The sequence below is a fragment of the Eublepharis macularius genome, chromosome 5 (assembly GCF_028583425.1).
Source record: "Eublepharis macularius isolate TG4126 chromosome 5, MPM_Emac_v1.0, whole genome shotgun sequence".
NCBI classification, from domain to species: Eukaryota; Metazoa; Chordata; class Lepidosauria; order Squamata; family Eublepharidae; genus Eublepharis; species Eublepharis macularius.
The window spans coordinates 110,585,981-110,856,721 of NC_072794.1; the positions used below are offsets into that span (position 1 = coordinate 110,585,981).

The 270,741-nt window shown below is 43.6% G+C and overlaps 5 protein-coding genes and 1 long non-coding RNA gene across 11 annotated transcripts; 2 read left to right on the top strand and 4 right to left on the bottom strand.

The window, feature by feature from the left end:
• Positions 1-10,769: 10,769 nt before the first annotated feature.
• On the bottom strand, positions 10,770-34,420 carry FRS3 (fibroblast growth factor receptor substrate 3). 2 transcript variants are annotated; one of them, XM_054979297.1, is made up of 8 exons: positions 34,305-34,420; positions 28,994-29,087; positions 27,323-27,461; positions 26,120-26,208; positions 24,820-25,006; positions 20,980-21,141; positions 19,981-20,138; positions 10,770-12,201 (listed from the first exon to the last, which is right to left on the bottom strand). In XM_054979297.1, the coding sequence occupies exons 4-8, from the start codon at positions 26,183-26,185 to the stop codon at positions 11,260-11,262; spliced, it is 1,515 nt and encodes a 504-aa protein (XP_054835272.1). In that variant the 5' UTR covers positions 26,186-26,208; positions 27,323-27,461; positions 28,994-29,087; positions 34,305-34,420; the 3' UTR covers positions 10,770-11,259. The 2 variants fall into 2 exon arrangements, with proteins under 2 accessions (XP_054835272.1, XP_054835271.1); XM_054979296.1 differs by lacking the exon at positions 34,305-34,420 and having other exon boundaries at positions 28,994-29,784.
• Positions 34,421-44,950: 10,530 nt separating this feature from the next.
• Positions 44,951-67,309, top strand: PRICKLE4 (prickle planar cell polarity protein 4). Its single transcript, XM_054979236.1, has 8 exons — positions 44,951-45,287; positions 58,634-58,799; positions 58,921-59,028; positions 59,641-59,778; positions 60,585-60,788; positions 61,952-62,138; positions 64,443-64,763; positions 65,245-67,309. Exons 1-8 carry the CDS (start codon positions 45,223-45,225, stop codon positions 65,808-65,810), a joined length of 1,755 nt encoding a protein of 584 aa, XP_054835211.1. The 5' UTR covers positions 44,951-45,222; the 3' UTR covers positions 65,811-67,309.
• Positions 67,310-67,415: 106 nt separating this feature from the next.
• LOC129329687 (serine/arginine repetitive matrix protein 2-like) lies at positions 67,416-164,405 on the bottom strand. Of its 5 annotated transcripts, none has more exons than XM_054979232.1 (24): positions 164,038-164,405; positions 162,932-162,996; positions 160,956-161,037; positions 152,824-153,038; positions 151,707-151,822; positions 137,730-137,776; positions 136,805-136,921; positions 134,075-134,191; positions 130,347-130,460; positions 128,747-128,863; positions 107,995-108,120; positions 106,194-106,304; positions 105,615-105,758; positions 104,413-104,562; positions 98,115-98,237; positions 96,855-96,989; positions 93,727-93,882; positions 92,579-93,039; positions 86,196-86,341; positions 85,710-85,765; positions 82,326-82,415; positions 70,797-70,922; positions 70,420-70,563; positions 67,416-68,230 (listed from the first exon to the last, which is right to left on the bottom strand). In XM_054979232.1, the coding sequence occupies exons 3-24, from the start codon at positions 161,025-161,027 to the stop codon at positions 68,051-68,053; spliced, it is 3,063 nt and encodes a 1,020-aa protein (XP_054835207.1). In that variant the 5' UTR covers positions 161,028-161,037; positions 162,932-162,996; positions 164,038-164,405; the 3' UTR covers positions 67,416-68,050. The 5 variants fall into 5 exon arrangements, with proteins under 5 accessions (XP_054835207.1, XP_054835209.1, XP_054835205.1 ...); XM_054979234.1 differs by having other exon boundaries at positions 92,681-93,039; positions 162,932-163,055; XM_054979230.1 differs by having other exon boundaries at positions 162,932-163,055.
• Positions 120,338-127,753, bottom strand: LOC129329690 (uncharacterized). The gene is made up of 4 exons (XR_008597009.1): positions 127,188-127,753; positions 126,877-126,957; positions 125,556-125,840; positions 120,338-120,412 (listed from the first exon to the last, which is right to left on the bottom strand). It is a non-coding gene; the product is annotated as an uncharacterized LOC129329690 (long non-coding RNA).
• Positions 164,406-181,889: 17,484 nt separating the features above from the next.
• Positions 181,890-187,455, top strand: TOMM6 (translocase of outer mitochondrial membrane 6). The gene is made up of 3 exons (XM_054981149.1): positions 181,890-182,081; positions 184,045-184,149; positions 187,070-187,455. The coding sequence occupies exons 1-2, from the start codon at positions 181,960-181,962 to the stop codon at positions 184,139-184,141; spliced, it is 219 nt and encodes a 72-aa protein (XP_054837124.1). The 5' UTR covers positions 181,890-181,959; the 3' UTR covers positions 184,142-184,149; positions 187,070-187,455.
• Positions 187,456-195,204: 7,749 nt separating this feature from the next.
• Positions 195,205-218,866, bottom strand: USP49 (ubiquitin specific peptidase 49). Its single transcript, XM_054980993.1, has 6 exons — positions 218,790-218,866; positions 211,540-212,950; positions 210,315-210,519; positions 202,940-203,048; positions 197,172-197,377; positions 195,205-196,350 (listed from the first exon to the last, which is right to left on the bottom strand). The coding sequence occupies exons 2-6, from the start codon at positions 212,920-212,922 to the stop codon at positions 196,160-196,162; spliced, it is 2,094 nt and encodes a 697-aa protein (XP_054836968.1). The 5' UTR covers positions 212,923-212,950; positions 218,790-218,866; the 3' UTR covers positions 195,205-196,159.
• Positions 218,867-270,741: the final 51,875 nt, after the last annotated feature.

A 270,741-nucleotide genomic window follows, 5' to 3' on the forward strand; every position in this document is an offset into this window, starting at 1 on the left:
ATTTAGCCATGTGTCATGTCTATGCATAACTACAAAGGTACAAAGAATGAATATCGAATTATAATTTAACATAAGAAAACTAGTACTATAATAGACCAATGACCCCGTTCATCCAGTGTGTTGTTTCCAGTGATGGATAGCCACATGCATCTGGGAAGCCCACAAGCAGCTGCAAAGGGAATTGTCCTTCCCTGGGTCATTTGTTCCCAGCACAAATATACAGCCTCTGAACATAGAGTTTTAATGTATTTTATGGCTAAGAGCCACAGTCTGACCTTTAAAAAAACCTTTAAGCCAGTAGCAATCTCCACAGCTTGTGATATGACCAATGTCTACACAAACCTGTGATAAAAAGATGGTAGAAAGAACTCCAAACATGAATACTGCATTGCTGAGGGGCCGCGTGTCACATGCAAATATGTAGTGGGGTGTAGTGGTTGGGCTAGGCCTGGGGAGACCAGCTTTAAATCCCCACTCACCATGAAACTCACTGGGTGACCTTGGGTTAGTCACTCTCAACCAAATCTATCTCACATGGTGGTTGTAGGGATAAAATAAAGAAGGAGAACCATGGTGGGCAAATAATACAGGGTTTTTTTAGAAGAAGCTTCAGAGGGTGACTGAGAAAGGGAAGAACATTTTCAACCCACTATTTCTACACTCTGAATGGCCCTAGTGATCCATCCCTGTAGGGTTTTAACTGCAACTTTGCCTTTGCTCTTCTGATATTCCCCCCACTTAAAAAAACTAAGACAGCTTTAAGAGTGTAATAAACATATCCACACATAATGGGCAATTAGCTCCTGAGACAGACCTGGATGGGGGAGGGGATGAATAACAAAATGGCTAAAAACCAAATTATTCCACTGGGGCCAGGCCTGGCAGCAACCACTGGGTGACATGCAATAACCTGACTTGCGTGATTCACCTAGGTCTGGCTGCTTGCTATGGTTCAACAGCAGCCAATACATGAAAGCTAGTGGGGTGCAGTGGTTAAGAGTTTCCGACTAGGATTTGGGAAAACCAAATTCAAGTCCCCACTCTGCCATGGAATCTCAGTGGGTGATTTTGGGCCAGTCACAAACTCTCAGCCTAACCTACCTTACAGGGTAGTTGTAAAGATGATATTGAGGAGAAATGAGTATGGGCACACACCCCGAAAATTTGGTAAATCCAAATTCTCTTACCAAATCTGAGGGGGGGGGGGGAATCAGAATTCTCTGAATTCCAAATTGATTCTTTAATTCAGTTTCAGTATTTCCAAAAAAATTGGCCATTGTTTTCTATGGGAAAATCACTCTGGGGACTATCCAGCGGGCTGGGGGTGTTATTTTTTAATCAAACTTCATCAAATTTGGAGGGAACCTACTCCTGACTGTCTTCTAAAGATCCCCTTCCCCAAGTTTCATGAACATTGGACCCTGGGGCCAATTTTATGGGGTCACAAAATAAGATACCTCCACCCACTCTCCATTATTCCCTAAATATCTGGAGGTATTAGGGGGGGGGCTGGGGAAATATCTGGAGGTATTTAGGGGGGGCTGGGGTGGTATTTTTCAAGCAAATTTCACCAAATTTCCAGGAGACCTACTCCTGACTGTCCTCTAAAAATTGGACCCGGGGCCAATTCAATGGGTCCCTGAACAAAGAGTCCCCAGCCACTCCATGGTTTCCTATAGGGAAAGAGTCAAAGCTGATTCCCATTGCAGAAACACACTGGGGCAAGGCCGCTATGGCCAAGGCACTGTCCAAAATGCAAACTGAGCTCATCCCAGAGAAAGTCCAACAGAACCAAATTGAAGCAAGGGAATGGAATCCCCCCAGAACCAAAGTGAAGCAAGGGGACCAGAGAATCACACCCATTCCACCCAAACTAAAGTGAAGCAAGGGACACTGTTGCAACTTAGGGTACAGAAGCAAACTGAAGCACAGGCATGCCTTATGCTTATGGCTGGGTACTGCTTGGCTCTGTTCTGTGGTGTTTACCCACTGGCTGAACCCAGTGCCTAGCAGCTGTGAATGACCCTGGTTCTGTTGGGGTCCAGCTCCCCCCCCCATAACCCCCAGCTATTTTCTGCATGGGGAATAATGGAGAGTGGGTGGGACACCTTATTGGGGGGCCCATAAAATTGGCCCCAGTCCAATTTCATGACTTTGAGGGAAGGTCTTTAGAGGACAGTCAGGAGTAGGTTCCCTCCAAATTTGATAAGAGTTTGGTTAAAAAATTACCCCCCCCCTCCTCAGCCCACCGGATAGTCCCCAGAGTGATTTTCCAGAGAAAACAATGGCCAAATTTTACCAAAATTTTACTGAAATTTTGATATAAATTCAGAATGCCTGGTTTTTGATTCAGAATACCTGGATTTTACCAAACCTGCCAAAATTTGGTATTTTTATCTGAATTCTGAATCAAATTGCACACCCCTAGAAGAGAATGATGTAAACTGCTTCAGGTTCCTATTGTGGAGAAAAGCAGGATATATATGATGCAAATAAACAGAAAATACGGCTGAAGATGGGGAGCAGATAAAAGGTAGGCTGGCCCGTGGGTGTGAGGTTGCCAGGGGGAGGGAAAGCTGAAGATAGGAAGGTAGATAAAGGTAGGTTTGGCTGGTGGGTGGGAGAGAAGGAAGAAAGAAAAGGGCAGGGGCTATGTAGGCTAACAGAGAAGGCAAGAGGAAATAATGGGGGAGGGGGAAATGAGGTAGTCCTTGGGGTCTCCTGCTTGTAAGTCCTATTTCTTCTTACTGGTTGCTGACTGGCACTAAGTTATTGATTGTCTAGTCAAAAGCAATGAATTGCTTGCTAAGAACTTGTTGGTTCAAGTACACTCTGAAAAACTTATTGATGACCAGTAAACTGGAAGTACTTCCAATTTTTCTTTTAAAATTAACCTCTAAGTTGAATCTAAAAGCTATCTGTTACATTTGGTCTGTACTAGCATAACAGCCCTATGATGTAGGTTAGGTTAAGAGATGAAGATGTATTGTCGAAGGCTTTCACGGCTGGAGAACAATGGTTGTTGTGGGTTTTCTGGGCTGTATTGCCGTGGTCTTGGCATTGTAGTTCCTGACGTTTCGCCAGCAGCTGTGGCTGGCATCTTCAGAGGTGTAGCACCAAAAGACAGAGATCTCTCAGTGTCACAGTGACACTGAAGGCTTGTCAGAGGACACCTGCAAACTTCACAGATAGGCAAATGTTTAAACCTTTGTTTCTTATATTCTCATCTAATAGTCTAAAAACCACTGAACTATGGGGAGTTTATACCAGTTTCCTGCATTGAACTCATATTTAACTTGCAGGGATTCTGTACATTCTATAGAACCATCTCCATAAATCTTTTTCACATTTCCATGCAATGTTAATGAAAAAAATTAACTGCTTAAGTAGTCTCTAGGACAATTAAAGTCAAGAATTAAAATTTCTCATGGAATTTCCGCTTGCTTGGGAAAAGGCAGGGGGTGAGGATTATAATGAGGACATACATTACTTTGGGCTATACATAGTAGCCAACATATCTGACTATGATCAGAATCCTCAGATGTATTTTGAGAATTTTCCTTGCTGATAATTCCATAACCCTTGCTGGCGCAATGTCGTCCAATTCAAGAATGATTATGCAAGTGGGTGCAGTTACACTCTCTCTGTTCTGCTTCGTGGAGACTTGCTATAACCTTAGTGTTTCACTATCTTCAATGCCATGACTATCAACTTACTTTCCTATAACGGAAGATCAAATACTCCATCTTGTACCCATCTTAAGGGCACACACCAAAAGGCAGTCTGGTACTATACCTTAACTTTTGTATTGGCAAGAAGTATAATGTGTTGTTATTGTTAAACAAGAATGGATTTGTTCATTCATTTAAACTATTTATATCACACATCCTCTAGAACCTGCTCAAGGGAGCAAATGTACTTCATTCCTAAGTGCACAGTGGTTTTCTGTAGTCACTTTATGATGATGAACTATAGGGAACTTGTCTTGTTTTTGAGTTTTTCTGAATTTGGCCATTATCCACTAGGTTTTGCCTGAACTCCAACAATATAATCAGAAAAACGCTATGCAAATCCAATTCAAGAGTAAGGATGGAGGTGATAACAGAAGTTTTGTGAAACATTGCAGGTCAGAGTCCAGTAGCACCTTTAAGACTAACCAACTTTATTGTAGCATAAGCTTTCAAGAACCACAGTTCTCTTTGAACTGCGGTTCTCGAAAGCTTATGCTGCAATAAAGTTCAAAAACTGTGGTTCTCAAAAGCTTATGCTACAATAAAGTTGGTTAGTCTTAAAGGTGCTACTGGACTCTTTACTATTTTGCGACTACAAACTAACACAGCTAACTCCTCTGGATCAACTGCAGGTCAGGCGAGAGACACTCTCACGGCCAAGACTGTCTTGGATAATCATACAGCTCTTATTCACAAATCAAAGAAGCCACACATCCAAAAGATAATTATTAGATTTCATTTATTTTGGATACATTCTTAGTGCACGTTAAAATAAGACACGAGCGCTCCTCAATCACATGGCACTGCTAATGCTCTTCGCTTTGAAGGCTATATCAGATGAGATACAAAGGGGAAATGAATGAAGATACACAGTAGGAACCATTAAACAAAAAAAAACCCACAGAGCAACATTCATGGCCAGAACAGCTAGGCATTTCCAAGTGCCTTTGTTTTCCTGCCATGTCAAAGATAATTAGAAACAAAGACATTGTACAAGTAACTATGAAGAAAACTGCAGAGTAAGAGCTTGAGATCTGCCTAGTCACAGCTGGGCCTTTCAAAATAAATCACGCATAGAGGAAATGGAATCCTCCTTTCCATAACCAGATTTTTCCTATACTTTTACCCATCTAGTCACTGACTTACATTTCCCAGGCTCTAGCCTGATGACTGATTCTCTCTCTAAATTGCAATGTTCTTCATGAAGGATGCTGTAAAAATTTAGAATATGTCAATGAAGTTCAGAGCTGAAAGTTCCTGAAGAGGGAATAGTGATACGGTGGCCATATTCTGATGAGACAGAGCTCTTATGCCTTTAATACCCACACAAAAGGGAAAACATTGGCAAATGCAGCTTCTCCCACCATTGTAATAAGAAGGTACAGTTGAAAAGTTATATACACAAATAAATAAGGACCATTACGTCAGTATCCACATGAGGCAAGACAGTTCTCCAACCAAGAGATACAGATACACCCAACAACCCACTGTAGGGCAATGGAGAGTATATTGGGAATTAGAGGTATGTAGACAGCCCTTTCACACAGGATAAAAAACAAACTAACTAAACCTACTAGGGATTTCATTTGATGTGCAAAGCAACTTCACTAGTTTTAATTCTTGGCACTTGTGTCAAACTCTTTGTAAACACCAGTTAATCTTCATATGGCCCTGTGAAGCACATAGGTGCTATCATTATGCAATGAACAAGCAATTCCTGCTTCTACCTTATGAGAAAAAGGTCCTCAACCTTTTGAGCCTCCGGGCACATTTGGAATTCTGACACAGTGTGGTGGGTGCTGCCACAAAATGGCTGCTGCAGGAGGCAGAGCCAGTCACAAAATGGCTGCCTCCGCTTATATTCAGTCACACAGTGAAGATCTTTGCGCTGTGGTAGCAGGTGCAGTCAAAGCAACATCTTTAAAAATCTGCACAGGCAAATATCTGATGGCCAATCAAAAACCTTGTTGGATAGAAGCCCCACCTGTCCCTGTCCATTTTCTAAAAACACTTGGTGGGCACCAGGAAAGGTGTCAGCAGGCACCACATTGGGGCCCTCTAATGAGGATCCTTGACATACACTGTAGCCATGAGTAGTCTCTGATGCTCCCCTGGTAAGCGGTGCAAGATGAACACTGACTTTCACTACCTAAGAAGGGTGAACACCTTAAGATATTTGGCTACTTAAAGCCTTTTATTTACACCAATTTTAATTTGCCTTCCTCCAAGCAAAGATTCAAGGTAGATCATAATATGTGTAAACTGTGAGGGCTCCGTTGGATGAAGATTATCTTTACCAAAGTAAAAGGCAGAGGTGATAGAGAATTTTCCCTCCCAACAATTTATTTAGCAGCTGTGTGACAGGTAGAAATTCAAGAGATGCACTTTCTTCAACATTGGGGCCTTTTCGGTCCTGGCCCCAACCTGGTGGAACTCTCTGTCTGAGGACACTCGAGCCCGCCAGGATCTTGTATCATTTAGGCGGGCCTGTAAGACAGACATGTTCCACTAGGCATACGGTGGAGGCTAAGTTTAGTCCATCAGTGCTGAGCCTTCCATCGGTCTCCCTCTATGAGGGGTTATGGAGGGTCCACTGCAGGGTTACTAATACCTCTCCTTTTTGTATGCTGACAGGCAGGAGTGCAGGACTGCCCCGTCTTGGAATGGTTTTATTGATTGCTGTTTTTACGCTGAGATTATTGTTTTTATGTTGTATTTTAATCAATGTTGTACCTCGCCCTGAGCCCGCTTGCAGGAAGGGCGGGTTAAAAATATAATAAATAAATAAATAAAATTAGATTGTTGGGCTGAGAAAAGCTGCACACTTTGGTCTGCCACACAGTTGCTAAAGATGCAGAGCTGTCAAGAAAAAGAGATGGTAATCCAAGTTAATTTGGAAAAAAGCATTGCCTTGATGACTGGCAGAATCATTTTGTTGAATTCAATTGTTCTTGTGATAGCACCAGACAGGGCTTTAAAAATGTAAGTATCTAGTTATGATGTTGAGCACCTTATATGGGGAGGGGGCAACAGTTGGGTGTCGTCATTGCTGTTATTAAGGCTAAACTTTTCATAGGTACCAAAGCTGAAGGAAAAAATATTTTTTAAAAATCGTACGCACACACACACAAATGTCCTGAACCACAATACTGTAAACAGCAGTTCAAAAGCAATGCAAAATGCACAAATAAAAGGTAAAAAGAAGCTACTACAACAAGAAGGTCAGTGCTGGCCTTGGAAAACATGGAAGCTATTGTTTTGTTGTGAGCTTGAAATAAAGCTAAACTCAAATTAACAGTATAATCCTATGCAGCATTATTCCTGTCTAAATCAACTTAAATCAGTGAGTTTAGACCAGAGTAACTCTGCATAGGATTGTACTGTTAATCTCTGATTTACAACCTTGGATGTTGGTGAAAATGGACTAATTGCTAAACTGCAGACCTTCTCACAGGATTTTATTTGTACCAATTTATATTTAATGTATTGCCACCAGTTTCTAGAAATAGTTCCAGGCCAAAGCAATAGTCTAAACATTTCTAGCAGAGCTGGAAGAACACTAAAACCCAATAAACCATTCAACTAAAGATCAATTTTAAAAGCTCTGTTAGTTGTCACTCTTTTTCCAGTCAGATGCTCCTAGGCTCTTAACAGCTATAAAGCAGACAGTATTCACCATGTGTGGTTTTTCCACATCACTGTACCTCTGTTTGGGGCGAGGGGGGGGGGCTTGAATGAATGCACACTTGTCGTGCACCAATTAACAGAGAAAGGGGGGGGGAGTAACTTTATACCCTTGGTCAAAAAAGGGCTGGCAAGAGCACCACTTGTCAACACAGGTCCAGTTGTTGTTTAAACAGCATTCTGAAGGATGGCAAGAGAAAGGGTGGAGCGGGGAGTTAACAAGAACACTTCTAAAAGGAAGCACTAGGTGGCAGCAAGCACCAGCTGTTTCACTGCAACTGATACAGTATCTCCACAAGACAAGTGGCCTGACCTTTGCATCTGCTTCAACCATGGTGGAGGCAGTTGGATGACTTAGCACTTAAAGCCTGGGCCATGCATATTTTGTGTGTCCATCCTTGTGCCAAGCAGTAAGACATCCTTGTCCCAACATAACATACTTCAAAAGCAGGCCTCTGACACACTGGACTTGAGCCAGAGCCTGTAGTCCCTCAGGACCCTCTTGCAGTCTGCAGGAACGCCAGCAGCAGGAAACGCAGACCACAGTGGTACAGGGGAAGCGAAGTGCCAGATGTGCTGTGCACAGCACCATTGTTGACCTAGATTAATGCATTGGGGATGGTTCCTTGCCGGATCCTGGCCAGTGCACAGAACTTTCTCAGGAACTCCAGCACCTGCCAGCAGCGTAACTGAGGCCAACTCCCTCCCAGCCTACTTAAATCAAGACTTGAAAGAGTCTTTGCTGGATCAACCAATTCACAAGGCTACAACCTTGAGTGCTAGACCCAGCTCCAGACCATGCCTGTTCCTGCCTTCCAGACTCTGCTCAGTGAACATCTGCAGGGTGGACCTTTCAGAGGTCCACAGATGTGGAACTCTTGACTACACCATCATTTACACAGAGTACACAGTGAGATGTTCTAATTGTGGTGCTCCGTTTCCCAACAGCAGTGATTCTTAAGCTGTGCTCTCCAACACCACAATAGAAGCAGCAGAGAAAAAATGTCAAACATTTGTTCGGCAGTTCCACTAAAGCTGTTTGCACTGTTGAAGAATCTGTGTGGAACAGCCACCATGTACAGGCCTTTCAAGTGACTTTTGTATGGGACAACTAAAAGATAAAAATCAGTCCTGAATCTCATGGTATTGTCTGACCTACATGGACATGGAGCACATATGCACCAAGCAAAATCTTCCTACTATTTAATTATGTTTACCAATTGCTCTTCATCTCACACATTTCCTCTTCGGTTTTTGACATGTAAGACACACAGATGTGGTTATCGCCAAAGAACAATCCAATTAGGACAGTGGTGTCCAATTCAAAATTTAGGAATTACTGCTCTAGAAACTTAACAACATTCAGTTTCCATTCAATTTCTATTTTCAAAAGCTCTTTTTGTTTGAACATACTTTAATGCTTGGGCCTAAGGAGATATGGAGTATATTGTTCTCTAGTGAATATTTTAGATAGTTGGTTTAATTGAGCTTCCTGTTTTAAGTACCCTTACCCATCTGGAGTCCTTGGGAAGGAATGGGTTGCAAATAAATTTCAAGCTGTCCATCTTTAAATTAAAATAATTTCATAGTGAAAGACATAAACAGTTGATTTCCCTTTTACAACAAAGATAAACTATGGAGCAGGTGGGAAGAACTCAAGGTACTAATTAATGACAGCTAAACGCTGTCACTGGAAAGCAATGCATTAGTAACCTGTCAGCAAGGAGTTGGTATCCATCTGGGGGCAAGGAGACTGCAACCTGACACCAGAAGTATTCCCAATCCTGTAAAAGCTTACTTTACATATGGTGAGTTTTTCCTAGTGCAACAGTAACAGCCAAACCATGTTTCAGGGCAGGCTTAAAATTCATCTCAAGGCAGCTGTAATTATTCTTGGAAGGGCTGCCTCTGGGGACAGAATAGTAGTAGCAAGAAGAAACAGCTATGTGCACATTCTTTGTGTAATGGTTATTTTTAGTTTAAAGTGTCTCTGACAGCTACACAAAACTGTACTCAATCAATAAAGTTATGCAAAAATCGTAACTCTCGATAGACTTTAGGTTGATTCACAATTTCAATCAGTAAGTTGGAAACAACCAGTGAATTCAGAAAAGTACTGTGGGTGGAGGGGGTTGCCAGAACTGAACCTAGACATAAGGGTGCATACAGATTACCTCCTTATAGTAACAGTTTTCATGCCTCTGCCTCCATTCCTCTACTGCCAGAAGTACCTGGCTTTGATTACAGCATAGTTGTTGTTCAGCCACTTCAGCCAGATTTTGGAGGGGGGGGGGTTTAAAAATGTTTATCCTGCCTCAATTCAGTGCCTTTAAAAAGGCATATTTAATTAATGCCTGCTTTTTTAAAAAGCTAGTTCCACCTCCTTCCTCACTTTGAAGTGCAGCCCTGGGCAGGGGTATATAAATAGGTAGTTAAGAGGCTTCTGGCCACAGAAACATTTAGGCCACGTGGCATCACATTCAAGACACATTGCAACCTGGCACTCTAAATGAGGGGAGGGTGGTGATTTGGCAACTGAAAGAAGGGAAAGTCAATCAGTACTCTGCACGGCCAGTTTGCATTCAAAAGGGGCAGAGCCAGCTGCCCCCAAGCTCAATTCAGTTTGAAAGTCTGTATGTCTGTTGAAAAAGATGTGTGTGAGAGAGGATGCATCCATAACAGGCTCATTGCTAAAGATCTGATGTTCAGTTGAGTCAAGATATGAATGCTTGTATGCAGCCTAAAACAAAGCGGTAGGAAAGAACATCCAAATGACATCAACCAAACATTGAGCTGCAGCTGATCTTCTCTTAGCTCTGGCATGACAATCCTTGATTTAGCACTGCTTGGACAAACTTCGATTTAGGTTGAAAGGTCTGGGAATCTAGCTGTTTGACCTGGAGCAGGTATGGTTCTACTCAGCACTAAGATACTCCTCTACCATCTTTGAATCCCACTTACCAAATGAACAATATATTTTCTTTAAGTCACTGGCATGGAACAAGCTACTTCTTTTTGTATTCCATCATATGAGCAAGACCTTCTGCCATCTTGAAACATCCACCCATTGATACACTTTCATATTCCATGCACTCATTTCCAAACTGCTGCAAAGGATTCACATGCCTGCAAGCCAAGTCTCTCTTCTTTCTGCCCCTTATTAGCTTTAAGCAGGCACTGCCAAAACAACTGCTTGTGATCTGACCCCCTCACACCTCTGCACCTCCCTCCCTCAATGAGAGAAGAATTAGCAGCAAAACACACTTTAGATTAGATTGGCACTTCAACTTTTGTTTCATAAATAAATAAATAAATAAATAAATAAATAAATAAATAAAGGCTGGTTGAACTATAAACAAATAAATAACATATATAATATTTCAGCATACCTTCAAAATAAGAGAGAAACTCAGTACCTGTACCATTAGGGTGCTCCCCCCAAATTGTGCCTTCCTCTGTAATGTCTCTACACTTTTCCAACTGAATATGTTCTACTATCAGGGTCCTCAAAGGACCAAACCAAAATCAGAAGGGAGAATTTTCAAAGACAATAGCTTTATAAAGCTGGAGGGAAAGAACAGGTGGCATCACTTCCACCACCCACCTCACTATCAAATGAATCAAGTTTTCAAGCACTTTGAAAGGCTTCAAAAACTACATGGCAGGAGCAATAGGGGTTGGGAAGAGGCACAAATAGGCTACATTTCTCGTTAGCTTGATGAAGATTTCCCAGTTTGCCACACTGAGAAACTGGGGTGCAATGGAAAGACAGCAGTTACACTACATGATTCATTGAAGAGCAGGTACAAAAGCCACAATGCGGTGCTTGGGTTGGGCATTCATCTTACACAGGCAGGTCAGTGCTGTTATGCCGAGTTTTCCTGGAAGTTCCATCATCCCTAGGCAGTGCCCTCTGCAAGTTGGACATGGCTGCTGTCTTTTTAAGGTCAATGACCGCATAGGAATCCGTCCTGCGGGCTGGGTGTGGAGCAGAAAGTGGGGCACGGGGGACTGGTGTGCTTTGGTGACCTTTGTGGGGGTCATCCTCCAGTTCCACCTGGATATAGTTGAGCTGCCTTTGCTGCTCCAAACAAGGCCGGCGGAAGTCAAAACTGAAGACATTGGGTGTACAGCTGCGGCGCCTCTGTATGCAATTCTCCCTGCGCAAACTCCCATGCAGTGCAGCACTTTCTGAGTTCATGTAGTTTTGTAAGGGGTCATCTTCTTCATGCTCAGGATAACCATTGGGGGAAGGTGTCATTGCATCACCAGAGTCCTCCTCATCCTGGTCCTGCCTCAGTGGTTGGCACTCCCACACTGGTGGCAGTGAGGGGAGGTTCTCATAGTGCAGTAGGGTGGTTCGGCGATGAGAGCAACTGGGAGGATTCAGATCTTCACGGGCAATTTTCAAGCGCCCACTACCCCCACGACGAAGCAAGGTCCCTCGAGAAGGTAGGAGGCCATTGATATTTTCATACACACATTTGGGTGTAAAGCATTCATCTTTGCATTCGTTGTTGTTATTGTTAGGGGTGCAGATGTGCCCTGCACACTCCCAATGGGGTCGGCAGAAGCCATCACATTTCACCATGTGCCTGTAACCTGGGGCAGGGCCCAAAACAAATTTCACCTCCCCTGGATGTAGGTAGACTTGAGGGTTCCGATCCTCCAGGGAACAGCTGTGGTTAGGATGGGGGACAGGAGGATGGACTTCAGGCAAAGAGTGCATGCAGAGGTGGCCCCGCCTCTCTTCCTCACCACTGGCTGTGTTCACATAGGTGTGGGACTACAGAAGAAACAAGATTAGAGAGTGATGGTAAAGCGGCAAAAAGGAGTTGGCATGAAACAAATATGAGACAGGTTAAAAGACCAAGAAATGTATTGCAGAAGTGGCTTGATATGTCTGTTTTGGGAAGACAGAGGAGAGACTTGCAGTAATGAGTTTGTGAGATGATAAAAGCACAAAGGGGCTTTAATCATCTTTAAAAATCTTACACATTTTAAATTTAACAAAGATATTTGCCAAACTTAAGGTTAAATTGATATAAGAATAAATTATTTCAGTCCTAAACACTTTCAAATATTTAAATTTCAGCTAAGTCACTGCTAGCACTCAATTGGAACAAACACACCCCTCCATCAGTAACACAATGGTATTCCCGGGTCTGGGATCAGTTTATAGTTGAAAAAATTACTGAAAGGATCCAGTGTTCAAATTCACCTAATAAAAAAACAAATTTCTATGAAAAATGGATGCCCTTTTTCGAATTTATTGATAAAAATGACATGCAGCCTTCAAGTTTCTTATATCGATGGTTGTTGTGGGTTTTCCGGGCTGTATTGCCGTGGTCTTGGCATTGTAGTTCCTGACGTTTCGCCAGCAGCTGTGACTGGCATCTTCAGAGGTGTAGCACCAAAAGACAGAGATCTCTCAGTGTCTGAAACGTCAGGAACTACAATGCCAAGACCACGGCAATACAGCCCGGAAAACCCACAACAACCATTGTTCTCCGGCCGTGAAAGCCTTCAACAATACTTCTTATATCGAACTATTTTAGAACAATGACGTTTTATATACATGTTTACTACTTATAGTAGCAAAGCTTTTCCAGAACAAGAGTTACCTACTTGTAATGATATAATTTGTCAAAATCTACATGTTTAACATTTTGTATCAGTTAACCTCATGTTATCATCGAATGTTATCATTATATGTATAAGGATGTTTTATTTAATTAATAAAGTCTGTTTGAATTTTAAATATATATATATTTAAAAATATATATTTAAAATATATATATTTAATATATATATATATATATTTATATATATATAAATGTAGTTTCCAAGAGGCAGGATGAAGAAAGCCTTATTCATTTTCAGAACTCATCTCATCTGAAAATGCTAGTAAAAATACCAAAATTGTCCAGAAATCAGATTTCTAAATATTATTTAGAGAATTTTTATGGCACCTCTCTAGAGAAACTGTCTGAGGTGGCTTACAAAATAAAACATAATAAAACATTTTAAAATTCTTAATTAAAATCCAGCATAAAATATAATTAAGCCACTTAAAATGAATACCATCTTTCAGACTAAACCACACTATTAAAATGGTGGTAAAACATCACCCCCTTAACTAAAAATCTGTGTAAGCACAAGCATTTTGGCCTGGCGCCTTAAAAAGAATAACACAAATGCCAGGCAAGTGTCAAGGGGAAGGTCATTCCACAGGCAAGGTGCTACTAGTGAAAAAGCCTTGTCTCTAGTTGCCACCTGCCTACCTATAAAGGTGGAAGCATGGCGAGCACAGCTTGTGAGGAAGATTTTGGCTGGAGGGCTAGACAGTATGGGAGGAGGTGGTCCTTCAAGTATTCTGGACCCGAGCCATTTAGGGCTTTAAAGGTAAGAATCAGCACTTGGAACTGCGCCTGGAAACAAATGAGTAGCCAATGCAGATCTCTCACCACAGGGGTGATACAATCCCTGTATCCCACCACCGACAATAGCTTGGCTGCCGCATTTTGAACCAGCTGAAGTTATTGGAACATTTTTAAAGGTAACTCTATGTAGAGAGCATTACAGTAATCTAACCTGGATGTAATAAAAGCAAAGGTTACTATATGGAGACAGCCAGCCATTCTGCAGCTCTGCACTCCCCACCAGCCTGCACTGCATCTCTGCACTTCCCCCTGCCACTTACTGCCATTTCCAACACAACCAGAAGGGCAGAGGAGGAGCAGAGAGCTCCAGTAACAGTTGAGAGCTGGGACCGGTGGAGCTTTGCCTGTGTTGTAGACAGCATGATCGCAGCCCATGCTGAAGACTGCACTGCACTTGGCGGCAGGCACAGCTCCACTCCTGCCTTCCAACACTGGCCCAACAACGCCACAGAAGGAGGCATTTGGGTGGCACGGCCAGGCAGCCTGGTAATCAGGAACATGCTTGGTAATTGGGCTGGGCAGGGAAGGAACAATAGAGGGCAGGCTGGGGGGTGTATTTAAGGCCCTTTTGGCTCAAGCCAATGAGGAATCACTGGGGGGTTCTCTCTGCTGGAGTGCTGGTACAGAGACAGTAGCAGCAGTTACTAAGCGACCTCCAGAGGAGAGGGACAGGAACAGAATGACATAAACCCTCCTGCCCTTCCCATTCTGAGGCCATTCTGGGCCAAAAAGGCAGGAGGCTCCATTGTTCTGAGGCACTAGGTGTGCCTGCTGGAAAAGGGGAGACCTGGGGCTTATGACACCCCCAGCCGGACTGCTTTGAAACTATTGCTTTCCCATAGTTTCCATGGCCAGATCAAAACTTTCAAGGATCAGCTATAGTTGGCATATTGACCAAACTGATAAAAGGTACAACAGGCTCTAGAAAGGCAAGGGCGGGCAGGCGGACATTGCCACCTGCTCTGCTCCTGGTCCTAGCTGGGTGAAGGAAGTGGGCATTGCCTCCTGCTCCACTCCTGATCCCAGCTGGATGGAGGCAGGGGGTAGGCATTGCCACCTGCTCCACTCCTGATCCCAGCTGAATGGAGAAAGGGGGTGGGCATTGCCACCTGCTCTGCTCCTGATCCCAGCTGGGTGACGACGGGGGGCAGGCATTGCCACCTGCCCCGCTCCTGATCCCGGCCTGGGCTTCCCGCCACAGCATGCTCTCTAGAGGAACGAGCTGCCTCGTCTGGACTTCCCTCCAAGGCAGCACCCTCTGGAGGTACACCAGGGTTGGAAGTGAGTTGTCAGGAATACGGTTTGCCTTTTATATAGTAGGATACATTATGGCACCCCTCTTCAACTTGGATTTTGGCATTAATGATTATTTAATTGAAACATTTTTAGCTCATCTTTTGAATTAACAGGGGCTTCAAGTAGGGGTGTGTGAATTGATATTCCAGAATTTAAAAAATACTGAAATAATACCTTAGCAGTATTATTTGGCTATATTAGACACATCTCGATAAACCCATATATGGGTATATCGATACCAAATTCCTAAATAAACTTGAATCACTGTGCTGGCCATTTTAAAGCTGGCTGGCTTCTCCCTTCGTTTTCCCCCAGGCTTTTTTCCCTAGGCAGCTGGGAGGAGAAAGGCAGGAGAGAGGAAGAGTGACCAATGGATGGAGGAGCTCTCATGGTCTGGCCAGGCTGGTTCAGGCAAGACTCCATTTTGAGTGAGATTTCTGGAGACTGCTGTGAGTGCTCTCTAGCCTCTGTCTCTCTGAGAGTCTGCCTGCCTTTAGGATTTACTGCCTTTGTGCTCTGGATTAGTGGACTGCTGCTGCTTGCCTGCCTAGAGGACGACACAATCTGAGGAACTGCTGCCTGCCTGGAGGACTTCTATCTGGTTTGAGAATCACAAACTCATTTTTTCCCTGTTTGAGAGCAGGGGTTAGGCTGGTGTTGGGTTGGGGAGGGGCAGAATAAGGATGGAGAACTGGGCAAGTTTTCTTAACTTTCTTTTCAAAGTTTATTTAATAATTGCTTTTGGAAGAGGGTTGCTTTGCTTGTTTTCTGGTGGTTGTTGCTTGCTAGTGTTGTGGAGGGGATTGCTTTTGCTTGCTGTTATTATTAAGTGTTCCTGTTCTTGGGGAGCGGTTGAATTTTGCTGAAAGAGTTGCTTGCTGTTCTTGTAGTGGGGAGCAGACTGATTTTTTTTCTTGTTGATTTAAAGAGGTACTGCTGTTCAAATGTATTAATATTAATTTATTAAATAAGAGTTACTTGCTGTTCTGCAGCGAAGGGGGAGATAAGAGTTGTTGTGCACTGCCACTGTTCATTATTTTTACCTCTAGTGGACTTTTGGGATGCTCTCTTGTTGAGTTGCTCTGAGTTACTGTTGCTAGGTAAAGCTTTTCGTAAGGTTTTTAACATAGGTGAGGTGCAGGTCTTGTTAAAAAGCACAAATTAATTTTCAGCTTAGGGATCAACAGAGTTTTCTCCTAAAGAAACATGTGTAGGCATTAAGAAGGCTTCAGGTGTTGCTATCAAATGGATAAATAGGCCCCATAGTTAAAAAAAAAACAAAAAACAAAACTAGGCTGCTCACCTTCCTCTTGGCTTCACTGAAGCCAGGCCAGGCAGTTTAGAAAAGTAGTGTTTGTAGCCATAGGCTGACCTGTACTAGTCTCTGGGTTTCAAGAAGGGAGCTGCTTGATTCTCAAAGAGGAATTAATCTTCTTGCTAGTGTAGTGATAATAACTACATAACCTGAATAAGGCTTTTTAATAAAATAACATATTTCATCTCCAGGTTAGACCCACAATTATTAGTCAGCATTTAGAATTGGAAGTTGTTGTTTTTTTTAAAAAAAAAAAACCCTTCTGGTATTTGGCTTGGTACCACCTCTCACATGTTCCCTGGAGGCTGTTTCGTTCAGCAGATAAACACCTACTGGTGGTCCCTGGCCCCAAGGAGGTTCACCTTGCCTCAACCAGGGCCAGGGCTTTTTTGGCCCTAGCCCCAACCTGGTGGAATTCTCTGTGTCAATGTGGGCCCATTCAGACTTGTTATCCTTCTGTCAGGCCTGCAAGACGGAGATGTTCTGCCGAGCATTTGGTGGTTGAGTTGGGTGGGTCATCTAAGGTATTGTATCGGGCTCCTGCCATGGGGGGGGCGTATATGCCCCACCAGGTGCTGTAACATCTATAACTGGCCACCCACCCCTCAGGTTATTTAGTTTGAGAGGTAGGGCAAAATGTATTATGTGTTAAAATGTGTTATAATCAATGTGTTTTTAATGTTTATATTGCTGCAAAATTTTATTCTATTTATTGTATATTTTAAAATGTTGTGATCCACACTGAGCCCGCTTGTGGGCAGAGAGGAATAGAAATCAAATAAATAAATAAAATAGGTATTGAAAACCAAAAAATGTGAGGGAGGGTTGGAAAAATGTTGTGGGTTAGTGCTGTGTTAGTGAGTGTAGCGCAGTTCAGCTAGGCCTACTCTGAAAGTACCAGCAGTATTAGTGGGGACAGAATGAGCTATAGGAGAGAAGTCCAGTGGGGCAAGTCCAGAGGAGAGAAGTCCAGAGACCATTTATGGTGCTCTCTGCTCCAGGTCTCCTGTAGGAAAAGGACACCAAGCAATTCCAATGTAACTATTTGCTGGGGGTGGCATTGATGTGCCAAGAGGGGGGATCCAGAGGGCAAGGAAGAGGGCCAATTGCCTCATCAGCGAGAGTATTGCTTTAGAGAGATGTCCCGTTTCTGAACTTGAGGATGTCTGCTTCTGCAAGCTGCTCCAAGATGCCTATCATTGGCACATGCCCCCCCCCCCGATTTAACCATTCTGAGCAGGACCATAATGCCTTCCGTTTACAGGGCTGCCAAGGACTATGTGAAAGCACAGTTGTCCCGTGCTGCTAAGAGAAGTGTAAATTTCACATCTAACATCTGGATCTACCCTCAGTCATAGCATGTGTATCTTTTGCTAACTGCGTGCTGGTGGCAACTCGACGACTTTCTGTGTTACCAGGGATTCCTTTCCCAGATGTGTGCTGTCTACTCTGACTCCATCTTGGCCAGATTCATTGTGGTAGCTATTTCAGGAACTAGCAATGCCCTACTTTGGATAAAATAAGGCCAAGGCTCTCTTCAGGTTATGCTAATGAGTGGTCATAACTTTGGTCAGAAGACTGATTGATGGGTGGGATATCGGCATGCCTACCCATCACCACAGGGACTTGCACCTAGACCTATCAATGTGATCTCATCTGCAAGGATAAGTTTTCCTGAGCACAAAGTCTGACTACTGTCAAGAACCTAGATGAGCTTAATTATTTGTGCTGACCCTGTCTGAATGTCTCCTATCAACCTGTTACAGGCATGGGCAAAGCCCCCACCGTGCCAGCCCTTTTTCCATCCTTCGAGCCTTTTTGTCCATTCTGCCTACAGGCAATCACTTTTTTGTTACATTTCTGGGAAACCACCTTCCTAGCTCATTCAAATTCAGGAAATGTACAAATTTGGACCCAGGGCTCCCCCTGAATTCCTGGACTTTACAATTATTTCTTTGATATTCTTTTGTGCGGGCTCATATAACTATTGCTGTTCAGCTAGATAAGGCAGCCTAATCTCCTCTGCCCACACAGGGCAAGCCTCCCCAGATAGAAAAGCTGAAACAACAAGCAACGTACACAGGCCAAGAAGGGCACCCTGCCAGCAGAGAGGAAGGAAGGGGAGACCAGCTCTCCTGTTCACTGCACCTCTCCTTCTCAGCTGGGTTCCCCCACGGCCAGTCCTCAGATATCCATAGAGGCCATTAGTGATACACTCAGCCCCTCTGGGAACGTGAGGCAAATGAGCCAGGATTTAATGGAGGCAATAGTTAGGGACTATCTTTCAGAGCCCTGCAAGTTGCATACCACCTGACCTCTGAGCTACTGGGCCAAGAAAGAAGTGGTCTGGCCAGATCGCTCTCTTGTGGCTCACAGGCTCATCACATGCCCTCCAACAAGCATGCAGAGCAAATGTGTGTTCTCCCATGCAGGTGACATTGTCAGCCCTCATTGTGCTAGCCTGCTCCCTTGGAGAATTGTCATGAATACGGGCTCATGTCCCAATCAGTTATTTTTAAGCACTCAAACTAATAAAGTTGTTATCAAACTTCTGTTACTTTGAATGCATATATTCATTATTAATAATAATGAATTCATTAATATATATTCATATATTCATTATTAATCATAATGAATATATGAGTTCAAAGTAACAAAAGTTGTAGTGTTTGATAATACACTCTTAGTCTGAGTGCTTAAAAATAACTGATTGGGACGTGAGCCCATATAGACGGCGTTTTTCTCTTTAATAACTTTACATTGTGGTCCCTTGTGTCTATAAGCTACCATGGAGAATTAAGCAGTTGGTCTTCCTGAAGGTCAACTTGCTGCTCTTCAATTTCCCAGCTCTGTACTTTCAGAGTGAGTGAAGTGAGCACAACTTGTGCCTGCATCCTTTCTCAGTCTGTGTTGGAGACTGGAGAAAAGTACTTTTCCCAAAGTTAACTTAGGTTAAAAAAAAAAAAAAAACAGCAGAACACTTTATTCAGTTGTCACACTATATAAAGTACACGCTCCAATGTGCAATCTCTACCCCATCAGAGAAAGCCAGCACACTCCTTGGACCTTAGCATAATTTTGTGCAGAAAATTAAGAAAAGTGTCACCAAAAATTACTGTCTCTTGGAAATGTTGTTCTTATCGCATCACAGAGTGTCAGCTTCTGCCACGGTATATCATGCAATTTCTGTCCCAACCAACTGTTCTGTCAAATCCTACATATAGAAAAATGGCAGCTAGAACCACAGGAAGGTCCAAGAAAATGATGTCCAAAGTGCTAAATAATCAATTTTGGGTTTTTAGGAAGATCAAAAGGATGGAGCCTGCATGCATTGCCTAGAAAAAAAAATGCTGCTCTTAAATAAGACTCTCTTGTACCCTGCAAAATATGTGATTTCTGCACAGATCAACTTTTCCAGAAAAAAGAGCTATAACAACATAGATCAACATAAGTGAAAAGAAAGACGCTTAATTCTTTGTAGAAGAAAGGAAAACAGGAGACATGGTCTTACTTGCTCATCAGGGACAATGAGGGCATGTGTGGAGTCCTCACTAACTGAGGAATGACGTAGGCTGCTCATGGAGGGATGACGGGCTGCAGGGCAAGATGAGGTCTCCCCAGGAAAGCTGTGGAATCCATTTGGAAATCCTGGAACAGTATATGCTAGAGCTGGAAAAGAATTAGGTTAGCATTAGATGACAAGATGAGCTCCAAAACTAGTCCTACCTAAAGCTGCATGAACATTTGCAAAAAGAACAAGACTCATTTGCTGGAAGACAAGAGGATCTAGACTGGCTGATGAAAGATTTCCACTTTAAGGGGAAAGGATGTAATTTATGAACTAGGCCAGATGATTATCCATGGTTAAATGTACAATAATACCATCCTCCCCCGCCAGCCATATGTAAGTACATAGGAAGAAACAAGGGGTATTCTAAACAAGACAGATGTTAAGAACATACTGATTATCGTGCATGTCTTCTACAGCACAGCTAATGGAATTCCAGTTGAAACTATATGGGTGCCAAAAATCTTCTGACAACTGCTTTCTTTAATGGTTGCCTTAGAAATAAGGCATCAGGTTAGTACAAAAGGGATACTACATGGAACACAAGTGGAATTAATTTTATGACAAAAACAGCAGGAGGCAACTTGCTGCATGTGTCCCCAGCCTAGGGAAAGCAGATCCCAGAAAGACCTGATACAAAGCAATGAATTTTTTTGCATAGTGCTGCGGTATCACAGATCTGCCTAAGGAACAGGATTATCCTAGAGTAGATGACTGGTCTGAGCTCTGAGCATGCTACAATTGGAAGGATGAGTTCCAACTTGACACTGATACTTAAACTGCACCACATACTCATGGAACTTTACAAAAGAATCTACTACACTTCTAATTCCTTGGAAGGTTTTACAGAGCCTGCTTGGCCCCACCCAAATATACAGGTTGATGGAGATAAAAAGTAAACTAACAATAAAAGACTAGCATGCAACTATGCAATGGGCTTACTGTTGGGTGTCTGGGGTGTTCGGGTCAAGTCTAGTTCGGCAGGATGACTGTTCCTTGTGATGACAACAGGCTCCTCCACCACACTGATACTGTTACACTGCATCAGGTCCTGCAGCAAATTAAAAATCTCCTCGGCTCTTGAGCACTTGAACGCAAAAATTCCTAAACAATTACCAAAACAGCATTGGGGAGGAGGAGGAGGATTTGTTTTAATGCCAACGAGGTTTAGTTATCTAAAGAAGGTACCACATTTTTAAGACACAGAACATACTTGCATGATGTAACATAACTAACCTGTGAAACTCCTTGTCACAGAAGTAAGCTCTAGGTTTACATAAGGATAGGTCATTAATATGAATTAAAATTCATGTGAACTGAATCGACATAAGTTTATAAACCATGGAATAAAGTACAAATCAAAACCTAAATGGCTTAAGCTGAGACAGCCATTTTCATTTGTTGTTTTCTCAGATCATCAGGGGATTTATTTATGATGTTTGCATCTCATCCTTGGGCCTGGAGTCACTTACAGTATAAAACTGTAAAATAATTTTAAAAACTAAGATAGTCAGTAATAACACCAAAGACCAGCAGCATAAAAATTATCTGTAGTTTTCATCATGTAACAAAAGACTAGCAGCAAGAGGGCCTGACAGATTTCCCTAGGGAGTAAGCTGCAGAGGATGGCAGTTGTCACTGAAAAAGTCCTGCTCCTCAACACCAGCAACCTAACTTACAAGTTGTGTGGCCACTGGAACAAGACCTCCTGAAGCAATAGATGGAAGGGCTTATATGGAGAAGATTGCTCACCAAAGTACTTTGGACTAAGGCTCTTTAAAAATAAGTACCTTGACTTTCTTGATTTCTTCTACAGACAGGAACTTTTTGGTCACTGAGATAGGCTAAATATTTGGGAATGAGAAGGTGGGATAAGGCCTAACTTGTTTTTGCACTATTCAGACAAATGTACATTATATGATATTTGAACATGTTTGATTAACATACACTTCAATGTAATAGCACTCTAAAAAAAATCCTCTTGTAGCCTCAGAGCACAATCCAGAACTGCTGCCTGATGAAAATGTGCATTTTTTTCCTTACTGAAATGTCATTGCTTGTTCCACAGGGTTTTTTGTACAAATAAACAATCAAAACACCATTTCCTCTTACAATTCAGTGTGTACTACTGAATCATATTCAATGAATCCCAATCATATTCATCAATCAAAAAACAGGACGAGAGAGAAAGGAAAATAAAGATTAAAGGAGACGAAATAAAAAGAAAAAGGCAAAAAACACATAGTTTTCATTGCTAATGATAACATGATACAGATTATGTAGGTAGCTGTGTTGGCACAAAGAACAATTCCAAAAACAAGTCTTTTTTAGATGAGCTCTCCCACCCCCCACCCCCCAGTGCTCTTTGTGTTTGTTTTTCTACTGAACTTTTGTGAAGAACTTTGGGTCACACTAAAGTTTGCTCACAATTTCGTAGCATTTTGATTCAATGTGACAGGGCTGTTATTTATAATAAATCAGGTTTAATTACTGCTAAAATTAAAGGCAATGCATTGATCTCTAGCAATGGGAGCCCACAAGAGAGACAAAGCATGAACAGAACAAGCCATTCCTCCTGTTATAACAACAGCTTCACTTTGATCCATACCCCTCCTCCAGATCATGAAATTCTTTTCATTGACTTTACTGTGACCTAAACTTGGGGTAAATGTTTTATAGTATATTAAACTGCACCACTGTCCCTTCCTGCCATAAATATTTCAATCAATTGTCTGATTATGCCAAGCTAACCAATTGGACATTGGCACGCACAAACACACACAAAAAACCCCATAGCAACAAGGACAAGAGCATGGCAACAGCGGCTTCTCTGAAGAAAAATATGCCTGGTTTAAAAAACAAAAATCCAAACTCAGCCCACCCCATATATCTACAATATCTTCCCCATTGTAAAAGGGAGGATCAATCATGTAAAAGTAGTTTAGAATACCAAATCCCGAAGGGAAAAAATGGGGAAACACAGATAATTCACTTCCTTATGCCTGTGAAGAAAAAACCTGACAAAACAGCAGTGTCTGTAGCTGCTGACAGGTTTTGCTTATAAAACCTCATTTTTATACAGACTTGTCTGAGCCTGAAAAAAAATAAAAGCTAAAGGCCCAATATTATCAGAATGTCACAGAAAATGAAGACTCACATCAATGCTGCCTCAGAGCAAACTACAGTTTGCAAATCAGGAGCCTCGGTAATATGAGCTCTTTCCGCTTCAAAATGATTGCTAATCTCTTCTTAGCATAAAACATGGTAGTGTGTTACATGTGCACCAGTGCAAGCCATGGTTAATGCAAACCAAAATTCCCTTGTAAACTAGACTGAAAACCATTGTCTGAAGTGGCCTTGTACATCATGGCTACAGATCATGGCTATAGATACAGCAGATATATATTATGCAAAGACATACTATCTCTTCCTCTGCATCTATATTCCTGGATGAAAAACACTTCTTCCCACTCACAATGTACCGTTATTTATTTAAAATATTTATATCCTACATTCTCAATTAGCTAAAAATGGTTCAGATGCTAAAGCCGCCCCCCCCCCCCCCCAGTGCTGCCTAAAGCCACTAAGGGACCCTACAGACAAAGATATCTTCGAGATCCACTTCACACCACTCAGACCTAACCTAAGAATTATAAATGCAGAGGAGTTAGCCGCGTTAGTCTGTAGTAGCAAAATCAAAAAGAGTCCAGTAGCACCTTTGTCAGATGACGAAGAGAACTGTGATTCTCGAAAGATTATGCTACAATAAAGTTGGTTAGTCTTAAAGGTGCTACTGGACTCTTTTTGATTTTCCAAGAATTATAAGAAATCATATTCCTTGCTGTTAGCATGAACAGACTAATAATTGGAAATCTTTTTGTGCACTGCATGCTTTTCTCTATTCTATTTGTCACATTTCAAGAGCCAGTTTGGTGTGGTGGTTAAGAGTGCAGGACTCTAATCTGGAGAACTGGGTTTGATTCCTCACTTCTCTGCTTGAAGCCAGCTTGGTGACCTTGGGTCAGTCACAGCTTCTAGTTCCCTCAGCCCCACCCACCTCACAAGGTGTTTTGTTCTGGGGATAACGATAACATACTTTGTAAATCACTCTGAGTAGGGATTAAGTTGTCCTGAAGGGCGGTATATAAATCAAATGTTGTTGTTGTTATTAATGTCTCACTTTTCTTCTCAGGACAGCATATATTGTCCCCCCATTTTATCTCATAATGTAGGTTAGGCTGATGAAGAATAAGTGAACGTTCCCTCCCACTCAACAAAGTGCCCACTGAATGTATAGCACAGCTACCTTAATTCCCAAGATTTTGTCCCTCTAGTTTCCCCTACCTCTTGTTCCTGGAGTCACACTATGCTTTAGAGAAGTTAAAATAAAGAACAGTGGGAAAGTGAACAGAGAAAATTTAGGATTGTTCAATAAAACTGATTGTCAGAAGATGTGAGATGAAACAAAGAAGTACTTTACATGCAATTAGTTTCTGAAATTCACTGCCACAAGGCATGATGTGGTCATTAGCTTGAATGGCTTTTTAAATAGATTACATAAACTTATGGAGGATTTCTCTGTTTGTGGCTATTAGCCATGACAGCTACAAACAAGCCTCTTGTTTAGAGAACTATGCCTGTGAATACCATATGCTAAAGACAAACGAGGGATGGTTATCTCCATCATACCTTATTTGTTAGCAGCATCTTGCTGGCTACTGATAAATTGCTACTTCAACTTTACAGACACTTGCAGAAAAGTTTTGAAGAGATTACACATACCCTGCCCTGTCTGGCAGCGACGCCCACTCTCAAAGGAGAAGAGGTTGGAATCATAGCCATAGCGGCGCAAGCAAAGGTACGGCCACCGGACAGCATCGCGTTTGTGCGTGTGCAAAACAAGCTCCCTCTGTGTCAGCTCCATAATTCCTGAGCCCAGCTCATTGCCTTCATCATCAACATTTGTCACCTGTGTGAACACCAAAAAGTACTGTCAGGAGCTCCTGGCATTATGTCAAATGGCTCATTAGCAAGCAGGTGTGACGTACAATCATATGTTGTTAAAATGTGTTTGTTTAGGAAAGTATATTGATTAAGCAGCCTCTCCTTGGCCCAATCACTTTCCTCTTGTATAATAAGGCAAAATCTGTTCAGAATTATTTCAATGCCAGGGAAATATTCCAGTCTGTTAAACCTGGAAGCTGCTAACCCAGACCAAATCAAGATCTCCAGTTTCCAGAGAGTGATTCTGTACTCTGGTACAAAGGGAATTCTTTTTCCCTAGTCCTTCACCCTATATGCTCCTAGCTTGCTACTAACAGCTATGTTTGTACTTTGTGGAGATGTGCATTATGAGTTCGAGCCATATTCACCAGCATCCCATAAGCTTCCTAAACAGCTACAACTTCCAGTGCACCCCGTCTGCTGAAATACTTTAAAACATTTCAAATAGTATAAACATAATTACATAAGAACATACAAAGAACATCATGAACAGGGAGGAGGGCCAATAACAGTTGCTTGGGATATGTCAAATGAAATAAAGAAGTTTTCACCAGTTGACAGAAGACAGCAATAGGGAAAACCAGACAAATCTCCATGGGGAGGGAGTTCCAAAATTTTGTCGCCATATTCTAGTTGTGTATTTACTTATTTAGAAAAATGTTATGCCACCTCTTTAGCGACCTCCTTAAGAAGGCTCACAGCTAAAACAGTACAATAAAACCATGGCAGTAGTCAAAAGTGCCATCAAGTCATAGACGACTCCTGCTGGGGTTTTCAAGGCAAGAAAATACCAGCGGTAGTTTGCCATTGCCTGCCTCTGCAACCCTGGTCTTCTTTGGAGGTCTCCCATCCAATTACTAAGCAAAGCCGACCCTGCTTTGCTTCAGAGATTTGACAAGATCAGGCTTGCCTGGACTATCCAGGTCAGGCTCAATAAAATCATAGAACAATTAAACAAACCATTAAAAGCAAGACAGAACATAAAAATGCACAATAAAGTGCAGAGGATATGAACATGCCACTAAAAAAATATTTTGACCAATGGCAGAATACTATATAAGGTAAATGTTTATGTTACCTTAAACTTTGTGGGGTGGTTGTCTGGGACACTGTCTTTGCACAGGCAGCTACAGCAGCTCCCCATGATGTCAACACCTTGGACAAGTCCTAAAATGTAAGAGAGAAATAATTAAAATATCAATCACACCAAATTTGGCTTGTAAAACTTAAAAAACCCTACGGCTACAACTGATCCAAAATGCAGCAGTGCATGTCATCGCTGGAGTGTCTAGTGGTGCACGTATAACACCAGCATTACGCTGGCTGCATTGGTTACCAGTGGAGTACCGAATCAGATTCAAGATCTTGGTACTTACCTATAAAGCCCTAAGTGGACTGGGACCTGCATATCTGCGGGACCGCCTCTCCCCATATGTGCCCCAGAGGATGCTCCAATCAGAAGATAAGCAACTACTAGTGGTCCCTGGTCCCAGGGAGGCCCGCCTGGCCTCGACCAGAGCCAGGGCCTTTTCAGTCCTGGCTCCAAGCTGGTGGAATGCTCTGTCAAATGAGATCTGGATCTGCTATCCTTCCACGGGGCCTGTAAGATGGAGCTGTTCCACCAGGCGTATGGTCAGGGCTGAGCCAGGCCCCTATCAGCCAAATAGAGGACATTGAGTCCCTCCCTGTATAGAACCATCCACGACCTAACAGCTGTTCTGCTGAATGTGAACTATTGATTGATGGGCAACATCGATTGTTTTGGTGTTGCCTTTTATAGATTTTTTAAATACTTAAATATTGTATTATTATTTTAAGAGAATTTAAATGTATCTAATGTAAATTATTATTATTATGTGTTTTAGATGTATGTGATCCGCCCTGAGCCTGCAGGCCGTGGGAAAAGCAGAATACAAAATGAATTAAATAAATAAATACTACACCCCTACATCTAGTTAAATTTTGTAAACATTCCAACCATAGTTGTGGAAGAGAGAAGGAGAGGGCGCAAAAGAGCATGTAACAGCCCACACCGTCTGCAAGGAAATGGGCATAGCAAGAATGCTTATTTTCAAGCAAAGAATATTTTCATATTCCATCAGCACTGAGGAAAATACAGTATTGCTGCTGACAAAAAAAGATGACACAATCATTTGGAACAATTTAATTACCTGCTGTCTTTAGGACAACACAATGTGAAACGCATCTACATCAGGTCCTATGGCAGGATTTCAAAGACACAACTCAGTTCAAGAACCTTCATGCTTGGATTTATCCTTACCCAGTCATGGCGTTTAGTAGGTTTTAGGGGAAAAGGGAGGGAATTCCCACTTTAATCCCATAGTCCTCTGCTGGGTGTCATGGTAACCAGGATGTCAGGAAGTCACCTACAAATTCACAGGATCTGTGCCCTCTTTCACCTGATGTGAAAAATGAATCACGGGGAACAGAAAAAGAATGATTTGTCCGTCTCATTTCTAACTCCTACAGCCCAAACACCATTTTTGATATTATCATTCTTTTGCCAATGCGATTATAAGTCAGGAATCAATCAGAAATTTTTGCTACTGTATACATACTATTTTATCTTAGTGAATGTGAGAGCTGGATATTTACCATAAACGATAAAGCATGGCTTCAAAAGGTACCATTTTAAGATTTACTGAATTCTACACTAATTTGGTTTGCCACTTTGACCCTCTGCATTTCCACTGTATGCTCAAAAATATATCAGAAGAATTGCCTTTGAAAAATAATTCAGGTATTCAGAGTCATTTTTATAGAGACAGGATGTCAGTCAATTAATTATCTGACTGTAGGGAAATATTGTCAAATATTCCAGGAAGGGAAGAATGTCCTTGTGAAGGTAGGGTGTTTAGTCTTTTAATAGCATCAGAATGTGACTCAATTGCACAGACTTCTTGTTGCCATCTACTGCAGGGGTCAAAGTTCACCAATTAGGAGATATACTGTCCTCCCTATAATCATAATTCCATTCAACAATGGACTTCTGTCTTTTATAGATACACTATGTAGAGTGTTAAAGTTTGTTCAACTTTAATTTTTAAAAGTTTTTAAACTGTATGATCTACCCTTGGTTTTGGAGAATAAAATCCAAGAACAGTGCAATCTCTTGAATTCCATTAAATACATTTTATTTGGCATTAATAATAGACTATAATGATTTAGAATTTAAATTATGTTTCATACAACAGTTAACAGATGTTTAGTAATTAGCAACAATCTCTCTCATCATAACCATTCTAACAATTTAAACACTTGAGTGATCAAATGGAAATCAGTAATGTAAAATCAATCAGTAAGCCACCTAAATTATTTTTTCTTGGTTTGGATCTGGAAACAGGGTGGGTAGAAACCCTGAAAGTTTCCACTCAATCCTGAAAATGTGACTGCCACATAACTTCAGTGATTAAAGACGGAGATCATGATTCTCTTTATTTAGATATATTGGCAGGATATCTTCTGGCAGCAAATTAAGAGAACCATATGCAGCAATTAGCCTATGTCAATACCAAAGTTCTCTTTATAGAACCAGTTCTTATAAGGAATAACCTTTATTTAAAGGGTTAATATTGATCAGAATTATTAGTGTCAACCAAGGAAGTAAACACAAAGCAGGTTTCCAAACTATGGCCCAGGGCTTCCTCAATGAGAAGACCAGCAATAATGGGCAACCTTTGCAAAAACCCAGCTTACTCAACTTGACAAATTTTTCTATGTAACAGATGACGTCAAAGGGGGGCAGGGTGTATTCGTTTTTAAATCTCTGGATTCCAAAAAATTTTGTAGCAAGTTATTCCAGTTATAGACTGTGGCTAAAAATCCTTATTGCTGTAACCCACAATATGAGTTGTTTAATAATCGGAAAACAAACCGATCAACCAATCCTTTCCTAAGTTCTCAGCCCTTCTCCAGTCCGCTGGAAGCTCACCTGTCTTCCATGTTTATGTTGGCTGTTTTTCCTGTTGCCTCCGGCTTGGATGTAAATTACACTTCCTTTGCACAGGCATGAAATGCCAAACATTCTGTAACCAATTAATATACAACACATATCACTACTGTATTGTGCAAAGATACTCTTCAAGTTAAACTATTAACATGGCTAAGAATATTTTCACAGTGGCAATAAGTATACAAAAAATTACCAGGCTCTGTTCAATATTAACCAAAAATGAAAAAAGTGGGGCTGTGACATACTAACAATATTTTCAAAAAGATAATGACTGCCATTCTTTAAAATAGTTTTAGCCAATTCATCTCTAAAAATGTCAAGTGCTTTTGCACAATTGAAAAATGATAAAAGACAGTTGCAGGGGACTGGGTCTCTAGAACTGAGCCTGGATCACTTTTCTTGATAGCTCTACTCAACACACATCAAGAACAGCTTCAGGAAAAAAGCTACCATTGTGCAACAGCTTCAACCCTATGCATCAGGAAATCTTTCATGATGTATATCCTATTACTGTTAATATGTGGTAGTTTACCCCAACTTTGTGAGCTTGTTGCCCCACATTTTAAAGAGAGAACAGATAAGGAATTAAAATGATGCTGCATCTAAATCAAAACATAACAGGTTTTAACAATATCCCCCAGCTTACCCCCATGCAATCTGTATTTTTATCTATGAATGTATCTATACACATACAGATAAGATCAATATGAAAAGCTGTATTTTTTCCAATTGCGGTATTAATGATCTACCAGTCTGAGAGAATGTAAATCTGTAACAAGACCCAGCCTTGCAACTCTTAAGAAAAGCAATGGATATTACTAATATAAAGCAGTAGATCTGAAAGCAGCAAATGTGTAGGAAACAAGCCAGACAGGATTAGTGAACTATCTACACTAAGCACTAAGATGTGTATATGCTGTGCCATCCCTGGAATCTAAGTTATAGACTTGTATTAAAAGGCTGCCAAATACACACAATTTAAAAAAACTCCCTAGCAACAACAAAGACTGGCAGGATTTCTTAAATTAAGGTAAAATCCTCAAACACAAGGTCATGTTGCAGAACTTGTGGACAACTGTGATATGTATTGCATTTTGTGTTTGTTTTTAACATTTCTTGAATAAAAAAGATATCTTGTCTTAGCCCAGATAAGAGTACATTTCCCCCAACGAACTGAGTAAACATGCATAGGAACATGTTGCAATGTAATGAACCTAGCACATTTTTATCCTCTCTCTCCTCCAAGGAGCTCAGCATAACATACATGATTGTTCTCTCCCTCATTTTATTCTCACAATAACACTGACTGAGAGGTTTAGGCTGAGAGGGACTGACTGGCAAGATGTTGTCCAGTGGAGAGTTGAACCCAGATGTCCCTGGGTCCTAGTTAAACCGCACGACCACACTAGTATCATAGTAACTGTAGACAAAATTGGCAATCCAAAACTCATTTTTTAAAATTCATTTGCCATCTCAGTAAATAATATATCCTTGAAAATGCTCTCTAATCAGATCTAATCTAATTTTCCTGTCTGAAAGATCCAGTTTGCAGTTCTGAACTTTCTCTCTGAGCTTCATTGACCAGAAAATGAAAAGGTATGCATGAATTGAAACAAACTTAATCCCTTTCACATGTTCATTTGTCCCTTGATTGTGTGTATTTTCAAACATTCAGAGGTACATAACTTGATAAAGATGAGAGCCTGTTTGGTGTAGTGGTTAAGAGCATGGGACTCTAATCTGGAGAGCAGGGTTTGATTCCCCACTCCTCCACTTGAAGCCAGCTGCATGGCCTTGGGCTAGTCGCAGCTCTCTGGAGCTCTCTGCCCCACAGGGTTTTTGTTGTGGGGATAATAATGACATACTTTGTAAACGGCTCTGAGTGGGCATTAAGTTGTCCTGAAGGGCAGTATATAAATTGAATGTTGTTGTTGTTATGGTGCAGCAATCTGAGATGTGAAAAACAGGAACCAGAGGCTATGCCTTACCACCATATTACAGGAGTGATATGCTTGGCACATTCCAAGCCTGCGCTCCAGAACTAAATATATGAAGATGCTCTGTATCCTGGAATAGTTGGAAATGCATCTCTAGTACCAAGATCTAACATGTTACTTGCTTAGTAAGTCAGTAAAACATAGCACCAATGCTAATCTTTAAATGTCAGAGATCTGAAGCAGATCATTTAACTGTAACAGTTTAAAATACAGTTTCCGGGAAGTATTTCCAATATTCTTAGAGTAAACAATACATAAGAAGATTTGTTTTCAATTATTTCCAGAATTTTACCCCCCCCCCCCATTTCAGGCCAGAAAAGAAAATTCCACCATCACCACCCCTTTTGCCAAATTTTCCAGTTGGGCTTCACATCTCACATCTTTTGACACAGTATCACATAGACCTCAGCACCCTCTTACTTTATCTACTGCCATGGCCTCTTTACAAGTTTTATAATGTTGCCTTACCTATCTAGACTGAAAAATACTACAGCAGTTCCTTTTTGATATGCAAGGTAATTAAATCAAGAACACAGCAACCATAAGTACGAGCTCCTTGCTGAGACACAATTCAATATTGCCTCCAAACATTTAGACCAATGTAATACACATGCTTCTTGCAAACTATGGTTAGCAAAATCAGGAACGTGCACTTCCCTTGGGACAATTCCCCTGCATTAACCATGGTTCCATGTTATCCATGAACAAACAAATCATAGTTATGTAGCTGTTCCATAGTTAGTCACTGATTACAAAACAGCTACATGCCAATTTGGTGATGTATAAAAATGATTTACTTTGTGCTAAGCACTGAAAAACCACAGAAACTGCATGAGTAATAGTTCTATAAAAATGTGGCTTCCAAATAAATAATGGTCTTGCATTTTAGGAGTTAGTTATTTTCTTGCATCACAAACTTAAGGGTAACTAACAGAGATTCGTTTTCTAATGACTGAATAACATTGTCTTATCATATGCAAGAAGTTGATTCCACTGAGCAGTATTTCACTTGCAGTCATTAACTTCTATTCTTTCATAGTGGCTAAAACTGATGGCACACTATCAGCAGCCATTACATGTATTCTAATAGCTTTAATGGCATTTTGCTGCATGTAAAAGGTTTCGGTGGAGTATGCTAAATGGCAACAGAAGCAATGCTGTATCATCTCATTAACTTATTACTTAACACACTATCTTAATCTCAAATTCAACTTAAGCCAGATAACAAACATTAAATTCAAAATATCACCGTGAAAACACAAAAAACCAGACTGAATATACAGAGTGACAGTCTTGAGGCAGACTTAAAACCTTTAAAAAATATGTTGTTGAACAAGCTTTTGTGGGCCACAAACTAGATCATTGGATGCATGAAAGCTGAACATTATTATCCTTTATTATGCATAGATTTAACTAAATTATACACAGGGCTATGCACAGATAAAACTATACAGGTACACAAGTATCCCCTGGGCTGAAATATTTAAAATATAGCACATGCTAAAATATGCCCTGCCATAAAAATCTTTACACAGAAGTTCCTGAGCAACAGCCCTCTCCTTTTTACTGTAGAGCCTCTCTCATCCTTCACAAAAGGAAACTCCACCACCAGGCCATATGTTTATATTTTGCTCTTCTCTCATAGGAATCCCATGACTCTTCTTGGTCCTTTGCTCCTTGTCCTGGCAAAAATAAGATAATGACCAATGGTAGAACTTGAGGAAGCTGGAAGTTTATTAACACAGCTGTGGTTTCTTCATACAGGACACCCTGTCCCTTAGATGCCAGCTACATGAAAGAACAAACAATCAGGCAGAACACATACTCTTGAGGCAAAGAACTTGCAACATGTAACAATTTCTCTAAAGGCAGGAATGCTGTCTCCAAGCAGAAAACATAAAGAAACATTTTCCTTAAATAGGCTGAAACAGAACCAATTTAGACTATTATTTGCTCACTCCAAGGCTTCCACCTCTCTTATCTGGTGACCTTTTAATCTTAATTTCAAAATGGAGTCTTGTTCTTTTAAAATGGCTACGACACCCTCTAACATAAGGCAGCTCATTCCCACAACTTAAACAAGATCATCTCTTTAACTTTGTACGCTGTGACTAAGAAGCTTTTGCAGTCTTGCAAAAAAAAAAATACAACACCAAAAACTATTAAGGACAGGACAGACCTTGGCAAGGATGAGTAGTTTCTAATCACTCTCTACTCAAACATTTTGTGACTATTTGGGAACCACTAGCCAATTCTAAGACCTAAAACACTCAGCCTTGTTCTGCATAAACCCTTACTGAGGCATCATCCACAACCAGAACTATAGAAATCCCACAAGTACCTAAAAAGCTACTGGTAGCTACCAGTTTACAATATGCAAGAAAGATAAAACAGACGATCTGGTTCTCAGAAATGTAATTTTTAAAAAGGCCTGACCCACAAAACCTTTTGGTTGTTTCTTTCAATGGCATAGCTGGGGAAAATGTAGGAGAAATGGCAGCTGAGGGCAAAAAGCGCACACAAACTCTTACGTGGATATATTCGCAGCAGTAATGACAGAAAAAAAAGATAATCTTGACTGTGTGGAAGTAACCTGAAGGGGATACCCTCCTGTTCAGACAGTATCTTATAACTGGAAGCATCTGCCAGTCTGGAAAACAGGACTAGTCTTTAAAACATGTTTACTATTGGAGTAAGAGTGATGAATGACTGCACAGAGTTAGGAGCCAGCAAAAAGGATGGTTCAACAGCACAAAAGGTGGCCATTCATGGGCACGTGGCACGAAATTAGGCATTTGCTGCTGACTGTGCAGTAGCATGACTGATGGGTGAACAGAGAAGCAATGGAGCCATCAAAACAGAAGGCAAGTCATGAGGGATGACAGTGAAGAGTATCTGGAGGCAAACCTTGTGAGGCAGCAGTTGAGAATACCAGAAAAGTATATGGAAGATATGCAAGGGGGGGGGGTTGTTGTCGTTTGAAACCGCGAACGGTCATTGATAAGCAAACCAGGAACGAATGTGGACGACTGGGGGGGGGGGAGTTCTCAAAAAAGCGGGGGGGGGGGATACATGGCAGCCTCAGGGAACATGATGAGGAAGTGCGGGAAGACCAGGAGATGCATGGAGGGAAGGCGACCTGAAACTGTGGGTGGTCTGGAACGGAGGAGGGGGCTCAGAGATGGGAGGAGGCCGGCGAGGGCAGCCGCAGAGGGTGCCTGGGAGTCCCGAGTGAGGGTTCAGGTGCGACCCGAGGCCAAGGACGCCACAGGGCGGGCTGAGGGGTTCAGTACCTGCGGCGCTGTCCGGGCGCTGCGGGAGCCGTAAGGACGGAAGAAGCCCAGGCGCCGCTGCCCTCCGTCCCCTCAAGCCTCGCTCAGGCCGGGGCCGCCGGGAGCACCGAGCACGGCCGCAGCCTAGAGCGTCCCTCGCCGGCAGGAGGACCCGGGCCCAAGGCGAAAGAGGGTGACGCCCGCCAGGGGGCGCTGCGCGCGCGTCGCTCCGAACGGGCCTTGGGCGGCGCAGGGCCGCGGCTCGCGGGGGCGGGGGGTGAAGAGCGTGGAGGAACTGGGCGGGGGCTGCCTTGTCCTCCGCAGCGTCGCCAAACGACGCTTTTACTTCTCGCCTAGTGCGCCTGCGGTCTTCCGAACTCAGAGTTCCCGGAGCCTAGTTTTGAATGCTGAAGAGAAACACGTTGAGTAATATGAAAGCGCCTTGGACCATGGAAAGAGTGGTTCCTCCTACCCGCCCCGCTCAGCGTTGAAAAGAGGGGTGTCTAAAATGAACGAGGGACGCGCTGACTGTGGAAGTAAAGAATGTAGCTTTATATTCTCTTGTATTGGAAGTCCTCGGCTATAAACAGTCGCGCTACAGAATACCCGTCCACATGGCCAAACAGAATACCTTTGTATAAAATGAAGGGTCCTGTAAATGAAGAGTCTTGTAACTTAATGTTACCGCCTCGAATATTGGCCTGTTAGATTTAGGAACTTGTAGTTAAATGTATGATTGCCTCCATTGGAATGGCTTGCTGTTGAAAGGACAGGAAAGTTATGTAACTCATTAGCCGATTTTCAGGCAATGAATAATGAGCCTACATAGATGACCCCCCCCCCCAACCTAGCCCTTGGAGATACTATATTTATTTGTGTTTTATTCATGTTATAGCCTGCCCTTCTCACTGGGGAGTCAAGGAGGATTACACAGAATGAGTGACTAGAATCAACAGGATAGGACATCCAATAAGCAATGCAATAGGATTTGGAACAAACCAGAAATCTGAAAACAACTGAGGCAAATCATAAGTATTCTTTTTTGAGATTAGTTCAAGGGAAGACCTATGTAGAGTGTGTTACAGTAGTCTACTCTCCACCTGGCATGGATCCATGTGGCCACATTGGCTGTGTCAAGGTAGGGGGACATTTTCCAAGCTAAACTGAGAAGGCATTTTTGCAGCTGCATTAACTTGCTTCTCTAGCAGCAGTGCTAGGTCTAGTGTAACCCCTAGGCTCTGAGTCAGCCAGGATCAATTGAACTCCATAAAAGGTCAGAAACACGATGTCCTTCAATATCTCCACCATCCTAGGCAGCTTCACTTCCATCTTGTCTGGGTTCTGTTTCAATTTGTTTGCTTTCAGCCATTTGACCACAGCTGTCAGGTAGCAGCTTAAGGCATCTACTGCATCACCATGGCATTTGAATAGGAAAATATAGAGCTGGGTGTCATTTGCATATTGGTGACATCCAATTCCATGGTTACGAATGATTGCTCCTAAAGGCTTTTACATAGAGCTTGAATAACATGGGGGATAAGATTGTACTCTTTGGAACTCCTCAACATAGTTCCTGCACTGAAGATACCTGCTATCCAACAGCAACCTTTTGTTTCTGTTCCTTGACGAATTATTTAAACCTGTCCAAGGCACAGGGGCGGTGCCAGGGTTTCTAACACCCGAGGCTGGGGGCAGCGCCAGGTCTGTTGCTCCCCTACACGCGCGCTCAGAATGCGCACGCGCACCCTGGACTGTGTGATGACATAGCTGCATGTGACATCACCATGCAGCAAGCCAGCCCCATTGGTGCAGCGGGCGGCTGGGATGGTGCACGGAGGCTGTCTGTGCTCCCAGTTGGGTGCAGCGGGTGGCTGAGGAGGTGCACATGCGTCCTCCCAGCCTTCCCGCTCTGTTGTTCTGCATGCCGCGCCTGGCCCACAGCTGTTGCGCCCAGCTGGGGGCGTGTGTTGGCGGCAGCAGGGCGGGAGGGCTGGCAGGCTGCAGCAGCTGCAGGCCAGGCACAGCAGGCGGCCAGGGCAGCGTGCGAGCAGCTTCCCATCCCTCCCGCTCAGCCACCAGCGCTGCCACTACCACCTCCACGGTGCGATTCTGCCCCCGGTGCCCCCTCCGCGCCTCAGTGCTCAAGGCAGGGGCTGGACCTGCCAAGGCACATCCCTAGTTGATGCAGAACCCCACAGCCCAACTATTATGAGGCATTAGGCAAAGCACGCATATTATTCTCACTCTGAAGTCACGCCATTGGCTTCCCATCAGTTATGGGGCTCAGTTCAAGGTTTTGAACTGAGTCAGTTTGGTGTAGTGGTTAAGAGCATGGGACTCTAATCTGGAGAGCCGAGTTTGATTCCCCACTCCACTTGAAACCAGCTGGGTGACCTTGGGCTAGTCACGGCTTTCTGGAGCTCTCTCACCTCACAGGGTGTCTTGTGGGGATAATAATGACATACTTTGTAAACCACTCTGAGTGGGCACTAAGTCCTGAAGGGCGATATATAAATCAAATGTTGTTGTTGACTATCACATACAAAGCTGTTCATGGCTTCAGTTCCTCATATCTACAGGACTGCTTCTCTTTCTATGCTCCACCATGGCAGCTTCACTCATCTGAACAGGATCTTCTGAAGGTGACACTCTGCACATTGAAAAATCAACAGCTGCCCATGTACATGTATTCACTGTGATGGCCCTCACCTGAAGACAGCAGGAAAGCTCTCATTCGATTTGGTTTCCTGCTGCTCTCTCAATCACTTCATGGAAAGAGCAGGTTAGACAGAGATAATAGGCCACATCATTTTTTTGTAGGGCGTTTTTTTAAATAGAGGATGAATAACTGCCTCTTTGAAAGGCTGAGTGAAAGTGTCTTGAGTTAGTGATCAATTTATAATTAGGGGTGTGCGCTTCGGGTTTCCTATTCGGGTAAATTACCCGAATCAGACCCAATCCGTAAAGATTAGAGATACCGAATCTGGCCCCAATTCGGAAATCCCTAATCAAAGCTTTCCGAAGCATACGCCTCCTGAGCACTGCCTCCTGAGCTTGTGGGGCGTTGGGGAAGTCTGGAGCTGCCTCCACCTCTGGCCCTTCCTGCCCCTCAATTGGCCGTGGCGCGCCAGCAGCCATTTGAGGGGCTGGAAGGGCGGGAGGAGGTGGAGAAAGCCCTTCCTGCCCCTCAAATGACCGCAGCCAATTGAGGGGCAGGAAGGGCCAAAGGAGGCAGTGGCGTCTCCAGCCTTCCCCACTGCCCCACAGGCTCAGGCGGCGGTGCAGTGGTAGAGGAGCCGAACCGGCTGGCTCCAGGCCGTCGCAGCCTCGTGCTGCCACTGCTGCTACAGTGGCGGCGGCAGCCCGCCGCCCAGCTGACAAAGACCCTCCCACCAGGTAAGTGGGTGGGGGGTGAAGGGGTTTCCACGGGGTGTGTGGGTGGAGGGGTTACCCCAGGGGGGTGGGAGGTGGAGGTGGGGGAGTTTCCCCCCCTCACTTCAGTATGCTCCGAATATTTATGGAGCATATCGAAGCGAGTAAAATACCTTAATTCCGAAGCAGCTTGCCACTTCGGAATTAAGATATTTCCGTATTTTTCCCCGCAACCTGGCCCTGTACACCCCTATTTATAATACATAGTAAGGACTTGTTGATGTGGCCCTTTCATGATTTTAATAGCCAAGATGGGCAACAATCCAAGGTACATGTAGCGGTGTTCACATATCCCAGGATCTTGTCAACATCCGTTACAGAAACTGGATCAAAATGGTTCATAAACAGACCAGGCAGTGTATTACACATTTCTTCTGGCAAACATATGTTACAATTAATATCCAGATCAGAGATATTCTTGATATTTTATTAGCAATAATCATTGCAAAATCAGCTAATTGTTCCTGGGACAACAAATGCACAGATTTAGGAGTCGGCAGGTTCTATCCAAAGTCTGCTGTATCTGTCAATATTTGCTCAACAGCATTTTAGGGAGCAAAGTCAGATATAGTGAGTTTTTTTGTATGCATGAGACGGGAAGAACCCATGGGCAACTTCTGCCCCAGTTTAATTTCAGTTTTCTGCTTTCTGGAAACACAATAACTAGGGTCGAAAAAGTGGGCACTCCTGATTGGGGCGGCGGGGAGGGGGGAGGGGAGCTGATAGCAAGAACCTAGAGGCAGTAGCAGATAAAAACTCTGGTAATATTTACTCATTTGTTTTTTATAGAATGTTGTGTAAAGCTTTCTGAAACATGTAATCCCTGGGTATAAGAACTTCCCTTCACCTCCACCCAAAAGGTTGGATGGCTTATTCAAACAATATCTTAATTAGTCTTTTTGCATGTGAAGACAAGACATTCAGAGGCACAGTCAGGGTACAGACAGTATACACTGCACCCAACTCTTGCCACAACAGTTGTTAAACAATTGACATACGTTCTTCCAGCACAGATGGAACGTCACATAAGCAAAACAACACTCTCCCTTTATGCTGTCTCATGCCAAATGTCACACAGGGCTTTCACTCAAACCAGTTTGAGTTGGCAAAATATTTAGTTTTCCCTGAAAGAAATCCTCATGGATTTGAATGTCATTAAAAGGTGTGTCCCTCTTTTTCCTGCTCCATATGCCCTTGTTTATGGCTGTCAAACACACCTGCCCACACATGCCAGCAAGTGCCAGTGGAATCTCTGTAGTTTTAATTAATATCATAAAATCATAATTCTCAATATTCCCGCCCACGTACCACAGCAAGTGTTCAAACAGATTGCAGTACATGAAGTATGTTTAAAGCTTGGTTCTCTCAGCCATGCACTCCAGTGCATTTACATGAACCAGGCTTTCAAGATCAAGGGGGAGGGAAATAACAGGACTCAGATGTTCTTTCACTCTGATGTCAAAAGTCTTTTCCCACTTAACCCACTGCAAATACATGTTTATTGTATTGTTAAATATAAGTTTGGGACAAAGTTCCCCTACAAAATACTATGTGTAAACAAAACCAGGCAGTGGCTACTTTCATAGTTACTTTTCTGTGGGTTTGGCAGAACAAGAGTAAAGGAACAGTGACAGATGTGGATAAATGAAATTTACTGTGATTTTTAAAAAATCATATCTCAGTTATTTTTAGTATGTTTCATTTCAATGAAATATATTGTTGGAGAGACCACTTAGTTCAGGCTCCAACATTATCAGCACAATCCTGGGGATGGGAGTGGAATTGAAAGTGCTCAGGAAGCCAACTGGGTACTTCACCTGTGTACCTCCAAGATATGCTAGCATATTTCAGGGATACGCTAGCATAGTGTCCCAGTGCTGCTCATCCCAGCCATCAGTGCAGCACCGCTGTGTCCATCTGCTGGCACCCCACCAGAATAATCCCCTGAGCCAGCATGGAAAATACAGTCTGGAGGGTGTGGTGTGAATTAGTCAACTCCCTAGATCACCCTGGCCTGGGAATGCTCCTGAAAAATAGCAGAAAGTTACCCCAGCAAAAACATAGTATAACCCATGGGCAACCATGGTGGATGGTGAATGCATTCCCTGACCAGATACCATTCTCTGACCTGGGTAGTCCAGATGAGCCTGATCGCGTCAGATCTCAGAAGCTAAGCAGGGTTAGCTGTGGTTAGTAATTGGATGGGAGACCTCCAATGAAGACCAGGGTTGCAGAGACAGGAAATGGCAAGCCACCTCTGATAGTCTCTTGCCATGAAAATCCCACCAGGGGTCACCATAAATCAGCTGTGACTTGAGGGCACCACACATACCAGGTGCCACACCCTGATGTCCCAGTCCCACAGGATGCATATGAGCACCACACTTAGCACCAATTGGTTCCTGCCTGAACACCTGCCCCACCCATGGCCAATGGTGGCACCTGGTGAGCCATACAAACTCCGGGCTGTAAACAGACTGACCAGATGCCAAATCATGCAACATATGGCTATGCTGGTTCACTCCATAGCCATGAGACTTAGCATAGTTAAGGGGCATGCTATTTAGGAGCATTACCAACAGGGCAGATGAAGAGCAGCTGTGGTTCAGGACTCTGCACAGCTGTTCCCTGGGGGGATTAAGGTGACCCTTGCTGGTTTTGAGGACTTCAAAGCACAGAGTCCAGAGGATAACCAGCCTGACTACCAAGGCTTCTCTCAAAGATGTCAAAACATAAAGATGCTCCATGATACTTAGGGTTGCCAGGCCCCCTTACCCTCCTGGCGGGAGGGGGGACCTGGGGCTTACCTTCTGCATATTCCTGGCATGGTCCTTGCGTACCAGTGCAATGATGTCACTTCTGGGAAGTGACATCATTGTGCAAGACAAGGAGTGCACACATGCTTCACAGCTGACCGATTTGGGCTCCAAACAGGATTCCAGTTTCTGGTTTGAGCAGGGGAGGGGGAGATGGGGACTGGGCCTCCCAGGCGTGCTCCTAGGGCCAACACAATGATGTTTGGGCAAGTGGATGCTATGAGACTACTCCGTTGGGAGCACTCTAATTTATTTACTTTATCTTGGTGTTTTCTGTTGGTACCAGCATACTTTAAAGACCTTGTACACCCATATGAACCAAGCTGTTCATTCTGGTCATCTTCGGAGGCCTTGCTTCAGATGCCTCTGGCAGGGTGGCCTCTGACACTGCTGGGGCATGGTCAGCTGGTGCCTCTGTAGCATCAAGCCCTTCCTGACCCTGCTGGTTCTCAGGCTCTTCCTCTGAGCCTTCCAGATCTGGGTCATTGGCCTGGTCAAAGGTGGTCATGACAGACATGGTGGCAGAAACCACAGTGACCATTGGACATCCATGTCCAGGCCTATTTCCATTTTGCTGTTTCTGTGCCACATTCCTGCTACACATGGGACATACTCCTGGATAGATCTGCTTGGGATAACTCCTACAGTGTGTGACGGCGGGATAACCTTGGTCTATAGTTTATTCTAATGTAGTAGTCTTCCCAGGTTTCTGGCTGCAGTGAGCAACCTCCCATCAATGCACTCTGAATCCTGCCCTCACTCTGCGGAGCAATGGGAGACTTCTTGCTATGCCATTGTTAAATGTCAACTGATAATAATAATTCACTAATGATAACGATCACCACCATAATTTCAGGATTAATGCAACATAAAACTCTGGGAAGTTTCCCCCAGTGTTTCTCAATCCACCCCATATTACTTGCTGTGTCTACCTAATTCCTAATCTAGTTTATGCAACTTGTGATTTTTTGACAAGATAAATTCTCAGGACAGATGTTCATACTCAGGCCCATCTACTAAGCACTTTATTCTTTTCACACAGAGAGAGATACACTGCCTTGAGCCTGAGCATGGGAAGTATAAAAGGATGAGCCCTATAATGAGCTAGCAAGGCCTAAGAAATTCAGTTTCCTGGTGCTCTACTATATAGATATTTGCACGTGACCTGAGATACATTGATACTGATGTCAAGTTATTTTAAAAATCAGAAACATCTGCACAAAAACACCTGCACAACATATGAGTTGCTGGTGCTTCAGCAGAGACTTTGAGGCAACACACAAAACTATGACAAGAAATAGCTTCTATAGCTTCAGAACATGATAGGAAATAGTCATGAATTTCTTACTAATATTTACAAACTAGTAACAAAGTTTGTTGTGGGGAAAATACAATGGGCTCTAGAAAGGGGAGGGTGGGCAGGCGGACATTGCCTCCCCCTCTGTGACTGATCACGGCCGGGTGAAGGCGGACATTACCACCTGCTCCGTTCCTGATCCCAGCCAGGTGAAGGCGGGGGGGGGGGGCTTGCCTCCTGCTCTGCTCCTGATTCTGGCCAGGTGAAGGGGGCAGGCACTGCCGCCAGCTCCATGCCTGATCCCAGCTGGGTGAAGTGGGGCAGGCGTTGCTGCCTACTCCATGCCTGATTCTGGTGGGTTGAAGGGGGGCGGGCATTGCCACCTGCTCTACTCCTGATCCCGGCCAGGTGAAGGTGGGGGTGGGCATTGCCACTTGCTTTGCTCCTGATCCCAGCTGGGTGAAGGGTGGTGGGCATTGCCACCTGCTCCGCTCCTGATCCCAGCTGGATGAAGGCAGGGGGCAGGCATTGGCCCCTTCTCTGCGCCTGATCCCAGCTGAGTGGAGGTGGGGGGGGCAGTCATCACCATCTGCTCCACTCCTGATTCTGGTGGGTTGAAGGGGGCGGGCATTGCCACCTTCTCCGCTCCTGAACTCAGCTGTGCGAAAGTAGGGGTGGGCATTGGCCCCTGGGCCACTCCTGATCCCAGCTGTGTGAAGCAGGGGGCAGGCATTGCCACCTGCTCCGCACTTGATCCCAGCCTGGGCTTCTCACCATGGCATGCTCTCTAGAGGGACAGGCTGCCTCGTCTGGGCTTCCCTCTATGGCAGCACCCTTTGGAGACACACCAGGGTAGGAAGTGAGTTGTCAGGAATACAGTTTGCCTTTTATTATAGTAGGATGTATAGTGGTTACCAATAGCCCTATACTTCAGAGTTAAGGATGCATACAAATACATTTTTAAACATTATTTAATTTTAAAAAAAATTAAAAACCCACACGGTCACATCTAATGACTAAAACAATGTTGTCCTTACATATATCAAAGATGACCTGGTTGAAGTTAAAACACCTTTTTATCAGGATCCCAGCTTTGCCAAACCTCTACCCATGGCAATGCTATGTTGTCTGTAGACATTCTCTGATACACAGATAGAAAGTAAAAAAGGTAGAAAGAATGGTTGCTGGAGGAAGAGGCACTCTTTTCCCACCATTCTTCCCAGGTGCTCAGAGTGGTATTCATGGTTCTCCCTCCCCATTTTATCCTCACAGCAACCTTGTAAGGTAGGTTAGGCTGAGAGTGACTAACCCAAGATCACAAACACAAAGTTGTGTTATATTAAGTCAGACCATTTATCTGTCAAGGTCACTATGATCCATTCTAGCAGGTTGTGGTTTTCCAGGATCTCCGATTGTAGCCTTTTCACATTATCTACAGCCGTATGCTTTTTGCTGATGGGGATTGAACCTGGGACCTCATGGAAAAGAGATACTCAACCACTGACACAGGGCTGTATTCCAAATTCCCACCTGGGATTTGGATCCTCATCTCCTGGATCCTAGTCCAAAAATCTAACCATCACAGGGGTTCCCTAGGGGACTGGAGAGAAACCAGGAATCCACACTCCATCAGAGTTTCTTAGACAGTATAGTTTAATAGTTTATTGTTATAATTTTTTTAAATAAAGATATATTGATAAAAAAAGAGTTTCTTAAACAATGCAGAAAGCAACTGTCAGATCACAATCCCATCCAGAGAAGGCTGTGCGTTTCTGACTTTTCCTCTAATATGAAAGCTTAAATTTCTTTCCCCAGAATCACGTAAGAATAGATACACAACATATTAAAACATGGTCACATGTCTCAAAATAAAAGTACCTGGGAGATGCTTTATTTGACAAGTAAGTTGGTAATATGTCACTCATGTTTTTCTTATTTCTGATTTTTAAAAATTATCTTATAGTTTATCCTGCACAATAATGCTTTGCTTAGTTTTTTAAACATTTAAAGTAACTGTATACATGTTGCCAGAATTTGTTTTCAGCAGATTTATTTGGAGTTAAGCATCTGCATAAATATTTTATGGTGTATACAACTATACAACAAGAGGCCAGAGGGACACACCTAAATGCTGGGGAGAATACATGGTATCTGGTTTAGGATTTTTAATTAACACAAAACATTCATATTTGGTCTTTATTTTGCCATGAGACTCCTTAGAAAAATAGGCTAATAACAATAGATGCGGGTACAAAATTGGCATCTAGATTTGTTGCAGGGTTTGGTTCTGGGAAAACATCATGAGGAATGGGAAGCAAGAGCCCCTTCCCTGCTGCAGGCTGTATCTGAATTAGGACCTGATATACGTGAGAGCTTAATTCACTTGCAACTGACATCTAACTGTAAAAGTTTCAGTGGTGAACACATGCAAAACGCAACATAGATGTCTAAGCCCAAGTCCAGTATTTACTGTTGGCTTTCCAGGGTCTCAGATACCTTTTGCCCCACTAATCACGGCTCCTTTTAACTGGAGATGTCGACAATCAAAACGGGGGCCTTCTGGATGCAAAGCAGATGCTCTGCTGCTGAGCCACAGCGTCATCCATATTCTTCCCAATAGTTCTGCCGAGAGCTGCAGGTGATTATTAGAAGCATTTTGATATTCTTCATATTTAGCTTTTGTAGTAGTATTGACACCTACATAGAACTCCGGCTTTGGGAATTTATTTTATCTTTATAGAGGTTTGTATAGGTGGTGCGGCAGATGATAGTCAGTCTAGCCATCAGTTGTCTTCATCTATATGGTGGCACACTTTCTAGATGGTCATCTTTTAAAACACCTTGCCCTAACGTTTCACAGTGCTGTGAAAGATTATTAACTGTTTCAATGAAACATCCAGATTCTCAGTTATACTGTTACACCAGAGTCTGAAACCAACAGGATTAAGCAAAGCAAAGCAAAGCCGGCGGTGGGAAAACAGGCCCCACCGCCCCCGCAGGCTTAACCTCAGCCTCCCCTCAGCGCTGTCGCGGCTACTCCCTTCCCTCCCTTCCTTCTGTTATGGTTCTTCGCCATTGGCTGCCTGTGCGAGTTCAGGCTGGGAAGCTCTGTAATTAGGACCCTGGCGGACACAGATCCCGTTTCCTGGGCAAGCAGATAAAGGGAGAGAGGAGAGCAGGGAGGGAAAGTCCTGAAAGCGACATCCACCACCGTTTCCAGCACTCAAGCCCAGCGAAATTGTTTTGTTTCGCTTCGCAGCACAAAGTTTCCACTGCGGGCTGACCCAGGAGTCTTGTCGTCAAGGCAAGTGGAGCGTGATGCGGGAAGGAGAGCCGGGGCAAAGCGAGGGGGCGGCTGCTGCTTGTTACGCCAAGCAAATCTGGGCTCAAGTTTATGAACGTCGCGTCACAGGAAGGAACCGGCCCCGGGGAGAGCGGCGGCGGCGGCGGCAGAGGCAGGTAAGTGGCAGTTCTGCCATATAGGTTGGTGGTTACTCGGGCGACTGGCCGGCACACCCTAAGAACTGAGGACTGTAAAAGTCTGTCGGAAAAGAAGTGGCTTGCTTTCCTTTGCCAAAGGACTCTGTAAAAAAGTGGAGGGGAGAGAAGAACTCTGCTACCTGGAACCTCTTTAATCCATGTTTTCCTTTCTTCTGTACATGCTCTACAGGAACACAAAATATAATCCCGCGCCCTTCAAACTGTTTTGAATTTTGTTGTTGATCTATATGGAACGTGTATTTATTTATTTATTATTTATTTATGTCATTTATAGTCTGCCGTTCTCACTGAGACTCAAGGTGGATTCCATAGTGTGGTGAGATTAGTACAATCTGTATCAAGGACATTTCCATAAACAATGTCATAGGATTGCATGAACACCATAAGGTTGTTGCATCTGAAAAAAAAGTAAGATATTCGTCTGAGATAAGGGATAATCCATTTAAAATATGGGACATCTGGCAACTGTTTTTATGCTCTATGGTGTTATTTTTCTTATTGCAACTCACAATTAGTTTAATTCAGAGAAAAATCTTGTGTTGATTTTAACAGTGATGACAAGTTCCAACTTCAGCTAAATTTTCTACAGTGGTAGAAAATCCCTGGTTTGTAAAATCGTGGGTGTGTGTACTCTGGAGGAACATACTATAAAAGCTTTCTGCCTTGATAGTTATTGAAAATAGAACCTGGTATTGGTTATTTGGATGAAAGAGAAGTATTTCTGGACTATATCACTCTATATATTATGCTTTATCTCTGTGTTCCTCTAAAAAGCTAAGGGTGGAATATATCTTACCTTCTCAACAACCCTGTAAGGTGGGATATGCTGAGAGACAGCCCAAGGTCACCCAGTAAATTTTATGGCAGGTGGGGATTTGAATTGACTTCTCAGGCCTACACTAATTATTACGCTGCGCTGGCTCTGTAATACATAGACATAAATGTGTGCAAAGTATAAGACCCTTTTCTCCCATTTTTGTTCAAAGGGGCTTCATTTTACACACATTTCCTGCATGGATATACCTCCAGGGAACTGGGTTCACACCATTATGTATAGCTATGTATATATGTATTTCACTACAATTACATTCCTGCAGGAACCTACTGCCAGTTGGGGTTTTCTGTTATATACATGTGCACTAAAACATGCACGCTCATTACATATCACACACAGCATATGTGTAAGTTCAGCTCAAGATATTTCGTTGCTCTAAGTAGCAGCACCAGACAGTCTGAAAGGTACTCCCTAGGATGCTTTGTAATGGACCACATACTGCTTAATCCATGTTCACAAAATTGTTGTTAACTGATTGTTTGAGCATTTGGGCTTTGTGTATGCACAGGTAGTATATAAAGTCCTTTATACATATAGAAAATTTTGTAGCATATAACAACTGTCTTTGGTAAGCCTTTCCAAGGTTGAGTCTGTGGCCGTTATAGCCCCAGAAGACTACAATTTCTCTGTTGCAGATGAATCCTAGGAAAGAGAGATGGATCTGAATGCTATGCTTTTATATGAGGTGTTGATCTAATTGATTCTCAAACTTTAGCAACCTGAGGACCCTCATTTTGATTTAGAAACTTTCATAGTTCCCCAAGCCCACCACTTCTCCCTTGCAGGGGCCAACCAGGCACCAACAGCCCTCTTTTATTTTTATTTATTGTGTACAGCAAGCCACACATACCCCATAGAAGCCTTTATTGTTTTTGCCCTCAAAACAATACAGTGAGAACCATATCAGCTGCTCTTTAAAAGAAAGTTGAAGTAAAATATTTACATTGCCTGTTCATAGCTTACAAGATGAGGTTTCAAAGAATAGCTGGTTCCCTAAGGACACAATTCAGAAGGCCCCCTTGAGTCTACTCAGTCTCACCTCTTGATTGGAGAAGCTTGCTTAATGGCTAACAACCTCTGCCCAGAGGCCACTGAATAGGGATGGAAATGAGCCTGGACAATTTTAAGCTGTGCATATAAATAGACGAGCATCATACAAAGATGATCTGAAAGTAGGTGGCTGTGGGTGGTAGCAGCTCTTGAGTTCCCACCCTTTGAAAGGGAGAAGCTAATTCTGTCCTTTTCCCCACAGAGTCCCTGCCCCCATTCCTTGGAAACTGAGAGGGCTCTGTTTTCACATTAGTGAGATCGGCATGAAAAGAGTTTGCTCTCTGCCTTACAAAGGACTCACAAACTTCCCAGAATATGCTTGTGGACTCTCAGGGATCCTGAGATCTCAGTTTGAGACACCTTGGTGTAGGTAACAATGGGACATCTGGCAACATCTACATCTATGCTTATGTGCTACTTCCTGGCTTCAGGGTGATTGTATTTTAGATGCATGAGGATGAGGCGCTGACCCATGTTGTTTCTGCTACTGACAGGTGCATTTGCAGCAGTGATGCCATAGCATTAATTGTGTCAGGTTTGGTGTTACTGCTGTTGTCCTGTATTATACTGAATTGTTTCTGGTTTTTTAAAGAGGTACAGGGTGCTCCATTTTGGTAGTAAAAATCAGGGTGTTAGTATAACCTTGCCTAGAAGTTATACTTTTGACTGGGAAAAATGTATCTCTAAATCCAGATATTTAAGGTCTGGTTGTACATACTTAGTGAAAAAGCAAAGGCTTCTTTTTGTTATCCTTGTTCCAGTTCTGAGTCCTGGCACTGAGTAAAAATTTAGGGCCCAAATTATAGTGGGCTGTTTCCTAAATTAAGCCTCGATACAGTGTGCATTGTGCCATTCCTGCTGCATTGAAGTGACCCAATAATGCAAACATCACCTAAGGCTTACTGTAGTTGGGGAAAGGACCATAGCTACTAGAAAACATCTTTTGATCGTGGCCACCCATCTCACTACCCTACAGTACCCAAACTGGGCTGAGAGACGAGTGCCCAAATTTTGAGTGCATGGCATGAATCACCATAAAACTCTTTTACCTATATTGAAAACATCATGTCATGGCCAGAATTCCAGAGTGGTACCCTAGAAATTGTGAGTGGGGAAAGGCCTACTGTGGCCTTTTCTATGCACAGTGTCAATGGAAATATCAAACTACTATCCAAACCACACATATTAGAACCAAGTACTGTTGAATGAAGTGGGACTTGCTTCTTAATAAATAGGCTTTAGGTTAGGCTATAGTTGAACTGAAGGCAACCGGCTTTATATTTTTCCAGTGAAAATGCATTGAAACATGGAAAAGTTTTCATAGAAGGTCTGATGTCCACATCTAAGCAAATGGGATGAGTTGATATAGACTTGCCTGTACCACTTTGGACTGTGAAGGAGGGATATCATTTTTGGTTTTCCCATGTAAAATCCACTCGAAAGGGGAGAGAGAACTCATCAGAGAAGGTTCTGTTCGAGACTTCTGCATGCCACACTTGTGTTCCATTTAACAGAAATGCAATGTCAGGAAACTTCAAAATTTTAATCCCTCACCTGCTGTCTGAAGTAGACAGTATGTATAACAACAACAACATTTGATTTTTATACCATCCTTCAGGACAACTTAACAGTAACTCAGAGCGGTTTACAAAGCATGTTGTTATCCACACGACAATCACCCTTTGAGGTGAGTAGGGCTGAGAGAGTTCTGAAAGAGCTGTGACTGACCCAAGGTCTATTCTGTCAGCACTTTGCCACCTGATTTCAACTTCATTTTGCTGCACATGTGGACCAGGCTTCTGTTTAACTGTACATTTAGAAAAATTATGTGAATTGGCTGCACCAGATTGCAGGAAGGATGTGAGGTGGAATTCTAATACTCCCCTCATGTTTAAAAACCCCACCCAGCCTATTACAATATATAGACTTGGGTCATACAGTTGTGGTTGTTTAGTGCAACATCAGTTCTTCCTATAGAACATGATTTCCATAGGAGGAGGAAGGGATGGCAACTCTTGCTGATTTCTTATACATCAGATTCCTGCTTTGCCTCCCCCACCCGCCTTGTTCCTGTGGTCCACTGATTCATAGATGCATGGCTTGAGAGAGAGCATTGAATGCTGGGGGATGGGAAGAAGTGGAGAAGATGTCTTTCTAAAGTATGACTCTGCTTCCACTGCTGATGATCCAAGCCACAAATATTAACACATCAAAGGTAATAGGTTGCACCATAGTCCTTTTTCTGATTTATGCAGATAAATTTTTATATGGAGAACTACTTACCCCCTAGTATGAACTGGTACTTTCCCAAGAAGACCCCATATGACCTTCCTGAACCTGTAGGTCAGCCTTCAGACATTGCAGGTAACCAATAGCAGATGCATGCATGGTTGGTTGTTGTGGGCCATTCACAAAATCAAGATTCAAAGGTTGCTTTTAAGCCATACATACAAAGAGTTACAGGTTGCTTTTAAGCTGTACATGCAGAGTTACAGCCATATTTCTTTTTGGTACAATTTGGATCATTTAGAGAAGTGTTGTGAGTACATAACCACCTTTGGTTACATTGCCAACTTCTTTTTCACAAGTGGTCAAGGGCCAAACTAGATGTGATGTTTGGCATGAGTCCTGTTTGGAGATGCATATGGAGATCTGCATTGGGGCAAATAGCAATCCCCCAGGGTTGTTTTGTCTTGGGAAAACAGCACAGAGGGAGGCTGAAGTCTCCACTAACTTGGCATTGTGGTCCCAATTCAAATTGGGCCTAAATGTGCTTGGAAATTTTATTTCCAGACAGTAGCATTTGGCTGTAACATGAGTTGGTTGGGGGCCCCTCAAACCTGACTCATGCCAAATGGCATGTCTTGCTCTGCTCTAAAGACCTTGGTAAACCAGAGCTAGTTTATCTTTTACCATAATGTTTCCTGTTTCATCTGATCTACTATTCAAACTCATAGCAAACAGCTGAAGAGAGATCGGAGATAGTTATCCCAAAATAATTGGTTGGGTAGAAAAGTCCCTTGGGGTCTTCATAGTTGTAGCTTTCTGGTTTCATAGTAATTTTCTTGCTGATTCACAAATAATATCCCAGCATTGGTGTCTGAGAGTTTCTGTCCCACAGCTATAATTTTATTCCTGCTAGGTGTAATATGGTGGATTGTGCAAAGATCTGCAGCAAAAACCTTTTTTTAATGTGTGCTCTTCTGTATTTTCCCCCACCAAGTTTCTTTTTTCCTTTTTAAAATCATACACACCATTGTTTTCTTATTTACACATCTGACCCATTTGCCTTTGGAAAATGCTTTCCTCTTTGAAGAGGTACCATTTGGCATGAGATAAGACTCTGCTGATACCACACCCAGGCTGATTACAGCTGTAACACTGTGGCTGTTTCCAGGATGATGTAGGGTGTGGGATGATGCATACCACACTTCAAATCTCAAAGTCAAACACAGGTCAAGTTGGAAATTAACCTCTACTTTCCACTTAGTGTAAGCACAGCTTTAGATTCATGGCTGTAGGGATAGTGACTTAGAAAGCACAGCAGGTTATGGCTCTGATCACTGTTTGTAAGAGCAATGCATTCTGGACATTTGTGGGCAGGGATTGTGGGTACAGCATAACAACAACAACAACATTTGATTTATATACCATCCTTCAGGTCATCTTAACACCCACTCAGAGCAGTTTAGATTGTTGTTATCCCCATAACAATCACCCTGTGAGGTGGGTGGGGCTGAGAGAGCTAGAAGCTGTGACTGACCCAAGGTCACCCAGCTGGCTTCAAGTGGAGGAGTGAGGAATCAAACCCTGAATACAGACCCTTCCTTGATATAGTTCACCTAGATCATGTGATCCCCACTGCCATTTTTGCTGAATATAGACTCATAATCACTTCATTTCATGCTAAAAAGAGGCCTAGATATTTCACCAAATGACAGGCTTAAGTCTACAGATACACATGTGCTTGGTGGTGGGCATGTGGTACAAGAAAAGAGGCTGTTTTCAAAACTAGGGTTTCTCAAGACCATAAATGAGTGGATTAGAATGTCCTGGCCACCTTAAATAGGCAAGCTGTAGAGAGGTTTTTCACAGCAGGTGCTTATATCCACCATCTGCTACATTCTTCATCAAGCTTGTGAGATAAGCAGACCTTCCCTGTATTCTGTGCTAGAAATACCTTGAGTCTATAAACAAGAACTGTCCACTGCATTTTTCCAGTGCTAATAGTCAAAGACAGGTCTTCCCTGTAGAAGAATAACCCCCCCCCCCCAGATTCTGCACAAAAATAAATTCTGCAATTGAAAGAAATTTTGTCATACAGGTAAATATATGTACATTTCCCTAGTTTAATTTGCTTCCGATGGAAGTGTTGGAGTAAAAAGCCCCTTAGTTTAAAAAAAAGATGAAATATGAGTACAATAAAGTTTTATAAACTTTATAAAGTTTTGACTGGTATGGAATGGTTAATAGAGGCAGAGGTTTTTTTCAAATGTAATTGTAAGTGGTAAGTTCAGAACAGGAAAAAGGAATAACCAGTCACAGTTTACTTACAGTTTACAACACACACAGTTTACTTAAAGAATTCACTGCCACAAAATGTAGTGATGGCCATTAGCTCAGAGAGCTATAAAAAAAGGTCTAGACAAATTAATGGACAATTGATCAATCACCAGAACCCCTAATACTTTAATGGAATCTCCATGTCCCAGCTCACCAGCAGATGTTGGGGACATTCAACGAGAGAGGGCTGCTCTTTGTTCCCTGCTTATGAGCTGTCGAGGTGCATCTAGCTAGAAACATTAGCTAGGTGTTAATATTTTGCGCCTTGTGTTCCTTACAGCAAATTTATCATTCCAACATAAATAAGTTTTACCAGTTTGATTGTAACCAGAGCCATTTGCCCGGAGGAAAACTGAAATACCCTAAAAATCCCAAATGAATGTCAAAGTTATTGATCAATAGCCAGAGGTGAAAATGTTATGGATTGAATTTCAGGGCATGATGATAGAGAATCTATACTAATGAAGATTTTAATACTTGCTGTTTTATCACTTTTAATAGTTGTATTGCATTCTTATTGGGAGACAGAGGCAGGATATGAATTGAAAGCAGAAATAAATAAACACATACCTACCTACCTACCTACCTATACTAATGATTAGACATGAGGAGGGAGAGAAGTTATACTCCTTGACTTGGCAGGCGGTTTAGGTTGGGATGGCATTTACTAATTACCAGGGTTTATTACAAAGAATTGTCTGTAACCAACAGACAGCCTGATTGATTGGTCATGTAAAAACTATTGTGTTAGAAAAACATGAAAGGATTAATCCTCCTATAACCTCAATGTCTGGGTTATACCAGCCAGTAATGCAGCTTTGTGTTTTAACGCTTGTGCTTCCCATAATTTTAAAGGACGGTACCCTTTGTTTTCCAGAAAAAGATCAGAAAGCACCCTTCATTCTTACACCCCCGAAGGTTTAAGTGTGTAGAGTAAGGATTATTTACTGTCAGAGGAGCCTACCCCCCTGTGTTTCTGCACAAGTTTCTCTTCTGGGCATGCCTCTTGATTGGAAGGGCAGTGACAGAAAGACATAATGGCAGCTTTTGCTGAGGCTGGGTCACTGAGCTACATTTCTACATGGGAAGGGATTGAATGGTTCAAACTCAATCGATGCATAGGCACACTATCACTACTTGCCCTTAGCAGAGCTTAATTAGAAGGAGACAAGAATACAGCATGCAGAGGTGCAGTAGGCAATCTCTTTTGAAGGTGGTTACTTAGGGCTCACAGGACTAGGTCCCTTAGTTATTTCACTGATTTATTTCTACAGCACGTTAACATCTGTCTCATCTGGGAGCTGCTGCTTTATTTCCTTTAGGAAATTGGTAGGAGGGTTCCAGATTGTGTATCTTGACTGTGCTGGTGGCTGTCTAACTCAAGGCAAAGCAGGTCATACTAATATATTGCCAGATGTGTCCTGGAAGAAGGTAGGTGGTCTGGTTTTCCATGATACAGTTAGCACCTGGGCTCTCTCCTGCTCTAGGTGGCTGATGTTATGTGACTGTACAGGAGCAATAATTGAGTGAGAGGTTACACTAGAGAATGAATTCCAGTGTGACAGGAAGGGTCTAAGGATGGGTGACATGGGAGTTTATACCAAAGAGGTTCCACATGGCCAGGACTTGTCTGGTAAGTGTGCTCTGTGAATATCAGAAATCTGAGCTGCTCCATTCCAGATACTTTTAATACTATGACAAAAATAGCTTTTCAGCCTTGTTCTTTTTGTTTGGATTTTGGCATCTGAATCTGTAATAACATTGACAGGCAAGACCCATGTTCAGAATCTCAGGTCTAGTCTGTTTTATGAAGCAAACTTAGACCTTTTTGTTTTTTCTTCTGTTCACCAGTTAATTTGCTGAGGTAATTATTAACCCAGGTACATAACAGAGTAACTGGAGCTCCTTGTGCTAATTATATTGCAAGAGACAGCTCAGGGTCAAAGTTAGGCATGTGGTTGAAACTCAGCAAAAGGCCTGCTCAATATTTGCTAAGCTTAAGGAATTTCAGTTTCTTATGGAGACTAAGGTTTCCAGCTTGTGCCTTATATTCTCTAAACACCAAACTATTTTTAATTATAACTGGGCAGCACACCACCAATATGTCCAAAATGCTCCTGTGTAAAGTGCTGAAATGGGGGAGGGGACAACGATACCCCAAAGTTAATCAAGAATTAAGAAGCTGAATTTAAGCAGAGCTCTTTCATTTATGACAGGTCCTTATAGCTCACAAAAAAGGCCAAGAAAGAGCCTTAGTCCCCACTCCCCTCCAGTTATCCTAGAGTAACCCATACCTTCTTGCTCTCCTGCCCTGCACAGTTCAGCCATATTGACCTTTGAATGTGGCTTTGTGAAATCCTTCAAAGCAGGCAGAATTCTCTCTCTCTCTGTCTGACTGGAGTGGGAATTATTAGGCACTACCAATCATGTCTGCTCCTTAAATTACATGCACAAAGGTACCAGCTGGATATTAGGAAAAACTTTTTCACGGTCAAAGTAGTTCAAAAGTGGAATCAGCTGCCTAGGGAGGTGGTAAGCTCCCCCTCACTGGCAGTTTTCAAGAAGAGGCTGGATGAATACTTGTCAGAGACGCTTTAGGCTGATCCTGCACTGGGCAGGGGGTTGGACTAGATGGTCTGTATGGCCCCTTCCAACTCTATGATTCTATGATTCTTCATGCCCATCCAGCGGCCTCTTGTCTGCCTGTACTGCATTTGGTATTGGAACAGGAAATCTAACTGGAGGGCATCCAAGGAGCCACAGGAGTTCTGTTGAACCACTGAACTGCCATTGCTTTTGCTTTGGAACCAGAGAGGAGGAAGGGAGTGAGCAAGTAGTAGAAAAAGAGAGCTCAAAAATCCACCTCCCAGCAGCCTCATTGTACGGTTAATTAACCAGAAAACATTCTCTAATGTAAGGCCCTGCTTCAAAGAATGATTAATACTGCAGGCTTGTGAGGGTGTGAAGAGAAAAAAAATATTATTTCTTGCTTCCTCAGTGAAGAATAGATTAGAGAACACAATGCAGTTATTAACAGCAGTAGTGTTGGCCTGTACAGGCATGACTCCATCAGGAAAAGTGGTCGCTTTGGAAAAATGAGATAGATGAGGACTGATTTGTGCAACTTCTGCAGATGCATATTTTAAATTGGATTGATTTTATCAACCTAGTTTAAATTAGAACAGATAATAATAATAATAATAATAATAATAATAATAGTGAACAAAGTTAGCATTATTATTATCCCTGCTATACAGATGATGATTTGGGGCTCAGATCTCATGGCAGTAGTAGTAGGATTCAAACCAGCAGAGTGCTGATTCACAACCCAACCCCTTAACCACGATGGAGCAGTAGTTACTTTGCTGATAGGTTTGACACACACCTAAATGACAACAGGAATATCACTGATCAGCAGCAGCTGCAGACCTTTGTGCTCACAGTGTCAGTAGATAACTATGCTACTGATCTGAGCATGTGCAAAGTGACGCCTATTAAGAAAGCCAGTCCTAATATACGTTGAATGAAATTTCTACTTTTCCTCTCCATTTGCTCCAAAACAATTTTAAAAACCCTAAACATTGCAGCAAATCATGAGCATCAAAGAAAGCAAAAGTTTCTGAATTAGAAAATGAAAAACAAACCAGTGCATCATAGAGAGAAAGCATGAGTCCAAAGCTCTGCACAAACTGGGCGATGGGACGCATGTAGATGTTAAATAACATCAGGGAGAGTATTGCCCCCTGAGGGATGCCACACACTAAGGGGTGGCGTGGTGATAACTGCAATGACAAGAAACTAATTCACATTTGTATGGCCTTCAGCAAAAAATTCTGATGTTACATGGTAAATAAGCTTTGTACATCTGAGGATCTCAGAGAGACACAACAATAAAATCATTGCTGAAAACACTAGACTCCCTGGCACCTGGGTTTCATTAATTTTATTTAAAATATTTGTATGCCACCTTTCCACCCAAAGAGTCCCCAAGAGAATGAATATCAAGACAGTAAAAACATTTAAAACATTAAAACAACATTTAAAATGTATATATAAATATTTAACAATACGGTGAAAACAAACACAACCAGATAGTCAATAAGAATTTACTGGGTAGGGTTGCCAGGTCTGGGGGGCATGAAAGTGAGGGAGGGGGAGTCGTGGGGGCCCACCTTGGATTGGGCCCAGAAGCAAATTGGGAACCAGTGTAGATGAAACAAGACTGGAGTGATGTGATCCCTACAACCCACTCCAGTCAACATTCTGGCCACAATGGTAGCTTCTGGATAGCCTTCAAGGGCAGCCCCACATAACGCGCATTGCAGCAATCTAATCTAGATGTTATCAGGGCATTCATCACAGTGGCAAGAGCTTTCCTACCCAGGATGAGCTGCAACTGGCTCAACAGCTAGAGCAGATGGCCATTGCGGCCATCTGTTTATCCAAAAGGAGGTCCAGGTCCAGTAGCACCCCCAAGTTACAAACATGCTCAGTTAGGGTTGTGCAGCCTCATAGAGAACAGGAGATATCCTCATTCCTGGGTTGAACCTTCTCCCCCTTCCTGCATTTTATTAAATTAATTGATTTATTTAAAACATTTGTATGCCACTTTTCCAAACAAATGTGGTCCCCAAGGCAGCAAACAACAATATTAAAACATTTAAAACATTAAAATAACATTTTAAATTTATTTATAAATACAATAAAAACCATATAGACATTTAAACAACAAACACATACACACAACCAGATAGGAAGTCCAGTAAGTTTTTACTGGGGGTACACCAAATGAAACAAAGAATTCTTTACCCACTGGTAGAAGACAATGACAGAGGGAGACCGGCAAATCTTCTGGGGAGGGAGTTGCAAAGTTTGGGTGCCATGACCAAGACCAACCTTTCTCGGGTTGCCAACTGTCTAGCCTCAGATGGCAACTTAAGTGAGGTTTTCAAAGATGATCAGATTGGACAGGTAGGTTCATATGGAAGAAGGCAGTTGTGACAGCGCCTGGTTGTTAACACCTTTGTTGTATATCAGCTTGGGCTGCTACTGATTTTATTTGTAGCATATCCCTGATACGATAGGGGAAAGAGAGGGAGGAAGAGTTGAGGGGGAGAGTGACTTCTGAGGTAAGAGGCTGTCTGGATTTAATGGTCTCCAATTACCCCCGTTCTCTGGCCTCTACCTTCCTTCTGTTTAAAGCCCAGCTACCATAATATCAATAAAAAGGGAGAGACAAGCTTCGATTAACTGGATGGTAGTGTGTAACTTAGTGTTCCCTAAAGGACTTTTATTTGTGACCAACCTGGATAGCCCAGGAGACCCTGATTTCATCAGATCTCAGAAACTAAACATGGTCGGCCTTGGTTAGTAATTGGATGGGAGACCTCCAATGAAGACCAGGGTTGCAGAGGCAGGCAATGGCAAACCATCTCTGTTACACCACCAGGGGTTGCCATAAGTCAACTATGACTTGAGGGCAGGATTTCATTCATTTCAGTAATGTGGCACTTTATAGTGAGGTGATTAGAAACCCCTTTCCCCCAGATTTGTTTGGCTTGATAGCACACAGATGGAATAAAACAACCACCAAAGATTTATTTACAGAAAATAAGTTATAGAAATAGTTAAGGGATCGCATGTAGAATTAATAGTAAAAATAAAGATACAGCTGGTTCACACTCCCCTCCTCAGAGGTTGTGCTCCCCCCACTGGGAGTTAATTGGTTGAATTTGAGACTAACAGTGAAATCCTAAACAGAGTTACTCCTGTCTAAGCCCATTGAAGTCAAATGCTGAGGGGAGAAAATGCTTCCCCCCCCCAGACACAGCTCCTCAGCATGTAAAGTTCCTTTGTAACCACTTTATCAGTTTACAGGATGAAGCTAGACTGCTGCAAGCCTACATTTGCGTCCTTAATAGATATTTATGAGCACAGGCTAGTGTGGAAGATCTAGGCTTAAATGCCAGTTCAGCTGTGGACTTGCTGCTTCTGCTCAGTGATGTACCATTCCATCTGTCTTTTCACCCAAATTACTCTCTCCCTCTCTGCCCAACAACTAGGGGGGGGGGAATGCCATGTTTTGCAACAGGAATAAATTAGTAATTTAATGCAAGAGTGCCTTGAGTTGCATAATGTATGGATGATAAAAGCATGTAGGAGCAACAGAAATCTACACCCTTTGCAAGTTAGGACAAAATAGTTGTACCTTTTTTTTCAAACAGTATATGTTGTGCCTGTAGAATATGACAATATTTACATGTTAACAGGAATGTTAATAAAACATAAGAAAAAACTGTAGTGAGTGAAAAATTGCATAATTTTAGAAGTGATTGCCATGCAGCATTCCAGTCTTCCTCTAGAGCAATATGTTGCCTGTTACATTTATACATCCTGTTCTCCTCCTCCACCACCACCACCACCCTTAGGCCTTCACCTTACTGGGAAACAGAAGTCCCTGCTCTAGTGTTACATGCTCATGCTTTGCTCAGTGCTGCGTCCTCTTGTCCACATGAGGTGCACACAAGAATTAGGAACTTTTCTAAGGGCATATGAAAAGTATCTATCTGGGCAGGGAATGTAGGTAGGGTGCAGATGTCATATTAATTAGACCTGGTTCATATATGCCAGAGAATGAGGTAGTAAAGATGTGCTTACTGTACCACTTCGGACTGCCGGTAGGAAATTCCAGCTTTGAATGTTCTTCACATAAACTCCATGCAAATAGAAAATGCAAACAAATGAGAAAAGCTTTCTCTTCTGTCTGGTCTGCCACCTGAAGTCTCCTGTGTGCATGAACCAAGCATCAGTCTCCTTCTACACAAAGAGAGATCCTCACACAGACTCTCTTTTCCAGCATCTCTTTTCTGCGGATGTCCCTACCAAGCCCTACATGGTCCCAGAGAAAGACTCCATGCACTGGAACTCCAGCTGCCCTTCTACCTGCTTCATCTTCAGACAGTGATTCTGGCTGTGCCCTGGAAGATTACATAGGGCTTGCTACAGAAATCCCTCCAGCAGAGGTACTTCTGCGCCTCTCATCCACTGCTACGTCTGCCACGTGGATGGCAGTGCAGGCAGCCATCTGTTCCCTAGAGAAATCACAGCTCTACCTTTGCTTTTCTGTCTTGTTTGTTTTCACAGGTGTCAATACACTTTGGTTCTCAATCATTCAATGCAGTTCCTGCTACCATTCAGAATCAGCTCCACATCAAAGTTCTCCTTCAGCAACTGCCCCCGCAAGACTGTGATGTAAGATTTACCCTACCAAGATTGAACTAGGCCTTTATGCCTCATGCATCCCTTGGCTAAAAGGTCCTTCCAACCTGCATAGAATTTGGGCATACCTCCTACTCAATAATAAACTTCTCAACACTGTCAGTGCATCTGCAGTGGTTTGGCCTGATGCGCCCTTTTACTGGCACTGAACCTCCCCCCAGTTCTAACCACAGTCAGCCTATGCAGATGCATGGTTTTCCCACATAAATTCAGATCTATGTTTTTTTCTGACTGAATATAAGTCATTGGTTCAGTTCAATGGTGGGCAGTCAAATAAGATTGCTTAGAGAAAGAGACCAGAAAACCTAACAATCTAGTAATTTAGTCCCTGCTGGTTGCTCCCAATAGGATTTTGGGAGTTTGAAGAGTTCAAGAGTTTCTGGTTGATCTTCCTAGATAACAAATTACTTCTCTAAGCTCAGTCAGCCTGACAATGCAGGCTTGCGGCTTATCCATATCCACCAGGACTTATCAGTATCCACTAATATATGTGGATGGGGTTTTGGAGCAACTCCTTCATGCTCTTTGTGCAAAAGACTACTAATAAGCCCAGTACTATAATGGCATCTTCCATTTTTACTCAAGGAAAAGTACTGCCCATCCATCGGGGAAGAAGAGAAGGAGCAGCTGCGAACATTTGCTGCACGGCGGCGGCAGGAATCACTGGGCCAGGGTGTTACATGCCAGGTATCTTCCACAGCCCATGGCTGTTTCTGCAAAAAGGTAAGCCAGCTGCAGCTTGTTACAGGGCACTGGAATCTTCATGACTACACCACTGTGAAGTTTGGTACTGAACCCTAGGTTTGCTTTCCCTGTCTCCGCATGGGAATTGAGGTTGTGCAGTAATGGTATTTTTTTAAAAACTCTACATACCATTTGACACGTGGCTCCCAAACTCCAGTTCTTTTATTGAAATTAAACAAAGTTAAACAATAGTTAAAGCAACTAAACAAAGACTCTCAGTTAAAAAATTGGAATGACAAGGTTGATTTTTCACTAATAATAAGACATTAGTATATCACATCTTCACAAAGACCATGAGTAAGGCTGTGTGTATGTTGCATTTCTGCAATAATGCAGAATTTAGCTTCCCAAGAATCTCAGCTTCATTTTTTTTTTAAAAAATAAAGCCTGTTTCTAGTCCCCTTGGCTGGGAAAATGTTGGGAAGTGGGCAATGTTGGGAAGATATGCTTGAAAGTATGTGAGCAAAGGCTCCTGAAATCATGGAAACCAAGAGGCAGCTGAATAATATTTTCAGAGGATGGACGTGGAGTTTCACGTGACCTTCCCAGTCCCATGACCAGAAAAACTAGAATAAACTATGGAAACAGCAAAATGGCAGAATTATGCAAAATAGTGCATAATTTATACAGGTTACAGAATTCAGTTTTCCTCTGTGAATAATCTGCGTTGTCTGGACATAACATTTAATTTCTTACTACAAATAATATACAATCTAGAGCACAAGAAGTTCCAGTATTGTCATTAAGGGAGCATCCTAAAGAGATGATGTCTGCTCGGTTTGCAGTGTGGTAAGAAGATGAGCACAGGTGACCAGGGTGTCTTAGCACCCAAACTGGGAGAGTATTGCTGTTGGCATCTGGCCTGCTTTGTCTGTCACACCTGCTGTCAGCCCCTAGTGGATCTCATCTACTTCCATCAGGATGAGAAGATCTACTGTGGACGGCATCATGCAGAGTTCTTCCGTCCACGCTGTGCTTCATGTGACCAGGTATGCACATAAAAATCTAATGTGGAACAATGATACTTCTGCTCTTGTAAAGGATGAACTGTTGCACTCAATTAAGGCATCTTCAAGATACTACCTTACAGTTGTCATGGGCTTAAGCGACTGCCCTTGCTCTAGTCAGGGCAAGTTACAAAGAAAAAGAAACAGAAATCCTCCCAGGGACTGCAAGGTTTCCTGCCAGCATTTATTAATTCATAATATCTGTCCTTAACTAGATGTTATTTTGCCTCCAAAATATCAAAGACATCCTTTGATATTAGCATAAGCAATTAGCATAGCACAAGACTTAATGATGACAGGGAAGGCAAAGAAGATTGCAGCCTAAGATCCAAAGAAACTATCAAATCATCAATAAAACAAAACAAAAACTTTGTTCAAATCCATTAAACATGTAAAACAATATAAAACTGAAAAGGAGTTTATAATCAGGCCAGAAGCAGCATATCAGATTGCCAGGATACGCACAATAATGGGAGGCAGGGAGAAAAAAGACTAGAAGCACAGATTTTACCATCTGAAAAACAGCTGAAAACACCAGGTGGACCTAAAGAGAACAAGGGGGAATTCTATCTTCTGGCCACAGCTGTCTCTAATTAGGCCTTGGAAGAACTCATACATTGAAGGGTCCTCCCACATTTATTTTAAAAAAGCAATATGGTGCCTTTGGGACTAACATTCATTGTGGATTAACCTGCTATAGGCAGAAACCTCTTACTTCTTCTGTATGAAATATGTGGATGGGTTTATACAAGACTTAAAGATGTTATGTATTCTGTGTTTCTATGCAAATAGGAGGTTCTGGTTTCCATTTGAAAAGGTATGGGTTGATGTCTTATGGAGCACAGTGACTTGCAATAGCATTGAATGAATCAGTGCTCCCCATAAACAGAGGCAAACTAAATATACATATATATATATATATACAATAAGGCAATTCAGATTTTTAAAAACTGTGGGCTAATCATAGCTTTTGCTAAACGTTGCAAATTTTAAAACAGACATTTGGTTGGAATTACATCATTGTAACAAAATGTTATGGATAGTTCCTGTATTTAAGAAGGCAGGTAGACTCTGAATACAGCATATGCATGATTCCATCTTGAGTTGTGGTATATGCAACCTGGACTGTCACTCTCTCTCTTCAGCTGATCTTCACCTCTGAGTGCATGGAGGCCGAAGGTCTGTGCTGGCATGAAGAGCACTTCTGTTGCCTGGAGTGCGACTTGCCGCTGGGGGCACGGCGGTATGTCATGAAGGGTGGCCAGCCCTACTGCTGCGCCTGTTTTGAGAGTCTTTATGCAGATGTCTGTCAAGCCTGTGGAGAAATTATCGGTAGGTCCTAGTTGCTTCTGTGGTCCATGAGAAATGATGTTGTGAATGTGCCCACTGTCATCCCCCTACTTATAGAAGGCATACTGTCATCCTGCATATAGAAGGCATAAGGCTTGGCTCTGGGCTCACACACTGAATAAATGTGTGAGAACAGTGTTTGTGCATTCCCCTCCCCCACCCCGAGGAACATAGCAACTGGATCTGATCCAATAGAAAGCCAGTTCATGCCTGTTTACCACCACTCAAGCCCCCTTTCAAGACTTTGCAGGTCCATCTTTCCTTCACCCACTTCACACTATTGTCAGGCTATTCCATAAGATGATGGGATTCTATAAACTCTCACTCCTGTCCTGGATGTTGCATAATGACAGGGTTCCAGAGCTAAAATATAAGAATTGCTTTGCAGAAACAGATTGCATAAGTCCTTCTCAACAAAAAAAGTTGAGATGGTGCCTCTAGGAGACTCACAAGGAGAGCATGGTGCAGTTAGCTCTCCCCCAAACACTCGGGCATACTATGCCTTTAGTTACCAAATGCTGGAGATGTAAACAAAGAATGGTTACCTAAAACAGACTGCTATCCATCTTCCAAGGGGATCAGTTTAGCTGCTGCTGGAGACCGAGCACTAGGATTAGACAGACCTTTGCCTGAATATTCTGTTGGCTAGTAGCTGTAAGAGCCAACATTAGACATTCTCCATGAATGTATCTAATCCTAGTCCTATTGTATTGTTTATTATGTCTCCTCTCCCTATTAACATAAGAGAAGTCATGTTGGATCAGGCCAGTGGCCCATCCAGTCCAACACTCTGTGTCACACAGTGGCCAAAAAACCAGGTGTCATCAAGAGGTCTGCAGGTGGGGGACACTAGAAGCCCTCCCACTGATTGCCCCCCCAAACACCAAGAATAAAGAGCATCACTGCCCTAGACAGAGAGTTCCATCTATACCTTGTGGCTAATAGCCTCTGATGGACCTCTGCTCCATCCCCTCTTGAAGCTGTCTATGCTTGAAGCTGCCACCACCTCCTGAGGCTGCGAATTCCATGTGTTAATCACCCTTTGGGGGAAGAAGTACTTCCTTTTATCCATTCTAACGCAACTGCTCAGCAATTTGAGTGCCCACAAGTTCTTGTATTGTGAGAAAGGGAGAAAAATACTTGTTTCTCTACCTTCTCTATCCCATGCATAATCTTGTAAACCTCTATCATGTCACCCCTCAGTCATCATTTCTCCAAGCTAAAGAGCCCCAAGCGCTTTAACCTTTCTTCATAGGGGAAGTGTTCCATCCCTTTAATCATTCTAGTTGCCCTTTTCTGCACTTTTTCCAGTGCTATAATATCTTTTTTGAGGTGTGGTGACCAGAACAGTACACTGTATTCCAAATGAGGCCGTACCATTGATTTATACAGGGGCATTATGATACTAGCTGATTTGTTTTCAATTCCCTTCCTAATAATCCCCAGCAAATTGTCTATCAGTCATAGGACCTCCTCTCTCATCACCTCAGTCTGACTCAGGTCAGATTGTACTGATTTATATTACATAATCTGCCTTGAGTCTCAATGAGAAAGACAAACTGCAATGCAAATAAATAAGATAATCCTTTTTAAAACTATCTTTTTGTGGCAATGTTAATACTGTATATGAGGAAATGCTTCATTTTGTTCCTTCTAATCAATTTCACTGGAGGTGTAAGAAAGTATCCACTTTCTCTTCTCTCTGCATAGCTCCTGCTTGTTTGCCTCTATCGTAACCCTTTTCCACCATTCCTTTTTTTTCTTAAACTGAAGAGGCTAATAGGTAAGAGAAAAGAACGCTTCAGCAGCACCAGAGTTATTGCAGTGTGTCTGGCATTTCAGGCCTGGAAAAAGCAGATTGGTAGTCAGGTTTCGTTTGAAATCAGGCAAGCGTCTCTTGGTGGAGAGCATTTGTTGATACATGATTTGGCAATGAGGGGAAATGGCCAAATTAACTGAAGACATTATCAGCATATTGTGTTGTCAGTCAGCTTTATGCAAGTAATTGTTTAAGGAACTGGATCTAGGAATTGAAGCCTGGTTTAGTATACAATTGGCTAAAGAGCTGCTCTTGGACAAAATTTTCAGCCTGTATCAGGTTTTTAACATATGAATCCATTTTCCCTGTTTCCACCCCCATCATTTTTCCATTCAGAGTGATAACCTACAACAAGGCTAGCGAAATACCATGCTTAACTGGGATGTTAAGGCACTTGAGCAATACATACTAGATTTAACATTCTCTGTTATGATGTTACTCTTTTGTGGCTTGTTTCCCACTCACAGGTGTTGACAGTGAACAGGCTACTCTCCAAGGTCAGCACTGGCATGCGAAAGGCTCCTGTTTCTGCTGCAGTCTTTGCCAGAAAGCATTACTAGGTCAGCTGATCTCAACTCGTCATGGCCTCCTGTTTTGTTCTGAGGCCTGCAGCTTGGAGAAAGAAGCAGTGCTATCTTCCACAGGATCAGATTCCTCAGACTCTGCTTTTATCTCAGCTCCTTCCCCTGACTCCACACCCACATCTAGAGCCCGAAACAGCAGCCCAAGTTGCTCCTGTGCAGCAGCAAGAACCAATAGTGATGCATGTGAGCAAACAGCCAAAGAAGGTAAGATTGTCAGAAATGAGAAAGAGCTCCTGATATAAACAGGGCTCCCTAGTTTCATGTCTTATATATTCCTAATGGCAGAAGAATCTAACATTTAGGCTTCTGCCTCTCAAGTATTTATGTGTTTGTTCTAGCAGTTAGCAGGCCAAGTTAAAACAAAAGCTTTATCTGACAAGTTTCATGTTGAGGTGGTATAGTCTGTACACCATGCATTTATTTGCCCAGGGGAGACATGAAAAAAAACATGTGGAAATCAAGTAAGCACACCACAGTAGAGGCTTGTCCAATAACTAGGAGAAAGAAGATGGCATCGTGACTGCATGCACATAGTACAAAACCCAAAACTGTGAACCTGGCCTTGATGTAGCATTGGGAGAAATGGTGGCAACCTGTGGGATACGCAAACTCATTTGATACTAGTAAGTCTGTACTTTACAGATTTTATCCAGTAGGCATATGAGTTTTCATTTTTTTCCCCCAGTAACAGAAAGGCTTCATGCATCTGGGAATTCCTCGTTCCACCTTCCAGAGTTTAGCAGCCAGGAAGAGGAAGTTGTTTTCAGGAACAGATCAGCCTCCTGTCATCATGGTGAACTTGAACCATCAGCTGATTCTCCTCAAGACAGAATCACCAGCCCACATCCCCTAGAAGCAGAACAAAGCTCCCTCAGTGTGAGGGAGAACCAAATCCAAGGGGACACTCTCCCCCAAGTATCTTGGCAACAGGTTGGACACCACCACTCTAGACTTTGTCCCTCCACAGACTCAGATGCATCAGTGTTGATCATGGACTTTCCAGAGAGACTGCATGAAGCTGGTGCTGGTAAGCTGGAACCTGTGCCAGAACAAGATGGCACTTGGTGCCCAAGTTGCTCATCCTCTTCAGATTCTGACTCTGAGCCAGAAGGCTTTTTCTTCGGGACACCAATCCCAAAGCCTGGGGCCCGGCATCTTACTCTCCATAAAACAGAGCAGCAGACACTTGGCAAAGGAGAAAGACAAACAGCTAGAGCACGTGCAAGCAGCAAACACTGTAGTATCTCCTAGCGGGAGCTCCCAGACACTTGGAAAGAGTATAGGAGAAGAGGGGAGTGTCACAAGCAGACATTTATATAGCAAGGTGTGAATAGTGAAGAAAGGCCCTCTTCCTATAAGTATGAAGTAAGAGACTCAACAAGTCCAGGCTAGCTAAGTCAGGAAGGTGTTTTGTGTGTGTGTGTGTGTGTGTGTGTGTGTGTGTGTTTCTAAACAGCAGACATGAAAAGCAAGACTTTCAAGGGGGTAGAGTTTGCATTTCCACAGTTCAGTTAGACGGCAAACTTCAAAGTCCTGGAAACAACTCTTCCTTCCACATGGTAGACATTTTTTTAAAAAAATGCATAGCTGAGCTTTATGCAAGCCTGCTGCTCTTTATGCCACCATGTTTGCTTTCTGTAGTGTGCCTTTTGACAATTTAAAAACACGTATGACAAACTGGAGAAGAAAAGGCTCATGGACATACACCCCTCATACTTATGGTGGTGGGTTTTTTTTGAACATTTAACTGAAGGACAAAAGTTTATAAACTTGTTCAGCAAGGCCCAGTATTTTATTGAAGTATGGAAAACAGAAGTACCTGCAGAGGCTGGGGAATGCAACTTGAAAGTCTTTGAGCTCAGTCAGCCGTTTCAGTAAGAGTGGTCTTTTTTTTTTTTAAGTTTTGCAGGTATCACAGTTTGCCTCTGTGACTGGAAGTTCTCTGCTGCTCTCTGCTGGCAGCAACAAGTATTTTCTAGTAGCCTGGTGTTATATTGATTTAATGTGTGTGTAATTACAATACTACCAGAGTCTTTAGTCTCTTGGTTTACTTCTAACTAGTATATATCTACCTGTCACATGTAAGTATGACTTAAAAGTCTAGTCATTAAAATTTCTGGATTCTACACAGCCATCAATTTTCCCTTCCTCCATGATCTCTGACATGAATAAAATTGAGACCAGGAGCAGATTCTAGATAAGTACTAACCTATTCTGATGTTGGATCTCCAATCTAGTGGATTAAAATTCTCTGGTAGGATAACTTTCATGAGGCAGATCCCCCCCCCCCGCCACCTTGGACAATATCAAACATTAAAGTTAACTACCTGGTACTAAGGAACAAGCGCAAAGGTCCATATAGCAGGTTGCCGTTCAACCTGCAATCTGCAGATCTAGCTTAATGCATAGCTAAACATTGTGGAGACTCACTGAGAGCAAGTAAATGGTGGACCCCCATAGCCAACTGATGTATGGATGATTTGCAGAGCACAACACTGCTGCGGTGAAACAAATGCTCTTGGAATACCAATGCGTAGTGCAAGCTTCCGTGTGGAGAAGGTGAAATAAAAGGATTTTCCTGCTTGTAACCTTTCCCCTCGACATTCAGTATAAAAGCCCTCTCAAAGATTCCTTGCTTACTACCACATCAACTTCCCAATTTACAAGCATTAAAAAGGGCAGAAAAAAGAATAAATAGAATAAAAAAGAATAAAAAATAAACGCCTCAGTTTCCATGTTTAACTTGGCAGCTTTACTAGGATGCTAAAATATGATACTATAATAATATCTATAATGGTCAGAGCACTTAATATAGGGGATGCATACTCACAAATAAAGGCAGCTTCAAGAGATACATTGTTTCCAAATTTTATTATTTGCAAAAACATATATATTACATATTTGCCTTTAAGAAACATGTAAAGAATTTAATTAGGGGGTTTCTCCACTGGGCAAGAATCCTTCTATATTTTTGTTCTGCATGGAGAGAGTCTGAACTTGATGCAGAGCACAACCACAGAATTACCCATATTACTGGAAGTCTTGATGCAAGATCATAAACCAAACCTTCCTAACTGCTAGCCCCAACAGGGCAGCATGCCAAACCCAGTTTACTACACCCCCATACCAATTACTCTCCCACAGGAATGACTAACCTCTTCAGCAGTCTCTTAAGTCAGTGCTTTCCAAGAATCTGCCACAACAAGAATCTACCAGTGAAGGATCTTCTTTCCTCCACTTCCCCTCTCATCCTTTTGTTCAGCAACAATGGTCACAAGACTTGCAGCTATTGCCTTCATAGAATGTAGCTGCTGTGGCCCAAACTCTGGGGCTTCTCATATCCACTTTGTAGCTTTGTTTCTTAGAGGAGTCCTTCTTTAATACCATTTCTTTACTGCTAGTTAAAATAATCTCCTGTAACATCCCACCCCATTGATGTCCTCCAAAAGGCCTGGGCTACACTAACCACTAGATCTTCTCATTTTGTCTTTTCACGGGGTCTCAGATGAGTCATAGTCATCAATGAAATTCTTCAGCATGCTTTCATAGTAGTCCCCAACACTTCTCATGTTGGCCCGCAGTGCTACTTCTAGCGCCTCCTCCATGCAGGGCTCCTTCTGCAACAGCATAGTGGCTACTACAGCAAAATTCAGCATGACCTGCAAATAGTCCTACAGGAAAAGAGAATGATGTCAAGGAAAGAGAGCCTATGTAAACTTGATAGCTGAGGACCTGCTTCTGAAGGTCACAGCTCTCCCTGCATACTAGCTGTAAATAGACAAGTCTTTATGGTTGCTAGTCACTGGCCATAGCAATAGTAAATAATACACAGAAAGTACGGAACATACCACACTTCAAATATGAAAGCAATACATATGTCATCACACCAGAATTATAAAAATTAATGCCATTCCAGCAACACCTTTGAAGAATGAAAAAGTGTTGAAGTTTCCATCAAAATATCACTATCTTTTATGTTTATATTACTGCAGGGCATGAGCTAGAGATCACAAAAGATCTTATAGTCACAATCGGGGTGGTAAAAAAGGGGATTAGATCATCTCAGTACATGGTTTAAGTGACTTGGAGATTCCTGTCTGTGGCATACATTATGACTAGCAAGGCAGCAGAAACCCACCTCTTCAAAAACCCACAATCCTAGATTCTGGTGATACTCATCTCCAAATATTCATTCCTGGTCTGCCCCCTCCCCCATATATTTATTAAGCCTCACATACACTTCGAAAACAATTTCCCCCCCAGTTTCTTATGGACCCTGAAGAGGAATATTCATACAGAATCCCAAACTGGATTGAGAATGTACTTCTGGTTTTCCCTTTTGCTTGTCACTCCTGTGTTTTTCAAACGTACTTCAAGGCATGGTGTATGTGGGAAATACTCCCTGTTGCTTTCCCCCAGATTTGTTTTTAACCCTTAATCATACTAACACTCTAGAGGACTTGTTTCCCCAATGAATAATCCACCTCTTTTTTCATATATGCCCCCATTCTGGCTTGTGACCAGATACATACTACAGACATAATAAATGTTTGAAAAGACCTCCTTTTCTGATGTTTGTATTGCTACCTTCACCCAATATTTTGCTAAAACAGTCTCAGCCTTGAGGTATGCAGACAAGCTCAAGACTGGAGCCTTGGCCCTACTTAAGCTCAGTGTTTTAGCACAGCTGTTATCCATTAGGGGTGTGCACCCCCCAGAAAATCCAGGTGATTCAGATCTAGGTTTCAGGAATACGAAAAAAATCCAGTATCCCTGAAATCTGGGTCACATTCTCTGATCTGGGTTAAGAGAATACCAGATTTAACTGGCCATTATTCCCTATGGAAAAAATATCTGGGGGCTGGGGGTGTATTTTTTAAGCATACTCTACCAATTTGCAGGGAACCTACCCCTGACTGTTCACTCAAGACCCTCTAATATCAAACCAGAAAATCCAAAGAAAGGGGGAGGCTTGCCAAGGCGCAGAGTTTAAAAGGTGGCTGGTGGGGATGGCTTGAGATGGGGGAGAAGAGCAGAATAGGATGAGAATCCACTCTGCTTGTTGCCTGCCCCAGCAGCGGAGCAGAGCCTGGGTCCATTCATGCTGCTGCCCTCCTGCTCCAAGCTGCTCAGCTTTGCTGCGGCTGCCCAGGACCAGATAATTCAGCCCAGCAGAGTCTGGCTGCCTAGACTGGATCCAGGGTTCGTCCTAGGGAATCAGAACAGCTGGAGTATGTTGAATCAGCATAAATCCAACTGTTCTGCCAGTTCCCAAACCCAGATTGCACACCCCTATTACCCAGAGCTGCTTGTTCCAAAGACTTGAGGGCACTTCCACCTTCAGAAGGGGGGGGGGGGGAAGCAATTTCCAAGTATTCTCCTTTCTCCCTGCAAACTTCCTCTTTTGCTCTTTATATGGATCCTGTGCGTCTAATGACCCTTGGGGACAGAATTTCACAGAGCTAATTTGGTTATAGAGAGGGCAGCATGGTAGAGCCCAATCTCATCAGATCTTGGAAACTAAGTAGGGTTAGAATTTGGATGGGTGACCACCAAGGAAGACCCTGCAGAGAAAGGCACCAGCAAACCACCTCTGCTTCTCACTTGCCTTGGAAGGTCTTTGCTGAGGTTACCGTTAAGTTGATTGCAACTTGACAGGACATACACAAGTGGGTTGTAGAAGGAGGGAAATGCAGGAAAATCCCATTCTGAGAACTGCTCTGTGTGTATCTTGCTGAACACAAGCCATTATTTACACCCCATATTTCCTTATTAACATTCAAAGAGGTTTACAAATAAAACAATCCATGCACACATAAGAGGTTCAAATTTTGTTCATTTGTTTTTGATTTTTTTTTACCTGTTCAATCTGGTTCCTCCTCCTCAACACAGCCACAGAACGAGGATCCTCAACAGTCTTGGATGGAGCTGAAGTGCCAGTTTCCTTCCTAGCGCAGGACTGGTGAGGAAATCCTGTGTCTTCGCTGCTGGCTGCTAGTTGGACCTACAGAGAGATCCCCCAATAGGATGAAGAATTTGTTTGGCCTCGAGCTGATAAAGTGTGCATAAGTGTTTTAGCATTGCTTGAGCACAAGCAAGATGAGAACACAACCATTCAGAAGCAACGGAGACAAATAAATACATCAGATACAGAAAACCAAGAGGGAGGAAAGAATGCTAAAATGAGAATAGGATTTATGGGATAGCAAGACACTAGGGCTGAACACTTTTTCCTACCGACTCAGAATCTTCTGTGTTCACAGGATGGAAGTGTTCTGTAATCTCTGATGTAATGGATGTTTCAACAGCTAAAGCAGCATCATGATTTACAGGGGCTAAGACATTTCTACTTTTCTTCTTTACCTGCAAATATATGGAAACAAAACAAGAACAAAATTAGGCCTGGCCTTTAAGGTAACAAGGCCTAAAGCATAGAAGTAATATGAATGTTTTTACCCAAGCAAGTTATAACTGCTACCACGTTTCTTGTCACTTAACAAGAAGAAACACACGAGCCTTTCAAGGTATCCAGACTACTTTATCTTTGCTACTCTAGATATAGATAAAACTGAAGGACAGGGACAAAGAGGGGAGGTGGTTTTCATGGGCAGAATTGAACTTGAAACTGCATTCAGAGTGTATACAACCACAAGTGCTACTTCTTACAACTAAGGTCCCCAGCTGTCCTGTACTGAGGTTTGCTGAGAACCATGGAGGCCTGGCTCTTTAAAACCTCTTGCTCCCCTTTGCAGGAGATTGTTAATCTGGAAGTTAAACTGCTACTATCAAGAGACCTTCCCCCTTTATGCTTTGATACTGGTTCTGAACACCAAAAATCTGGGGGTGGAGCATGAGGGTGCATCAGCAGCTTTTGGGGTTTCTGCTCCCTCCCCCTCCTATTCAATACTGACAGCATCACAGGTAGGATTTTCTAAGTATTCACTTCACATCCAAAAACCATGAATAAAATACATTTTAATAACTAAGCATGCATCCTAGAAAGCACTGATAATTGGGAATAATCAGAAAATATGATTCTGTTGAGCCCCTTATCACTCTGGAATAGGGAAATGGCCTCGATTGTTGACACAATAGCCCCTGTGAGCCCTCCCTCCTCCCCAGACAGAGCCAAGCAGTCTCCCTGGTTTATAGGGAAATTGGCGGCAATGAAATGGGGGGGACGGATAAGGATCCTGGAAGTAAAATCAGCTGTAGGCCTAAGCGAGACTGTTATGTACTACAATATCAAGGCCTGCAAAAGTGTTTTTCTTAGGGCCAGCAGTTTTAGCTGGTAGACTTGCTACTATAGTAAAGTTGCTATCTTTATCAGTGTGGGAGAAGATTTTAGTATGCCTTTTCAGAAGCTTCAGTAAAACTATTTCTTTGTACTCTTTGCGCATAACAAAAAAGGATGTTTGGTATTATCTAATCTGTAACTGCTGTATTCACATTTGACTTGGCAGTTCTCCTCACTGAGGACTGCTGCAGCAGTCTGATTTTAATAAACTTGGTCTTTCTTTCTAAAATTATCTTGCTGAAGGTTTTCCTTAGCAGGACAACAACAAGTGTGCTGCCAGCAAAAAACCTGGGAGGAAAATTGATTGAACATAGCATAGAGTTCACATTAGAGCCTATGCTGTGGCAGCGATGGTGGCAAAAAGGCGGTATTTCTGTGCCACTATTGCATCTGTATCTGAGCTGTTCCATGTGGATTGGGGGCTTTTACATCATAGCCCCAGGGAACTGGACTCTGATCACACAATGGCCTTACGTTGCAGACAAAATTGACCAGATCCACTCTGAGTTAAATGCTGGCATGGATGCATGTTCAGATGATATGTCTTTGGCATCTGCTTGTCCAATTTATATGGGTACCTTTCAGCTTGTGAAGTCTGAAGCTGTGGACAAGATTCTTGGAGAGGTGAGGCTTACCACCTATATTCACAACCGTTGCTCTTCTTGGCTGATAAAAACTACTAGAGGCAGACTAGCCAATTGGTTAAGGGAAGTAGGTAAATGTTTCCTTGAGAGCAGGAGTTGTGATGCCCGTGATCAAGGACACAATGATTAGACCTGTTTTGAAAAAGCCCTCCTCGACCCCTACTATGTTGGAGAACTTCCAGCCAGTCCTCTTGGGTATGGTGCTAGAGTGGGTGGTTGGTTCCCAACTCCAGGTGTTCTTCGAAGAGACTGATTTTCTGGACCCATTTCAATCTGGCTTCAGGCCAGGGTTTGGAACAGACACTGCTCTGGTCACCTTGGTTGATGACCCTCACTCAAAACTAGACAGGGAATGCTAGTCATTCTGGAGTTCCTAGCAGCCTTCAATATTATCAACCACAGTATCTTGATGAGCTGCTTCTTGATGCTAGGACTAAGGGCCACCATGATACAGTGGTTCGAGTCTCATCTGGGAAGTTGGTTTCAGAAGGTGGTGCTGGAGGATTCCTACTCTGTCCCTTGGCCATTAGCTTGTAGGGTTCTGCAAGGTTCAATCTTACCCCTCATGCTACTGAATATGTGTATGAAGCCACTGGGAGAAGTCATCAGATTTGGGCTGCAGTGTCACCAATATGGAGATCATGATACCCAGCTCTATCTTTTCCACCTAATTCCAAGCTAAAACTGAATCCGGACAAGACAGAGGTTCTCTGGGTTAGTAGAAAGGCTGGCCAGGAGCTTGAGATCTGTCCTGTCTTGGATGGGGTTATACTTTCCTTGAAATGCCATGTTCACAGCTTTAGAGTGCTGTTCAACACAGCAGTCACCTTAGAAAACCAGATGGCTGTGTTTGTTCTGAGTGTTTTTGCTCAGCTTTGGCTGGAGCATCAGCTGCACCCATTCCTGGCTCAGTCAAATCTAGCCCCCGTCACCTATGCCTTAGTTACATCTAGACTGGACTGGACTACTACACTTACTTGAGGCTACCCTTAAAAGTATTTAGAAACTACAGCTAGTGCAGAATGCTGTGGCTAGACTGCTGGTTGGGGCCAGCTATTGGGAGCACATGACCCTGATAGTATAGCAATTACATTGACTATCAATCTGTTCCAGAACACAATTCAGGGGGTTGGTTTTGTCCTTTAAAGCCTTACATGGCTCAGGACCAGAGTACCTGAAGGACCATTTTCTCTCACATGTTCCTGTCTGGGAATTAAGATGATAGGGAGAGAACCTCCTGACCACCCAATCAGCTAAAGAAGCTCACCTGGGTCGAATCCACATTCACCCATTACCCGCATGTTTATCGGATATCTTCCGATTGCCTCCAATCCGCGATTTTTTCCTCTTCGTTCACATTCCTGCTTCCAATCCGTCTTTCTCGCGCGTCCCTCCGGTCACATGGCCTCTCGAAAACCGCTTTTTTGGGCGGGAGCTTTTCCCCCCGCCCATTTTGTTTTATTTTTTTGAGCGCACTTTTCCGTTATTTCGATCTTGCCTTATAAAGAAACATCATTGAAGATAATGATGCCTCTCTTTTCCCCACTGACAGCAATGATGGCTCTCTCCTGTTTCTTTTTTGGAAATTTGGAAGCATGTGGGAAGCTTTCGTGGGCATTTCCTATGCAGGACAGTTCAGTGCCTGAATTTTACTGAAGTTTCACTTCCTTGGAGTGTCATTATTTCGATATTTCGTAATTTCGATATTACAGTAATTTAAAATAAAAAAATTAAAAAACAGTTAAAAAGGAGGTTTCGCGAGTCCGTTCTGAGGATGGATTCACCCCAAAATGATGTTTCAAACTACCAAATTTGATTCAGAAACAGCATAATCAATAAATCCAATGCTATGGAGTCAAAAACAGTCTTTTGCAGACTACGGAGCACTTGCAAGTTGAATCAGCCAATAGGAACTCTCGGAACGGCCGGAGAGACAGGAAGGGGGGTGGTTTTTAAAAAAACCGCGTAAATTGCGCATTGGCCCGTTCACAGCCACCGTGAAACTCCCGTTGAAAACCTGTGACCACATATTCGGGAGAAATGCGAATGAAATGCGTCTGTTTAATGAGGTAATGTGACCGGCACTCAGGATTGCGTGGGGAATGCGGGGAACATGCGAGTTAGATTGAGTAATGTGGATTCGACCCTGGTAGGTACATGAGAGAAAGCCTTTTCAGTGGCAGTCTCACAACTATGTAGCAGCAGCCCTAGGGAGGGGCACCTGGCCCCCTCACTGCCAAACTTCAGGATGCAGCAGATGTTTTTATTTATGACTGCCCTTAGGCAGAATCCAGAAAAGGAATATTAAAGGTATCTTGCTAACGAATCCTATATTTACAAATAGCCTCAACAGTGCCCTCTGGGAATAGGCCCAAGACTGAGCATCTGGTCTTGACAACCAAACTCCAACCCAGGCTAACAGTTTATATATTTCCCTGCAGCCTGGGAGTTGGTTTTTTAACCTAATTAAAATGTAGGGGTGGTGGCCTGAAGTTTCTCCCCAAGCCTTCTCTTGACCAATCACTTCAAAAGTCTGGATAGAGCTTATTTTATTTATTGATTTGATTTATACCCCGCCCTTCTCACAGATGGGCTCAGGGCGGTTAACATTAAAAAAATACATTAAAAGTCACAAAACCATAAAATCAATAATATTTTTTTAAAGTCATTAAAATAGTCCAGGAGCAGGCTATTTAAACAAATATTGGGAGTCCGTATATGGGCATAGCATAGCTTAAAGAACTGGGGTGGGGGTAGGATTTATTTATTTAACATCATTTATGTTACCTTTCTTCCCAATGGGGACCCAAAGCAGCTTACATCATTTTCCTCTGCTCCATTGTATCCTCAGAATAGCCCTGTGCGGTAGGTTAAACTGAGTGTTTATGAGTCTGTATATTTTTTTTCTGTTGTTCCAACTTCCTTGGTTACCCCTTGTTTGAAGGGTTGTTGTATTCACTCCCCTTTTTTGTTGTTTTTACCAATCGCTCAGTAAGCTTCCGTGGCAGAATAGGGATTTGTACCTTGGTCTCCCAGATCCTAGCCCACCAGTCTAACCACTCTATCACAGGGGCTTTCAGTAGTAGAAATTAGTAATGATCCATTGAGGTACTTGACAGCTTGGCCAAATGGGCAAACTGAAACTGGGACTCAGGCCCTTTTCAAACTGCTTACCAGGACTCGCAACGATGCGGAACATCGCGTTACAAATGCGGAAAATCGCGTTTTCTTGCGCAAGATTTGCGCGACATTGCATGAGATTTGTGCGATGTCGCACAAATCTCGTGCGAGAAAACACGATTTTCTGCGTTTGTAGCGCAATGTTTTGCGTCGTTGCGAGTCCCGGTAAGCAGTGAAAAGGGCCAATGTATAACAGAGTTGCGCTTACCGTAACTACTGTTCATTGACGTCTTCTGTGCAGACACACATGGGACTGCGCCTGCGCAGGCCTGCCGACCGGATTTTTCTTTCTAGCAAACGTCCACTAGGGGGCGCACGTCCTTCCCAATGCGCATGCGCGGCCGTTTCCCGCCCGAGCGACATTGGGCGACGTCGCCCCCTTTCCCCTCAGTTTCTCCTTTGCCGCCGAATGCCTTCACATCATCTGGAAGAACACAGCGGGGTAGGAGGGAGGGTTGTGTGTCTGCACAGAAGACGTCAATGAACAGTAGTTACGGTAAGCGCAACTCTGTTTTCACTGTCCGTCTTCTGTGCAGCCCCACATGGGAGACTCACAAGCCACTTACCCAGGAGGCGGGCATGTGTTCTCACCGAAAAAGAGACTGAAGCACTGCTTGACCAACAGCAGCCTCTTTCCTTTCCCACACATCTAGTGCGTAATGTTTAGCGAACGTGTCAGAAGACGACCACGTTGCAGCCCTGCAGATGTCATGCAAGGGCACGCCCCTAAGGAAGGCCGCAGAGGCAGCTTGCGCTCTGGTGGAATGAGCTTTTACTTCCAAAGGGCAAGGTAACCTAGCATGCGAGTAGCAGGCCCTAATAGTCTGAGTGACCCAGCGAGAAATTGACTGGGCTGTAGCAGCCTTTCCCTTTCTGGGCCCATAATAGCACACAAACAGTTGTTTGGCACTCCTAAACTGTGATGTACGTTGGAGGTAAAATAAAATAGCCCTTCTCACATCCAAAGAATGTAAGGCTCTTTCAGAGTTATCAGAAGGGTCAGGAAAAAAGATAGGTAGGACAATGTCCTGTGAGGTGTGAAACTGAGTGGACACTTTGGGTCTAAAACGAAGGTCAGGTCTCAGCACCACCTTATTCTGATGGACCTTCAAAAAGGGAGGGTCCCACCTCAGTGCAGCCAGCTCGCTAACCCTACGGGCAGACGTAATGGCTATCAAAAAGGCCACCTTACAGAATAACCATTTCAAATCACAGGTGGCCAGTGGTTCAAAAGGTGATTTCATAAGCCCCGCCAATACTACTTGTAGTGACCACTGGGGAACAATTTCCTTGACCTGTGGAAACATATTGTACAACCCTTTCAAAAAAGACTTTGACACGCTGTGGGAGAACACCGTCTTCCCATCTATTTTAGGGTGAAAAGCTGAAATGGCAGCCAAATAAACTTTAATAGAGGAATTAGAGAGTCCCCCATCCTTTAGGGACAGGAGGAACTCAAACACAGAAGACAACTGGCAATCCCAAACATTAACTGCGTTGGCCGCAGCCCAGGCCTCAAATCGCTTCCATTTAGCTGCGTACGACCTGCGAGTGGTGTCCCTACGGGCATTCAGCAAAATTTCAGCTACCCTGTCAGACATCCCCTCCGTCCCCGAATGTGCCAAGCAGTGAGGTTGAGTTTGGGTAGGTCGTGATACCAAACCCCCTTGTCGGACAGAAGGTCCGGGTTCAGAGTGAACCGATAATATGACCCCTGTGAAAGCTGCATGACATGTTGGAACCATGCTTGTCTGGGCCAGAAGGGGGCCACTAGAATTAAGTGCGGCCCATCCCTCTGGATTTTGCTGACAACCCGAGACAGCAGTGGGAACGGAGGGAAGGCATAAAACAGGTGCCCTGTCCAGCGTATCTGGAACGCGTCCCCCAGGGAGCGGCGACCTAGCCCTCCCCTGGAGCAGAATTGTGGGGCCTTCTTGTTGGCCTCTACCGCAAAGAGGTCTACGTCTGGGAACCCCCAGTCCAAAAAGATGGCGTTCAGGTATCTGTCTGCTACGGTCCATTCGTAGCTGTCGAATCGCATCCGACTCAGCGTGTCCGCGATGACATTGGTGGTGCCAGGAATATGGACCGCCTGAATGAACACGCCCCTGTCCACGGCCCAGTTCCAGATCCGAACGGCCTCGTCGCAGAGGGCCTTGGATGTAGTGCCCCCTTGCTTGTTCAGGTAGAACATCGTGGTGCAATTGTCTGTGAGCACCTGAACTGCTTTCTGCTGCAGCGTGTCTGCGAAAGCGATAAGGGCATAACGGACCGCTCTCAATTCTAGCAGGTTAATATGATCATTCCTTTCCTGCTCTGACCAAACCCCATGTGCCCTCAGGGCACCACACTGGGCTCCCCATCCTACCGTGGAGGCATCAGTGGAGATTGTGATCTCGATTTGGATGGACCCAAACGCAACACCCCCAAGGAGGTTAGTCTCATCGAGCCACCATCGTAAGGCCCGGATAATCCCTCTGGGGATGGAATACCGCTTATCCTGGGACTCGTGTTCAAAATCATGAACCGACAGGAACCACAGCTGGAGAGGTCGCATGTGCAATCGGGCCATAGGGGTGACTGCTGTAGAAGAGGCCATTAGGCCCAGCAACCTCTGGATCGCTGTCACGGATTGGAACCTGCACTTGGAAAAAAGGTCCACCATCCTGCCAATTCTTACTGCACGCTCCCGGGGGAGAAAACCTCTGTTTACACCACCATCCAATTCCATACCGATAAACAGTATTCTCTTGGACGGGGTAAGGTTAGACTTTTGCAAATTAACCAAAAGCCCTAACCGGGAGCAGGTGAGCATCACTGTACGAATCTGGGCCAGGAGTGCATCAGCAGAGGGAGCTGCCAGAAGCCAATCGTCAAGATAGGGATAGATGGTACAACCCTGTTCCCTCAAATAAGCCACTACAACAGCCATACACTTAGAAAAAACTCGTGGGGCTGTTGAGAGACCAAAGGGAAGCACTTGGTAATGGTAGGCCCTATTGTTACATAGAAACCTTAGGTACTTCCAATGATTAGGATGGATGGCAATATGAAAATATGCATCCTTGAGGTCCAGGACAGCGAACCACATGTCCTCGGGCATTAACTGGAGGACCGTGTTCTAGGTAAGCATCCTGAACCTCTTGACGAGAACGAATTTATTCAGTTCCCGCAGGTCTAAGATGGGTCGCACCCCTCCATCTTTCTTGTCTACCAAGAACATCCTGGAGTAAAAGCCTAAGGGGGGGTCCTGAGGGAGCACCTCCCGCACAGCCCCTTTCTCTAGCAGTGCTACAACCTCAGCCTGTAAGTTATGAGAAGAGGATTGTATTGAGTAGTCAGGAAGAGACAACACTGGGTAAACATCAAACTGAATTTTATATCCAAGTGTAACGATTTTAAGAACCCAACTATCGGACGTAATCTCCGCCCATGCAGAGGCAAACTGAGCCAATCTGTTTCCAAACACGACAGCCTGTTCGAGCTCTAGTCAGAACTGCTTTGGTTGCGTAGCTGACTCTTTGGTATCGGAGGCATGAGGGCCGCGACGAGGGCGGTAGGTAGGCTTCCGGCGCTGGTAAGAGCCTGGTGGTTGGAATGGCCGGTAGGAACCATAGCGTGGATACGGCTGGTACCGGTGCTGTCGTCCACGATAACCCTGGGCAGGGCGATACTGGCCACGATTCTCGGTGGGTGGTCTGGCCGGGAGAATACCGTAGGATCTGGCTGTAATACGATCCTTGCGCTTCTGCGACAGGTATTCATCTGTTTTGGTAGAAAACAGGGATTGCCCCTCAAATGGCAGGTTCTCTACCTTATTGCGTGTCTCCACTGGCAACGCAGTTGTGCGGAGCCACGAGTGCCGGCGTAGGACGATGGAAGACGCCAGTGCCCTCGCAGAGGTGTCAACTGTGTCACGGCCCGCATTTATTTGTTGCCGGGAAAGCCTCAGGGCCTCATCGAGGATCACCTTCGCCAACACTCTCTGGTCTGCTGGGAGTTTCTCCAGGAAGACCGCCATGCGGTTCCAAAGGAATATCTGATACGCCCCCATGATGGCTGAATAGTTGGAGATTTTCAGCGTGAGGGCAGCAGAAGAGTATAGCTTCTTGCCCAAAGAATCCAACTTCCTGCTCTCCTTGTCAATGGGCACCGCATAGGACCCCTGGCGTTGGCGGGTCTGCATTTCCTCCGTAATGAGGGAAGAAGGAGGCGGGTGTGCAAAGAGGTATGCACAAACATCATCCCGTGTCTTGTACAGGGCCTCCAGCTTGCGGGACGTCGCGTACACAGAGGCCGGCTTCTCACAGATGTCGTGGATGATCTCCACCAAGCCTTCAGTGAATGGGAAGGCAATAGTTGGAGGGTTCCCGGACTGGACATATTGAAGAATTTTGTCCTTTGGCTTAGGATCAACGGCCGATATCTCGATGTCAAGAGAACGGGCCATCCTGACCATCTGCTCAGAGTAGAGCCGGTAGTCCTCAGATGGTGACACACGACCGGTCCCAATGATGACGTCATCTGGAGATGGGTCAGATGGAGGACTGGGACTCGGGCCCTGGTAGGGTTCAGCAGGATAGCAAGGTGAACCGTGTCTGGGAGAACCATAGTGGGAGAACTCACTTCGAGTGTCACCCCAATACTCCCTGCCAAATGATGGAGAGCTGGCATACAGGGAACCCTCTCTGTCAAATGCAGCCCGCGGCAGGTGGTAACGCCGGTCCACACGGTCCGCATAATCACCCGCATGCCACTGCTGGGCCGGAGGTGGCGCGTCGGGCAGATCACCATCATCATCAGACGAGTGGTGCAGCGGAGGCGACAGGTGCGGCGACGGAGTCAAAGGCCTCTCCCAGAGGACCTCATCTGTTTGGACCGAAGCTGATTGACTGTGCTTCGACTTTTTCTTGGACTTTTTACCGCCCTTGTCAGCCGAAGCTGGATCCGAGCTTCGGTCCCTGCCAATCGAATCCGATGTCTTCGGATCCGATCGAGCGCCCGCCTTCGGAGCGAGGTCGGTGCGCGCCGACTCAGCTGGCTTCGGAACCGATGGAGTCGGAGCCGATGGCGGATCCGATGGTTTGGGAACCGACCCAGCCGGGATGTTCGGTTCCGATGACGCTCTCGGCACCTTCGGAGCCGGCGTGAAGGTCGGTTCCGACCTCGACGGGGACCTGGAACGGTGACGTTTCCGAGTCGGATCCGACGTTGGTGCCAAGGGCTTGCGACCCGACGCGGAACTCGCAGTCCCCTTCGGATCCGGGGTTAACTGCCGGGCTTGGCGACGATCCGGGGAGCGGGAACGCGAAGCGGACGCGGTCTTCTGGGACCCCTTCTCAGGGGGGGTGTCACCCGTCCCACCAGCCGGTGGCGGCCCCTCCGGGGTAACGGGAGCCCCCGAAACCCGCATCGCCCGTCTCCACAGTAAGGCGTTCAGCCTATTAGCCCTCTCAGCCCTGGCCTTCGGGGTGAACCGTTGGCAGTGCTCACACTTCCCGACGATGTGTCCCTCGCCGAGACACTCGAGGCAAACGGCGTGACCGTCCGTCCTTGTCATCTTAGTGGAGCAGTTGGAGCAGCGCTTGAACAGCGACTTCTCAGACATCTTCGTAGGATCCTCACAGGAAAAGTTTCCTCACAAGCGGACAGCTAGATCTTTACCGGTCGGCGGCAAAGAAGAAACTGAGGGGAAAGGGGGCGACGTCGCCCAATGTCGCTCGGGCGGGAAACGGCCGCGCATGCGCATTGGGAAGGACGTGCGCCCCCTAGTGGACGTTTGCTAGAAAGAAAAATCCGGTCGGCAGGCCTGCGCAGGCGCAGTCCCATGTGGGGCTGCACAGAAGACGGACAGTGAACCTTTAGTTAGCTCATAGATTAACATGTATCTGTATCTCCCCTTTCTGCGATTTAATTTATGACTTAACTGCCCCCACCCTAGCTGATAAGCCTGTGTTATTCTAAGGCAACATCTATCCTTCCCTAACACTTCTAAATACACCTTTTAGGCCCAAGAAGGCAGTTAGGTGGGTAACCAAGTTGGTCTGCAGTAGAATGGCAGGATTTGAGTCCAGGGGCACCTTAGAGACCAACAAGATTTTCAGAGTGTAAGCTTTCAAGAGTCACATCTCCCTCCTTCAGACAACAAGTCCAAGAAGGCTTCCTGTTGCTGAACTAGCATTTCCATATCGAAAAAGGCATAAGTTACTGAACTGATACCATTTGGAAAATCCTATTTGGCAAAAGGCAAGCATCACCACTTCAGAATCTCAAGCAAAAATGCAGGCAATTACCAGTATATATTATACCACAGTTGTAAAATGTCTGGTAGAGAAACATTCTGTGCTAGGGAGAAACTGAGCCTCTGCTACTGCCATGAACATAATGTCAACTTTAGTGTCCACATGCAAAAGCTTAATATAAGGAGTCTCTTTCCTTTTTCTCTTTCTTTCCTCTCCAGTTAACACAACAGCACCACTACTTAGAACCACTACTTAGAACTTACCTTCCATTAAACATTTGAATCTTTCTTTGGTTTGTCTTCAGTTACATACATCATCAGTCCATACATACAAATATATCCACACATTACAACATATTTGCATTATGGGAAGGCTCTAGAAATCAAGAACCTTCTTCAGTTACCTTGGAAGACTTCGTTTGTTTCACTGAAGTTGATTTCTCTTTTTTTGTTCCTTCATGGTGTGTTGATTTTCTTTTTCTTGTCTGTGATTTCTATTTTATGGGGCAGCGGCAGAGGGACAGGAGGAGAGAGAGCACCAAGGTCTAAAAATGTTCTGAATTTCTCATTAATGAAGACTTGTATGACAAGCAGCCTGCTATAATAAACAAGGTCCCCAAAAGAAGTTACTATCCCAGATTCTCTTGTGGACTATGTGATGACAATGCCAATTGAATTTCCAAGCAGTGACAAACAGAAGAAAATGTGGACTATACTGATCAGGAATCACTATGTTGACATCTGACAATAGCAAGTACAACTCCATATTAGCAGTTTGTACATTGGAAACAGCTGAGCAAGAGCTTCTGCAGGTTCCAATATGCAAATGAGCAAAATCAACAACTGCTGGTACGTGTGTATTACCCACTGTGGCCCCCACTTTATAGAATTGCCTGCCTGATGAGATCAGGAAGGCTCCTACTCTTTCAGTTCTCCACAAACTATGTAAAACTGAATTATTCAAAAGTGCTTTTCTACTCAAATATGGCTGTACTATTGCAAAAATATTCCAAAAGTTATTTGGGTAAAGAGTTAAGGACTGTATTCTACACTATGATGTATAATTCATACCATCTGTTGTTGTAATTAGGATCCTATCATGGAATTTTTGCATTATTTAACGTGACATATTAATGCATGTTTTGCTTCACTTCTGATTTATATTTGTGGTTGGTTCCAGATTACTGTAATACAGTTCATATTGCTTTGTCCACTGGATGTCCTATCCTGTTGTTTGTATTGATTTAATGTGTAATTCACCTTGAGTCCTAGTGAGAATGGTGGGCTATAAATAACGTTAAGTAAGTAAATAAATTTTTGTGCTTAGTTGCCACTTTCCACCAATCATTCCACAATCTCTCAGGAGCTTCATTAGGGCTTTTTGATTCTGTATAACCAGGGGTCCTTGTTGTTAGAGATATTACAGGGTTGTCACATGCTAGGCAAGCAGAAAAAAAGGCTTTGCTTGTATCTGGTGATAAACGTGCAGGGCTGATGGGGTGTGTGGGCAAGAAACACACACACAGGATATAGTCATCCCCCCCCCATCCCCGCATGATAGGCAGGCAGTACCAGCTTTGCAAGGGACAGGGGGAAATGGTTGCTTATACTAATGAAGAATTGTAATGAAGAATTGTACATAGGAGTCATAGAAGCAAACGTCCAGGCTTCAGCCCAGTGATAGGCAGCCCATTGGCCCTGCAAACAGACCCAGGAAGGGGCAGATTTTATTATTAACCTACTTACATACCAAACACTCAGCAAAGTTCCTGAGGAGGTTAGAGGTAAAAGCTAAAGCTTCCTGTACCTACAATAATAAGTCTCCACCAAACCAGAGGAAAAGGGTCAATGATAAGAAGGGATCAGATCATCTCTCTCTCTCTCTCTTTCTGTATGAGAGAAAATCACTGATTCAGGATCAGGGATCTTTCAATGTTTGTAATTTCACATGGAAGCACTACACAGATTCCCCCCCCCCAAACTGCTGTTAGTCACCTCAAGTGGGAAAAGACAGACAACCACAACTGTCCATGTCATAAATAAGAAGGGTTGTTTTAGTTTTATTTGAAAGGCCAGGGGAACGAAAGACCAGTCTCCTCTTGCACGTTACTCTAGTGCTTGGAGGGTTTTTTTCCTCCTGACTCGGCTGTGATACAAAAAAAAAAAAAAGGAGGAGAGGACTAGGGTAAAAAATCTGAAACAAATGGAGCAATCAAAGGCAGGTGGGGGGCAGGGTATAGGTTCCCTTGCCTGCAGGCTCCACGGATTTTGTTTGTTCTTTTTAATAAAAGCAGACTCCTCCATCTGTTCACTTGAGGATTCTAGGAAAGAGGAGAAAAAGCTCGCCTCCACAAAAATTCATGACCACCTGCGCCTGCTGTGCAAGTGAGAAGTTTAACTGCCTATAGAATGGGACTTTTTTGCTATCTGCCTGAAATGTGAAAGCGAAGCACAAGCCCTAACAATTTCATTCAAATGCAAGGGGAGGCAGATTTCACCTGGCACTATGCTTCGCATTCTAATGAAAACATACATTACAGAGGTTCTCAAAAGCATGGATCAGGATTCAAAAGTGGGCTGTGACACATTTTCAGGTTGATCATTCAGCTAGGAGGGAGCAGGAGGAACAGGGTAAACTGGGAGGGGTGCCTCTGGAAGGCTCTACGGCAAATTTGGATATATGCTGTATGGTGGATTGGGCCCTCCCCACCACAAATATCCCCCATATAAATCATCTTTTTACTAAGAAGATGCTCTGGAGATGATTTAGGCTGGTTAGTTGTGCTGCTATGTTTATATTTATATATATTTTAACTTGTGTAGTAATTTTGGATGTTTTTATGGTTACTAATTTATAATAATCGTTTTATATATTTTAACTTTATGTGTCTGTAATCCGCCCTGAGCCTGCTGGAAATGTGGGGAGGGCGGAATATAAATTGAAAATAAATAAATAAGTAAATAAATAAATACAGAGAGGGGACATTTTTCTACAAACCTGGGGTGGGGGGGACCCAGCTTTGCAGAAAAATACAAAAAAAGTTTTTAAAAAACTATTTAACAAAAATAGTGAGACCTCTTGATGCTATGTTGCGAATCTTGGCTGCCATGTTTTCAAAGGGAGGCGCAGCTGCATGAGCCAGGACGATAGGTAGGAAGAGCTGGAGCCGCTGCTGCTGCTGCTGCTGGCTGAACAAATGAGGAGGAGGAGTGGCAGCTGCTGCCCCCACTGTAGGCAGGCAGGGAAGAGCAGGAATCACCATCCTGCTCCCCTCTATTGTGAGTTGGTGAGGAGGAGGGCAGCAGAGGAGGAGCAGGAGCTGCTACTGCCACCCCCTGCCCCTGCATGAGTCACATAGGCAGGAGGATATACTGAGGGGCAAGCGACTGAATGGGGCAGCAGCATGGCATTGCTGCCATCGGGATTCCCCCTCCCTGAGAGTTTCTTGTTGGCCCCTACTTGTATATTTATAAATACCAAACATGAATAATAAAATATAAATTTGCTTGGTGTAAACTGGTATGATATCCCTGCATTTTTATGCTGGGGAGGAAGAAAACAGCATGGAATTACTTTGTAAGTGGGTCCCCAAAAGTACAGTAATAACAGAAATGGATCCTATGTCAAAATGTTTGAGCGCCACTAGTCTATTTAATTGGTTTTTTAACAGAATCAGCTTTACTTATGTAGTTACAAGGGCAAACCTGAATTTTTAAATGACATGCAACACCTTTCTAAATCAGACTTTTTGTTTTGCGAGTCACTTAATATGATTGTGTATTCTTACCATCCTGGAGTTCTGTGGAGAGTAGGAATTAGATGTTCTGTATAGTTTGCTGCTTCCTGCCCAAAGGAAAGAGAAGCTTTGTCGATGAGAAGGCAAAACCACCTTTCTGCTCTGAGAGCAGAGAAATAAAAATAGCAATTTTACCTAATGCTATAGATAATGCAAGCCTCTTGTATCAGAACCCTCCAAATTTATACTAAGAGAAGACTCTAGCAGAGCCCAGATATTAGCTCAAGGTTTGCAGTTACTTTTTCTCAGAGTGGATCCTGCTTTGACAAGAGTTCAGTATGTCAAGCAGATTCTTGATGGTATAACCTGATCAGAAAGATTAGATGCATCCAACAGGCAAACAACTTGGATGGGAACCTTTGTACTATACACAGACATTCCTGGAGACTATGAAACCAAGTTCCTTTACTCAAGACATGAAGATTCACAGTTCTAAACTGTTTCGGACACAGAGCCTGAAGCCTGAAAAAAACAAACCTTTGAGGTGATGGTTGTGATGTCTTTTATCAGTTAAGTAAGAATGAGGAAGCTTTCTCTCCTGGAACCTCTCTTGGGATGGACTTCGACAATACTTACAGTGACATTTATTGCAATCACCTGTCCAGAGGTTGTTCTCTCTCCTCCTGTAGAAAACAAGGGCACAGCCCAGTAGGGTTCCGGGTCAGGTTCAAGGATCTAGTTTTGACTTTTAAGGCCCTTAGTGGACAGGAACTGATGTACCTATGGGACCACCTCTTGTCCTATACTCTCCAGAGACTGCTTCAAACAGCAGACAACTACTGGTGATCCCTGGCCCCAAGGAGATTCGCCTTGCCTCAACCAGGGCCAGGGCTTTTTCAGTCCTGGCACCTACCTGCTGGAACTCTGTTTGAGGAGGCCCAGTCTCACCAAGATTTGCTATTATTTTGCTGGGCCTGCAAGACGGAGATGTTCCACCAGGCTTATGGGGGTTGAGGTGGACAAATCATCCAACTGCCTCCTCCCATTGGGGGCAGGATATGTGCGCCGAACCCTTCTCTGCCCTGTGGACTTGAGGTGCTATGTAGGGAGCAAATAAAGCTGCTTTGTTTCTGTTTAAATGCTGTATTTTCACGATTGCTATCAATATTTTTAATTGTTTTAACAGTTTTTGTATCTATGTAATTATGTTGGAAAAATATTTCCTGTATGCCGTGGGTACCCCTCCAATCAAGAGACACACAGCTTTCGTACATCAAGAAGGTTGAAGTTTATTGCAATAAATGGAGTTCCAGCCAATCATTTGCCTCTTGGAACTCAAAGAATCAATGGCTCATGTCTGGCCGGGGCAGCCACGCCGGACTTGGAGGGGGGGGTCCATCCACCCCCCTGACACAGGAGAACACCGCAGGGACCCCAGGGCAGCTCTTACCAGCTCGCTCCAGGTGCAACGCTCCCAGGAGTCTGGAGACGTGGCCAAATACTGCCGCCAGCCTGCTGCGCCGCCAGCCAGCTGTTCTGCGACGGGCGGCCACACAAGCCCTCCTCGCCCTCAGCTTTGGGCCCAGCCCAGCTGAGCCGCACTCAATCACTACTGGGGCCAGGGCCAACAGCTGTGCAGAGGAGGGCGAGGGGCACGCTGGCCAGGATGGCGGCCGCCGCGGAGGAGGGTGGAGTGTTGGAGAAGGGGGCGGGGAGGGGCAGGAGTGAAAGGCAGGATCAGGAAGGCAGCAGGGAATCCCCACTGGGAGGGCGAATAGGAGAAGGCACCGGAGTGGGTGAAGGGGCTAGAGGCGGAGGAGATTGGGGAAGGCGGGGAGAAGGGAAGGGAAATAAAGTATAAAAGGAAGCCTCTCAATGAAGCCGGGGAGGAAGCGGCTGACGTGGCCTGGGAGGAAGGCGAGGCATGTGCAGCCAAGGGAAGGGAAGGACACTGGTGCTCCAACCACCTTCCCCTATACCTGTTCTGAGGCTGAGAGAGGCCACCCACCACACGGCGGGGTATGTGTATGAGGCAGAAGGCAAGGACGCAAAGGAGCCATGGACCCGATGCAGAGGGCGGCCAACGCGGGGGGAGCCCACAAAGTGGTAGAGAATGCCAGCACGGCAGCAACGCTAGAGCGCCCCCTACCGCAACTGCCCGTACCGGCGGGTTGGACAGCCAGCCGACCCCTGCTCCGTGCACCGTTGCTCAAGCTGGCAGAAACAGCCAGTGCACTCCCCAAAGAATCCCAACCAGGTCTCGAGGCTGCCACAATGGAGCCGCTGCCCAGCTTGGTGACACCCGTCATAGACCTAGCTCAGTTCGGGCCATGGCTGACCAAGCACCAGAGCCAGCTACTCTGGGAGGTCGTGCTGCAGCAGCGGGAGGCCCAGGCCGCTATGGCCTAGCAGCAGCGTGAAGCCCAGACCGCCCTCTTCCGCGACCTCCAGAGGACCTTAGGAACTGGGACGTCAACGGGGGCTGGAGGCAGCGGGGGGGGGGAGACCCACCACGGCTACCCCCCTTCCAACTGGCCAAGTTAGGGACGGAGGACGACATGGACACCTATTTAGAGGCATTCGAGAGGACCGCTGAGGCCGCCAGGTGGCTGAAGGAACAGTGGTGGGCCTTCATCCTGGGCCCGTACCTAACGGGTGAGGCACAGGATGTGCAGAAGGCCCTTTCCAAGAGGGCAGGCACAGACTGTGTCCACCTGAAAGTGGCCGTCTTTGACAGGTACACGATTACTCCTGAGACCTACTGGCCAAAGTTCAGAGCCATCATCTTTAAACGAATGGATCACCCCCGCGCCTGAGTGGTCAACCTCCAGGACACGGCATACCGCTGGCTGAAGCCAACGACTGACGCCGGAGATGATAGGGGGAGGTGATAGACCTGCGGCGAGCTTGCAGCTTGCCGCGGATAGTCCAAAAGGGGGGATTGTGGTACCGTTTGGCCCCAGGGGGCCCCGAGGGGGTCCAGCAGCTAGTGGTCCCCCAGCCCTACAGCCAGAAAGTCCTGGAGTTCGCCCACAACCACCATTGGGCAGGGCACCAGGGAGCTAAGAACACCCTCGCCTAGATCATGGCCTGCTTCTTCTGGCCCTCGGTGGGCAAGGACGTCCAGGACTTTTGCCGAACCTGCCCTGTCTGTCAGAGGGGAAACACCAGGACCCTGCCCAAGGCCCCCCTGATGGCGCTGCCCATCCAGCAGGAACCTTTTTCCTGGGTGGCTATGGACTTTGTGGGACTCCTGCCCCGGACCCCCTGGGGCCTCCGGTACCTGTTAGTCCTAATGGATTATGCGACCAGATACCCGGAGGCCATCCCCATGGCTCCAGGGTCACCCGCGTGCGAGTCCGTTTCTTCGCGCAGGTGGGGCTCAGGTCCTAGTAAGCCAAAGGGTGATGCCCGGGGGGCATGGAGACCCGTGGCTAGGACCCTTCGAAGTTACCCGTGTGCTAGGTCCCGTGACCTACGAAGTCCAGTGCGGGTCCCAATCTCAGCAGCGGAAGCGACTTCATATAAATGACTTGAAGGCCTGGCAGGACAGGGGCAAGTTAACCTGCCAACTTGCTGACGACCCGTGGGATTTGCCAGAAGGCAAGCTGCCTTGGTGGGTAGATCCTCCCAAGAGCCCGTACCCCGTACTTGATGCCGGCCGGACAACAGAGCAGCAGGCGCAGGTCCAGACACTCCTCCGACGAAACCCGGGCATTTTCTCACAGAGGCCTGGGTGCACCTCCCTCATTGAACACCCCATCAAGACCCCTCCGGGACAGGTTGCCAGGGCCTTCTGGCGGCCCCTTCCGCAGAAGCACTGGTAAGCGGTGGCCAGGAAGTGTCCAACAAAATGCAACTGGATGTCATAGAGCCCTCCCGCAGCGCCTGGCACAGCCCCATTGTACTGGTGCCCAAGCCCGACAGCAGCGTGCGATTCTGTGTCTACTATAGGCAGGTCAATGAGATCGCCAAATTTGACGCTTATCCCATGCCCCGCGCTGACATTCTCATCAACCAGCTAGGCACAGCCCAGTACCTCACCGCCATCAACTTAATGAAGGGTTACTGGCAAGTACCCACGGCGCCGGCCGACTGCAAGAAGATCGCGTTTGCTACGCTGCAGGGCTTGTTCCAGTTTAAAGTCATGCCATTCGGGCTGCATGGCACCACGGCGACCTTCCAGAGACTGGTCGACACGGTTCTGGCACAATGTGAGAACTTCGCCCGAGCGTACATAGATGTCATTATAGTCTTCAGCCTGAATTGGGCCACCCACCTCCACTACCTCGAGCAGGTCCTACAAGTCTTGCACGCTGCCGGCCACCAAGCTAATCCACGGAAAAGCCGCGTTGGATTCCAGGACCTCACGTACCTTGGATACGTGTTGGGAAAGGAACAGCTTCGGCCGGTTCTGGACAAGGTGACGACACTGGAACGGAGCCCCCAACCGCGCACCAAAAGACTGATGCGGTGCTTCCTGGGACTGGTCAGGTACTACAGCAAGTTTATCCCACACTATGCCAGCCTGGCCAGCCCCCTCTCTGACTGCCTCAGGAAGGACCAGCCTAATGCTGTGTGGTGGACCCTGCAATGCCAGCTAGCATTTGAAAGACTCCAGACGGCCCTGTCTCGGGATACAGTGTTACACAACGCCGACTTCTCCCGGCCATTCGTGGTCCACAAAGACGCTTCGGATATCGGGTTGGAAGCGGTGTTGTCTCAGATAATTGACGGGGCCAAGCGGCCCGTCCTTTTCATCAGCCGCAAGCTTCAGCCCACCGAAACACGCCATGCTACCGTGCCGAAGAAGGCCCTGGCCCTTAAGTGGGTGGTGGGGGTGCTTTAATTCTACTTAGTCAACAATCCATTTACCCTGGTGACAGACCACGCTCTATTGTGGATGTCCTGGATGAAAGAACACAATGCCAGGGTGTTACGTTGGTATCTTTCTCTTCTGCCTTTCAGCTTCATGTTGCAACACTGACCTGGACACGCACATGCCAATGCGGACTATATGTCATGGATCTTCGAGCCGGAGGACCCCAGCTGGAAAACTCCACCCGCCAGGGGCAGCCACGCTGGACTTGGGGGATGGGGTGGTCCACCCGGCCCCACTGCCACCCCCGACACAGGAGAACACTGCAGGGAACCTGGGGCAGCTCTTACCAGCTCACTCCATGCGCAATGCTCCTGGGAGTCTGGAGGTGTGGCTGAATGCCGCCGCCAGCCAGCTGTTCTGCGATGGGCAGCCCCGTGCGAGCAGCAAGCGGCGGGGCCACAGCGGTGCAAGCTGTCCTCGCCCTCAGCTTTGGGCCCAGCCCGACCGGGCCGCACCCTGTCACTACCGGGGCCAGGTCCAGCAGCCGCGCAGGGGAGGGCAAGGGGCACACCGGCCAGGATGGCGGCCGGTGGGGAGGAGGGTGGAGTGCTGAAGAAGGGGGCGGGGAGGGGCAGGAGTGAAAGGCAGGATCTGGAAGACAGTGGTGAATCCCCATGGGGGGCGAATAGGAGAGGGCACCAGAGTGGGTTAAGGGGCTAGAGGCGGAGGAGCCGATCAGGGAAGGAGAGCACAGATTGGGGGAGGCGGGGAGAAGAGAAGGGAAATAGAGTATAAAGGGAAGCTTTTCAATGAAGCCAGGGAGGAAGCGGTTGATGTGGCCTGGGAGGAAGGCGAGCCACATGCAGCCGAGGGAGGGGAAGGACGCTGGTGCTGCTACCACCTTCCCCTATACCTGTTCTGAGGCCAAAAGAGGCCACCTACCCCGCAGCGGGGTGTGAGTGTGAGGCAGAAGGCAAGGGCGCAAAGGAGTCACGGACCTGATGTGGAGGGCGGCCGATGCGGGGGGAGCCCACAGCTCAGTACCCATTATTTATAGAGCATACATACATGGGACTATAGGTGTCTTTTCCTCATTGGTTGGTTTCCTATTAAGTTACTCTCTCCTACACATTCTATGTTAATATGACAGATTTATATAGACTACAAAGACTTACTTTGTTTAGTTAATATGTCAACAGCAAACTCCTACTTTTTCTCTTTGAAAAAGAACAGGTTTCCCCCCCACCTAATCTCCTGTACCAGATCACTATGTTTTAAACTACAAAGTCTCATTTGATCTATTTTTAGCGTTTCACCTAACCTTTGATCTTTATTTAGCTAACTTTAGGTCTACATAAAGAAAACTGGCCAGAAATGACCCCCTTTTTAATCAGTTAACATGATTCCATTTATCCAGTCCCCAGTTGCAGCTGTCTTTGTTGTAACTATTTCCTTATCTGATTGTCTTTGTTCAATTAACAGGGCAATTTTTAACTTGCCACCTACAAAGCTTGTACATCCCCCTGGGCATTCAACCTTAACATAGCAGATGGTTTGAAAACCTTGAAAAAATATTATATTCCATAAGGTATTTAATTCTAATTCCACACTTACGATATAAATCTGCTCTGAGCCTGCTTGTGGGGAGAGCGAACTATAAATTAAATAAATAAATAAATAATCATTAAGTAGGTGCCCCTATCTATTCAATACAAACGGCAGCTCGCTACACAAAATAAGAGCCTAACATCAAGGCCTATCTACATTCCAAATGTAAGCTATTACTGCATCCCTTCATCCTAAAAATTCTAGCAACTAGTTTGGCTAGAAAACAATGGTGCTTAAAAAAATTTGCAGCATCCTTAAGAACTGCATTCTCAGGATTTGCTGGGAAAGGCAAAGTGGCTTAAAATCAGTTTAGACATACAGTGTTAAAGTAATCCTAGGTTCAGATTGACACCTTTTCAAATTAAAACATTCCCAACAACTACCACCTTCAATTTATCTACCCACATTTCCTTTTTACAAGGTTATTTTTAAACCATCCACGCTTGATCTAACCCAAACACTAAGTTCCTAGAACAAAATGGTCAGCTACCCAGATGATCCCTGTGAATCCCAGGAATAGCTGCGGTCTCGCCTCAGAGGTGATCTCAAATGCCAGTTTTGGCTCAGAGGGGATCTTGAATGGCGGCCTTGCCTCAGAGGGGAACTTGAATGGCGGCCTTGCCTCAGAGGGGATCTCGACTGGCAGCCTTGCCTCAGAGGGGATCTCGACTGGCAGCCTTGCCTCAGAGGGGATCTCGACTGGCGGCCTTGCCTCAGAGGGGATCTTGAATGGTGGCCTTGCTTCAGAGGGGATCTCGACTGGTGGACTTGCCTCAGAGGGGATCTCAAACACTTAAAACATGGCTCCTTTGTGGTTCTTTGTGCACTATAATACTTTGAATCACTGCTATGATTACTCTTTGGTGAAGAAGAACGGCATTCCAGCACTCTTCCAGTATCCAGATTTTGATCACAAGAGTAGTGAGAATGAAATGAGGAATGAGATAGCACCTGGCAGAGAGAGTTGAAAAAGTTGAATAGGATACAAAACAATCCACAGAAGCTTCCTATTTTCTCTGATCTGTGGAGCTCTTGATGAAGGCTCCAGGGCAAACCAAATGGAGAATTGTGATCCAGCAAAACCTTTCCTGACTTAGACTATTGTATTTGGATCAAGGACCGGTTTCTTCCTGGACTACAAACTTTTGGCTGCTTCCTATGTCTATTCCTTTCCAGAAGTCCTCTTTCTCCTTGTTTTCTCAATTTGAATGACAAGTTAATCTTAAGATTTGCACAAGCAATTATTAAAATCACTAGATCATGAATAAAAGGTGCACTTTTGTTTGCATAGTTTATAGTACATCTCATACTGTTTTATTGCATTGCCTCAGAGGGGATTGTCTTCTTACTCTGTAATCGGCCTCATATCCCTGAGAAAGGCAAATACATACATACATACATATATACATACATACATACATACATACTGAAAGAACAGCAGATTACCCTTGTTCTTTAACCAGCCTAATTTTGTGACCAGAAAGGAGAGGTGAGTCTTCTTTTCTCCCACCCTTTATTTTATGTATTTATTTATTTACTTGGGATTTCTATTCCACCCTCCCCACGAAGGGCTTAGGGCGGATGACCTTATTGCACTTCCTTTAGTGAGAACCATCATGCTCCCCAGAACAAACTTACCGAGTTTCTGTCAGGTTCTGTAACATCATCATACTTTTTAGCCTCGTCCACACCCCAGGATGGTTCCTGATAATCCTCAGGTGCCCATCCTTTGCCACCATCACTCCAGTTAAAGTTTTGGGCATGAAGAGAAGATCCAGATTCCCAGATGTAAGGCTGAAAAGATTAATGACATGAAATGGGGGATGAGGGCACCAATGAACCAAACATGCAGGAGTGAAGTTTTCCTTTACACTGAAATCAAATTTCATCTATATGGTTCTATGGGAACCATATAGATGGGGGACCTTTCCCATTTATGGGACAGGTCCCCCATCTCACTCCAGTTGGTAGTTCCATTTCTTCACCACAGACTGCAACGTTTTCTGGCCTCACTGAGCATAAGTTTCTGCCATGCTTTTCATGAAAGAAGGAATTGGGCAGGGGGAGGGGCGGGACAATCTGAGGCATGAACACTAGGCCCAGCACAGACGACATCTGATCTAGGACCCTTTCAGCCATGCTACCTAGCTTGTAGAATGCCTGCCTGAGATAGGACTCCCATGTGACTACATGCCTTTCAGCAAGACATGACTATTCCAGAAGGCTTTGGGGATTAGTGAAAGCCAATATCAACTGATTTTGTTGCTGATTTTTTTCCTGTTATGTCATTGGATGTTTTCCTTTTACAGCATTCCTGTTATGGCTGCTGGTTTAATGTTGCCTTTAAAATATGTGTGTGTTGTCTTAATTTGATTTTAAATGGTTGTCAGCTGCCTAGGGCATTTTTCAGATGAAAAGGCAGGATTTATATATTTAGTTCACTTACCGCTGCAGAAACAGGAAGTATCAATGGGGTAATGGGAAGGAAACTACTCTGAAAGGTTTGGAACTGGCAAGTAGCTTAAAAGGGAGTGCCTCAATCATACCTGGGAAGCCCTATTAAATTAAGGGGTAGAATAAATAGGGTTGCCAGGCCCCCTCAACCTCTCAGCGGGGGATTGGGGCCTGGCACTTACCTGTTTTGGGATGTGTGCGTGTGATTTGCTTGCACGCGCGCCCACAGGCTGCGTGATGACATTACTTAGAGATGTCATCACGCAGTCCATGGGCATGCACCCACACTCTGCAGGGGCACAAAATGTGCCCGTTTTGGCCCAGGTCGGGCTCATTTCGGGCCTGTTGTCATGGATTGGGCCTGTTTTGAGCCACTGTAGAGCGCTCCACAGCGGCCCGAAACGGGCCTGATCCAGGCAAAAATGGGCCCATTTCGGGCCACTGTGGAGCACAGGAGCGCTCCCACGCTCCACAGCGGCTCAAAACGGGCCTGATCAGTGCCAAAACGGGCCCAAAACGAGCCCGATCTGGGCCGAAACAGGCACAGTTTGGGCCCCTGCGGAGGGCAGAAGCGCTCCTGCGCTCTGCAGAGGCTCCAATCCAGGCTAAAACAGGCCCAGTCTGGGCGGCAGCAGCGTACGGGAGTGCGCAGCACCGCAGGGGAGTATGCACAGAAGGTGCACTCCCCCCCGCTCGCCAGGTAAGCAGGGGTGGGTGTGGGGAGCGGGGGATCCCCTGCCCCCAGCGGGGGTCTGGCATCCCTAAGTGTAAAGGAGGCAGGAACAAGTACTAACAAATTCCCTTCTCTCTGGCCTGAAGTTGCATAAGGAGCAACAAAGCACAGACATGTATTATGTCCAGTCTTACAGCCTGTTTCTGTGAGAAGCATACAGTGTACATCAGCAGCCTCTGAGGAAAGGGAAACAATCCTATAATTAAAAATTCTGTACCAGCTTGTCTGTGTGTGTTTCTGAATGTGTTCCTGCTCCAATCAACAGATAATGACTTTATTCCCAAGTCTGTATGAATTGTACTCTGGGGCAGAATTTTGTACCCTTAGAATTACCGCTTTCACCCTCTCTTTTAAAAACATGTTTCTAGCCTACAAACTAGAAACATGAATATATGTAAGTTTTATTATATTACTTTTGAAGCACTGCTGAGATGCCGGGTAAAAATCTCAACCATCAATAGTAAAAAAAAAAAAAAGGGGGGGGGGAGGAGATTAATTATGCCTTACTATCCAATCAAATGCATATGGATCAGAGAAAAACAGAGAGAACCTGGAAATTTTCTGCCTTGCTTTTAGGTGGGTAGCTGAGTTGGTCTGCAGGAGAACAGTAAGATTTGAGTCCAGTGGGACCTTAGAGACCTGTATTGGATCCTTGCTAATGCTACGTCTTTGTAAAATCCTATGACATTGTTTTGGAAATGTCCTTATTAACAATATATGGAAATGTCTTTGATAGTGTATGGAAATGTTCCCAGTACTGACTGTATTAATCTCATGCTATGTAATCCGCCTTGAGTCTCAGTGAGAAAGGTGGACTATAAATGACATAAACAAACAAACAAAATTTTCAGGGTGTAAGCTTTTGAGAGTCAGAGCTCCTGTCTCTACGGTCTCACTAGACTCAAATCCCATTGTTCTGCCTTGCTGTATACTTTCTACATACAGAAACCAATATATATTAAGTGTACTATATATTATAATAATGAGCAAGGGCACTTCATCTTACAGCCAATCACTGCACAATGTAGATTTAGTGTTTGTGGGCAAGACTAACATGCAAAAATCACTGAACAAGAACAGCAATAAAGATGTACATTGAGACGTTTCATCACTTTAGCTCTAAAATACTCCAGAAGACAGAGAGTTGGCAGGGAAGGGAATAGAGAGAAAATAAAGGTATAGTCCAAAGCAAAAAGTTGGCTACTTGTGACCTATAATATAAATGCTGCACTTAAGCCAGGCTAGGGACTGAAGGATGTGGACTGATACTAGTTTGTGGTCATGCAACCAATAACTCTCTGCCACACATAACAAGAAAACTAAAACAAAATTCACTATCATTTTTGAGGAAACTGAAAAAACGTTTAAGTAACAATAATCAAATAAATTGAATCAAAATGTTAGTGAATTAGTGTATAATTTTCCCAGCTACTGCTTGGAAAAATTGCCCTGTTCAGCTTCAGTTTTTTTTCCAGACTGCTACAATTCCAGCTCCACACAGCAGCAACATAAAAATTCCCAGGGATAGAAAAGTATGACCAAGTTTGCTCCCATGGAACTGAGGCCCCCTCATTCTTACCCGCTCAGTCTCTTTTCCTCTCACCAGCACAGGTACAGATTGAATATCACTGGGAACTGCTGGAAGGACAGAGGAACCAGCAGCATCACGGGCTTGACGACAGTCTGCAACCTCATGGCTGCCTCCCATTTGGGACTACAGAGTGTTCAAGAGGAATCAGAGTTAGAACATTCTGGGAAGCTTAAATGATTACATGGTGCACAAGCGGCGGGTCTAGATCCATACCCTCTCTACTTTTCTATGACTCACCATGTCTTACCCATTGAGTTGTATCCAGCAATCCATACATTGAAGTAACTGTCATTCATGGATCTTCATTGTTTCCCCCTCTCCCCAACAAGCATTTCCAGTACCAGGAAAGTTGATTCTGAAAGGCATGGGACCTGCCTGGAGTAATAGCCACACAGATTCATAGGGTGTAGTGAGGAGGGGGTGAAATTACCAGTCCTGCCTCTCCCACTGCTGGAGCTCCATTGACAGAATATTTTGTTCCCTTCCTGCTCTTTGCTACAGCTCGCTGACCCGTGTGGCCATTACACCACATGGTTCCTGAAGTCCTTGGAATTAATTTTCCTGGAGTTGGAAATGGCTACTAAGCATGGGGATTTGTGCTCTTCCCTTCAGCAGACCGCTGGATCCAACCATTACCTCCCTCTCACATCCTCACAATTACTGCTGTTTTCGCCTTGATATTTTTCTTGTTCTGAGGTAAGATATACTAAATGTACATCCTGCAACATGGAAAAAGGGGGAGATGCTTGGCAAGTAACATCCAACATGCCAAACAATCAACATCCAAGTGTCACTGTCTCCAATCAGCAGCTGATAACCCAATGACAGTGGTGGGATCACCTAAGGATTGTCTGCATCCTGGGTGAATGTCCCATTTGTTCAAAAACTAGGCCAATCTGGATGGCAAGAAAGGCAGATTAGTAGCGAGAAATCAACATTAGGGAACATAATAAAAAGTAAATGCCTGATGTCATAGAGAATTCTGTACCCAAGGATGCCTTTCCAGTTGCTCATTACAACAGGTATCTTAGGAGCTACAAGAATTCCAGTATTTATAAAAGGCAAACAGTGTTCTACAGAAATCTGAACGAACTATGCTTTTGCACATTTTGGAATATAAATGCAAATTTGGTTAGGGGAAATTTTGAAGGATCTTGAAAAGGGTGACCCCAACAAATATCTCTTCCACTATTTGAGATTAAATATGACATTTATTTCCAGGACAAGAAGGGGGTAGTTGTTTAATACCAGTTCAAGGTCCTCCTTTCCCTCAGATTGGCATTCATCTGCGTTCTCAGAGAGGAATGGTATTTCCAAAGTTGGTGGTGAGACAACATGGTTGAAATGGTCTGTAGGCTGGCTGGATTCCAGCTATAAGAATAAGGAAAAGATCAGGCAGGTTTGTCAAGAACCACCACAGGTTCCTACATCAAGATTCCATTTGAGATCTCCACTCATACCACCATGACACAATTATCATATGAAAACAAATAACACAACTTTTTTTTTACATCTTCACAAGGCAAAACTAATTTATAAACTATACGTTTTCCATTGCCACCCTGAAATTATCATGTCACTTTCATAATTAAGTTCAGATGAATATTGTTCCCAGCAATGTTGGTGTAACTTGTGATCTTTTTAGCGCCTAGCATGCTCTGTCCTTATTAAATCGACAACACATCTTATAAAGCTGTTTTTCCATCACTGGGTAAATATTTTTTTGCTTAGTTTGGCATTCCTTCACTGATTTTCCCCTTCTATCCAACATTTTAATTGTTGGTTTTATGTTTTTTGCTCTGTTTTGTTTCAATGATGTGTTTTTGTTGGTTTTAGTGGTTTTCAGATGTGATTTTATTATATATGTTTTAATTTGTTAGCAGCTCAAATACTCCAAGCTTCTCACCAGGTCAATACATGAATGGGAGACCAGTAAGGCAGGCTGGGGTTAATATGCAGAGAAAGGCAGTGGCAGACCATCTCTGCTCATCTCACGTTCTTCTTTTTCGTTTAATTTGTTAGCTGCCTTGCTGGCCTTTATAAGAGCAGAAAGGTGGGGTACAAATTTTGTAACATAAATAAATATATAAAAATCAAACTTCAAAAACATCTTTTGTTGTTGGAGAGTGTATGGCAATCCTGCCATGTGTACATACAGTGAGATGTATGCATCATACCTACGTTAACAACCTGTTTCCATAATCCACCCATGAAAAAAGCAGCAGCACAGCTGCATTTTTGCTGGTTCTATTAACAGGTGTGTAACTAAAAATGTGTAGCATCCTCTTTCCATACCTGGGTGCCCACATGTGAAAAGATGTACCTCAGAGAAAGACAGAGGGATCCTAGTTTTACATGAAATTTCCAGAAATGTGCATAAACAAATCTATTTAGGAAAAGGAAGATCAATTAGGGGCATATAAGCAAAAAAAGTAGCCTCATTATACACAGTCCTTAGTTAAAAGTATATGATCCTTACAGTAAAGAAGGACACTTTGGTGAATGTCCTAAACATCAACATGAAGCATTACACATACCACAGAGGAAAATACTGAGCACTATGCTCATAATGTTGGGAAGAGAAACAAGACCAACAAACTCAATCAACATCAATTCACTGACATGTATAACTTATCAAAAGTACTACAATGACATGGAGAATAGCAAGAGATTACAACACAACAGCACAAAAATTATGCAGTATACACTTCAATTCTTCTTCTGAAGGATCCTCATTTTCTAAATAGCAAAAATCTATTATTCTTATGAAGAATTTAAAAAATGGAAAAAATAAATAATGTTCACTTCATGCCATTAAAATCATCTTACATAGTGTATTTACAGAAACTGTTACTAAGCAATCCAGAATAATTTAAAAAAACAGACTTGAGCTTACCTCTCTCATTCTAGTTATCTACCTCCTTTGCTAAACAAACTTGTTTTTAGAATAAATGAAATTGGAGATGAAGATGCAATCTCCAAGATAGTTTATGTAAATGGGGGGGCAGGGAGAGGAGGCAGCAAAGGTTGCAAGTGAAGGAGGCAAACCCTATGGAGATTCAGTAAAAGATGCACAAACAAAACAGGAGAAGTAATAAACTCGGATGTATTGCTTCATCCAGACAAGGAAACTGCTCAATTGGCATGCCTATGGGTTTTTTAAACAACTGCAGATCATTTGCAAACATCTGGTGAAGAAGGACTGTAGGGAGGAGACAGAAAAAGAGAGCAAGCAGGCAAGTTTTCAGCACCTCTTGCTTGGAAAAGCAGCAGCTAATGCATGTGCAAGGAAAATCTGAACCTTCACTTGTAAGCAGGGCTTTTTTTCAGCGAGAACACGGTAGAACAGAGTTCCGGCACCTCTTAAACATGGTCACATGGCCGGTGTCCCTGACCCTGATCTCCAGACAGAGGGGAGTTTAGATTGCCCTCTACGCCGCTGAGCAGCGCGGAGGACAATCTAAACTCCCCTCTGTCTGGAGAGCAGGGGGTGGGGCCACTGGCCATGTGACCATTTTCACCAAGGGCAATTTAAACTTTAAAAAACTCCCCCCTTGTTCCAGCTGACCCAAAGTGATATCATTGTGCGGTCTTGAGTTCCACCACTGAGTTCCACCACCTTTTCCCAGAAAAAAAGCCCTGCTTGTATGTATGAAGGATCTAGAGCTCTTTGAAGAAATGGGAACCTTAAAAAAAAGATAACAAGAAAGGAAGCCAAGAAGACGCTACTGAGGAGTGCCATTCTCCTGAAGCAATTATTACTTGTCCAAGGTAAAGACTAATCTCGAGCATTCATTACATGCGGCTGTCTCTTACACGAATGAGTAACTGTTGCCGGTCAGCCACTGGAATTTTAAAAAAAAAATCATGGTATAACAATATGTAACTTGAAAAAGCTGTAACCAGCTGCACTGGGTCATGTACAATCCAGAAAAAACAAAACAAAATTCATGTAATACTTTTTATTAGTGCTAATCAAAATTACACATTTTGAGCTCACCAGAACTCTTCATCAGGCCAAGTGTTATAATATAAAAAAAATTAATGAGGTAAAAAAGCAGGTCTTTCAGGTAATGATCTTAAAAATCTAAGCTTACAAGCATTTGGCATGAATTTCTGGCAGGTATGCCATTTATTTGCTGCTGGAAAGAAGTCGTAAACAACAATAATAATCTCATTGGAAAAATAAAGGCTAGCAAAATCCAAATGTCACTCAAAACCCACAAGAGAAACAGTTTCCTTTGTCCTGGATTTTGTGAGGGCCGACCCATACAGCTGACTATATCCTTCTTCCACTTTATGGATACCTGATTTCAGGTAAGAAAAAGAGATTTGTCAATGGAATGGGAACAGTTTAGGAAAAGACTATTTGCAAACTACCCAGTTTGGCTTCAACTGACAATGCTTTGTTCACCATCTTAAATTTATCTCTATCATGGTTAATGTAAAGACTATCAAATGCTTCCTTCTAGGGGTATGCACAGAAAAAATAATTCTGGGAAACATGGGAAAGGTTCCCTGATCCAGTTCAGCAAATTAGAGAATCTCAAATGTATGTGGCCATTTTCTCCTATGGGGAAAACTATTGAGGGGCTATCTGGAGGGTGGGTTGGCATGTTTCAAGCAAACTTCACCAAATTTGTAGGCAACCTACTCCTGATTGTTCACTAGAGAATTCCCAAGTTTCAGGAAGATTGCACTCTGAAATCCAATTCTCTGAGCCCCTGAAGAAGATGACCCTGAAGAAGATGGGGGAAACATTTCCAAGGAGGCTCCCAAGCAGAAACACACAGGGGCAAGGCTGCCACTGGCTAGAGGCACACTCCCAAATACAAGCTCAACCCAGAGAAAGCCCAACAGAACCAAACTGAAGCAAGGGAATAGAATCCCCCAGAAGCAAATCAGAGAATTGCATCAAAACTGAAAATTCCACACAAACCAAACTGAAGCAAAAGACACTGTTGCAACTTAGCCCAGCTGACCAGTGTCACTCATAGATGCCAGGCAGAAAAGCAGAGCTTCTGCACGGACTGGCCACTCACTCATCCTTCTCTGCCTCAATCTCCCCCTCCTGCCTCTGCCTCAGCCTCACTCCCCCTCCCTTCTTGGAAAAGAAATTTGGATAAGACAGGGAAACAGCCGGCCAAGAGGCTGTAGCCGCATTTCCCAGATTTATCTGTATTAACCTGGATTCATCCAGTGGTCTTGATCAGGCTTACCAGATTGGATCCAGGATTTTCTAATTTAATCTGGGAATGTCAAATATAGCTGGACTGTCAAAAATCCAGCTTTTTTACTCAGTTCCCAGACCAGACACTCCCACTTCCTTCTGTTCTTGGCCTTCAAAGCGAACTGTGTTTCTCACATGGATCTGAGTGACATTTAGACTTGGTTGGCCTTTATTTTTCCAATGAGATGACTCTCCGTTGTTGTTTACTTCTTCCTAGTAAGCAAGTGGTATACTCTAACACCAGCAACAAATAAGTAACAAGCCTGCCAGCATCTCGCACCAAATGGTGGCAAGACTAGTTTTAAGATCATTACTTGAATTTTCCTCCTCTGTTTTTTATTCTGTAACATCTGGCCTGATGAAGGATTCTAGTGAGCTTGAAAGCTTCACAATGTTTGTTTCATTTTGGTTGCCTCTAATAAAAGATGGCTGTTTTCACACGCTGGTAAGCCCCTGGAAAATCGCGCAAAACTTATGGCACGACGGCATCTTCACAGCGCGATTTCTCATCATGATCCTGTTTAGTGGCACGATTTCTGATGTCATCACACCATTAAACAGGATCATGATGGGAAATCATGCTATGAAGTCGCCGTCGTGCCATGAGTTTTATGTGATTTTCCGGGGACTTACCAGCGTGTGAAAATGGCCCTTATTGCATGGATTTTCTAATTTGTAACTTGATCAGAAATAAGATGACTCCTGTTTAGAAGTAATCTGTTATTTTAGTTGGTAAATGACCACCTAAGAAAAGATGGATTCTGTGCCACAGTACCCACCTTCACATTACTTCTGTTGGCATAATGATTATCTGGAGGTACAAATGTTATGATAAAACCAGTATCAGTGTATTTGAGATCAGCATGGCCTAAACAGTGTGATCGAGGAATACATGGGGAAAAAGGAAACTGCTAAAGAGTGAGCTAATAAGAGACTGAGGAACAGCTGGAAGCCTCTTGTGAAAACCAATTAAGGCATGGACTGCAGCAAAACCATAAGTGAGTGGGCAGCCAAGGACTTTTGCACAGTATTTATGGACAAGTCAATGGTATATTGGGCAACATCCAGAAGGCATAGACTGGGAGACCGACTTGACAACCAAAAACTGAAATTTGGAATACAATGACCTATAAAGCGAACTCTAGCAGCCAGAACTACAGAGAAGCAAGAAACAGCACAGAAGACATCACCCCAAACCCACCATTCACAAGATCTCCTGGTCTCTACAGCACCAAACAGGACGTGCCTTGCTTGTCTGTACTGGATATAGATCCAGAGGCTGCATCTGACGAAGATCTGTGGCTCTCGAAAGCTTATGCGACAATAAAGTTGGTTACTCTTAAAGGTGCTACTGGACTCTTTGCTATTTTGTACTGGATATGAATACTTAAGAAACATTTTTCTTTGTGTTCAACTTTATAATTGCTTAACTAACATTTTGTGCAGAGTGAAACCACCGGCGACCGGTCTCCTCTCCTTTTCTGATCTCTATAAAAGTCCTTTGTGACACAAGTGAAACATTGCCAATACCCACAGAAAGAGCAAAACATGGGCCCAGATACAGTGATGTACCCAGGCTAATGTTAGACCTTCCATCTTTCTAAGCACAGCTTAGCCAAAGATTTAATGTACAGCTTTGATGTGGTTTCAGGTACCAAGACAAATTAGGCCTATTTCAGCATTTTGCATGGTTTACCCTTTACTATATTATTTTGTGGCTTACTCACACAAAAAAGCTACAGACTGGGCAGGCTGTCACTCTTCTGAGTGGGCTCCCTGGATTAAAAGAAAATAGCTGTCCACTGGAATCAATAATAGTTTTATATTTTGACTTGTTGGCCAAACCAAGACAGAATATGTTTTCATTAGGTTAACTTCATCCTTGTTCACTGAATAAAATTTGACCTCAGCTGAGAGAAGCAATGAAACAATGAAGATGTTTCTTATTTTTAGTAATGGAATTTGTGTACTTCCTCATTGAACTTTTCCCCCTTTCTATTAACTTCTAAATTGATCTAATAGATCAGACTACTGATTGACCATACATTGAGACAGGAACTTGATATACACTTGGAACCTAGAAAAGGGGGAAGTTGTAAAATCCCCCAAGTGTGTACTCAACGTTAAAGAAGAAAACTTTATGAACCCTGGAGATCTGAGTGTGAAGGAGTGGCTATAGGTGAACAGGTTATGTGTTGATAACATTTTGAGTTGAAACATATTAAGATTACAAGTTTTATTTTCAAAATGTTTCTAGAGGGTTTCTGCTGTGCAACTTCATGTAAGCAATGAATGGATTAGCCAGTAAAGCCGTACCAATTCATCCTCCCTTTTCAGTGAAACAAGGGCTTCCTTAGTCTCAAGAGGAGCTGGTGGTTCAACAACATGTGAAGGAGCAGATGGTTCAGTAACAGGTGTAGGATCTGTCAAAGAAGCAATATCCATATCCTGTTTGATTTCTGGTACCTGCAGATAGAGGAGGGGAAAGGTTGTTCCAAAACTAAAGCCAAAATGGAAACAGGCAGTGAGTATCATAAGCCCATAATGAACATTATAGCTTTGAAAGGCCATTTGTATAATCACAGCAGATAACAAAGTCAAGGCTACAGGAACCATTATGCTTTTTATACTGCAAGATTATTCTGTAATGCTAACTCCTAATATGCAAAAAAAAAAAAAAGAAAAGAAAAATAATTGGGAACACACAATGAGCACATCAAGAGAAAGTTAAGCACACAGTTGGTTGTTTAGGTCCTACTGATTCGAATGGGCTTTCAGCAGTCATAGTTAGGCATGTGTGTGCACGCACACACACACACCAGTTCCAAAAGCACTATGAAATCAAAGGCAGAAATAGAATAGTCACAGAATTGTTAGCAAAAACTGTCAGTAGATTCACCCAAACAACTCTATGGTGAGAACTAAGCACTGGGAAAAATACCTCACACTATATAGAACACGAGAAATACCAATTACTTTCTAGCTTAGTTCACCAATGTGCTTTCCCTGTAAAAGAAGAAAAGCAGGTTGTTCATACCAGCACAGGACATGGGATGAAAACCTTCTATGGCCTTAGATGGTGTTTATTTTCCTATAGGTGCCTCATTAGATGGAAGAGAGGCAGCCTGGGAATGGGCTTCAATATCCCTTTTGTAATTGTTAAAAACCCTCACAAAATTCAGACAGGAGCTTGTGGAGCACAATATCCCCCTCCTGCTGCACTCATCCCCAGTTGGCATTTTTCCAGACCATGGCAAGGCCTACATATTTGCAGTTATCAATGCCAGAAACACTGAGAAACCAAAAGGCAGAGAACCCATAATTCTGTGAAAATTCAGAACCATTAGCAGAATTGGCAGCAAGCCTCTACCAAACAATTCTAAAGCCAGAACTAAGCACTGGAGAAATGAAAACTTCTTATCACTGAGAATAAGGGCAATACCACTTGTAGCCTGGCTTAACTCAACAACACGCTTGTCCGGAAAAACAAAAAAGATCAGCTGAAAGGCTGTGCATACCAACACCGGCTCTTTCTTTATCACAGGACAAAAACTCTTCATAATCGCAGAAGGTGCTTGTTTTCCACTAGGTGCTTCAGCACATGGAAGAGAAACAGATGGACTACGATGGGCTTCAATGGCCTGAGGGGTTCCCAGTTGGACCTACAAAGGATGAGAAATTGTATTGTTCCACTGTAGGAAGGAACCTGGCTCTACCATGCATTACTTGAACAAGAATTTTTTTATTAAAAATGTCAATAGTTCAAATTCAAACAAAAACTTGTGGAGCACAGATAACTTACAAAGCATCCCTGTTCTGGACTGCACAAGATCATGGCTATATATTTGCAGGGGATGCATACCAGAGGCACTTTAAAAAACCCAAAGGCAAGGAATGCATACCCCATGAAAATATTCACAGGACTGTTAGCAAGATTGAGAGTAGCCTCCCTCAAACAATTGTATGCCAGAACTAAGCACTGGAGAGAAAAAAAAAACCCACTTCATATCACACAGAATGAAGATGGTACTAGTTACTTCCTAGGCTAGCTCATCAATGTGCTTCCTGGCAAAACAAGAAAATCAAGTTGTACATACTGGCATAGGCTCTTCCTTTATCACAGGACAAAAGCTTCCAGTAGCATTAGACGGCAGAAGAGAGGCAGGCTGGCTAGGCTGGACCTCAGTGACCTTGTCCTGCAGCTTGTCCTGCAGAGATTTTTAGAGAAGGATAATGAGAAGTTGTGCAGTCCTTGCATGGTGGGACCTTGTCCACCAAGTTTTATACACAGTATTGCTCTGGATGCCTCTGGTCAGGCCCGATGTAGACGTAGACATGCACTTAAGAAGCCCTGAGTGTCTAGTTAGTTTTCCTGTATCAAATAATTTAACTCCTGGCAAGAGGTACACCACAGATAATGTCTTAGGTTCGTTACTGGGTACTGTACATAAGTAATACAATTATGGAATCTCTGCTTCCATTTAAGCCTTTACTAAGAAAACAATTATTTAGCAAGCTTGATATCAACTCAAACAACAGAAAATCATACCATCCGTTATAGCCACATAGATCATTAAAGAAGAGCAATTACATGAGTCCAAAAAAGTATCTTACCCAAAGATACGAAGGTCACAGGAAAGAAGCCCCTCCTAAGAAGAAGCTCTCGATCAAGTTAGCCCATCATATTTATAAGGTTTCAGAACCTTCTCTTAACAATAACTGTCTATCCCACTTTAAAGAATCAAATTCCTGACTAACTTATTATCTTATGACTCTATGCACCAAACAAGGTTATCCATATTTGAAACATCTTATTAAAACATTTAACAATAGTTCATTCTTACTTCTACATAGATTTTGTTAAGACAAGAATTAGTGATTATAAGTTTGTCATACATCTGAATATCTTTTGGCTCTCCACCAACGCATCTATCCTTAAGTAATGTTGACAGCCTCTATGAAGTTAGACATTCCTGTCATTCTCAGACACTCCTTACACCTGGGCCTTGGTATATTGTATATATTGATGTGAGTTAGATGGCTCTTTTAATCTACACATGGCAATACAATGGTGTAACTCTATTGTTTTATGCTCCTCTCTAAGATTCTAGGCCTCTAAACTCCCTTTATGGCCTGTCTAGTTATGGAGCCAGGCTAGCTCCATTTCTGTGTGCCAAGGTATCTTGAATAACTTTCTCGGTCATGTCCAGCAACTGTTCTCATACAGTTTTAGCTATATCCATGACAGGATGCTCAAGAAGACCTTCACATCTTAAGAAAATGTTATCATTTGATTACAATAGATGGTATTTGTTCATCTTTTCTTTAAAATGCAATCATACTCACAATACTGGTACCTACAAGTGTGCAAAATGCTGATTGGTAGCTACCAGCCACTCTCTGCTTTCTTACACAGAAGACAGTCTTTGCCACAAGTCCATCCAGTGCTCTAAAGCAGAGATGTCTACATAATATTATCTTCTATCGCAGGCTGGCTTCTATCTTTATCAGCTCATTCCCACAGCTAGTCTACTCAATCTCCTTCGTGTTGGCTGCCTTTGAAAAACCATTATAACAGGTTTTCATCTGAACAAAAGGTCAGCTCCTAAAGGGCAATTCCACTGTCAGAAACACATGTAGTAAAGGGTCACCTGAGCACACCCTCTAAATCACTACTAAAAACAGCTGCACACACTCACTTAAGACCAGGTAGCAAGGCTGCTAGATCAAAGGATTATGTATCTGGAAGAGCTTCAACACTGTCACCTTTCACTTTGAGAACTAAGCACTGCCTTTGTCACACAGACAAAGAACAGCTGATGATGGACAAAAAATCCAACCACTAACCACAACGCCTGTACATCATTTAAAAGAATGAAAGGACATTTCAATATGTACCAGTTCAATCTTCTCCTCTTCCTTTTTAAGATTCTCCAGAGTTGCAGTTAATTCTGATTGTGCAGCTTGAGTGCAGCATTCCACTCTGCACCTGTCTTCAGTCCTGGGACCAGTATCCAGACTGACCTATAGGGATTTTTGAGAAAGGAGTTAAATCTTTTAAGGAAAGAAACAAGAATTTTTACATATGACCAGGGCCTTTTTTCAGCTGGAACATGGTGGAACGGAGTTCCGGAACCTCTTAAAAATGGTCACATGGCTGGTGGCCCCGCCCCCTTATCTCCAGACAGAGTGGAGTTTAAAGGGGAGTTTAAACTCCCCTCTGTCTCGAGATCAGGGGGCGGGGCCACCGGCCATGTGACCATTTTCGCCGAAGGCAATTTAAACTTTAAAAAACTCTCCCCTTGTTCCAGCTTACCCAAAGTGATGTCATTGTGCAGTCCTGAGTTCCACCACCTCTTTTCCCAGAAAAAAAGCCCTGCATATGACCATCAGTACCTGCACTCAAAGAAGATGGCAAATTAAAAGTAATTTTAAGGCTTCACTGTGGATTAGTATTAAAATAAACGATTGCAACTTAAAAGAGTTGAAGACAAGAGGCACATTTCCATTTTACACAGACACATTTTTATCTCTCTCAAAAGTGTTGAGATTTTGACAATAACAGAGATTATATACATTTTGAAGTTTCACTGAAAAGCAACGGAAAAGTTAATGATTACACAATACTCATACCTAGTAGTTAATACATCAACTGCAAAGTCTTACTCCATTGCTTTAGAGAAAAACGTATTTCATGGGAAAACAGGGTTAACATACCTGTAACTTATGTTCATCGAGTTCTTCTGTGCTGACACACATGGGGACTGCACAGGCGCAGGCCAGCCGCTGGAGAATTTTCTAGAGCTTCTATGGCTCCGAAGGGGCCGTTTGTCGCGCGCCTCAGCGACCGTTTTCCCGCCCAAATGGTCACGTGCTCCTCCAGCGACCAACGGCCCCTTCCCTCAGTTCTCCTTTGCCGCCGCTTGACCAACACACTTAGCCGTAACACCTTAAAACACATCAAATTCTGTTACAGCCACCACATCTTTGTGCATTGGAATTCACAGCGGGGTAGGAGGGAGGGTTGTGTGTCAGCACAGAAGAACTCGATGAACATAAGTTACAGGTATGTTAACCCTGTTTTCATCTTCGTTCTTCTGTGCCTCCACACATGGGAGTGTACCAAGCTTCACACAATGAGGAAGGTGGGGTGAAGTCCAACACAATTTTATTGAACAAAGAAGAATAACATAACATACACATAGACATATATACAGTCCTACAAGACGTGTAGAAACACCTACATACTCAGTATATACAACACTATATACAGAAATATATATACATCTATACACATATATACACTATATTACCCAAGGGTACCTAGCAGGTACGCAAGGAGCTACATCCAAGACTCCCCTAGGAAAAAAGGGAGTGTAGGACAGCCCTGGCCACAGATACATCCTGCTCCGCATTGACATCAATGGCATAATGCCTGACAAAGGTGTCTGCAGAGGACCATGTGGCCGCTTTGCAAATGTCAACTAGGGGCACACCCCTGAGGAGTGCCGAAGAGGATGCTTGGGACCGCGTGGAGTGGGCTCTGACATGAAGCGGGCAAGCCACCCCTGCCAGAGAATAGGCCTTGCTAATGGCCGTCACAATCCACCTAGACAGGGTCTGTGAGGAAGCCCTGTTACCCCTGTCCTTGGCCCCAAAACATACAAACAGGTGGGGACCGGAGCGGAACCCTTTCGTCCTATCCAGGTAATAGGCAATGGCCCTCTTCAAGTCTAGGGAATGGAGGGCCTTCTCCCCTTTCGAGGAAGGGTGAGGAAAAAATGCAGGCAGCGAGATATCCTGCGAGAGGTGGAAAGCGGACACCACCTTGGGCAGAAAACCCAAGCTGGGACGCAGGACCACCTTGTTGGGATGAAACACAAGGAAAGGAGGGTCAGACCGCAGCGCAGACAGCTCACTGACCCTTCTGGCCGACATCACAGCCACCAAGAATGCCACCTTGTAAGACAAGACATCCAAGGGGCAGGTAGCCATAGGTTCAAATGGGGGCAACATTAGACGTGAAAGCACCAGGGACAGCGACCACTGAGGCACTGGCGTCGACACAGGTGGGTAAAGGTTGAACATGCCCTTAAGGAACTGGCGGGATTGTGGGTGAGAAAACACCGTAACACCCTCAACTCGGGTGTGAGCAGCAGATATAGCTGCCAGGTGGACCTTGAGGGTGGAAACCTTCAAGCCCAAGCCCTGCAAGTGGCACAAGTACTCGAATACAACCCCTAAAGGGCTGCTGTCAGGCACCACTCCTTTAGCAAGTGCCCAAAGTTCAAACCTGCGCCACTTGGCCGCATAAGCGCGCCTAGCGGATGGTCGACGGGCGTTCAGGAGGACCCTCTGTACTTCGTCACTAAAAACTACAGGGGAGGACGATCCGCCAAGCCGTCAGGTGCAGCTTCCTGGGGTCGTGGTGGACTAGGCTCCCGTTTAGGAGAAGGTCTTGCCGAGGGGGCAGACTGACATATCTCCGCTGGGACATCCGCAGGAGCTTCGGGAACCAAACCTGCCGTGGCCAAAAGGGGGCCACGAGGATGCAGTCCGTCCCGTCCTCCTCTACCTTGCACAGGACCCTGGGGATCAAGGGGAATGGAGGAAACATGTAGTGCAAGCCCTGCGTCCACGTAAACTGGAAGGCATCCCCAATAGAGAGGGGGTCGCTCCCTGCCCTGGAACAGAACGTGTGGGCCTTGGTGGTTGCCGCAGTGGCGAACACGTCTATCACTGGATGACCCCACATCTGAAAGATCGGCCCAATGCACTCTACGTTCAGTTCCCACTCGTGGTCCAACAAAGGGACCCTGCTGAGGGCATCTGCTCGGGCATTGTCTGACCCAGCCACGTGTATAGCACGGAGCGACACGCCATTCCTGATTGCCCACTGCCAAGTGAGCGTGGCCTCCCGGCACAGGGCCATGGACACTGTGCCCCCCTGCTGATTCACGTAGTACATGGCAGTCGTGTTGTCCGTCTGCACCAACACCTGGCGATCTGTCAGCAGTGCTGTAAGGGACACAAGTGCGAAACGAATGGCTCTTAGTTCAAGCACATTAATATGGAGGGTCTTTTCCCTCTCAGACCAGACATCTTGCACAGACACATCACCACAGTAAGCCCCCCATCCCAACAGAGAGGCATCAGTGGTAACCGTGACGTCATGGTGCTGATACCCAAAGGGAGTCCCTTTAAACAAGTTGTCATCAGACAGCCACCAGTCCAAGGAGGAGAGGATGACCCTCGGGATAGAGAATTTGAGGGACGGAGGGTGCAGCAGAGCATCGTACCTCCGCACAAACCAGTTCTGGAGAGGGCGCATACGCAGCCTAGCAAAGGGCACCACTGAGGTGGCCGCTGCCATATGCCCTAGTAAGCACTGAATAGTGCACACGGACTGGAAGCGGTTCCTTTTAAACATGGAAACCAGACCCCTTAGGGACCGAGCCCTCTCCAAGGGGAGCAGAGCCTTACCCTCCACAGAGTCTAATAGTGCACCAATATAGGACACTTTGCAGTTGGGCACCAGTTTGGATTTCTCAAAGTTCACCAGGAGCCCCAGGCGTTGGCAAGTGCTAAGTACCAAGCCAATGTCCTGCACCAGCCTAGACTCCGATTCAGCCACGATGAGCCAGTCATCGAGGTACGGAAAGATGGTACAGCCTTCTTCCCGCAGGAAGGAAACCACAGGGGCCACACATTTCGTGAACACCCGTGGGGCAGTGGACAGGCCAAAGGGGAGCACCTTATACCGGAAAACCCTTTGCCGGTGAACGAAGCTCAGGTATTTCCTGTGCTCTTCTCGTATTCCCACGTGAAAATATGCATCCTTCAAGTCAAGGACCGCAAACCAATCCCCCTGTTTCAGCAAGGTGATCACAGCCGCCAATGTAACCATTTTGAACTTGGTCACCTTGAGGAAGGCATTAAGGCCCCTCAGATCTAAAATGGGACGTAAACCCCCATCCTTCTTGGGGACCAGGAAGAACCTTGAGAAGAACCCCCTTACAGAGTCCTCATAGGGCAATTCTTCCACAGCACCCTTGGCCAAGAGCGACACGATCTCCACATCCAGCTCGGCCATAGTGTTATTGACAGCTGTCAGGGGTGAAGTGCACCTAGGCAGCTCAATGAATTCCAGCCCGTATCCCATTTCAACAATTGTTAAGACCCATGAGTCAGATGTTATTAACTCCCACTCAGCGAGGAGCGGACTCAGTCTGTCCGAGAAATTCGGGGATACGGCTGGCGTGACCCGTCAGTACTGCCTCCCGGGGCCCTGCTGATCTCTCTGCTGGGCCGGCGGCTGCGACGGACGAGGTTTAAAGGGCCGACGCCTCCTCTGCTGCTGTGCAGGAGGGTATGACCGCTGCTGGTAAGCCGGATACTGGTGGTAGCCCGGCCGCTGCTGCTGGTACCTGCCCTGGAAGTGGTAAGGGCCGGACTGGGGGGCGTACCGTGGCCTGGAGGTGGGCTTGTCCGTAGGAGCCAGCCCCAAGGACTGCGCCATCTGTCTGTCCTCCTTTTTCTTTTTTAGGGTCTCGTCGGTAGCCTTTGAAAACAGCTAGTCCCCCTCAAAGGGCATGCTCTCCACTCGTGAACGCACCTCCTGGGAAAGGGCAGTCGACCGCAACCAGGAATGGCGCCAGAGGACCACCGCCGAAGCCATCCCTCTAGCCGCAGTGTCGGCAGCGTGGCTCCCAGCATTCATTTGCTGTTTCGATAGCCTGACAGCCTCGGTTTGCAGCAGGGACACCACAGCCTTCTGCTCAGGTGGGAGGTCCCGAGTATAGGACGCCAACTTCTCCCATAAGTAGAGCTGGTACCCCGCCATAATGGTCTGATAATTTGCAATCCTCAGACCCAGCGAGGCGACTGTGTACTGTCGCCTGCCAAGGGCATCGAGCTTCCTGCCCTCTTTATCGGCTGGCACAGAGGAATGGCCTGACCGTCGGGGGTTGAATTCCTCCGTGACCAAAGAGGAAGGTGGAGGGTGCTTCACCAACGCCTGCCAGGTGCCCTGTTTGATCTTATACAGCTGCTCGATGCGCTTGGACGTTGGAGGCTGGTCACAGGGCACCTTCCACACCCTCTCCACAATTTCCTCTATACCCTCAAGCATGGGGAAGCCAATGGACGCCGGATTGTCACCGTAGATCCGCTTGAGAAGCTTGTCCTTGGTCCGGGGAGCTGCTGAGGAGATGTCCATCTCGAGGGCCTGAGCCATCCTTGCCATCTGGTCGGAATAGATGCGGAGGTCCTCGTACGGCGAACCCGTAGCTGGCACCACATCGTCAGCGGGCGACGGCTCAGACCAGGACTCCGACTGATAGTCCCCCAGGCTTTCAACGTCCCCCTCATCAGAACCGAGCTGGGATTCCTCAACCTGGACTGGAGGGGGAACCCACGCTGGCCTCGATGTCGAAGGCCTTGGTTCCGACATGGAGAAACCGGCAGGTGCCCCTTCCCACTGGCAATGGTATGGCGAGGGAAGGAAGGAGGCTTGACGATGTCGGGACGCAGCGGACCGGACAGACCGGACACTGTCCCCGGACCGACGTCGCTCACGACCGGCAGCAGGTGAAGATGGTCGGGCAGGAGATGGACGGCTCCGACGAGGTGACGGGCTCGGTTCCGACCTCGGCGATCGACGGGCAGGCGATGGTCGGCTCCGACGGGACCGCGGGCTCGGCTCCGGCCCAGACGAGAACTCTGCCTGAACAGTCTCAAAGGCCATCGGATCCGGCACCGGTACGGAGACCTCCTCCGGTTCAGGGGAGCCCAGATGAGGGGAAGGCGTATGGGGAAGCACGATGACTTCCTCCGGAGGAGCGGGGCGCGGTGACCGATGATGCTTGGTCTTCTTCTTCTTCTTGGCCGGTTCCGAAGACGACCTCGGAACCGATGCGCTCCTCGCCTTGGAAGGGGACCTCTGCTTTGACCTCTTCGCCTTGATCGGGATCAAACCGGTCGTCGGTTCCGACCGGGGACTCGGTACCAGGATCCTCGGTTCCGAAGCTGGTCTCGGATCCGACCTGGTGGATGACGCGCTCCGGGGCGGCCGCGCCGAACCCTGCGCTGGAGAGGCCGCTCTCGAAGCCGAGGCACTCGGGGGACGCGGTTTCGACCCCGACCTCGCGGAAGCCACTGAGCCAGCTCTCGATTGCCGTCCGGCAGAGGGGCTAGGGCCGGCCTTGGGCGGAGGTAACGGAGTGCCCTCAGACATGACCGTCTGCCACAGTGAGGAGTTCAGTCGGGCCTTGCGATCCTGCCGGGCCTTGTTGGTGAAACCCTGGCAGATCCTACAGGCCGACACATTGTGGGTCTCCCCCAAACAAAAGAGGCACAGCTCATGGCCATCGGTTTTGGCCATTTTAGTGTGGCACTGAAGGCAGTGCTTAAAGAGAGCCGTGGAGGCCATCTTAAGGGGCACGCGAGAGAAAGGTCAAAACAGTCCGAGTCGTATTACCGAGTCCACGTCAAAGTCCAAAGCGAGATCCAAAGAATAGTCGAGGTCAGAAGTCCGAAGTCAAAAAGCCAAGATCAATCAGTCAGAAGAAAGGCACGAAGCACAAAGCATAGAGCACAAGCTCACGTTCTCTCCAAGCAGCGGCAAGAAGAGAACTGAGGGAAGGGGCCGTTGGTCGCTGGAGGAGCACGTGACCGTTTGGGCGGGAAAACGGTCGCTGAGGCGCGCGACAAACGGCCCCTTCGGAGCCATAGAAGCTCTAGAAAATTCTCCGGCGGCTGGCCTGCACCTGCGCAGTCCCCATGTGTGGAGGCACAGAAGAACGAAGATGAACTTAAGATTCCTTTTCATCTAGTTTCTTGAACCAAATCACTATGCTTTATTTATTATTATAACAACAACAACAATTGATTTATATACTGCCCTTCAGGACAACTTAATGCCCAGTCAGAGCGGTTTACAAAGTATGTTACTATTATCCCCACAACAAAACACCCTATGAGGTGAGTGGGGCTGAGAGAGCTCCAGAGAGCTGTGACTAGCCCAAGTTCACCCAGCTGGCTTCAAGTGGAGGAGTGGGGAATCAAACCTGGCTCTCCAGATTAGAGTCCCGCGCTCTTAACCACTACACCAAACTGGCTCTCTTATCCCATTTCATCTTGTTTTCTCGCATCCCATTCCATATAAAAAACATTCCAGTCTAACCATTAAGTTGGTTAGCACATTCCTTTTACCCAGAAGCCTTTGTGGTTTCCACAGAATCAAACTCAGATCCATCACAGATGCATGCAGAGGAAGGTCACCCAGAAGTGTCTCAAAAACTACTCCGAAAGGTGCCATCTAAGGGCATAGCAGTATGCCCCTGCTGAGGTTAGGGTCCTTCACTGGTGTGAGGTCTATCCACACAGTATGGACCAGTAGAAAGTAGTTTGTGCCATGGATCATGCAAAAATCTGCAGTCCATTCATCCTACCATGATCCATGACACAGTTTTTGAGACTGTGGATGTCCTCAGCCCACGTCTCGAGCAATGATGACATCAATGAAGAACCCTATCCCAGTGGAGAAACAGACGGCAATTGCTATTTGGTACAAAGCAAACAAGGATTGCTACCATGAACTACATGAACAGTTTGGAGTTGGATTGTCCACTGTGGGAGAGACTTTGCTGGAAGTATGCTTTGCTCTGGAGTTGAACCAGCTCAGAAAGACAAGCATGCTTTGGCAAAGAGTTAGTGTCATGTCTGTGTACAGTCATGCCTTGGTTGTCTGTTTGTTATATTGCTTGCACCACAATATGCTGAAGTTATATTGCTTTATTAATGCTGTGCAACTCTCTCTGATCATCTGTAACCATATTGCAGACGTCACTTCCTTGGGACCCAGAAAGGGCCTCTCCTGTTATCTCAGAGCCAAGTTACAAGTGACATTTTTCACGTGAAGGACACTTGATCATTTTCACAAGTTTTTCTGGGAACTGAAGTCCCTCTGTCCAGCCCCTTTTCCTTCTGTTCCTTCCCCTCTCTGTTAGAATTGCTGCCTGATCGTTCCTCCAGTCACAAGCCTGCTCTCAACGATCTTTGGGAGTGGGCAGCTGCAACTTTCTCCCTTCCCTGGGGCGTCCTGCTCAGCTTCACTGACATGTCAGCTTTCTCCAGAGCAGCTCCCCGGGAGCAAGATGATTTGCAAAAGCTGCTGCTGCCGCTGGCTTTTTCTGGCTCTTCAAGCAGCGATTCTAACAGAGAGGGGAAGGAACAGAAGGAAAAGGGGCGGGGGAGAGGGACTTCAGTTCCCAGAAAAACTTGCGAAAACGATCAAGTGTCCTTCACGTGAAAAATGTCACTTGTAGCTTGGCTCTTAGAGAAATATGCGAGACTTGGCTAGCTGCGACCTTGGTGTGTCTAGATGCCAGCTTTCACTCCTTTTCCCAGATGTTGGGAATACTTTATTGTATACCTGATGCATAGTCATAACTGAATAGATTCTCACAGAACTCTTGTAGGCTTGCGTGCCAAAACCTTAACTGTCATTTGGGGAGTGGAAAAATCAACTATAACCTAGACTGCTTGATTTGAATTGTCACTTCTGCCAAGCTCTGTGATGGAGAACAGACCTGAACTGCATAGATCCTAATAAAGCTGATTCTGCTGGAACCAACGTGTGTGTTCACTGTGGAGGGGCTTGAGGGGTCTACCTACCAGGGACTGACAGATAGGAAGCATAATGGGTAAATCCTTTCCTGAATGCTAACTTTGTAAACCAATCTTTGATTCCATCTGTACATTATGGTCTTACAAAACTGCAACGGTGACCACAAATGCAAAAGCATCATCCCTCCACCATTTACATGGTTCTCCAGGTGTATGTGATATGGGGAGAGATGGTAGAATAAAAGACCTATCCTCTTCCTTTAAAATGACCATTAACAGGAGTGGTGCTATAGTTGAACATATCACTGATTTTATTTTATTATCACTGATTTTATTTTATTTTCAACTCCGTTAGGTCATGGGCAGTTTCCCAATACTTGAATTTGCACACTGCATTGGTGCAACTGATGGGACACATACTCCCATTACAGCACCAAGTGGGAGACGTGAAGAGTATTCCATCTGTAAAAACTATTATTCCATGCTGCTTCACAGTGATAAAATAGGCATGTGGAAACAAAGAATCTCTGTCTATTTAAAAAAGAATGCTCTAATCACTACACCACAGAGTTGTATTTAAGACAGTTGTCCTCTCCTACGGTGTCTCTCTTAAAAGTTAACAGCCTTCTGATTGACAGAGGTCAGAAGTTTTATTGTTTCCAGGTATAAAGGGAAAAACACATATCCTAGCCAAAAATCATTCACTGTCTTAAGACTTTTATTTAAAATAAATCTTGAAATAAATATAGATTACAAAAATTCAAATTATACTTCCATATGTAAAAGATAACAGGAGATAAGCATATATATCATAATCCTTTATCCTATATAATCTTAGAACTAAAAGATAAAAATAGTTTTAAGAAACTCACCAAACTACTTCCTGAAAGATTAGATAATCTCACACAACCCATGTGTGAGAGATTCAGGGTCTGCTGGGTGTGGTTATTTAATATAAGCTCAATGACGTAAAACTCACATGATCACATTAAAATACACCAATTTGTAACCTCTCCTTGGTATTGCCATGAGTTCTTTTCTGAGCAGAAGATTTTCTGATGGAATATATGTAACAAATTTTGTTCTTATTCAGAACAAGCTGTTGAGATTAGTCTGGGCATTCCATTAACCATTGTGCCTTGTTTTTTCCCCAGGATGTACAGCAAGAACTTAGCAGGGGAAAAAAACGCTTTGCAAATATGAAAATAAAGCTATTGTCAGGCCTGCTTCTTTTTTGCTCAACCAGTATCTGTTTCAGACAGGAGTTTGGGACAGAACAATTGACCACACTGGCAGATTTGTTGATGCAGCGGTAGGATCGAACAGTCGCAATCATAATGCATTTATTTAACTCAACTCGGCAATAAGCCTCACAATCAGGGCTTTTTTTTCAGCTGGAACGCCGTGGAACGGCGTTCCGGAACCTCTTGAAAATGGTCACATGGCTGGTGGCCCCACCCCCTGATCTCCAGACAGAGGGGAGTTTAGATTGCCCTCCGCGCTGCTGGAGCGGCACAGAGGGCAATCTAAACTCCCCTCTGTCCGGAGATCAGGGGATGGGGTCACCAGCCATGTGACCATTTTCACCGAGGGTGATTTAAACTTTTAAAAACTCCCCCCCTTATTCCAGCTGACCCAAAGTGACATCATTGGTCCTGGGAGCATGCACGCACTTTACACATGTACATGTGGTACCAGGGGCACCATCTCCCACCACGAGTTGCCCCCTATGCTGGCAACCCACTGAGTTCCACCACTTTCTTTCCTAGAAAAAAAGCCCTGATCACAATGGATGATGGTGTAATGTTCCTGGAAATCCCAACGTCACCTTGGATGGTGTGAAAGTTCCAGCATTGATTGTGGCTGATGCAGCACACTCTATCTAATGATGGTTGATGATATAGATATATGTTATGGGAGAAATAAAGAGCATTGCAATGGGAAGTCCCTCACAACATTAGTATGGCATATGAATGTTGTACCTTATTTATTCTTAAATGTAACCATTGCAGAAGCTCAGTATGGAAGGAGGTGGCTGCAAAGGGATCGGCCACATCTGCCACAACAAGGAGGTTCAGGAATAACCACTCAGGCAGACCCTGATGCCAAAGAGGAGCTGCCCTTTGCCCAAGGTTTATGCTTGCCCCTTACTGGAGAACAGAATGGTCACTGGCTGGCCTTTTTACTAACTGCTATCTGAGCAGAGTTTCCCAATGACTCATTCCAGACACAAACAAACAAACTCAGCCTGTGGCACAGCAAGTATGTATACCAAGAACTGCTGGCATAGCTGGAGGTGCCACAGGGAACTGCAGCAGAAAAGCTGAACTGCATTTGGTTAAAGCATCGGCAAATAGAAGTACTGAATACCCTACTTTATGGCAAGAGGACAAATCGTGAAGCACACCACACAAACAGATAATCCAGTGTCCTTCCGAAAGGCAGCTAATTACCTCTGTGCACTCAAGCAACACTGACTCCCGAAAGCTCACACCCTGGAGATCTAGCTGGACTTAAGGTGCTATTGGACTTGAATCTTGCTCTTCTGCTGCAGACCAACATGGCTACTCACCTGAAATTATGTTGCCTACCTTTAAGACACATGTACATTTTTCAAAAGTCTGGCTTGAGTTAGGTTAAGATACATACTGTCCAAATAATGACATATGTTCATTTTTCTCAACAGTAAGAGCAATGCGAGGTACTGCAAGGGAAAGATGGAGGCCTTCAGCACTGAACTGAGGACCTTGTGCACCATGATATGCAGAGGACCTGAAAGCAGCGGTGGGATCCCTAACCAAAATATTTTATATTTTATATTGTTTATTGTTATCGTTCTAAAGTTAAGATATACATGTTTGTGTTTTTTTAATAACAAAAGCCCTACTTTTAATTACACACATTGTAGTTGCAAGCATAATAGATATAGCCAAATAGTTCTTTATTTAGAATAACTGGTTATCATGTTTAAAAACAAAAAATACATAGCAAGCCTTGAATCAGTGTGCTAACACAAAAAAACGTCCTGGGGAGTAGGTGTCTCTGGGGTGCACTACACAGAGATAGAGCATGCAGGTACTGCTGGCTGAGTGGGGGACACTTTCGTTAGGGCATTGACTGAGCGTCTGGTATGATAGTGGTGCTGCAAAGAGATTCTTACACATAAAGGCAATGGGTGCTGAATGCTTCTACAACATGAACATCTTAAAAGTTTCAGTGCAGCCTCCAGGACAATGACATCTCTCTTTAGGGCTTCCTGGATAACCTGATGGTCATTTCACATCTCCTCCATCATCTCTTCACAGTGGTCAGTCTGCTCTCTGTGTTCCTTCCTGGGGTCAGACAATTTTTCTTTATGCTCTTTTCTTCATGCCATCCACTCTTCCTTGTGCTCTTTCCGGGACTGTGCCATCATGAGCTCTGCTACGCTGTACAGTGGAGCATTAGCTAAACAAGGGGCAGGAGACAGCTCCACGACATCCACCTCATCATCCTCCACTTGAACAACAGCTGATAAAAAGCATTAACAGTTAGCTTGTGATGGTGTTTTTCTTCTTGCACACTGGTGAATATATCAAAAATGCCCTGCATGAGGATTAGATAGTAACAGTGGTCCCTACTTCCTTCTCATTCATGGTGGGTGTCGCTGGATTATTTTGTCATTTATGTCTGCTTGAAGACACAATTCCTGAAAAACAAGAAAGGAAACTAATCTTGATTTGTTGCCAACCTCTCAATGTTTCTCTGAAGTATAGGAAGGCAGCGCCCCCCCCCCCACTCAACTGTTAGGAAGCTTCCCTGGGGGTAAGTGCTCCCCATGTTTCCCACCAGCTATAACCCAAATGGATTTTTGCTGAGTGAAATTCCACCCCCCCCCCACACACACCATATTCTTTTCCAGGAGAGGCAGGACCTCCCCCTGCATTGAAAAGGGCTTTCACATCTTGTTGTTACGCACAAACTTGTGCCTTAGGTGTCCCTCTCGCCAATCACATTCATGGGGCAAACAAAAATCTCAATTCATGTTTTAAGGAGTATGAGCTTCTAAGTGTAGTTTGTGAACCCATGTATACACATATCATATTAAAAGCTAGCTGTTCTGCTAGGGGCAACCTTCAAATAAAGAAAACGCTTGACCCAGTGGGCTCATAACTTAAATTCCAAATAATCTATCTTTATTACTTTTTTCCACTCAATTTTGCCTTATGTTTCTGATTTCATACTTATTAACAGCCTTCAAACAGTTCCTTGCACATCAAAGGTAACAAGGAGCAAGCCTGAGTGCATTATGGCTTCCTCTTTTGGATTATTCTAAACAAGTTATCTCAATTTTGGCTCTAATATATATATATCCTGAACTCCTTATAACCAAATATACAACCAAAAGAATGACACAGTACTACATGCAATTTTACTGCTCCCTCCAGTATTTCAACTGCAGTCCCTCAGTTATTACTTCTGCAGTCAAATTAGGTTTAAATACTTCTTTACGTAGGAACACAGTCAACAAAGGGGAAAAAATCCATGGGTAGCTTTCTCATGGGCTCTAGTCAATAGATACAACTCAGTTTGATCTGCATGTGTTTCATCCCAAGGGGCTTCTTTAAAGAGCAATTACTCCGTTCCACCTTAAAAAACTCCGTCTCTGTTTTAGTCCTTCTTAGCCCCTTCTTTTCGCAGTGTCCTTCACTAAGAGATACCCAAGAGGAGAATCAATGCCTGTTAGGTATCTTCCAAGTGCCAACTTTCCCCTACTTAAGGAGAAACAGTTTGATAATAATAAAAACTAAATAAAAAACATCCATAGCAGTTATACAACAGCTGGCTCTATCACCCCCACTCCAGCCTAGTGCTTGAGCTCTAATGAGGCACTTGTGTATTTCCTTTCTTACCCAAATTGCTCGATCTTAGAACTTAAAAATAGGGGCACAGGAGCATTTTACAAACTATCTCCCTTCTGCTATCAGTTTATGTCAATCACTGGTTTCAGTCCAAGGCAGCCTTCTTCAGATAGTGGATATTGTTCTGACTGTACTCCTGTAATTCTTACTGGCGTGATGCCCTTGGCCAAACCTGAGTTTCCCCCTTCTGCCTACCGTAATTGGTTTACCTCCCTGTGAGGGGTTTCATTCTCCTTCTGAGGATTCTTTCACGGCTGCCCACAGGGCAGCTAAATAGTGTGAACCCTAAATCTGCTCCCAATGTACAAAGTAGATATATTTTCAAAAGTGCTTATTAGGAACTCCAGGATTAGCAAAAATAGTGGGTTAGCCGGTCCTCATCTTTAAAAACATCACCTTCTTGCAAAAACCCTGAGTTACTGGAATTCTTGTAACTCCTGTCACAGATATGTTAGGCTATCGGCTCAGCCTCCTGGCCCCTTTTACTTCTACCTCCTTCTTGAGCATCTAGCTCTTGGGCACACACAGGCAGTCAGAGTTGTACACCCTGTCCCCTTCAAAAGCCTATGTAGTATGGCATTCAATGTTGTTTAATGACGTTAAAGCCTTATCCAATTCTGCATTTCTATGTGCAGGTTCATGGTCTCTGTGTGCTTACATCTACCTAATCTCCCGTAAGGACCATGAACTGGCCTATTTTATCCCTCTCAGGTATTAGGAACCAGGAGTCCCCAGATCTTGGTTTTCTTACTAATTTGTGTTCTTCTAGGTCCCCTTTAATTGATATTCCGGTTTCCTGTCTTCTACCCTTACTGGCATTTGTAGGCATTGTACATTCTCAATTCTGTTTTCCACAATACCATACTCTTTTGTTGCCTTAAACCAGATATATTCTAATAGGGAATATGCTTCTAACTGTTTACTTTTCTGGCTACCCATCCTTATCTCCCCCTCTACGAATTTCTAACACAGGGAGAGAAAATAGGCAGAATAGAGAAGCTGAGCTCCCTGCAAAAAACAAACACAAAACCCTTCTCCTCCTCTTTGTTTTGTCAAAGTCAACTATTGCCTCTATAAGCTGTAAAAACCAGTAAAGCCCTACTCTCACTCTGAAAAGAAAAACCCAAACTATAACCACAACAACCAGTAGAAAAAAACCTTCAAAGTTAATGTGAGTTAAATTACAAAGTTACCTTTATCCTTTGTAAAAAAAATCTCTCTCCCCCCAATATTCACCACTCGTTACGGGGTTAAACAGAGCCAGCCAATTATGTGAGAAGAACTTTTATTCATGGTGTCTAAACATATCGATCCTGCCTCCTTTTCTTGCTCCAAATTGTACTGATAAGGCTTACTCAATTTCCAGAGTGCACAACCGAGGAACGAGGGGGGATTCTCCCTCTCAGCTCAACTTCTGCTTAGTTTGTTTCCAGTAGCGAGGGGGGGGGGGCAGCGGAGCCAGAAACTCTTGTAAGCCAAAACTCTAGATAAACCTCTCTTTTTTTCCTTCCTGTGCTCCGCTGAATTTCACACCCCAAAGGGAAAATTACTTCACAAAACCCAAACCTTTGCTTACAAAATGAAGACCCCCCTCCCCTATTAAATACTGTAGTCAACTGAAACCCTGCTTGTACTCTAAAAATCTTTAAAATAGACTAAATGTACCAGGTGCCCAGCTCCTTTCCAACCGTTACAAGATAAATGTTCTTGCCTAAAAAATGCTGCTAGACCTCAATGAGCTGATCACAAACTGCTACCATTTATCAAGCATGAACCTTCCAGTCAGGAAAAAAAACCCACATCATTTGCAGCACCCCTCTAATTAGTGATTTGTACTTCGCATACAGCTTGCCAAATTCCCAAACATTCCTCCCGTCTCAACAAAGGGAGCCCTTAAGTGCACTGGGTTAAGATTAGAATCTTCTGTCTAATAGCTTGCTGGGGGGGGGGGCGTAAATTAACTTTGTTCTTCATCCACATATACTCCTGAGCTTTTTTTCTTTTAATTGATCATTTTTAAGATTTCCAAACAGCTGAGAGTTTAAAAAGCAGCTATATATATATTCTTTCTTTTCTTTTCTTCACACACCCCCCCTTGCTCCCAGGTCGCTCGCAAAAGAAATGGGAGGTGGGCAAAATCTCTCTTCAAGTTAACTTTTTCAGTGCACTGAATTATCTCTGGAGAGAAAGAGGAGTGGAAAAACAGTCTTAGCTGATAGCTCAAAGCCAGGGGTTTTTCTCTGAACCGCTTCCTCCCCAAGCACTCTGCTTCTATTTTTCCTCAGGAAGCCTCCCTTCTACTCACAGCTGTTTGCTTTTCCTCCCTTCTGGGGAAATATTATCAAGCGTCTTGCCTTAAATTTCTTTTTGCTAAACAAATGTTCACTTCAAGCTGCAGTATGAAACCTCCTTGTGAGTTCCAGACTGCACGCTGCCCTCTCCACTGTAGCTCAAGGCAATGGGTATTGAGAGAGAAGGCAGTTCAACCCTTGGTTTCCCTTTTTCCAAATCACAAAGGAAGGTTTTTTTTTTCTTGCTTTTTTTCCTCCTGAAACATCCTCTTCTACTCTTCAGACCTGGTCTCTCCCCAGACCGTTTCTCATCGTTACACATACATTAGTAGGAGCAAAAGCTCCGTGCCAAGGCACAGTGGAGAAATAAGAGAGAGAGAAAAAGGGGGGGGGGTTAAAATATAACCAAAAGAAAACCTCTTTACCAGGCATGCAGTTAGCTGGGGCGGACAGTGACTCGGGTCTTATGTGCCACCTCCCCCTTTTCTCTCCTATACGCACACTCGCAAAAACACAAAGATCCTCAAGGTTTGTTTTGACAAACACACAAAACCAATAAGGTCAACTCCAAACATAGAAAGGGAAGGAAAGATACTTTCGAAACAGATTTGACAATAACAGTTTCTCAATACACTCACACCATCCAATTTTTAGGCAGCGTGGAACATTCCCCACTGCCCCTTCAGGCCTGGGTGACTGGTATCTTTTCAGCCCCTGGGAGGGTCTACTCCTGTGGCAGCAACGATGGATTTCCCAACCTGGCTCACACTTTCAAACCCCCAGGCGTCTGGTGCTCTCAGACTTTTCCCCAACCTGGTTTGCAACTTACCCTTCAATGAGGTGCAAGCGCCTACTTGGATATGCTCCCCTTCATACACAGTTGCATTTGCTTATTATACATTCAAAATGAACAGAATGGACTGACAAACACATACAAATTTATCACAAGCACCTTCTCATTCAGAAAAAGAAAAAAGAAAAAAACACACACGCATGCGCATGGAGCATTTTGTGCAACACCACACTGCCCAGTTGCTTACTCCCTTCCAGACCCACCTTGCCAGGTCTGGCGCACACTCAGGCAGTTGATGTGCTTAACCCTGAAAATCCCTTTACACCAGCGAGGCGCTCACTCTTCCTCGCTTCTGTAAAGTCAAGCCTATGTTTCAGGCTCTCCCCACACAGAAGCGGCGGCCCCTTCCCCGCGTCTACACAAACATCTCCCAGCTCACTCTCTTGAGCCCGCCTGCTCCCGCCTTGTCGGGAGCATGCTTAAACCTCTGACCCACTCCCATGAGTCTCTCCTTGAGGTCTCCACTGAGCCCCGCACAAACCCACTTGGCGTTCTCTTGCCAGAACACCTGTTGCGCTCTCATTGAGGTGCTTGCAAACCCTTCCGCTCAGCTCTTCTGAGCTCCTGGCTGTGCCTTCCTTGGCAACCCTTGGCCATCAAACACACTCATCTATTGGCGCCAATGTTCCACACACACACACCTAGGTTTCACAGTTCCCGTTACTCTCCTGTACTCATATATGTGGGATCCCACCTCCCCTCCTCACGTTAAATAATGCCTCTGCCCACCTACTGGGACTTATCAAGTTCTTCTATATCCCTGCCCGAGGAGGGGGCCCTATTTACCTCATTTCTCCTGCACGCTTACACTCTTTCCTCCGCTTCCTTTCTCCAGGACTCCTGCCGGATTACGCTGCGTTTTCCCTGGGGTGCCGACCCCTCACCGGCCACCAACTCCCACCAGCCAGCCAAAGTTTGAGCTGGAGTGCACTTTCTGGGAAGATGTTGATGCCCACCAAGGGCAGCGCCACCAGGGCACAGATGGACGAAGCCCCCACTAGTTATGCACAAACTTGTGCCTTAGGTGTCCCTCTCGCCAATCACAATAAGAGACACACACATCACGGAGTCCTGTAGAATGAAGCAATATATGATTGTTTAATTTAAACAATGGAGGAGCCCCTTTTTCACAGGAGTAGGTGGTCTCCTTGTGTCCGGAGCTCATCAAAATTACAATAGAAACACAGGCAATTAATACTTTCAGATAATCATAACAATATTACAATATTCTAATATTTGATATCTTACTGGCTCGTAACATATCTAGGGTCAGTTCTGATTTGAAGATGCAATTCTGGGCTGGCCCCTCTATTTGGGGGAATTCCAGTCTTCACAGCTTTTTTTTCCTCTGCCCTCATTTTGGAAGGACACTGTCTAACCTTTTAACTACTTTCTTCTGGGCATAATACTTTCAAGGGCGCCAATGAATCTCAATCTTGTGCCTTGATATCTTCTGATAACCGAAATCTGTGGATAGGAAGGGATGTTTACCTATTCGTGCCCTTTTCCCCAGTTCCTTCTCAGCTTTAAGGAAGATAATACCACAGGTGGCCAAAACCAGCTTGCTGCATCAAATCAGTTTTCTACAAAAGGCTCTCTGGTACTGATTTCTATTGGAATCTATAGAATAATATAACATATAATATAAGTGCAGCCCTAAAAGCAGTATATCAGTTCTTACAGAGTTTCAAGTCTTCTTGTTTCAAGTGCCAAATTCTTACAGGTTACATTACAAGTACTACTTTGGCTCCTGAGCATAGAAAAAGTGCAAAGCATGTAATACTGAAAAAGCATAGGTTTAGTATATAAAAATAAGTATATAAAAAACCTCCAAATCTATATCCATCATTGTCATCCGCCCCCCCCCCCTCCCGGCAAGGCTATGACCTGCATCATGGAAGATCCCAAGGAAAATATCCATACGCAAAAAAAAAAAGTCTGGTTCCCATTTTCCTTCTCTCCCAAAGGACACACTGTTCTCCCCTCAAAGCCACAGCACCCTCTCAGTGGATTCTTGTGCTTTATGTGGACAGTCCTCCCCACACACACCATCAATACCCAGGCACATAGATGGCACCTCTCCCGCCCGTGTGTGAATGTGTGTTACCTAAGTTTTCTTGCAATTCTTCTATTGGGGTTTCATCATCTTCCTATTTATTTGCAGTCAAAGATTTCGGGGTGGAAATTTCTGAAGAAAGTCAAAAGGAAAATGATATTCAGTGGTATTTCATTGTTTCAAATGGGAAACCAGCATCATTGGACATTGGGTCTGCGTAAATGTAAAATTCCCTAATGTCCCCTCCCCCCTAAAGAAGAGATTCCTTAGAATCCCTTACTCATAGGAACCACATCCACCCACCAGTACTCCAAACTCTACATGGACATGGTTATCCCCCCAAAATGCAGGAACCCACATACCTGAGTTTGAAGAAGTGGAGTCCCATAAATCATTGGCGTTAATGATGATGCAATCATGGTGAAAAGTTAAACCGAATCCTCCTGCAATTCCAAGGGTAGGATGGTGGGTTCCTGCTGCACTTACAAGTGTAACCTTTGGACAAGTCTGTTGGGTCTGATGCTTGTTTCGCTACACAAGATCCAATGGAGTTCTATGTAGAAAGGGCAGGTTGCAGGGACATTGCTGGACCTGCTGTTGTGGGCAACAACCCTTTTGCACTCAAGATGCAATGACTTGGTTTTTGTCCGGCACTCATGTATCAAACAACTGTGTCCACATGGTCGCTTGGTCAGCAATTGTTTCAAAGCAATCAATGTTTCAATGGAAGGTGCAGAGTCCCTCTTGAACTATTTCTTCACCACAGACTGACAGCCAGTCAGTATTTCCACCATTTTTCTCTCCAGGAGACCCCACTTAATCTCGCAGGCTTGTCTTTCTCTTTAGATTGCATGTGGAAGAGGAATTTAGCACACAGTGTGCACAGAGCTGGAAAATGGAGCCCAGGCGTGATGTTGAAGTGTGCTCTTCCAGAAGGAATGTTCTGGGGACACTGAGGATTGAGAGCTTTCGTTTCTGATCTGAATGGCCATTTTGGATTTGATAAGCACATGTGTGGCATATTGCTGTTTTGATATAATGCTAGTATGCACATTTTTTTAAAAAGTGCACCACCCACCATGCACCACAAGAAAATGGTGGGGGTGGATGGAGAAACAAGGTAGGCATTACAGATAGGCAAAATGCAATCAAGAGGTTCCAAAAGAAAATGGAGGAAAACAGGTTTTAGAAAGAGTAGGGAAACAACAGAAAAGTCAGAGCAGCAAGAGATATGAAATACAGCTGTGAGGAAGCAATTAAAAAAGAACTGTACAAAGAGAACTCAAATTGGAGCAGTAATCTGTCTCAAAGATACCAAAATCTCAACTCTAAGCACTGGTGGTTGTGCACCAGTGCCCCAAGACATTTATTTCAGCCATTACTAGAAACACTGGAAAGTGTGTAGGTTCCATAGGATGTACACTGCAAATATGACGTTAGTAGGCCACCCAGATCTCATTCCATCAACCTATGTGCTCTTACTGTAAGGAAGTGGTCTCAAGAGATCCATCAGTAAAGGGATAGGGAACGCATTGGTAGAGGGATAAGGAGGGACCACAGTCCTTACTACTATTGTAGTAAATATTGAGAGAGCATAGACTTCACTACAATTGCTATAAGTATGGGTTGTTCCTATGTTGTTTAATATGTCAGTTGTAGAATTGCTTATGCTCTGTTCCAACATTTCTTCAGCTCTGTACTGGATTTCTATTTTTTAAACCTTTGCAAATTTGCATATATATAGCCATTACATATATATACCCATTACATGTTTATTGAAATGTCTTTGATATTGACTGTACTGACTCATACTGTGTAATCCACCTTAAGTCTCAGTGAGAAAGGAGGACTATAAATAACATAAATAAATGAATAAAATAAATAGCTTAGAATAAGTAGAGACTTAATTCATCATACTTACCAGCTCAGCCTTTTCTGCCTTTGCTGGACTGCACATTTGGCATGTTAAGGAGTCAGGAGGCAAACAAAAACTGAACTGTGAAGGAGAGATGATGGCTTTGCTGATCTTCCGACTGACCTAAAAGCATTTCAAATAGAAAAAAGGAGGAATTAGACAACAGTGAGAGATTAAACGAGCTGATGTTTTTGCTGTCTATGCTACATGTGCTTTCAGAGGCACTGTGAAGATACACTGAAAAGTTGTTCCCTAACTCAAGGAATATTGGAAGTTATACAGCTGAGAGATGGATTGCCACACCTTCGTAAGTGAGAATATCCCTTACTAATATGCAAATTTTAAAATCTCTATTATAAGGACTAATAAATTTTTCTTCTGCTTTTGGTCATTTAACTTATTTAACCTATGCATTCCATCTGAACTGGTCAAACATTTGATCAATCACTGGCTTTTTAAATCTCAAAACACCTGGCCATTTTTCCTGCTTCCTCTTGCCAAAATCTAGGTGAAATTGAAACCAGCTCTACTAAATCTCATCAAATCTACAACATTTCCTGCACAAGATACAGATAAGATGCCTTAACATTGTAACCAAACATTTTCCCCCTCTTTCACATCTGCTTAGTTCTTTTTAAGAGTTCTGGAGAACAAAAAAGCATATACACTATTTTGTGCTATTCCAGTTGGTCCAAACAAAAGCGATCTTTTCCTTACCTGCTCTTTTGCAATATACAACTTATATAATGTACAACACTGTAGCTATAACCATTTGGAGAGGTGTGTGTGTGTGGGGGGGAGTACCGTACAAAGAGTTCAGAAACAAATGTACACTTGCCTTAATTCATTTCAAACATAATTTTGTTGTTGAGTAATTCTAATAGCATTTGTGAGTGACGTTAAGAACATTTTGCATACAGCAGCCATGGCACAGTGCCACCTATTAGAGCCTGAATTCTGAATCTGAATATAGTTTTGCCATGGTGGAATCTAGCTATTAGCAAATGGAGGAAGTGAGGATGCTGAAATTCATGTGCCATGTGGAAGGTAATAGAAATAGTTACAGACTCTTAGAATGTGAATGGAAGGAAGGAAATTTGAATGAGGAGTCCTCCCAGTTCGCCCTATAAGCCAGGGAGCCTGTCAAAGCCTCTGCAAGTGACTGGGGGATTTAAAACCTTACTAACTTTAGAAACTGATTTGTCCAAAAGCACTGACAGTATAAACAGTCTACTCACATGAGCAGTGTAACTTGCAGGCAGCACGTTCATACATGATCCCCTGATTCTCTGCTGCAAAACTTCAGTTTGTCAACTGACAGAAGTGAGCAGGCAATTCCATACAAGCCTGCGTCTATTGTATAGTGTTTTTCTTTAAGTTGGTCTCAAATATCTTGTTACAACCGACTCACAGTCTCAACTCCAGGCATTAGTGTTTGTGAACCAGTGTCTTGAGACAAATATTTCAGCGACCTCTAGAAACACTGGGAAGTGTGTAGGTTCTGTAGGATGCACACTGTAAATGTGAGGTCAGCAGACCACCCAGATCTCATTTCACCAACATATGTGCTCTTATCTATGAATAAGCAGAATTTAATTCATCATACCGGCTCAGCTGCTTCTGTTTTTGCTGGATTACACATTTGACATGTTGAGTCAGGAGGCAAACGAAAACTGAACTGTGAAGGAGAGGTGATGGCATTGCTGGTCTTCTGACTGAACTAAAGGCATTTCAAACGGAAAACAAGGTAACAGTGAGAGATTAAACGAGCTGATGTTTTTGCTGTCTGTGCTATATGTGCTTCCAGAACCACTGTGACTCTGAGAAGATAACACCGAAAAGCTGTTGCCTATCTCAAAGAACACTGATAGCTATAAAGGTGAGACAACTATTGCCAGATCTTTGTCAGGATTTTCTTCTGTTCCTTTAACAGCACTGGCACAAAGGAAAAGGAAACCCTTCAAACAACTTATAAAAAAGTGCATACACACAAAAGGGGGTGGGGGCTTACACCCACAAATAATGAAAATAAATGAAAAATCTATTTAGAAAATATGTAAATAGAGGGCAAAAGATAACTATACACCAGAAGGCATAAGTAAATCCAATGACTACTTGTACGAAGACACAAATATGAAGAATACATAAAAGAACTGAAAAACATCACTGAAAGTCAGCCACAAGTCAAAAGGCTGATAAATGACACTTGTGTCTCATTTTTTATTCAAATTTTTCTTCATTGGGAGGCTTTTTGGATACATACCCTGGGCCTGGATGCTATACAGCTAGTGATCTGAACAAATGATTGGATTTGTCATCCTTTATCTTAATTATTTTTGCCCCCTTTAAGACACGAGTATTTCTAACATATAGACGAGAGTCAGGAATTCTTTCACAGCTCTGACCTTGCATTGCAGAGGCCTGTGAGAGAAAAACTGGTTATCTTCAGCTCTTTATTTCATTGGCAATAATTATGCAGCTTTTCTAGCTTAATATTTACTTCTGTATATTGAATCAAACACACTAATGTTATCTCACTGATTATACAATGATCTTGTAAATATTATGATTATATTTTATTTCCTTGGTGGTATTAAGGACAGTTTAATTGGCAAATGTTTAATTGCGTTTGGTGGCTACATGCAAGAAAGAAAGAAGTTATGGTATCTGAAGAAAAGAATAACTTTTATTTATCTGAAGGAGATAATTCAAAACTTTATGCTAGCAGCTGTAATATGTTATCTATCAGCTTTTTGACTTGTGGTTGACTTTTAAGTGATGTTACTTGTTAAGGGATTTTTAATAGAGAAACCAGATCTTCTCCATTTTGGTTCACTTAGATAGTTTCACTCAAATACTTTTGCCCTCTATTTACATATTCTTTGTGTAATCTAAAGGGGATTGTGACACAAAAAAGGCCACTCTAAGGAGACAAAAGAGATTGTTTAGGGTAATCTGCTTTCAGCAGACTCTAAGGATAAAGCCTTGAAGACTATGAATCCTGCATAACACTTTCTCTTATCCTTGGGTGTGCTTCTAAGATAACAGGCAGAGCCAAGCTGGTGACATTTGCGTTCTGTTGTTTTTATGATCTGTTACAATTCAAGACTGACCCATCACTTTTTGTATTAATTGCAAATCTTTGAAATTCCATTGATTTCTGTTTCCTTGGTTTGTGCAAATTCCCTATTACTATAAACAAGTTTGTTTATTCTGTTACATCTATGAAGGTATATATGCAAGTCCACAAGTTTTTTGTGGGCATGCATCAAGTTTATATGAGGATATCTCTCAATAAATTTTCATTAAAACCACGAGTGTTGATTGCCTTAATGAATTAAAAAACTGACATTTAGAGAGTTCTCCAAAATCGGAAAGGAGAAAATCTCTTTATATTATTCAGTTCTTATATATTCTTCCAATTTGTTTCTTCATATGAGTAGTCATTGTATTTACTTGTATTCTTCTGGTGTATATTTATATATGTATGTGTACATGTTTTCTAAATACTTTTTTCATTGTTTGTGAATGTAAGACTTTCCCCTCTTTTGTATGGTTGCACCTCTAAGAGTACTACCATCACCCCCATCTCTTTCATCAACTCCCTGCTTCTGACTACTGAGGAGAACAGAACTCTAGTGTTTACACTAGAGATGGGCATGAATCCAAACATGAATCAAATTTTGTGATGAATTGGGCCGATTCATGTATTGTGAAAACGCATTTTGTGGGGCTGCATTTTTCACAAAATCCACAACTTTTGGGGCCGATTCATTTGATTCGTGAATGCTTTGTGATGCCAGACAGGCTGGTGCCGATCCATTGATTCCCTAGGCAACATAGGCCCGGAATGTCTGCAGACCATTTGTTGCCATGGAAACCCCAATCTTAATCCATATCTTGATAGGCAGCTCTCCCTGCCAACCTGAGAGCTCTCATTCTGTTCTATGAGAGCAACAAGCAGGGGGTAGATGGGCTTTCTGTAGCCATGGAAACAACAACAACAACAACAACAACAACAACATTCGATTTATATACCGCCCTTCAGGATGACTTAACACCCACTCAGAGTGGTTTACAAAGTATGTCATCATTATCCCCACAACAAAACACCCTGTGAGGTGGGTGAGGCTGAGAGAGCTAACAGCTGTGACTGATCCAAGGCCACCCAGCTGGCTTCAAGTGGAGGAGTGAGGAATCAAACCCGGTTCTCCAGATTAGAGTCCTGCGCTCTTAACCACCACACCAAACTGGCTGAACTGAACTGAAATACCAATCTCATCCCTCCAAACCGTTAGACAGGTCTGTCTGCCAACCAGAGAGCTCCTGTTCTGCTCTATGTGAGCATTTCTTATATAAGGCACACCTCTGTGCCTCCTGCTTTCAGTTCCAGTAGACAGGAGAGGGAGGAGCTGTTGCTGGGATTTGGAGTGAGAGAGAGTGGATTTAGGAGCTTTTGGCTGGATTTGCTGCTGCTTCAAAAGAGACTGAAAAGCCTCTTATTTTCTGCTCTTGTCCTCGCTGAGAAGGTTGTTGGGTGAGGGTGCCTTTTTTCCTCCACCCCACCCCATCCCAGTCTCAGGGCATTGTCTGGCTTTGGGGCCTAGCTTGACAGAGGCCACTCCCCACCCCCGAGCCTGTAGCACCCAGGGGGGATAGAAGGGAGGCAGTCTCCCGGTCAATGTACTGCAATCTTCTCCAAACTTGGAGGGTGGCTGGAGGACAGCCTGCTGATATCTCCCTGCGAGTTTGGCATCTCTGAGTATGAAGGGGGCCGCTGTAGGGCCACAGGATCTGATGAATCATGAACCTAATGACTCATTTTGCGAAACGGGACAATTTTGTGAAAGTTCATGGTTTGTGGAACACGACAAACCACACAACTCAGGGTTCATTTTTCCCCATTTTGTGCCCATCTCTAGTTTACACACAAGGAGCCCGAGAACAGCAGTTGCATCCTTTCTGTGCACTTCACTGATTTTAAAAGTACACTAGGAAGTAGCTACATCTGACCACCCCAGTTTCTCCTCTAAGCCAGAGAAAATAAAAACTTAAAATTTTCTCTGGCTCAAACAGGGAAAAACAGGAACCAAACTGTCCTTAAATGGCCCAATGTCATGTGGATGCTTCCAGGCACTGGAGGGGGGAAGCTTGTTGCTGCCCATGCAGGCGAAAAGCCCCATGCAGGTACAAACTCATGTTCCTTCTTCTCAAGCACCACGTCCTCCTATAGTTTGTCAAATCAGTAGGAACTTAAGAAATTAGAGCTGAGGGTACACCACTTTCCACAGAAGCCAAAGGATGCTTAGCAGCAAAGCATTCCTCTATGATTACCTGGGGTGGATCTCTATTCTTCACCAAAGCTACAGAATCTTCTTGGGCTTGTTTTGTCTCCTTCAGTATCGCTGAGTTATCTTTCTTTACGTCAGAATCATTTCCCTTTTTACTTTGCTGCAGTAGAAGAACAGAAGGGAGAAGAGTATGTGGGTCTGGAGTTCCCAAATCTTGTTCTGTGTCTCTAAGAACCACCTAATATGCAAAAAATTTCTAACCCAAGAACTCTGGTGTTCTATATGTCCTGCCTAAGATTCATAAAAATGTCTCACCTACCTCTGGGAGGCCAATAATTTCTGACTGTGATTCAGTATTGGAACCACTATCAAAATACGTGGGGGTATTTCTGAGACTGTTTGTTCCTATGATACAATCTTATGTAAAGAGCACCACAGACTTTATTAACAAAATAAGCACAATATATAAAATTGAGATGGTTATTCTCCTAGTCACCTTGGATGAAATTTCTTTTTACGTTAGTATCCCACAGAATGATGCTTTAATGGTGACACAGAACACATTAAATAACAGACCGCAATCTTAACAACCTGCTGCTTATTGACAGGCCTGGCAGAAAGTGACCTTAAAAGAAACTATTCTGCATCTAATCAAAAATTCTACTGGCAGACAAAGGACATCGCCAGGGGCTCTTCCATACAACCTGACATTACAAATCTAAACATGGAGAATTTTGTACAACAATTTGTTTACAATTCCTTTGCTAACTATAACTTTAAATGATAGTGTTACATTGATGATGTTTTTCTATTTTGGAGAGGAAGTCATGACCAACAATTAGATTTCCATATTTGGCTAGATCTTCAGGATGTTAATATTAAGACTGAATTGCATATGGACAACAATCAGATTAATTTATTAGATATTATAGTGTATATTGGAGACAATAAGGTAGTCACAGATCTGTATGAAAAAACTAGAGATAGGAATTCCCTCTTAAGATCTGGTAGTCACCCCACAGTATACATTAAAAGGAACTTGCATAATGGCCCGTTTCTCAGGCTGCAGAGAAACTGTTCTAATATTGCAGATTTCTGGAGGGACTCTTTATCTTTAGGAAATAATTTAAATGCTAAAGGTTATCCCAAGTATTTATTGCAGTCAGCGTATCAAAAGGCCCTTTGCAGGGATAGAAAAACCTGCTTCAAAGCAACAAGAAATCTGACCTTGGTGGGTTGATATGCAGTTTCTCTTTTAACTCTATAAAGGAAAGTGCCTGTAAGACTATATCAAAGTATTGGAATATATTTAACAACATCCTTGGATGTGGTAAGAAATCTATTATTTGCTTTAAAAGAACTCCTAATTAGTATACCTCTCTACCCATCAGTGCCCAGCAAACTCTACCAGGTGCAAGTTTACCTATGGATCACTTCAAATGTGGAAATACATACTTAAGAGTACATACTCTAAGCTTTACGTGTAACATTAGGTAAAAGTAAAGGTAAGTCCCCTGTGCAAGCTCCGAGTCATTACTGACCCATGGGGGGGATGTCGCATCACGACGTTTTCTTGGCAGACATTTTGTTATGGGGTGGTTTGCCATTGCCTTCCTCAGTCATCTACACTTTACCCCCAGGAATTGGGTACTTATTTTACCAACCTCGGAAGGATGGAAGGCTGAGTCAACCTTGAGCCGGCTACCTGAACCCGGCTTCCACCAGGATCGAACTCAGGTTGTGAGCAGAGCTTGGGCTGCAGTACTGCAGCTTACCACTCTGCACCACGGGGCTCCTACACATTAAATCACTTATAAATCCAGTCGATGGCAAAGGGTATGTACTAAGAAATTTTACCACATGTAACTCCAAGGATGTGCCCACGTGAAACACGGTACACATGGAAAATTTCAAGAAGCCTTAAAACATGCATTGCTGAGCATAAAAATAGTATTTCCATCTAGGGTTAAATGAGTGATGAGATTTTTTTGCATCTGGTATGACTCTAAATCTTGCTGTATTGTATGCTGGCTATTTGTTCCATTTGATCAAGGTGAGAATTCAGGATTGCTCTCCCACATTACTTATGCTGCTCTTCTCAGGGAATCTTTTATTTGGTAAATTTATGTATATTATACTTTGCACACTTAGGGGTTTTGGAAATGCACATAAAGAGCCTTTTCCTAGAAACTGTACTCCTGTATCTTGAGAAAAACTTTATAGCATGATATAAGACACAGAAACTGTATGGTTCCTTTTAATATGTACAGACTTGAATACCAATTTTTAAAAATATAAAATCTGTCAGGACATTGTTTTTAAAGAACTTATTTTTTAAAAAATGTTATTTTATCCTTTTAATTTTGTTTTTAATTTGATCCCGATGAAGCTACATGCGAAACATGTTGGAATCATGTATAATAATACATGATATAATACAATGTATAATAATGCATAATAATACATTGTATTATATGTATATGTATTATATGTATATGTATTATAATACCTTGTATTATAATAATACAATGTATAATAATAATAAAATATTTATCCCACTGCACCCTGTTTTTTCCCCCTCTTCCTGGACTACACATACAAGGAGCCAAAGAACAGCAGCTGCAACATCTATGTGCACATTATTGCTTATAAAAGGACACCAGGAAGTAGCTACATCTGCATCACCCCAGTTTCTCCTCTGAGCCAGAGAATATTGAATTTTTATTCTCTCTGGTTTAAAAGGGGGAAAAACATGAACTAGATGCATGAATACCTGGGGTGGATTAGTGTTTTTCACTGAAGCTACAGTATCTTCTTGGGCTTGTTTTGTCTCCGCGGGTATTGCTGATTCATCTTTCTTCACCTCAGAATCATTTCCCTTTTTATTTTGCTGCAGCAGAAAAACAGAAGGCAGAAGAAGAAAAGGATATGTGTGCCTAGGGTTCCCAAATCTTGTTCAAGTTGAGCTTCTGTGTCTTTAATATGCACCAATTTATCAGATGAAGTCCTTCTGATCATGGCAATGAAATGAATGGGAAAAGCTGCTCCAGCTAATTTCTGCAGTCGTTAAGGGCATGGCAGCCCTGCTGAAAATATTTGGTAATCCTAGAATACCATAAAGGGACACAATAGTTGGCTGCCTCTAGGATACAAAAGCATAATCAATGCTGATAAATACTTCAGCCACACAAACTTTGGGCCAGGGGTCCCCATTGTCACAATTGTGTCTGCCAACATCTTTCCTTGCACCCACCAAGTGTTTTTAGAAAGTGGGTGGGGCCAGATAGAGCTTTTGTCTAGAAGGCTTTTGATTAACCATTGGGAGATTTGATTGGCTGTGCAGATTTTTAAAAACATTGCTTTGGCAGAAGCTGCTTCCACAGCACAATACTCTTCTCTGTGTGCCTAAAAATAAGCTGTAGCAGCTATTTTGTGGCTGGCTCCATCTCCTGCAGTACCCATTTTGTGGTAGCCATTTTGTTGCTGCACCAACCATACTGTGTCAGAGTTCCAAATGTGCCCACAGGCTCATACAGGTTGGAGACCCGTGCTCTAGGTATATATGCATGAGAAATCTTGCCCCCAACTCCCCCCATATCAGACTATCCTTGATCTCTGCCACAAGTGGAAGAGACAATTCAAGCAATTGTGCACATCCAGCCTGTAGGAACCATGTACAGTAAAAGCTCATTTCTTACCTTCATCTCTATCAATACACGTGATGAGTTATGGGGATTATCCTTGCCTGCAGATAAAGAAACAGAATGAGATGCAGAAGCCAACTGTGAGCTGGTAGGACACTAAAGACGTTTTGTTACTTGTTTCAGAGCATGGACAAATATGGGAATTTAATTACAGACATAAAACACACTATCTTGAACATGAGAATCAAGTACTTTGTCATCCCAAGTAAGGTTAAGTCACTGCATCCTCCCACAGATCAGAACTGGAAAAAAGTACAAAGGAAGGCATCAGCCAAGTCCAAGCTGAGTTCTGATGGCATCATCTTGGACTCCATTAGTGGCAGCATCACCACTAATGCCCAAGCTGAGCCCTTGCAGCTTATCAGAACCCTCCTCATTGCACTACCCCAACTGTTAGAAGTCAGGCCTTACCCTCACGCTAGAAGAGCAGTTTATGGATATAAAATATCATAAACCCTTTCCTTGATGCTATAAGAGTAACTATCTGGGTGGAAATCTTTTCCCCTTTTCACCTCTTTGACCTGTGTTATTCAGCCGCACCTATCAGCCCACGTGTCCGTAACTGGCCATGAAGTTTGGTAGAAAGCAAGGAAGTGACATGTGGTTCTTCCCTGTGAGCTCTTCCCCTTTTTGGCTTTTTTGGGTTGGAAGTTAGGACAAACTTCCCCCCTACCCTCTCCTCAGAATCGGCCACAAGCCACCATTTTATACCTGGTAGCGGAATGACTTTCCCATGCCGACCACCTTCTGTGAGAAACACAATAAACTGTTCTTACTAGGAGGGCATTATTTTGAAGAGAAAAAGCATAACTGAGTTGTTCCCATATCCTTGCAGTAGTTGGATGGAAGAGCAACATATAGATATTTAAATAAATGAGGCCCCATTTGAGGACAGCACTGTGTACTTAAAGGTGGATTCACGGTTAAAAACTACTATTCTAAAGGACTGCTTATGTACTTAGTTGACTTACGTTATTGTGATGGACTTCACCTGTCAAAAATAGGGAAGAATGTGTTTGGAAGAGACCTGGGGTGATTCTTTGAAAGGGCTTTACACTGGCATTACAGGGGAATGAAGAAAACTGGTACAGGAATTTCAGAGTAGAAGGAGAGCAAATAACAGAGGCGTATCTGGGAAGGCGAAGTCAAAGAGGGAGAACATTGCAAGGCTTCCAGTGCCTATATACCAATGCCCAAAGCTTGGGCAATAAGAAGGCTTGATCTACTAATGCAGATAGAAAGACATACAGTAGTGGATGGGTATGAGTTATTCAAGAACAGCAAGTGCCGTAGAGGAGGAGGAGTGGCTCTGTACATGAGGAAGGGGCTTGGTTGTCAGCAGGGATCATTTCGTAGAAAAAGAACGGAAGGAACTCATTAGCATAACTCATTAGCATATGCCACACCCCCTGACATCACCGGAAGTGTGTCAGAAGGCAACATCCACCCCTCAGGCCCCTTTCCGTAAAAATCTCCAGGTATTTCCTTAAAGCAGAATGAACTCAAAGCAGCTTACCCTCCTCTGGAGAGCCAGCCCTGCTTGACCCACGCACTCACTCTCTCTCACAAGTCACAAATGAAAATAAAGCAGCATGAATTCCAAACAGCTTACGTTCCTTTGGAGCCCAGCACCACTCGGTTTGCACTCATTCACTCACTCTCTCCCCCCCCCCAGTCACAAATGGAAGTAAAGCAGAAGTAGAAGCAGCAGAGCAGAATGAAAGTAAAGCACTCATTCACTCATTTTCTCTCTCTCTCTTCCCCCCTCTCATGAGTCACAAACAAAAGTAAAGAAGCAGAGCAGAAGGAATCCAAGCAGCATGCGTTCCTTTGGAGCGCAGCCCCACTCGTCTTGCACTCATTCACTCATTTTCTCCCACCCCCCCCCCGTCACAAATGAAAATGAAGCAGCATGAATTCCAAGCAGCTTGCGTTCCTTGGGAGCTCAGCACCACTCGCCTTGCACTCATTCACTCATTTTCTCTCTCCCCCCTGCAGTCACAAATGAAAGTAAAAGAGCAGAGCACAATGAATCCAAGCAGCTTGCTTTCCTTTGGAGCTCAGCACCACTCGGCTTGCACTCATTCACTCATTTTCTCCCCCACCCCCGGTCACAAATGAAAGTAAAGGAGCAGAGCAGAAAGAATCCAAGCAGCTTGCGTTCCTTTGGAGCTCAGCACCACTCGCCTTGCACTCATTCACTCATTTTCTTCCCCACCCCCGGTCACAAATGAAAGTAAAGGAGCAGAGCAGAAGGAATCCAAGCAGCTTGCATTCCTTTGGAGCTCAGCACCACTCGCCTTGCACTCATTCACTCATTTTCTCTCCCCCCACCCCCGGTCACAAATGAAAGTAAAGGAGCAGAGCACAATGAATCCAAGCAGCTTGCGTTCCTTGGGAGCTCAGCACCACTCGCCTTGCACTCATTCACTCATTTTCTCTCTCCCCCCCGCATTCACAAATGAAAGTAAAGAAGCAGAGCAGAAGGAATCCAAGCAGCATGCGTTCCTTTGGAGCGCAGCCCCACTCGTCTTGCACTCATTCACTCATTTTCTCTCTCCCACACCCCCCCGTCACAAATGAAAATGAAGCAGCATGAATTCCAAGCAGCTTACATTCCTTTGGAGCCCAGCACCACTCGGCTTGCACTCATTCACTCATTCTCCCCCCCACCCCAGTCACAAATGGAAGTAAAGCAGAAGTAGAAGCAGCAGAGCAGAATGAAAGTAAAGCACTCATTCACTCATTTTCTCTCTCCCCCCCCCTCATGAGTCACAAACGAAAGTAAAGCAGCAGAGCAGAAGGAATCCAAGCAGCTTGCATTCCTTTGGAGCTCAGCACCACTCGCCTTGCACTCATTCACTCATTTTCTCTCCCCCCACCCCCAGTCACAAATGAAAGTAAAGGAGCAGAGCACAATGAATCCAAGCAGCTTGCTTTCCTTTGGAGCTCAGCACCACTCGGCTTGCACTCATTCACTAATTTTCTCCCCCACCCCCGTTCACAAATGAAAGTAAAGGAGCAGAGCACAATGAATCCAAGCAGCTTGCGTTCCTTTGGAGCTCAGCACCACTCGCCTTGCACTCATTCACTCATTTTCTCTCTCCCCCCTGCAGTCACAAATGAAAGTAAAAGAGCAGAGCACAATGAATCCAAGCAGCTTGCGTTCCTTTGGAGCTCAGCACCACTCGCCTTGCACTCATTCACTCATTTTCTTCCCCACCCCCGGTCACAAATGAAAGTAAAGGAGCAGAGCAGAAAGAATCCAAGCAGCTTGCGTTCCTTTGGAGCTCAGCACCACTCGCCTTGCACTCATTCACTCATTTTCTTCCCCACCCCCGGTCACAAATGAAAGTAAAGGAGCAGAGCAGAAGGAATCCAAGCAGCTTGCATTCCTTTGGAGCTCAGCACCACTCGCCTTGCACTCATTCACTCATTTTCTCTCCCCCCACCCCCGGTCACAAATGAAAGTAAAGGAGCAGAGCACAATGAATCCAAGCAGCTTGCGTTCCTTGGGAGCTCAGCACCACTCGCCTTGCACTCATTCACTCATTTTCTCTCTCCCCCCCGCATTCACAAATGAAAGTAAAGAAGCAGAGCAGAAGGAATCCAAGCAGCATGCGTTCCTTTGGAGCGCAGCCCCACTCGTCTTGCACTCATTCACTCATTTTCTCTCTCCCACACCCCCCCGTCACAAATGAAAATGAAGCAGCATGAATTCCAAGCAGCTTACATTCCTTTGGAGCCCAGCACCACTCGGCTTGCACTCATTCACTCATTCTCCCCCCCACCCCAGTCACAAATGGAAGTAAAGCAGAAGTAGAAGCAGCAGAGCAGAATGAAAGTAAAGCACTCATTCACTCATTTTCTCTCCCCCCCCCCTCATGAGTCACAAACGAAAGTAAAGCAGCAGAGCAGAAGGAATCCAAGCAGCTTGCATTCCTTTGGAGCTCAGCACCACTCGCCTTGCACTCATTCACTCATTTTCTCTCCCCCCACCCCCAGTCACAAATGAAAGTAAAGGAGCAGAGCACAATGAATCCAAGCAGCTTGCTTTCCTTTGGAGCTCAGCACCACTCGGCTTGCACTCATTCACTAATTTTCTCCCCCACCCCCGTTCACAAATGAAAGTAAAGGAGCAGAGCACAATGAATCCAAGCAGCTTGCGTTCCTTTGGAGCTCAGCACCACTCGCCTTGCACTCATTCACTCATTTTCTCTCTCCCCCCTGCAGTCACAAATGAAAGTAAAAGAGCAGAGCACAATGAATCCAAGCAGCTTGCGTTCCTTTGGAGCTCAGCACCACTCGCCTTGCACTCATTCACTCATTTTCTTCCCCACCCCCGGTCACAAATGAAAGTAAAGGAGCAGAGCAGAAGGAATCCAAGCAGCTTGCATTCCTTTGGAGCTCAGCACCACTCGCCTTGCACTCATTCACTCATTTTCTCTCCCCCCACCCCCGGTCACAAATGAAAGTAAAGGAGCAGAGCACAATGAATCCAAGCAGCTTGCTTTCCTTTGGAGCTCAGCACCACTCGGCTTGCACTCATTCACTCATTTTCTCCCCCACCCCCGGTCACAAATGAAAGTAAAGGAGCAGAGCAGAAAGAATCCAAGCAGCTTGCGTTCCTTTGGAGCTCAGCACCACTCGCCTTGCACTCATTCACTCATTTTCTTCCCCACCCCCGGTCACAAATGAAAGTAAAGGAGCAGAGCAGAAGGAATCCAAGCAGCTTGCATTCCTTTGGAGCTCAGCACCACTCGCCTTGCACTCATTCACTCATTTTCTCTCCCCCCACCCCCGGTCACAAATGAAAGTAAAGGAGCAGAGCACAATGAATCCAAGCAGCTTGCGTTCCTTTGGAGCTCAGCACCACTCGCCTTGCACTCATTCACTCATTTTCTCCCCCACCCCCGGTCACAAATGAAAGTAAAGGAGCAGAGCAGAATGAATCCAAGCAGCTTGCGTTCCTTTGGAGCTCAGCACCACTCGCCTTGCACTCATTCACTCATTTTCTCCCCCACCCCCGGTCACAAATGAAAGTAAAGGAGCAGAGCAGATGGAATCCGAGCAGCTTGCGTTCCTTTGGAGCTCAGCACCACTCGCCTTGCACTCATTCACTCATTTTCTTCCCCACCCCCGGTCACAAATGAAAGTAAAGGAGCAGAGCAGAATGAATCCAAGCAGCTTGCGTTCCTTTGGAGCTCAGCACCACTCGCCTTGCACTCATTCACTCATTTTCTCTCTCCCCCCTGCAGTCACAAATGAAAGTAAAGGAGCAGAGCACAATGAATCCAAGCAGCTTGCGTTCCTTGGGAGCTCAGCACCACTCGCCTTGCACTCATTCACTCATTTTCTCCCCCACCCCCGTTCACAAATGAAAGTAAAGGAGCAGAGCAGAATGAATCCAAGCAGCCTGCGTTCCTTGGGAGCTCAGCACCACTCGCCTTGCACTCATTCACTCATTTTCTCTCTCCCCCCTGCAGTCACAAATGAAAGTAAAGGAGCAGAGCACAATGAATCCAAGCAGCTTGCTTTCCTTTGGAGCTCAGCACCACTCGCCTTGCACTCATTCACTCATTTTCTCCCCCACCCCCGTTCACAAATGAAAGTAAAGGAGCAGAGCACAATGAATCCAAGCAGCTTGCTTTCCTTTGGAGCTCAGCACCACTCGGCTTGCACTCATTCACTCATTTTCTCCCCCACCCCCGTTCACAAATGAAAGTAAAGGAGCAGAGCAGAATGAATCCAAGCAGCTTGCGTTCCTTAGGAGCTCAGCACCACTCGCCTTGCACTCATTCACTCATTTTCTCTCTCTCTCTCCCCCTCCCCCCAAGTCACAAATGAAAGTAAAGGAGCAGAGCAGAAGGAATCCAAGCAGCTTGCGTTCCTTTGGAGCTCAGCACCACTCGCCTTGCACTCATTTTCTCCCCCACCCCCGGTCACAAATGAAAGTAAAGGAGCAGAGCACAATGAATCCAAGCAGCTTGCGTTCCTTGGGAGCTCAGCACCACTCGCCTTGCACTCATTCACTCATTTTCTCTCCCCCCACCCCCGGTCACAAATGAAAGTAAAGGAGCAGAGCACAATGAATCCAAGCAGCTTGCGTTCCTTTGGAGCTCAGCACCACTCGCCTTGCACTCATTCACTCATTTTCTCCCCCACCCCCGTTCACAAATGAAAGTAAAGGAGCAGAGCAGAATGAATCCAAGCAGCTTGCGTTCCTTAGGAGCTCAGCACCACTCGCCTTGCACTCATTCACTCATTTTCTCTCTCTCTCTCCCCCTCCCCCCAAGTCACAAATGAAAGTAAAGGAGCAGAGCAGAAGGAATCCAAGCAGCTTGCGTTCCTTTGGAGCTCAGCACCACTCGCCTTGCACTCATTTTCTCCCCCACCCCCGGTCACAAATGAAAGTAAAGGAGCAGAGCACAATGAATCCAAGCAGCTTGCGTTCCTTGGGAGCTCAGCACCACTCGCCTTGCACTCATTCACTCATTTTCTCTCCCCCCACCCCCGGTCACAAATGAAAGTAAAGGAGCAGAGCACAATGAATCCAAGCAGCTTGCGTTCCTTTGGAGCTCAGCACCACTCGCCTTGCACTCATTCACTCATTTTCTCTCTCCCCCCTGCAGTCACAAATGAAAGTAAAGGAGCAGAGCACAATGAATCCAAGCAGCTTGCTTTCCTTTGGAGCTCAGCACCACTCGGCTTGCACTCATTCACTCATTTTCTCCCCCACCCCCGGTCACAAATGAAAGTAAAGGAGCAGAGCAGAAAGAATCCAAGCAGCTTGCGTTCCTTTGGAGCTCAGCACCACTCGCCTTGCACTCATTCACTCATTTTCTTCCCCACCCCCGGTCACAAATGAAAGTAAAGGAGCAGAGCAGAAGGAATCCAAGCAGCTTGCATTCCTTTGGAGCTCAGCACCACTCGCCTTGCACTCATTCACTCATTTTCTCTCCCCCCACCCCCGGTCACAAATGAAAGTAAAGGAGCAGAGCACAATGAATCCAAGCAGCTTGCGTTCCTTTGGAGCTCAGCACCACTCGCCTTGCACTCATTCACTCATTTTCTCTCTCCCCCCTGCAGTCACAAATGAAAGTAAAGGAGCAGAGCACAATGAATCCAAGCAGCTTGCGTTCCTTGGGAGCTCAGCACCACTCGCCTTGCACTCATTCACTCATTTTCTCCCCCACCCCCCGTTCACAAATGAAAGTAAAGGAGCAGAGCACAATGAATCCAAGCAGCCTGCGTTCCTTGGGAGCTCAGCACCACTCGCCTTGCACTCATTCACTCATTTTCTCTCTCCCCCCTGCAGTCACAAATGAAAGTAAAGGAGCAGAGCACAATGAATCCAAGCAGCTTACATTCCTTTGGAGCTCAGCACCACTCGGCTTGCACTCATTCACTCATTTTCTCTCTCCCCCCTGCAGTCACAAATGAAAGTAAAGGAGCAGAGCACAATGAATCCAAGCAGCTTGCGTTCCTTAGGAGCTCAGCACCACTCGCCTTGCACTCATTCACTCATTTTCTCTCTCTCTCCCCCTCCCCCCAAGTCACAAATGAAAGTAAAGGAGCAGAGCAGATGGAATCCGAGCAGCTTGCGTTCCTTTGGAGCTCAGCACCACTCGCCTTGAACTCATTCACTCATTTTCTCCCCCACCCCCGGTCACAAATGAAAGTAAAGGAGCAGAGCAGAAGGAATCCAAGCAGCTTGCGTTCCTTTGGAGCTCAGCACCACTCGCCTTGCACTCATTCACTCCCCCACCCCCGTTCGCAAATGAAAGTAAAGGAGCAGAGCACAATGAATCCAAGCAGCTTGCGTTCCTTTGGAGCTCAGCACCACTCGCCTTGCACTCATTCACTCATTTTCTCCCCCACCCCCGGTCACAAATGAAAGTAAAGGAGCAGAGCAGAATGAATCCAAGCAGCTTGCGTTCCTTTGGAGCTCAGCACCACTCGCCTTGCACTCATTCACTCATTTTCTCTCTCCCCCCTGCAGTCACAAATGAAAGTAAAGGAGCAGAGCACAATGAATCCAAGCAGCTTGCGTTCCTTGGGAGCTCAGCACCACTCGCCTTGCACTCATTCAGTCATTTTCTCTCTCCCCCCCGCATTCACAAATGAAAGTAAAGCAGCAGAGCACAATGAATCCAAGCAGCTTGCGTTCCTTTGGAGCTCAGCACCACTCGCCTTGCACTCATTCACTCATTTTCTCCCCCACCCCCGTTCACAAATGAAAGTAAAGGAGCAGAGCAGAATGAATCCAAGCAGCTTGCGTTCCTTTGGAGCTCAGCACCACTCGCCTTGCACTCATTCACTCATTTTCTCTCTCCCCCCTGCAGTCACAAATGAAAGTAAAGGAGCAGAGCACAATGAATCCAAGCAGCTTGCGTTCCTTGGGAGCTCAGCACCACTCGCCTTGCACTCATTCACTCATTTTCTCTCTCCCCCCCGCATTCACAAATGAAAGTAAAGCAGCAGAGCACAATGAATCCAAGCAGCTTGCGTTCCTTTGGAGCTCAGCACCACTCGGCTTGCACTCATTCACTCATTTTCTCTCTCCCCCCTGCAGTCACAAATGAAAGTAAAGGAGCAGAGCACAATGAATCCAAGCAGCTTGCGTTCCTTAGGAGCTCAGCACCACTCGCCTTGCACTCATTCACTCATTTTCTCTCTCTCTCTCCCCCTCCCCCCAAGTCACAAATGAAAGTAAAGGAGCAGAGCAGATGGAATCCGAGCAGCTTGCGTTCCTTTGGAGCTCAGCACCACTCGTCTTGAACTCATTCACTCATTTTCTCCCCCACCTCCGGTCACAAATGAAAGTAAAGGAGCAGAGCAGAAGGAATCCAAGCAGCTTGCGTTCCTTTGGAGCTCAGCACCACTCGCCTTGCACTCATTCACTCCCCCACCCCCGTTCGCAAATGAAAGTAAAGGAGCAGAGCAGAATGAATCCAAGCAGCTTGTGTTCCTTTGGAGCTCAGCACCACTCGCCTTGCACTCATTCACTCATTTTCTCTCTCCCCCCCGCATTCACAAATGAAAGTAAAGCAGCAGAGCACAATGAATCCAAGCAGCTTGCGTTCCTTTGGAGCTCAGCACCACTCGGCTTGCACTCATTCACTCATTTTCTCTCTCCCCCCTGCAGTCACAAATGAAAGTAAAGGAGCAGAGCACAATGAATCCAAGCAGCTTGCGTTCCTTAGGAGCTCAGCACCACTCGCCTTGCACTCATTCACTCATTTTCTCTCTCTCTCTCCCCCTCCCCCCAAGTCACAAATGAAAGTAAAGGAGCAGAGCAGATGGAATCCGAGCAGCTTGCGTTCCTTTGGAGCTCAGCACCACTCGTCTTGAACTCATTCACTCATTTTCTCCCCCACCCCCGGTCACAAATGAAAGTAAAGGAGCAGAGCAGAAGGAATCCAAGCAGCTTGCGTTCCTTTGGAGCTCAGCACCACTCGCCTTGCACTCATTCACTCCCCCACCCCCGTTCGCAAATGAAAGTAAAGGAGCAGAGCAGAATGAATCCAAGCAGCTTGTGTTCCTTTGGAGCTCAGCACCACTCGCCTTGCACTCATTCACTCATTTTCTCTCCCCCCACCCCCGGTCACAAATGAAAGTAAAGGAGCAGAGCACAATGAATCCAAGCAGCTTGCGTTCCTTTGGAGCTCAGCACCACTCGCCTTGCACTCATTCACTCATTTTCTCCCCCACCCCCGGTCACAAATGAAAGTAAAGGAGCAGAGCAGAATGAATCCAAGCAGCTTGCGTTCCTTTGGAGCTCAGCACCACTCGCCTTGCACTCATTCACTCATTTTCTCTCTCCCCCCTGCAGTCACAAATGAAAGTAAAGGAGCAGAGCACAATGAATCCAAGCAGCTTGCGTTCCTTGGGAGCTCAGCACCACTCGCCTTGCACTCATTCACTCATTTTCTCCCCCACCCCCGTTCACAAATGAAAGTAAAGGAGCAGAGCAGAATGAATCCAAGCAGCCTGCGTTCCTTGGGAGCTCAGCACCACTCGCCTTGCACTCATTCACTCATTTTCTCTCCCCCCCCCCGAGTCACAATGAAAGTAAAGGAGCAGAGCAGAATGAATCCAAGCAGTTTACTGTTCCTTTTAAGCCCAGCCCCACTCGCCTTGCACTCGGAGGAAAAGAAATCACGTGGGTGGGGCCAAAACCCACGTGACCTCTTTTCAGATCTACCAGAATGCCATTCCTGTGCATTCCGGCTCCAAATGAGCCCTGGTTGTCAGGAAATACTGGATGAGGAGAGTGACAACTCAGTGGGAAGTGTCTGGGAAGGGATAGAAGGACGAACTGTTTTGTGGTTGGTGTCTGTTACAGACCATCTAACCAAGGAGATGAGTTGCATTCTGCCCTCTGTGAGCAGCTTAATAGGATATCCAAGAAGCACTATCTTGTAGTTATGGGAAACTGACTTTCCTGAGGTGCGCTGGGAGACCAACTCTGCTATGTTTCCAGGGTCCCACAACTTCCTGACCCACCTGGCCAACAACTTCCTTTCTCAAACGGTGGAGGCAGTGACAAGGTTGACGGGGAAAAGTTGGTAGGAACCTTACGGAGAAGTGATCACATCCTCCTAGAATTCATTTTGCTGGGGGGTGGGGGTACCAAGGGAGTTTGCACAGGTTATATTTTAGTGGGGCAAACTTAAAACTTATGAGAGTTATTCCATAGACAAGGATACTGAAAGGAAAAGAAGCAAGTGAAGGGTGGACTCTCCTAAAAGAGCTCTTGCAGACTCAAGCTATCACCATTCCAGCAAGACAGAAATGTAATAGAGGATCTAAGAAGCTAATGTGGATGAACAGAGAGCTCTGTGATGAGCTAAGGAGAAAGAAGGAGAAATTCAAGAAATGGAGGGAGAGAAATGCATCCAAGGAAGAATATCTAGGAGTAGCTAGGAATGTAAGGCAGCCAGCAGAGAGGCCAAAGCTCAAAATGAGCTGAGACTGGTTAGGAGGGGCTCATCACAACAAAAAGACATTCTTCAGATACATGAGGAGCAAACAGAAGGGTGTGATACTCCCATTACTGTGTAAACTCTGATAGAGGTCAGAGAGAAGATAGAAAGGCTCAATGCCTACTTTGCCTCAGTTTTCTCTTTGAAGGAAAGAACAGGCCCACCTAGATATGATAGTAGGCAAAGCATGGCTTCAGGGCTGCTGGTTGACATGGGCAGAGTTGTGGAGAAGCACCTAGCTGCACCCAGGGAAAATACTGTAACAGATATTAAAGGTGTCAATCTGCAAACAAGTGATGGACAACATGGTGATATGGATAGGTCAGCATGGATGTGTCCCTAATAGGTCATGTCAGACCAACCTCATTTCCTTCTATGATCAACTGACAGGCTTACTAGATCATGGAAATGCTGTCAATGTAGTTTATCCAGGAAAGCTTTGGTCAAGGTTCCTCATGATGCTCTAATGGGTATACTGATGGACTATGGACTGGACTCTAGGATGGTTAGATGGATAGTGAACTGGCTGGATAACTGCAACAAATGAGTCAATAGCATCATGAGTGATCGGAGGGGGGTCCAGTGGAGTGACACAGGGCTCAATTCTGGGCCCAACGTTTTTCAGTATTTTTATAAATGATCTGGATGAGAGTGTAAAGGGATTACTAATTAAATCTGCAGGTAACACCAAACTGGGGGGGGAGTAGCAAATAACCTTGAAGATAGGGATAGAATGCAATGAGATCTGAACACTGGGAAAGTAGGTAGAGTTGAATAATATACGACTTGTTAGCCAGGTTCTCCACTTGGCTAACAAAAATGCAAAACATGTATACTGGATGAGGGATACACTTCTGGGTAGCAGTGTATGTGAACAAGATCTTGGGACAGAGGTGGATGGGAAACTAAGTATGAGCAGTCAGTGCGATGCAGCAACAAAAAAGATGAATGCAGTCTTGAGGCCTATCAACAAAGGCATAACATCTAAATCACAGGATGTCATTGTCCCACTATATACTGCATTGGAGTATGTAGTACTGTGTGGAGTATTGTCTTCAGTTCTGGAGACCTCATTTCCAAAAGGATGTGGACCAACTGAAAGAGGTGCAGAGGACAGCAGCCAGGATGATCAGGGGCCTGGAAACCAAGCCCTACAAGGAAAGATTCATGGACAGATTCCATAACATTTCTCACGTCTTGAATATGAGTTGTTTTGTGCTCCAGGAATTTGAGTCACAATTAATTTTATTTAGCATGTCTTTTTACCAGATTTGGGTGCCATATTGTTGGAAGAAGGTATGCTTATAAATATTTTAAATAAATAATTAAAAACGACTCCTATTTCTTGTATTGGCCACCACATGATCTAATCTATCCTTAGGGGTCTTGTGGACCAAAACAAGTCAGCCTGAATGGTCTGTTCTATAGCCAGGAAGGCTAGCTCCTATGAAAAGTAAGCTTTTTGTAGCTGGAAAGCTTCAAAAGATGCTTTGGAAACAGTAGTAACTCCAATGAAACCTGAGATCTGATTTTTCTGTTCCTATCTGAAATATATCTTGTGGCATTTAATCTGGAATATATATCGTAGAATTTAACATTTATTTATTTAAAATATTTATATGCCTCCTTTCCACCCAAAATAGGATCCCAAAGATGGCAAACAACAGATAATTAAAACATTAAAATTACATTTAAAATACATACATAAATACAGTAAAAACATATCAACATAAACAAATACACACACTATGAGGGAGAAGGGCCATTAAGAGTTCACTGGGGGTTATGCCAAACAAAATAAAAGGTTTTGACCTGCTAGTGGAAGAAAAAGACGGAAACAAGTGAATCTCCTTGGGGAGGGAGTTCCAAATTTGGGCACTACGACTGAGAAGGCCCTTTCTTGGGCTGCCATCTGTCTAGCCTAAGATGGCAGGGGCACCCAAAGCAAGGCCTCCAAAGATGGCCAGAGTGGATGGATAGGTTCATGTGGGAGAAGATGGTTCTTAAGGTATGCTGGTCCTGCCATATAGGGCTTTAAAGGTCAATACCAGCACCCTGAATTGGGCCCAGAAGCAAACTGGAAGCTAGTGCAGATGGAACAAGACTGGAGTGATGTGGTTCCTATGACCCACTCCAGTCAACACCATGGCCACAGCATTCTGTACCAGTTGCAGCTTCTGGATAGTTTTCAATGGCAGCATGACACAGAGCACATTACAGTAACCTAATCTAGGTGTTACCAGGGACAAACCACAATGGCAAAATCCTTCCTGCCCAGGAATGGCAGCAGCTGTCTCACTAGCCTCTGGCAACCACTGCCACCTGCTTATCCAACAGGATGCCTGGGTCCAGTAACACCCCCAAACTACAAACCTGCTCCCTTTGGGGCAGTGCGACCCCATCCAGAATAGGAGGTATCCTAGGGTCAAACCTTCCCCCCACCAGTAGCACTTCTGTTTTGTTGGGATTAAGTTTCAGCTTGTTAGCCCTCAACCATCCCAAAACTGTCTCCAGCCACCTGATCACAGTTTCCATATCCTTGCTGGAATCTACTGGAAGTGTGAGACAGAGCTGAGCATCATGTGCATATCAGTGACAACTAAGCCCAAATCTCCACATGACCTCTCCCAGAGACTTTACATAGAAATGAAAAATCATGGGAGACAAGACAGAACCTTCTAAAACCCCAAAGACAAGAGCCCAAGGGGTGGAGCAGCATTCTCCCATCACCACACTCTGAAACCGACCTTCAAGGTAGGACCAAAAATATCACAAAAGTGCCTCCCAGTCCCAACTGGCAGTTCAGAAGGATACCATGATGGATAGTATCAAAAGCCACTGAGAGGTCCAGGAGAATTTACAGGGTCGCACTCCGCCCTCCATCTCCCAGATAGTAAAAAGTATATCCTGCTAGCCAGTTTATACACAGATCACTCCATCCTCCTACCCAACAAATAACCTTTCAAGGAGCGGATTTTAGGACCTTTATAAAAGTGGCTGCTGCTGGACCGTTTCCCATAGAATTTGCCTCGTGAACATCCGTAGGAACCACTGCCTCGGTGCAGGAAGTTGCCGTTGTCAAAGCCATAGCCATAGTCCCTGGAGAATTGCAAAACAAGAACAGAGTCTTCTATGTAAAGCTGTCGTCACTCTCATTAAGCAAGGAAAGCATGAGTGTCAAAACCAGACTTGGTCACATCACCAGAGATGTAGTTTGTACTCTGCATAATCCATCCACCAAAGCACTCCCCACCATTAACAACATCCCATATGGAATTAGCAGCTTATTATCTCCTTTCCCATTTTCCCTATAGCTGATGCCCAAGCCTTCTTTGCCACTCTACATAGTTTTACCTGAAACTTAAAACTCTGCCACCTACTCTTTCCTGCTATTTACAAATCATACATTTTAAGCCAACATACCCAACTACTATTTCTGACTAACCCTCCTCTCCCTGGGAGACTCACCCAACTAAATTATGCCTTCTTCCTCACCCCATAGTGTTCTACATAGACATACATAGTCAATCATTGCCAAATTGGCTCCAAGTTTAAAGTGAATGTCCCACCTATGTGTTAGATATCAGGAGAACAGAAGTAGTTCTTTGCAATTTTTTAAATCCACATTTCCTTTTTTAATGTGGTGGCATATATGGAAGTGACAGAAGGTACTTGGGATCAGTAGGGCTAGAAACAGACAACAGTCTTCCAGAGAACTGAAGTGGACTTGAAAGGAATGCTGCATTCATCTCACATTTGCATCTTATTAGGAGGTGTAAGTTTTTGTACTAAAAGGCTGTAAAATCTCTCTGACCAGAGGAACAAAAATTAATGAACATATTGTGGAAACAAATTTTCCCTCAAGCCTCTTCTAACATCCTTAAAAACAACTGTCTATCTGCATATTAATATGCTGAATTGTTGCTATGAAATAAACAATACCAGTCAATTTTCATACAGCAAAAATGTTTCGTATTTCACAAATTCGATATCACATAAACCTATGGGACACATTAGAAACTAATCTCTTCAACTGATGATTTGAGCATACCCACAGATGAGGCCATTATATACCTCCCCCATATAAAGAAGCCACCTACTGTGATGGCTGTTCAGGATAGTAGTGCTCCCACTGTGGGACATGATAGCATTGAGAGTTCTGCTGGTCTTGGCTCCACCGAGGGTTGGGATGGTCCCATTGTGGGTTAGGATGTCTCCATTGAGGGTCAGGTGGGTCCTGGCCCCACTGTGAGTACCGATAGTCTTGGCTGCTCTGTGGATATGGCCTACCCGCCCAACGTTCATGTGGCATATCCTGGACAATAAGAAAAATTTCACACAGTATACTACAATATGTCTACTAAATAATAATAATAATAATAATAATAATAATAATAATAATAATAATAAACATCCGATTTATATACTGCCCTTCAGGACAACTTAATGCCATTCAGAGTGCTTTACAAAGTCTGTCATTATCCTCACAACAATAATCACCCTGTGAGGTGGGTGTGGCTGAGAGAGCTCTGACTGGCCCAAGCTCACCCAGCTGGCTTCAAGCAGAGGAGTGAGGAATCAAACCTGGTTCTCCAGATTAAAGTCCCACGCTCTTAACCACTACACCAAACTGACCCCAAACACTTATGCACACAGTCAAGAGGCAAAGAACATGGACATGTAACATATGCGCATTATATTAGTGTGGCCTACAAGAGATTTCTGGAATGCAATTTCATAATATCCTGCCTCAAGCATCATTCTCTGCAATTACTCGAGAAGCTATTTAATGAACAAAATATAGAGGCATAAAATAAATGTCAGGAATGACAGCAGCAGAGTTGATTTCTGTTTCTTCCCAACACCTTTTTAAAACTCTCTTTCCCCATGGTTTCAAAATTTCTGAAAAATGTTTATCTATATTTGTCCCTGGGGAAGGCATAAGCTTAAAGCATAGACCTGATTGCGAAACTACACTGTGACTATGATGTCTCAATCAAGACTAAGAATAAACAATTACCAAACAGACTGACATGGCATTTTTAAAATTTAACACAGACAGAAACAGACTGATGATGTAAGATTTTTCTCTTCTCTTCTTAAGCAAGCCTCGGGGTCTAAGTATACAAACCTTTGCACTGCTCCAGAATAGCACAAAACTTCATTGTGCTGAAATACAGATTGCATCAAGCAAACCTTGCATACTGACCATCATTTGCAGGAAGACAAAAACTATTCTACATTATAATAACAATAACATTAATAACATAATAACATTTGATTTATATACCACCCCTCAGGACAACTTAATGCCCACTCAGAGTGGTTTACAAAGAATGCCATTATTATCCCCACAACAAAACACCCTGTGAGGTGGGTGGGGCTGAGAGAGCTCCTAGAAGCTGACTGTCCCAAGGTCACCCAACAGGCTACAAGTGAAGGAGTGGGGAATCAAACCCGGTTCTCCACACTCTTAACCACTACACCAAACTGGTTAAAGAATGTTGATTTTTGTGCCCCTTTTTCTTATTGATTTGTAGCGGCTTGAGAGGTGTCAAAGGATTGAGACAGACAAGGCTTCAGGAAGGAAAGCAGTTTATTAGCCGGCTGGGACTCAGCGTGACTGTTGCCACAAAGAACTGAGCCCCCTCCCATAAGCACAGGCTTCCTTATATTCATACGTAAGGCAGCTACAACATCTTAATCACATGCAGTAGTGACATGCATTTCATTGGATAAAACAGTATTTGGTTATTTGTTGATTACACAAGTTTACATCTTGTTTTAGGAGCAGATACATTCTGACTATGAGCCAAGAGGTTATCTTTCAAGCAGTCTGTGTCTTTCAAGCAGTCTGTCTTTGCATGCCTCCCTCTCCTTCCTCATGGTTACTCCCTTCCTGTGCTGAACAGATACTCTTTGTCAGCACCATCTATTTTTGTACAAGTTTACTACAGACCATTTGTTCTCACTGCAGACCATCCATCAAAGATTCACAATTCAATCAGTTATTAACAGGCTTTCTATCAAAAGGTTCCTTTCCCCCAATACTGAGTACTGACTGTTCAATTCTGGAATACTCATTTCAAAGTCTAGCCATTTCTTCTCAAAGATGAAAGATGGGGGACCTCAAACTGACAAGCCAAATCAGGCCCCTCCAATGTTCCCTCTAAGTGAGCTGAAAGTTGCATAAAAATTTATTTTGTGAGCTGACTTGCACAAAAGTTTTGAGAGTGCCTTTAAAAAAAATGCAGTTCACATACACAAATACAACTATACAAACATTTGACTATCACATAAATCCATTTTTAGAAGCTTATAATTACAACCTTTAAAAAATCTGAGAATTAAGGGTTAGGTTTAGCAGTGGGTCCAGGCACCCTGTCCTACCTACGTTGTGTGTATTTTATTGATATTGAGCCAAAAGAGTCTGGAGCAGCGGGGAGTCTGGGAGGAAAGCTATGCATGTGAAAAAATGAACCAAGCCAAATAGGGCTGAGAAAGAAAGACATGTTGAGGAAGGGGGTGAAAGGGCCAGATTATAAAACACAAGACAAATGTCTTCTCCGGCAGCAGAGTTAAGAGGGGATATGGGTGAGTCAAAGAGAATAGAGATGCTGCCTCTGAACGGGATCCAAACTGAAGTGGAGCAAGAAGGAAGCGGGGAGGGAGCCAAGAGCCATAGCAAAGGGCCTAAAGATGATGCGTCTGATGGACTTCGAAGCCCAACCATCTTGGTCCCTTCCCTTGCTCACCTGGGATTATTCCCCCCACCCCAGCCCCCTCCCTCCACCATTGCCACCAAAGGAGAAACAAGGGAGAGTGGATCTGTTTAGCATTTCACATGCCTTCCTTCTCCCAGAATGCTCAACTTTTAGGGCAACCCTCCTCAACCCAAACTCAGGGGTGTTTGTTGGTGAGGCAGATCCTGAGATTTCATGTTATGAAGAACAAAGGAAAGGAGGGAGAAAGACCGGGAGAGCTTGCTTTGTGCTTGCAACAAACCACGAAAAGGTGCATTTTTACTTAAATTTAAACAAAGGTGTCAGTTTTATGCAAGTAAAAAAGAGAGGGAAAGAAACTGCTCAGAGAAATGCCCTAATGCTCAAGCTCAAAGGTGGTAGAAGAAGAATTTCTTCTACATGAGCAGGAGACGTATGGTTGCCAGCATCTAGGTGGTGACTGGAGAGACCCCCAGAATTACAACTGATCTCCAGGCCACAGAGATCAGTTCCCCTGGATAAAGTAGCTGCTTTGGGGGAGGGGTGTGTGATCACTAAAGCATTATACCCTGCTAAGGTCCCTCCCCTCCCCAAATCCTGCCTTCTCCAGGCTTCACATCCTAAATCTCCAGGAATTTCACAACCTGGATCTGGCAACCATAAACGGGAGGGATGTATGTTGGGGAGAAAACAACTGCTTGCATGCAGAATGTCCCACACAAGTCCACACCAAGCCTATCTGGGTGCACTCTTGTGCCATCCTTCACCCACAGGCCCTCAGCAGCGCAGCCCAGGCCTGCCCAAGTGCAATCCTGTTCCATCCTTCGCCTGAGGGCCCTCAGAGCCACCGCCCAGGCCTGCCAGGGTGCAATCCTGTGCCATCCTTCGCCTGAGGGCCCTCAGAGGCACAGCCCAGGCCTGCCAGGGTGCAATCCTGTGCCATCCTTCGCCTGAGGGCCCTCAGAGGCACAGCCCAGGCCTGCCCGGGCACAATCCTGCGCCATCCTTTCCTCATGGGCCCTCAGAGACACGGCCCAGGCATGTCCAGGCACAATCCTGTGCCATCTTTCGCCCGAGGGCCCTCAGCGGCGCGGCCCAGGCCTGCCCAGGCACAATCCTGCACCATCCTTTCCTCATGGGCCCTCAGAGGCACGGCCCAGGCATGTCCAGGCACAATCCTGTGCCATCCTTCACCTGAGGACCTTCAGAGCCACCACCCAGGCCTGCCCGGGCGCAATCCTGTGCCATCCTTCGCCTGAGGGCCCTCAGAGCTGCCGCCAAGGCCTGCCCGGGCGCAATCCTGTGCCATCGCCTGAGGACCTTCAGAGGCACAGCCCAGGCCTGCTCGGGCGCAATCCTGCGCCATCCTTACCTTTCAGAGGGAGCCAGCTGAGCAGGAAGGTAAGGCCACTGGAGAGGAATCTCCTCTGCGCTCCAAAAGGAATTCTGTGCGTCAAGAGGTGAAATTTCCTGCGCAATTGCGCACAAGTGCACTCTACAGGGAACGCTGGGCCCCTCTGGTTCTTTCCATCTTTATGTACTCTGCAATTCTTCAGTGCCTCCTATTAATGCAGCCTCGTCCTCCTTGTGAATAACAGTGTCATCCTAACTAGAGTTAATTATAAAAGCCCACTGACTTCAGTAGACTTAGAAAGGTGTAACTCTGCTTAGCACTGCACTGCAAGTCTCATTATCATCAATAGCGGTCTCAGTATCATTTAATCTGAGCAACAATTTCCTAGCTCTTCACAAACTGAAGTTTATATACCTAAAGGACTACATCCCCCCATATGAACCCATGTGACTGCTGCGATCCTCACAACAGTTCCATCTCTACAGCCCCCTTCCTCATACAATACTCATACAGTACAGCCCATTCCAAGTTCTTCCTGATGTTGCATCAACATCAGGGAATGTGTTTCCTGTTACTCTGTTGTGATGGACTGCACTTTTTAAAAGCTTAGAAGTACTGTACAAACAACTCAAGGACTGTGAAAAATTGGATCCAAAATCCAACTGTCTAGAAACTAGTCCTTTTAAGCAGAGTTACTCCAGTCTAAGCCCATTGACTTCTATGGGCTTAGACTAGAGTAACTGTTTAGGATTGCACTGGTAATAGCCTAGATTTGCACACTTTCCTGATCATGTGATTGTAGATTGAGATTATATCATTCCAAGATACAGAAAATACTTTCTTTTTTATTAAGAATGATACTTTACCCTAATCAACATGTCCTTCCAGAGCTGCCTCTGATATGAACAGTAAAGAAACAAAAAGGGTATGAGAATTGTCTCATTGGGTACTTTTCCTTGGGGACCCTGTGGTTTGTGATAGAATGATCTGTTTTCATTACTTAAAAGTCTATAAAGATACTTTCAGGTAGGTAGCTGTGTTGGTCTGCAGTAGAATAGCAGATACTACTATCTGAAGAAGGAAGCTTTGACTCTCAAAAGCTTATACTCTGAAAATCTTTTTTGTTGCCAAGATGATACTAGGCTAAAAGTCTATGGGAACCTATTATATAATATACTGGCACTTTGCTACAATAAAGCATTTGTCTATAATCACCAGCACTGGGTCTATAATCACCAGCACTGGTCAATCTCCTTCCATTAATCAGATAAATCTGTTAGAGTGGATGCACCATTTCCTGAGTATCAAATGTAGAGTCAATGTTTCCTTTCCATAGACAATTAAAATTAAGTTCTCCTACACCCTTGGGTGTCTATGGCCTCCAACTTGTAGGAATATCTGGGGCAACATTCCTGAAAAAGTACAAAATGCACCATCACTGCCAGCCTTTTTCTATATAGTTATAAAAATGAGGCATAGTTGACTAGATCTAATGTCATATGCCACTCTTTTTCCCAACTGTCTAAAAAAATATGTCTATCTCAGTTATACCAGATCTGACAATTTTGCTATGTTCAATACCTTTTATATCTAGAACTGATAATAAGATAGTAAGATGCTTTCCATTTTCCAAGTATTTTGCTACTTGCAGTTTTACAGCTGTCATCATATCAAGTATAATCTTTGTGTAGCATTTAGGGTCAAGTTTATTAACTAATCCCAACAGTACAACTTTTTGGATCTAAAGGAATAACAATCCCTGTGATTCACTGAATTTCTTTAAGAACATTAGACAAAATGTTTTTTCACAACAAAGTGCTGTCAAAACATATGTATAGAATCTGCTTTTTTCTCTTCACTTGATGTGCAAGATAAATCTTATTCAGTTTATATAGAGATAAATACCAGTTAGAAGTAACTTAATAAAATATTCTGTAATATTTATATATATTGTAGAAGCAACAGTAGGAGAAATATACAGTTTGCTAGTTTTTCCAACAGTGGGTTCCCATTCTTCCACAAAATTACATTTTATTATTTCAAGTATTGGAAGCAGACAACAATACATAGCTAAGATAAGCCCTTTCTGTATTATTATAGACAAGTGGGGGGGCCTGCAAGGACTTGCAGGGGCATCTCATTTCCCCCTCTCCCAATATTTCCCTTTCTCGAAAGAACCATAGCCTCTCCCCTTTTCTTCCTTCTTTCTCTCCTTCTCACCCACCAGCCAACCTGGCAGCCCCTGTATCCACACCATTCCCTGCTTTCTTCTCTCCCTCCCACTTACCCACCTTTTATTTGCCCCATCATCCTCAGCTATATTATTTATCACTTCATTTATATCTCACTTTTCTTCACAATGAGGACCCAAAGCAACTTACATCATTCTCTTCTCCTCTGTTTTACCTTTACAACAACCCTGTGAGATAAGTTAGGCGGAGAGTGTGTGGCTGGTCCAAAGTCACCCAGTGAGCTTCCATAGCAGAACTGGGATTCGCATCTGGGTCTCCCAGATCCTACTCTGAAACTCTAACCACTACACTGGCTTTTGTCGTGTGGTTGCTGTTGAACAAGAGTGGAAGTCTTGTAAAAATATTTATTGTTAAAAGATTTGTGACATGTTTTTACCAGCAAAGTGTGTCCTGGCCTGGAAATGCTGCCCTCTAAAGGAAGGGGATTTCTACAGAGAGGCTGAGTAAATGGTTGCCTGGCATCAGGATGAGAGAGGGAGGGGTAGATTCTAACAGAGAAGCAAGGAAGAAAATGAGGAGCTTTTCTCTTGGAGTAGAGAATTTCTGAAGAAGTTTAAGAGGGAAAAAACCTTTAGAAACAGAGAAAGGCAGTTGGCAGAAGAATGGCTCTCTTCTGCTGTGGGCCCAAAGTCATCTGGTGAGCTTCTGTGTCAGAGCTGAGAGTCAAACCAGGTCCAACACCCTAACTATCTTCTGCTCCTTCTATGGGCTGGTTCCGATTCCAGCTTCTGGGGAGGATGGTCAATGAAAGGAATTAGGATTGAAGCTGGGTGTGGAGATTCACACCTCAGACACAACAAAGATATGCAAATGCTAGCTAATGGCATGGCCTGGAGAGGAAAGACACAGCTAAAATGAGCTAAGACTGTCTGGGCAGTTTATCCCTTCCACAAGGAGAAATCATATCACTTAGGGAAAATATGCAGAAAGGGGGGGGGGAGATAACTGGGGACATTATGGTGATGCAGACAAACAGGACCTAAAGATTCTACCACCACCCTTTTTAACATCTGATGAAAAGTTCTGGAGAACTAGAAAGATTGCAAAGGGTATTGTTTTGGTTGGTTTTAATAAAAGGTATTAACATAGGTTTTGTTTTTGGGTAATCTTGGGAATATTTTTTTAAATGTGCCTGTAAATAGTTAGCCTTATCCTGCCCTTCTGCAATCACACTTTTGGTTTAAGTATGGTAATATTTCCGTGACAATTTATCTCCAGCTAGCTGGTATCAAGTTATGCCCTTGGTATACTGGGAACAAGCAGCAAAAATGAAAGCTATCCAGCTGAAAATATAACAACCAACAGTGATCAAATGTGACACTGATGCCAAACAAACACACAAGCCCCTCAAAAGGCTTGAGAGCATGGCGAAAAACGTGTAGTCCTTTTATTAACAATGCTGGAGATAAGTTAATGCAACAATTGAAATTACGGCATTAATTAAGTCTCCTTTTCTTGTCTATTAAATGTTCTTATCCAACACCTCGAACAGGGATTCCCAACATGGGGCTCGTGGGCACAATTGTGCCTGCCGACACCTTTTGTGACTCCTAAGTGCTTTTAGAAAATGGGTGGGGCCAGATATGGCATTTGTAAAGCATGGTTTCTGATTGGCCATTGGAGTTTTATTTATTTTTATTTTTATTTAAAAACATTGCTTTGGTAGCAACTGATACCACACACAGCACAAGGATCTTCACTGTGTGACTGATGATAAGCTGTGGCAGCCATTTTGTTGCTGTGCCCACCACACAGTATCAGAATTTCAAATGTGCCCACTGGCTCAAAAATGTTGGGGACCACTGACCAAGAATAATGCTGTTAATGATGGAATGGTGAACTATGAACAGCAAACAAATTAAAAAGTTTCAGAAAGAGAGGAGGGAAAACAGCAAACAACTTACTGCTCCACTAAACCAAGGTCCAGCACCTTTTCCACGGTACATCCTCCATGGATGAGGAAAACCCCTCTCCATAATTCAAGCCCTAAAGAGAGGAGAAATGATACAGCAACTGAATGCCATTTTTGAAGTGTGCATTTCTGGTCTTTCAAACATGACTGGGCAGACATATTGAACAGTTCAGAAGAGCTTAAGTCTATTCCCAGTCTACTGAGAAGCTGCCTGCCATTTGGTTTCAGTCTACTTTCAGAAACTGGAGGTGGGAGCCTAGAACAACTCTGAAATGCAAGAATAACGACCAGTGCGTCCTTGATTATTAGAGAAACCCACACAAGTATCCACATCAGTCCAGTTCCCTTCACCTTCACCTGCCACTTTGCTCCTTTAAAACCTCAGAGGCTGAGCTGTGCCTCTGCCATGGGCCAGTTCCACCAGGTCTGCACACATATGGCTGCCTTATTTGGCCCAAGGCCCCAGCTCTTCCTCTAGTTCCTCTTCCTCCCCCGTCTGTGCCTTCTCAACCTTTTCCAGCCAGCTTCCTCTCCTCCTCCTCTCTTGACATCTCCCTTTTTGTTCCTGTGGCACCACCCAGCACTGCTCTTCCTTTCTCTGAGCCTTGTTCGTCTCTTAACCCCTTCCTTGACTTGCCCCAAGCCTGCTGACTTTGCACAGAACTAGGTTTGCTATACTCAGCCAATGCCCTGGGCTTGCAAACCTCTTGCCCCTGCTGCTATGTGCAACACCTGCTTTGTGCGAAGAGATTCTCCTACACATGGTGCATCCAACCCCTCCCTTCTTCCTTTTCCATCAGGTTCCATGTCCATCTTTATACTCTTCTGGGCACATTTGCCCACGTCTCTCTACCAATCAGATCTCCTGGACTCTTATCTTATCTTTGGCAGGAAAAAGTAATCAATAAAAGTTGCAAAATAACTGTGTGACCTTTTCTGGACTTCCCCTCTTCTGGGATTTGGCTTGCCTTTGTGAGCACATTGTTTCCTTTTCTTAAGACCATATCTCTGCTTTGGGTCACTGTAACCTATTTCAGAATTGCTGCCGCTGCCCAAATTATGACAACTCATCTATATAAATTCTCTGGGTTGATTTGACCTGTTCCTCAAGGCAACTATGCTTTATTGCAACATCCTGAACATCTGTTCCTACTGTAAATGACTTTAAATGTGACTGCGTGAATAACATGCTATCATAACTCCATAAATGGAGATGAGATAAAGTCCAGGAGATCTGATTGGTAGAGAGAAGAGTATAAAGATGGACATGGAACCTGATGGAAAAGGAAGAAGGGAGGCAGCTTTGCATGGTAGACTTCACAGCATTATACTCGTATAATGCTGAGGCCTCCCCAAAGCCCAACACCAAAATCTCCAGGAATGTCCCAGCTTTGAGCTGGCAACCGTATATTAACAACTTCCTCTTAAAATTATATATTGTAAACATCCTTTTATTTTAACATTGCACATGAAATTATTTCCATGACTGAAACTGTGTAGTTTCTGTAAATTCATGTCATTATTATGCATTATATTATTAGATGTCTGTTAGATAGCTCTGTTGTTTGAATAAAACTAATGTTGACTTTTAAGGCAGATTTTCAGTATTATCTGTTGGCCCTCCATGCATCTGAGGAAGAGAACTGTGATTCTCGAAAGCTTATGCTACAATAAAATTGGTTAGTCTTAAAGGTGCTACTGGACTCTTTGATTTCGCTACTACAGACTAACACGGCTAACTCCTCTGGATTTCAGTATTATGTCATCTTTTAGCTTTAACAAAGCTTCCAGTTACAAAAATACCCATAACAAAAATCCCTGCAGAGATGGAAATGGCCCATTGACACAAAAGTTGGTGTGATGATAAACTTAGAGAACAGTTTACTGTAATGCTAATATTATATAATATTTAATTAGGAAGATAAACTAGGAAGATAATGAGAATGAAAGTGAGAAGGAAATTCTTACACCCTTTTAGTAGAGTTCTCTCCACTTCCTGTACCTGGAACTCTTCCTCCCACATTGCTTGGCCTCTACATGTTTTCAGTTTCAAGCAGAGAAAGAAGTTGGCCTTATATTTCAAGTCACAACCCTTGATACAGTAGAGACATAAGTAAAATCCTTCATCATTACCTGACAACCATAATAGAACATCAGACCTAGTTGCTCAGCCCAATTAGTTCAAACAATAGTTTTCTTCCAGGTTGCTCATGCTTACTGTACTGATTTACTACAGAAGGCTCTTGTTAATGTAACTGCTGATTCAAGCCTACATGGAAACCACATCTGTGAATGTAAAAGCATGAAAAATTTCATGCTGCAAGGGTTGCCAGCTCCCAGTAATGACTCCCAGAAATGACTGGAGATTTGGGAGGTGGAGCCTGATGAGGCCAAGGATTGGGAGAGGGGCTCATTGGGGTGTAATGCCATACAGTCCATCCTCCAAGGCAGCCATTTTCTCCAGGGGAACTGATTTCTCTAGTTTGAAAACCAGTTGTAATTCTGGGAGATCTCCTGACCCCATCTGGAGGTTGGTAATCTTACAATCTTACATTCTCAGTATGTTTACAAATATGGAAAAGGCACAGTTGGCCGCAGCTTCCCAGGACTTGATAGTGACAGATCTGTTGAAGCCGCATGATGGTGTAACCACCTAAACAGGGGCTGCACAAAATTAGTCACTTTCGAAGTGACTCCTCTTGTGGCACCTTATCATTTACACGGCCAGATCTGAGACTTTTGGTCTCTATCCGAGAGAGAGGGAGAACAAAACAGCTAAAATTATCAGAACTGGGGAAAAATACATCTTTGAAGGGGAACTCAGGAATGAGAGAAAACTATAAATTCAAAATGCTTTGAGCCCACGATGTGTGTTTAACAGCGTCATACACGCTTGACCACGCCGTCTCCTCAAAAGGACGCTCTTTCCAAAAGCGATTAAACCCGACCCGATTTCATTTCGGAATCCCAACGCTTCAAGGAACAGGCACCGCAGCTCCGAAGCGCCCGCCAAAACCCAGGGCTAGGCGAACTTCAGAAGGTTCTCCCCAAAGTCAATCATATTCCAGACTCACCTCAAGTCCAGTTGCAGTGACGCCGCCTATTTTAGAGTGCGAGCTGGTGCAAGGCACGACCCGTATACAAAAAAGTGGTGGGAGTGGAATCCTGGCAGGTTAGGAAACAAATCAAACGAGGCTAAAAGCCCCCTGGTAGTGGGGAAAGCGCTGGCTCCAGTTCCAGCTCCAGCTGAGGGAGAAGTCTGCTTACAGGTATGCGAAATACCACACAGACACTTCACACAAAAGACTGGGGTGATCAGGAAACTTCTTCAGTTGTGTTATTTCCCGTCAGCCTGCCCTTTCTTTCCTTTTTTCTCTTCCTTTTTTTTCCAATAGTCCAGCTGCTGGGAGTGGAGACCTGGGAGCGAAAGAATAGCTTCTACTGGTGTAGCCTTGACGGCCACGGGTCACACCCAATCATAGGCATTTGGGGTCGCGAAGGAGGGACTGCTTGGGTCCCAGGAGTCTGTTGCGCGTCGGTTGCTTAAGAGAGTAAGCCGGCAAATGGGTAGAACTGCGTTGAAGTCTGCGAAAGGGATGTTGTTAGTTGCTTTGTTGAAATGGGAAGAAAGTAAAACATGGATCCACACGGATGCTCATGGATCCTATAATTTTAAAAACAGGACACCCACGAGTGTAACATCAAATCACACATCAGAACCAGGTCCTCAGACAGAACCAAAAACAACACAGATCCAGGAAAGGAATGACAGGATTGCCCATTGAAAATAATGGGACAGGCTTGAATGCCCATTGGAAATAATGGAAACCTGGAATGCCCATTGAGTTGCATGGGCTCCGTTGAAACACCTAAGAGCAAAAAAAATGGTGCAAAGAAAACGTGGAAGGGATTTTGAAGGAAAGTCTGTGTGCCCAGATAGACTGTTCTGGGACGGGATTGACAGGCCCTTGAGTGCAATGACGGCCCCTGGGTGTGACAGAAGGGGTCTGGGACTGGAATGACAGGCCCCTGGGTGTGACAGAAGGGTTCGGGGACTGAAATGACAGGCCCCTGACTGGAATGACGGCCCCTGGGTGTGACAGAAGGGGTCTCGGACTGGAATGACAGGCACTTCGCTAAAATGATGGCCCCTGGGTGTGACAGAAGGGGTCTGGGACTGGAATGACAGGGCCCTGGGTGTGACAGAAGGGCTCGGGGACTGAAATGACAAGCCCCTGACTGGAATGACGGCCCCTGGGTGTGACAGAAGGGGTCTGGAACTGGAATGACAGGCCCCTGACTGGAATGACGGCCCCTGGGTGTGACAGAAGGGCTCTGGGACTGGAATGACAGGCCCCTAACTGGGATGACGGCCCCTGGGTACATCAGAAGGGCTCGGGGACTGGAATGACAGGCCCCTGACTGGAATGACGGCCCGTGGGTGTGACAGATGGGCACTAGGACTGGAATGACAGGCCCCTAACTGGAATCAATGTGGGAATTGGCCAGTGGTTATAGTGCTATCTCAGCAAACTCCTGCTGTGTCCTGTTTTTGAAATTCATTTTTAGGATAGTCACTTTAAGATCTACAAATATACATGCCATGTGTATAGGACAAACTAATGGTAAACACCAAAGGGAAAACCCAGGAACCTCACATTAGCAGTGATACAATATCAAAAAGCTTTAATCATAATAACAATTTGTTTTGTAAACGTTTTCCATAAAGGTCATAGTATAAAGTACACAGTACAATAAATATGCATATACCAAACGCTAGATTCCATCTATTTCAAAGAATTTTTAACCAAAGAGGACTCAATGGTCCATGTGAGTCCTGCCGTAGTAGGCAAAAATACAATTCTATGTATCTGCAAATTTTGGTGAAAATATCACAGACCGCTGAATATATATTATAGTCCACGCTGGAGCTCACAATGGGGTCTCCCGATAAAAGATAAAGCGGCTGATGCGATGTGGTGTATCGGAGCCCACAACGGGGGTCTCCCGACAGGTGGCAACGAGCCCGCCAGCTACAATTGCTCGTTTCGGTAACCCTTCTTCTCGGCCTCTGTCATAAAAATGTTACATTTCATTTTAAATATATATATATACAAAAGCCGCATTACATATTTTTAAACAATTATTTGCAGACCGTTAGATTACTTACATGGGAGTCAAAATCTTTTAATGAACCGGATCATACCGACACTTTCCCTTCACAATTAACGCTGATTCCAAGCAGGTGCTTGTCTGCAATGCCATACCCCTTTTATTCCGTACCATAAGCACTTCTTAAAGCGACAATACACACATATCTCTATCAATCAGATGTATTCACAAAAATGCTGTAAAGTTAATTTCATTATTCAGTCCATTAGGTACTAAACAGTTCATTCTATATATCCATTGGGCTTCCATCTGTGTTAATTTAATGTTGTTACTATTGTCCTGTTGGACTACTTCTAAAACAGAGTATCGTAATTCCTTCTCACTAGTGTGATGTTTGATAAAATGATCCACTAGTGGGGCTTCCAAATTCTTCGTGCGGATCCTTGACAGATGTTCTCTGATTCTTACCCTCACTGATCTCGTTGTGCTTCCCACATAAATCAGTGGGCAAGGGCATTGAATGATGTACACTACATGTTTCGTGGAACATGTAGAAAAGCACTTGGAGTAAAGTGGTCTGCCCGTTTCCGGATGATTAAATGATGTTAAAGGGATACTAAGGGGGCATACATTACAACGACCGCAAGTAAAATGTCCAACCGGTAGGGAAGATGGAACAGTAGCCTCCTTGAAGTCGGAATGCACTAAAATATCACGAAGGCTTCTGGTTCTCCTGAAACCAATACGTGGAGGTATATCACACCCTGGTATCTCCTTAATGACATGCCAGTATTTCTTGATGGCACTGGCTATATTGCCGGCCAAATGGGAAAATTCAAGTCCCCACGTTAAATTAACGCTGTCATTACTCCCCGCAAGACCCGGGTGCAATAGGTCCTGTCGAGGTCTGGCACTAGCTCGACTCAAGGCATTTTCTACTACTTCAGTTGGGTATCCTCTGCTCATAAATGCACTGTGCATATTCCGTGCTTCTCTTTTAAAATCTAAGTTAGTTGTTGAATTTCTTTTCAAGCGGAGGAATTGCCCATAAGGAATATTATTTTTAAGGCTACGTCTATGAAATGATGTATAGTTCAGATAAGCAGATCGATCAGTTGGTTTTTTATATGGTCTAACTCCCAACCTTGTTTCTGTTATTTTATATACTACTACATCTAAAAAGGCAATACATTGATCATGTCCTTGATAGGTAAATTTGATATTACTGTCTAACTGGTTAAACCAGTTCATCAGGGTGTTAACTAGGTCCCGCCCCTTTATAATGAGAAAAATGTCATCAATAAATCTTTTCATAAAGAGAATATGCTCAAAGAAAGGATTACTCTCTTTGTTCAAAATAAACCGATCTTCTAAGTCCGCCATAAATAAATTGGCTATACACGGTGCCGCGGAACTACCCATGGCTACTCCCTTTACTTGATAATAAAATTGTGAGCCAAAACGGAAGTAGTTCCTCTCAAGGATGATGTCCAATAAATTTAACAAAAAAGGAGTAGGTGGATAATCAGTTCGTCTTTGATATAACATACTTTCTATAACCCTTCTTGCCTCCTGATGAGGGATAGATGTGTACAAGGCTTGCACATCTAAGGTAAGTAAGTAAGCATCCTTGGGCACCTGTAAGTCTTCAATCAGATTTATAAACATAGTGGTGTCTCTGATATACGTAGGTGTACTTGTCACTATAGGTTGTAATATTTTGTCTAAACAAATAGCTAAGGGTTCCAGGATGGAATTTGAACCTGACACAATAGGACGCCCTACTGGGGGCCGAGTCTCTTTGTGAATTTTAGGCAGGCAGTAGAAGACTGGTGTACGGGGGTTGTTGTTGATCAAACACTGATGTAATCTCTGTGAAATATGACCTAGCCCCAGCGCTTCATCTACAACAATCCTAATAATTCTAGTGATTTCCTGCACTGGGTCATGGTCAATTTTCGTGTAAAATGTTTCATCTGATAATTGTCTATTTATTTCATTCACATAGTCATTGGTGTTTAAAATGACTATACCCCCTCCTTTATCAGCAGGTTTTATAACGATGGTTCTGTCGTTACTTAGATCCCTCAATGTCTTATTTTCAATATAAGTCAAATTTCGCCATGCCTTTCTGTTCTGCCTCTCTAATTCCGTGATTTCCTTAGTTACTAAGTTTTCAAAAGTATCAATACTTCCATCTGATATTTTAGGATTAAACGTAGATTTATATCTCATCCCTAAGTTATCACCTACAGTCTCCCTCACATTGGTTCCAAAATGTTTCCTAAGTTTTATCTGGCGGAGCAATTTATAAAGATCCACTCGGGTGCGAAATGAATTATATACTGGCGTAGGTACAAATCCTAGTCCTTTATTTAACAATGACAGTTCCTCTGTTGTTAGGGGTCTATTAGATAGATTAAAGACTACATCCTGTATTTCCCTCGTCGGGGGGGGGGGGGGGCGGCCCCGCCCCAAAAACCTTTTGTTAGAGTATCTAGGAATAGTTCTACTCCGCAAGGTGCGTTCACCTTGTTCGTCACCCGACTGATCAGTGTCTGATGGATCTGTGGTTTCAAACTCCAGCCCTGCCTCTGGCAACTTTGCCCAGGTTACTTTCTTCTTTATTTTAGTCTCCTTCCAGTCATATATGTTTCCCGAACTGTAGTCTCGTTTGTCCCGGCTTATTTTCTTCAACTTTAACTCCTTCAGTTTAATTTCACAATCCTTTATCTGCCTATCAATTTCACTAGTTTTTTGGCGAAATTCATCATCCGTATATGTGATTTTAAGTTGTTCCTTTAGTTGTACTATTTCCCTATTCATTTCATCCTTTTCCTTAGCAATCCTCTCTATAAGTAACAACATTAAATCAAAAGAGCATTTGTTTAAGATGGAAGCCCAACGTTTTTTAAAAATTTCATCATCCCTATACATGCCCGGAGGCTTATACATTCTTAAGCCTCTGGGGATGATATGTTCTTTACAATACTCTGTTAAAGATGCCGCATGTAAACACAATTTCCACGAAACATGTAGTGTACATCATTCAATGCCCTTGCCCACTGATTTATGTGGGAAGCACAACGAGATCAGTGAGGGTAAGAATCAGAGAACATCTGTCAAGGATCCGCACGAAGAATTTGGAAGCCCCACTAGTGGATCATTTTATCAAACATCACACTAGTGAGAAGGAATTACGATACTCTGTTTTAGAAGTAGTCCAACAGGACAATAGTAACAACATTAAATTAACACAGATGGAAGCCCAATGGATATATAGAATGAACTGTTTAGTACCTAATGGACTGAATAATGAAATTAACTTTACAGCATTTTTGTGAATACATCTGATTGATAGAGATATGTGTGTATTGTCGCTTTAAGAAGTGCTTATGGTACGGAATAAAAGGGGTATGGCATTGCAGACAAGCACCTGCTTGGAATCAGCGTTAATTGTGAAGGGAAAGTGTCGGTATGATCCGGTTCATTAAAAGATTTTGACTCCCATGTAAGTAATCTAACGGTCTGCAAATAATTGTTTAAAAATATGTAATGCGGCTTTTGTATATATATATATTTAAAATGAAATGTAACATTTTTATGACAGAGGCCGAGAAGAAGGGTTACCGAAACGAGCAATTGTAGCTGGCGGGCTCGTTGCCACCTGTCGGGAGACCCCCGTTGTGGGCTCCGATACACCACATCGCATCAGCCGCTTTATCTTTTATCGGGAGACCCCATTGTGAGCTCCAGCGTGGACTATAATATATATTCAGCGGTCTGTGATATTTTCACCAAAATTTGCAGATACATAGAATTGTATTTTTGCCTACTACGGCAGGACTCACATGGACCATTGAGTCCTCTTTGGTTAAAAATTCTTTGAAATAGATGGAATCTAGCGTTTGGTATATGCATATTTATTGTACTGTGTACTTTATACTATGACCTTTATGGAAAACGTTTACAAAACAAATTGTTATTATGATTAAAGCTTTTTGATATTGTATCACTGCTAATGTGAGGTTCCTGGGTTTTCCCTTTGGTGTTTACTTCTATTGGAACCAGTCCCATCATTTGTGTTATTCTAGGACAAACTAATGGTCACAAATTTGACACTAAGAAAGTCAACACAAAAAAGCCTGTACGGGATTTTTTTTTACCTTTTCCTGGATGTTTATTTAGAGGAGTCTTGATTCTGCCTTATTCATAAGGGTGACTTAGTACTGAAATTTACTAAATTGTGGCATTGCAGATGCCTTCACTTGGTGAATGTGTGGTTGAAGTTTGAACCAGGGCAGAATACAAAACAGTTGCTGTGCACTCGATTTCTGAGCAATGTACAGAGTTCAGAGTAGTAGCAATCTCCTCCTCATTTCAAACTCATATCCGCTAAGCAGTGCTTTTTCTGGGAAAATAGGTGGTGGAACTCAGTGGGTTGCCCTCAGAGAAAATGGTCACATGGCTGGTGGCCCCGCCCCCTGATCTCCAGACAGAGGGGAGTTTAGTTTGCCCGCGGTCAGTCTAAACTTCCCTCTGTCTGGAGATCAGGGGGCGGGGCCACCAGCCATGTGACCATTTTCAAGAGGTTCCGGAACTCCGTTCCCCTGCGTTCCCCCTGGAAAAAAGCCCTGCCGATAAGTGAGTACAAACACATTTTGAGGCAATTTAGAACAGTGCTAGTCACGACCTCAAAGAAAAGTCACAGTTATACTACCTAGGATTGTATATACCTTGCTTTCTTAGCACACTGCTTAAAAACTCCACCTTAAAAACACAGACATTCAGAACACATTATTAACAAAATCACATAATTAAGTGCACATTCCTTGCCAATGTTCTCTCCAGGCTGTACACAGGGAAAAGGAAATTTTTAAAAGGCCTCTGATCCGCATCCCCCCCTCCCAAATCTTGTTCATGCAGATAGGCTTCTTCATTGTTTCAGAGAGACAGCACTCAGGCTGCCATTTTAGGAATTGTCCTTTTTGGCATTAGATACCACTTCTCCATTTAAAAATGGAATGGAAATTGAAAGAGGAGCTTAGGAGTGGCTGAAGCACCCCCCCACACACTACCATGAAAAAAACTAACTGTTCTCCCACACACAGCCCCCCCAAAACAGCAAGCAAGCAAGCAAACAAAGCTATTTCAGCAAGTAAACAGAAGGTCTACCCCTTCCCAGTGTTCCATTTCCAAAATACAATGTAATGATAAAGTAACTGAAAAGTAAAATAAAATAGTCATTTTCCCTATTAAAAGGAACAGAAACTGTTCCTTAACAGAGTAGCATTGATTGCAGAGAAAACGTGATGATAGGTGGTTGGAGCATGCTGGCTGGTGTCAGTGTAAAAGAGAAAGAGAGAATAACAAACTTATACTTGCCTTAATTTTAAAAAAGAAGTAAGAGTTCTTTATTATAGGATTTCCGTACTTTGATAGGAAAGTGGAGAGAAAATTCCTATCTACTGATCTATTCCTGAGCAGGAAGTTCTGAGATTATAACAATCTACACATCAAAGGATAGTTCAGGGTAGTAAAGGAGTAAACAGATGCCCTATCCTGTCTATCTTTCTAACTCTCTGGTTTCTCCACTTCTGAAACCTGAGGAAAGGGACAGCGTTAGAAGTGAAGTCTTGTTGTTGTTATGTGCCATCAAATTGCCTCCGACCTATGGCGACCCTATGAATGGAAGACCTCCAAAACATCCTATCATTAACCAACTTGCTCAGATCCTGCAAACTGGAGGATGTGGCTTCGTTTATTGAGTCAAGCCATCTCATTTTGGGTCTTCCTCTTTGCCTAGCATTATTGACTTTTCCAGAGAATCTTGTCTTCTCGTGATGTAACCAAAGTACAATAGCCTCAGTTTTGTCATTATAGCTTCTAGGGAGAATTCAGGCTTGATTTGATCTAGTATCCACCTTTTTGTCTTTCTGGCTGTCCATGGTATCTGCAAAACTCTGCTCCAGCACCACATTTCAAATTAATCCATTTTCTTCCTGTCAGTCCATATATAGTAATGGGGAATATCACAGTTTTGGATTACCTTGATGTTGGTTCCCAGAGAGACATCTTTATTTTTAGGGATCTTCTCTAGCTCCCTCACAGCTGCTCTTCCAAGTCTCAATCTTCTTCTGATTTCTTCATTGTAGTCTCCCTTTTGGTTGATGATTGAGCCAAGGAATAGAAAATCTTGGACAATTTCAATTTCCTCATTCTCAACTTTAAAATTGTGTAATTCCTCAGTAGTCATTACTTTTGTCTTTTTAATATTCAGTTGTAATCCTGCTTTAACGCTTTCTCCGTTAACCTTCATCAGTAGTTGTTTCAAGTCTTCACTATTTTCTGCCAGTAACGTGGTGTCTTCTGCATATCTCAAACTGTTAATGTTCCTTTCACCAGTTTTCACTCTACCTTCTTCTAGATCTAATCCAGCTTTCTTTATGATATGCTCTGCATAGAGGTTGAATAGGTAGGGAGATAATATGAATCCTTGTCTGACACCTTTGCCATCTGGAAACTGTTCTGTTTCCCCATGTTTTGTCCTGCCAGTAGCCTCTTGTCCAACGTACAGGTTGCACATCAAAACCATCAGATGTTATGGCACCCCAATTTCTTTTAACAGTCTCCATAGCTTTTCATGATCCACACAGACAAAAGCTTTGCTGTAATCTATAAAACACAAGCTGATGTTCTTCTGACATTCCCTGATATGTTCCATTAGCAATCATAAATTTGTAATGTGATCTCTGGTGCCTCTTCCTTTTCTGAATCCAGCTTGAAATCTGGAATTTCTTGTTCCATATATGGTAAGAGTCTTTGGTTTAGAATTTTGAGCATCATTTTGCTTGCATGGGAAATTAACACGATAGTTTGATAGTTGCTGCACTCTTTAGCGTACCCTTTTTGGGGAATTATAATGTAGACTGAGCGTTTCCAGTCTGTGGGCCATTGGTTTTTTTTTAATGTAAATTGGAGCCAAACAATTATGTTGCAATTATGTCCAACAGAGGCCTTGCAATCTGACTGTTGCTACATTGAAAGTGGGTGGAGCCAGCCAGGGTTAAGGCCTAAGCTACTTAGTGCTGGCCATAGCCATAGGCATTTTAAGGCAGTGTATAAATTCTTTTTTATATAAATTTTTTTGTTATAAATATAAGCAGAACAGAGAAAATAAAATAAAAATGATAGCACAATTATAATTACATCAAAAGAAAAAGAAATGAAAGAGTAAACATAAAATAAACAATATAAACAACTCAGGGTTTTTTTTAGATCCAGTATATATCAATCCTTGAATGTGTTTGACGTCTGTCAGAAAAGAAAGTATAGTCTCCAGTATTCAGATTTTTGATCCTCCAAGCACCTTCCAATTGTAACATTTCCATATAATTAAACACATTTTGGGGAAGTTTGCCTTCTTTGGTTTTTTTCACCTATCATTTTTTTAGGTCTATTACCCCATTCATATCTCCAAAGATCACTACCTGCTTGAAAATTGAAAAAGGATTGGAAAACATTTTCATAAAAATTTTCTCTTGCATTGTTTGGCGCATATATTGTTGCTAGTGTGTAAATCTTGCCTTCTAGGAGCCTGATTTTCAAAATCATATATCTTCCGTCAGAGTCTCTTAATTCTTCTGTAGCATTTATTTGTAAATTGTTTATATAAACTGCAACCCCTTTTTAACATTAAAAATTCTTAATAAACACAGAAATAAATAAGAGCAAAAACCAGGAACAAAGCCCCAAAGAATCATGGAAATTGTAATATGATAAATAGGAGGGGTGGACAGTCCTGTCTGCCATTATAACTGAGTCCCTCATATGAGTTTGTCATTGCTTGCCCCGCTGGCCAAATTCAAGGGGGCTTGAGCCCCTCAGCCCCCATATAGTTCACTGGTTGCCTGGGGGGGGGCTCAGCCCCCCCTGGCCAAATCCGGGGGGGGGCTCGAGCCCCTCAGCCCCACCCCCATAGTTTACACCTATGCCTGGGTGCGAGAGAATGGCTCTGGGACTGGAATGACAGGCCCCTGACTGGAATGACAGCCCCTGGGTGTGAGCGAAGGGCTCTGGGACTGGAATGACAGGCCCCTAATTGGAATGACGGCCCCTGGGTATATCAGAAGGGCTTGAGGACTGGAATGACAGGCCCCTGACTGGAGTGACGGCTCCTGGGTGTGACAGACGGGCACTAGGACGGGAATGACAGGCCCCTTACTGGAATCATGGCCCCTGGGTATATCCAAAGGGCCCCTAACTAGAATCATGGCCCCTGGATATATCAGAAGGGCTCGAGGACTGGAATGACAGGCCCCAGACTGGAATGACGGCCCCTGGGTATATCAGAAGGGCTCTGGCACTGGAATGACAGGCGGCTGACTGGAATGACGGCCCCTGGGTGTGAGAGAAGGGCTCTGGGACTGGAATGACAGGCCCCTAATTGGAATGACGGCCCCTGGGTATATCAGAAGGGCTTGAGGACTGGAATGACAGGCCCCTGACTGGAGTGACGGCTCCTGGGTGTGACAGACGGGCACTAGGACGGGTATGACAGGCCCCTGACTGGAATCATGGCCCCTGGGTATATCCAAAGGGAATGACAGGCCCCTGACTGGAAGGACAGCCCCTGGGTGTGACAGAAGGGCTCTGGGAATGGAATGACAGGACCCTGACTGGAAAGACGGCCCTTGGGTGTGACAGAAGGGCTCTAGGACTGAAATGACAGGCCCCTGTGGAATGACAGCCCCTGGGTGTGACAGAAGGGCTCTGGGACGGGAATGACAGGCCCCTGACTGGAATGACTGCCCCTGGGTATATCCGAAGGGCTCGATGACTGGAATGACGGCCCCGGGGTGTGACAGAAGGGCTCTGAAACTGGAATGACAGGCCTCTGACTGGAATGACGGCCCCTAGATGTGACAGAAGGGCTCAGAGACTAAAATGACAGGCCCCTGCCTGGAATGACAGCCCCTGGGTGTGACAGAAGGGCTCTGGGAATGGAAGGTCAGGCCCCTGACTTGAATGACAGCCCCTGGGTGTGACAGCAGGCCTCTGGGACTGCAATGACAGACCCCTGACTGGAATGACTGCCCCTGAGTGTGAGAGAAGGTCTTGGGGTTGGAATGACAGGCCCCTGACTGGAATGACAGCCCCTAGGTGTGAGATAAGGGCTCTGGGACTGGAATAACGGCCCCTGGGTGTGACAGAAGGGGTCTGGAACTGGAATGACAGGCCCTTCACTAAAATGACAGCCCCTGGGTGTGACAGAAGGGCTCTGGGACTGGAATGACAGGCCCCTACCTGGAATGACGGCCCCTGGGTATATCAGAAGGGCTCGAGGAGTGGAATGACAGGCACCCCACTGGAATGACGGCCCCTGGGTGTGACAGAAGGGGTCTGGGACTGGAATAACAGGCCCCTGACTGGAATGACGGCCCCTGGGTGTGACAGAAGGGCCCTGGGACTGGAATGACAGGCCCCTGACTGGAATTACTGCCCCTGTGTATATTTGAAGGGCTCGGTGACTGGATTGACAGGCCCCTGACTGGAATGACGGCCCCTGGGTGTGACAGAAGGGCTCTGGGACTGGAATGACAGGCCCCTGACTGGAATGACGGCCCCTGGGTGTGACAGAAGGGCTCTGGAACTGGAATGACAGGCCCCTGACTGGAATGACAGCCCCTGGGTGTGACAGTAGGGCTCAGGGACTGCAATGACAGACCCCTGACTGGAATGACAGCCCCCAGGTGTGAGATAAGGGGTCTGGGACTGGAATGACAGGCCCCTGACTGAAATGACGGCCCCTGGGTGTGACAGAAGGGGTCTGGAACTGGAATGACAGGCACTTCACTAAAATGACAGCCCCTGGGTGTGACAGAAGGGCTCTGGGACTGGAATGATAGGCCCCTGACTGGAATGACGGCTCCTGGGTGTGACAGACAGGCACTAGGACTGGAATGACAGGCCCCTTACTGGAATCATGGCCCCTGGGTATATCCGAAGTGAATGACAGGCCTCTGACTGGAATGACAGCCCCTGGGTGTGACAAGGGCTCTGGGACTGGAATGACAGGCCCCTACCTGGAATGACGGCCCCTGGGTATATCAGAAGGGCTCGAGGAGTGGAATGACAGCCCCTGGGTGTGACAGCAGGCCTCTGGGACTGCAATGACAGACCCCTGACTGGAATGACTGCCCCTGAGTGTGAGAGAAGGTCTTGGGGTTGGAATGACAGGCCCCTGACTGGAATGACAGCCCCTAGGTGTGAGATAAGGGCTCTGGGACTGGAATAACGGCCCCTGGGTGTGACAGAAGTGGTCTGGAACTGGAATGACAGGCACTTCACTAAAATGACAGCCCCTGGGTGTGACAGAAGGGCTCTGGGACTGGAATGACAGGCCCCTACCTGGAATGACGGCCCCTGGGTATATCAGAAGGGCTCGAGGAGTGGAATGACAGGGACCCCACTGGAATGACGGCCCCTGGGTGTGACAGAAGGGGTCTGGGACTGGAATAACAGGCCCCTGACTGGAATGACGGCCCCTGGGTGTGACAGAAGGGCCCTGGGACTGGAATGACAGGCCCCTGACTGGAATTACTGCCCCTGTGTATATTTGAAGGGCTCGGTGACTGGATTGACAGGCCCCTGACTGGAATGACGGCCCCTGGGTGTGACAGAAGGGCTCTGGGACTGGAATGACAGGCCCCTGACTGGAATGACGGCCCCTGGGTGTGACAGAAGGGCTCTGGAACTGGAATGACAGGCCCCTGACTGGAATGACAGCCCCTGGGTGTGACAGTAGGGCTCAGGGACTGCAATGACAGACCCCTGACTGGAATGACAGCCCCCAGGTGTGAGATAAGGGGTCTGGGACTGGAATGACAGGCCCCTGACTGAAATGACGGCCCCTGGGTGTGACAGAAGGGCTCTGGGACTGGAATGATAGGCCCCTGACTGGAATGACGGCTCCTGGGTGTGACAGACAGGCACTAGGACTGGAATGACAGGCCCCTTACTGGAATCATGGCCCCTGGGTATATCCGAAGTGAATGACAGGCCTCTGACTGGAATGCCAGCCCCTGGGTGTGACAAGGGCTCTGGGACTGGAATGACAGGCCCCTACCTGGAATGATGGCCTGGGTGTGACACAGGGGCTCTGGGAGTGGAATGACAGGCCTCTAACTGGAATGACAGCCCCTGAGTATATCAGAAGGGCTCTGGGAGTGGAATGACAGGCACCCCAATGGAGTGATGGCCCCTGGGTGTGACAGAAGGGCTCAGAGACTGGAATGACAGGCCCCTGACTGGAAAGATGGCCCTTGGGTGTGACAGAAGGGCTCTAGGCCTGTAATGACAGGCCCCTGTGGAATGACGGCCCCTGGGTGTGACAGAAGGGCTCTGGGAATGGAATGACAGGACCCTGACTGGAATGACTGCCCCTGGGTATATCTGAAGGGCTCGGGGACTGGAATGACAGGCCCCTGACTGCAATAATGGCCCTTGGGTGTGACAGAAGTGCTTGGGGACGGGAATGACAGGAGCCTAACTGGAATGACAGGCCCTGGGTGTGACAGACATGCTCTGGGACCGGAATGACGGCCCCCTGACTGGAATGATGGCCCCTGGGTGTAAGTGAAAGGCTCTGACACTGGAATGACAGACCCCTGACTGGAATGATGGCCCCTGGGTGTGAGAAAAGGGCCCTGGAACTGGAATGACAGGCCACTGATTGGAATGACGGCTCCTGGGTGTGACAGAAGGGCTCTGGGAGTGGAATGACAGGCCCCTTACTGGAATCATGGCCCCTGGGTATATCCGAAGTGAATGACAGGCCTCTGACTGGAATGACAGCCCCTGGGTGTGACAAGGGCTCTGGGACTGGAATGACAGGCCCCTACCTGGAATGATGGCCTGGGTGTGACACAGGGGCTCTGGGAGTGGAATGACAGGCCTCTAACTGGAATGACAGCCCCTGAGTATATCAGAAGGGCTCTGGGAGTGGAATGACAGGCACCCCAATGGAGTGATGGCCCCTGGGTGTGACAGAAGGGCTCAGAGACTGGAATGACAGGCCCCTGACTGGAAAGATGGCCCTTGGGTGTGACAGAAGGGCTCTAGGCCTGTAATGACAGGCCCCTGTGGAATGACGGCCCCTGGGTGTGACAGAAGGGCTCTGGGAATGGAATGACAGGACCCTGACTGGAATGACTGCCCCTGGGTATATCTGAAGGGCTCGGGGACTGGAATGACAGGCCCCTGACTGCAATAATGGCCCTTGGGTGTGACAGAAGTGCTTGGGGACGGGAATGACAGGAGCCTAACTGGAATGACAGGCCCTGGGTGTGACAGACATGCTCTGGGACCGGAATGACGGCCCCCTGACTGGAATGATGGCCCCTGGGTGTAAGTGAAAGGCTCTGACACTGGAATGACAGACCCCTGACTGGAATGATGGCCCCTGGGTGTGAGAAAAGGGCCCTGGAACTGGAATGACAGGCCACTGATTGGAATGACGGCTCCTGGGTGTGACAGAAGGGCTCTGGGAGTGGAATGACAGGCCCCTGACTGGAATCATGGCCCTTGGGTGTGACAAAAGGGTTCTGGGATGGGACAGGCCCCTAACTGGAATGACGACCCCTTGGTGTGACACAGGGGCTCTGGGAGTGGAATGACAGGCTTCTAACTGGAATGCCTGCCCGTGGGTATATCAGAAGGGCTCTGGGACAGGAATGACAAGCCCCTGAGTGCAATGATGACCCCTGGGTGTGACAGAAGGTCTTGGGGACTGGAATGACAGGCCCTGGAGTGGAATGACGGCCCTAGGGTGTAGAAGGATTGTTCTGGGACTGGAGTGACAGTTCCTGCAGTTAAATCACAGCTTCTAGATGATGCAGAAGCCTTCTGGGACAGGACTGACAGCCCCCGGTCATGGAAGAAGGGCTCTGCTACCTGAATGACAGCTGCCTGAGTGAAACGACAGCCCCTATGTGCGGAAAGTTGTTTGCTACCAGATTCTCAAACAGTAGACAAGAAGAAATACTTTACATCTTAGTTGACATTTCTGGACGATGTGTAGGTTTCACCAAATCCGTTCCATCTGTATATTTATCCTTCCTTTCAGCTCCTCAGTTTACTTTTACTTTCATGAGGTTTATATCAGCCATCTCCTCTATTATTAAGCATAAACTCTCCCCTTGTCTCCCTTCTTTTCCCCCTCTTTCATTCAGCAGCCTTCAGGCTTCCATGCTCCCCTAACGTGTCACACCCTGCCTGAGTTCCTTGCTTGCTTTTGCAGTCTGATGACCACAGACCCAGAGCTCTCCTCCATAGTCTTTCGTTGAAAAATTTCATCTCATACTCTACTTTATAAACAGTTAACACATTGTATTAATGGTTTTATCTTGTTTTATGCTATTAATGTTTTCTCCGTTTCTATACTTGGTTTTTTATTACCTGTTCTGAGCCTGCTTTCAGGGCAAGTGAAGTATCAATTCAACAAAATAAACAAATAAATATTTCATAGGTCCTCAGTCTTTTGAGCCTTCAGGTCCCTTTGTGATTCTCTTACTAGAACAGAGGCTCTTAAAGAGAAAGCAAGCAAAACACAGGAAGAAAAACACGGGCTCTCTAAGTATGCAATTAAAGCCACTCTTATCTCTATTCAACATAAGTAATAAACAAAAGTATACAATTTCAATGTGTGATAAATAAATTGATTACATCATATCCATTATTGATATTATTGCTAGATGGATATGTGAACCGCACTTTCTCAACGAGGAAACTAATCATCTAAACCACGCACTTCAAGCAAATGGCTACTCCAGAAATGAAATCAGAAGAGCAATTAAACCAAGGATAAATCAAACAACCAAGGAAAAACAGTCTCCCACAGGAAAAGTGTTTTTGCCATATATCAAAGGAATCACTGATCAGATGGGAAAGCTTATGAAAAAGCACAACCTTCAAGCAGTATTCAGACCCACCAGAAAAATACAACAGATGCTACTATCAGCAAACAAACTAACAAACTAAGTAAATAGATAAAACAGCAATAGCATGAAACAAGATAAGACCATGAGTTTTTTAACTGTTTGTTACCTAGAGTATGAAATGGGTTTTTTCACAGAGAGACTATGGAGATGTGCTCTGGGTCAGTGGTCAACAGAATGAGCAAAAGTGAGCAAGGAATTTGTGCAGAGTGTAATACTTAAGTGGAACATGGAAGTCTTGAATGCTGTGGAATAGGCTGGGGGAACAGGAAGGGAGACAACAGAAGGATTTATGCTTGAAAATAGAATAAGTGGCCGATATAGACTTCATGAAAGTGTAATGACACTGAGCAGGCAACAGGAAGGATAAATATACAAGAGGATCTGAAATGGTTATAGCTACGCATCTCCCAGAAATATTAATTAAAATGTAAAGTGTTTAAATCCAGTCTTGGTGACTCCAGTTACAGACCACTATCTCTGCAAGAGACCATTATTCCACTCAGGGGCATGTCATTCCAGACCCAGAACAATTCTGCAACATTTAGAGAGTCTCAGTCCATTCAAGGATGAGTAATTTAGGTCCCAGAAAGCTTACGCTATACCCAGGGGCTTTCCTTGCACTCACGGGCTTGTCATTCCAGTCCTAGTGCCTGTCTGTCACACCCAGGGGCCATCATTCCAGTCAGGGGCCTGACCTTCCATTCCCAGAGCCCTTCTGTCACACCCAGGGGCTGTCATTCCAGGCAGGGGCCTGTCATTCCAGTCTCTGAGCCCTTCTGTCACACCCAGGGGCCGTCATTCCAGTTAGGGGCCTGTCATTCCAGTCCCAGACCCCTTCTGTCACACCCAGGGGCTGTCATTCCAGTGGGGTGCCTGTCATTCCACTCCCAGAGCCCTTCTGATATACCCAGGGGCCATGATTCCAGTTAGAGGCCTGTCATTCCACTCCCAGAGCCCCTGTGTCACACCCAGGCCTCATTCCAGGTAGGGGCCTGTCATTCCAGTCCCCCAAGACCCAGGGGCCATCATTGCACTCAGGGGCCTGTCAATCCAGTCCCAGAACAGTCTATCTGGGCTCATAGACTTTCTCTCACAATCTATTCCACATTTTCTTTGACCTTTTTTTTTGCTCTTATGTGTTTCAACGGAGCCCATGCAAGTCAATGGGCATTCCAGGTTCCCATTATTTCCAATGGGCATTCAAGCCTCTCCCATTATTTTCAATGGGCAATCCTTTTAGTACATCCAGCAGAAAAGGCTTTTCCTCGTGGCTGTAATTACAGGCACCTTCACCTCTGGGAACACTAAAAGGAAAGACAGAGCCAATGTCACACACACCCCAGTCGACAGCTGGGTTAGTTCGTTACACTATATCCAAAAGGAGTCTTGTGGCAAGTTGAAGCCTACAGATTTACAAAACTATAAAACTATTGTAATCTTTAAGCGGTCACAGGTTTCAGTTTCTCCTTTATTTGCTTGCAGGCGTGGAAGGGGAACTTTTAATGACGCAACTCAGTGCTCCTAAGTGCAGCAACCCTTCCTACTCTACGGTCGCTTCGGGCTACATCCATTTTTGGGCTAGAAGAATGTAATGTTAGCGCTGGTTTTAGAAAGCGAGAAAGAGAGAGCTCGCCTATTCGAATAGTTGCTTCCACTTCCGGGATGAGCGGGACCGCTCTAGCTTTGAATCCAAACTAGGAGGAGTGGGGAATGGCTGTGATAAGCGATAGCTTTTCTCGAATTCCTTCGTGGCGTGACCCTCCTCTTTGAGGTACAACAGGAAATTGATGCATCACGCTTTACCGGAAGTGACGTTTGCATGAGCGCCGTGTTGAGAGGAACACGCGCGGCTGGCGTTGAGGCGAAGTGGCGGCGGCGGCGGCCATGGCTCCGAGCGGGCAGGTGGGGGCCAGCGGGGGTTCCTCTAGCGTGGTGACGCCCGAAGGGCTGCGAGGCTGGCTCCGAGGGGCATATCGCTTCGGCACCGACCGCAATGATTTCCGTAGGTGGGTCTCGCCAGGCACAAAGAGCGGGAGGGGCGCTCTGGGCTAAGCAGACGTCCGCTCTTTCACCGTTGCCGGTTCCTAAAAAGCGCCCCTCTGCATACTTCAGAGAGCTTTCGCGGTGACTCGTAGGGTAGCCTACCCATCAGGTTGAGCTCTGGCGGCCTAAATAACGCTTTATTAAGGGATTTATTTTGGTATAAGCTCTTATGAACTGGAGCTTACTTAAATAAGGTAAGAAAGTGCATTTGCAGTTATCAGAGGCCAGGATGTAAAATATGCATGCAGGTGTAGACGCAAATAGAAAAAGAAGTTAGAGAGTTGTTATACGGTAAGACTGGAAAGTTAAGCAGGTGTGCATGTTGAAATTGGCCCCATGAAAGGCACAGTGGGTTAGATAGAACACAAACCAGACCCAATGTGTATAAAGAACTATTGCATGCTTTGGGACTTACCATCAAACAATTTCTGGCACCATTTTTTCTGCCTTCCTTGCTGTGTATATCTGTGTAACAGATGGCAACATCTATATTTTTTGTATTTACTCCACATTGTATATACTTTCTGTTGTCTTTTCTTTCCCTTTGTGTTGTCATCATGCACATTTTCTTTTCCTTTGTGTGTTATCATCACGCATGGTCATCTCATACCAATCTGGCAGGTATTGCAGGCTTCTTATGCTCACTCTGCCTCCACAGTTATAGTTTGAGGAGTCTTGAGATTTGGAATATATCTCTAGTTCCCAAGGCAAACCTGGTTGTGGCATTTTGTGTTTTACCTTCATATCAGTAGGGCCTGGTTTGCAGAGACCACTTGTTTAATGAGCAAGTTATTCTCCTGAGATTACTAAATCAATAAATAAAATCCAGTGGTCTTCAGGTGTGCTGTGGAGACCCACCTGCTGGATCATAAGATCCAAAAAGAAGCCTTTTTAAATATGTTGGCTTTTTAGTGCAAGGGCACCATGCCTCCTGCCTCTCTGTATGCACACTGAGAAAAGCAGCAGGACAGCAAGGTGAAGTCGATGTGTGTGAGTTTGTGCGGGGTGGTGGTCCCTTTTTAACACAGGCAGGTTGAGAGATTGGCCCCTTTTTCCTGTCACATGACTTCATGCTATATGCTTGCGCCTCGGGATCCCATGCTGACACCTGGGGATGGAGGTGGGTCCCAGTTGTGGAAAGGTTGCCATACAAGTGTTGCCATACAGTTAAGTATACTACTTTTCTGACAGTTGAAATGAATAGTTTGGTCTGGACCTGGATGTCAGTAACCAAGATTTAATACTTTTTGATGAGGTTATAGCAAAGTTACTGAGTTGCATGTCAGTTGCCATTCAGGACATAGATTTATTGCTACCCTTTATCAGTGTGTTGTCCTAATTGTCCTACTCTCTGCAGTTTATGCTGTTCTTCAGTATAAATTATGCTTTTAGATATGGTCTGTGGAATTTATTGTCTAATCTAGAATTGTAGGGTCTTGGAATAAATATTTGCCTCATTTTAAAAGGAAAATTAACTTATTTCTGAAACGTTTGTGTATGAAAATGTATGGTTGTTTGTGTAGAATCTCTGATACGACAGAACCTGAGATCTGAAAGCTTGCTATGTTCTGCTTATACCTCCACTTGATCATATAATTAAGTTTTGTAAAATCAAGAAGTACATAATATGAGTGGCAGGAGCAGAAAAATGTATTCCATCTTTCTGTATACTTCATTAGTGATAACTAAGGGAGGGAAGGGAATATGAAATAGCTTCTAATTTGTGCATCCACCTCCTCTGCAGTTTTGGCATATGCTTGACAATTAGGAGACTATTTAGCTGCAGTTTCTCTACGAGTCCTTACTTATGTTTAGATCTGGCATTAGCATCTCTAGGCAAGAAATCCTCTAGCAGGCTTGTGTATAAGTAAATGGTGACAGCAACTGACCCAAATAATCATTAAGCCTTCTTTGTATTTGTTTCAGGAATCTCATAGTTAACCTGGGTCTCTTTGCTATTGGTGTTTGGGTAGCCAGAAGTTTAACAGACATTGATTTGATGGCGCCTCAGCCCATTGCATAGCAGAAGTGGTAAGATATACTGTATGCCTTTTAATTTGTTTCCTTACATTGGGGTCTTGAATAAATGGGATGATTATATGTTCTGTGCAACCATTGCTTCCTAAAAGACTAGCAACAAAGCCTGTTGTGCCTCCTGCTCCGCTCCTGATCCCGGACGGGTGAAGGTGGGGGACAGGCATTTCCACCTCCTCCGCTTCTGATCTGGCTGGGTGAAGGCGAGGGGGGGGCGGGCATTTCCACCTGCTCTGCTCATTATCCCAGCTGGGTGAAGGCGGCGAGCGGGCAGTACCACCTGCTCCATGCGTGCTTCTGGTCAGGTGAAGGCGGGGAGCAGGCATTGCCATCTGCTCCTGACCTGGTCTGGGTTTCCTGCCATGGCAGCACTGTCTGGATGTGCACCAGGGTAGGAAGTGAGTTGCCACCTGCTCCGCTCCTGATCCCGGCGAGGTGAAGGCAGTGGGCAGGCATTGCCACCTTCTTGGTTTCTGATCCTGGCCAGGTGAAGGTGGGGGGTGGGCAATGCCTCCTAATCCTGGTCTGGGTTTCCCGCAGTGGCAGCGGCCTCTGGAGGCACACCAAGGTAGGAAGTGAGTTGTCTGGAAAACACTCTTTTATATAGTAGGATGAGCGATTTGGGTACTCTTAGGCTCCTAATACAGTTCCAAAAAACTAGGCTGCTATGTCTCAGATCTTTTGGGGTTGACTGAACGTTATCCACTTTAATTGTTTATGATCTAATATTGGATTAGAACCTTCATCTCACTTTTCTACTTTTGAAGCTTTTCCTGTGTTAGGGCAAGAATATTAGAGACTGCTGTAACTCCTTTCCCTTTTGTTTTTATAAAAAACTAGAATCTAATTCCAGCTTTTTTTGCTTCAAAATTACAAACATAAAGTACCTTTAAGTTCAAGGAAATTTTTAAAACCTGGAATTTTGTTCTAAAGGAGGCATCCTAACTCAGTTTAATGTGCAGTTTACTACTGAGCAACTCAAAATCATATTAACTAAGACTTACCTTTGACTGCCATTTAGTAATGTCTTTCCTTTATGTTTCTTGCTGGAAACTCCCTACAGAAAAAAAATACTAGTCCTTGATGGAATATATTAACTGGATCAGATTTCCATGGCACAACCTGAACTAAACTGAGAGTTTTTGGGGTATTCTGGAAGCTTGTTACACTTAGGTTAGGAAAAGGACTTGCTATAAGGAAAGCATTCTGATGTATGCTTTACTTACCCATGTTTGTCTAAAGAGACATACATTAAGTACTTGGATTTAAATAATGAATGCTTGTTAACATTTAAAAGTAGCAACTAGGGGTATGTGCTTCAGGTTTCTGATTCAGGAAAAATACCCGAATTGGACATCATCTGTACCGATCTGGAATTTCCAAATCAGGGCCAGCATGCTGACCTCAATTTGGAAATCCTGAATCAAAGCTTCCGAAGCGATTTGGGTCACTTTGGGAAGATTCGGGGCCCTTCCTGGTCTTCAGCTGGCCCACAGGGGAATCCCCCTGTGGGCCAGCTGAAGTTTGGTTGAGAGCCAGTTTGGTGTAGTGGTTAAGAGTGTGAGACTCTAATCTGGAGAACTGGGTTTGATTCCCCACTCCTGCACTTGAAGCCAGCTGGGTGACCTTGGGTCAGTCACAGCTTCTAGGAGCTCTCTCAGCCCCACCCACCTCACAGGGTGATTGTTGTTGTGGGGATAATAACATTGTAAACTGCTCTGAGTAGGTGTTAAGTCATCCTGAAGGGTGGTATATAAATCGAATGTTATTATTATTAAAGTTCCTTCCCACCTTTCTGCTGGCTGTGGCGGTGGCAGCTGTGGACCTTCCTGCCTTCCCCCTGGCTGTGGAGGAGGTGGTTCCGGGCCTTCCTGCCTCCTAGTTGGTCGCAGAGGCAGCTGTGGAGATGGCGGCTGCGCACCCTCCCACCACCCAGCTGATTTTCCCGGCTGCCTCCTGGCCAGCTAAGTGGGGTGGGGGTGGGGGGCTCGGACAAAGCTTCCCCCTCACTTCAGTATGCTCTGCATCTTTATGGAGCATACTGAAGTGATTGAAATACCCAAAACCCGAAGTGGGAAACCCGAATTTTTTTGAGTACATACCTGTAGCCAAATGGATGAGAAGCCCTGGATGACAATGTGCAGCAAAAAATGTTTTATCCTTCATGAAAACGGATGGGCTTAAAACGTTAGCTACAGTTTGTTCATATTTGCCAAATTCCCTTGCACGTATTTATTTCCTGAATGGGTGAGGAATTATGGAAAGTGCACAGATTAGTTATATTTCTCAGTCCTACAAATAATTTCCAAACTGGTATCTCACTGAGAGCCAAAACACACGTTAAGAAAAACCTAGGTTCAGCACGTGTTCTCTTACCTCAAGGTTTGCCGGGATCTGTAGGAGTCCTGGAAGCTTAAAGTAGGCGTCCTGGAAGCTTAAAGATCTGTAGGGGTCCTGGAAGCTTAAAGTCCTGGAAGCTTAAAGGATCTGCAAGCGTCCTGGAAGCTTAAAGGCGTCCTGGAAGCTTAAAGCTTAAAATACAGGCGCCTGTATTTCCCTTTCCCTTTTTGCTGCTCTGTAAATGCTAAACTTTAAGCTTCCAGGACGCCTACAGATCCCAGCAAACCTTGAGGTAAGAGAATACGTGCTGAACCTAGGTTTTTCTTAACGTGTGTTTTGGCTCTAAGTCATTATTAGATATGAAATGAGAGAATAAATTTGTAGTGTATTTTAGACACTGACATTTTCCAGACAAGTTTACATGGCAACAAAAGCTAGAATTTTGAAAATGTACATGGGGTTGCACAAAATTTTCTCAGCTGATGGGGATTATGCTTTTATGGAAAAACTGAGTTGTCTACTTGTGCAGGACAGCATCAATTTAGTCCTCTGATTTTTATAATATACTTGATTACAGATGAAAAAGAAGTAGATCTTCATCCATCAAGTCTGAAGACTTTCCTTCCTGCTGTATGACCAAATGCCTTGTGATTGATCACTGCATTGGTTATAGCTGTGATGTTACCTTCCACATGCTGCTTATACTAAATAATTTGACGCAACAGCAGCTCCAGAAATCTAAGCTGAATGATTGGGAAAAATCACTGAAATGAGTGTACACTTTTTTGGTATGTTATGTTCACATGTTTAGGAACGATGTGTTTGATTCCAGGTAGCAGCCTAACACTATGTTGTATTTGCCAAAAGCTTGTTATTTAAAACACATGTAACTTGCAGATGAAAGTAGCTTTTGTACTGTTTAACATCCTGGACTAAAGTATGAAATAAATACATGCCAGTGCACTGAACTTTTTCTTTTTAATAGGAAATCTCAGCTTACAAAAACAAGGTAAAAAGAGTAAAGATTTACAAAAATCATAAAAACATGATTCATATTTCACACTCAAAGAGGAAGCAACAAGCCCCAGTCTCGTGTTTAAGTAGGACATGTTAGTTATTCATAGGGAAAATACATTTTTAAAAGGCCTAGGTCAGTGGTTCCCAGTCTTCTTGGTATGGTGACCCATGCAGGGCTGACCCAAGGTTTTTGGGTGCCTTAGGCAGACTAATACCTAGGTGCCCATGTAGTCCAGCATTCCATTTTCTACAGTAGCCAACCCGATGCTTTTACAAAACCAACACACATTGCACAAAAGGTAATTGCGCCCAAGCAAGTGGCAGTACAAAGTACACAGCCTTTGCATTTGAACAGCTCCCACCAGCTCTTCAGCGCTTTTTCTCCTTCCCACTACTACTATAAAGTACCAGTTGCCTGACAGATTTTTTTCCCCTTAAAGAGAAGTGGAAGGTGAGACTTTGACAAGGAGGGAGAGAATGATAAAAAAGGCAGGAACCTTTAGGGAGACCATTAGGGAAGGTTGGCCTGTGACACACTTTTGAGTTGCAACCCACAGCTTGGGAAACACTGCCCCAGGTGATCTTGAATTATGAACAATTTTCTGCCAGCATAAAGGTGTTTTGTGGTGCTGTGGATTAGGATTGTATGTTTTATACGGAAAATAAACCTTTTGATGTTGCATAGCATTTTGGTGCTTTAGATTACTCTCTATAGCCTTTGAAGTTACAGCACACCACTTGCTAACCAAGTATTGTTAGATAAGGATCAGGATGCTGTTTTTTTTTACAGAAAAAGATTATGAACCTCTTAAAGTTCCTTAGTAATAGGTTGATTCTTCACAAGATAATTATTAGATCCCTTTCTTCTTCTCATGGGGGATAAAAGGTAAATAGATCATGGTTTAGTAGAGCATTTCTGTTTAAGACGTTAGAATCCACCATAAGGAATAAGAGAATAGATTCTATGGGATGAAACCTGCCTGTCAGGAATAGTAGATATTATTTAGGTGGAAAGAAAACAAGATGATGCAGCTTTTAAAAAACCTTAGTTCTCTTGTATGACAGAATCTTGATCTACCGCTTTTGCATTTGTTGCATGACAGTTAATTGCTCTATATTTACAAGCTATTAAACCCAGCAACATATGAAAGAACAGCAGCTGTATTTCAAAAATATTTAGTCACTGAGTTGGCATGAGCCGCTAAAAGTTAGAACCATATCCTCTGTAATTACCTTTATAGCAAAAAAAAAACACCCTTGTAGCAGAGGCTGGCTTAGCTAAACTGCCAGTGTGTTAAGTGAGTCAGCTTAAGTAATTAACACAATTGTAGTCAAAATATGATTGCAGGCAGCTTTGTCAGCCCCTACAAGTCGCTAGCATCTTTGTGTATTTAAAACTCACCCCCACACACAAATGGTGCGGATTACTTTTCCAGCACAGTTGTTATTCTTACACAGATGCATTAAGAAAAATGCATGGCTTTTGTAGAACCTTTGCAAATGATAGTAACACTTCTATAGAACCTTTTACTGTAAAGTTAGGATGATATTACTCAAAGGTGCTCTCTCAAAAAGAATTCTGTTGACCTACCTTTGTGCCCAATGAATTCTGAAATCCATACTTTTTGGGATAACAGCTTTCTGTGCAGTATTTGAAAATGAATTAACCTGTTTGCTGTCAATTGCTTTTTGAGACTAATTCAACTAGAACCCTAATAATAAAGTACTGTATCTGTTGACCAAGGTTAGGATTGTAGCTTTACACTGGGGGGAAATCATGGCTGACTTTATGTGCATTGTGTGTGTTTGAACGAGTTAAATAAGGGTCTTCTGCACTCAAGATTTAGTTATAGCATCCAATATTGCCTTTGAAGGTTTTACTAAGCAAAGCTCTCTAATAACTATATTCTCTGTTCAGTAATGTAAAATGTCTAGTCCAATCTTGCCCTTAAAAACCAGAGGAGGCCTATTTATGCTTCTTGCCTATATGTATTATAGAAGTATTTCAGTTGGAGGCAGCTGGCAAAGAAGTTCAGAAATAAGAGGCAGCAGCAACTGAGTGGTTCCAGATGCCCATCTTGGTGGGTGGTGGCAGCAGCAGGAGGGGGGCTGCAAACTCAGATCTATCCACCTTCCTCTGCAATAACTGTCAGTAAGGGTGTCAGGTACACTCCCTTATTGTGGCTCACTGATGGCCTTCTTACTTCACATCTCAGTAATGTGTTGACAATTGTCATTAGTTTTTAAAAAAAAATTACACAGTTTTGGAAAGTTATAAAGATGCATTCTATATTTTCAGTCATTATTAAAACCCCGAATGGGATCAGAAAGACTGTTCCCTAAAAGATTTTATGCGCTGGATTTTTTAGTTTTAACAGCTGACTTACAGTGACCCCAATGAGTTTTTAAGGCAAGAGACATTCAGAAGTGGTTTGCCATTGCTTGCCTCTGTGTAATAACACGGGACTTCCGTAGTGGTCTCCCCCCCAAGTACTAATCAGAAATAACCCCGCTTAGCTTCTGAGATCTGATGAGATTGGGTTAGAATGGTTAGGGCAAAACAGATTTACCAACCTATTTTGAGTCTTAAAGGATTTGTCAAGTTGAAGTTGCAAGACCTGCTGCTTGCTTCAAGATTGCTGGTTGCAATCATGAGAAAGAATATCCTTTTAAAAGCACTGAAAGGTTGTGAGGGAAGTGAGCTGTCTTGTACCTGTTCCTCCCTTTCCTATGATAATTAGCAGGATATCCCCGAGTAGCAGGATAGGCGGGAGCTGTGAATATTACTACTCCTTTATCAATGCTCTTAAGTACTTGATTTATAATTCTTCCAATTAACTATATTTTCAAGTCTTCTTGAAGGTTACTGTATATTAAAAATAAAGGAAAGACATGTTCTACAAGTGTACATGACAGTATTTTGCTTTACTTTTGAGGGGATGTTTAATTTTTTTCCCCTTGCTCCAATGTGAATTAATTGCAGATACTGTAAGTACTCCATCAGCTTTGTCCTGCTGAGTTTGCTTATGTCTTCCTTCAGTGGAGGAACTACAACTGTGACTACATCTTCTAGCTGAGATGCTAACAGATATTTCCAGTTATATCTTAGAGCAGGTGCTGGCTTTGATTATCAAAGAAGTAATATTCAGTAAATACTGCATTCTTTGTTAAGCACCTTTACAAAGTGATATTTAGCTTCTCTAAGCACAACTGGACATTTGTATTTTCAATGATGCAGTACTACCAACATGAAGAAGTAACCACTTGCTTTTCTATTCATGGGAACTTTGTAGTAGTACCATGGTAAAGAAAATGGTTGCAAGGCACCAGTGATTTTATGAGCCTTTCCTTAAGTGCTGTAAGAGAAACTCTGGGAGCTTTTACCTTCCAGATCACACAAAGCTGGCAAAGTACTTGCTTAGAGTAGTAATTCTAGTTTGAAAAAGTATTTACTGACCAAGATTTAAAGCAAAAAAAAAAAAAAAGATCTGCTTTTGAGCAAGTCATTTGCATTATAAGAAATAGTCTTTAGACACATACAGTAAGATACAACAAGTTGCTGGTAGAAACTGTTTTCCCCGTTCGCATACAGATATGAAATGTAAAAAAGCCAATGATACTAAAGTATTGTAAAGACACGTATTTGGGAGAACAAAAAACACCCCAAAATTTTAAACTTGTGTCCCATGCAAAATGTAATTAGATACAAGGCACCAATTTTTTCATCTTAAAAAGTTTGTTCACAAAGCTTTATCAGTAGGCAAAATTAATTCCATCCTAACTCACTCCATTCATACAAATTATTTTCAGTCTGCAATACTGTTTGAATGTGGCTGCAGTTTGGGGAAGGGTATTTGCTGACAGTAAAAAAATCACTCTCATTTTCTCTCAAACATTATCTGGCACACATGACAGCATATGGAACTTTACAATCAGAAAGAGGCCCCCTTCTCTATATCAAAGTACATCAGAGAACATTTATGCTTTTTAAAAGTCTTGTGAGTCCATAGGACACATTTAACACCATTTTCAATTTTTCCTACATTTTAACATATGGGTGTGTTATGGTTTCCCTGAAGTGAATGAAATCATCTAGTTTGGAAGCAACACAAGTACATCCCAATTTGACAGGGCAGTATGCTGGGCTACTGTCCTAATTAATTTGCTTGGTATAAAGTCAAGTAATGTCTTCCCAGCTCCCATTGTAGGCATCAAATACAACAGTATTCTATGAAACTAGTTTTTCCTCACAAATTTGAAGACTGAAATGAGATTAGATAATGCAGGTTGCAATTAAGTACTAAAGCTGTGCATGAAAAGAGATGTAAGGTCTGTGTACTCCCAGGGTTACAAATAACTGAGGTCAGTTTTCAAAGATCCCCTTACTTATTTTAAAAGATTGTGAAGTTCCAAATAAAAGCTAATTATTAGAAACCTCACAGTGCTGGAAATAGCAAGTTTAATTCAAAGTACTGTTACTTCCCTATTAAATTTTAATTGCATGTTTTTCCACATTTAATGGTTTTTCCATTTTTCATAATGTCCAGATTCGCTTGGGGAGATGTGACACATTCATGGCTACTGTTATTTCCCCATCATTCCAATAAGTTTGAAACACTTTCATTATTGCATGCTCCCTCTCACTGAGGACAGAACTGTCTGTTACAGACAAAAACAGCATCCTCTCATTAAGTTCTTTTCTCATTCTGTTTAAGCATACTAACCTGTATCATAATATCACAATGTGTGTTTCCTTTCTGGTAAAAAAAATGCATGTGGTTTGCTAAAACAGAAGATTGAGGGAAGAAGAACTTGCATCAGGATTCTGGGGGCTGCTCAATGCCAGCAATAATGAAAGTGCTCCAGATTTAAAGAGCATTACTACTTAAAAGCCCTGTAATTGTGGTCAGTGGCTGCTTATACTTCCATCAAGTTAATAAAATGCTTAGCCTCTTAAGACTCTTTTTAAAAAACTTGATATACCATATTTCATTCCTCTACCCTTTGTTTTCCATAAACAATTTTATCTATATGCACAGAACTAGTTTTGCTCCATTTCACAGTGGCAAAACTCTTACTTTTAAATGTAGTTAACTTTCTTGTAACCTGATCCCAAACACGTTTATTCAAAATAAACTCTTCTGAGTTCACTTGGACTTGATTCTTGATAAACATGTTAAGATTGTAGCCTTAAGATAAGTAGAACCACTTAGGTACCTTGGGGTCATATCATACAAGAACAAGTTTTCTTGTAACCTTGTGCGTGCAACTTTGTTATTGAAAAGCTTCTCTGTAATAAATTCTTCAGGATCAGGGATGATTAAATAGCCTTCACTTAACACATAAGAGCTAAATGTGGCTAGGTAAATTAACATAGGAAGACATGGTTAATGATTTTACTCTGTTGGGTTTCCATTTTAACGCAACGTACATAGCTATCAAGAGAAATCAACTGTAATTAAATTTTCTGTCAACCAGGACACTTTAAAACAGTGTATAGCATATCAAGAGTACTGCTTGCAGTAGACAGATATAAAAAGAAACAGCATAAAAATGCTATATGTTATCGCTTCCAAATAAAAGCTAATTATTAGAAACCTCACAGTGTTGGAAATAGCAAGCTTAATTCAAAGTACAGTTACTTCCTTCCCTACTAAAGTATGTTTTAATTGCACATTTTTCCACATTTAATGGCTCGCCAGGCCATGAATGTCTAAATCTGCTTGGGGAGGTATGATGCATTCATGGCCACTGCTACTTTCCCCCACTCCAATATTGCTGTCTCCCCCTTATGCATCTAAGTCAGGTATTATCCAAACAGTAGGGTCACTATCATCTGTAGCTATGCCTTTACCAGCACCTTCACATTGAAAACAAATAGCGCGTGATAGTAATTTACGTAGCATGAAAAAAAGTTTTGCCCGCTGATTTCTGCACAGAAATATACCACTGAGGACTAGAAAGGTTAAACTTGGTGAGCTGACTACCTTAATATTAAAAATTCTGGCTTCACAGCAGTATTACTAAACAAATCACATTATTGGTATGGATTCAATTTTTTATTTAAAAAAAGCATTAATCATAATGCCACTATTGGACAATTGGGCTTCAGTAACTAAACTTACTAATAAGGATGTTTCCAAATAAAAAACGTCCACTGTGCTGTTTTACTGTACCCAATACTACTCCCTCCTAGTCTAAACAGCTGACCCATGGAATAAACATGTATGGTACAGTTAAAGGTAGTAGCTCTGTGCAAAAATCCTATGTTTCCTTTTCTGTCAACTTCCAATGTAGTGCTAAGCAGGAAACTGTTGCTATCTAAATAAGCCCTTAGATTTGCTGCATTCATTCTTTTGCCATTCAGTTTTATCATGAAACTATTGATGGATTTTAAAGGATGGGTAAATGGTAACTACAGGAAAAATGTTTGAAAATCTTGCAAGTGCTAGATCCCTGCCTATCTTGTCATATACCATCTACTCACATGCTAGGATTTGGCTTTTGGCAGGGTTCTTCAAATGTAATTTTAGCATTTGCCATCATATGTTGAAAAAATGAATTCTGTGCATGGCAGTGGGTAGGCCTGTCTGACCATCAGCAGGAATCAACTTCTGCTGGCCTTTAGTAATCGTGTAGGAGACTTTGGGTGAAGAAGCATTTGCCTTGGATTCTATAGTATCATTGCCCTTGCACTTCTCTCCAGCTGCTGCAGAAGTTTTCCTCTGGTGAAGCACTTGCTTCCTCTGCCCTGTGTAAAAAGACAATGTTTTTTAAGGAGCCTTGACATGTGTTGAAGTGTTAGTGGCAGAGGAATCTAGCAGTGCAATGGATGACAGACTCCATAGCAGCCAGAGAAATGCAAAGGAAACAAAGTCAGGGGTTCCAAGTCTGTGTTTTCTTGCATGTTTTTCCTGGAGCCTAAAACATAAATGGGCATTGCTCTAATAAAGGAACCCACTGGCAGATATATATAGTAATACCTAATCATTACAACTGCGATATTAGCTTCACCACATAATCTTTTAAGAGGCTCAATAATTATAGCAACTAGATCAGTCTCCATTGGCTATACAATGGGGCTTCATGCATATCCTGCCAGGTTTAAACTGCCCCTTTATAAGAACTTCAGTATTCCCTAGTACAGCAAAGCCAAAAAAGACCCCCTCCAAGCCTAGTTACAAAATCAGCAAAAGATATATATATTTCATGTGCTTTACCTTTGAATATACAATGTGTGTGTGTTTTTATAACTATCAATATTTCCAGATTTAAAAGCCAGTTGTCCAGCCATACAGAAATCAGTGTTCAAGTATGCCCTTTCTACTAGACTGTTGCAGTAGTAATCACAAAGATCAGCAACTGCTCTAGCAGTAAACCAAATTACCACAGATACCTAATAATATTGAAAATCCTGTCAGTGATTGTATGCATACAATCCAAGAACTGTATGGGGATGGCACATCCTCAAAATATGGAGGTAGCTTTCTATAGCTTTATGCCAGTTTTGACTCTACGAAGGTAAGAACTGGGGGAAGAGAATGAATCTATCCCAACATTAATTCAGGTGGGATCATTCTTCCATATGTGAAGTCCCCCCCCCCCCCAATACCCAGAAGTGGAATAGTGGTGATTTTAGAAGGCAAGAAACTCGAGGCATTGCCAGTCAGGAACTATTTCCCCCTTTATATCATGATTACTCCTACATCCCCAATCATTCTTTTCAGCACATGAGAAGTTATTAAGCATTTGACCAAGAGCTGATATGATAGCAGCAGATGAAAAAAAGAGTAATAATTCCCCAACTTTGAAAACAAATGGATTCACCTGACCAGTTAATTCATGGGGTCCTCATCAAGTGATAGCTGGCAATGAAAGCATAGTAGAAAGCTTTGAAAGTCCTAGCTTCTGCATAAATTGCTGCAATTATTACATGTGAATTGAGTAAATTCAAGCTCATTTGTGTCATTTTCAGCACTTGTTGTTTCTGTAATTTTTAGCATAAACCTAAACTGCATATTCTTAATTCTCCAAAATAATTTCAGACTTCATATGTTTCAACAAACTGGAATGACAGTAGGGGGTAACAAAATAAGACTACATTTTCCTAGTGTAAAAGAGCTTAGGGAAGTTTGGTACAGTACAACTCCATGTACTCAACTTACGGTGGAATAGAAAGACAGTATCATTGGGCAAGTTATTTACACCCAGAGATGTAATAACTGTTCATCTCAACAAGAGAGCAAGGATTAAATGGGATTCTACTGTACCTGTTCATTCTTCTGGAGGAATTTACATATATGGCCAGTTTGATGGCTTTGTATCCTGGCTGTATACAGAGGAATGGATTCCCCTATTTTTTCATGCCACATTAGATTTATCTTTGAAGGATGATAGATGGTCCAAGACATAGAGGCTGTAACTCTTTGCTTTGTTTAGAAGAGGAAGGGGTTTACAAATACATCGTCTTTTTTTTTTTTTAAATGACGTTCTGCTACAATCTCATAGAACAGAGTTGCACACAGTAAGAGGCCCACTTTTTGAGACTGTGGATCCAAATAATTCCTGCAGCAGTATTTGTTCCTGCCAAGATGAGTGAACTCCAAAGGCTTAAAAATGAACCAGCTGATTCAGACAGTAATGCTTCTGTTCAGGGGAGTGTCAGTCTTCTGTCTTTATCGTTGAGTTTGGACGGCACCTGAGCTTGAAGATGTGTTTCTGAGATACTTGCTTTGCCCTGCACAGTTCTTTGAGTATAAAAAAGAATGTAGGCCTGGGTTTTGCATACCTCCTCCACGCTACATACATTCAGTTTGGAGTCATTGCAGTGGACCCAAAACCCTAAGGAGTGAAAAAGAGTTTATTAATGACAAGACCAAACCCTGACTGTTTTTGGGTTGGGTTCACAAACATTTTGGAAAGACAGTCCAAAATCTGATTTTTTGCTGACCTTCTAAACAGAGCCAGGGATCCAAAGAATCATGTAGCTAGCTTCACAAAACTTAAGGAGGTTTGGGTTTATATTGCTTTAAGAAGGCAAGGCACTTTTGAAACTCTGGGATTTTCTAAAGCAGTCTGCAAAATGCCATGGTATCTGGTGTTTAATGAATATGTCAAAAGTCCAGTTAGGCATGCCCAACAGTTTGATCATGCTTACAAAGGGCTCTTTGGATCTCACCACTACGAGGTGTCACATAGAGTAATTCTGTTTATAGAGTTATTCTGAAAAGTCATCAACAAAAGATAATTGTGTTAAGAAATACTGTACTAAGATTCTAAAGATAGATTCAAAGAACTTTCGAGAACAAGGGGAAGGGAGCATTTCTCTGTATTCATACTGGAGACTCCTGCTCTGAAAAAGTCTGCTAGTTAACCTGAGAAGGATGAACATTCAGCAAGCAACTAGATTAGTTTAATATGGTTGTGATGCAAAAGGAAAAAAAGAGAGAGAAACTGACCCTTTCAAATATCAAGCAATGCAAGTCAATTCCAAAGAGCTACAAGCAAGAAAAAACAGTTTCTATCCCTATGGCTTTTAGCAGATGCACTACCAGTTCATTGTTTAAGTTGAGATAAAATATAGAAAAAAAGTCTCACTTTTTTTAAAAATCTACAAGATGCAAAAAGTTAAACAAATTTCCCCTGTAATAAGGCACACGCACCTCCCTCTGTGTTGTAGCAATATGCCGTGTAATGTCCTGAGCCAAACCCTTTCCCATGATGCATCACCACAGCCGAGAGGTCATAGACAAAGGTCTCTTTGTCAAGAGAGGAGAGAGTGTCCCTGCAGCAGTAAGGTTCCATGTTTAATACCTGGTCAAAGAGGACATGGACCCCAATCTTCTCACGGTGATTACGTCCAGACCACCTGCAATAAAAAGACACAATCAAAAGAATTTTTAGCATAGATTTGAAGTTTACAAAAAAGCTATTAAAACACTTGGTAAACACTTTAGTGCAGAGTAGTGACAAGTGCTAAAACACTTGTGAGTGTCACCTGTCAGGGTGTCGGGACCAGAGGAGGGCGCTGTTGCCAGGGCTGCCCCTCCTTGTAGTGGGAGCGGAAAGGGGCTTCAGAAGTGGTGGAAAGGAGGGGGGAATACAGCACCCTACTCCCTCTCTCTCCCTGCTGGGATGACCCTTTCTTTATCTCTGCTCTTTCCTGCTCTCTTTTGGTCTCCCAGCTACTCATCATTGGCTCTTCCTGCCCTGCCCGCTTTTATGGGGCAGCCCTCATGCCTCTCCCCGCCTTCCCCTGGTTCCACCCTATGCCTCCTTTCCCCGCCCCACTCCCTGCATGATGGGTGGCCCTCCCAGCCTGTGAGAGGGCGCTCCTCCCCACCCCCTTTTTCAGGGCTCCTTCCCAGCCCAGCCCCACCCTTGTGCAGTTTGGGTCTGGCCACCCCGGCCCAGCGTCGGCATTCCTGTTGGTGTGCGGGTGTGCTGCAGGGCCCACCAGGTGTTACTCCGCCCTGCAGCCCGCCATCGTTTGACCAGTTCCGACGGGCGATGCCGACCTCGCTATGCTGGCAGTGGTGCAGGTTGCTGGTGTTGGGCAGCCCACCTTGGCCCCCGCTGGCTTTGTTGTGGCCGCTGTGTTGCGGCCGCTTTTGGCTCTGGCTGCGCCGTTGCCCGCAGCTGCGGGGGGCATGGGGGCCTCCCCTGGGCTGAGGGCGGCTACCTCCTCCTCCTCCTCCTCGGCCTTTGTCAGGGCCTGGCTGTCGGGCCTTCCAAGTGAGTTGGGGCGGGGGAAGGCCTCCAACGCCCTGACAACACTATCAAATTTACTGCAGTTCATAAAATAGTTAGTACTCCATATTGTATAAACTTCCTCCAGAAGAGAGCCTATGGACTTCATCCTGTGTGATATTTTTAAGACTGTTCTAATAGTTTAAAAAATTAAGCATTTTCTTTAAAATTATTTTTATACAAAAAAATCCATCCAGTAGAACATGGAATACATACAATGCAAATAATCCATTGCAGCTTTACACAAAACTAGTTTCATTCAGCTTGTCTTTCCAGATTTGTCCCAGTTTATAAATGTCATGACCTCTTTTAAAAACAGTGAGTTTTTAATACTTTTGGGGACAAATCCTTAACTTTCTCTATCCAGTATCTCTTCCTCAGAATTATTTGTTTCTAAACTCTTGCCCCCTTACCAAAGGCCAGCAGCAATTATACAGAGTGCAAAATAAATATTTTCCGAACTGTGCAGCCAACAATTTGAAAGAGCTCTGTAGTTACTATAGTGTCTAACAGAGATGGGCACAAATGGAAATATGAATCAAAATTCGTTATGAGCCAAGCTGGTTCAGGGTTTGCGAACTGGTGGTTCGCTGGGGTGCATTTTTGATGAATGAAGATGACTTTTAGGGTGGTTCATTTAGTTCATTTTTCAGTTCATCAGTGATTTCCCCCCTCGTATGCTGATTGCCCCACGCATGCTTCAAAATGGCATGGTGACATCACTTCCAGAAGTGATGTTATTACGCCAGCTCTGGGGTGGCTTTGTATGCCAGAGTGGGTATACAGTCCAGTAAGATTGAGAAGGTAAGAGATTTAGATTTGCTTCTGGAAATGCTATGGATTAAAATAATGGGCCCAAAAGGAAACTTAACTCTAGGAGTTTGTTATTGTCCACCGGATCAAAAGATAAGAGGATGATTATAACATGATAAAAGAAATAAGGATAGCGGCCAGACGAAATAACTGTATAGTAATAGGTGATTTCAATAACCCACACATTGATTGCGTCAACATGTGTTCAAGTTGGGAGAAAGAGACTGAGTTTCTAGACACTCTCAATGACTGTGCTATGGAGCAGGTGGTTGCAGAACCTACCAGGGGAGAGGCGATCCTGTACTTGGTCCTAAGTAATGTCCAAGATCTGGTGAGAGATGTAAAAGTGGTCGCACTGCTTGGGAACAGTGACCATAAAGTTATTGAATTCAGCATTTGCATAAATAGGGAGTTGCCCCAAAAGACCAGCACAACCACTTTTAACTTTAATAGGGGTAACTTCTCTGAGATGAGGGGGCATGTGAAGAAGAAACCGAAAGGAAAGGTCAAAAGGGTCAAAACCCTTGGGGAAGCTTGAAGACTATTTAAAACTACAATCCTAGAAGCTCAGATAAAATATATACCACAGGTTAGGAAAGGTACAAATAGGTATAAAAAAGGCCTGCATGGTTAACAAAGTAAAGGAAACTATGAAAGGTAAGAAGGTTTCCTTTAAAAGGTGGAAAGCTAATCAGAGTGAGGTATATAAAAGGGAACACAGGCTGTGGCAAAGAAAATGCAAGTCTGTGATCAGGCAGGCAAAAGGGGACTATAAGGAACACATTGCAAAAAACATAAAGACCAACAATAAACATTTCTTCAAATATATTAGAAGCAGGAAACCAGCCAGGGAGGCAGTGGGGCCCCTGGATGATCAAGGAGTAAAAGGATTACTGAAGAACGATAGAGAAATGGCCGAGAAGCTAAATGCATTTTTTGCCTCTGTCTTCACTGTAGAAGATGAGAGGTGCTTGGCCACTCCAGAACCGCTGATTTCGGAAGGAGTATTGAAAGACCTGAGTCAGATTGAGGTGATAAGAGAGGAGGTCCTACGACTGATAAACAATTTAAAAACTAACAAATCACCAGGCCCGGATGGCATATATCCAAGAGCCCTGAAAGAACTCAAATGTGAACTTGTGGATCTCCTGACAAAGATATGTAACCTTTCATTAACATCTGCCTCCATTCCTGAGGACTGGAGAGAGCTAATGTCAACCCCATCTTTAAAAAGGGTTCCAGAGGAGATCTGGGAAATTACAGGCCGGTCAGTCAAATGTCAATATCGGGTAAGTTGGTGGAAACCGTTATTAAAGAGAGAATTAGTAGGCACATTGATGAACAAAAGCTATTGTGGAAGACTCAGCATGGGTTCTGTAAAGGAAGATCTTGTCTCACGAACCTGTTAGAGTTCTTTGAGGGAGTGAATAAACATGTGGACAAGGGGAACCAATAGATGCTGTCTACCTGGACTTCCAGAAAGCTTTTGATAAAGTTCCTCATCAAAGGCTGCTAAGTAAGCTCAATAGTCACGGGGTAAAAGGACAAATCCTCTCGTGGATCAAAAACTGGCTAACAAATAGGAAACAGAGAGTAAGTATAAATGGGCAATATTCACAGTGGAGGGTGGTAAGCAGTGGGGTACTGCAGGGCTCAGTATTGGGTCCGGTGCTTTTAAACTTGTTCATTAATGATTCAGAGTTGGGAGTAAGCTGTGAAGTGGCTAAGTTTGCGGATGACACTGAATTGTTAAGGGTGGTGAGAACCAGGGAGGATTGTGAGGCACTCCAAGGGGATCTGTCGAGGCTGGGCGAGTGGGTGTCAACGTGGCAAATGAGGTTCAACATGACCAAGTGCAAAGTAATGCACATTGGGGCCAAAAATCCCAAATATAAATACACAATGATGGGGTCCAAACTGGCGGAGACTAACCAGGAGAGAGATCTTGGGAGTCATGGTGGATAACTCACTGAAAATGTCGATATAGTGTGCGACAGCAATAAAAAAGGCCAACGCTATGCTGGGGATTATTAGGAAGGGAACTGAAAACAAATCAGCTAGTATCATAATGCCCCTGTATAAATCAATGGTATGGCCTCATTTGGAATACTGTGCACAATTCTGGTCACCTCACCTCAAAAAAGATATTATAGCACTGGAAAAAGTACAGAAAAGGGCAACTAGAATGATTAAAGGGATGGAACACTTCCCCTATGAAGAAAGAAGTATTTTTCTCCCTTTCTCACAATACAAGAACTTGCGGGCACTCAATGAAATTGCTGTGCAGTCAGGTTAGAACGGATAAAAGGAAGTACTTTTTCACCCAAAGGGTGATTAACACATGGAATTCACTGCCACGGGAGGTGGTGGCAGCTTCAAGCATAGACAGCTTCAAGAGGGGATTGGATAGACATATGGAGCAAAGGTCCATCAGTGGCTATTAGCCACAAGGTATAGATGGAACTCTCTGTCCAGGGCAGTGATGCTATGTATTCTTGGTGTTTGGGGGAGCACTCAGTGGGAGGGTTTCTAGTGTCCCTCTCCACTTGCAGACCTCCTGAGGACACCTGGTTTTTGGCCACTGTGTGACACAGAGTGTTGACTGGATGGGCCACTGGCCTGATCCAACATGGCTTCTCTTATGTTCTAAGTTTGTCCAATAAAATAACTCACTTTTGAGAATGAGCACAACCAAAGGGTTTTCCTCTTAATACAGATCTACTGAACAGCTGGGTCTAATCAAAGAATCTTTTTAAAAGAAGGTATTTCCCATTAGCTTCACTGCAGAATTCATTTCACATAGATACTACTAAAAGGAATCCTTCCCAATCAATTGTGCAGTCCTTTACAACCCATTACAGTCTGTTTTGGGATACCATTAACTGTTAAAAGTGATAACATTTAAACAAGACACAATTAAGAGTTCAAAATGACTATCCCTTGGGGGGAATGGATCTGTTTACTCACTTTGGATACAATTTCCGCCTATCTAATAAGAATCAGAAATACTGGAAGCAGTTGTACTACATGAACTTGAAAGCTGCTTCTAATTTTGTGGCTTTTTGTGGCTTCAAACACAAGACAGCAGTAGTTGTGCTATTACTAGAGCCAGTGTGGTCTAGTTGCTAGAGTGATGGACTAGGATCTGCGCAACCCAGGTTTGATTCTCTGCTTTTCCAGGGAAGCTCGCTGGGTGACCTTGGGCCAGTCAGAAACTCTCAGCCTAAGCTACCTCACAGGGCTGTTGTAAGGAAAAATGAAGAGGAAAATGATGTCAGCCAGTTTGAGTTCCCACTGGGGAGAAAGGCAGAATATAAATCAAGTAAAAACAAAAGAATAAAATAAAAATACTTTTCCTTTGGACTTACTCTATCAAAACCGAGTCAGATGGTTGAAATGATTCCTCCCACATCCAAGCCCCAGGATGATAGGAGTGGGAATTAATGCTAACTTTGAAAAAGAAACCCTTTCATTGCCCTTCAGGGTCATGACTACTTGGACACATTCCAGCTTACAAAAGCTTAAGTCCATTTACACAGAAGAAAAATTAGCAGAACCTCTAAGCTTATTTAGAAAGAACCAAGATGTGCATTCACATGCATGCATGCATACACACCCATTACGAACACAGTGGATAAGATCTGGCCAGAACTCTTCTAAAGCGAACAATACTGTAGTTTCCTACTTTGCTTGTCAAACAGAATTTAAAAAGGGACATGAACCACTCTTCTACTTCTGTTAAAAGTAGGAGGCTATGAGTGCCACTCAATGAAATGTTTAGTAATATTATAAAATTATATCCATTTAATGGTTTCAACTATAAAAATGAACCCTTGCCTTCTCCTTCTCCCCTCCCCCCTTTATTCACCTGAATCGTTTAAGGTGCAGCCGGAGGACCTGAGGTAGTCTGTAAATCATTAACTGCTTCTTAGCTTCACTTAGAATAAGAGGTTTTGGAGAAGACTTCCGTCGTTTGCCTACATAAAGGAGAAATACACAAAACAAGGTGAGTTTACCAGTTCCTGTTTCAAAAGGAAGAATTGCACAGAGAGACTTCTCTTCAGTTTTAACAAGAGGCAGGGTCTTAACAGATGAAGCTGGAGCTTTGGCTATTAGCAACTTTTAGTGGGCAAAATTTGAATGGAAATTTGGCAGAAGCTAGGGTTTAGATCCTACACATAGCCAGCATGAAATCCCTTTCTCTCAGCAGCCATCTCTGAACACCAAAAGGTGATGTCAGATGGTTGGAGGATTCATGTGGCATCATTCTTCCTTGCACCAGTAGAGCTTCATTTGCCTGTGGGAAGCTTCTTGATCCGGGACAATGCATCCATAAGATTCAGCCCTGGATTTCTTTTTGCAAGTGAATTTTTAGCGTTGTTGCATGCTACTTATATATAACGTATTTGTAGGATGACCAGCAGCCTTTCACAGAAAAGTAGTTCTACTAACTTCAATGAAATTTACTCCCTTATTCAATAGCAAGTATTGCAGAAATGAAAGGCTAATAAAAGCACAAAAGGGAGAAACACCACAATCCCACAGAAAGAAAGTTAGTTTTGAAAATTGCAATTATTTTAACTAGTTTTCTCCCCCCTTTCACACAAACATACTCTCTCTTATCCTGCCCTTTCTCTAAAGAGCATGGGCCGATGCACACGGTTCTCCTTCTCCATTATTCAGTCCCATTTTTCTTCCTACCTTATCCAATCCCATTTTGAACTGTTACAGAAAGAATTATGCATCTTTAAATTCCATCACTTAAACTTTCTTCTCAATGATAGAAAGGAGACTTAAGGCACAATCCAAATAGATTTATGAAGAAGTCTCACTAAATTCAGCGTGCCTTGCTCTCCAGTAAGTATTTACAATTAGACTTGTAATTCTAAAGGCAGAGGCAGGCAACAGCAAATCACCTCTCAACATCTCTTGCTTTGAAAACCCCAAGGGTTGCTATGTCAGCTATGACTTGATGGGATTTTCCATGACCAGTTCTAAAGTATTTTAACTTGGGTTGGATCTGGAAACAAGAGTCCCTCTCACCTAGTAAAATATTCCATGTATTCTGAAAATAGTGTTTCACTGACAGCTTCACTGATCCAGCGCTTATCTTATATCTTATTAATGTGGAACTGTAGAAGGATACAATTTATACTAAAAAAATGTAATTCGAAGCTGGACAACAGATCATGCTTGTGACATGTGATTAAAACCCAAATATTCAAATGCCACACTCAAGAGCAAATTCCATCACCTTCAATGAGATTTAATTCCAAGTACATAGAATGAGTATGACAGGAAATTGGTGAAACAGACTTTCCAACTTTTATAAAGAGTGGAGGGACAAGAATACAGTCCAGTTCCAGCCAGAACACATCAGGATTCATAAGGACCTCTCTCTCTGCTGTGTAGTTTGCTTACACTGTACCAGCTCATCTTCGTTCTATTAAGCTATGAAATTCCTTCCATTGGAAAACTCTAGATACGAAGAGAACTATAGGACTTTATGACGCTAAAGGTAGAGTGGTGGACTAGGATCTGGGCAACCCAGCTTCAATTCCCTACTCTGTGATGGGAGCATGTTAGGTGACCTTGGGCCCATCACACACTCAGCCTAACCTACCTCGCAGGGCTGTTGTGAGGATGAAATAGAGGAGAGGGGAATGATGATAGTTACTTTGGGTCCCCAGTGGGGAGAACAGCTGCTTGGATACTCATTGTGAAGGGTCCTTCTCCTCTGAGGAAAGGAGGACATCTTGGGTGATTCCCACCGTCCAATCGGGGAGGCAGGAAATGACAAACCTTTCTTCCTCTTCCCTTGTAGGTGGGATCACCCTCGGTTTCCCAGTTCGGGTGACTCCCCTCAGCAGTACCACACAGTCCCTTGTAAGATAAAAACTAGGCCCCAACAGGAGTAAAGGAGAAAAAACATCTTAAACAAGTAAACAACCAACGGCATGCAAGAATTAACAGGTAACATAGTGTTAAAGCGAGCGTGGGAGCAAAAAATGCGGCCCCCCGGCCCCTGCATAGGCAGACAGAATCAAAGTACGACAAATGCGGAGAGGAGTGTCAAGATGACGAAGATCGCGGGTGGGCAAGATGTCCTCCTTTCCTCAGAGGAGAAGGACCCTTCATGGTGAGTATCCAAGGGGCCGTTCTCTCTCTGAGGCGGAGGACATCTTGGGTGCTCCTAAAGCAGTGCCTCACGATCTGGGTGGGATCCAGATCGTCTTCCAGATCTTCGTCTTCTATTACATGTTGTAGCACTCTCGTCCCGAAGGCCGCATCTGCCGAAGCACTGGTGTGGAGACGATAGTGCCTGATGAACGTAGTCAAGGAGGACCACGTGGCCACCTTGCAAATATCCTCTGCAGAGGCGTTCCTTCTCAGGGCTGCGTTAGTGGCTGCGCTTCTCGTCGAGTGGGCAGTTATCCCTGCTGGTATCTCGATCCTCTGTGCCTTGTAAGCTTCTGTAATACAGGACCTAATACTGTACGTGATCGCTGATGGGGACATGCGCTGACCTTTTTTAGGCTGTGAGATATTGATGAATAAGGCGTCTGTCTGACGAATATCCTCCGTCCTGATCAGATACACCTTGAGCGACCTCCTTACATCCAGATTGTGCCACTCACGTTCCCTAGGGTGTCTGGGATCCGGGCAGAAAGATGGTAGGTTGATCTCCTGAGAACGATGAAAGATGGAGTACGCCTTAGGCAGAAAGGTTGGGTCTGTCCTCAGAACCACCTTATCCTTGTGAAAGACGCACAGGTCCGGACGTGACAAAAGGGCACTCAATTCCGATACCCTGCGTGCAGATGTAATGGCGACCAGGAAGATCGTCTTGATCCTCAGCCATCTGAGGGATACGCTTCTCACTGGTTCGAATGGTGGCTTGGTCAGGGCGGATAGCACTACGTTGTGTCTCCATGTAGGAAAATGATGGACCGATGGTGACCCCACTGAGGAATCTCCTAACAAGCGGGTGAGACGCTAAAGAGGTACCCCCGCCGTCCGTCCAAACTGATCCTATGGCGGCAACCTGTCTCCTGAGGGTTGCTGGCCTCAGTCCCTTGTTGAGACCCTCCTGCAGGAAACCTAGGATGGAATGCACTGTTGGATCCAGGGGCGACACTTTCCTACGTCTGCACCATCTATGGAAGGCTTTCCAGGCGCAATTATATATGCGAATGGTGGAACTCTTTTGGGATGCTAGCAAGGTGTCAATGACTCCTGAGGGAAGACCTTCTCGTTGGAACAGGTTCCTCTCAATTTCCATCCGGTCAGCGCCCACCATTCTGGATGAGGGTGCCAGATCGGGCCCTGCTGTAACAGATCCGGTTGAGTCGGCAACTGCAGAGGTGGTGTGACCGACAACAGTTGGAGAGTGGAGAATCACGGTCGCCTGGGCCACCAGGGAGCAATCACGATGACTGTTGCTCCGACCTGTCTGATCTTCCTTAACAGTTTTGGGATCACTGGTAAGGGAGGGAAGGCATACAGCAGAGAGTTGGGCCAGGACACAGTGTGCACGTCTGTGTCCTCCGCTTGCGGATGGAAATATCTGGTGTAGAATCTTGGAACCTGATTGTTCCGGTGCGAGGCGAAGAGGTCCACTACCAGCATTCCGAAGCGTTCTATCAGCAAGGCAAATACTTCCTTCTTCAGGGACCACTCCCCTGGATGGAGCGACTCCCTGCTTAACCAGTCCGCGTGAATATTCTGGACCCCCCTGATGTGTTCCGCTCTGATGGAGGAGAGATTGAGCTCTGCCCAGGTCATGATCCTGTGGGCTTCCCTTTGTAGACGGGAGGATTTGGTCCCTCCCTGCTTGTTTATGTACGTTTTTGTGGCGATGTTGTCCGTCCGTACTAGGATGTGTTCGTGGTCGAGCGAGCTCCTGAAATGTTTCAGTGCCAGGAAGACTGCTCGCATCTCCAAGACGTTGATGGGTAAGTTCCTTTCCGTCTCTGACCACTCCCCCGGGCAGGGACGCCGTGTAGTGTCGCTCCCCAGCCTCTCGGGCTGGCGTCCGTGAAGAGCTGGGTGAGCTTCGGGGACAGAAAACTCTTGCCTAGGCGTAGGTTGTCGTCGATTGTCCACCACCCCAGGCTCTCCTTCACAGTGTGTGGCACTTGAAGTTTGATGCTCAATCTCTGGGCGATCTGCCACTGGAAGGGGCGCAGGAAGGCCTGAAGTGGCTTGGCATGGAACTTGCCCCAGTAGATGGCTTCTGAACTGGCCATGAGCAGACCCATTAGCTTTGATAGCTCCATGAGCGGAGATGCTTGTTGTCTGATTACCTGGGACGCTAGCTTCCTGGTCTTGGCTCTCTTGTCCTCTGGGAGGAAGAAGCTGCCCTTTCTTGTGTCTATCGTCAGTCCCAGATGATCGAGTCTTTGCGAAGGACGCAGCGAGCACTTGTCGTGGTTTATCAAGAAGCCGTGGCTCTCTAGGAATCGAATGGTGAACATCATCTCCCTGATTGAACCGGACTCGGAGGCGGATCTTATCAGTATGTCGTCCAGATACGGGTGCACATGAATGCCTTTCTCCCATAGTTTGACAATGGGAACCACTAGGAGCTTCGTGAATACCCGAGGAGCCGTGGACAGGCCGAAGGGAAGTGCTCTGAATTGAAAGTGATCCTCCTTGATGCTGAATCTGAGGAACCTTCAGTGCGGTGCGGCAATGGGGACGTGCAGATACGCCTCTGTCAAATCTATCGAGGTCAGGAACTCCCCCTCCTGCAGGGCTTCTGCGATGGATCGAAGGGTCTCCATTCGAAAGCGTCTGAGCTTGATGTGCCGGTTGACATATTTGAGGTCGAGGATGGCGCGCCAGTCCCCGTTCCTCTTGGGGACCGTGAAGAATATCGAATACACCCCTCGTCCCCTCTCTGCGGGAGGCACTGGTTCGATGGCGTGTATTTCCAAAAGGTGTTGGATCGCTTTCAAGGTTATATTTCTTCTGGACTGGTTCTTCTTGAGAGGGGAAGGGATAAAATCTTCCGGTGGAAGGGAGGCGAACTCGATCGAGTAGCCGTTGGACACAATCTCTAAGGACCATGCGTCCGCCTTGGAGTCCTCTCAGATCTGGCGGAACAGGAGAAGTCTTCCCTCCACCGGAGCGCTGTGACAGTCAGGGTTTCTGACATCCTCCGATTCCTGTTGGCCGCCACGGAATCCCTGAGATCTGTTGAACTTGGAGTGAAAACTGTTCCGCTTGGGCTGGCCTCTGGGTGGGTTCCAGGCTCTCTTGTGGTCCTGCCTGCTTCTGGCCAGCGTGTGATGTGAGCGAAATGGTTGGTAATTGCTTGGCCTCTTGGAGGTGTACTTTAGGGACCTTGGGAGGGCCTTCTTTTTGTCCCTGGTTTCTACCAAGATTTTTTCTAGCTGGTCTCTGAACAGCTTCCCCCCTTGGAAAGGGTATGATGCTAGGATAATCTTGGCTTGTAGGTCGGCTGGCCAGGCCCTAAGCCAGAGCAGTCGTCTGGAGACCGCGGATGACGCCAGGGCCCTCGAGGTCAGGGACAGGGCGTCCAGGGTGGCGATCAGGCCTACGCGGCGCGTCGGTTCCCACCGGACTTTCCCCCGCCGCTGGTAGAACGGGTCCGAGGGGGCCGTCTCCAGCCTTGTCCAAAAAAGAGTCTTCGGAGTCGGATGACTCCCTTGTGGCCATCCTGGTCTCCCTGAGAGTAGAGGACTCCTCTCCGCAGGTGTAAGAAGGAAAAAAGAGCACAGGACAAGAAAAAAGAGCACCACAGTGAAGAGAGGGAAGGAAGAGGTTGAGCAAGGAAAGGTGTTTTAAGTCAAATAAAGAAGAGCAAAAAAAATGAGAGGAAGGTAGGACAGGATAGCAGAGCCAGCCTACACCCTACTGCTCTCCCCTGAGGCAGGAAAAGAACTGGGAAACTGAGGGTGATCCCACCTACAAGGGAAGAGGAAGAAAGGTTTGTCATTTCCTGCCTCCCCGATTGGACGGTGGGAAACACCCAAGATGTCCTCCGCCTCAGAGGGAGAAAGGCAGGGTATAAATGAAGTAAAAATAAATAAATATTGGGAAATGTTTGAATAGGAACTAGCATGTATATGAGGCCCTGATTCAAATTGGGAAGATAGAACAGGGGTTAAACCCTAGTAGATGCATTGATCAAAACAGTCTCTGTTCCTCAGCTATTATTAACCCTGGAAAGGAAGGAGACACTCTTTCTTTGAAAGCAATTTCAAATTGGCAAAAATCAAGCGAGGAGGAGAAAGGTTTAAAACCCCATCTCATTCCTTACACTGTGGCCCTGATTTGAATTCTGCCCCTCCCCCAGGCCTTTTTAAACACCTTTTTCAACCACTGGGAAAATCTGTTTTTATCTAGCTTGTCACCAAGTGTGCAGTTAATATTCAACAAACTAATTAATCAATCATTTTGTTTCTTATAAGTATGGTTCTATAGATGTGATAAATGGGAAGGATTATCAGTTTTTGAATTAAAAGAAAGAACTTACTAGATTACAACATTTTCCTTCATGTATCAATCAACTTGTGAAACATTACTGCTGTTTTACTCTGGGAAATAAAACAAAACTGTTTGGCATCATTGTCTTCATTATGAGAATGTTATCGAAATATTTTCCACAGGTGCCCATCCTGCTTATTATGAGGGAAACTAATTGAAGGCCTATTACAAATAAATGAAAAGGCCTTAATTTAAAAGACAGTCCACATCCTATGGACAGCCTGCTTATGCGACTCATTAGTGTTAAAAATGTTCAACGTTAATATTTCTAAAGATAGTGGAATTGCCATATCTGTTATTCCTTGGGAGACATTACTTGGGAGACATTGCTTATGTCAGTGTATTTAGTCAGGGTGAATTCACCATTTTACCCATCTAGCAGAAAAATGATAGATTACTTTACTTTTATGGTTTGAGGAGGAGGGGACAACACAAGAAACAGCTTTGTGTACTAAAAAAAAGTAATGAATTCACAAAGAAGGGATGAAACCATTCTGGATGGCATAAAAGGCTTCTTTTTACTGTATTCTGTACTGGAATTATATAAACAATATTGAATATTTATCCAATATTGTAAGCCATTTGAGTAACTTTATTCTGAACTATTGCATAGTAATTCAAACGTCATGAAACAAGTACCTATATATCCATACAGGAATACAGAAACATTTTGCACCAGGCACAATGGAAAATTAAATCTGCAGCAAACTCAACAGTCCTTTACTTACTGTTACACTGGTCACATGCATATATCCTCCCTTCCAAAGCTTCTGTTTCTGTGAATTTGGCCAACATTTCAGTCAGCTTGCACTCTGTCTGATTAACAGGGATAATCCCTTTGTTGATGGAGTGATAACGTTCAGGAAATTCCAGGGAAAGATCCCAGAAGGGCTCCACAGTGTTGGATTTATAGTTACATGTTATACAGGTGACCTAGCAAGAAAATATTTTCACAGTAAAACATACTATTTCTGTAGGCATATTCCCACAAGACTCTGAGGTCAGTGGACAAAGCTTAATAACTAGAACATGAATGGTGCCATGTGAACCAAGTCTTCAATCACAGGAAAGAGAGATTATGCTTACTCTCAGATAAGATGCATCATCAAAATAATTGGTTTTGTATGAGCATACTTCCTTTGCATAATTCTCTAATGTAAAAACAGATTTGGTCCTGCAAACATGTGGCTATTATGGCTTCAACTCCATTGCAAGGGAAAATTTTCTATTTTAATTACTTGTTTCAAAACTGATGTTTATCTAAAATTGTAAATTTAAACCAATTTTAAAATGATCAGACACTTTTAAATAGCATAACAATATAATAATATATTTCCACATACACTCTTTTGGCCTTTCTTCATCAGTATAACACATAAACAGAATTCAGTTCATTTGTACGTTCAAGAACATTTTAATCCCTAAATGTATTCCTGCCTCATTCTGTTCTAAGTGATTGGAAATTTGTGTTGCTTAAACCAAATACAAGAGTGTATAATCTGGGTGAAAAAGATGGTGCCAAGTTTACTGGATGTAGTAAGACTATCTTGCTAAAATTTAAAAAAGACATCTAGATATTCCAAGCTATATTCTAATTAGACATTATAAAGCAGAGCAAAGACTTTCTCATTATAAAGCTAGCAATCTTTTTTACTGGGATGAAAAAGCAGCTAGGGAGGAGGTAAATTTTGGGGCAATTAAAGAACAGGAAGAAACCCATCAGTCCTCCCCTCAATCTCAAAGGTACCTGCAGCTGCTCTGCATTTAAAAATCCCGTTGGGAAGAATAACAACAGAACTACTCTTATCACGTAACTGGCAATCCCATTTGAAATGTATGCTAAAAATACCACTTTCCCTTAAGGATCCTTCCCCTTTCGCCAAGTACACACATTTAATAATTGGGCATTTAAAAAATATTCCAGTGAAGACTCAGATTCAGTAACATGCATACCTGACTGAGTAGCTGCCCATGAAAAATGGTATTTACCACCTTCAGGACCTGCTTGGTGAGCTTCCTCTGAGAAAAAGGGATGAGGATCCTGCGTTTTGTTCCTTCAGATTCAAGCTCCTGCTGCACTTTGTCCAACAATTCACAGAGAAATTCCTGAGCATCTTGCTGGTCATAACCTCGAAATGCTGGAATCAGACTCCACACAGAGTGCAGCATAGCAAAGGGAGAAACTGAGGCCCACTTCCCTGACCACATGACTCTGAAGAGTGTATGAAGTTCATGACAAAGAGAGATGTGCTTTGAACTTGGCTCCTTGGGTTGTATTAGTTCTAAACTTTTGCTTATTGAGGACCCGCCATTTAAGCCAGCTGGCAAGCTCTGCCTGCCATATGATCCTAGTTGATCATTCCTCCCTGACTCAGTAGGAGCAGGCCCACAGACCAGCTTTCCAGACATTCTAGATTTTCCATTCACTGTCTTAGCTAAGAGTTCCTCAGTTTCACAAAGGTCCAGCGTCAAAAAACATTCTCTGAACTTCTGGAGGTGACTTAATACTTGAAGGATAGAGTTCATATAGCATGTATTTCCTAGGTTCTTTAGTCCAGTCACACCAGGAGTCATGAGGGGCTTACGACGGATGGAATAGAACTGTTTAAATTTGCTACTCTGCACTCTTCTTGAGGTAGGGGAACTTGCTTCCATATCTCTGAATTTCCGAGGAATCAGATTCTCTCTGCGAATGTGCGACAAAAGCCTAGCACTCTTTCTTGGAGGAGTGTTTGCCAATTCCTCCAACAACCTCCGCTTCATCTCCTGACGCCGCTGCCTAGCTACTTCCTTCTTCCTCTCCAATTCTTCCATTTGCTTCTTTTGTTCTAGTTTTAGCTGACCTCTAGAACTCTTATCAAACCAAGTCCGCAGTGCTTTCGCTAACAATGACTGCCGTCTGTACCAGAGAGCTGTAAGCATCTGCGGCTGTCCCTGAGGGGCCCTCTGATGGCTGCAAACATCCTCACCCAAAGCCATTGACCGCAATGTCCTACCACTTCTTGCTGATGGATCATGCTTCTGACTTTTAATTGCAGACAGAGAGCTCCTAAGTAATTTCAAGTCACCCTCGGGATTATCATTCAATACATAGTCTTCACAAAGGTAACAAAACACATAGAGATCATTAACTTCCATAGCCAAAGGATGCCTGGTCTCTTCAAAGTGTTTAAGTGCATGGTCTTCGATATATCTTCCACAGGCCACATGGGAGCATTTCAGGCAAGCCCAAATGGATTCTGTGGTGTTGCAGTCCATGCAGTGCCACTTCTGGGGGTTCAGAATAGAATGGTCCTGGGCGAGTCGTAGCCGCCCAACATGTTTGCATCTATCCATGTCTTACATAAGTCTCCACTGCTTTAACCTTGTAAAGTAAATAAAAGATTACTTAGACATTGCACACATTAAAAATATAGTAATACAGAACATTATAAAAGAGGCATATTCAAGAATTTTGCATTTCTTTAAATTAAGTTTGGGGATAGGCAAATATATTTTATAAAACTGAATATATTGGATGGGACAAATTCTAAAGACAAACTGTCACTATCTTATCACTGCAAATTTAATTAATTCTTATTTCTTTGGAGAGGGGAGTGGGGGGAAGAGGATAGCTAAGAATTCAGCTCACTATCTTTCATGTAATCTTTTTACTACATGTAAAATATTTTTGAAAAAAAACCAGGAGTTGCAACAAATTTTTCTCAGAGAGAAATTCAGCTTCCTCCCACCTTTGCAACATGCAAACAGATAGAAATATGAATGATTTAAATGTTAATTCAGTTGTCCGTTCTGACCTTCCCCTATTATGAACATATGTTTATTCATTTAAGTATATATTCATCTTTTTCATATAATCAACTTACTTGCTAAATTGCTCCAGGTATACATGTATGTTTGCTACATCTCAGATGCTCAACTTATCAGTACTGTATACATCTGTAGGTTCACAGAGCTGGTTTTCTCTAAACTTAACCCTGAGAGAAAGCAATCTTCCTCTAGAACACTGTAGGTGTGCTTCTAGAGTGGCCCAACTGCTGAAGTAATTTTTGGTTTGTACGCAGTATTCGGCTCCATACCAGGGCAGGTATTTCATTGTGTATATCCACATAACACTCAGTTTTGCACTACAAGTTATAGTAATATATAAGGTAAAGTAAAAAAAAATTATATGAACTATGTAGACTGTTTCCATTACACTCATTTTGAACAATATTTAGCTCTTTAAAAAAATTGAACACAGTATTAACACATTGCACTTAAATATGATGATCACTGAAGTTAAAATTTTATGTGCAGCAGTGATTTTATTCAGAAAGGGTTAAGAAAATCAATAAAATATACCCAAACATACATATTTTAACTTTGCATGCTTTTTGGAGTTTTGAATTTTTTAATACTTTTTCAAACAGCAGCATACTAGCAGGAAAAGTGATGTTAATAAAGGATTCAAAATGATTGGAGACCATTAAGAAAGGGAAATTATTCATGTAGGGAGCAAGGCTTTACAATTAAACACGACTTGCATGTTTACAAAAATATATCAACAAGTACTTCTGCTAGAATTGTTGTTTTTCCAAAAACTGAAAGCTGGTCAGGATTCTACACCAACATATTGGAGAATGTAATTATTTGCGGTAAGTGAAGACAATGTTCCTCCATTTAACTTATCACTTGAAAATGTCTGCCTGCAGTAGCCATCACCACTGGAAAAGCTACTAAATTGAACTGGCTTACAACAACATCTGTACGCTTTAGAAATGGGTGCTATGGAAACAATTTACAGAGGGTCCTACAGATGCCTTCACCATCATAAGTCTGTTATGCATAGCAACTTCCCCTCTTCAGTGAAATGACAAGCAGAGGAACCCTTAGGGGATACGTCTCCCCCTCTGCAGTCTACTGTGCTGGGGATATCTTGGAGTGGAGCCCAAAACACCCTTCCAAGTTGCGCCCTAGCTTGCCTCCAGTCAAATGATTGCAGCTATGGCAGCAGTACAATCCCCCAAGGACTTAGTTTTACCCAATGCTGGACTCCTCTGAGCTGAAGAATCAGCCAGCACCAGCTACAACTGGCCATTTAAACTGCATGAGCTTGAGTCGAGCAGTAGCTATCACGACCAGGCCTCTCCCATTCTCTGTAGCCAGTAACTGCCCCCGGTATTCATTTCCATTGCTCCTAACAGATTGCTTTGGAACAATCTGAGCATAAGCGGAGCAGCTCTAGATTCGGTTTCATTTTCCCGGCCATGTCGAACGCTCTTCTCCGCAGGTCCGGGAGGAAGCGCCCGAGCAGCCTGACCGGGTGGTTGACCTGCGAGGGTTAACCCCCAGGACTCCCAGTGAGGGGGTCAGGGTCCGGAGCGCTGCGGGAAGAGCCCCCTGAAGTCGATGCAGGGGGTAAATTGCCCATTTGCTCCAACGGAGGCCGGCAGACTTGCGCAGCACATCGCGTGCTGCTGGGCCATGGAGAACGGCAACAAGCAGATTTAAGGTGAAAACCTGTAAGTAAGCGAATCTCTTCTGTTATTCCAAGCGTATGCGAAGGATTGGTGGGAGTTGAAGCTAAGAAGGCTCGGATATCTTCCCCTTCATTGAGTTTTGAAACTTAGTTGGCGGACTCCCCCCCCCCTAAGATGGTGACGAAAAAGCAGAGCCCGGCCGTGGGCAAATCGGTCTCGGCTGCATTGCAGGGGAAAGGAGAGTCTCTTGAAGAGGTGGTTAAACGGTTGATCGTTGAAGCTATGAAGCCCTTTGTTGATAAGCTAAATGAAATCGGTCAAAGGGTTGACACAATTGAGAACGAAGTGAAAACCATTAAGGACGTAGCGTCTGGGGCAGAGCAATCTGCTTGGGAAAACGCAGCACTCATGAAAACTACAAACAAAGAAGTAAAGCTTTTGGAGAATCAACTGATAGGGCTACAAGTGGAGCGTGCTCAGACGGTATTGCGTCTTCAGAATGTAAAGGAGGAGGAAAATGAAAATTTAAAGGATTTGGTGTCGGAACTTTTGGCGTCATTCACAAAGGCAACTAAAGAAGAGTTAAAAAGCGATATTTTGGAAGTCCACCGGACATCTTCAAAATATGCAACGAGGCGTCAGCTGCCTCGCGAGATTATTATTGACTTTTCATCTAAGAAGACTCGGGACACCATCTTATATAATTCGTATAATGTGGACTTGGACTTTCTGGGTAACAAGGTTAAGATATTGAAGGACGTTCCATTTCTAGCTCGGAAAAGAAGATTCAAATACAAAAGGTTTGCAGCTCTTCTGAGGAAGTGTGAAATAAAATACAAATGGTTATTTCCGGAAAGCATCTGGTTCAGTTATAAAGATCAAGCCTACAAGATAACATCAGAAGCACAGCTGAGGGACTTTGTGTTTAATCATCAAGAGTTTCAGCAAGGAGAAGATCCAGAATCTGAAGGGGAGAAGTGGGGGGGAGGCAGTGAGCGCAGCTACTATAGCTGTTCAGAGAGAGCTGCGACCGAGACGCGGGGGGCGGGGGAGAAGACCTGATCCTGACGGTAGTTTGTATTTTATAAGGTCTACCAATCTAATGGCATATTAGAAAGTTTAACTTTAAATAACTGTATTATGAAGGGAATGCAAGACTTGTAGTTGTAGTTGTAGTATGTGTTTTTTATATGTTGTTCCTTCCCTTTCCCCTTGTTCTCCCTTTTTCCCTTTTGTAGTTTTTTGAGTTTAGTAATTAAAAAAAAATCTATTAAAAAAAAGCAGCAGAGCAGCTCTAATCTTCCTATAGTCAACCAGAGTCAAGATTCTGTCCACCCTTTTATCTCAGACTCTCACATGAAGCAACTATGTGGGAAAATGCCCCTTGACAACAAAAAGATTCATGCTTTTACTTTAGAACAGTTGCATTCACAAAATGGCCTGTCTCATATGTGACTTTTAGCACTCTTCTGCCTCCATGCTTTTATTTTCCCCAAATTCTTACTGTCATTTACTCTTATCTTTAGTAATTACAGACAGAAGTCCAGTAGTATTTTAGAGACTAACAACATTTATTCCAGGATAAGCATTCATGCATGAAGTGAAAAACATATAAACCAGGAAACCAAATGGCAGAAAAGAAAGAAGTTGGGGCACTGAAGTAGTAGTGACTACACTGGGCTCTTGTTACTCATCAGGGATCTGGGATGATGGTCAAGTGGACCCCCATCTCAATATTGTTCTGGTTCATACTTTATGACATGTTTATTGAAATGTCTTTGAAATGTCTTTTCAAATGTATTTGAAAAAGACTATTGACTCACAATGTGTAATCCACCTTGAGTCTCAGTGAGGAAGGTGGACTATAAATAAGATAAATAAATAAAATAAATATAAAACATTTTGTTCCCCTTTTTAAGAACGTCTACAAGAAAATTGTTTGAAATTCTGAAAAGCAATTGTTAGATAGATTGACATTTTTTAAAAATGGCTTTCATTCAGATTCTACCTCAAAAATTAACAGCAATCAGAGATTGCTAACAGCCCTTTGAAAAACACCACTTTAAAGGAAAAGTAAGGTGCCCCTCATGAGTTTTTGCGGGTACCCCGCAGTGTAACTGGATGGGCCCAAAGCAACGTACATCATTCTCCTCTCCATTTTCTTTTCACAGCAACTATGTGAAGTAGGTTAGGTTGAATGCGTATCCCAAAGTCAACAACAAGCTTCCACAGTGGACTGGGGATCTGAACCTAGTTCTCCTGGTCTGAAACTCTAACTATTATAACATGCTAGCTTTTCAGTGGTGACTGCTGCTGAACAGTAGCGAGCAGCCAGGCCTGGATAATTCAGGAAAGTTATGTGGTAGCAAGTCACCCTGTGTTTGTTGTCAGGCCTGACCCTGATCAGTTCTCCCTCAAAGACCAAAACAGCCCTGGAAAGGGCCTTGCCCCTTCTCTAACAGAAACTTGAATATTGGCTATATACAGGGCATTTGTTTCTTGAAACCTCAAGCAGTGCTTCTGTTATTGGGGGAGATTAACCATGGACCCTGTCTTCAGGTGGGGCTCTATTGAGAATTAGATATATTGTTTGTTTGTGTTATAAAGTATTATATATATACACTAGTGGTGACTTACAACACTCATAGAGAGATTCCTTTCTCTGTCACTCTCTCGCTCTCACACGCATACATGCGCACCTTTTGGTTACTCATTCCTCTACCTTTGGTCTGGTCTCCCATTCCTCTCCCCTGCAGACACATGAGAAAATCTAGGGGGGAGAAAACCTTGCATTCCTGATCCTCTCACTCTGCTCCTCGCACAGCTCTCACCTCCTGCTTCTTGCCCTTCCCATTGCTGTGCCTGCCCTCCCACCACTTTAGCTGTCCACCCACTCTCCTTCCACTCTGACCTCCAGTTTACCCCCCCCCCCCACACACACACTGCTGTTCCTGCCAACTGCAAAGAGCAGAAGAGGCACCAGCTCCCGCTCTCATTTTCCCCCCCGCAAACCTGAGGGATCCCCCAAATTTGCTGAAAAATTTCTCTGCTGTCTATATGGCACCAATCTGTGGATTTAAGTGTCTGCAATGGGGCCATGTTGACTATTAGATATACTGATATATAAAATATCTTGTCTGTATGCTTATCTGTAATTTGTACCACTATTTATTTCATAATCATCCTTTAAAGAATCTGGCATCTTTATCAATCTAATTTTCTTAAATACATTGGCCTAATCTTAACTTTCCATTTTTAATGAAAATCATCAAAATCTAGATAACAAACACTTGAAGTTAGGCCATAATTAAACTGTTCATATTGCAACGTGAATGGGACAACATTTTTAACTTCAGTTTCTTCTAAGTGGGGTTTGCCAACACAAGGTTGCAATACTGCTCATCTCTGCATTTTAATATCTTTATATCCTAGAGGCAAGCAAAACCCTACAAAAAATAATGTATGCAGTCAGTGGCTTGACTAAAATCATGGGATATAGAACCAACAGGGTATAATTATACATTTCATGCTACTTAGTAAGAGTAGAATAAAAGAAGCTAGATGCAATGAAAGGCCCTGAACGTATACATATAAGCTTCATTAGCACAACAGGTGATTTATTTTGCAGTTGCTGACAAGGCAAAAAGAACTTGTGCTTGTCAGGCTGCATCATAGCATGTGTCTCTATATGAGAGAAAATTTTACAGGCTACATACTAATATCATATGAGACAATACATACCGAATCATATTTAAATATTCTCGCAACTCAATGACCAGAGGGTGGATCATCTCCATTTCAGTCAACAGGAGCCTGAACAGTTCTTGAGAAATTTAATTATAGCTTAGATCTTCATCAGAAAAGGCAGTGCAGAAAAAAAGCCCTAAAAAGAAAATATGTGAAATAAACATAAACAAGCCTTCATTTTAGAACATGAATTATTATTCTAAAGTACTATAGCGAATACATTTTAAATGATGGACAACCCCCCCCCCCCGCCCAAAAACATGGAAAAGGGCATTTTAATCTCCTTTTTTCCAGATTTCATTCCTTAGAACACAAATCAACAAATCCCAGGCACCAGGTTTCCAAGGTGCCTAGGAACTTCATAACAGAGTCTAGTATTTTCAGCAATGATTTTATCATTACCAAGTACAAAGAGCTGTATACACCTGAGTTTTCTACTGGTGAAAAATGGAGGGATCCCTCTTTGGCCACCAAAAAGGGTATGTTTAATATCATTGGAGTTGCCTGGACAAAAGTCATATGAAACAGGGGCTGTAATAAGGAGGGGAACTGGCTGAGATTGAGCGAAAGAAAGCCAGCTTGATTCAACCCAAGGCTTATTTATCATTTTGCATCAGAAAGCTTTGTTGTATGAAATAAAAATAAATGTGCATGAGTTTTTTGCAAATGCTTGTTCATATGTAAATGTTACTGTACCTCATTCAATGATGGTGAATGAATTAATTTCTTATGGAATTATGAGAAATTGGGGAGAAATTAGGTTAGGGTTTGAGCGTAGCTTTTTGTTGTGGTGATGACAACTAATGTGCCTCACATTTATTTATATACTATAACACCTTTGCTATAACTTTAATGCAATTATGAGAAAGAGGTTCGAATCAGATTTTGGGGTAGTAATAATTAGAACACTTTGTCATTAAAATACAAAACCTGAAGGCTGAAAAATGAGTCCCAGCTCCAAAATCTTTGGGCTGCTTCCTAGAACCACAGATAATTTGTTAAGGCCTCCTTTATTATATTCTATAATAATTTATAGATGATTTATTCTATTTCTTCTAAACAACAATCCCATAATACTGCAAAGAAACATTTTTGAAAAACACAGAAATATGTACCTCTTTGAATTACTTTGATTGGACTATGGAGAAAATGACTTTTTGGGGGGGAAATTAATTAGCTTTGCTCCTAGATGATTACGCAATACAACTATGTATGTGCAAATTAATCATAATGTAGATTACAACAAATCAAGTTAATGGGATTGAAAGAGAACTGAGTTTATGAAAAAACATTTCTATCATAAATACGGTACAAAGTATACACTTCCACCATCCCTGTTCAAAACTTTTTACAGATATACTTGTGATGGTACTTGCTGATAAAGCATCCCTTTCCCTGCTGCAAAAGCATCTGTGAGTACATTATGAATAATTTCTCATGCTGTTCTCTGCTTACAAGTAACACAGACTAACTTTTGCAGGATGAATCCTTTTGTCTTAGCTGTAATCCATTTTTTCTCTAATATACAGTGCCTTAGAGAATCTCTCTATATGCATGTCTTTGGCCTCTAAGCAGTTTTCAAAAGGTCTGACATCATTAAGATGGTGATGGCCAGCAGTGTCAATCTTGAAAACTTTCCATGAATTTTAGCAAAGAACAAAAGAGTCATGTGGGACCTTCTGGAGGTGGACAGAGGAGGGGCCAATAAGGAGGGGATGAAGCAGCAGCTTCCCTGCCACTTTGTTTCCAAAGGGCTGTGCAAAACGCTTGGTTTTTTTTCTTTTTCAAAGCCTGAAACATGCCTGGGAGTGAGGGGAAAGGAGCCATTTAATCCTTTCCTGGTTTTTAAAGCCCAGAGGAATGTGCAGTAATGTTACAATGTTGCAGTGTTGCTATGTTATAATGTTATAACATTACAACCCATTCTTGCCTTTAAAAAAAAGAGAGAGAGAGCATGCGCATACCCCAAAGAAGGAAGGGAAAACCAGCTATTTAAACCCTTTCCTGGCTTTTAAAGACAGCAGGGAATAAGAAAACTCTTGCAAACACGGGAAGCAGAACAGATACTGAAACGCTTTAAAGTCCCAGTGTGAAAAGGATCTCAGTTGATGAGAGGGGGGTGCCCCTCTCCTCAGCTGAAAAAAGTAGTGGGGGTTTGAAAGCAGCAACACTTTTCTCACTTTGCAAGAAAAAGTGTTGCTGCTGTCAAGCCGGCAGCTTCTTTCAGCTGATAGGGGATCCCCCTACCATCAGCTGAAAAGCAGTGGTGTTTAAAAGGGGGAAACCGAAAGTGCACAACCCTATTCTGCAGACCTTCTGCTATACCGGAAGTGATGTTTTCACAAACCAAATAAAGTGGTTTGCGAACTGGGGCAAGTTCGTGGTTCATGAAATGCAATGAACCATGAACTTCAGGGTTTGGATTTTTCCTGATTCATGCCCACCTCTAGCCAGGACACCTGCTGTTCTGATTCTGAATATAACTTTAAAAATAAGACCAAGGAGGACCAAAAAAAAGCAGGAATGTATGGCAATTACCAAAACCAGGAAAACCAAAAAGTGGTATTTAGATCACTACAAACAGATAAATGAATTCAGAGGACAAGATGGAATCATTTTGCTAGTTCTTCTACTGTGTTGTTACATTTATAAGCATACTCTCCTTAAAGAACCACGGGAAGCAATGACTGGGATAATTTGATTTGATCTAACAAACAACTCTGTGAATAGGTTAGGTCACTGACAGTACAATTCTAAAAAGAATTATAACCTTGTAAGCCCATGGGTTTAGGATAGCACTGTCAGTGAGCTTCATGATTGAACTCAACAGGGATTCAAGCTCACTGATCTAACGCCAAATTAGAAGTTACAGCATCTACAGCTCTGACCGGTGGATGCCAACACCATTTTAGAGAAGAATTTGGCTATTTAAAAATGCTGTGAGAGTCCAATCCTGTTTGGGCCCATGGTGTGGTGTGACCAGGTGATCTTGCTCACCCCCATCCCTTGCACTTTTTCAAGTGTCAAAACAGCAGTTTTTGGCACTTGAAAATATGTTAGGCTTGACACAACAAGATAGCTTGGTCCTATCATGCCGCATTTTTAAATGCCTCATAGCATTTTAAATGGCCAATTTAGCCAATGGCTAATTTCAAGCTATACTATCAAGCATCTGGCCTGGTTTGGATTATAGATTGGATTAAAAATCCAAATGACAGATTAATGAAATAAGAAATGACAAATTTGACTGAAGGGTTGCATAATCATCTGTGGGTGAAGAAAAGAACTCAAATTCAGTATGAAGACCATACAATTAGAGACAGCCTGCTCAAAATCTGGGATTCTTTAAGAATCATTAGTCCACTGACCTCACCAGTAATGTCACCAATTAATGCATTTGGTGATAAACATGTGAAGCTAATAATTTTATAATTTATCAAAATATGATAAGACCACAAGGAAAAAGACAAACATGGCAAACAGTTAATGAAGAAGGAAAGAAGATACAATGACTAGTATGAATCCTAGACTAAAAAAAGCTACTCATGCTTATAGAGGTTGAATAAGAGACCTAACTGATTTTGAAAAGATTATTATCTAAAGGAAAGAACATGTGTTAGGACAAATTTATAAACTCTTACTTCAATTCAATGATACAATGATACAGAAACAGAAGTTAAAATGTGTATGCTGAGATGGATCCAGAATTTCAGAGAAGAGATAACATTTCAACAGTGGGAAAGCGTATGGATGAAAGACAAAATTTACAGCGAGTCAAGCATTAAGGGAAAACTGGTATAAGATGTTTTACTGATAGTACATTACCCTGAAGGATATTGAACAAATGAATAAGAAGTATATAGGGGCATGCTGGAAGTGCAAAGAAGCAGAAGGTACCTTTTATCACATGTGGTGGACATGTAAAAAGACAAAAAAAATTCTGGAAAGACATGAGGAGATTCATAAGATATTAAAAATTGACTTTGCTATGAAACCTGGGACTATGCTGTTAAGAATTTTGCCAGATGGCATTGAGAGAACCTCATATGAACTGTTCAGACATATGTTAACAGCAGCCAAAGTTGTAATAGCTACTAAATCTAAACTGGAAGAATGTCCAACTATTGAAGATTGGAAAGATAAAATGGCAGAATATGCAGTATTGGCTAAACTAATGAACTATATAAACAAGATACCGACCAAGGAATTTGAAAGGAAATGGGAGAATTATCATATTTATTACAGTTAAAAAAGTTAAAAATGGTCAATGAAGCCACCACTTTATTACATGAGAAAGAAGGGGGCTTGGGGGAATCTCTTTTCCTACCCCCCATCAAGAAAAATAACGTTTGGGGCACCTAAGAGAAAACTGAGCTATCTAAAAACAACCCTGCAAAGTGGAACACTCCTGAGACAAATAGAAAGGGAGGGATAGTGTGTTTTAACTGCCAGGAAGAGGGACACATGAAAGCTCATTGTCCAAAGTTTGACAGAGCAAAACAGCAAACGTCAGCCAAGGCTGTCAAATTAGTTAAAAGGAAAGAAGCAGTCACAGAACTCCCACCAGACCCTGTACCAGAACAAGTCAGAGTGACCAGCTAGAGTCTTACAAGTCTGGAAAGTGCAGGAGGATTTAAAGAGGAAATATTTGGAGTTTGTAGACATAAACAACGAAGAATAGGCTGGAGATACAGGGGCAGAAGTTAACTTAATAAACCCTAACTTAGTAAAGAAAAAACAATACTTACTAGGAAGAACAGTGGCCCAGAGTTTGAAGTAAACTTGGCAGAATTCCCTATTAGATATAAAGGATTCCAGGGAAAATGGATCATGGGAGTGTGGCGAGAATTGGATGTTTCAATTTTATTGGGAAATGACCTTGCCTTATAAGCTAAGGTAGTTAAAAATGACTAGGAGTAGGCCACAGAGTCAGGCTTCAGGCCTGAGATTCAAGCGGTTGCTACAGGTACCACTTAAACACCTAGCAGAAAACTTAAAAACTGAGCCTAGTCAAACAGGCAGCTTGTTTCAAGGAATGCATGCTGCAGAATTCCTTAAGGAGCAAATACAAGATAAAACTTTGCAAGATTTGTGGCAAATGGCTGAAACTTCTCAGGAAGTAACAATCGAAAGTCCTTGTCTATTCAAGATCCTAGAACAGAGACTGTATAGACTCTATACTATAGAGTGTCTATGAGGTGTAAATGTGCTGCTATCTGGGAGAAGCATAAACAGATAGTGATTCCCAGAAAATATAAGATGCAACTTTTACAGCTGGTCCATGAGACGCCTGTGGCAGGACATCTAGGTATCAACAAGACCAGAGATAAGTTGCAAACCAGATGTTATTGGCCCAGTATAGGAAAAGATATCAAAGCATTTTGCAAATCTTGTCAGGCATGTCAGCTAGTAGATAAGGTCCAAAGCAAAATAAAAGGACTCTAATAACCTATACTGCTTGTCTCTGAAGTGTTCTCTAAGATTGGAGTGGACATTGTTGGGCCAATTGTCAGAGCAATGAGGCAGGGGAATGAATATATTTTGACCAAAGTGGACTATTCCACTAAGTTCCCAGAAGCAATACCTTTAAGGGACATCAAAGGAAAAACCATAATAGAAGCCTTACTGGCAGTGTTCACCAGGCTAGGTTTTCTATAGGAGATTAAAGACCAGCAATGGCACATTAAGGCTGTCTTAAGAGAGTATCAGACCATCTTTTCCAATTTCCCAGAGAGGACACAGCTCACCACAAGATCAATACTGGAGATACCAGGCCCATTGCTCTCCCAACTTATAGAGCAGCGATGGCAAACCTATGGCATGCATGCCACAGCTGGCACGCAGAGCCCTCTCTGTGGGCACGCGAACCAAGTCGCCGACTGCTAGGTCCAGGGCTCATTTGGAGGGGGAACACCTGCAACGGCGTTCCAGTAGCTCTGAGCAGGGATCACAAAGGTTTTGGCCCTGCCCACGTGATTCCTTTTCCTCAAGGCTGCCTCCCTGCTGCCCGTCTCTTTAGCAGCAGGAAGCGGAGGCAGCAGCGAGGCTGCAGGGGCTGGCTTTCTAAAGAAGAGTAAGCTACTTTGATTTAACTTGCTTTACTTTCAGTCGCGGAGAGAGAGAGAGAGAGAGCTTGCAAGCTGCTGGCCTAAAGAAGGGCAAACTGCTTTGATTTAACTTGCTTTACTTTCAGTCGTGACTCTTGAGTGAATGAGAGAGAGAGGGAGAGAGAGTGCTTACAAGCAGGGCTGCTGGTCTAAAGAAGGGCAAACTGCTTTGATTTAACTTGCTTTACTTTCAGTCGTGGCTCTTGAGTGAGTGAGAGAGAGAGGGAGAGGGAGAGAGAGGGAGTACTTGCAAGCAGGGCTGCTGGTCTAAAGAAGGACAAACTGCTTTGATTTAACTTGCTTTACTTTCATTCGTGGCTCCTGAGAGAGAGAGAGAGAGAGAGAGAGAGAGAGAGACATGTTAATTAGTTGGGACAACTGTATGAGTTGTTTTTTCTTAACTAAAACCTCAGTATTCAGGTTTAATTGCAGTGCTGGCACTTTGAAATAAATAAGATGGTTTTGTGTTGTGTTAATGTTTGGGCACTCGGGCTCAAAAAGGTTTGCCATCACTGTTATAGAGTATCTGGCTCAAATGCCATCAGTATCGAGAGGAAGGATAACAAATGTTGAACTTTGTATTTATTGTCCATTCCAAAAGTCCTTGGGCCTCGCCAGTTATTTTAATCCCAAAACTGGACCAGACAATAAGATTTTGTGTTGACTATTGAAGGTTAAAGAAGGTTACAGCCCCAGATGTATACCCAATGCCAAGGGTGAATCAATTAGTGGAAACCATTGGGGCTGCACATTTCATTTAAACCATTGATCTAATCAAAGGATATTGGTAGATTGCAATGGCTCCTAAAACCGACTTTTTGAGTTCACAGTCTTAGTGGTTGGTCTTAAGAATGCCTCAGCCACGTTCCAGAGGCTGGTTGATAAGTTATTAACAGGGCTAAAAGACTTTGCTCTTGCTATATAGATGACATAGCCATCTTCAGCCAAACCTGGAACAAACACCTCCAACATCTGGTAATTGTGTTTCAGAGAATAAAGGAGGCTGGTTTGACTGTAAAAGCCTCGAAGTGTCAAATAGCAATGAGCCAAGAGAAATACCTAGGGCACATGCTTGGAGGTGGAATGATAAAACCTGACTGGAACAAGATGCAAGTAATACAGGAATGGCCTAGACTCAAAACTAAAAGGCAGATCAGAGCATGTATAGGGGTTGTGGGTATTATAGGAGGTCCATTCCCGAATTTAATTACAAATTTAATTTCCATTCCCAAACTTAAATCCTTTGTGTGAACACGTCAAGAAATCTTTTCCAGATAAGGTGACTTGGACACAAGAATGCCAAACTGCATCTGAACATCTAAAAAGGGTACTTACCACGGAGCCAGGGCTAAGGGCTCCTGACTTCATGAAAACCTTTACTCTCTACACCAATGCATCTAATATTGAGATAGGGGCCATGCTAAGTCAGACTGGGGAGGATAGAAATCACCATCCTGTTCTTAGTAGAAAGTTGCTGGAAAGAGAGCAAAATTGAGAAGGAATGTTGAGAGGCAAAAGTGAATATGGCCCCCAAACCCCACAAAATGGGGGGTTCAGTTAAATTGATTTCCAGCCACATGATCCATGGAAGCTGCTTTAGAAGCGTGGAACGCAAAGCTCCTTTTAGCTATTGACACCATTGTTCCTTGTCAACTTCTCTGGCCCTTGGGACAGAAACCCCATGGTTTACCATGGAGCTGGCTGACCTAAAGAGGGTTGGAAGATGTCTAGAAAGACGCTGGCAAAAAACTCGTGCAGAAGCTGACAGAGCATGCTACAGAGCACACCAGAGGACCTATAAAGCGGAAATTAAGATGGCAAAGAAATGATATTTCTCAGCAACCATTGCGTTGGCCAGTTCACAACCATCCCAATTGTTTAAGATATCCAGACACCTTCTAACCCCTAGATCTGAACTTTTACAGTCCCAGGAACAGACAATTAGCTGTGAGGCCTTTGCTAGGTTTTTTGCTGACAAAACAGCACAAATACGCTCTGATCTAGCTGCAATGCAGATGAGATAGAAGAAATGCCTAAAGCACCATCTGGCTTGGACTGCCTTGAACCAATTACAACGACAAATCTTAACAGGATTCTGACATCTATGAAACCCACTACTTGTGCACTTGATCCTTGCCCATCTTGGCTGCTAAAATCAAGTACAGACCACATAAGTGAACCATAAGTGAAGTCTATTGTAAATCAATCGCTAACTCAGGGCACCTTCCTCCAGTCACTTAAACAGGTGGTTATCCATCCACTAATTAAAAAAACATCCCTAGACAAAAATGATGTAGCTAATTATCATCCAGTCTCGAATCTGCCCTTTCTGGGCAAAGTGATTAACAGAGCAGTAGCTGACCAACTCCAGACTTTCTTGGTTAACTCTAGCACTCTGGACCCTTTTCAGTCTGGATTCAGACCAGGGAATGGGACAGAGAAAGCACTAGTAGTGTTAGTAGATGATTTCCATCTGAACATAGACAAAGGCCATGCCTCCTTATTGCTCCTCCTGGATCTCTCTCTCTCTCTCTCTCTCTCTCTCCAGCCTTTGATACAGTAGACCATGCCACCCTGTTGAGGTGTTTAGAGACAAGTGGGCATCAAAGGACGTGCCTTGGACTGGTTTAAATAGTTTCTCATGGAACGGACTCAAAAGATTGCTATCAGAGATCAGCTATCTCCTGAATGTGAGCTATTTTGTGGGGTTCCACAGGGCGCAATCTTATCTCCCACGTTATTCAACCTCTACATAAAGCCTTTAGGAGAACTCATTCGCAGCTATGGAGTTGGATGTCATCAATATGCAGATGACACCCAACTCTGTATCTTGCTATCCAGGTCCACACAAGATTCGGTAACAACAACAACATTCAATTTATATACTACCTTTCAGGACAACTTAATGCCCACTCAGAGCGGTTTACAAAGTATGTTATTATCTCCACAACAAAACACCCCGTGAGGTGGGTTGGGCTGAGAGAGCTCCTAGAAGCTGTGACTGACCCAAGGTCACCCAGCTGGCTTTAAGCAGAGGAGTGGGGAATAAACCTGGCTCTCCAGATTAGAGTCCCGTGCTCTTAACCACTACACCAAGCTGTGGCGAAATGGCTGAAAATGAACAAACTGAAATTAAACCCAGACAAAACAGAAGTGATGCTTGTTGGGAAGGCAGAGATATTGAAAGACATTGTACTCTTCTCTTTCGATGGAGTCCATCTGGTCCTTGCAGACTCAGACTGGATCAGCACTATGACTAGAAAAACAAGTTAAGGCAGCTGCAAAAAATGCTTTCTACAATCTCTCCCGAGCCTGGAAAATGGCTTCTTACCTCAACATGGCCAACCTGACCTCCTGGATCCACACTATGGTGGCCAACCTGGCCACCTGGATCCACATCAAGACTTGACTATTGTAATGCACTATACATAGGTCTTCCATCTAAATTAACCAGGACACTCCAATTGGTGCAAAATGCTGCAGCTTGGCTGTTACCAAGAGCAAGCAGGAGCATGAACATCACTCCCATCCAGCAGTTACTCATTGGCTACCTATTTGTTACCATGCTCAGTTCAAGAGCTTACAAAGCTCTTCATGGCCTTGGCCCAGCATACTTATGGGACCGCCTCCCTCCCTATGCTCCCCCATGGCAGCTTCACTTTTCCAAACAGGGTCTCCTGCAGATGCCACCCTACACATGGGCGAAATCAACAGCAGCCCATATACAGGGTCTCTCTGTGGTGGCCCCTAGCCTGTGGAATGGCCTGCTTGAGGAGGTCCCCTAGTCTCCTGGTTTTCCACAAACAATGCAAAACTGAATTATTCAAAAATGAGTTTTACTCAGATATGAGGGCTATATTGTAGGGAGGCGGTCTCAGATGCTCCGCTAATGAGATAGGAACCATAGACGTCACCACTATGCTGTATTATTCCTGCTAATGCTATGTCTTTGTGAACATGTATCTATTTACCCAATGGCATTGTTTATGATAATATTCTTGATATTGACTGTACTAATCTCACACTGTATAATCCACCTTGAGCTTCAGTGAGAATGGAAGACTATAAATAAATAAACAAACTAGTGGTGGTGTCCTTGCTTAGAAACAAACAAACATCAACAAAATTAGAGCAGTCTGCAAAGTTCTATTGATCTTTTAAAAAAACAGAATTGCAGTTTCATTTTTTATTTGAAAAGGCAGGAAAGCCAGTAGAGGAGACTGTATTTTATCAGGACTTCGTTAATCACACGGCAAATAGAAATGTTGAAGAATGTCTATCTTCAGGTATCTGAAGAAGTGAGCTGTGGCTCATGAAAGCTCATACTCCACGACAAATTTTGTTAGTCTTACAGGTGCTACTGGACTCTTGCTCTTTTCTACATTTTACTCAGTCAAGAACTTAAGTCTTGTGGGGTGAAACATAGGCTGCTTTTCCCTATCCCCATCATTGCCATGCACAGGAAGAGTCATCATTGTTGAAAATGAGAGAAAATGAGAGACACCAGTCCTGTGGGTATTTTAAAGAGGTGCCAGAATGCCTTTCTGGAGCGTTCTGGCTCAAAAAAAAGCCCTGCTTGGATCTGATCTTCTTGGCTGCTAATGCAAATTGTAAAACTCTATAGTATACATGACTGTCACTGTCTGCTAACAGGAGCACGATTTTCTTAGTTTCTGAGTATGCGGCTGTGGTAGGCAAAATTCCGGCCAGAAATTTAATTCTGGGTGCATTACATAGCAGGCAGTATAATAGATAATGAGGAAGATTCGCCACTGCAGATAGACCGCAAATACAAACACCATTTTCCTTGGGCATTTGAGAATAACAGCCAGCCAGGAATGCCGATTGCATGGACTGAAAGCACAGGGCAGTAAAAGAGGCTCTAAGATGGTAGTTACAAATGCTGGCTAGGAACAGGGATCTTGAGTGGTCAAACTTTATTAATTTATACCAGGGGCTGCCCTAGATTTAGCTATTGACACTTGGATGATCACTACATCTGAATTGTAGATCAAATCCCTAAGTTGTGAGTTGTCAGCAGAATCCCCTAAGAGGTCGTCAGGAATAGTATACCTTTCGCAGATGGAGCAAAGAAAGCCAGAACACGTAGAATCTTTGTCTAAATGGTAATTTACAAATTGATGGCTTAGAGAATTGGACGATTTAAACCTTTTCCAATACTTTAGAACTGCTAGATGTACCCGAGCCCTTATTGATGGAAGGCCTACTTCAGCTCTCATCAGGGCAGCGGGAGCAGATTTAGGAAGGACCAAAATCTGTCTTTAAAATTTATTTTGAATGACCTCAATGCTAAGTAATAGATCTTCCTTCCAGCCCCATACTTCAGCTCCATATAGGAGATGTGGGACAACCTTGTACCTAAATAATTTCAATACTGGATCTATCAGTAGGCCCCCTTTTGTGTGGAAAAAAGGTAAGATTGTCCCTATGACAGCACCAAGGATCTAACCATTGCCAGATGGACTTTCCAGCTCAAAGTCTCTTTTAAAGGTACCCCAAGGTATTTAAAGGAGCTGCATTGATTGATTGGGTTACCAAGGATGCTTCAGCGGGGAATTTTTGGCTTTCTCCTAAAGACCACTACTTTTGTCTTTGTATAGTTGACTTTTTAAAATTGATTTTGTTTAGTTGACTTTAAAAGTTTCTTCACTGCAGTACTGGCCTGTGTGTGTTATATGCCGTAAAGTCGCCTCCGACCTATGGTGACCCTATGAAGGAAAGACCTCTAAAACGTCCAATCATTGACAGACCTGCTCAGTTCCTGCAAACTGGAGGACGTGGCTTCTTTTATTGAGTCAAGCCATCTCGTTTTAGGTCTTCCTCTTTTCTTACTGCCTTCTACTTTTCCTAGCATTATTGACTTTTCCAGAGAATCTTGTCTTCTCATGATGTGACCAAAGCATGATAGCCTTAGTTTTGTTATTTTAGCTTCTAGGGAGAGTTCAGGCTTGATTTGATCTAGTACTCACTTATTTGTCTTTTTGACTGTCCATGGAATCCACAAAACTCTCCTCCAGCACCACATTTCAAATAAATCAATTTTCTTCTTGTCAGCTTGGAGTAGTGGCCTAGTTGATGTAATAATCTCCTCAAACCAATCTTAGTCAAGGAAATTAAGGCCATACCGTCCACATAAAGCAGGATTTAGATTTTCTGTTGTCCCAGTGAAGGCGACATGAATTGAGGGCCAGAGAGATGCTCATTAATGTCATTTATGTATAGATTAAATAATAGAGGGGCTAGCATGCAACCCTGCTTCATGCCTTTACTAATAGGGATACTGTCAGTTACGGATCCAGAGGTTCCCACTCTAATTTCCATAGAGGTGTCTTTATGGAGCTCACAGAATAGAAATAACAGTCTCTTACCTATATTCAATTTGGCCAATTTTGTCTGTAAACAAGATCTGTCTATTGAATCGAAAGCGACAGCCAGGTTAACAAATGCTACATTAAGTGTTTTTATTGGCCCGTTAATACCGGAATAAGCCAATCAATAGAGTGTTTGACAATGGTCTATGGTTCCAAGACCTTTCCACAATCCCGCTTGTGAGGGGCAAATAATTTGTTCTTCAGCCACCCAATTTGCCAATTTTGTCAGCTATATATTTGCTATATAGTTTTGCCAATATTATGATTTGTGCCAAATCATAAGTTCCTAATTCACTCACAGCAGGTTTGCCTCCTTTTCCATATCATCATGGTGCATAAAACCCTGGGGTTTTACCAGCTTTTCTCCAAGCCTGCTTTTCCTGAACTTGCTTTACTGAGAAGTTTTGAGGAATAATACCGCAAAGCCTGAATTGCGGCAGTAATGGTGGGAAAGTTCAGATTTTCCCATTCCTGCCCACAATCATTTTCCTTGCCCCTGTTCCTGCAGTGGCTAGTTCCTCTCCCTGCCACCAGGGAGCTTTTTCTTTTGTCTCTCTTGTTGCACCAATATCTGCAATGAAAGGAGTTAGAGACGTAGTTTTAAAAAATGAAAGCAGGGGATTCAGAGAACCTGACCCACAGACTGCTGTCGTTATAATGCTATTTAATTACTGATTTTTTTAAAAAAAGGCCCCTGATGGCATGGGGAGGGGGGAATGACTGCTGTCAGAGAACTGAGACAGGGAAACTTAATACATGGAAATCCAGTTACTGCTATATTGGCAGCTACAGCAGCAACAGGGAAACTGAACAGGCCTGTTCCATGTAATAAACACTAGAGAGCGAGAAGATATGGAGTATGTGAACACAAGGCTTGTTCGCATAGCAATAGCCCATTACAGCTGAGCCATCTATTAAAGTAGTTTTCATTGTTGTTTTTATATAAACTAACACCTTGAACTTTTAAACAGCAGCAGTATAATTCAGCATACATTCAACATCTCCCCTCCCCCACTAATCAAATCCTAATCGCATTTACTATTAAGTCATTGCTACTGATTTCAGTGGAACATTAGCTCTTTTACTCTTAAAGACTACAGAAATTTAAATATAGTTTCCCAGGATGTATACCTGTAAGCTTTCCATCTTATCCATACAGCTTAAATAAGGATGAAATGATGAACAGGATTCAATTTGGTAAAAACCTAGTATATGCTAGTTTTCACCTTTCAATACACAATTCATTTTGGAGTTAATGCCATCAGCAAGTTCAATTTCACAAGCATTAAAGTTCAGTAAATATGCAAAGAAGTCCTTGAGACTATGGAACAAGCAGTCTCATATTTCAGTACTATGCAAAACAAAGCACATTCAAGTTTTAATGCTTCCAGTTCCCCTTAACAGTCTATACCAGGGTAGATAACTTCTTTGGCTCAAGTGCCAAAATAACAACATTCACCTGTAAAGATCCTGATGTGCCAACAAACAGAAGGGAGAAATGGAGGCAAGGGCTGCTCTTATCCAGTCACAACCGCATTTATTGCATATACATTTTTTATTAGAAGTAAAGGACTAAAATATATACATCAGTGGTTTTGCTTTTGACATCAAAAACACTACTGCATAATGCCTGGCCCTAGAATGATGCTTTCTGAGCAGACTGCATAAGGGAGCCTGTGGGAGAGTTTATTCTTGAATGTTCGATCTCATACATCACCTCCAAATACTAAATAATTGCAGCCTTACAGAAAGAGATCACTTTTCAGGACACTGCTGGCTTCCAGTCTACCCTTCAGCCTTCCAACTGTGGTACAGCTTAACTACACTACTGTTTTGGGAGTGGAACAAGGGAGCTAACATGCCGAGCAAAATAATCTAGTGTACAGTTTGGCATATGTGTCAAGGGTTGCCTACCCATTCTATACATTTAAAAACTAAGCTACTTTTTAACTGGAAACCATTTGAATTTTTAACAAATGTCTCAAGGGGAATAACTAGAGACAGGAAATATATTCACAGCAATCTACTGGCTGTACTGTACTTCCTATGTGGCAGCTCCTTACGTTGTACATTTACAGCACAGGCTGTAAATATAAGAACACATATTTTGGAACAAAATTCTACTGAAATGCAAAATAACATATTTGCACATAAATGTATGTGCAAATAGAGTGCCAGAAAACTCTCTACAGGATTGTTAAGATGACAACTTGGTAATTATCCCTTTACAATCTATTAATCTCTACCTCTCAATAAAATTAACGGCATATACCTACTACCCTTGGAAACAAGGGTTGCCAGTCTCCCCCCGCTCCCAGCCTCTACCCTTGGCCCCTATTCACCAGGCTCAATGATGCCACTCCCTGGAGTAAAGTCCTCACGCAGGTTCCAGGAGACCCATTCCTGTGGCTTTTCCCCTGCTGGCCAGGTCACTCCTAGAAGTGACATCTTCACGCCATGCTGGGAGCGGCCCCTGGGAGGCCTATTCCAGTGTATTTTCCCCCGCCAGCCAAGGGAAGTGACATCATCACACACACATGAGAATGGCTAAAAAGGTCCCCCTCCCACTGGGAGGGTAAGGAAATTTGGAAACCCTATTAGAAACAGAGTTACCATCCTCAAGGTGGGGTCTGGTATTCTTCCAGAATTACAACTCATCTCCTAACTATAGAGAACAGCTCCCCTAGAAGAAATGGCAGCTTTGGTCAGATTCTAGAGTATTACATCCCCACTGAGCTCTCTCCTGTCCACAAACTCTGCCCTTCCCAGGCACTACACCCTCAAATATCCAGGAATTTCCCAAACTGGAGTTGGTACCCCAATTGAAAACATCTACAGTGCATTCTAGAACATAGTTATATCTTTCTAAATCCACTGAAGTCAATGAGCATAGAAGAGTATAACTGCAACAGCACTGTTAATGTATTTATTTTGCATGTTTGAACAATATGAGTTAGCAATTCCCCTGATAATACTGATATATAATTATTTTAGAATATACTTGTAGGTATGTTACTCACAGATGTAGAAATTCTAAAAATTGTGAACGCATGGAAAAGAAAAAAAACAACAATTGGGGGAAATTGAACACATGCAATACTTACATTCCTATCAAACAAACTTCTTTCGTTGCTTTAGCAAAGTTAAACACATTGTTTATAACTTAGTACATAAAAGTGTCCTGATCAGCATATCTATGGAATTTAAAAGAGTACGTGCCTTTAATTTTCACAAGAAAAACTGCAAATATATCCAATATTTGAGAAAGAGAGCGCTCTACATACTGTTGCATCATGGGCTACCTACACACATGTATGTTAATTTTTACCATCTGAGAGACAGGACAAAATAAAAGTTGAAATTAGTAAATAAATTTGGAAATAAATTAAATAAAGTATATCATTTGGACAGAAATAATCTCATGCAATCTTAATATGTAGGGCTACCAATATCAAACTAAATATCAAACTATCAATATCAAACTGAATATCAAACTAAACTTTATCACTTTGAAAACACTACAGTCTTTAGCAATTTATCAAATACATTATATCACATTCTTGTTGCCAAAATGATTAAACAATAAACACTACCTTGAAAAGACATTTTATCTAATACTGCAGATTTTAGATTAAAATGTTCATGCTATATACTTTCATACAACTGTATTTTAAAAGGCATTTCACTCATTTCTGTGCTTCCCCAATGTTCTCATATTTTTTCCACTGGAAAAATTAAACAAAAAAATATTCTTGAGTATTTCCAGTTTTGTTCTAGGCCTTCATATCACTAATATTAGTAAAGCAACAGTCTCACAGATGCTTGGAGCCATACGTGAAATTCTGTACTTACTGATGTATACTACTACTCTTAGTAAGAACAGAGGTCAACTTAAGAATTCTCATATATACATAAAGCCTGTGTTCTTCTGTTCAAAAGCTCTTCTAGTGGTAGATATAAGAGTGGCTTATAGCAATCAGATGATTTTGTAAAATTTCAATTGTTCTCAAATGTACTGCTAGTTTTCCTTCTTCATGCTAGTTCATATTCATCTTAGAAAGTCTTAGCCTCCCAAAAGTCTAACTTCCTAAAGTATCTCCATAGCTGACACAAAACAAATGTTTAACATACAAATATAAGCTTGCCAGACCAGTTTTTAGACAACATTACATGTTTAAAAAATCCAAATATTCTCATTAACTTCACAGGAAAAAGGAATATGCAGGATCCACATTATTACAAGCGGTATGGTATACCTAAGACGCATTTGTTATATGTTCAATAATTATGGGATGCAGAATCCTCTTGATACAGTGAAATTAATCACAATTCACATACTGTGACAAACTAAAGATTAAGAGGAAACTGTCAAGATCTTAAACAAGAAACTGCAATGTTACCTATATTAGTAAAAGAAGTATTTTCCAGTATTGGTTGTTAGTTAAGTTGCTGAACTAAACTCAGGAAGACTTGAATATCCAATCTGTCATGGAAGCTTGCTGGGTGACCTTGGACTGGTCACACAGACTCAGTCTAACCTACCTCACAGGGTTGTTGTGAGGATAATGTGGAGAACAGAATGATGTAAGCTGCTGTGGGTCGCCAGTATGGAGAAAGGTGGAGTATAAATGAAGTAGATTTAATAAAATAACCCATGAAAATCATTTCTATCTTGTAAGGTAAAAAGTATTCACGCTGAATCATAGCAACTTTGTATACATCTTACCTAAATCTTAAATCTTGAACAGATTTGATTCCACACAGGGGCAAATTGGCTATTAGGGCTTTTCCCAGTGGCCCAATGGGCTCCCATCCCAGACCAACCCAGCAGGGAAAAAGAGCAGCACTGGGCCTGGCTGAGCCATATGCAATGTGAGGACAACTAAAACATTACTTAAATAAGGAAAAAATCAGAAACATTTCATTGTATTGCTTTTCTAATAAATTGTTATTTCACTTGATACAAATAAACAAAAACACCACCAATCTTTTCAGTGACCAAGAACACTGAATTTTCATGATCACACATGTCTCAAACAGTACGTCTTCCTGCTCTTTCACTGTATAATCCTGAAAGGGAAAACTTTCTGGTGTGAACATGTTAGGAAACACTAAGCAAAGTTTGTGTACAAAATGTACATTACTGGAGTAGTGAAGCTGATCTGGGACTGCACTCACCATGCTCCAGTCAAAATATAACTATTTCTTTCAAGGGCTGAGCCAAGGGGGGGGAATCTATTTTGCCAGTTTTCAGCAAAAGCTAGCTATGCAGAATGCTGATTGGCCATCACTCATGATGTCACAATCCCTGCTTCTCACCAAGAGTTTTGCAACATGTATAAATACTTTTTTCAAATGTGAAAAATGATTCATGAAAATGTATATACAACAATTTTAAAAATTCAGATGGCACATCTAAACATCACAGAAAGATGCAAAACCAACAGCTCCATTAAACAATGGAATATCCAGGATACACATCTGTCCAGTGGGGAGCCAGTGCATTACAGAACAGAAAACAAAAACCTGTGGGCAGGGCTTTTTTTCTGGGGAAAGAGGTGGGGGAACTCTCACCAGGGGCAACTTCTGGGAGGAGGTGGTGCGCCTCTCAATACATGAGCACTCCCAGGACTACCCCTAAATGGGCCTAAAATGGCCAAAATGGCCCGGATCGGGGCTGAAACGCCTGAAATGGGCCGCTGTTCCCCCACCAGGCACCAGCCTAATCCAGGCTGTTTTCAGCCCAATCCGGCCCAAACAGGCCATTTAAAAAATACTCATGTGACACAAGTAACGTGGGTATTTTAAAGAGGTGCTGGAACACCATTCCGTGGCATTACGGCTCAAAAAAAGCCCTGCCTGTGACACTCCAGTTTGAATATACATCTGTACACAACCAAAATTTCTACCACACTTTTGCAGGGTGTGGTAGAACAGATTAACCCACAACTAGAAGGATTACAGATTTATCTCGACTAGAAGTGGGCACGGTCCGGAAAACAGACCAAAATTTTGCACAGTCCAGCCCGGTTCATGGTTTGTGAACACACAGTTTGGGAGACTCACCCTTTTCATGAATTTTGGTCCATTTGGGCTGGTCCATTGGTCTGTGACTCCAGACATCCTAGCGTCAATCTATCAATTCCCTAGACAATGGAGAGGACATCTGCAGACCTTTTGCAGCCCATAAAAACTTAATAGGCATTTCTGCCTGCCGAGCAGAAAGCTCCCATTCTGCTCTATGGAGCAAGGAGCAAGAATGAATTCCCTAGACAACTGAGAGGTGGACGTTCTGCAGCCAACCTTAGCCCTCAAAACCTTGATAGGCAGCTCTGCCTGCCAACCAGAGAGCTCTCATTCTGCAAAGGAGGGGTGGACGTTCTGCAGCCAGTCTTAGCCCTCAAAACCTTGATAGGCAGCTCTGCCTGCCAACCAGACAGCTTCCATTCTGCTCTATGTGAGCAAGAAGAATTAATTCCCTAGGCAACAGAGGAGGTGATGCTCTGCAGCCATGGCAACACCAATCTTAGCCCTCAAAACCTTGATAGGCAGCTCTGCCTGCCAATCAGAGAGCTTCCATTCTTCTCTATGCAAGCAACGAGCAAGAATGAATTCCCTAGGCAACGGCTGGGAAGGTATCTGTGTGGTGAGTGAGGGGGCTCTTCCTCCACCCTTTTCTGTTTGCCATCAAGTCACACCCAACATATGGCAACCTCAATGGGTTTTCAAGGCAAGAGACATTCAAAGGTGGTTTGTCATTGCCTGCCTCTGCCTAGTGATCCTGGATTTCCTTGATGGTCTCCCATCCAAGTAGTAACCAGGGCTAACCCTGCTTAGCTTTCAGGCGCTGATAAGACAAGGCTAGAGTAAGCAATCCAGGTCAGAGTGGCACATTCAGCAGCAAACTAAAAATAAAGATCATTTATCAAGTGTTAAAATACCTCAGAAATATTACATTTTATTCATTATCTATAATTATGAATTTCTCTGGCTTGGACTCAACAGTTCGTTCTACTAGAACCTGTGCATTCTTGCAGCAAGAAAAGAGGCTTTTGCATCAATGGAAGGTTTCTTACACCAGAATAATGCTTCACCTATATCAGTCTTTTAGACACTGTACAAAAGCAGATACCGATAAAGTATACACAGAGTACATAGGGGTCAAAAATTAAATCGAATGGAAAAAGGTTCATGTTCTGCAATAGAAGATACCCCAATTTCCTTAGAAATAATCTTTTAAAAGAATTTCATAGTTGCTGCATGCAATACATGTGTGTTTATATACACAAGGTCTTAGTGTTTCAACACAAAAACCAATATGTTTTATTTAAAAACAAAGTTACTTTATCAGTGGATTGTCAGAAGCGTTGTTTTTGTTTCTTAGGAGCATGTAAACAACCAAACATTGGAGAAGACCTAAATATTGTTAAACATGAGACAGTACATCTGTAACCATACAATTGTTCCACTTTGCCCATTCTATCATCACAACCCTGTGAGATAGATTAGGCTGAGAGATAATGGCTGTCCCAAGAACTATGACCACAGGGTACTTACTAAATCACATTGCTTTCTCTTCAGTCTTAAAAGGGCTAAGGAAAAAAAATACAACCCATGTAGGTTGTAGCTCAGCTATCACCAACTGCCAAAACAAAAGCTGCAGTCCTATGCACAGTACCATAGAAATTAGCACCACTAAAAAGGTAGCATTTTTTTCTGAATAAATATAGACAGGACTTGGCTGAAATACCTGTATTATTTGGTATGTTAAAAGCTTCTCCCTCAATGCTTCTGATACCATATTGCCAGTGATAATTTTAGTAGTACATTTAAGGTAAAGTTAAGTTACCATTCTTATAATTTATTCCCCTGAACACTGCAAACAAGAAATGAAAATACAATGGCTGATATACCTACAGGTGATCTCCAGATTAAAGGAAGCTCTCAAGGATTATAGAGGCCAATTAAGGGATCTTACTGATTTTGAAAAGATAATTACGTGGAATAAGAATCATATTTTGGGCCAAATTTATAAACTCTTACTTCAATATGACAGAGAAACAGAACAGGTCAAAACCTGTATGAAAAAATGTATGCAAAATTTTGGAGAAGAAATAACATTTCAACAGTTGGAAAACTTATGAACTAAGGGCATAAAATTTACAGCAAAAGATAACGAAAAAGATGGATAAGAAATATGTAGGGTCATGTTGGAAGTGTAAGGAAGTAGATGGTTCTTTCTATCATATGTAGTGGACATGTAAAAAAAGTTTAAAAATTCTGGAAAGATATACACACAGAGATGCAGAAGATTTTGGAAATTAACTTTGCCATGAAACTCCAGACTATGTTATTGGGAATAATATCAGATAATTCTGACAGAACATTACATGAACTATTTCGGTACTTGTTGACAGCAGCAAGAGTGACAATGGCAAATAAATGGAAGAAATTTGGAAGGACAAAATGTCAGAACATGCGGTGATGGCAAAATTGACGAATTACATGAATAGAAGGCTGATTAAAGAATTTGAAGAGAAATGGAGATAATATTTCGCTTATAATGGATAAAGTCTATAAGATGTTTTAGTCCTGTAAATCTGAACATGATCTCATATTGATAAATTTTATACTTTGATTATAAGATAGTTATATAAAGATAACTGGAAGAATAGACTGTATAATATTGAAATATTGGCAAAAAGTCAACATTGTTATTGTTAACTAAAGTATAAGTAAAAAGTAATGATAAACAGAGGAGAAATTAGGATTTTTTTTCCTTTAAGATAAATAGAAATAGTACTTTATATCAATAGTACTTTATATCAATATTAAGGGCTATGATAATCAGTTACATTAAGTAATAAGCAACTTATTTTTTTTTAAAAATGGAAAGGATAAGTTGGAGCAATATTGATATAATGAGGCTTTTATCATTAAAACGACAAGTAAACATTGGTTTGAATCTTGTATGTGTAGTTTATGTGGAAAAATATATACTAATTAGGCTTAAATATTATTTTAATTACTATTATAATATTGACAAAGGTTATAATTTTTGTATTCTGTACTTTAACAAGCCTTGTAGCACACAGCTTTATATTTGTCTTGTTTGTCCCTCTTTCCTCTTTTTTCTGTACTTCCTTTTTGTTTTAATAAAAAATACAAAAAAAGACTTCATAGTTTGCAGCTAAGTACTAAAGCATCTATCAAAAGAGCAATCTAAAAATACAGATCTGTACTTTTGTTCAGTATGCAAAAGTATCCAAGTCTAGATTTTAGAACAGAAGCAGACAGGCCATGTCAAACCTCTACCAGCAATGAATTCCAAATTCAAGAGGTGTTGTAACAGCTGGAAAGCATGGAATTTCAAGGGCTTCAGTATAAAGTTGAAGGTTGTCAGGAAGCCAGTAGTGCAAGACCTCAGAGAGAAGCCATACATAGAGGGTTGCAGAGTGTGAGAAACAATGAAAAGAGTACCTAACTGCTATATAATCTTTTAGTTAAAGTAGTACAATGATGAAAAAATTATGGCAATCAGAATATGGGACAAGAAACAGTTTAGCATCAGAATTGCTCTTGAAGGAGGAAAGCGCACACAAAGATCTACTGCCCTAGCAACCCTGGCCTTCAGCTGGATAGCAAAAGATTTCCTACTTTAAAACATTAATTGGCCTCCTTGGCTACCACAAATACCAGATTGGATGGAAAGCATTCTGTACATTTCCTTAATCTGAAATAATTATTTTGAAAAGTCATTACCTGATGTATAAAATTATTTGAAAAGTGATGTGGAAAAGTATCCTGTTTGCATGCAGTACCGATTTTTAAAAGCAAATTGGTTTTGAGTTACTATGTTCCTCTGCCACAGACATGCTGCAAAAATCTGAGGATGCAAAACAACAATACACTTGCAGCCATCTCTAATCCAAGTTACTCAGAAATTCCACTGATTTCAAAGGAATTTGCTTACATGTATGAATCCTTGAAATAACAGGGTAGCAGGTGAACAATACAGTAGTTTTGCCACCTGTTATTTTTGAAACACTCAGGGAAAAGCTGCACCATAACTACAAAAAGCATTACAAGGACAGAATATTTCAATAAAATATTGGAAATGTTCTAACACACATAATATATCATTTTCTTGTGTTCTCACAAGGTGTTTCTTATTTTGGAGTTCTTCAGGGGGCAACCCTACAGTACAATCCTTACAATGCCCTGATAAATCATGCTAACAATCTGGTTGGTCAAATCTAGATCTGGTTTGTTAAACTAGTAATTCTTCAGATCAGATTATGAACAGATACCACATTTTAAAAAACACTTATTTTTATGGATCGATCAATATTTGATCAGATATCGATTTAGTAAATAAACTACAAATTCAATGTAAATTCTGCTATAACCATGTGTTTGCTATATAAAAAACACTGCACACCTTCAACAATTGCTATCTGTGTAATTTTAAAATTCACTCTTTAAGTAAACATAGCACCAGAGCCGGTGTTAAGCCCATTAACACTACACTTATGACAAGAAAGAATGCTTTAATGTACTTCTTTTTTAAAAAAACTGAAAGAATATTTTGAAATTCTATTTGGAATAGAGAATCCATGGGGTTGCTGATCCTTTGCAGAAGCCAGGGAACAAACTATTAGCAGAACAGAAAGGCAAACCACCCTCCTCTCTCAGAATTATGTATTTAACACTTCTAATCATGTCATTTCTCAAGTCATCTAAATGCTCATTTAGAGATTCTGCAAAAAAGCTTTCCACCCACTGACTTTTTATAGGAAAAAACCCTTCAAAACACATATTGTATGGTTTTCTTTCCACAGCATGAATTGCATGTGAGTAGGAAAACGCAGTTGTAGGACAGTATTTCTCAACTAGATCCAATGCCACCCACTAAAACCAACTGGGAGAATGATTGTGAGGTGGCTGTTCATCATCAATGCGATGATTTTAAGTGTGTGTCTTTAAACGTTTCGTGTGATACAGATTAAGAGTGGGAGTGAAAGAGAAGGATGAGTGAGTGAGATAATTGGTTGATGACTGAGTGTGGGCCGAGTGAACTGCTGCTTTTAGTTATTGAGCAGACAGAGAACATTCAGTCTGGGCAAGGCAGGCAACCTGTGTGGAAACCTGAGGGGATTCTCATTCTAGTTCAGTTAGGCAATCTGTGAGGAAGCCTGAAGTTTGCGTGTCTGTGAAAGAATATTCATTCTATCTGAAGCTGGCAAACTGTGTGTGCACCTGAGAAAGTTTATAAAGATCTGTGTGACTGTGCCTATGTAAAGAAACTTTAAGAACTGAGAACTATCTTTGAAACCATCAAGCTTAAGTACTAGTGTGAAACCAATATGTTTCTTGTAAAAATAAAAGTTTGGTTTTTTGTTCGTCCCAGAGTATATTTTATTCCTATATCCCATTCTTATTCTCAGGGCCACATAGTCTCACAAAAGAGCCTGACACTTGAGCACATTACTAAAGGGGAAATTTAAATTAACAATTTTGGAATATAATTCCTGGTGGCAGCAATCTACCCAGAGGGTGTAAGAAGAGGATTAAATGAAAAATCTAACAGATAAAGAGGGTCTTAACAATCATGTATAAGAAAAAGAACACAACCCTCAATTTGTTAAGTCAGCTCAGCTGATAACCCGTAGAAGTGATTAAAGGAAGAACGCAGTTGATCTGCAGTTCCACAGAATAAGTGTAAGCAATATAAACACAGTGAATCGCTTTTTCCTCTCTCCCTAGCCTCCCCAAAAGTAATCAAGATGATTTGTTATATGTTTGATTTGCTTTTAACTATATATGGTCAATGATTTACTGCACTAAATATTCACTGATGACACTATATAATAATGCAGTATTGCAAATTTCGTTGGCATGGTCTGGTTCTAATTTCTTCACATAATTATGAAAACACAGCTTTATCACTACAAAATACTACTTTTTCAAAATGTGTTCGTGAAACCCTGGATGCCTATCAGGGCTTTTAAAAATGAGATAAGTAATGGAGAACAAGTTACTCTGAAAGACATTCTTCTGCAATGCACAGGAATAATAGAGCATTGGGCGAATTCTAAAGTATATTTACATTATTTATAGTCCATCTTTCTCACTGAGACTCAAGGAAGATTATACCATGTAAGTCAATATAAAGTGCACTGTCCATGACGTTCAAAAGCCACATGTGAACTCAATGTGTGCTCTAGAACAGTGGTTCCCAACCTTTTGGATATGGTGACCCACAAGTCCAAATTTACTTGGTACAACGGCCCATCCAGGGCCAGCCCAAGGTTTTCTGGTGCCCTGGGCCAAATATGACCTTGGCACTGATCTAATCCAGCATTCTATTTGCGTTGTCATCTTGAGGGGAGAGGGCTAGGGCGGAGGAAGGAGACACAGAGACCGTGTTGGAGGTAAAAGGCCACAACTTTATTGCTTACAGGTTACTGGGGCCTTGGCACTGCATGGGGCACAAATCCCCGAATGGGTAACCCACCTGCCAGCCAATGACCCCTTTACCCCCTCATGTCACCTGTTGAGGACGGCACCTGCATGTACGCCTCTGTGTGGTTCCCCTGTCACCAGGGAACAAATAGGCCCCAACAGCTCCTGAACTGGGCTTCTAACTGTCTTGCATTGCTCCCAAGATCCTATAAGGGGATCCACTGCTATGAGGAAACAAAGCACACAGGCCGTGTTAACCCCAAACGGATTGATGCCCATTGCCAAACCACCTCAAAAGTTGTGACAATGTTGAGAGGCAAAACATCAGACAAAATGTCAGACGAAGCCACACAAACATGGCAAAACCCCAAAACCAGAGAAGAGAGGGAGGACTGAGTGAGATCACTGGTGTGGGGTGAAATATCTGGAGGGCCAGGCAGCTGCACATTAAGTGTGCCTAGCCAACTGCTCCTGATTAGTAAGTTCGGCCCTGCTTGATTACAGGCTCCCATATAGTCACATGGGGGCTGGCAGGAGTCACCCAGGTCGAGCCACGGCCAGAAGGTCTCCACAGCTTGCCCTCTCCCCACCAGTCAGCTGGTAAGTCAGTGGGCTGTAGCTTGTGTAGCCAGCTTGAGGAGGGCAAGGATGGAGGAAGGAGACACAGAGACAGTGTTGGAAGTAAAAGGCCACAACTTTATTACTTACAGCTTATCAAATCCTTGGTGCTGCATGAGTCATGGATCCTTGATCAGATGACCTGCCTGTCAGCCAATGATCCCCTCTCCTTGCCTGCTGAGGGGGGGCACTGTGGGATAACAATAAGCAGGAACACACCTGGACGTACGCCTCTGCGTGGTTCCCCTGTCACCAGACAGCGAGCATGTCCTGACAGCCCCAAAGCTAGGCTTGTCATGGTCATGCATCGCTCCCAAGATCCCATAAAGGGAAACAGAGCACACAGGCTGTGTTAACCCCAAACAGATCCGTGCCCAATGCCAAATTGCCACAAGAGCCCCAAAATGGCTCCTGCCAAAGCTCCTAAAGTTGCATGCAATCCCAAAGGGAGTCCCAGATGTCTTGCAACCAAATATCCTGTCTCCAGCTGGAAGGGTCCACCCCATCGAGACAGCACAAGGCCTTCTGCTGGAAAGAGAGATCAGGGTGGTGGATAATGCAACCCAATGATGCCTCCATGAACCGTCCCCATGGCCTTGGCCACCCATGATGGGCCTGTGGCCATCCGCTGGGGGCGACTTCATGAGCAAAGAGGCACCAAACCATGAGCACCTCTCAAGGAAGTCCAACTATAGTTAAAGAATCCCAGGATATCGCTGCCACAGAAGTTTAAGTCTGTACTGATGGCGTGTGAAAGGTCCAAGGCTGGCCGCAAATCCAAATTGTTCTCCCACCAGCTGGATAATGAAGGTGTCCAGAGGTCCTGTGTCCAGCATGTGTTGCAGCACTGTGGGGAGGAAGGTGTTTCATTGCATCCCACAAATGCCAAACCAGTGCACCCCAATAGCCTCTTGGAGTTCCAGATGCTGGCCCCATCCCAATTCAGCTGTGTAACGACTGGCCCAATGGATGATGCTGTGCCTGCATATCCAGACCATCCACCTCAATCCTGTGAAAACTAAAAACAAGAGGGGGCAAGAGTGAGATCAGGACATATGTAAGCCTTATACATGCCTGATTTCCACCTGCCCATGGTCTAAATACAGTGAGGGGGAAAGCCCAGGTCCAAGGCATTCGTCGCTTCCCCATTCCTGAAGGAGTAAGCATCGAACTTACTGGCAGGGAGGCTACCACTATCAAGGCAGACCTGAGAATGGCAAAGAACTTAAAGTGGGTGAGGGTGTGCCACTGGCACCAGCAGGGGATCATTGCCAAAAGCACCTGCACTGGGCAGAGTGATGCCTTAGTGGGCCCTAACGTGAAGTGTGTACCCTGGCCCATCTGGTCCGTCTTGAACAGGCGCAGGCAAATGAATGCCTGTCGACCCTGGGTGGCCACATCCCCATGCACCAGAATGCACCCGGAACTGTTGTGCTGGGGACCTGTTACCAACTCCTTGGCCTAGAAGGCCCCCCCAAAAGGCCAGTACTAAAGCAGTTTTGAAAAGGCTGTCCTTGAATGGGGAATAGCAAACTGCCAGAAGCTGGCCAACAATGCATTTGAGGACAGGCCACGTGATGGGCCTGTGGACAGCACCACTGCCTGCCCTCGATGGCCCAGAATGCAATTAAGGAACGGCAGGGGTCAGGGAAACCCCTGGCCTTGCTGAAGAAGGAGACGGCAGCAGGTGGCCATGCATAGTCTAGAGTACTAGATACCCGAGGACCATGGATTCAGAATTGGTGAATGAGGCCCTACCCCCTGCTGCCATAGCAAAGCCCAAGAAACTTGCCAGGTCTCACTGGTAGGCCCAAAATGTAGAAGGAGCCACCAAGGCAAATACTCCTTGCAGTATCAAGTGCTGCCAAGTTCCCACATATCCTCTGGAAAGAGATCCAGATCCCCGTTGAACTTTGGGACAAGGGCAAAGAACCGATGCATCTGGAAGCAAGAAAAGCATCTGTGATGCTGTTACCACTGGCTCCCAGACCGCCTTCCAGAGCAAAACCCCGTTGTACCCATCTAGGAACACGAGCCAAACCTGTAGATTGGCCTGGATACCTCTGAAAACTCAAATGTGGTGATGGTGAGCAAATGCCCCAGCTGTGGAACTAGTAAGGGGAGCACAAAAGGCCTGCCATGGGGCCACCACCTGACAAATGAAATTGAGGTGCCCAATGAGGGACTGGATCTCCCTGAGAGTGGCCTGGGGCAATACAATGTGCTGAAGGAGCTCCTTGAGGGCCAAAAGCTTGTCAGCAGGCAGGTGAGAACAACCAGTCAAGGAGTCAAGCTCTATTCCCAGGGAAGTGAGGTGGGTGGCCGGGCCCTCCGTCTTTTCCTGAACAAGGGGGACTCCCAGCTTCCCAGCTAGAACCTGGAATGAGGCTAGGCAATTAGCAAAGACCATGCCGCCCACATGGGAAGTCATCCAGGTAGTGAGTGATGTGAGGGCACTCCATGTGGCCCTTAGCTGGCCACTCCAGGAAGGCGCTGAAGATCTCAAAGTCCGCACAGGCTACAGAGCATCCTTTGGGCATGGCCTTGTCCAAGTACCAGAACCTGTCATCCTTGAAACCCAGGAGAAAAAGTTCTCAGGATGGACAGCAGGTGGAAGCCCAACTGCATGTCACACTTGGCTATAAGGGCCTCCAAACTGCAGGACCTGACAAGGCATATGGCCTGGTCAAAAGACACGTTCCTGACAGAACAGTACTCAGGCAGGATGGCATCGTTGACCAATAGTGGATTAAGTGGCATTCCCCCGGGGTCTTCTTGGGAACCTTGAGATTGGGGAGAAGTAGGCTTATGAAGGAGCCATCGACACGGCCCTCAACAAGCTCCTTGGCCACCTTGGTGGACACCACCCATGGCAAGTCCTTGGAGGATTTGAGGTTGCTGGACATGGTGGCCACCCTAGGGCCCTTGAAGGGGGTTCAAAATCCTGGGGAAAATCCTTCCCAGAGAAAGGAGGCAGCCTCTCTGTTGGGGTAAAGGTCCAACAGTGGGCAGAGGGCCGCCTTGCGAATGGGAGAGCCAGATCCTGTGCCAATTGTGGCAAGCTATTTTCTGACAGAGGCTGGTTAGGTCCCCGGCAACCCTCCATCCTTACCAGCACCGGTGGAGTAGTGGCAGTTGGCCAGAAAGGGCTTCTGACCATCTGAGGATCAGGGACAAGTGGGCCGAGGATGAGGTCAAAGCAGCTGTTGCAAGTATGATCATACTTGTACTCAGGATCCTGACGCTTTCCCTGGTTGTACTCCCAGCAGACACCTTGAGGCCGGTCATGTCTGGGACCCTCTACCACCCAGGACGGGGGTGGGTGGGGGTTCCAGCCCTGCCCTTGATGAGAGGACCCACCAGTCACAACCACAGTTTGTGGCTGATGAGGTCCTATCAAGCCCTGGCATTATGAGATGTCTGCTTGCAGAAGGCCTCATCATAATCCATGGTCGTTGTGTCCTCTGTGTGCACCTGGGTATGCAACATGTTTGCCATGTGGTTCAAAAGGTCCCTCTCTGGGTAAGGCACTTGCAGCCCTTGAAGACAGTGTAGTCCTCTAACCAATTGGTGAAGGTGCATTTGGCCTCCTCATCTTTCCCTCTTCCTAACCTGTCTGCACAGTGTGTGTGTGCGCGCGTGCATATGTGTGCGTGCTACGCCCATCCTTGGCCTTAGGAAACAGTAACGAAAAACCATTTACCTAGAACCCATTAAGGATCCTGTTGCAGACCTCGTGCAATAAGTGAAACCTTCCCCCGGGGTATCCTTGTCATTCCCATAAGGGTGGGGGGACACAGAGGCATTCCACTCTTCCCCAGCCCATGCCACCTGAGTCCACCGGTTCCCTTGCTTCCCCTGGCCCTGTGTTGAATAGCCCCGGCCAGCAGCCCAGACACATAGGTGGCCTCCCACCAATAATCCTCAGCAAGAGTCCCATCCACACCCTCTGAAGAAGACTCACCAGACATTCCCACACTGTTTGAGTCATCATTCTGCGATATCCTCTGTGATTGGCAGGACCTCTGGCTCCACTTCTTAGCTGAGCACTTCCTCCCTTCCGGACTGTTGGAGCTGCTGTTGGAGGGCGAGCAGCCTCTTCCAGATCCTTGCAGTTGACTTGCCCTCTGCCAGCCTCACCTACTATCTGGGCAGGGACATCAACAGGACCGGGAGCACCAGCCTCCACCACTGCCCCAGTCCCGCAGGTGCCCAGCCAATCAACCCTGTCAGAAATGTGTTCAATGGCCTTCGACAAACCCTACAAAGTGAAGTTCCCCCTCTGCCCCACATTGGGACCCTGAGCAGGCCTTGCAGGCCACAAGTTTCCACCTCCTTTGCCTGCTGCCACAACCTTCTGGGCTGGCCTAGCCAGACTGCCCCTGCCCCCTTGCTCCTTGACGAGGCCCCGACTGTCCTCTTGGATGGTATGGCCAACACTATCTGATGCTCCTAGATGAGAAAAAAAGGGGAGGATTCCCCAGGTAAAGACAAGGCCTCCGCACCATGCTAAGCCGCTACCCCCTCGGGCCCAGCTTTCTGTTGTGACTTTCTGCGCCGCTGCTGGGCCACTGCAGTTGCTGCTGGGCCGCCACCAAAGCCACTTCAGAGCTACAGCTACCAGAAGCCGCTCCCTGATCACTGGTGAGTGGAGAAACACACGGGAGCCTGGGCAGCATGCCCCCTCACCCAGCCAGCTGTTCCTGATGGGCCGGCCAGGCCCTGCTTGCTATAGGCTCCTGCGTAGCAGGAGCCACTCGGACTGAATCATGGCCAGAGGGCCTCTGCAGCTCACCCTCATCCCACGGCCCTGCAAATCAGCCAGCCAGTAAGTCAATAGGCCGTAGCTTTCTACAGTGGCCAACCATATGTTTTTGAGAAACCAACAAACATCACATCCTACTATGAACCCCAGGCAAGTGTCACCTGAAGTACACAGCCTTTGCATACACTCCAGCCTTTAACTGCCCTTTTTCTCCATTACTTTCCTGAAACCCCTTTAAGATTCTAAGAAACTTACTCTAGTAGCCTATCAGGACACATTTTACTTGAATCAACATGCATATGTAGTGAAGAAAAAATGCAACTAATGTATGAGATGGAAGATACTGTTTCCAGGGTCAGGTCTTAGTTTCCTTGCCTCGAACTACGCACCAAAGTTGATTATTATAGAAGCCACTTCACATATGATGATTTTCCTACAAAAATATTATTCTACATAGGAAAATGTGTATACCTGTAAAGTTAATAGTTGCAGGATGGTTCTCCACCTCCAATATTGTTGCAAAGGGAGGGGGAGATAAAAATGTGTAGAGATTGGCAAGGAGAGGAACAAAGAGCAATGCAAAAGGCAGGGGCAGCCATCAGGGAGGCCTAGCCTGAAGCTCATTTTCAGAGGCTTTACAACCCACCTCTGGGTCCCAGAGCACAGGTTGGGAAATACTGCTCTAGAATGTGCTTTAGCAAATTAAGGAGTTCTGTGGTGAACAAATTAATGTGGAAAAGGGTCCCTGAACATGATATCTACAGCTATTCATTAAACTGTGAGATTCATTTTATAATAATCTTTAGAGGACATCTTGTTATAGTGTATATATACTAATTTACAAGGATTTTTCAAAATCCCAGCATGATGCTCACTGTCTGAGGGGCGGCTTGTGGCGGCCCTTGGACTGGCCCGACCCCCCAACCACCGGCCCCGAAGCCCCGGCAGAAGGCACTCACCCAGCCGAGGCTCCTGCCACCAGGGGGCGGGAGGCAACAAGTGGCTCCGTGGGAAAGGCCCCAACGCGCCTGGAGATGCAGCAAGGGCTCACCGTCGCCAAGGCCCGGGCCACGGGATCGCCCCGCCGAGCAGGAGCCGCCCCGACAACACGGTGCCCGGCCCTGTCAACAACGAAGCCACCAGCAGAAGGCCGGGGGCCGGAGAGGAGGCCGGCGGAGGCCGCAGACCACGCCAGCGCATGGTGGAACGCCAGTGCAGGCGCAGACTGGCCCCATGGAGACCACATGCTCGGCAGCCAGCCAGCGGGGAGGGGGTGAGAGGGCTCGCCCCCAGGGGTGGATAGGCCCGCCATGGCGCAGCCTGGTTGGGGACGGGCTAGCCCGTCTGCCCATCAGGAAGGGGGAGGGCCGTAGAGGGAAGAAGAGGGGGAGCACAGGAGGGACAGCCAACCACCCAGTGGGGGGGGCAAATGGGTGTGGCCACATCTGGCCCAGGTTATGGGGATGGTACTTGGGGCGGGTTCGTGGGAAGGAGGGCGGGGCTGGCACTAAGAGGGGAGGGTACATAAGGAGGGCTGCTTACCCAGGCCGGGGAGGAAGCAAAGGTGAAGGCTGTCCCTGATGCTAAGGGAAAGCTCACCCAGTGGTGCCAGTGGAAAGGAAGCCAAACCAGCTCAGCTAGGGGCCCACCGTTTCTGAGGCCTCCGGGGGAGCCCCACAGGGTTGCAGGGCAACCCCAGCCAAACAGGCAGCCATTGTCAGCAGCCCAGGACGGACCTGCTCAGAGCGTCCCTCCAGGAGTTGGACCCGCCACCACCGCAAGGGGGCATGACACTCTCTTTACTGAAAAGTACTTATTACTTGCAAGAAACATTTACCATTTTCACACAGTCATTTCAATTTAACAAATAAACTTCACATTCTTAATATTCAGGTACTGTACCAGTCATTTGGCATACCACTGCATACCATACAATACCACTGCAGACTGTTTATCAAATGGTATTCTATTATTGTGTGCAAGTAAGCACTTTGGAGCATAATGCAGGCATGAAGCAGTAAGAATTTTTCCATATTTTTGTGCAAGGTTAATGAAGGCTCATCCAAAAAGGCCTGAGAGAAAGCCCTGCCTTGACATCCCTTGTATCTGACTTTTCTGAACAGTGATACCCTAAGTAGCTTTTCTTCAGATGAACTGAACAGGGAGGAGGGAAGCAAAGTTCTATGAGATTTTCAGAACCCCTGCATAAAAATAAATATATTAGAATGAATGCAGTCATACAATAGCTAAAATGCCAATATTTGCATCTTTCCTTTTCCCCCTTATTTATGGAAACAATTACAAATTAGAACACTATTCAACACAAACATCTTTGCCACGAAAAGGGGGAAAAAACCAACTATTTCAAACAGTTACATAGATTCTGTTGTTGCAGCTTTCCAAGCAACCTTTTACCTAAATATAGCAGTTCAATCCTAACCAGAAGACCAAAAATTCCCCTACTCCATGAGTGTGAAGTTGGGGGTATTAACCCCCAACCTATTCCCTAGCTGAAGGACAGGGACATTCTCAGTTGTGCTGGGCTTCAGAGACATCTGATGTTAGAGAAAATTGGTGGGACATGACTGGTGACAAGTACCAATTTACTTAGCTAAGATTGGACAAAATATGGCTGCCTAAACCTAAATATTTTTACATAGAAGTTTCACTGAAGTGAATAGTACTTATTTCCAAATTAGCATATTTAATAATGCTACCCTTATCACTTATAATTTATTTGGAAAATTTATATGCCAGTTCTCCAGAGACCTGCTGGAGGTGTCTTAACAACTAAAACAATGAAACAAAACCATTAAAAAATAAAGTCATTAAAACAAGCAGTTAAAAAATACAAGTCAGGACATAAAAACAACAAACAGCCTGAAATTATGTTGATAAAACAGTTCTCAGGAAAGAAGCACATGATAAAATAGCTAAAAAAGATAAAACTCCCAATTAAAATGTATTGTCGAAGGCTTTCACGGACGGAGAATGATGGTTGTTGTGGGTTTTCCGGGCTGTATTGCCGTGGTCTTGGCATTGCAGTTCCTGACATTTTGCCAGCAGCTGTGGCTGGCATCTTCAGAGGTGTAGCACCAAAAGACAGAGATCTCTCAGTGTCACAGCCCGGAAAACCCACAACAACCTCCCAATTAAAAGCTTGGATAAAAAGGAAGGGTTTGGCCTAGCACTAGGGTTACCAGAGGGCACAGTGGCCAAAGCGGGGGTACTAAGAGTTGGGCATAGTGGGGTACCCATGTCCTGTGTACACATGCAGTACATGCACTCCCCTGTCAGAGGAATCTGGGTGTGGGCTGAAGCCAACCTCAGTGAAAACTGTCTCTAAAGTGGCAGTTTTCATAGAGCTCACCTTCAGTGTGCACTGCAACTTCTCCCTCGCCAGCACAATAGGGGAGCATGGGAGCACATGAACATGCTTCTCCTCTCCCCCATGCCTCCCTCCCCCCGCCAGCCAGATGAGTGGAGATGGGGGGTGGCAGGTAGAGTCAGGGTTCCTCCCTCTCCAGGTAGGGGGATGACAAGCCTACTTGGGCTCTAAAGGAAAGTTTTTGCAAAAAGGGAATTTGAAGGACATAAGTCAAACTGAGGTGACGACAGATGAAGTTAAAAGGCTATGGGCACGATTAAAAACCTGTATTTCTCTAGATCCAGATGGCATACACCCAGAAGATCTTCAGGAATTCAAATGTGATATTACTGATTTACTAACCAGGGTAGGTTACTTGTTGCTAAAATCCACCTCTGTGCTCAAGAACTGAAGAGTAGCAAATGTTACACAGACGTTTTAAAAAGGGTCCCGATGGGACGCAGGAAACCACAGGCCTGTTAGCCTAATGTCTGTCCCAGGTAATTCAACAGAAACTGTTATTAAAGACAGAATTATTTAGCAAATTGAGGAAAATAGTCTACTGAGAGAAACTCAGCATAGCTTCTACAAAGGGAAATCGTGCCCCACCAACCCTTTGGAGTTCTTTGAGAAAGTAAACAAGCATGTAGATAATGGTTATCCAGTAGACTTCCAAAAGGCTTTTGACAAGGTAGTTCACCAAAGAGTCTTAAGCAAACTTAGCAGCTAGGGGATAAGAGCACAGATCCTCTTATTAAAAATTGGTGAACAATATGAAGAAGAGAATAGGAATAACTCAACAGTTCTCTCCAGCCTGACCCTGCAAAGCATGGGAGCGCTCCCAGAAGTGATGTTATCACGCAGGCTAGGAGCACATGTGCGTGCTTTGCGCACGTGCAACCAGGGAACAGCAGACAGGTGCCAGGCTTTCTTCACCATCCAACTTTCACATCCATACATAGTAATGGGGAATACCATAGTCTGGATTATCTTGATCATACATACAAATTATTCCAGATCAGTAATATATATTTTACCAGCATTACTGCACTGGATTTCATTGTATAATTGGGAAGGGTGATTTAGACCTGACAAACACAAAGTGCGCCATTTTAAAAACCATGAATTATCTAAATCCAGAAATGGTATCTGCCCTTTAACAAATTAAAAATCACCTTTTAAAAAGATTTTTTTAAATTAATTGATTAAACCATAACAAAAATATGTTTAATATTGACTATAGCAACAGTTCCACTATCTGATGCAAGGTTAAATAACAGTTCTACACCAGACTACATGGCAAACTGTAATCTTATTTTCTATTGCTTACCGTGGCCATCTAAAAACTAAGACTGTAAGAAAAGGGTAGTAGCATTACTTAGGAAGTACATATAAGTATTGAGCTAAAATTCAACTTCCTCAGTTAATCCACTAATCAACCCTTATTGTTCCATCCTTTTAATTATTCAAGCATATTTTGAATGTATATATATAAAACCCACTGTTTTTGCAGTAGTACTGCTCTTTTTCAGATTTCTCTTAAGTCCCTGCCCCATGTCCAATGAAGACAATTTTACACTCACTAAATAAAGGAGAGAGTGGGGGAGGGAAAGAGAGAGAGCTGGTCTGCAAAGCATACCAGAATCACATTAACAGGCTGCTAAGCAAGGACAAGTGGTCGGTAGCCTGAACAGTTAATTTTGTTATATGTCAACAATACAACAGCTGAAGCAAAGGCATCACACAAGGTTTATCAACTTGCTTTTTTCTCCCTTTCCTTCTCCAACAGAAAAAGCAACAAAATCTGTTAACCAGATTAACAAACTAGACGAAAGTATCTACTAGACGAAAGTATCTACTAGTTCAATACACAAGCTACTACAGCACAAAACAAAATGCATGGCACTGAAATACTTTTCTGTGTTTTCTCCCCCCCCCCCCCGTTAAATGACCACTTCAATTGGCTCTTTCAAAAAGAATAGTATTCACCAAGGTAGATATCCACAAATAATAATTCTCCTTTGCTTCATAGTATATCAAAAAACAAAATATATAAAAATAATCAAATCTGATGCTTTTTTATATATATTTTCTACAGGTAGAATTTTCTTTATTTAAACTATAAGCCATAACGTAATAGCTACAAACTATAAACATAGGGAATTTTAAAAAACAACATTCTAAACATAAGACACACTAACAATACATATATCTATATAATAAAAAAGAAAACCCCTAAATTACACTACAGGTTGGGTTCCAATTTTCTCCACAAGTATATATCATTTCTAGACTCACACTTATTCTAGGTTAGTCACAAAACCCCTCTTTTTTCTATTGTTCATGTTTCTTAATCCATAAATCCAGATGTCATCAAATCCTTGTTATCCATTTCATGCAAAAAGCCTATAAACGGTTTCCATTCAGTCAAGAAGTTAACTAATGTCCTGTCTCTCACCAATGCAGTAAGTATTGCCATTGACGCAAACTCTGATGCTTATATTTTGAGTTGGAATTTACGACCTCTACATTGCCCTTTCCAATCTGGAGTTCAGAAATCAGAGGTTTCAAGCCAGGTTGTCAAATTCTTTCTTAAATGAATTGCTGGCCTTGATTTTTAAAGATTACATCTAGTTCAATACACAAGCAACTACAGCACAAAACAAAACGTTAATGTGTCAAGTTTTTAAGATCTGGAAAGCAAAAACTACAATAGCAACCTTAACTTTTCACATTTGCATTTCAAATAGCATTGGCGATACTAGACACAATTTAAACAGTGATTCACAACGCTCTTTTATTCAAGGCTTTTCCTGCCCAAGGAGTGTGTAAAAGATGTGAGGGGAAACCACAGAATCTACTCTTATAAAAGCTGAATTGTCCACAGGACACATGTAATGAAATTACATTACATTACATATGAACTACATATGAAAACTATATTACATATGAAACTACAAATTTAAAAAAACATGCTTAATGTAAAACCCAAGAATATCTGCATAGTTTTAGTTTTCATACATTACATATGAAACTACAAATTTAAAAAAAAATGCTTAATGTAAAACCCAAGAATATCTGCATAGTTTTGGCATATTTACACCAGTCGTGTTCTCAGGCTTATGTATTCTATTCTTAGCTTTAATTTTGCTTTCCTAAGAATGCATAAAATTGGGAACTTAACTAAAGTAAATATACCCTAAACTATGCATTTCTATATTCTTATATTTGAACAGGAATAATCATAGTTCATTGTATGCAATATAGACAGAACCACATTGGGCATACTGTACAGTTTCAGACTAACTTGATAAAGAACTCTGCAGTGCCATTTCATCCCTCTGGTTCCACTTAGAGCAGCAACCATACCATTCCATTGTTAAAGCTTGTTGTTGAATAGGATGCTTCATCACAGAAGACCTTATAGGTAAGTTTTCAAGATCTCCTTCGAGAACTTGACCTCTAAATTTCAAAGGGATTACACTTCATATCTTCATATGAAAATAAAGCCAGAATCAAGTCTAGTTAGGCCATATTTACTGATTTATTTCAAAATACTCTTAAAATATTTTGTCTCCACCATAACTTGTAAAAGAAAAGCATAATTAAGAGGCCCTCTTGTCACACAGATTAAAAAGTTCGTGTGAATTTCTTGGTCAGCATCACTATATTCAGGTCTCAGCTTTTAGCACATGGTTTTCCTACAACAAACAGGAGTCTTGTGACATTTTTAAGATTACCAAATTCAACATATATTTCAGGTACTAGAATCCAAGAAAAAATTGATACTCGTTTTTCCGTAGACATTGAATGTTGAATTCTGTGCAGGACATGGGATACACACAGGTAACTTGCTGATTGGACAAGGTTTTCAAGGGGGCTATAATATTCTTAAATGATTGTGTAAAGTACAGAGCACAAACATTTTTTAAAAAAAGCTACAAAACCCAGTAAGGACAAAAAGAATATTAAAGACATTCCAAATGAGCAAACATGAAAGGAAGCATTATCCTTACATGGCAGTAAGAAATTCTACCAAAACTTATCACATATAAAGATAGCAGACAGAACTAAAAATGCATTCATTCTTTCTTTCTGCTTAGCAAAAAAATCTATAACAGTCACACATTTTATGAAGCCTTTACTCACTAATAAGTTTCTCCATTTTTATTTACACTCCATTGTTCTGCCATATATTCCTCCATGGAGCTATATCCAATACCATTCAAACCAAGCCCCAATTATCCTTGCAAACAGGATTAACTAATCCAGATGAAGCACAAATCAGTTTCTCATCTTGTAACAATTCTTAAATACACCCAAATATATTTTTAAAAAATAGGCCTGAATTTTTTTGTTGCTAAATGTATTTAAGAACTGGTAAAGTGTCGTCAAGGAACTGGTATATATTTCCTAATTCCAGAAATCAACATATTCAGCACAGTTAACAAGATAATGACTAATTATATAATACAGCTGTTAAATAAAGTATTTTAAATCATAATACATGAAAAATTGGGGGGATTGTTTTTATCAAGAGAAAGTTGGAAACTGCTACTGCCATGGCTCTATTTTTCTTTTGCATGCTTACACTAATCTAGCATTAACTGTGGCCACTCTCAGGATCTGCTTATTACTTTATTCTTCTCAGTCACCTGCACTACTGGCAATGAATTACCTAAACTCTCTTCCTCTTCTTAGGTGCTCTGAAGAGATTGCAAGCATTTATACTTACTCTTCTATGTCTCCTTGTCAATTCTTATTGCATTCAGGTTAGGATTCAGAATTACTCCCTTACTGTCCCAACTCACACCAAATAATAATACAGTCAATCATCACCACTTTATCCCTCCCTCTCACTGTCAAGTGCCTCAAATTTGACTAAAGTGGCTACACTTACAACTTGCATATATATGTTTGCCTAGTAAACAAGCCAAAGCCATAACAGTTACTGCTATAATGGGTAAATCTGGGACTTCCATATTGTCTTGCAGAAAGTTTTGCTTCAGGCAGTCCTTGGTGATATGAATACCCCAAAAGAAGAAAACAGAACATGCACCATTCAATCCTTAGCTCTCCCACCCTTTCCCATCCAGTATGACAGTACCTTCTGTTTCCTGCTTCGTGTAAAATAACTTCTTTCCACCAAGAACACTCTGTGTAACAGCAATTCAGCCTGCATCAATGGGATGCAGGCTGATCACTGTCCTTTTAGCCTTTTCCCTCATTCCCCAATTCACTCAGTACACTGACCTCTTCTACTCATCTGTCTTAGTTTTCTCCCCTACATTCTCCACTATTATTTTTCTATGCCTTTCCTTCTTTTTTTCCTACTGCCTTCTCTGCCCCCTTTTTATTCCTCATCCCTTAATTTAGGCCCTAGTACTTACTTTCAATCACCCCTTCCGTTCTTGCTCATTATCCCCATGCCTGTTCTTCTCTCCTCAAGCCTTATGTAACATCACGGCAGCCCAACCAGTGGCTGGGAGGAAAGGGGAGCCAGCCAATTTTTATTCTTAAATTTGGAGTTAAGTGGAAGTTAAATCTGGCAAGTACCTTCAAGTGGCATTCACACAAGGTGGCACCTGGCATTTTGAATGACTGGGGAGGTTTCACTATAGGTGCCATTTACTCCAAAGTGTTGCACTTTTGACACTCTAATATTGTAGCTACTAGTGAGGATTGGGAATGGGTGAACAGACTGAAGTGACATCCAGGCAAGACTAGAGCAACTGGCAAGTTGCTTTTCTGGAAGTCTTGAGAGAGATCAGTCATGGGCCTTTTACTTCACAATAGTGACTTTACCAGAGGTTTACTGTAACATACAAGACTATTCAAAAGTTATAGTTGAAATGTAACAGCCTAGGATGTGTGGGAGGGTCATCAAGACTACATTGCATCAGCATTGAGGGATCTGTAGTGGTTTCCTATGGTCTTCAAAGCAATCTTCTCTACTATGCTGGTTTCTGATGACTTGGAAAGGCTAGAGATTCAGCCTGTATCATGATCAGATGATTTTTTTCAAGGCCCAGTTAAGGATGCAGGGGTTTTGTCAGGATAGTTGGATCCCATGAGATCTCAAAATCTGTCAAACTGTCAAGACTTTTTTTTAATGAGCCAGGCCTGGGTTCCCCAAACCCAACTCATTTTCCCAGCAGGGAATGTCATTTTAAAAGTTGGGGAGGGGTGGGGCAATTTAGCTCAAGACTGCTTCATCTGCTTGAATGCTATCAACAGATTTCTGGGTCCTCTGAAAGCCTCTACTTATAACTTGGACCCCTGCCAATCATGGTTATTGAAATCTTGCAAGGAATCATTGAGTATTTCACTATAGAGAATGGTTAGTACCTCCTTAGTTGTGGAGACCTTCCTTAAAGAACAGAGCAGGCAGGGATGAGGTCTCTATTTAAAATTCTTGTTGGGTTTTCAAACACTGGCCAGCTATAAGCCATTTTCTAATTTTCTTTTTTTTGGGGGGGGTAAGATCATAGAACAAATTGTGGCTGAGGAGCTCCAGAAGTACCTGGATGACACATCTGCCCTTGATCCATTTTACTCTGGCTTCAAGTCTGAATTTAGGACAGAAATGGCACTAGTTGTTCCTGGTGGCAATCTCTGTTTACAGCTGAATAAGAGAAATACCTACTAGTCCTCCTTGATTCATCTGCAGCCTTTGATACACTGGATCACTTGCTGCTTACAAGATGTTTACAATTTGTCATGTTGGAACTGGAGATGTAGCCTTAGATGGTTAGTTGGTTTTTTACCAGCCATATAAAGAAGCAGCTGTAGGAGGCAAAATGTGGGATTTATTATGGGGAGTGTCACAGGATTTGGTGGTTTCTAGCATGCCATTTATTATCTTACTGAAATCCCTGAATGAGATCAGATGACACCGAGCTATATATCTCATTAATTAAGCCTCTGGATGCTGCTGTCTCATATCCTGAGCCAGTACCTGACTGCTATGGTCAAGTGGCCAAGGGAGAGTAAGGTGAAACTGAATCCTGACAAAATGGAGTTGATGCTGGTCAGCAAGGTGACTGTACTTGAGGAGATTACAGTTTCTACCTGGATGGAGTCCTGGTCTCTAACACTATTTGTTGAGGACTCTGGGGTCTTGTTGAACCCATCTTTCATTAGAGAAGCAGGTGACTAAGGATATGGTTTTCTAGATGCATTCAGCACAAAACCTTTCTTCCTCTCTGGAGACCATGTACCTTCCCATGCTGTTCAAGGCTCAAGTAACATGTTCTTCAAAGGGATGTCTCTAAAAATACACTGCAATTGCTACAGAATGTACTAACCTGCATAATATCAGATGTTAGCAAGAGGGACCATATTATTCCAATTTTAAGAGCTGTTACTGGCTTGCCATCTTGTTTCTGGATCCAGTTCAAAGTGCTGGTGCTTAATTTTAAAGCCCTTCATGGCCTGCGGCATACAGAGCTGAAGGACCACCTCTCTCTATATGAGCTTGCATGACCACTTCACTCAGCTCAGCAACATTTGTTGACCCTCATATCTCCATATGAGGAAGTATTATTCCACTGATCACTTACTGGCTTTTTCAGTGGCTGCTTCAATCCTCTGGTATGGTATACTAGAGGAACTTAGAAGAGCTTCATCTCTGATGCAGTTTTGTAATGAGTACAGAACTGAACTTTTTAAAGGTGCTTTGGGACCCCTTGACAGAGGCAATATCTTAAGATTTGCTATGCCTTTTTGATCTCTGTGGGCAGCAGTCTCATAAATGACCATTATAACTTGTTGTTTTTACTGTTCATGCTGTTTTAATGGTTATTTATTCTTTGTCTATTTTCAGTCTTTATCTGCCACAGGTCCCAGTTATCTGGAGAAAGGGCAGCCATATAAATATTTTAACAGATAAATAAATGTTCCCTTTGCTTGGACAGTCCCCTGATAATACCTTCTCACTAATTCAAAAACACAGACAGACACTCAGTTGCTATAGCCCATTTCTGGAATGCTGCCTATATGAATGTTTGCCAAAGTTCCAGCTTGGGTATTCAGGAAGCAATGAAATATGTTAAACTGGCTTTTAATAGTGAAGGAAAGGCTAGAATAATCCTAGATGCCTGGTCACCCAGGAATCTAAAAAATAATAATAATGTTAGTGCCTAGAAATTGGCAGTATTTTTCACCTCTGTACAGCTGACTATTTTCTGTACCTTTAAATAAGCATTAACTATAGTAAAAGCTAGAGAAAAATGAAATAAAAAGATTTTAACTGAATTATATTGTCGAAGGCTTTCACGGCCGGAGAACGATGGTTGTTGTGGGTTTTCTGGGCTGTATTGCCGTGGTCTTGGCATTGTAGTTCCTGACGTTTCGCCAGCAGCTGTGGCTGGCATCTTCAGAGGTGTAGCACCAAAAGACAGAGATCTCTCAGTGTCACAGTGTGTCTCTGTCTTTTGGTGCTACACCTCTGAAGATGCCAGCCACAGCTGCTGGCGAAACGTCAGGAACTACAATGCCAAGACCACGGCAATACAGCCCGGAAAACCCACAACAACCATTTAACTGAATTATTAAATCTAATTTATCCCTTCTCAACAACAGCACAAGTACAGATAGAGGCATTCTGTTGTTTTCCTTTAATAATGCAGCCACCCAAAAGTGACAGATCCCTGCAGAAATCTGAGAGTGCAATAGAAATTTAGCACCTTGAGACTGGCATTGCAATTAAGTTTTATATTTCAAAATTGTTGCCATATATTCCTACAAGACAAGACCAATAAAATAAAGTCATACCATTAAATGTAATAATCCCAAATAACTATCAGTTGAAAGATTGTATATTTATGTTTTTAAAAGAGAACATATCTAGTTTTCCATATCTAGTTAACAATAAAATGGCATGAAATCTTGATTCTGTCAATTAAGAGCCTGGTAAATGGCTAGAACTATTTTTAAATGTGCATTGTATGATTAGAAACATTATTTCATAGGCAATAGAATAAGAATATTTGTACTTGAATCCTGCATAGCTTTTAAACTCTTAAAGAAACAGGGGCACTTACCTGTATCAGATCACTAGATTTAAGATTCTGTGAGCAAGTACCACCAATCCAGCTCAATTCTGTTAAAATTATCTTTGGGATCTTCAAGTAGCTGTGTTTTTTAAAAAAACTTTTTGCATTAAAGTCACATTATTTTGCACAGGAAAGAAAAAAAAGGAGTAACTACTTTTGTTTCCTTACCCTGCAGTTTAGTTTTAAATAAAACCAAAAATAGATATGGCTGCCAAAGAATAAGAAGATAAACAGAAAGAACCAGAGATACCCAGCTTGGCATCCCTTCTGCTATTTTCTGCATCATTTAAAGATTCAGGTTTAGAATTAAACTTAGCCCCACGGCTTTTTCAGTTACCAATGATGTTGATGTTAGAACTTCATGGCAAGTAAATAAAAGACTCTTCCTTCTTAGTAAAGAATCAGATCAAGCAAGCTCTTAAATGGCTAAAACCCTAGTCTCAACCCTGCTATCTTTATATGTACCAGGTTATTGCAAAAAGCTCATTCATGCAATATGCTACCAATTCAAGATATACTCATCCAACAAGCAACCAGTTAATTTATCAGGGGGGAAAACAGGGTTCATTTGTGCCACATGTGCTTAAAAGAAACATGCTTATTGAAGCATATAACCTTTTCCTTCAACTTTCATAAGATAAAGTACACAAATTTTTAAAAAGGGATCATTGTATCAGCTCAGCACTGTGTGAAAAATCATTACTCTCCCATTCTTTTTACATATGAGGACAGTGTAATAGCACTGACTTCTACAACATAGTTGTTGTATAACAAACAGCACCTGCAGAGGAGTTATTGCAAAAGCTGAATGCATCTTGTAAGGCTAAGTGACTTAATTTGCATTAACACCAGTGACACCCAAGTTCCCTCATATGGTTCTCTCTCTCAAACAAGTTCTCCAGAACTGCTACACACACAGCACACTAGCCACAGCAACAAGTTCCACAGTTCTTTGGTACAACTCCCTTTGTCAAACCATTTTCAGTCATACTAATGTATTTAACTTGGAGCAGCATGGAGGAAATACTATGAGATTAAGTGATAAAAGGTCAATGCTTCAGAGCACAACACTACAAAAAAGTCACTAAAACCACACTCAAATGAGCCACCTAAGTATCTTACTTTGAGCAAACAAAGAACTACATGCAGCACAGCAACACCAATATGCATCATCCTGCTGCCTGTCATTATCTGAGTTATCTTCTGCACTGTCCATGCTAACATCCCCAATAATGTAATATTCCTTTTTACAGCCCTAGCTCCACTTTGGCTATCTTCACAGTATTTCATCCAACTCTCCTGCTTCTTTCCAGCCACGGAGGGCCCAATTCGTTTCACTCTTAAACAGCCCCTTGTTCAACAACCATACCACACACCTCCAGCTGCTAATTCCACCTCTCTTCCCACTCAACTTTATTCCCTACATTGTTCCCGGCTCAGTGCTGATGACTACTCCACATCTTTCTCCCCTGGTAAGCCCTCAGGCTCCCCACACTAACCCTGCGAATCTGATAGGCTCCTAGTTCCTGAAAAGGGCCGGACACGACCCTATAGTCTGATGGGGGGGAGGAGGGGGTTCTGTTGTTAAGTATTTAAAACCCAGTTGCTGCTTAGTGTCTTCGTCTGCTCAGCCACAGGAGGCAAGTCCTCTCAACTCTCCTCCTTTTCAGTTGCTGAGGCTGATACCCTTTCCAGCCCTCTCACAAGGGATCAACGCCTCATGTTGCAGTCTATGAAACCTTCAATACCGCTTATTTGGGGGGGGGGGGAGTATAATTCTTCCTCGAGCGCTTCACTATTTGAACGGGGTTCAAGACCTCTTCCCCTCTGTGGGCCTGACCAAAGGAGTAACTGAGACCCCGCACAAGTCGGAAGGAGAGGCGTAAGCCACAACAGCCCCACACCTCCACTTTGGAATTTAAGCCCCCCAAGGGGTGGAGCCCCCTCAAACCTCCAACCCCAATTCGGGGGTCAAGCCGCCCCCCTTTCCCTCAGCGTCCCTGGCTCGCACGTGAGGCCCCCCCTCTGCGTCCCAAGAACGGACCTCTCCTCCTCCTCCCCCCCCCCATTTAGGGTCTGAGCCCCCAGGGGATGAGGCTCCCTCCTCCCTCCGGCCCCTTTATTTACCGCCATCATCAGCACGCGCGAGCTGTCACCAAGCGCGAGACACCCCAACCGGTGCCTGACACGCCCCCTTCCCACCATTGGCTGACGACCTCTCCCCGCCCCGCACTGCTATTGGCTGAATCGCCTGCCACACATTCTTTCCTTCCCTCCCCCGGCTGGTAGCGCCGTAAGTCTACTCGACATTCAACGATCCAGTTTACGCCACCTGCGTGAGGGGACTCCCACAGTTTTCTTTAACCGTTTTCTTCTCAACGCAAAATGAGTAACGGGAAAGAGCGGGAACCCTCTCACTGATTAACGCCAATAACGCATCGGACAATGTGAGCCGGGGGGGTTCTTTACGGAGATTCTTCCCCACCCCCTTGTTCTACGGTATAGGTGAAAAGCGCGAACTCCCTCTCTGGTTAACGAAGTGCTAGTTTACGGCACGTGCAGATCTGACGGATCCCGAACTACGTCTCTAGCCCAGAAGCACAAGACAAGGACCGTTTCTCCAACGAGGAGGCGGGCAATACGTTGGTTCCGCCCAGAAGCTGGGAGATTCGCAGGCTTTGTGAATCGCGAGGGCCAAGTTTGGTTGAGTCACAGGAGGGTAAATAAGGATGTTTCGGAGACAAAGGGACTCTTAAAGACGCAGAGCTCCATTTCGGCAGTCCTCCCCCTGCCCGCCTCTCCGGCGGCCCTGAGCGGGCCTGTGTAATAATTTTACATTACAGCCTGGGCAGTGAGGTTCCGGCCGAGCCTTCCTGTCAGCGCCCAGCTCGGACCCGGGGGCGCTTGAGCGGGTCTGATGCCTCATTGGAGGCTGTGAGGGCCACCGGGGGACTGACTCCGCCGATGAGGCAGGTTCTCACGGCTCGACGCGTGAGCGCCCATGCACACGAACAGGCACACACGCGCTCGCGGCATGTTGGCAGCAGCACGTGACCCTTCTGAGGAGGCTGTTGTCGAGTGGATTCCTTAGAGGAAGGCGAACCTTCTGGGGAACTTTTTATTTTCCAGGCGGCCGGCCGGAGGGTGTTTTGCTGCACATTTCCTCACAAATAAAGCGCAGTCACACTACACCGTGTTTTTGAAACCCACAAAAGAAACCTGGTTGGAGTAAAACACAACGTGGTCGAATCTGTTTTTACATAAGGGCAGAAAAGCGGAGTAAAGGCAGCCATTATATATTCCCCTAGTTGGTTTTTGTTGGTTCGTAGAGGTGGGGGGGGGGGGCGGGTAAGTCATGCATTATACTGACATCTTACAGCTGGACCAGAATGCTTAACTGCAGTGTTGATCAGGCAGGTTCTGCGGAAAATCTCCTTCCCTGGAAAGTAGTAATAATAATAATAATAACTGCACTTATATACCGTTCTTCTAGACAGATTAGTACCTCACCCAGAGCAGTGAACAAGTTAGTATTATTATCCCCACAATACTGCTTGGGCTGAGAGAAGTAGCTTACCCAAGGCCACCTACTGAGCTCATCATGGCAATAGTGGGACTCGAACCAGTTGAGTGCCGATTTGCAGCTGAACCACTTAACCACTGTGCTACAGCACATAGGTGGAGTTACCAACTTCGGGTAGGGATATTCCTGAAGATTTGGGGAGGGAGCTGAACAGGGCTGTGATGCAAGAGTCATCCATCATTCAAGGCTGCCATTTTTTCCAGAGGAACTGATCTCTGCAGTCTGGAGAGCTATTGCAATTCCAAGAGATCTGCAGGCCAACCTGGAGATTGGCAACCCTAGATATATGGTAATATTAACTGTTCTTCAATGCTCTGCTTTTCAAAACATGTTTGTGTGTAAATAGTACAGCAGCAGCACTCTTGTGTTCACTGTTTTTATGTACTTAAAATCTTTTGCTTTGTTGTGCCATCTATATAGCAGAAAGATGCCATTGTTTATAACCAGCATGCAAAGGTCCAGTTGTGTGGTCACGTGTCCTGTATAACTGAAAGGTTTGTTCTTTTAACTGTTACTAAAATCCTCAGAAACCCACCTTTTGAGTTTGGTGTTGGATTTTTTTGCATAACAGTTTCTATAACTCTTGGCAATGAAAAATTTAGGCATTTACTGGCATATGAAGGTATGGGGAAAATGGGTTACTGAACACTTTTAGCATCAATGTGGCTGACATCTCTAGTGTTAAACGTATGGCTACCTAGTTTATGCCATAGAGCTTAGCTCCAGCAAGCATCTGCAATGAGTCGGAATATCTTTGTACTTTAACAAGGTTTGAACAAAAGCCAAAATCCAGCCATGTGGAGATCTTTTCTGGGCAAGCTTAGTTCCTATCTATACTATTTTGCCATTGGTTCATTACCCAGAAGAAGAAACTCTTCCATATACCACATTCATGGTTGTGCAACTGGTACTAAAATTTATGGCAACATTCTTAATGACATCTAAATTGGGCAGTGACAGAAAGAGCAGTCTAGGTACTTAGTTGTTTTGCCATAGATAGATTAGGTTTAAGCTCAACAAAGGTGAGTAATAAATGGAACTAAAATAAGCGACCTTCAGGGCCACTTCTCAGGAGATATTATGTACTTTGATAGAGATTCAGACTTAATATACACATCGCATGAAATGCACAGCACATGTGCAAAATCACCTTTCCCCCTAAAATACAGCCGATACCTGATCCTTTCCCACCAATGTAAAAGCAAAAAGTTAATGTTTACACAGACACACAGCATATTTGTAATCTGTGCCAGGGTACAAAATGTCTTGTGAGATATACCCATTCATCCTTCTAGTTGTTAGGTGGTATAGGTGCATAAAGTTTACAAAGAATACAGATCTTCCTCTGTCCGTTAAACATGTGTACGTTTATACAATTTTACTCCAATTCTAGTTTCAATTATGTCCAGTAAAAAAAAAATTCTCAGTGTATAATTTTTGGGAGGGGAGTCATCATATATTCAGGGCTGCTTTGGTTTCAAGCAAATAGAGTATGTATCTGTGTTGCTCAAGTCATACTAGGGGAGTTGTTGGAAAATAACTGAAATAAAAACTTAGCCATGGGGGTCCCAACTCCTGACTTCAGAAAATTAAATAATGAATGCAATTAAACTCCTGGTACTCATTTGTATTTCTAAGATATGTAACTTAACTTCTGATATCTAGGGATATAAAATATGTTTTCTGTTAAAGGTATTTGAGACATTGGATGTGTTGAAACCTTCATCTGATCTATGGGTGTGCACCACCCCTAGAACAGTAAATCCAATTTACAGTAAAAAACAGTAAATCCAATTTTTTTTTACTGAATCTGAGAGAAAATTCAGAACTCCCTGAATTCCAAATTGATTCTATAATTTGGTTCAGGTATTACTGAAAAATTTGGCCATTGTTTTCTATGGGAAAAGTCACTCTGGGAGATATCCAGTGGGCTGATGCAAGGGAATGCCTTGTGCATGTGATTGGGTACTGCTTGGTTCTGTTCTGTGATGTTTCCACGCCTGCTGAACCCAGCATCTGGCTGCTGTGAATGACAGTGGTTCTGTTGGGCTAAGTTGCAACAGTGTTGCTTGCTTCAGTTTGGTTTTGATGGAATGGATGTGATTCTCTGATGTGATGTTAGTCCACTTCCTTCACTTTGGTTCTGGGGGATTCCATTCCTGTGTTTCAATTTGGTTCTGTTGGGCTTTCTCTGGGATGAGCTTGGGTTGCATTTGGGAGTGTGCCGTGGCTATGGCAGCCTTGCCGCAGTATGTTTCTGCAAATGGGAATCAGCTTTAACTTTTTTCCCATAGGAAACAATGGAGTGGCTAGGGGCATCTTGTTCAAGGGCTCATAGAATTGGCCGCTGGGATCCAAGCTTTCTGAAACTTGGGAGGTCTTTAGGAGTAGGTCTCCTGAATATATGGTGGAGTTTGCAGAGAAAATGCCTCTCCTAGTGCCTGGGTAGCTCCCAGATATTTTCCCCCATAGGGAATAATGGACAAGGGGTGGAGGCTCTTTATTTGGGGGCCCATAAAATTGGCCCCTGGGATCCAATTTTCATGAAACGTCTTTAGAGAATAGTCAGGAGTAGGTTCCCATCAAATTTGGTTTGGTTGAAAAATGATCCCTCCAGCCCACTGGATAAGCTCCCAGAGTGATTTTCCCATAGAAAACAATGGCAGGAATTTACCAAATTGTTTTGAACATTTGGTATAAATTCAGGCTACCTGATTTTTTATTCCAAATACCTGGATTTTATCGAATCATCCAAAATTCGGTATTTTAATCCAACTTCTGAACCAAAGTGCATACCCCTACTCTGAATTCCATGATTGTACCTTAAAAAAACAGCATGGCAGGAAAGACAAAATCCAACATCTTTCTGGAATTCAGGCCCCAGTCCTAAATAACTGATTTTTCTCATGAAGTCAGAACATTTCCATATAAGCAAACTGAGGACAGGAGCATTTATGTTAATCCCTTTAAACCACAACTTCAACAGCCCAAGGATTTGAATCTGAAATCCTTGCCACAGTGAAGCAACAAGTGTAAAAGTCAAAACTTATTAAAGGCAAATGAAGTATAGATCAGGTTCAATTTGGTTATTAGTATTTTCAAATTACTCACACAACACATGCAATTTTCTACAAATGTTATAAATCAACCTGTCAGATCTTTCTGGGCTCATAGCCAATAGACAGAGTTGAAAATACTAAGATTTACTAAGTACTCTAATATTTATGTAGGCTTAAGGAATGAGCACTGCCACCTACCAATAAAATTCATATTTAATTAATAGGTTTGACAGCATTCTCTTTTCAGAGCCAATTCATAATACTGATTATAATTTTTGTCGTAATTGCTGTAGTTTTAATTTTCCCAGTTGTTGGACTAAGGGTTGTATCCTACCATTTAGTTCTGCCAGCTTCTGCACACTCCTAGTTCAAGTATCCTTTCACTGACTTAAGGTTCTTTTGCACTGTCACAAGATCATGTTATACCAGCAGAAGGGATCCTGCACCAGAGAAAAAATGCAAGTGCCAATGGAACAAAATTGTAGGATCCAGTCAATAGATGAAACAAAATTAGTGACAATAGAATCCGATACCAAAACCTGTAAATATCTTTATCAAGCTGAATCTAAACTTCAAAGTATCTACATATCAAATGTTATCACTCATTCTATTTTTGCAGAACAGCAGACCTATTTTATGTAATCTTTCTCTGCCCGTATGTAAATTCTGGATACTAACCAATTTCTTTTCAATCTATCTGCATGTATATTAGGAAAATTTATTCATAAAACATCTAATTGAGTCGAATTTAACATATAGTACGGTTTGCATGGCTTTCATACAGAATAGGAAGACAATTGCTCTCCTTCCAGAAATATTCCACCTCATCCTGTAAACTAAATAACTTCTGTCTCATATATAGTGGTTACTGAATTTTCAGTTTACATTTTAAATTCACACCAGAATCTATTTATTGGCAGGAATGAGAAGCAGTTGCTACTGTGTATTGTTCCTTCTGTAAAACTGTTAGAGGGGGAAAAGGCGTGATGTTGCCAGTACTGGATTAAAAGGCATAGCATCCTCATAGCTAACCATATTCCAGGGCCCTGCACATGTCTCCTATATGCAACAGTCATTTATCTGTAATCAATCTGGATAGACCCTTCTTCAATTCAATATTTTTAGCAGCAACAATAGACTAGGCACTGTTTATGTCACTGATTGTATCATCTAGCCTTCAATAGCTAAAATGTCATGCTCTTTCCAAATCATTCCACTTCCCCTACTACATATTGCTAAAGCAAAACTGTCAGTGTAGAGTGGCTTCCATGTTGCCTTAAAATGTAATATTACTTGCTACAGATGGCTAATTCACCTGGTTTCCAGAAATCATGCCTTCTACCTAAGCTTTCTGTACAATAAAAGTTGTACCTTCTTCATTTGTTTTTATTCTTTGCTCATATTGCATTAATTTGCTGTTCTAACTGAAAATAATACTTTCCCCCTCTCTCAGCATTCTTTTTTCCTGTGTCCCCATCCTGACCTTACTGTGCTCTAACTGGCTGTTTGGTGGTGATGCCAGCCCTTCAACTGATGGATGAAAGAATCTCCTCTGGCCTCTCATTAGACAACATAGGTCAATGCAGTCCTTGGGGTGCCTGTTTATATCACACAGATATCCTAAGGACCACATTCCCCAGGGTGCACTGATGAGAGGTCCTCTAAAAATTGTGTCTGGCTTGGAGGGACCCACTCACTATCAACTGGTCAACCAGCCAACACTCTAGTTGCTTCATGCTGCAAACAGTAGTATCATTTCCAGTCACATAAAATGTGCAGGCAAGTGTAGGAGGGAGCAAGTGGCAATAGAGGAGGAAGAAAGCTCCAGTGCGAAACAACAATTTGGCACTTGTGCATTCTTTGCTTTTTTCATTTGGGTTCATTATTCAAATGAATGGAGTAGATGAGCCCTTTACAGTTTATTTGGAAAGAAATGCATATCCCTACTGCATAGTGGTTCTGTACTATATAGTAGTTTTCTGTAGTACCAGAATAGCAGCATCCTAGGACTATTGCTACCATAGTACATAGTAATCTCCCTTCACCGCATTATTGACAGTGTGGTGCTGAAGTCTGTTACCACTGCTCAAAACAGCACAAAATTAGGTTCACAGGCTAGAGGGTTAGTAGGAAAAGAGCGTTTACTACAAGGTTGCATGGATAGTCCATATTCTTTATCAAGGTTTAGAAGAAGATACCAGGCTCCAAAACAAAGTGAAGAAGATCCTAGCCTAGTAGCTCTTTATTTTGGGAAAGTCTTAAGGGAGGATATTCATGGAAATGGATACAGCTGCAGCACCAAAAGAAAACAAGTCTAAAAACAGACAAAAACCAGTAAGAATGATAACACTAGATTCCTGAATAAACAAAATGCTTACTGTTTCAGAGTATCTTGCATGATTATGTGCTTTTAAGGCCTTGTAATGGAAATATTTTGATATCATTAATCTCAGATGGATGTTTCCATTTGGGGCAGATTTTACATGATCAGATTCTTCTGTACTATTCAGATATACTTACAGGGTGGAATGCAG

Bases quoted from the DNA above. Each gene is read 5' to 3' on its own strand.
- TOMM6 (XM_054981149.1), top strand. From the start codon at position 181,960: ATGGCTCCGAGCGGGCAGGTGGGGGCCAGCGGGGGTTCCTCTAGCGTG. The intron at 182,082-184,044 runs GTGGGTCTCGCC...TATTTGTTTCAG, and splicing joins GACCGCAATGATTTCCGTAG to GAATCTCATAGTTAACCTGG.
- LOC129329687 (XM_054979231.1), bottom strand. From the start codon at position 161,027: ATGGAGAGGGGTTTTCCTCATCCATGGAGGATGTACCGTGGAAAAGGT. The intron at 93,040-93,726 runs GTAAGTTTGTTC...TCTCTCTGCCAG, and splicing joins CAGAACCTGACAGAAACTCG to GTGCTATCTCATTCCTCATT. The intron at 70,564-70,796 runs GTAGGAAAAAGT...ATCTCTCTGTAG, and splicing joins ACACAGAAGATTCTGAGTCG to GTCCAACTAGCAGCCAGCAG.
- USP49 (XM_054980993.1), bottom strand. From the start codon at position 212,922: ATGGATAGATGCAAACATGTTGGGCGGCTACGACTCGCCCAGGACCAT. The intron at 197,378-202,939 runs GTGAATAAAGGG...TTTTTATTGCAG, and splicing joins CTGCACCTTAAACGATTCAG to GTGGTCTGGACGTAATCACC. The intron at 196,351-197,171 runs GTGCGTGTGCCT...TTCACTCCTTAG, and splicing joins TTGCTACAACACAGAGGGAG to GGTTTTGGGTCCACTGCAAT.
- FRS3 (XM_054979297.1), bottom strand. From the start codon at position 26,185: ATGGGGAGCTGCTGTAGCTGCCTGTGCAAAGACAGTGTCCCAGACAAC. The intron at 21,142-24,819 runs GTATGTGTAATC...GTAATTGTTTAG, and splicing joins TCGCTGCCAGACAGGGCAGG to GAATTTTTGCGTTCAAGTGC. The intron at 20,139-20,979 runs GTAAGCCCATTG...ATTCTTTTCCAG, and splicing joins AACACCCCAGACACCCAACA to CTCTAGCATATACTGTTCCA.
- PRICKLE4 (XM_054979236.1), top strand. From the start codon at position 45,223: ATGAACGTCGCGTCACAGGAAGGAACCGGCCCCGGGGAGAGCGGCGGC. The intron at 59,029-59,640 runs GTAAGATTTACC...TTTTTACTCAAG, and splicing joins TGCCCCCGCAAGACTGTGAT to GAAAAGTACTGCCCATCCAT. The intron at 64,764-65,244 runs GTAAGATTGTCA...TTTTTCCCCCAG, and splicing joins TGAGCAAACAGCCAAAGAAG to TAACAGAAAGGCTTCATGCA.